At 40.3% G+C, this 288,358-nt stretch overlaps 1 protein-coding gene and 1 pseudogene across 6 annotated transcripts; one reads left to right on the forward strand and one right to left on the reverse strand.

Moving 5' to 3' along the window:
• Positions 1–75,802: 75,802 nt before the first annotated feature.
• Positions 75,803–203,377, reverse strand: PCGF5 (polycomb group ring finger 5). Of its 6 annotated transcripts, none has more exons than XM_060102111.1 (10): positions 203,290–203,377; positions 141,362–141,656; positions 123,147–123,243; positions 117,268–117,323; positions 117,102–117,161; positions 114,491–114,639; positions 99,707–99,805; positions 96,946–97,035; positions 88,508–88,567; positions 75,803–81,581 (listed from the first exon to the last, which is right to left on the reverse strand). In XM_060102111.1, the coding sequence occupies exons 2-10, from the start codon at positions 141,471–141,473 to the stop codon at positions 81,534–81,536; spliced, it is 771 nt and encodes a 256-aa protein (XP_059958094.1). In that variant the 5' UTR covers positions 141,474–141,656; positions 203,290–203,377; the 3' UTR covers positions 75,803–81,533. The 6 variants fall into 6 exon arrangements, with proteins under 6 accessions (XP_059958094.1, XP_059958102.1, XP_059958118.1 ...); XM_060102119.1 differs by having other exon boundaries at positions 141,362–141,659; positions 203,290–203,357; XM_060102135.1 differs by lacking the exon at positions 203,290–203,377 and adding an exon at positions 143,765–143,936 and having other exon boundaries at positions 117,102–117,158.
• Positions 203,378–212,569: 9,192 nt separating this feature from the next.
• Positions 212,570–213,636, forward strand: LOC132487929 (ADP-ribose pyrophosphatase, mitochondrial-like; annotated as a pseudogene).
• Positions 213,637–288,358: the final 74,722 nt, after the last annotated feature.

Consider the following 288,358-nt stretch of genomic DNA (forward strand, 5'->3'; position numbering starts at 1 on the left):
CTTTGGTGTGAGTCTTGGTTTATGGAATGACTCTGTTTATTGAATGACTTTCAATAATTCGTTTATTGAATGACTCTAAGTTCTTCAACTTTTTAAGGTTTAGTTTCCTTCTCTATTAAATAGGGATAATAAAGGTGCTTATATTACGTGGTTGTTGAAGATTTATTAATGTGTGCCAAACTCAGTAACTGTCAGCTGGTGGTAAGTTTACAGAGTCTACCCAATAAAGAATTTAACTGGTCAATTCTTAGCTTTGTGAGTATCAAGGGGAAGGGTCAAAAGTGATCACTTTTTAATTGGCGAGCTAGTCTTTATAACAACAGGATCTTGTCTTGCAACCTTATGGGTGGGGAGAATGTATGAACTCCAGAGCAGTGATGATGGTACAGCTGAAGGAAACTTGTCACCCCTGTATAGTACCATGTACTTACTGTGATGTTATATACTGTGTGGACATAGCCCAGAACACAGTGAGCAATATCTAATGCTGGCATAATTGTGTGCATATAAACCACAGGTCTTTTTTTTGCAACAGTTAGTAGAATCACAATGTATCCAATGTGTCAGGACATGGGGAAATGTTTAGGAAATAATGGTAAGCAGAAAAGAAGCAGGGTCCTCCTTGCTAACTCCCTTAATCACTATCAGTAATTAGGAGGCACATAAATTCAGGTCGGAACCCCTGTCTACCTCCCACTATACTGTAGCCTGTGGGCATGGGCCTGTAGCCCTGGTGTCCTATCTAGCACTCTAGATCTGGACACTCTTCTTGCTTTTGGCCATGGTGATCAGGTGTGCTCCCAGCTTGGTCCCTGAGCTTTGTCTCTGCCATATGTCCTCAACATTGACTTCCTTAATGTCTACAAGTAGCAACCCCTGTTAGCCCCTGAAGCCCCATACTCCGACTCTAGGATATCAGACATGTTCTAAGGCTATCTGGGATTTGAACTTCTTCTAGGAGACATACAGGGAGGATAGGGCTTAGTGGAAGGAAACTTCTGAGTCAACAGGATCACCTCAGATCTCGTCCAGGATGGGTCTCAATCACCAGACTAAGGAATGGCCACACTCCAGGACTTTATTGGAACCTAGGACCCAGGAACTTATCTCAGTGTGCCTCCCTCAGCTTCCTGCTACCTGGATTTTGACTTTCTAGCCAAATCAGTTATATAAAGCAGATTCAGCTCTAGCCCACATCTGAATAACAGACTATGCTTGGCAAAAATGAAAGCATGAAATGTGAGTCAGTTGGTTTATTCCACTTCCTAGTGGAGAGAGACAGTTCTAATCCCATGTGAATCGAGTCATTCAGGAAGAAACCCGATCCCAGAGAATTATTCAGACAGCGATGGTTGTGGGTCCTAATTAGCCACAGGCTGACTCAGGGGGCTGGGACCTGGAGTGGTGGGATTACTGCAGCACAGCTGCTCTTGGCTGTCACACCAGGCTGGCCTCTTACCCACTCTCCAACACCTGTATTTCTCCCTTTAGCATATTACCACAATTATCATTACTACCTATTTAAGTGCAGCACAACCAGTTTTTGACGTTACATCCACCCCAACTCAACACATGCTATCTTCTGAGGAAGTGGGTTCCAAACACCAGAAGGCATGTTCTTTGCTGGACTCTGAGATGCTGCCAGTGAGCAAGGCTGGAGCAGACTCAGAATCAGAGCTGAATTGCTCACCATGATGGGGATGGGGGTAGGGGGAAAGGAAAATTAAAGTTCCACAGGGAAATCCAGGAAGAAGCAGACACAAGACAGCCAGGTCCAGAACTGCTTCAGCAAAGGGTCGAAAATGATCCAGGTTGGAGATCAGACACTCCTAGGAGAATTTGGAGTATTTCACTGAGGTGTGTAATAAAGGAAAGCAAACTCCTTCCTCTGTCTCCTATACAGAATCTTGATCAGCACCTATGTTGTTCATTAGCGCTTTTGGTGCAGAGCAGATTGTCTGTTTATTTATTGGAAAGAAGAGAGATGCTGTGTCCTGCATTAAGGTTAGTAGGAGATCAAGAGAGGTGGCTCGCAGGGTCAGTGACATTTGAGTTACTTGTGTGATCACAGTATTGGATGCCCATTCCCCTGCCCCCACCTAATCTATGAGCTGCATGAGGTTAGGAATTGTGCCTCTTGTCAGCATGTCCCCAGTATCTGGCATGAGGCTGGCACATCACGGGTGTTCAAATATATGTTGGATGAACACACAATTGAATGACTCCACTTGGTGGCTCCATACAACTTCTGATCCTTAGCTGAACTGCCGTCTAAAAGACATTTCTTTGTCCCTTTGCCCAGAGTCTGAAGGGCACAATAGAAGGCTGATGATTTGGAGGCTGTTGAGTCTAACAGCAACAGCTTTTAGGGCAATCCTTTAAGAAAGACACTCTTTGGCTCTAATGAAGTGGTACTGTTGACTGACAACAGAGCTGGAAATAATAATATACCATATGCAGGAAATAATACAGGCACGAAATTCCCCACTTTATTTGCAGTAGAGGAGGCTAATCTGATTTCCATAAGTATTAAAATCACAGCAGTGCTTTGGGATTTTACATGCTGATTTATAAGGAAAAAAAAATAAACCTCTGGGTGAAGAATTGCAAATGTTCTTTCCCTGTTTACCCTCTGGGAACTTTCATTGTAAAAAGGAAATGAACTCTCAGTTGTACTCAAACGTGATCCTTAGAAAGAAATATAAAGTATATGTAGTTGCAATAACCATCAATATTTTCCTTAGGCTAAAATGAAACTTATTAAATGGAGAAGGAAAGTGTACAGGGGCTGCAATGTGTCACTAGAAGAGAGTGGTATTTTGAATTAGAAGATGTGGGTTGAAAGCTTAGCTCAACCTCTTACCAGCCCTGTGAACTTGGAGCAGTAAATTAAATGAATGCTTGGGGCTTCAGTTTACTCATCTGTAAGACAGGAATATTACTATAACGTGTGTATATGTACGTGACATTTAATGAAACCATTTTAATGTAGCTGCTTTGGCTTAGCCATTTTCATGTGACCTAAAAAAATAACAAATCCCTTACACTTTTGACCTTTTTTTTTTTTAAGTTTTAAAGCAACATGTATATGAGAATCCTTATCCTATTGCTGTGTCCCACTCCAAGCCTGGCCCAGCATGGAAAGTTAGGGGTCAAAGATGAATTAATAGTCAGTGACAGCTACTACGTATAGAACTTGATAATTAAGGGGGAAAATCACTGTTGCTGGATAAAAAAAAGAATTGCTATCTATTACAAAAAAAAACAGCAACTTCCATATACATGAGTAATGACATAATTTGTGTCAAGGTAGATATTTTGTTTAGGGAAATATATTGCAGGCCTCTTTGAAAGTGGGCTTGGTTTGAAAGGAGAGAGAAATAGAGAAGGCTGAATTTCTCTGCAAAATAAATTGAGGAAATTGTGGGGTTTCTCAAGGGCAAACTAGGAGAGTGAAGGCAAATGGCTCAGATCAGTGGAAGAAGGGAAATGTAAGGAAGAGGCCCAAGAAGGCAAGCTCAGTCCTGAGGGGGATTCCCTGTGACAGAGAAGGGGAGTGTAGTCTAGGGGTGTTCCAAGTCTTCTTAGGTTAATGACTGATTTTGGTCTTACTTAAGTTCTCATTTTCAGAGAGCAATCAATAAAAAGTATCATTTTAACTCAATAAAACCAGTAACACCTGAAATGTGGGAAGATGAAAAAAATGAGCAAGAAAAACATTCCTAATCAACAATATTTCTTCATATTTGCAGTTTTGCTACCATGTGTCTAGGTATGATTTTTGTTTATCCTTATTTGGGACACAATGTACTTCATAATTCTGAGGACTTATGTCTTTAATTCTGAAAAATTCTCAGACTTGATCTTTTTCAGATTCCCTCTAGTACCTCCATTCTTTCTACTTTGTCCTTCTGGAAATCCTATTTGGCAATGTTGAACTTTATCAGAGATTGGTGTTTCTGGAAAGCAGGGATGGTTAAGAAATCTCCCCAATTCTTTTGTTTTCTGGAAACAGCTAACCTCAAGGGACCATCCTGCCCTTGTATCCTCTGATAGAAAACCCATTTCCTTCCTTCCTTATGGACTCCCAAAATACTCTTCATGACTCTCTTGTTTACCTGCCTCCGTAAAACCCCAAGTCCTTTTCCTTTTCACTGAGATAGGCCTCATCAATTAACATTCATCTCTTGTAATAGCCTGTTTAAATCATCTCCTTAATTTTCTGGTTCACTTTGTCTTTGATATGTTAAAGACACGTAGGATTAATGTTCTTACTCTTTCCTCCATATTTCTACTTCTGTTTCATAACTTCCACTTCTTTATCCCTCTGTGCTGCATTGCATATAATTGGCTAACATCTGTCCACTAGTTCACTAATTCTCTATTCAGTGCCTAATCTTATAAACAGGTTTTCACTTCCAAAATTTATATTTATTTTCTCTCCCTCCCTCTCTGCCTGTTCTTTTTTTTTTTTTTTTTAAAGAAGATGTTGGGGGTAGGAGTTTATTAATTAATTTATTTATTTTTGCTGTGTTGGGTCTTCGTTTCTGTGCGAGGGCTTTCTCTAGTTGCAGTGAGCGGGGGGCTGCTCTTCATTGCGGTGCGTGGGCCTCTCACTATCGCAACCTCTCTTGTTGCAGAGCACAGGCTCCAGACGCGCAGGCTCAGTAGTTGTGGCTCACGGGCCCAGTTGCTCTGCGGCATGTGGGATCCTCCCAGACCAGGGCTCGAACCCATGTCCCTTGCGTTAGCAAGCAGATTCTCAACCACTGCGCCACCAGGGAAGCCCTCTCTGCCTGTTCTTTACACATCCTATCATGTTCTTTAATTATTTTCAACATACTTCTGCTTTAGTCTTATAGATGGCTCTGCTTTCTTCAGACCTTAAAAATGCTGCTTCTCCTGATGGTTGCATCTGCCAGTTCTCCCTCATGGTAGACTGCTTCCTCGTATAGTTTGTAATGTTCTTATTGCAAAGTTATCTCGTTGTTTTTTTCCAGGGTGGTGATTCCTGTGTGCTCTGAATTGTAGAAGTATTCCTATAGAGCTATTTTGAGTTTGCTTCTGCTTCAGTCCTAGTAGTTTCACCAATTTTAGTGTTGGTTTATCACTTTGGTTTCTTGCAATATAAGGGTAGCTAAATTTTGGACCTTATATCCTTATGTGATATATGCTTTGATTTCTCATTAATTGTGTACAGTTTTTCCACCCAGAGCCCTGGTTACCTTCAAGGGCTATTGGCACTTTCCCAGGCTAGTGGATGGGGGTTTTTCTAGCCCCATTTCCATGGATGGGATAGCTTTTCAAAATTCTCAGTTTTTTTTTTTTTTTTTTGCTAGAGGCCTGGTTCCAGTTCCTTCTTCATGTGATCCTTCTACACACATAGGCTTTCTAAATGACCTCTCAATAAAAACAAACAAAACCCAGATCATAAACTTGCCAGTAGTCTTCTGTGGATCTGTATACAATTTCCACACTTCTTCTGTTACCATAATATGTGAATGTATCATGCAGATAAACCTAAATTTCCAATGTAAATCCTTCTTCCATTAATTGAGTTTTGGGAGATGTTGACCCAGTTGTAGTCAGCAATAGTGAGACAAAACTCAAATTTTCTAAGGGTAAGCAGTGGAGGAAGAACTTCATATGGGGAGGGAATTTAGAACCTTATAATTAAAGTCCCAAGAGATTCCCCTTCCCCTTGCTAGCTGCTTTTTCTACCACCATGCTGGCCATGTGTGGACACACACCCTTCACTTAAAATAGGGAAAGAAAACAATCAGGGACAAAATGAAGCTAGGAGTGAAGTTATTACAAGAATGCATATGAAGGAGTCCCCAGCATTTGCTATCGGAGGGACCTCAGTTTGTCTCTAAACTTTCCAACAACAAGTTCAAAGAGAGAAACAGAATTGGCTACATTTTTCACAGTGACTAGGAGACAAAAGTAAATAAATTGCTTAAAAGAAGCTTGGACTGGGCCTCCCTGGTGGCGCAGTGGTTGAGAGTCCGCCTGCCGATGCAGGGGACGTGGGTTCGTGCCCCGATCCCGGAGGATCCCACGTGCCGCGGAGCGGCTGGGCCCGCGAGCCATGGCCGCGGAGCCTGTGTGTCCGGAGCCTGTGCTCCGCAACGGGAGAGGCCACAGCAGTGAGAGGCCCGCGTACAGCAAAAAAAAAAAAAAAAAAAAAAAAAAAAAAAAAAAAAAAAAAAAGAAGCTTGGACTGCCAATAAATAAGTCGAGCTAATATGAGGGGGGATTTGAAAGGACTACTTTGATATCTGTCTTAGTCATCTCAAGCTGTTATAACAAAATACCATAGACTGAGTGGCTTAAATAAGACTATTTCTCACAGTTCTGGAGGCTGGAAAGTCCAAGATCAAGGTGCTAACAGATTTATTTCTTGGTGTGAGTCCTCTTCCTGGCTTGTAGATGGCTGCCTCCTTCTTGTATCCTCACACAGTGGAGAGAGGAAACTTAAGTGTCTCTTTCTCTTCTTATAAGGGCGGTAATCCCACCATGGGGGCTTCACCTTCATGATCTCATCTAAACCTAATTATCTCCTGAAGGCCCCACCTCCTAATACTATCACATGGTAAGTTAGGACTTGAACATATGAATTTGGGGACACACAAACAGTCCATAACAGTATGCCACTTAGAGTGGGGAATTTGAGACCCCAAAGTTCATGCTTGAGGAAGAGTAAATACATACTAAACTGCTTTTTAAGGAGGGCAGGTCTTAACAGATATTTTGTTTTGTTGAGTAGTTTGTAGGTTTGGGCCCAGAGCAGAAGAGAGTCTAAGAGCTACCCCAGTGATCTTTCCCTGCTTTTCTCCCATATTCCACTTAGCCTTCTCTCTAAATGAAAGTAGTGTTTGGAGTGGCACCAACATTTTTTCAGCCTGTCAGGAGAATACACATGTTTCCATCCAGGCCTGTTCTGACAGTAAATTTCTCCTGACACGGGCCCTTCCCTGTGTTCCCAGCTAATCCTTTTATTATGTCTATAATTGCTTTTCTCTTCTAGTTCTATCATTCTTTGATCTCTATTTCTGGGTCTCTCAACACTTTCAGATTCATTACTCCTTCTTGTCACCCTGCACATGGGGCCAAATAAAAAGCAACTCTTTTCATGAGTGGAACAGCTCCATAAGAGTGTCATAAATCAAGCAGCAGGACTACCAAGGGGTGGGTGATGTGCTCCTGGGAATTCTAGATCAAGACAGACTTTATCTGGTCATAGCCTGGGAACTTCCCCCTTCACGTTCTTCAGGAGAGGCCTCTCCTAATTGATTTTTAACTCAGGATGGTGTAAAGAACTCTTAGACTTGGAAATCATATTATTTGGGTTATAAGGAGCTACATTACATTGAGTAAGAAATTTACTTTCCCTCTCCAGTTTTCATTTTTACATCTGAAAAAAAAGATTTGAAATAGAATAGATTTAAACTTTCTAAAATGTTATCTTCTGAAGAAAATTTAAAAGGCAACCTAACAGATACAAAGAGAGTTGCTGTATACAAGGGGAGGTTGTGGTGTAGTAATGGTGGGTTCTCCCTTTTCCTTCACTCCCCATGAAAACCCCAGAGTCCTCTATAGAATCGAACTTTAAAGTTGGGAAAATCACTGGACTAGATCCAAGGTCAACTAATTTTTTTTTGTAAAGGGTCAGATTGTAAATATTTTTGGCTTTGAGTACCGTATCATCTTTGTCACAAGTCTGCCATTATAGGATTAAAACAACCATAGACAAAACTTAAACAAATGGGTGTGACTGGATTTGGCTCACAGGTCACAATTTGGCAACCCCCGGTTTGCAAAATTCTTAGATGATTTTTAAGGTTGTTGCAAATACATGTATACACATTGCAGAACTCAACCCTGATATATGCATTTTGGTTTACCAAAGGAGAAAACAGCATGTATTCAACTAGTCAGTTTTCAGAGGCCCTGGGAAAGTCTTATCCCCATCTTACTTGTGTCTCCATTGAAGTTGCCAGTGTAATGAGTCTGGGTACCATCTCTAGTAGGATTTATTCCTGAGGCTTCCAGCAGAGGGCAAAAGCAAATTTGTTTATGTACCTGTTTCCTCTCAGCAAATTCAGTTTAACCTTGATTTAGGGCTAAACTTTTGGGTACTGTAGCCACTCAGAAATGATATAGAAATGGCATACATGACAGAATTGGTAGACAAGGACATGGAAACACTTATTATAACTGTATTCCATATGTTCAAGAAATTAGAGGAAATACTGAAAATAAGTAGAGAAATTGAGATATAAAAATGCTCAAATCAAAACTGTAGACATGAAAATTATAATGTCTGGGTGAAAAATGCACTGGGTGGTAATAATGGCAGATTAAACATAGATTAGGGACTTGAGAACATAGCAATACAAATACCCAACATGAAACAGAGAGAGAGAGACTGATAATATTGAGCAGAAAAATGAGTGAATTATGGAACAAAATTAAGCAGCCAAATGCTTGTGTAATTGCAGTCTCTGAAGAAGGGAGGACAGAAAAAGTATTTAAAGAAATAATGGCTGAAAAATTTCCAAATTTGGTGAAACAAATAAACCCTTGGATCCAAGAAACTCAACAAACCCCAAGCACAAAAAATGAAGAAACTTGCACCAAAAACATATTAAAATTAAATTGCTTAAAACCAGTGATAAAGAAGAAAATACTTAAAAGCAGTCTGAGGGGGAAAAAAGAGACATCACATACAGAGAAAAAAATATAAGGATGACAACAGATATTTTGTTGGAAAAATGCATGCAATAAAACAGTGGAGCAATATCTTCAAATACTGAAAGAAAAGAAGTTTTAAAAGTAGAATTCTTTACTCAGTGAGAACACTTTCCAAAAGTGAAGGCAAAATAACAACTTTTTAGACATACTAAAGCTGAAAAAGTCATCACTAGCAGACCTGCATTATAAGAAATGTTAAAGGTAGTCTTTTAGGCAGGAGGGAAATGATAACAGATATCTGGATCTGAAGAAAGGAGTGAGAAGCATTGGAAATAACTATATTGGTAAATGTAAAGATTTTTGTTATTTAAAATCTTAAAAAATCTATTTAAAGCAAAAATAATAACAATGTATTGTGGGATTTGTAACACATGTAGAAATAAAATGTAAGAGTAATAGCACAAAGACTGAGAGGGAAAAAGTATAATGTAAAATTCTTAGCCTCATCAACCAGAACACATGCACTAGTCCCCTCCACCAGGAAGCCTACACAACCCACTGAACCAACCTTAGCCACTGGGGACAGACACCAAAAACAGTGGAAACTACGAACCTGCAGCCTGAGAAAAGGAGACACCCAAACACAGTGAGTTGGCAAAATGAGAAGACAGAGAAATACACAGCAGATGAAGGAGCAAGGCAAAACCCCACCAGACCTAATAAATGAAGAGGAAATAGGCAGTCTACCTGAAAAAGAATTCAGAACAATGATAGTAAAGATGATCAAAAATCTTGGAAATAGAATGGAGAAAATACAAGAAACATTTAACAAGGACCTAGAAGAACTAAAGAGCAAACAAACAGTGATGAACAACACAATAAATGAAATTACAAATTCTCTAGAAGGGATCAATAGAATAACTGAAGCAGAAGAATGGATAAGTGATCTGGAAGATAAAATAGTGGAAATAACTACTGCAGAGCAAAATAAAGAGTGAAAAGAAATGAGGACAGTCTCAGAGACCTCTAAGACAACATTAAATGCACCAATATTTGAATTATAGGGGTCCCAGAGAAGAAGAGAAAAAGAAAGGGACTGAGAAAATATTTGAAGAGATTATAGTTGAAAACTTCCCTAATATGGGAAAGGAAATAGTTAATCAAGTCCAGGAAGCACAGAGTCCCATACAAGATAAATCCAAGGAGAAACATGCCAAGACATATATTAATCAAACTATCAAAAATTAAATATAAAGATCAAATATTAAAAGCAGCAAGGGAAAAATAACACATAAGGGAATCCCCATAAGGTTAACAGCTGATCTTTCAGCAGAAACTCTGCAAGCCAGAAGGGAGTGGCAGGACATATTTAAAGTGATGAAGAAGAAAAACCTACAAACAAGATTACTCTACCCAGCAAGGATCTCATTCAGATTTGACAGAGAAATTAAAAGCTTTACAGACAAGCAAAAGCTAAGCAAATTCAGCACCATCAAACCAGCTTTACAACAAATGTTAAAGGAAAAACAGGAAAAAACCATTTCCTCTAGGCAGGGAAAACAAGAGAAGGAAAAGACCTACAATAATAACCCCAAAACAATTAAGAAAATGGTAATAGGAACATACATATCAATAATTACCTTAAATGTAAATGTATTAAATGCTCCAACCAAAAGACATAGACTGGCTGAATGGATACAAAAACAAGACCCGTATATATGCTGTCTACAAGAGACCCACCTCAGACCTAGGGATACATACTGACTGAAAGTGAGGGGATGGAAAAAGATATTCCATGCAAATGGAAATCAAAAGTAAGCTGGAGTAGCAATTCTCCTATCAGACAAAATAGACTTTAAAATAAAGACTATTGGGGCTTCCCTGGTGGCACAGTGGTTGAGAGTCTGCCTGCTGATGCAGGGGACACAGGTTCGTGCCCCGGTCTGGGAAGATGCCACGTGCCATGGAGCAGCTAGGCCCATGAGACATGGCCACTGAGCCTGTGCGTATGGAGCCTGTGCACAATGGGAGAGGCCACAACCGTGAGAGACCCACGTACTGCAAAAACAAACAAACAAAACAAAACAAAACAAAAAAAACTTATTAAAAAAAAATCAGACTATTACAAGAGACAAAGAAGGACACTACATAATGATCAAGGGATCAATCCAAGAAGAAGATACAACAATTGTAAATATTTATGCACCCAACATAGGAGCACATCAGTACATAAGGCAAACACTAACAGCCATAAAAGGGGAAATGAACAGTAACACAATCATAGTCGGGGACATTAACCCCCCACCTTCACCAATGGACAGATCATACAAAATGAAAATAAATAAGGAAACACAAGCTTTAAATGATACATTAAACAAGATGGACTTAATTGATATTTATAGGACATTGCATCCAAAAACAGCAGAATACACATTCTTCTCAAGTGCTCATGGAATATTCTCCAGGATAGATCATATCTTGGGTCACAAATCAAGCCTTGGTAAATTTAAGAAAATTGAAATCATATCAAGTATCTTTTCCGATCACAATGCTATGAGACTAGATATCAATTACAGGAAAAAATCTATAAGAAATACAAACACATGGAGACTAAACAACACACTACTTAATAACCAAGAGATCACTGAAGAAATCAAAGAGGAAATCAAAAAATACCTAGAAACAAATGACAATGAAAACACAATGACCCAAAACCTATGGGATGCAGCAAAAGCAGTTTTAAGAGGGAAGTTTATTGCAATACCATCCTACCTTAAGAAACAAGAAACATGTAAAATAAATAATCTGACATTACACCTGAAGCAATTAGAGACAGAAGAACAAAAAAACCCCAAAGTTAGCAGAAGGAAACAAATCATAAAGGTCAGATCAGAAATAAATGAAAAAGAAATGAAGGAAATGATAGCAAAGATCAGTAAAACTAAAAGCTGGTTCTTTGAGAATATAAACAAAATTGATAAACCATTAGCCAGACTTATCAAGAAAAAAAGGGAGAAGACTCAAATCAATAGAATTAGAAATGAAAAAGGAGAAGTAACAACTGACACTGCAGAAATACAGAGGATCATGAGGGATTACTACAAGAAACAATATGCCAATAATATTGACAACCTGGAAGAAATGGACAAATTCTTAGAAATGCACAATAGAAATAGAAATATGAACAGAGTAATCACAAGCACTGAAATTGAAACTGTGATTAAAAATCTTAAAACAAACAAAAGCTTAGGACCCCATGGCTTCACAGGAAAACTCTATCAAACATTTAGAGAAGAGCTAACACCTATCCTTCTCAAACTGTTCCAAAATATAGCACAGGAAGGAACACTCCCAGACTCATTCTACGAGGCCACCATCACTCTGACAGCAAAACCAGACAATGATGTCACAAAGAAATAAGACTACAGGCCAATATCACTGATGAACATAGATGCAAAAATTCTCATCAAAATACTATTAAACAGAACCCAACAGCACATTAAAAGGATCACATACAATGATCAAGTGTGGTTTATCCCATGAATACAAGGATTCTTCAATATATGCAAATTAATCAACGTGATACACCATATTAACAAATTGAAGGAGAAAAACCATATGATCATCTCAATAGATACAGAGAAAGCTTTCGACAAAATTCAACACCCATTTATGATAAAAACCCTGCAGAAAGTAGGCATAGAGGGAACTTTCCTCAACATAATAAAGGCCATATATGACAAACCCACAGTCAACATCATCCTCAGTGGTGAAAAACTGAAACCATTTCCACTAAGATCGGGAACAAGACAAGGTTGCCCACTCTCACCACTCTTATTCAACATAGTTTTGGAAGTTTTAGCCACAGCACTCAGAGGAGAAAAAGAAATAAAAGGAATCCAAATTGGAAAAGAAGTAAAACTGTCACTGTTTGCAGATGACATGATACTATACTTAAAGACTCCTAAAGATGCTACCAGAAAATTACTAGAGCTAATCAATGAATTTGGTAACGTAGCAGGATACAAAATTAATTCAGAGAAATATCTTGCATTCCTATACATTAATGATGAAAAATCTGAAAGAGAAATTAAGGGAACACTCCCTTTTACCACTGTAAAAACAAGAATAAAATATCTAGGAATAAACCTACCTAAGGAGACAAAGACCTGTATGCAGAAAATTATAAGACACTGATGAAAGAAATTAAAGATGATACAAATAGATGGAGAGATATACCATGTTCTTGGATCGGAAGAATCAACATTGTGAAAATGACTATACTATCCAAAGCAATCTACAGACTCAATGCAATCCCTATCAAACTACCACTGGCAATTTTCACAGAGCTAGAACAAAAAATTTCACAATTTGTATGGAAACACAAAAGACCATGAATAGTCGAAGCAATCTTGAGAAAGAAAAACGGAGCTGGAGGAATCAGGCTCCCTGACTTCAGACTATACTACAAAGCTACAGTAATCAAGACAGTATGGTACTGGCACAAAAACAGAAATATAGATCAATGGAACAGGATACAAAGCCCATAGAACAACCCACACACATATGGTCACCTTACCTTTGATAAAGGAGGCAAGAATATGCAGTGGAGAAAAGACAGCCTCTTCAATAAGTGGTGATGGGAAAACTGGATGGCTACATGTAAAAGGATGAAATTAGAACACTCCCTAGCACCATACACAAAAATAAACTCAAAATGGATTAAAAACATAAATGTAAGGCCAAACACCATAAAACTCTTAGAGGAAAACATAGGCAGAACACTCTATGACATAAATCACAGCAAGATCCTTTTTGACCCACATCCTAGAGAAATGGAAATAAAAACAAAAATAAACAAATGGGACCTAATGAAACTTAGAAGCTTTTGCACAGCAAAGGAAACCATAAACAAGACCAAAAGACAACCTCAGAATGGGAGAAAATATTTGCAAATGAAGCAACTGACAAAGGATTAATCTCCAAAATATACAAGCAACACATGCAGCTCAATATCAAAAAAACAAACAACCCAATCCAAAAATGGGCAGAAGACCTAAATAGACATTTCTCCAAAGAAGATATACAGATTGCCAACAAACACATGAAAGAATGCTCAACATCATTAATTATTAGAGAAATGCAAATCAAAAGTACAATGTGATATCATCTCACACCAGTCAGAATGGCTATCATCAAAAAATCTACAAACAATAAACGCTGGAGAGGGTGTGGAGAAAAGGGAACCCTTTTGTACTGCTGGTGGGAATGTGAATTGGTACAGCCACTATGGAGAAGAGTATGGAGGTTCCTTAAAAAACTACAAATAGAACTACCATACGACCCAGCAATCCCACTACTGGGCATATACCCTGAGAAAACCATAAGTCAAAAAGAGTCATGTACCAAAATGTTCATTGCAGCTCTATTTACAATAGTCAGGACATGGAAGCAACCTAAGTGTCCATCATGAATGGATAAAGAAGATGTGGCACATATATACAATGGACTATTACTCAGCTATAAAAAGGATCGAAACTGAGTTATTTGTAGTGAGGTGGATGGACCTAGAGACTGTCATACAGAGTGAAGTAAGTCAGAAAGAGAAAAACAAATACCATGTGCTGACACACATATATAGAATCTAAAAAAAAATAGAGAAAAATACTGTCAGAAGAATCTAGGGGCAAGACGGGAGTAAAGATGCAGACCTACTAGAGAATGGACTTGAGGATATGGGGAGGAGGAAGGGTAAGATAGTACAAAGTAAGAGAGTGGTATGGACATATACACTACCAAATATAAAATAAGTAGCTAGTGGGAAGCAGCTGCAGAGCACAGGGAAATCAGCTTGGTGCTTTGTGACCATCTAGAGGGGTGGGATAGGGAGGGTGGGAGGGAGGGAGATGCAAGAGGGAAGAGATATGGGGACATATGTATATGTATAACTGATTCACTTTGTTATAAAGCAGAAACTAACACACCATTGTAAAGCAGTTATACTCCAATAAAGATGTTAAAAAATTATTTTTTAAATCTAAAATTCTTATACATGAAGTGGTATAATATAATTTGAAGTTAGACTTAACAAGTTAAATAGTATACTGCAAATCCTAAAGTAACCACTAAAAACATGACAAAGAGTTATAGATAATAAGCCAAGAAAACAGTTCTCAAATACTCAACTAATCCAAAAGGAAGACAGGAAAAAATGAAAAAGGTACAAAAAACACATAGGATAAATAGAAAACAGAAAATAAGATGCTAGATTTAAACCCATCCATATCAATAATAACATTAAATGTAAATGGTCTAATACCTTAATTAAAGGCAGAGATTATCAGATTGCATAATAAAGCAAGACCTAACAATGTGTTGCCTACAAGAAACCTGCTTTACATATAAACACCTGAATAAATTAAACATAAAATGATTTTTAAAAAAATACAGTGCTAACATTAATCAAAGGTAAGCTGAAATGATTATTCTTATATCAGAGCAGAGTTTTAGAGCAAAAAATATTACCACAGAAGAGTCATTTCATAATGATAGAGGGTCACATTATCAAGAGTACATAACCCTAAATGTTTATGAACCTGGTAACAGAGTTTCAAAATTCATAAAGCAAAAATTAATAGGTTCTAGCCAGTATAGCAAGGTAATAAGAGTAAATAAAAGGCATCCAGATTGGAAAGGAAGAAATAAAACTTTCTTCACAGAGGACATTATCGCCTCTGTTATCCAATGGCCCATACGAAAATGCAACTAGAATTAATGAGTTCCACAAGATCAAAATACAAAAATCAATTGTGTTTCTGTATAATAACATCAAACAATTGTAAATTGAAATGAAAAAACAATTCCATTTATAGTAGCATCCAAATATAAAAATAAGTCTGACAAAAGATGCGCAAAACCTATACAATAAAAACCACAAAAAATCCTGAGAGAAATTAAGGAAGATCTAAATAAATTCAGAAAAATACCATGTTCATGGGTTAGAAGCCTCAATATTAATAAGATTTCAGTTCTCCTCAAATCAATCCATAGATTCAATGAGATTGAAATAAAAATATCAGCAGTTTTACTGGGGGTACAAATTGACAAGCTTCTGATGGATGGGGGCCTGCCTATGGATGGTGGGAGAGTGAGAAGGGATGACAAGAGAGCATGAGAAAACATTTGGAGGTGAGAGAGTGGCATTGACATATATGCACTACCAAAGGTAAAGTAGATAGTGGGAAGCAGCCACATAGCACAGGGAGATCAGCTCCATGCTTTGTGACCACCTAGAGGGGTGGGATAGGGAGGGTGGGAGGGAAATGCAAGAGGGAAGAGATATGTGGATGTATGTATACATATAGCTGATTCACTTTGTTATACAGCAGAAACTAACACACCATTGTAAAGCAATTATACTCCAATAACGATGTTTATCGTTAACCATAAACAAGACGAAAAGACAACCCTCAGAATGGGAGAAAATATTTGCAAATGAAGCAACTGACAAAGGATTAATCTCCAAAATTTATAAGCAGCTCATGCAGCTCAATAGCAAAAAAACAAACAACCCAATCCAAAAATGGGCAGAAGACCTAAATAGACATTTCTCCACAGAAGATATACAGACAGCCAACAAACACATGAAAGGATGCTCAACATCTTTACTCATTAGAGAAATGCAAATCAAAACTACAATGAGATATCATCTCACACCAGTCAGAATGGCCATCATCAAAAAATCTAGAAACAATAAATGCTGGAGAGGGTGTGGAAAAAAGGGAACACTCTTGCACTGCTGGTGGGAATGTGAATTGGTACAGCCACTGTGGAGAACAGTATGGAGGTTCCTTAAAAAACTACAAATAGAACTACCATATGACCCAGCAATCCCACTACTGGGCATATACCCTGAGAAAACCATAATTCAAAAAGAGACATGTACCAAAATGTTCATAGCAGCCCTATTTACAATAGCCCGGAGATGGAAACAACCTAAGTGTCCATCATCGGATGAATGGATAAAGAAGATGTGGCACATATATACAATGGAATATTACTCAGCCATAAAAAGAAATGAAATTGAGCTATTTGTAATGAGGTGGATGGACCTAGAGTCTGTCATACAGAGTGAAGTAAGTCAGAAAGAGAAAGACAAATACTGTATGCTGACACATATATATGGAATTTAAGAAAAAAATGTCATCAAGAACATAGGGGTAAGACAGGAATAAAGACACAGACCTACTAGAGCATGGACTTGAGGATATGGGGAGGGGGAAGGGTAAGCTGTGACAAAGTGAAAGAGCGGCATGGACATATATACACTACCAGATGTAAGGTAGAGAGCTAGTGGGAAGCAGCCGCATAGCACAGGGAGATCAGCTCGGTTCTTTGTGACCGCCTGGAGGGGTGGGATAGGGAGGGTGGGAGGGAGACGCAAAAGGGAGGGGATATGGGAACATATGTATATGTATAACTGATTAAATTTGTAAAATAAAAAAAATAAAAAAATATAGTGAAAAAAAAAAAGAAAGAAAACATTTGGAGGGTGATGGATATATTTGTTATCTTGATAGTGTGTTAATTTCACAGCATACATGTTTAAAAATCTATCAAATTGTACATTTTAAATGTGTATTTTGTCATATGTCAATTATACCTCAATAAATCTGTTTAAAATGTCATAATTTTTGGAGAAATACTTTATAAGTATCACAAGGAGAGTCATTGGAATACATTCTTTTTATTGAATAATTTAATTATTTATTTAATTGGTAAGCCCTCATTTACTGGATTCAATTTAGCCTGCAGTAATTTTTGGTTTTTAAAATTTAAAAAAATTTTTATTGGAGTATAGTTGATTTACAATGTTGTGTTTCTGCTGTACAGCAAAGTGAATCAGTTATACCTATACATATAGCCACTCTTTTTTAAGATTCTATCTCCTTATAGGTCATTACAGGGTATTAAATAGAGTTCCCTGTGCTAAACAGTACGTTCTTATTAATCATATACTTTATATATAATAGTGTGTATATGTCAATCCCAATCTCCCAATTCATCCTTCACCTCCTTTCCACCTTGGTAACCATAAGTTTGTTTTCTACATTTGTGACTCTGTTTTGTAAATAAGTTCATTTGTACCATTTATTTAGATTCCACATAAAAGCCATATCATATGATAATTTTCTTTATCTGTCTGACTTATTTCATTCAGTATGACAATCTCTAGGTCCATCAGGCTGCAGTAATTTTTAGCAGGGCAGAGACCCCTGGCATAGAATGATGTAGTGAACTTCAATTGTCTTTATCTGCCTAGGGTCCCTTCCCTTTTTCTCTTAATAGTATCCCCTCTTCCTTGGGGAAATCTTTTCCTTTGCAGTTACCCATCCAAGTGTTTGTGGTAATACCGCCAGTCACATTGCCTTAGCCATAGAGGTCATGCGAACAAAAACTGGTCAGGCGTGGTACCCTATCACCTCCCATGGTCACTGGTCAGAGGGTGGTATGAGACTCAGGCAATAGAAACCCTTTCCTAGAAGACTTAGATATAGCTATGGATATGAATAGGCAGAGGTATAGCGATACACTGAAGACAGATGAAAGAAGGCTTCTCTTGCCTCTGGGGTCAATAACTTGATTGTATAATTCAAGATTTAACTGTGAGTAACTGTATGAAGGACGCCTGAGAACATTACAGAACTTATATGTTCTTTTATCTTGTGTATATTTTATTGCATCCTTACTGTATGTCAGTTACTAGTTAAGGTGTTCGGAATACAGTGTGAACAAGCAAAGAGAAGTACGCTTGATGATGAATAAGGAAAGTAGCTGACACTGACTTAGATCTTAGATCCTAGATCCAGTCTTCCTTTAGATCACATCCATTATGCCTTTCCCAGTTATAAAAGGTCATTAAATTTTCCTTTTTGCTAAAGATAGTTTAAATTTTGTTTCTGTTCCTTGTATGTGAAAGAATCTGACCGATATAAAGGATGAAAAGTACCTTTGCAAGAGTGTAAAAAGGGCACATATAATTTGAAATGGTATCTTTAATGTATGTCCTTTTTTTTTTGAAGATAAGGATTTTTTTATTGTGGTAAGATATACATAACATAAAATTTACAATTTTTAAGTGGACGGTCAGTAGCATTAAGTATACATTCACCACATTATTGTCTAACCACCCCCATCATCCATCTCCAGGATTCTTTTCATCTTGCAAAACTGAAATGCTGTACCTATTAAGCAATAACTCCCCCCTTTTCCCTCCCCCCAAGCCCCTGGTAACCTCAATTCTCCTTTCTGTCTGTATGAATTTGCCTATTCTAAGATCCTCATGTAAATGGAATCAACAATATTTGTCATTTCGTGTCTGGCTTATTTCACTTAGCATAATGTCTTCAAGGTTTATTCATGTTGTAGCATGATCAGAACTTCATTCCTTTTTAAGATATACTACCATGCCATTGCACATATATACCACATTTTTTAATCCATTCATCTGTCATCTGTCAATGGACATTTGGGTTACTTCCACCGTTTTGGCTATTGTGAATAATGGTGCTATGGACGTGGGTGTACAAATATCTGAGTGCCTGTTTTCAATTCCTTTGGGTGTATACCTAGATGGAATTGCTGGATCATATGGTGATACTATATTTAATTTTTAAGGAACTGCCATACTGTTTTCCACAAGAGAGGCACCATTTTGCATTCCTACCAGCAAAGCACAAGGCTTACAATTTCTTTTTTTTTCCACGCACACACACTGTATTTTATTTTTACAAGAGATAAATAAACTGACATGAAGCATTGTAAATGGATGACCACAACAAAAGCAACAATGGTTGCAATTACCAAACACGAAACACACTCATACTATGTCATAATATTGACATTCAGTCCAGTAAACCTCCACTGTAACAGCTCCTTTACTTTGCAGTGAAAATTGATTTGTATATTTTTTTGCCTCTAAGTCTTTGTGGGATTTTTTTTTATTATTCAAACAGAAAGTCACAAAAATTATAATCATCCTCATCAGTTGACTCAGTCCCATGTAATTAATTTTTTTTCATCTTGATCATTATTAGCACTTTTATGAATTTATCAGTTTTCCATTAGAGTTCTGAAAATGCTTATTCATTCAGTTCAGCAGTATAGTTGGTTACCAGAAACCTGTACTTGTCAGAGTCTTTTCCATGAATTCCTTGAAGATGAAACCCTTTTACAGGAACATTTTTGCAAAAGCATCAGAGTACACACAGAACTATCTGTAAATGACAAAAGACTTAAAAATGACCACGGTTAAAGATTTGATGAAAGTTCATAATAATGCAATTGACAAGGAAATTTAGTTATTTCTGAGATATACATTTTAAAGTAATAACCAGAATTATGACTTATAACATTATACCAGAACATATAAGATTTTTAGAAATTTCATGTAATGTCTGAAACATTTATATTAACGTATTTCCATACAAATAACCCAAAGAAAGTTTAGTATTAGTTGTTTTTTTGTTTGTTTTCTTCTACTGCAGGTTCTTATTAGTCATTAATTTTATACACATCAGTGTATACATGTCAATCCCAATCGCCCAATTCAGCACACCACCATCCCCACCCCACCGCACTTTTACCCCTTTGGTGTCCACACGTTTGTTCTCTACATCTGTGTCTCAACTTCTGCCCTGCAAACTGGTTCATCTGTACCATTTTTCTAGGTTCCACATACAGCGTTAATATCCAATATTTGTTTTTCTCTTTCTGACTTACTCACTCTGTATGACAGTCTCTAGATCCATCCACGTCTCAACAAATGACTCAGTTTCATTCATTTTTATGGCTGAGTAATATTCCATTGTATATATGTACCACATCTTCTTTATCCATTTGTCTGTCGTTGGGCATTTAGGCTGCTTCCATGACCTGGCTATTGTAAATAGTGCTGCAATGAACATTGGAGTGCATGTGTCTTTTTGAATTATGGGTTTCTCTGGGTATATGCCCAGTAGTGGGATTGCTAGGTCGTATGGTAATTCTATTTTTAGTTTTTTAAGGAACCTCCATACTGTTCTCCATAGTGGTTGTATCAATTTACATTCCCACCAACAGTGCAAAAGGGTTCCCTTTTCTCCACACCCTCTCCAGCATTTGTTGTTTGTAGATTTTCTGATGATGCCCATTCTAACTGGTGTGAGGTCATACCTAATTGTACTTTTGATTTGCATTTCTCTAATAATTAGTGATGTTGAGCAGCTTTTCATGTGCTTCCTGGCCATCTATATGTCTTCTTTGGAGAAATGTCTATTTAGGTCTTCTGCCCATTTTTGGATTGGGTTGTTTGTTTTTTTTAATATTGAGCTGCATGAGATGTTAATATATTTTGGAGATTAATCCCTTGTCCGTTGATTCGTTTGCAAATATTTTCTCCCATTCTGAGGGTTGTCTTTTGGTCTTGTTTATGGTTTCCTTTGCTGTGCAAAAGTTCTTAAGTTTCATTAGGTCCCATTTGTTTATTTTTGTTTTTATTTCCATTACTCTAGGAGGTGGATCAAAAAAGATCTTGCTGTGATTTATGTCAACGAGTGTTCTTCCTATGTTTTCCTCTAAGAGTTTTATAGTGTCCGGTCTTACATTTAGGTCTCTAATTCATTTTGAGTTTATTTTTGTGTATGTTTTTAGGGAGTGTTCTAATTTCATTCTTTTACATGTAGCTGTCCAGTATTCCCAGCACCATTTATTGAAGAGACTGTCTTTTCTCTGTTGTATATCTTTGCTTACTTTGTCATAGATTAGTTGACCATAGGTGCGTGGGTTTATCTTTGGGATTTGTATCTTGTTCCATTGACCTATGTTTCTGTTTTTGTGCCATACCATATTGTCTTGATTACTGTAGCTTTGTAGAATAGTCTGAAGTCAGGGAGTCTGATTCATCCAGCTCCGTTTTTTTCCCTCAAGACTGCTTTGGCTATTCGGGGTCATTTATGTCTCCATACAGATTTTAAGGTGACTTGTTCTAGTTCTGTAAAAAATTGCCATTGGTAATTTGATAGAGATTGCATTGAATCTGTAGATTGCTTTGGGTAGAATAGTCATTTTCACAATATTGATTCTTCCAATCCAAGAACGTGGTATATCTCTCCATCTGTTGGTATTATCTTTAATTTCTTTCATCAGTGTCTTATAGTTTTCTGCATACAGGTCCTTTGTCTCCCTAGGTAGGTTTATTCATAGGTATTTTATTCTTTTTGTTGCAGTGGTAAATGGGAGTGTTTCCTTCATTTCTCCTTCAGATTTTTCATCATTAGCATATAGGAATGCAAGAGATTTCTGTGCATTAATTTTGTATCCTGCAACTTTACCAAACTTATTGATTAACTCTAGTAGTTTTCTGGTGACATCTTTAGGATTCTCTATGTATTGTATCATGTCATCTGCAAACATTGACAGTGTTACTTCTTCTTTTCCAAATTGTGTTGCTTTTATTTCTTTTTCTTCTCTGATAGCCATGGCTAGGACTTCCAAAACTATGTTGAATAATAGTGGTGAGAGTGGGCAACCTTGTCTTGTTCCTGATCTTAGTGGAAATGCTTTCAGTTTTTCACCACTGAGAATGATGTTTGCTGTGGGTTTGTCGTATATGGCCATTATGTTGAGGTAGGTTCTCTCTATGCCCACTTTCTGGAGAGTTTTTATCATAATTGGGTGTTGAATTTTGTCAAAAGCTTTTTCTGCATCTATTGAGATGATCATATGGTTTTTCTTTTTCAATTTTTTAATATGGTGTATCACATTGATTGATTTGCATATATTGAAGAATCCTTTCATCCCTGGGATAAATTCCACTTGATCATGGTGTATGATCTTTTTAATGTGTTGTTGGATTCTGTTTGCCAGTATTTTGTTAAGGATTTTTGCATCTATATTCATTAGTGATATTGGTCTGTAATTTTTCTTTTTTTTGTAGTATCTTTGTCTGGTTTTGGTATCAGGGTGATGGTGGCCTCACAGAATGAGTTTCGGAGCATTCCTTCATCTGCAGTTTTTTGGAAGAGTTTGAGAAAGATGGGTGTTAACTCTTCTCTAAATGTTTGATAGAATTCACCTGTGAAGCCATCTGGTCCTGGACTTTTGTTTGTTGGAAGATTTTTAATCACGGTTTCAATTTCATTACTTGTGATTGGTCTGTTCATATTTTCTGTTTCTTCCTGGTTCAGTCTTGGAAGGTTATACCTTTCTAAGAATTTGTCCATTTCTTCCAGGTTGTCTATTTTATTGGCATAGAGTTGCTTGTAGTAGTCTCTTAGGATGCTTTGTATTTCTGCAATGTCTGTTGTAACTTCTCCTTTTTCATTTCTAGTTTTATTGATTTGAGTCCTCTCCCTGTTTTTCTTGATGAGTCTGGTTAATAGTTTATCAATTTTGTTTATCTTCTCAAAGAACCAGCTTTTAGTTTTATTGATCTTTGCTATTGTTTTCTTTGTTCCTATTTCATTTTTTTCTGCTCTGATCTTTATGATTTCTTTCCTTCTGCTAACTTTGGGTTTTGTTTGTTCTTCTTTCTCTAGTTCTTTAGGTGTAAGTTTAGATCGTTTACTTGAGATTTTTCTTGTTTCTTGAGGTAGGCTTGTATAGCTATAAACTTCCCTCTTAGAACTGCTTTTGCTGCATCCGATAGGTTTTGGATCATTGTGTTTTCATTGTCATTTGCCTCTAGGTATTTTTCTATTTCCTCTTTGATTTCTTCAGTGATCTCTTGGTTACTTAGTAACGTATGGTTTAGCCTCCATGTGTTTGTGTTTTTTACGTTTTTTTCCCTGTAATTCATTTCTAATCTCATAGCATTGTGGTCAGAAAAGATGCTTGATATGATTTCAGTTTTCTTAAATTTACTGAGGCTTTATTTGTGACCCAAGATGTGATCTATCCTGGAGAATGTTCCATGCGCACTTGAGAAGAAAGTGTAATCTGCTGTTTTTGGATGGAATGTCCTATAAATATCAATTAACTCTATCACATCTATTGTGTCATTTAAAGCTTCTGTTTCCTTATTTATTTTCTGTTTGGATGATCTGTCCATTGGTGTAAGTGAGGTGTTAAAGTTCCCCACTATTATTGTGTTACTGTCAATTTCCTCTTTTTTAGCTCTTAGCAGTTGCCTTATGTATTGTGGTGTTCCTATGTTGGGTGCATATATATTTATAATTGCTATATCTTCTTCTTGGATTGATCCCTTGATCATTATGTAGTTTCCTTCCTTGTCTCTTGTAACGTTCTTTATTTTAAAGTCTATTTTTTCTGATATGAGTATTGCTACTCCAGCTTTCTTTTGATTTCCATTTGCATGGAATATCTTTTTCCATCCCCTCACTTTCAGTGTGTATGTGTCCCTAGGTCTGAAGTGGGTCTCTTGTAGACAGCAAATACATGGGTCTTGATTTTGTATCCATTCAGCAAGCCTGTGTCTTTGGGTTGGAGCATTTAATCCATTCACGTTTAAGGTAATTATTGATATGTATATTCTATGACCATTTTCTTAATTGTTTTGGGTTTGTTTTTGTAGATCCTTTTCTTCTCTGTGTTTCCCAGTTAGAAAAGTTGCTTTAGCATTTGTTTTAGAGCTGGTTTCATGGTGCTGAATTCTGTTAGCTTTTGCTTGTCTGTAAAGCTTTTGACTTTTCCATAAAATCTGAATGAGATCCTTGCCAGGTAGAGTAATCTTAGTTGTAGTTTCTTCCCTTTCATCACTTAAGTATATCATGCCACTCCCTTCTGGCTTGTAGAGTTTCTGTTGAGAAGTCAGCTGTTAACCTTATGGGGGTTCCCTTGTATGTTATTTTTCATTTTTCCCTTGCTGCTTTCAATAATTTTTCTTTGTTTTTAATTTTTTTGCCAATTTGATTACTATGTGTCTTGGCATTTTTCTCCTTGGGTTTATCCTGTATGGGACTCTTTGGGCTTCCTGGACTTGGGTGGCTATTTCCTTTCCCATGTTAGGGATGTTTCCGATTATAATCTCTTCAAATATTTTCTCTTGTCCTTTCTCTCTCTCTTCTCCTTCTGGGACCCCTGTAATGTGAATGTTGTTATGTTTAATGTTGTCCCAGAGGTCTCTTAGGCTGTCTTCTTTTCTTTTCATTCTTTTTGTTTTAGTCTGTTCCGCAGCAGTGAATTCCACCATTCTGTCTTCCAGGTCACTTATCTGTTTTTCTGCCTCAGTTATTTTGCTATTGATTCCTTCCAGTGTAGTTTTCGTTTCAGTTATTGTATTATTTATCTGTTTGTTTGTTCTTTAATTCTTCTAGTTCTTTGTTAAACATTTCTTGCATCTTCTCGATCTTTGCCTCCATTCTTTTTCCGAGGTCCTGGATTATCTTCACTATCATTATTCTGAATTCTTTTTCTGGAAGCTTGCCTATCTCCACTTCATTTAGTTATTTTTCCTGGGTTTTATCTTGTTCCTTCATCTGGTACATAGCCTTCTGCCTTTTCATCATGTCTATCTTTCTGTGAATGTGCTTTTGTTCCACAGGCTGCAGGATTGTAGTTCTTCTTGCTTCTGCTGACTGCCCTCTCTTTGATGAGGCTATCTAAGAGGCTTGATGGGAAGGACTGGTGGTGGGTAGAGGTGACTGTTGCTCTGGTGAGCAGAGCTCAGTAAAACTTTAGTCCACTTCACTGTTGATGGGTGGTGCTGGGTTCCCTCCCTGTTTGTTGTTTGGCCCGAAGCAACCCAATACTGAAGCCTACCTGGGCTCTTTGTTGGGGCTAATGACAGACTCTGCGAGGGCTCACGCCAAGGAATACTTCCCAGAACTTCTGCTGCCAGTGCCCTTGTCCCCACGGTGAGCCACAGCCTCCCCCACCACCTTCCGCCTCTGCAGGAGACCCTCCAACACTAGCAGGTAGGTCTCTTTCAATCTCCCCTGGGTCCCGATTCACGCAGTACTTTGTGTGTGCCCTCCAAGAGTAGAGTCTGTTTCCCCCAGTCCTGTCAAAGTCTTGCAATCAATTCCCACTAGGCTTCAAAGTCTGATTCAAAGTCTAGGAATTCCTCCTCCTGTTGCTGGACCCCCAGGTTGGGAAGCCTGACGTGGGTCTCAGAACCTTCACTCCAGTGGGTGGACTTCTGTGGTATAAGTGTTCTCCAGTCTGTGAGTCACCCACCCAGCAGTTATGGGATTTGATTTTACTGTGATTATGCCCCTCCTACCGTCTCATTGTGGCTTCTCCTTTGTCTTTGGATGTGGAGTGTCTTTTTTTGTGAGTTCCAGTGTCTTCCTGTCGATGATTGTCCAGCAGCTAGTTGTGATTCTGGTGTTCTCACAGAGGGAGTGAGAGCACGTGCTTCTACTCTGCCATCTTGGTTCCTCCCCAATGTATGTACTTTTAAAAATATAATACATAACACAGGAAGTACAGCTTAAAAAATCTTGGCTAGTGGGGATACACATAGTAGAGAGTGAGATGGTAATGAAACACTTATTTTTATGGTTTATATTGATATGCCAAATACTTTTCAAACATTTTATCTCAGTCCTCAAAATCACACTTCAAGGAAGGTAATAGTAGTTGGTTAGGATCTTGAGAGGATCAAATAGCACCCGTATTCTTCACCTAAGTTCTAAATAACCTGAGAAATAAGACAAAAAGAAGATAGAGGCAAATATCACTTTTCTTACTAAAAGCAACTAAATCAGATGATTTAGATTAGCAGGAAACCCCTGTGCTTCCATCACTGAACCCATCTAGTCACTTGAATGGTGGACCTAAACAGACCTCTCAACATGTGAGCTGTCCAAGGAAGGCTTACAACACAGAAGAGGAGTTCACTCCCAAGAAGGAAAGTGAAGAACCTGTGCCAACCACTCAATTTATCCTTACCAAATTACTCATCAGTAAGTCACTTTATCTCCCTTGAGATGGAGTGATTAAAAGGGTGCAGAAAAGGCAGGAACACCTCCCTATTTGAGTCCCTCCAACTAGAAAGGAAACTTCAAGAGTGGGGAAGTGTTTCCCAAACATATTTCAATTTCACAGATGAGGAAAATGAGGCTCAGAAATTGTTGAATAATTTGGCCAAGATCACACATTTAATAAGTGGCAGAACCAGGAACCAGGAATCAGGAATCAAGGTCCAGTTAACCACCAAGTCCATCTCTTTCCATTACACTCTGCCTCTGTTGCACTTTAAAATGTTTGTGTGCAATTCCACGACTAGGAATTTACAATATACCCCCAAAGATGCACAAAGTTACATCTAGAAGGATACTTGCTACAGCATATTTTTTGTGGAAAAAATTAAAAGCAGCCCAAATGTTCTTCAATAGGGAAGTAATTAAATACACTGTGGCACATCCACAGAATAGAATGATTTGCAACAATTTTATAAAAACAAGGATGATTATCTTTGTATTTAAAGGGAAAAGTCTATGACATAATGAAAGTAAAAAAGCATGTAACAGAACAGCATGTGTAGTGTGTTCCCTTACGGATAAATTTTAAAAGTGTATATTTATATATAATAGAACATTTCTATAGAAATATCAAAGAAATATAATAACAGTTAACACTATGTGGTGGAAGAAGATGTGCCCAGGATGTATTGACTTCCCACTTTAAACACTTCAATTTTTTTCTTTCTTTTTTAAAAAAAATTTTATTGGAATATAGTTGATTTACAATGTTGTGTTTGTTTTTGCTGTACAGCAAAGTGAATCAGTCATACAACAATACATATGTCCATTCTTTTTTGGATTCCTTTCCCATATAGGTCACTACAGAGTATTGAGTACAGTTCCATGTGCTACACAGTAGGTCCTTATTAGTTATCTATTTTATGTCTAGTAGTGTGTGTATGTCAATCCCAATCTCCGAATTTCTCTTCCCCCCTTCTTTCCCCACAAGTAACCATATTTTTTTTCTATACCGGTGACTCTATTTCTGTTTTGTAAATAAGTTCATTTGTACCTTTTTTTGGATTCCACATATAAGCAATATCATATATTTATCTTTCTCTGTCTGACTTCACTTAGTATGATAATCTCTAGGTCCATCCATGTTGCTGCAAATGGCATTATTTATTTCATTTTTATGGCTGAGTAATATTCCATTGTATATATGTACCACATCTTCTTTATTGATTCCTCTGTCAATGGACATTTAAGCTGGTTCCATGTCTTGGCTGTTGTAAAGAGTGCTGCAATGAACATTGGGGTGCATGTATCCTTTCAGATTATGGTTTTCTCCAGATATATGCCCAGGAGTGGGATTGCTGGATCATATGGTAACTCTATTTTTAATTTTTTAAGGAACCTCCATACTGTTCTCCATGGTGGTTGTACCAATTTACATTCCCACCAACAGTGTAGGAAGGTTCCCTTTTCTCCACACCCTCTCCAGCATTTATTGTTTGTAGACTTTTTGATGAAGGCCATTCTGACTGGTGTGAGGTGATACCTCATTGTAGTTTTGACTTGCATTTCTCTGATAATTAGTGATGTTGAGCATCTTTTCATGTGCTTTTTGTCCATCTGTATTTCTTCTTTAGAGAAATGTCTATTTAGATCTTCTGTGCATTTTTTGATTGGGTTGTTTGGTTTTTTTTTTTGACATAGAGCTGCATGAGCTGTTTGTATTCTTTTTTCTTTTTTTTTTGAGATACCTTTCACATACCATAAAATTCATGCATTTACAGTGTATAATTTAATTGGTTTCTGTATATTCACAGGATTGTGAAACCATTACCACTTATTTACTGTTAATTCCAGAACATTTTCATCATCCTGAAAAGAAACCTTAAACTCATTAACACTCACTTCCTGTTCTCTCATATGCCCAGTCTTGGCAACCACTGATCCACTTTTTGTCTCTAAGGATTTTTGTGTTCTAGACATTTTATATAAATGGAAGTATATAATATGTGACCTTTTGTTTCTGGCTTCTTTCACTTAATATAATGTTTTCAAGCTTCTTTCATGTTGTAGCATTATCAGTATTTCATTCCTCTTTATAGCTGAATAATATTGCATTGTATGTGTATATACCACATTATATTTATGCATTCATCAGTAGATGGGTGTTTGGGTTGTTTGCATTCTTTGTCTATTATAAATAATACTGCAGTTATGTACAATAATTTTCTATTGTACAAATTTTTGTGTGGACATATGTTTTCAGTTCTTTTAGGTATATATCTAGAAATGGAATTGCTAGGTCATACGATAACCCCTGTTGAACTTTTTGAGGAACTGCTAAACTATTTTCCAAAGCAGCTTTACCATTTTATACTCTCACTCATTTTTTTTTTTTTTTTTTTTTTTTTTTTTTTTTTTTTTTTTCTTTTTGCGGTATGCGGGCCTCTCACTGTTGTGGCCTCTCCCGCTGCGGAGCACAGGCTCCGGATGCGCAGGCCCAGCGGCCATGGCTCACGGGCCCAGCCGCTCCGCGGCACATGGGATCCTCCCAGACCGGGGCACGAACCCGTATCCCCTGCATCGGCAGGCGGACTCTCAACCACTGCGCCACCAGGGAGGCCCACTCTCACTCATTTTTAAAGGACTTTTTTGGGGGGTATAGAATTCTTGGTTGACAGTTTTTTTTTCAGCACTCTGAAAATGTCATGTCACTGACTTCTGACTTCCATGATTTCTGTTGAGAAATCAGTTATTAATCTTATCAAGGATCCCTTATATGTGTTGAGTCACTTCCCTCTTGTTGTTTTCAAGATTCTCTTTGTTTTTGTCTTTCAACAGTTTATGATGTGCTTAGGGATAGATCTCTTTGAATTTATCCTACTTATAGTTTTTTTAGCTTCTTGGATATATAGATTAACATTTTTCACTGAATTTAGGAAGTTTGGGCCATTTTTCTTTCAAGTGTTCTTTTTGCCCCTTTCTGTTTCTCCTCTCCTTCTGGACTTTCATTATACATATGTTGTTATGCTTGTTGATGTCACACAGGTCTCTGAGGCTCTGGGGTTTTGTTTTTTATCCTTTTCTTTCTGTTCCTCATATTGGATCATCCCAATAGTCCTATTTTTGAGTTCACTAATTCTTTTTTCTGACAGCTCAAAGCTGTTTTTCATTTCAGCTACTTTACTTTTCAACACCAGAATATCTATGTTTCTTTTTAATAATCTCAGTATCTTTATTGATATTCTCTAGCTTTATTGATATTTAGTGAGACATTCTTCTCCTCATGCTTTAGTTCTTTAAACATAATTTCCTTTAAGTTTTTGAACATATTTTTAAAAGCTGATTTTAATTTTTGTCTACTGTTTCCCACATTTGGCCTGTTTAGCAATTTACATCGAGTGTTTTTTCCCCATGTATGGACCAAATTTTCTTATTTCTTTGCATATCTGGTGATTTTTCTGTCTAAATTTGGGCATTTTATGTAATGGGGCAACACTTGAAATCATATTTCCATCTTCCCCAGGGTTTGTTGTTGTGGCTGTTTGCTGTTGTTTTTGTTTGTTTGCTTAGTAACTTTCCTAAACTAATTCTGTAGAGTCTGTATTCTTTGTCAACTTTAGCCAAGGGAATTTTGCATTAGTTAGCTAGTGATTAAACAGAAATTTCCTTAAATGGCTGGAACTGAGAAGTCTCCTAGCTCTTGCCAGTGAGGTCTGTGTGTATATTTAAGAACACTTTTAATGCTCAAGCAGGAAGTTTACAACTCTGCCTTAGTCTTCACTTTCTGCTTATTCAGAGCCTCAAGATCAGCTAGTGGTGAGAACTTAAGACAGAGCCTTCTCGGGTCTTTCCCAGGCATGTACACAGCCCTGGCATGTGTGCAGCTTTACATATGTGCATGGCTTTCTTGATCCTAAAGAATGTGTTGAAGCTTTTCAAGGTGCCCTATGGACATCTCATTCCCCACCTTTTCCTCTTAATTTTTTTGATCAGCTTTTTGTTAGCCCCAACTGCAATTACTGTCTCAGGCAACTGTGATGGTTAAACAATTATGACTGATTGTTTTCAACAAATACTCCTAGGAAAGGGGCTGTTTGAAATGAGAAGTCTGAGTCATGTCAAATAAAGACAAGCCTTACAATTTGGCATTTCTAAAGAACTTCCACAAAGGTCAAATAATGACAATTCTCTAAGAAAGGTGTTTTGGGGGGAGCTCCAAGCCCATTCTGTCCCTCCAGGAGTTGCCAACATGCTGTTTTTCACTGTGCTCAGGGGACTCTTTCTCTTTAAGACTTCAGTCGAGCTTGGCAGAGGAAGATGGAAATAGGACAAATTAAAACACCACAAATCTTACTGTTCTTACTGAGATTCAGCCATTTATCTTGAATGAACACTCCTTATATTGTTGCCAGTCTTTGGCTAATTTCCAGAGTTTTGAAAATGTTTATTTTGACTACTTTTGCCAATGTTTTTGTTGCTTTTATGGAGGAGCAAATTTTGGATGTTCTTCACTACTGTTCCTACTGATGTTGCCCTCTGTAGTATCTAAATTAAAAAAAAATCCATAAGCATGTATAAATTTTAAAATAAAGACAATGCATGAAGTAAAGTGAATAAAAATATAAAATAAATGTTGGCCAAGTTCTAGAATCTTATAAACACTGTTTCTCTTCCTATGTAACTGGGGGTAGGGAGAAAATTCGAATCCCTGGAAAGGCAGCTGTACATCTATGTGTCCCAAACCCAGGGTTTCCAAGTGAAATACAGGATGCCCAGTTACAACTGAATTTCAGATAAAAGTAATAATATTTTAATAAAGTATGCCTCAAATATTGAATGGGTTGTAATTATAATAAACTTTTATTGCTTATTTATCTGTAATTCAAATATAACTGAATTCTGGGGGGTTGTTTTTGTTTTTATTTTTGCTTTGTTAAATCTTGCAAACCTACCCAACAAACAATACAAGTTCTGGGACTTCAAGAAACAGGAAAGTCTTCCCAACTGATATTGTGGGCCTCTAGGAAGGTTCTCAGAGCATATCTCAGTTATTAGCTGAAGCCCTAGTGGAGGTAAGTCACTGATTGCAAATTGACCTGAGGGCAGGTGAGTTTACAACTATGGGGAAGGGGAGGAAAAATGTGAGCCAGAGAGAGAGAAAACTATCTGGGAAGTTTCATTTCTATTTTAAAATTTTCTATCCTACTCAACTATCTTACAAGTATGTATTCCTTTGAAAAAAATTTTAAATTAAAGTTAAATTAAAAAAATTAAAGTTTGTATTAAAGCGTAACATATGTAGAAAAGTGCACAAATCATAAGTATACAGCTCAATAAATTCTCACAAAAGAATTTTTGAGTTTATGTGAATTGAAACTATGTTAATGTTTTAACCACATTCAAGATGGAGCATCTAGACTTTGAAAGCCTTTTTCTTCCCCTTCCCACCTTTCCCAGAATCCTTACTTCCTCTTAGAGACCTAGTTGCCTTCCCAGTCCCCAGGATTTTGCTCATCTAAACCACTGAAGTAATTTTATATCAATTGTCAAATGCTGGTTTGAATCATGATCTATCTTGACATGGATGTGCCCTGTCTCCTCAATTTTACTGCAAGCTCCTTATTGTAGGAACCATTTGTGTTCATCTTTACACCCCACATCCTAGCATTGTGCTCCATAGTTCAATGAGTTTTAAATGATAATGGTAATGACTGGCATTGATGGATAATATATAGAATTAGCTCCTTAGGTAGCCCTTGGATTGTCCAAGTTTGATTCTAGTTGAGTTGAGCAGAGAGACCTTTTCCTTAGATTCTTTTAGCCCTAGGATTGTTTTCTATTCTAATGGGACATGAGGCAGCTCCATGGGTTTGAACTGCCCATATAATATTTCCTGCATTGTTTCCAATGCCAATCTCCCATATTCCCCCAACCTCACATGGGCAAATTGCTTCTGATGAAATAATAGGCAATTTCAAAACACTTGAGGATTATTTAGAAGGCCTTAAATCCAGAGAACCAAAAACTGTCGACCAGTTGAACCCTTGGATAATGATGGTTACAAATCTTGTTGTTTCATTTTCAAAAATATATTGTTGCCTTTAAGACTTAACCAGAAAATCAATACAATGCAATTTGAAATGATTCCAGTAGACTTTCTCACCACAGCATCCCAGTTCCTTTGGAAGATAAACAGCCCTAAGAAAAATGCATTAAGAAATTTGTCTTGAATTTTTCAAGAGGATTCTTCCATTATGTTTTCATACAAATTCACCCAAATTTTTATTCTATTTTTTAGTTCTCAGGTCCTACATTCACATTGGTATAAAGACTATGAGGAATTGATTTATCTCCACACTCCTCAGTTATTTTGGATTTTTTTTTTTTTTTGCGGTACGCGGGCCTCTCACTGTTGTGACCTCTCCCATTGCGGAGCACAGGCTCCGGACACGCAGGCTCAGCGGCCATGGCTCATGGGCCCAGCCGCTCCACGGCATGTGGGATCTTCCCAGACTGGGGCATGAACCCGTGTCCCCTGCATCGGCAGGTGGACTCTCAACCACTGTGCCACCAGGGAAGCCCTATTTTGGATTTTTAACTGAGACCAGGGCTTTACCCTAACCCTGATTATATAAAATATCTTCCCAGCATAGAGTTGGGAAGAAGCTCAAGGATGGGCCATTTTCAGCACAGCAATGCAGAGACTATTTGTTGTTGTTCATAATCCATTATGTGATTCCTGGACAAGAGTAATTCTCTTTCACAGAGCTCCTTGCCTGGACATAACTCTCTAATCATGTTTATTTTATAAATCTAGGAGACCTTTACTTCTAGTAATAAGAAAGAATATTTTCCATAGAGTTCTACTGTTGGTTAAATCCCTGAACTCCATTTGAAACCAAATGGGTTTTCTATAGAAAAATTGACAGAAGTTATATTTGCTTGAATCTTTTCAATAGCAAAAATTCTTTCTACATATTCTCAAAACCTCAGGAGTCAGGCTGCTTGGATCCAAGTACATCTCTGAAACTTACCAGCTCTATGTCCTTTTGGTGAGCTACTTAATTTCTTTTGTTTCCTCCTCTATAAAAAGGGGATTATAACAGAACCAACTTCATAGAGGTGTGATGAGGATCAAAGGAAATAATGAAAGTAAAGTACTTAGCACACTGCATGGCACTTAACTCAGTAAAAGCTCAACAAATGGAAGCTGTTGCTTTCACTGTGTTTGGTTTCTTGTTCAAATCCATGGAGTTTTTAAAAGTTCAGAAAAATTCCACAGTTACAGAGAACTGTCATCAAATCTTTTAAACCTCTGCCCTTAGAAATACTCATATTTCTGTTAAGGCCTTACTGTTTCACCAAATAATTTGCAGTTGTTTCTTCTCACTGGTATCCCACAAATCAGACCATCCCCTTCTCCATTTCTTATAACCAAATATGGCTAAATCCCTCCAACAGAAAGCAGGAAAGAGGGGGTAAAAGAGAACGATACCAAAATAACATTTGTCCCCTTTCCAAATATTTCTGGCAACTCAAGACTAGTGTTCATACCAGTTGATCTGAGTATATTCAGAGAGATATGGGGAAATGCTTATTTTCACAATGAGTTGAAATTTTCATCTCAGTAGGATATATACACAATAAACACTATGACATTAGGGTGAGCTCTTGGTACTCTCCCAAGATTAGCCTTCATGTTGAGAGGCTGAGAAGTTATTGTAAAAGCCTTTTTATCTACATCAATTCCAGGCAAGATACAACCTGGGGAGGATAGAAATACTCTGAGTCAGGGAGCAGAGAGCAACTCTTTTTATGACCACAGAAGTTAAATGCACCAACTGATATCGCTAACAATAACTAATAAGCATTCATGGAAAATTATCCCAAACAAATACGTGACAGGGCTTATGTTATATGGCCCAGCAGGCTTGTGAAGTCTGTCAAGTCCTAGGGCAATCATCCCAGATGAGGAAACCAACGGTAAACTGCAGTTCTTATATAGTCATGTTTCTCAGGCAATGAGCAGTGTTGTCCATTTTGATTATAATGGGATTAATCCACCCTTCATTTCATTAAAAAAAAAAAAAAACTGCTAGTCAAGGGATGGCCAAGATTAAATCTGGTAAATTTTCTCTTTGGATATTTTCCAATGGATACTTTGCTCTTCACTTGCTATCATACAAAATTTTGAGAATTCAATGGATTTGTTAGCTGTGACCTATGGAAACTTTGGGATTTATTGTTAGAAGCCAAATCAAAATATACCATAAATGCTATCCACAATTGTGCAGTGAACAACATATACAACTGTACCTGATGGCCCTGGGTAATTTATCGATTAGTGAGTTTGAGAGAACTGAGTATGTGTAACACAGCCCCTTCCTCCTACTTAACGTATTTCGGATCTGCCTTTCTGCAGAGAAATCCTTCATGTTATAAATTATGCAAGAGAGCCTTTCATCTCCTGGAGGCCTGCAGACTTTTAGCTCTACCTGTGATTGAGTGGGTAAGTTTAATTCTGGGATACAGTATTAGAAAGTCTTCTGTAGCCACAGAACTGAACCTCATTCTCTAAACAGCTTACTCCTTTTGGCCTCTATCTATCTTGAGTCTTTTTCTCAATTGATTCTGAACTTAGGCAGAGAGAAAGAGAGTACTATTTACTGACCCTTTAAAGATCCAACCTTCATATTTATTGAGCAACTACGATATTCCAGGTTCTCTGATCACATCATCTTATTCGATTCTCTGTATGCCGGCAAGTTTTGCATTGTTATCCCCATTTTACAGAAGAATTGAGGTCAGAGACATTTAGTGAGTGCCAGTAAGGGGCAACAAAGCTGGAATTTAAGCCCTCAGGCTTCTGATTCTGAAGCTCATTCTCTTTCTTTCTACTCTGTGGTGGTTTCCAATTTTTAGGGGCAGGGCTTTGCTTTTTTTTTCTTTCTAAAAAATGAAATGTTTCAAGCCAAACATGTGAAACAGAGAAAAGATGAGACACTCTGGTTGTCATGTGGGTGGGGTCTCAGAGCTCCACTCACCTCATTCCCCCACCCTCCATTCTCTGTGGTAACCTCTAGGGGTGTCCAATGTGAGTTTTCAGAGCACAGTCTGCAAGCCATGCCCTCTCTGGATTGCTCAGAGATCTTTGTGACAAGGTTGCTCAAGCCAGGGTGCTGCCAGGAAGTGGGTTATCATCCTCAGTTGTCAGTCCCAGGAACAGACACCGGGAGCTGCCCCCCGAGCAGGAGTCATTCCGGGAACCAAATCCCTGCCCCATGTGCTCTTTGCCTTGGACTGCTCTGGTCCTGGCCTGCTAGGCTGGGAGACAGATCTGTGATGACAGTTTAGCTCTGTTTGAACTGCCCCTCAGGCCAGGCTGGGCCAGTCCTTCCCAAACACAGGGAGTGCTGAAGATTTGAACAGAAAACAGCAGACAAGGAAGGGCACAGACTAAGGAAGCCTCCTCCTCAGCAGCATATGGATGGGACACGTTTCTGATGGGAAGGGGAACAAAGCAAGGAAAAACAAATGGCTACGTGGGCACTTCTTTCCTTTTGTGCAACTGAAAGGTCTAATTTATGAATCCTGCAAACCCTACTGACTGGAGAAAATTTGGCCGTATGGAAAAGTTTCCTACTGTTGCCTTGGCTGGAGAGAATGTACGTTTGGACTAATTGTCAGAGCTCAGTCGTGGAGATGGTGAAGTCAGCATCGTGGCCCTACATGGGGGCAGAGTTGGCTTCAGTCACAAGATTTTCTGTGAATGTTTTTTCCCTTCATTTCCTTTTAAAGGAGAATAATTTCTGAGCCTTTCGAGTAACCAAAGTCTTTGTTCAGTAACTAAGAAACATAACTTTCTAGAAGCCTCTAATCATTATCTTTATGACTCTCATTTTAGATATATTTTGCATTTCTTACCTTAGTTAAGCAGAGACTGCTTCCATTTCAGAAGTCGTTTGTGATTTTTAATTTACATTTTGATGGATTCTACATGCGTAAGCTCTGGATGTTTTTATTTATGCACTGAGACACTCACTGATAAATGATGCACTTGTGTGTCCTTGTATATGCTTGGTCTGAAAATTGGCAGAGGGTTCAACTGCCCCCTTCAGGAACATGGGAGAAAAATTCAAGGATTTTCTATAGTATTAATCCCCAGAGGCAATTGATCTAGATGTTATTAATGTATAATAAACTGCCCCCAAATTTAACAGTTTAAAACAGCCATTTAATTTTGCTCATGAGTTTCTGAGTCATTTAGAAACAGTTCAGTGATTCTCACTGAGGTCTCTCTTGTGCTTGTTGTCAGATATCCCCTGGGGCTGAAGTTGTCCAAAGTTCAACTGGGCTGGGTGTCCGGGGTGACTCACACACATGGCTGGCAGCTGATGCTGGCTGTTGACTGGAACCTCAGCAGGGACTGACCAGAAGCCTCTTTGTGGCTTCTCCAGCATAGTGGTCCCAGGTAGTCAGACTTCTTACATGGAGGCAGGGACAAGCTTCCCCAGAGCGAGCCTCCTAAGAGAACCAGGTGGAATCAGCATGGCTTTTTCTGACTTAGCCTCTGAAGTTATGCCACGTCACTTCCACTGCATTCTACTGGTTACAACTGAGACACTAAGATAGACCCAGGTTTGAGGGGAAGGGACGTAGACCCCATGTCTTAATGAGAAGAGTGTCAAGGAATTTTCATTTGCTGTATACATTCTCCAGAATGACAGAGCCCAAGGAGAATTAGCGTACTTCTCCCCATCACTGATCTTCCAAATAATTAAGTACTGAATTTTCTCTTTTCCTTTCTCTGTCTTATGCTAAGGAAAGACATTTTATCCAGTTTTCCTTTTTTACCTTTAAATTCTCAGTTCACAGACAAGAAAAAAAAATCTCTGCTGCTTATTCATTTATTCTTTCATGTGATAAATATTTCTTATGTGCTTGGTACTATACTGGAAGCTAGGACTGCAGAGGGGTGCCCCGCCCTCAAGGAACTTATGATGTGGCAAAGTGAAAAAGAGATTTTTGGTGATTCTGCAGCCATGTGTATGCAACTTGCAATAATAACAACTATACAAGTTGTGAGAACAGTGTTATGGGGATTGGAAGGCAGCAGTTATCTCTTAGACTGGAGGAAGAGGGAAGGAGAGGCAGAGTTTAAAAAGCCCCATTGAGGCCAATCATTACCACAGTTTCAGGGCTAGACCATACAGGCACTTGGCTCAGAATCAAGTATTTGGGGTGGAGGAAGAAAAATGTAGATAGAGATTCGTTCTGGAATTTTTAACTTTCAGCCCTCTGTCTGGAGCTCCATCTGGGAGGGAGTAGATACTGAGAGACACTATTTGACAAGAGAAGTAAGACTCAAAGTCTAATGAAATGACAAACGATTTCAAATATACAAAAATCTGGCTTCTCCATGTCTGCTTCCACTCTGCTGTGTTAGTAAACTGAAAACAACTCAATGTGACCAGTGAAATGTTCAAAGTCAATGCTGTCCAAGCTACTAAGTGAGCATGTCTCCTTTCATTCATTCATTTATGTCATGTTTATTGAGCACCTACCATGTGCCAGAAACATGTTAGCCACAGGGATGAACTGGTGAGCACAATACACTGTATCAACCTTGTTTTTGGAACCGTTGTTCTGTTTTGATCAAATGTGCTGAATTTGTGTCAAGGGAGTTGATTAACATTGAACTCAAAACCAAATTGGAGTATTTACTTCTAGAAGTGAATTCGATTTGGTTTAAATAACATCAAAACATGTCACACCCAGACATGGTGAGAATTTGATCACCAGAACCACATGGTGAGTCCTGGGATGCTGGTGTTAATGCTGGGACCACCAAGACTTCCCAGTCCCATGGGATTTGGTGTGAATTGCCTGTTTGTGCAGCAGTTTGTCAGGTTAGAATGTTGGCTTTGAATAAGAGTGCAAAGACCAGAGGGCTCAATTGTGCACCAGCACTAATCTTTCTCCCAGGGGTCATGGAGGAAACTCAGCTGGCATTAGTGGAACACTGATGAAGACAAGATCCTTCTTAAAACAAAAGTTAACTGGGACTGTCCATGATGGATAGAACTTCATGTCATATTCTCTAAATGTGAAAAATCTCAGTGAACAAAGAAATTCTCAATGTTAACCGCCCCTTTGTTCTTCTGATCAAAATAACGATTCCCTCTTCCTTTTGTAAGCAGTGTATCTTAATGTATTTTCAGGTGTATATTTTACATTGTTTGCTACAATGGTTTCCAAAATGTGTATTCAAATCCTTCTTCAAAGGTGTGTTTACTTGTGAGCAGAAAAGCCTCCCTTTGCCCTAGATGCTAAAACAATCTTTGGAAAAGTGGAGTCGGTAGGGAAAACCGGAGTTTACTCACATATAAAGAGAAAATATAAAACTGATGTATTAAGGACTGAGGTGTGGGACTTCCCTGGTGGTGCAGTGGTTAAGAATCCTCCTGCCAATGCAGGGGACACGGGTTCGAGCCCTGGTCCAGGAAAATTCCACATGCTGTGGAGCAACTAAGCCTGTGAGCCACAACTACTGAAGCCCATTGCTCTAGTGCCCGTACTCCTCAACAAGAGAAGTCACCGCAATGAGTAGTCTGCTCACCACAACTAGAGAAACCCCGTGCACAGCAATGAAGACCAACACAGCCAAAATAAATAAATAAATAAAATACATTTATAAAAAAAATGAGGTGTGGTAGTTCCTGTCTTCTGCTGGTGGTCAACTCCTTCATTTCTTCCTATATGCAGCTCTTCTGTGTTTCGTAATGGCAAAAGCCATATTTCAAAATTTGAGTCTGCAGGCTTCAGTCAAATTGTCACCCATTGGACCTCAGGTCCCTGACCATGTGCCTGCAGAGACTATAGAATTAGAGATCCTGGTAGGAAAATTATAGGAAAAATGGTAGGAAAATTGGGGATATTGGCACAAACTGGTTATTTCTTACAGCCTTCCAGGAGGGGATAGTCTGAGGGGCAGGTTTGGATAAGTGGCATACCTGAATGCAGAAAGGGGGAGAAAGTAGGGTTTTGCTAATACAGACTCTTTCTGCCTCTAGCCTGCAATCTAAGTTGACTTAAAGTCCCATCATTTGGAGATTTTCAAGGTTAGAGATTCTAACTTTGTTCAAAATTCCCCCCCCAAAGAAAAAGGTAAAGAAGGAAGAAATTTAACAGGAGCTAAGACTGATAGGGTTGGGATAAAAGCAAATCTGATTCCCCACACTTCCCCTTAATATCTCTCTTCAAATGTTCTCTACAAGCCAAGAGGCACAGTCTAGCTTAGATGCTCTCGGGAAGGCTGGGATTCCAGGTGGCACCCATCCCTTCCTCTGCTCGGCTCCCCCTTTCACAATGTGACTGTGTATCAAGTTCCTCAAGATGAAGGTCATTAAACTTTGGGCTGGAGGGTGGGCAGAGCACAGAGAAGCCTGATGGGGAGAGAAGGACTATGGTACTCAAAGACCTCATTCAGACAAGATTCTTGGCCATTATCGGTTCCTGGAATTGACAGAAGTGAATTACTAACTTGACTCATGAAAGTCTAGAATCTTCAAGCCCTAAGGTGGTCCTGTGGCCATCGATTTATACCTGCAGGAAGTAAACTGCTAAACCCGGCAGCCTCCAGGAGGGCATCTTCTTCAATGCTCACCTCAGAGGTGACCATGGGGCCCAGGAGGCAAGGGAGGTCCTCTAGGAGAGCAAACCCAGGGATGCCTAGATTGGCTGGGTCATGGGAATGGTACTTGCAATTCCTGTCCTACAGGAAATAATATGAACTATGGATCAGTGATGACAGTCACTTTTATGAATGGAAGTTTTATTGGATTTATCTTGCTTCTTCTTGATAAGACTTTAGGTTATTTTCACTCATGGAGGGACTATGTGTATTTCATAGAAGTATGAGCATGTTTTGAGCAAGAGGTGGAACACAGGGTGTGCATGGATGTGGGAAAGCCACAGAGGTGGTTCTGGAAGATGACAGTTAGATATCTGTGAGCCCGATGGTCCTTCTCCTTCTCTTCCTTGCCAGCAGAACCATTGTTTTGTTTGAAGGTGACTCAGGCAAGGAGCTTCTATCCCTAATGTTAGGGATAAACACTGCTGTTATGTGTTAAGTATGGTAATCCCATTCCTTCCACCGTTAGTTGGCTTTACCAACGGGTCTGAATTTAATTCTGGCTGATGAGGAGTGGGGGGGGTTCTGAGGAAGGGAAAGAAATTGAGAGAGAGAGTGTGCACAAGAGAGCTTTCTTTGCAGCTGGAAGCTGTTATTTCTTGATTTGACTTCTGGAATGACTTCCGTCTCCTTGGATATATGGGGTACCCTCCTGTGGACAGTCTGATACAGAAAGGACCTAGGTCCTTGGTGTCATTGAACCAGTTCAACAGAGCTCTAGAGATGGAAAATAAGAAATTCTTCTTATTTGTTAAACCAGTTGAACTGGAGTTTGTAATGATCTGTATTCTAATTCCCATGGAGCATAAAGAAGGAAGCCTGTAGGTGTTGATGGAAATTATATTCAGAATCTGTATCTCAGAGCTGGTGAGGAAAGGTCTGATAGAAGAGCCCTGTGGATAAATTACTGTGCTTGCTTGGTAAAAATTAGAAGAATGGTGTTGTCTTCCAGGAATTATTATATAAATTGCAATAAAGTGTTATTTGTCTTTTGAGTCATTGTATGCTATTTACTGAAATAAACAATATATGGTCTGATTAGGTTTTTGGAAGGGTCACTTTTGAGGAGAGCTGTGCCATGTTTTTCTTTTTTTATATGGTATTTATTTATTTTAACATCTTTATTGGAGTATAATTGCTTTAAAATGGTGTGTTAGTTTCTGCTGTAAAACAAAGTGTATCAGCTACACATATACATATATCGCCATATCTCCTCCATCTTGTGTCTCCCTCCCTCCCACCCTCCCTATCCCACCCCTCTAGGTGGACACAAAGCACCGAGATGATCTCCCTGTGCTATGTGGCTGCTCCCCACTAGCTATCCATTTTACATTTGATAGTGTGTATATGTCCATGCCACTCTCTCACTTTGTCCCAGCTTACCCTTCCCCTTTCCCATGTCCTCAAGTCCATTCTCTATGCCTGTGTCTTTATTCCTGTCCTGCTCCTAGGTTCTTTAGAACACCCCTTCCCCTTCCTTTTTTTAAGATTCCATATGTATATGTTAGCAAATGGAATTTGTTTTTCTCTTTCTGACTTACTTCACTCTATATGACAGTGTCTGTGTCCATCCACCTCACTACAAATAACTCAATTTCATTTCTTTTTATGGCTGAGTAATATTCCATTGTATATATGTGCCACATCTTCTTTATCCATTCATCTGTTGATGGACACTTAGGTTGCTTCCATGTCCTGACTATTGTAAATAGAGCTGCAATGAACATTTTGGTACATGACTCTTTTTGACTTATGGTTTTCTCAGGGTATATGCCCAGTAGTGGGATTGCTGGGTCGTATGGTAGTTCTATTTTTAGTTTTTTAAGGAACCTCCATACTCTTCTCCATAGCGGCTGTATCAATTTACACTCCCACCAACAGTGCAAGAGGGTTCCCTTTTCTCTACACTCTCTCCAGCATTTATTGTTTGTAGATTTTTTGATGATGGCTATTCTGACCTGTGTGAGGTGATAACCTCATTGTAGTTTTGATTTGCATTTCTCTAATGATTAGTGGTGTTGAGCGATCTTTCATGTGTTTGTTGGCAGTCTGTATATCTTCTTTGGAGAAATGTCTGTTTAGGTCTTCTGCCCATTTTTTGGATTGGGTTGTTTGTTTTTTTGATATTGAGCTGCATGAGCTGCTTGTATATTTTGGAGATGAATCCTTTCTCAGTTACTTCTTTGGCAAATATTTTCTCCCATTCTGAGGGTTGTCTTTTCATCTTGTTTATGGTTTCCTTTGCTGTGCAAAAGCTTTGAAGTTTCATTAGGTCCCATTTGTTTATTTTTGTTTTTATTTCCATTTCTCTAGGAGGTGGATCAAAAAGGATCTTGCTGTGATTTATGTCATACAGTGTTCTGTCTGTTTTCCTCTAGGAGTTTTATAGTGACTGGCCTTACATTTAGGTCTTTAATCCATTTTGAGTTTATTTTTGTGTATGGTGTTAGGGAGTGTTCTAATTTCATTCTTTTACATGTAGCTGTCCAGTTTTCCCAGCACCACTTATTGAAGGTGCTGTCTTTTCTCCATTGTTTATTCTTGCCTCCTTTATCAAAGATAAGGTGACCATATGTGCGTGGGTTTATCTCTGGGCTTTCTATCCTGTTCCATTGATCTATATTTCTGTTTTTGTGCCAGTACCATACTGTCTTGATTACTGTAGCTTTGTAGTATAGTCTGAAGTCAGGGAACCTGATTCCTCCAGTTCCGTTTTTCTTTCTCAAGATTGCTTTGGCTATTAGGGGTCTTTTGTTTTCCATACAAATTGTGAAATTTGTTGTTCTAGCTCTGTGAAAATGCCATTGGTAGTTTGATAGGGATTGCATTGAATCTGTAGATTGCTTTGGGTAGTAGAGTCATTTTCACAATGTTGATCCTTCCAATCCAAGAACATGGTATGTCTCTCAATCTGTTTGTATCATCTTTAACTTCTTTCATCAGTGTCTTATAGTTTTCTGCATACAGGTCTTTTGTCTCCTTAGGTAGGTTTATTCCTAGGTATTTTATTCTTTTTGTTGTAATGGTAAATGGGAGTGTTACCTTCATTTCTCTTTCAGATTTTTCATCATTAGTGTATAGGAATGCTAGAGATTTCTGTGCACTAATTTTGTATCCTGCTACTTTACCAAATTCATTGATTAGCTCTAGCAGTTTTCTGGCAGAATCTTTAGGATTCTGTATATATAGTATCATGTCATCTGCAAACAGTGACAGTTTTACTTCTTTCTGATTTGGATTCCTTTTATTTCTTCTCAGATTGCTGTGGCTAAAACTTCCAAAACTATGTTGAAAACTAGTGGTGAGAGTGGGCAACCTTGTCTTGTTCCTGATCTTAGTGGAAATGCTTTCAGTTTTTCACCATTGAGAACGATGTTGGCTGTGGGTTTGTCATATATGGCCTTTAGTATGTTGAGGTAAGTTCCCTCTATGACTACTTTCCGTAGGATTTTTATCATAAAGGGGTGTTGAGTTTTGTCGAAAGCTTTTTCTGAAACTATTGAGATGACCATATGGTTTTTGTCCTTCAATTTGTTAATATGGTGTATCACATTGATTGATTTGCATATAATGAAGAATCCCTGCATTCCTGGGATAAATCCCACTTGATCATAGTATATGATCCTTTTAATGTGCTGTTGGATTCTGTTTGCTAGTATTTTGTTGAGGATTTTTGCATCTATGTTCATCGGTGATATTGGCCTGTAGTTTTCTTTTTTTGTGACATCTTTCTCTGGTTTTGGTATCAGGGTGATGGTGGCCTCGTAGAATGAGTCTGGGAGTGTTCCTCCCTCTGCTGTATTTTAGAAGAGTTTGAGAAGGATGGGTTTTAGCTCTTCTCTAAATGTTTGATAGAATTCACTTATGAATCCATCTGGTCCTGGGCTTTCATTCGTTGGAAGATTTTTTATCACAGTTTCAATTTCAGTTCTTGTGAGTGGTCTGTTTATATTTTCTATTTCTTCCTTGTTCAGTCTTGGAAGGTTGTGCTTTTCTAAGAATTGGTCCATTTCTTCCAGGTTGTCAGTTTTATTGGCATATTGTTTCTTGTAGTAATCTCTCATGATCATTTGTATTTCTGCAGTGTCAGTTGTTACCTCTCCTTTTTCATTTGTAATTCTATTGATTTGAGTCTTCTCCCTTTTTGTTTTTTTGATGAGTCTGGCTAATGGTTTATGAATTTTGTTTATCTTCTCAAAGAACCAGCTTTTAGTTTTATTGATCTTTGCTATCATTTCCTTCATTTCTTTTTCATTTATTTCTGATCTGACCTTTATGATTTCTTTCCATCTGCTAATTTTGTGGGGGGTTTTTTTGTTCTTCTTTCTCTAATTGCTTTAGGTTTAAGGTTAGGTTGTTTATTTGAGATGTTTCTTGTTTCTTGAGGTAGGATTGTATTGCTATATACTTCCCTCTTAGAACTGCTTTTGCTGCATCCCACAGGTCGTGTGTTCATTGTCATTTGTTTCTAGGTATTTTTGGATTTCCTCTTTGATTTCTTCAGTGATCTCTTGGTTATTTAGTAGTGTATTGTTTAGCCTCCATGTGTTTATTTTTTTTACAGGTTTTTTTCCTGTAATTGATATCTAGTCTCATAGCATTGTGGTTAGAAAAGATACTTGATATGATTTCAATTTTCTTAAATTTACCAAGGCTTGATTTGTGACCCAAGATGTGATCCTGGAGAATGTTCCATAAGCACTTGAAAAGAAAGTGTATTCTGTTGCTTTTGGATGGAATGTCCTATAAGTATCAGTTAAGTCCATCTTGTTTAATGTATCATTTAAAGCTTGTGTTTCCTTATTTATTTTCATTTTGGATGATCTGTCTTTTGGTGACAGTGGGGTGTTAAAATTCCGTACTATTATTGTGTTACTGTCAATTTCCCCTTTTATGGCTGTTAGCATTTGCCTTATGTATTGAGGTACTCCTGTGTTGGGTGCATAAATATTTACAATTGTTATATCTTCTTCTTGAATTGATCCCTTGATCATTATGTAGTGTCCTTCTTTGTCTCTTGTCATAGTCTTCATTTTAAAGTCTATTTTGTCTGACATGAGAATTGCTACTCCAGCTTTCTTTTGATTTCCATTAGCATGGAATATCTTTTTCCATTCCCTCACTTTCAGTCTGTATGTGTCCCTGAAGTAGGTCTCTTGTATACAGCATATATACACTTTTGAGTCATTTAATGGTATTTGCTGAAATAAACAATATATGGTCTGATTAGGTTGTTGGAAGGGTAAATTTTGAGGAGAGCTATGCCATGTTTTTCTTTTAAAAGTCCTGTTCTGAGCAAGGATAGGAGGCAGGTCATTTGTTGTTTTTCTTCCTTCATAAGAAGGAAGCAGTCTGTGTGTCCTCACTTGAGGTGAAGTGTATAATAATCTCAGTGAAACTTCCAACATCAGAAGAGCAATTTCTCTCTTCTGCAAACTTCCAGGCAGCTTGCCTAAATTAGGTCTTTTGCCTTCAGTATCAAGAGATCATCAGGAGAACAAACAGCTACTTCTGTTAGGTCCTCAGTACTGAGTTCCAGCCTTACTTTACTTAAGTAAAAATAAGATTTAAAATACAAACCTGGGTTACGCCTCAGCAATGAGAATGAACTGCAACCACACGCAATAACATGGATGCTTCTCACAAGTGAGAATAAAAGCCAGACACAACAGAGAACATGCTGTATGATTCCTTCAAGTACAAAACCAAGCAAAACTAATCTCTGATGTCAGAAATCAGAAGAGTGGCTGCCCTCAGGTGGGGCAATATGCCCCTGGCAGGGGGTGCCTGAATTGGCCCCTGGGCTGTGGGAAATGTTCTCATTTTTTTTAAAATGAAGTATAGTTGATTTACAGTGTTTTGTTAATTTCTGCTATACAACAAAGTGACTCAGTTATACACATATATTCTTTTTCGGTCTTTTCTGTTATGGTTTATCACAAGATATTGAAGGAAATGCTCTCATTCTTGATCTGGGTGTTGGTTACACCAGTGTATATATTTTCTGAAAAATCATGATTTATCAGTGTTTGGATTTGTGTGTGTGTGTTATAATTCAATACAAGTTTTGCTTAAAAAAATTACAAAACTGACCCTTAGAGGGGGTATCTATTGAAATTCACACGTTTAAGAAAGACATGAGGCAGCAGAGAATGAAAAGTTAGAACAATTGCTTCATTTCTCTTGTGTATTCATTTTTTTTTTTTTTTTTTTTTTTTTGCGGTATGCGGGCCTCTCACTGTTGTGGCCTCCCCCGTTGCGGAACACAGGCTCCGGACGCGCAGGCTCAGCGGCCATGGCTCACGGGCCCAGCCGCTCCACGGCATATGGGATCCTCCCAGACCGGGGCACGAACCCGTATCCCCTGCATCGGCAGGCGGACTCTCAACCACTTGCGCCACCAGGGAGGCCCTTGTGTATTCATTTTAATCACCTGAAAGCTCTTCACATACCTGTTCTGGTCAGGGCTGTGGTTACAAGTGACAGATCAGAATCCCAAATAGCTTCATCTCAAAGGGGAATGAGTTGAGTAACAAAATCAAGGGGAATATTTTTTAAAGACCGAGACTGGGAAAGAGCAGGAAGGCAGATGGGTCTCGGGAATAACTAAAGCCAGGTTCTCAAAGAGCATGAGGATCCTCTCCCTCTCCTCTGCTGCTCTGTGTGTTGTCAGCTATCTTCTCTTTCCTTACAGACTGGATCACTCTACATGGCCAGAAACATGCTCGAACTTGTGCTGTGCACATTCCAGCTTTAGTCACCAGAGGGAGACTCTCAGTGTGAAATTTAAAAAATCCCAAGCAAAGAAGTCCATAAGCCCACCTTGGGAAAAACTAACTGTGGTTAGGCTGGTGGGTCGTGTAAAAAGAACAAACATATATGTATATATCCACTCCCCTGAGAAACATGGGTGGGATGGGTGGCAGTTTCTAGAAAAACAAGTATAGTAAGCGTTGGGCAGACAATCCTATAAATCTTCACTATAACCACTAGTCTATTGTTTTCATAGTAAAATGGAATTTCTATAAAGAAAAACTAAGAATATAGAATTAGTCATTAAATATTCAAATAGCATTGTATGTTTGCAAATATTTTCCATTCTTTCCAGCAACTTTGTTGGGGAGGCTAGCACAGGCTGGATGTGGCTGTGATTTTATTGCTGACTTTTCTGCCAGAGGGACCCTTATTCTTCAGGATTCCTAAGCATTAGAGACTCTCCTATGTGTCAAAAGTGGAGGCAGATTCTAGATTCTTCCTCTGATTTCCTCTTAACTAGAAGCTGTTTGAAATCTGCCGTCATCTCAACCTATTTACACAAACCCTAACATTTAAGAACAGTTTCTTTTCTCAGAATTAGCTAGGAAATGTTTCCAAAAATCTCTAGTACACCCTTTCCATGTTAAAAATAGCACATTCAGGTATGTGATTATAAAGATTGGGGTCAGACAAATGTGGCTTTAAGTCCTGGTTCCCCACTTGCTGTGTCACTAGCAAATGTATTCACTCTTGCTAAACCTGTTTCCTTGTGCTCAAAATGGGAATAATACTAGAACCTACACCATAAATTGTTTTGAGGATGAAGTGTGAGGATCAAGTAAGGTTGTTAAGAGGATTTACACACAGACTCCCTGCATTTGGCCAGGCACATAGAAAGTGCTCAATCAGTGTTAGCTGTCATGTGATCTTAGTGTTGTTATAACTCTAGGCCTCCCTGAAGGCCGTGGTATCCTGCATCTTGTTTGTGTATGTGCCATGCCTATTAGGTCACATGCTCCTTAGGGCAGGGCTGAGATTTGCCTATCTTTCTAATGCAGTAGCCTGATGCCTCAGTAAACGTTTGTGCAATAAATATTTGCTGAATTGAATGTGTGTGTGTGTGTGAGATATCTAGTGATCTTTGGTTCATTGGTTCACTCAAGAACCCAACAGCTCTGCAGAAGGACTTAGCAGGCAGATGAGGTTAGAGTCACCCAAGCTGTTCCACCTCAGGCCACACAGGCATCTGCACCTTGGAAGACAGGAACCTGGCACTTCCTTTTCATAGGCTTACCTGGTTGATGCAGGTGATGGTAATGGTGGAAATGGGACTTGAGGTGTGGCAATCAAGAGCACTGGGCCAGTAAAACAATTATACTCCAATAAAGATGTTAAAAAAAAAAAAGCACTGGGCCTCATTAATGAACTTGAGCCTTGAGTGTGCATTAGAATCCCCTAGAGGGTTTGGTAAAACACAAACTCCTGGGCCCCACGTCAGTAGGTCTGGGGTGGGCCTGAGAATGTGCATTTCTAACAAGTTTCCAGGTGATTCTGATGTTGCTGGCCCGGGACCACACTTTGAGAACCACAGGGCTATGAAAGCCATGCTTCTCAAGCCTGACTCCACATTAGAGTCCCCTTGGAAGCCCCAGCAGAGGCGAATAAATCAGAATCTCTGGGCCGTGTGTCCCAGGCTGTATTTCAGCCCTCTGGATGATTCCAATATGCATTCAGAGTTCAGAACCACTGCGTTACATTAACCAAGGCAAGTGAAAAAAGTGAGGGGTAGAGAGAGGGGCTTGGAGAGAGACTTAGACCTATGGTGTATAAACCAAAATTCCTATATGTCAACGAGCCAGTCATGATCAGTACTAACTGCCCAATAGCAAAAGAAGCCCCCATAGCTGTATGGGGGCTCAGGTGTTGAAAGCCAGGAAATTGTTCTATTAAGCAGCTTCCAAAATGTGCTGGGCCCATACAGCTGTGGAGGGAGTTACCAGTGAAGATACTTGAACATAATTTGGGAGCTCCTTTGTCGGCTGCAGTTACCACTGACCGTCAGTGGAGACGCAGCTCTGGCCAGGCCTAGTGCACTCCTTCCAGACTCTGCTAAAGCAGGGGCAGCTCGAGCACAGAGACGTGAAGTGTTGGCCTGATGTCCCGTGAAATTCCCTGCACAAGCCTTGTTTTCTAGACGCTGTCTGAAAACGTAGCAATTCTGTTGCTTGGTAAATTTTTCTCCCCCCCTTTTCTGTTGGGAAGTTTCCAAGTATATTTTTTGATGAAAATTTCTCTCTCATTAATTCATAACAGCCTGCATTTAGGGAGCGCTTACATTTGTCAAGGTACTTTTCATGCATTAATTAAACTTCTAAAAGCCTGTGCACTAGGTACTCTTATTTATTATTCCGGTTTTATAGGAAATAAAAGCACCAAGTGGTTAAGTCACGTGCCCAAGATCACCTACTTAGCAAGTAGCAAAACCAAGATTCAAATGCAGGTTCTGGCTCCAGAGGCTTTTAGCATTCCAGCAGTGCTCACAGTGGTGTGGCCTGGGGACCTCTGGGGTCTTAGAGACCCCTGCAGGGGGTCTATGAAATCGAAACTATTTCATAACAAGACTAAGACGTTATTACATTTCACTCTCATTCTCACAGAGGAATTATCTGGAGAATATATGATGGGTGATGAGATCATCACTCTGTATGGGTACTTGTGTATTCTTGTGTTTTAAATTTTTCTCCATGTAAATTTCTAATATAAATATTGATAGATATAACCCACATAAACAAAAGCTCCTTGGAGTTCTCAATACTTTTAAGAGTTGTAGTGGGGTCCTAAGGGCAAGAAGTTTGAGAACTGGTACGACCTCTGTGGTGAATGATATTGAACTCATGAAGTGCCAACCTGGAGGGGCTTTGGGTATCACCCAGCCCAGCTCAATCACTTTCCAGATGAGGATACCGAAGTCCAGGTTTCACGTGGCTTGCCAAGAGGTCACACAACACCAGAACTAGCACTGCACCAGCTTCTATACTTTTTGATTCTGTTAAAAGAGAAACTGAGGCATATTAAAAATTAAGAGTTTATTTGAGCAAACATCAGTTCGAATCAGGCAGCATCCAACCTAGCAGATAGAAAGGAGCTCCAAGGAGCTGGAAGAAAATGAATTTTATATGCAGAAGGGAGCAGGACCGACCAAGGAAATTATAGTAGGCAAAAAAGCAGGTTGGTATCACAAGGTTACTTTCTTTTGGGGGGTGGTTCAGGGGTCTATCAGACAGACTACCTAACTAGTGCTGATCTGGTGAGTCCTGTTTGACTGGTTTAAGATTCCATTTCTGGGAGAGCCAAAACTATAAGTTAAGTCTCAGTTTGATGATGTGGGGCTTAGCGTAAGTGACTCCATTTGGGGGCCTGTGGTCTTGTTTTGAACAGTTCCCACCGATGGGCTTGACACAAGGAGACTATGGCAATCCTTTCTCAGAGGTGTTCCCAGATTCCCAGAGGATGCTGGGCACCCTGCTTCTGGTTTCTGTGGCACATTCTCACATTGAAGCTGACCCCCTGGTGGTTTTGGAATCTCCCCCTAATGTTCATTGTGCTCACACAAAGCTCTCCTTCAAAGCAACCGTTTTTTTTCTCAGAACATTTCAAATGGAATAAATATACAGCAATCAGCATGGAGTGGCAATCAGCAATCAGCTCCCTATTCATTCCAGCTGGTGACCCAGAGGTGCCCGGTGCCATGTGAAAGCAGCCAGGGGACAGGGACACCAAGTGGGAGGCCTGGCCTCATCATTACCTGCTGTAAACAGCCTGTCAGAGTTCTTTCTTTTGAGGGTACAGACCCCTGAGAGATTGCTGGGATGAGGTTTCTCATTTTTTCCAAAGTCAGGAGGCTGGCAAAGTTAAACCAGGAAGGAGAGAGCCTCAGTCTTAGGAGAGGGAGGTGCTTATCTCAGCTGGGGTTAATGAGAAGGATCTTCCAGCACTCTTCTGAGTTGTAAAACCACATTCTTGCAGGCCCCACCACTAAAGGTGGTGGGTTGCATCCTCTTGTTTTCACTCTCAGTGTCTGTCTACTTCCTCCTGACTTGCCCCCCACAAAGGCGACAAGACTATTGCAGGCTGATGGCACCCCCTGGAGGCCAGTGTGGGCAACTGTGGTCTTGACCACCATCTTCAGGGACTAGTGCCCAGGTCAGATCCCTTGCCTGGTCTGTCTCTTCCTGAGTATATTACACACACACACGCACACACACGCACACACACACACACACACTCACACACTTTCATATATGGACACACAACAATAACAAAGCACCCAGAGGCATGCATACCCCTTCTTAATCCCTTGAATCATCTCAACTTTTAACCAGTTATCTCAGGGGAAAACACAATTCCATTTCCCTCTATTCATTCCATTTGTATTGCCCAAATTTAACTCTAATCACATCTGACAAGACTCACAGTGGTGTTAGTGAAATTACTAAGGGAAAGAAATGCCACTGGCTTTGAAGTAAAATTGAGTGCAGACATGCAGGGCCTGGTCTGGGTGCCTGAATAACCATCTCAGTACATAGGACTGAGGGGTTTCCTTGGCCATGGGACTTGAAGGGCTAGAATTGAGACAGTATGGGGAAAACCAGGACAATTGATCACTGTACTCCCAGCACCTGGGGGTGGCCCAGGGCTGTTGCTCTCCTGGGCACTTTCTCCTCCATGCAATCAGGAGGATTGCAAGAGCTCTGAGAGGAGAGAAAAGAGAAAACAAGCAGCTCTTACAAGTTACTGACATTTGGGGGACACTCATGCTCTCACAGACATTTAGGAAGGTGTATACAGTATACTGAGTTAGATTTCATGCTGGCCTAGCATTGGTTCCACTTTTCACTCATAGTAAAATTCCTTAAATAACATAACAGCAATCCAGAATTTTTGCCAAAGAAACATTAATTTTCATTTATGTACGTTTTCTGTAGTTTCTTATTACTCAAAACAGCCTATGCATCTCTTTAAAGCTAAAAAGTAATGGCTACCTTTTTTATAAAAAATGATATAGTTGACATAGAATATGATAATAGTTTCAGGTACACAACATAATGACTGCATATCTATATATATTGTGAAATGATCACTACAATAAATCTGATTAACACCCATCACCACACATAGTTACAAATTTTTTTCTTGTATTGAGAACTTTTAAGATCTACTCGCTTAGCAATTTTCAAATATACAATACAGTATTATTTACAATAGTCACCATGCTGAACATTACATCCCCAGAAGTTTTAAATTTTATAACTGGAAGTTTGTACATTCTGACCACTTTCACACATTTTGCCCGTCCCCAACTCCCCACGTCTGGCAGCCACCAATCTCTTCTCTGTATCTATGAGTTCCAGGTTTTATTGGTTTTGTTTCTATAGTTTCCACATATAAATGAGATCATATGGTGTTTGTCTTTCTCTGTCTGGCATATTTCACTAGCATAATGTCCTCAAGGTCAGTACATGCTGTTGCAAATAGCAAGCTTTCCTTCTTTTTATGGATGAATAATATTTCATTGTATATATATATACCGCATTTTCTTTTTATAATTGAAATATAATTAATTTTCAATATTCAGGGGTACAACGTAGTGATTCAATATTTTATAGATTATACATCATTTAAAGTTATTATAAAATAATGGCTATAATTCCCTCTGCTGTACAATGTATCCTTGCTGCTTATTTATTTTATACATAGTAGTTTGTGTCTCTTAATCCCACACACCTATTGTCCCATTCCCTTTTCCCTCTCCCCACTGGTAACCACTAGTTTGCTCTCTATATCTGAGTCTGTTTCTGTTTTTTTATATACATTTGTTTGTTTTATTTTTTAGATTCTACATATAACTGATAACAGAGTATTTGTCTTTCTTTGTCTGACTTACTTCACTAGCATAATATCCTCTAGGTCTTTCCACATTGTTGCAAATGGCAGAATTTCATTCTTTTTATGGCTAATATTCATTGTATATATACACCACATCTTCTTTATCCATTCATCTGTTGATGGGCACTTAGGTTGCTTCCATATCTTGGCTATTGTAAATAATGTTGCTGTGAACATTGGGGTGCATGTATCTTTTTGAATTAGTGTTTTCATTTTCTTCAGATGTATACCCAGCAGTGAAATTGCTGGCTCATAGGCTAGTTCAATTTTTAGTTTTTTGAGGGACCTCCATACTGTTTTCCATAACAGTTGCACTAATTTACAGTCCCTCCAATGGTGTACTAGGGACCCTTTTTTTTACTTGCTCAACAACATTTGATATTTACTGATCTTTTGATGATAGCCATTTGACAGGTAGGAAGTGATATCTTATTGTGGTTTTGATTTGCATTTCTCTGACTAGCAATGTCGTAAATTTTTCATGTGCCTATGGGCCATCTGTATATCTTCTTTGGAAAAATGTCTATTCAGGTCTTCTGCCCATCTTTTTAAATTGGGTTGTTTGTTTTTTGATGTTGAGTTGTACAAACTGTTAACATATTTTGGTTATTAACCCCTTATCTGTCATATCATTTGCAAATATTTTCCCCCATTCAGTATGTTGTCTTTTCATTTTACTTATGGTTTCCTTTGCTGTGCAAAAGCTTTTAAGGTTAATAGGTCCCATTTGTTTATTTTTGCTTTTATTTATTTATTTTTGCCTTAGGAAATAGGTCCAAAAAAATGTTGCTATGCATATATATGGAATCTTAAAAAAAAATGGTTCCGATGAACCTAGGGATAGGAGAGGAATAAAGACACACACATAGAGAATGGACTTGAGGACACAGGGAGAGGGAAGTGTAAGCTGGGATGAAGTGAGAGAGTAGCACAGACATATATACACTACCAAATGTAAAATGTAAAATAGATAGCTAGAGAGAAGCAGCTGCATCACACAGGGAGATCAGCTCGGTGCTTTGTGACCACCTAGAGGGGTGGGATAGGGAGGGTGGGAGGGGGAGGCTCAAGAGGGAGGGGATATGGGGATATATGTATACATATAGCTGATTCACTTTGTTATACAGCAGAAATTAACACAGCATTGTAAAGCAATTATACTCTAATAGAGATGTAAAAAAAATGTTGCTACGATTTATGTCAGAGTTTTCTGCCTATATTCTCTTCTGGGAGTTTTATGGTTTCAGTTCTCACATTAGGTCTTTAATCTATTTTGAGTTTACTTTTGTATATGGTGTGAGGAAATGTTCTAATCTCATCATTTTACATGTAGCTGTTCAGTTTTCCCATCATCACTTACTGAAGAGACTGGCTTTTCTGCATTGTGCGTTCTTGCCTCCTTTGTTGCAGATTAATTAACCATAAATGTGTGGGTTTATTTTGGGGCTGTCTATTCTGTTCTACTGATCTATGTGTCTGTTTTTTGTGTCAGTACCATGCTCTTTTCATTACTGTAACTTTGTAGTACAGTCTGAAGTCAGGGAGGATGATACTTCCAACTTTGTTCTTTGTGCTCAAGATTGCTTTGGCAATTCTAGATCTTTTGTGGTTCTATATAAATTTTAGGATTCTAGTTCTAGTTCTGTGAAAAAATGTCTGGGGTATTTTTTTGGGGGGGGGGGAATCAACCCATTTGTTTATTTTTGTTTTTATTTCCATTACTCTAGGAGGTGGATCAAAAAAGGTCTTGCTGTGATTTATGTCAAAGAGTGTTCTTCCTATGTTTTTCTCTAAGAGTTTTATAGTGTCTGGTCTTACATTTAGGTCTTTAATCCATTTTGAGTTTATTTTTGTGTATGGTGTTAGGGAGTGTTCTAATTTCATTCTTTTACATGTAGCTGTCCAGTTTTCCCAGCACCATTTATTGAAGAGACTGTCTTTTCTCCATTGTATATCCTTGCCTCCTTTGTCATAGATTTGTAGACCATAGGTGTGTGGGTATATCTCTGGGCTTTCTGTCTTGTTCCATTAACCTATGTTTCTGTTTTTGTGCCATACCATCTTGTCTTGATTACTGTAGCTTTGTAGTATAGTTCTAAGTCATGTAGTCTGATTCCTCCAGCTCCACTTTTTCCCTCAAAACTGCTTTGGCTATTCGAGGTCTTTTGTGTCTCCATACAAATTTTAAGATTTTTTGTTTTAGTTCTGTAAAAACTGCCATTGGTAAGTTGATAGGGATTGCATTGAATCTGTAGATTGCTTTGGGTAATATAGTCATTTTCACATTGTTGATTCTTCCAATACAAGAACATGGTATATCTCTCTATCTGTTTGTATCATCTTTAATTTCTTTCATCAGTGTCTTATAGTTTTCTGCATACAGGTCTTTTGTCTCCCTAGGTAGGTTTATTCCTAGGTACTTTATTCCTTTTGTTGCAATGGTAAATGGGAGTGTTTCCTTCATTCCTCTTTCAGATTTTTCATCATTAGTGTATAGGAATGAAAGAGATTTCTGTGCATTAATTTTGTATCCTGCAACTTTACCAAATTCATTGGTTAGCTCTAGTAGTTTTCTGGTGGCATCTTTAGGATTCTGTATATATAATATCATGTCATCTGCAAACAGTGACAGTTTTACCTCTTTTTTTCCCATTTGTATTGCTTTTATTTCTTTTTCTTCTCTGATAGCCATGGCTAGGACTTCCAAAACTATGTTGAATAATAGTGGTGAGAGTGGACATCCTTGTCTTGTTCCTGATCTTAGATGAAGTGGTTTCAGTTTTTCACCATTGAGAATGATGTTGGCTGTGGGTTTGTCATACATGGCCTTTATTATGTTGAGGTAGGTTCCCTCTATGACCACTTTCTGGAGAGTTTTTTATCATAAATAGGTGTTGAATTTTGTCAAAAGCTTTTTCTGCATCTATTGAGATGATCATATGGTTTTTATTCTTCAGTTTGTTAATATGGTGTATCACATTGATTGATTTGCATATATTGAAGAATCCTTGCATCCCTGAGATAAATCCCACTTGATCATGGTGTATGATCCTTTTAATGTGTTGTTGGATTCTGTTTGCTAGTATTATGTTGAGGATTTCTGCTTCTGTATTCATCCGTGATGTTGGTCTGTAATTTTCTTTTTTTGCAGTATGTTTTTTTTTTGTTTTGTTTTGTTTTGTTTTGTTTTGCGGTACACAGGCCTCTCACTGTTGTGGCCTCTCCCATTGCAGAGAACAGGCTCCGGACGCGCAGGCTCAGCGGCCATGCCTCACGGGCCCAGCCGCTCTGCAGCATGTGAGATCTTCCCAGACCGGGGCACGAACCTGTGTCCCCTGCATCGGCAGGCGGACTCTCAATCACTGTGCCACCAGGGAAGCCCTTTTTGCAGTATCTTTGTCTGGTTTTGGTAAGAGGGTGATGGTGGCCTCATAGAATGAGTTTGGGAGTGTTCCATCCTCCACAATTTTTTGGAAGAGTTTGAGAAGGATGGGTGTTATCCCTTCTCTAAATGTTTGATAGAATTCACCTGTGAAGCCGTCTGGTCCTGGACTCTTGGTTGTTGGAAGGTTTTTAAACACAGTTTCAAATTCATTACTTCTGATTGGTCTGTTCATTTTTTCTATTTCTTCCTCGTTCAGTCTTGGAAAGTTATACCTTTCTTAGAATTTGTCCATTTCTTCCAGGTTGTCCATTTTATTGGCATAGAGTTGCTTGTAGTAGTCTCTTAGGATGCTTTGTATTTCTGCGGTGTCTTTTGTAACTTCTCCTTTTTCATTTCTAATTTTATTGATTTGAGTCCTCTCCCTCCTTTTGTTGTTGAGTCTGGCTAATGGTTTATCAATTTTGTTTATCTCTTCAAAGAATCAGCTTTTAGTTTTATTGATCTTTGTTATTGTTTTCTTTGTTTCTATTTCATTTATTTCTGCTCTGATATTTACGATTTGTTTCCTTCTGCTTCCTTTGGGTTTTGTTCGTTCTTCTTCTCTAGTTCCTTTAGGTGTAAGGTTAGATTCTTTATTTGAGAATTTTCTTGTTTCTTGAGGTAGGTTTGTATAGCTATAAACTTCCCTCTTAGAACTGCTTTTGCTACATCCCATAGGTTTTGGATCATTGTGTTTTCATTGTCATTTTTCTCTCGGTATTTTTTGATTTCCTCTTTGATTTCTTCAGTGATCTCTTGGTTATTTTGTAACATATTGTTTAGCCTCCATTTATTTGTGTTTTTTACATTTTTTTCCCTGTAATTCATTTCTAACATCATGGTGTTGTGGTCAGAAAAGATGCTTGATATGATTTCAATTTTCTTAAATTTACTGAGGCTTGATTTGTGACCCAAGATTTCATCTATCTTGGAGAATGTTCCATGCACACTTGAGAAGAAAGTGTAATCTGCTGTTTTTGGGTGGATGTCCTATAAATATCAGTTAAATCTATCTAGTCTATTGTATCATTTAAAGCCTGTTTCCTTATTTATTTTCACTTTGAATTATCTGTCCATTGGTGTAAGTGAGGTGTTAAAGTCCCCTACTATTATTGTGTTACTGTCAATTTCCTCATTAGAGCTGTTAGCAGTTGCCTTATGTATTGAGGTGCTCCTATGTTGGGTGCATATATGTTTATAATTGTTATATCTTCTTGGATTGATCCCTTGATCATTATGTAGTGTCCTTCCTTGTCTCTTGTAACATTCTTTATTTTAAAGTCTATTTTTTTTTTTTTTTTTTGCTGTACGCGGGCCTCTCACTGCTGTGGCCTCTCCCGTTGCGGAGCACAGGCTCCGGACACACAGGCTCCGCGGCCATGGCTCGCGGGCCCAGCCGCTCCGCGGCATGTGGGATCTTCCGGGATCGGGGCACGAACCCGTGTCCCCTGCATCGGCAGGCGGACTCTCAACCACTGCGCCACCAGGGAAGCCCTAAAGTCTATTTTATCTGATATGAGTATAGTTACTCTAGCTTTCTTTTGATTTCCATTTGCATGGAATATCTTTTTCCATCCCCTCACTTTCAGTCTGAATGTGTCCCTAGGTCTGAAGTGGGTCTCTTGTAGACAGCATATATATGGGTCTTGTTTTTGTATCCTTTCAGCAAGCCTGTGTCTTTTGGTTGGAGCTTTTAATCCATTCATGATTAAGGTAATTATCAATATGTATATTCTATGATCATTTTCTTAATTGTTTTGGGTTTGTTTTTGTAGGTCCTTTTCTTCTCTTGTGTTTCCCACTTAGAGAAATTCCTTTAGCATTTATTGTAGAGCTGGTTTGGTGGTGCTGAATCCCGTTAGCTTTTGCTTGTCTGTAAAGCTTTTGACTTCTCCATCAAATCTGAATGAGATCCTTGCCAGGTAGAGTAATCTTGTTTGTAAGTTCTTCCCTTTCATCACTTTAAGTAAACCATGCCACTCCCTTCTGGTTTGTAGAATTTCTGCTGGGAAGTCAGCTGTTAACCTTATGGGAATTCCTTGTATGTTACTTGTCATTTTTCCCTGGTGCTTTCAGTAATTTTTCTTTGTCTTTAATTTTTGTCAATTTGCTTACTGTGTGTCTTGGCATATTTATCCTTGGCTTTATGCTGTATGGGACTCGCTGTGCTTCCTGGACTTGGGTGGCTATTTCCTTTCCCAATTTAGGGAAGTTTTAGACTATAATCTCTTCAAATATTTTCTCTGGCCTTTTCTCTCTCTCTTCTCCTTCTGGGACCCCTATAATGTGAATGTTGTTGTGTTTATGTTGTCCCAGAAGTCTCTTAGGCTGTCTTCATTTCCTTTCATTCTTTTTTCTTTATTCTGTTCTGCAGCAGTGAATTCAACCATCTGTCCTCCAGGTCACTTATCCATTCTTCTGCCTCAGTTATTCTGCTATTGATTCTTTCTAGTGTAGTTTTCATTTCAGTTATTGTATTGTTCATCTCTGTTTGTTTGTTCTTTAATTCTTCTATGTCTTTGTTAAACATTTCTTGCATCTTCTCGATCTTTGCCTCCATTGTTTTTCCGAGGTCCTGGATCATCTTCTCTATCATTATTCTGAATTCTTTTTCTGGAAGGTTACCTATCTCCACTTCATTTAGTTGTTTTTCTGGGGCTTTATCTTGTTCCCTCATCTAGTACCTAGCCTTCTGCCTTTTCATCTTGTCTATCTTTCTGTGAATTTGGTTTTTGTTCCACAATCTGCAGCACTGTAGTTCCTCTTGCTTCTGCTGTCTGCCCTCTGGTGGATGAGGCTATCTAAGAGGCTTGTACAAGTTTCCTCTCTGGGGTATTGTTATGGGGATTACATTAAATCTGTAGATTGCTTTGGGCACTGTGGACATTTTAACAATAGTGATTCTTCCAATCCAAGAACATAGAATATCTTCCCATTTCTTTGTATCACTTTCAAATTCCTTCATCAGTGTTTTATAGATTTCAGAGGATAGGTCTTTCACCTCCTTGATTAAGTTTATTCCTAGGTATTTTATTCTTTTTGGTGCGATTGTAAATGGGATTGTTTCCTTAATTTCTCTTTCTGATAGTTCATTGTTAGTGTATAGAAAGGCAACAGATTTCTTTATATTAATCCTGTATCTTGCAAATTTACTGAATTCATTTATTCTAATACTTTTTTTTTGGTGGGGCTTTAGGATTTTCTATATGTAGTATCATGTCATTTGCAAATAGTGACAGTTTTACTTCTTCCCCTCCAATTTGGATGCCTTTTATTTCTTTTCTGATTGTTTGTGGCTAGGACTTCCAATACTATTTTTTTTTTTTTTTTTTTTTTTTTTTTTGTGGTATGCGGGCCTCTCACTGTTGTGGCCTCTCCCGTTGCGGAGCACAGGCTCCGGCCGCGCAGGCCCAGCGGCCATGGCTCACGGGCCCAGCCGCTCCGCGGCATATGGGATCCTCCCAGACCGGGGCACGAACCCGTATCCACTGCATCAGCAGGCGGATTCTCAACCACTGCGCCACCAGGGAGGCCCTTCCAATACTATTTTAAACAGAAGTGGCAAAAGTGGGCATCCTTGTCGTGTTCCTGATCTTAGAGGAAAAGCCCTCAGCTTTTCACTTTTGACTATGATGTTAGCTGTGGGTTTGTCATAAATGTCTTTTGTTATGTTGAGATATGTTCCCTCTCTACCCACTTTGATGAGGGTTTTTATCATGAAGGAATGTTGAATTTTGCCAAATGCTTTTTCTGCATCTATTGAGATGATGGTGTAATTTTTATCCTTCCTCTTGTTAATGTTGTGTATCACATTGATTTTCAAAAATTGAAACATCCTTACATCCCTGGAATAAATCCCAGTTGATCATAGTGTATGATCCTTTTTATATATTACTGATTTGCTTTGCTATTATTTTGTTAAGAATTTTTGCATCTATATTCATCAGAGATATTGGCTTATTTTCTCTTTTTGTACTGTCTTTGTCTGGTTTTGTTATCAGAATTATGGTCACCTTGTAGAATGAATTTGGGAGTGTTCCAACCCCTTCAATTGTTTGGAATAGTTTGAGAAGGATAGGTATTAGCTCTTCTTTATATGTTTGGTGAATTACTCTGTGAAGCTGTCTGGTCTTGGACTTTTGTTTGCTGGACCTTTTTTTAAAATTTCAATTTCACTACAAATGCTCAGTCTTTTCAGATTGTCTGTTCCTGATTCAGGTTTGGAAGGTTATATTCTTCTGAGTCATGTGGTAGCTCTATTTTTAATTTTTTGAGGAACCTCCATATTGTTTTCCATAGTGGCTATACCAATTTGCATTCCCACCAACAGTTTACATGGGTCCCTTTTTTTTCACTTCCTAGCCAACACTTGTTATTTCTTGTCTTTCTGAGAATAGCCATTCTGATAGGTGTGAGGTGATATCTCATTGTGGTTTTGATTTGCATTTCCCTGATGATCAGTGATGTTGAGCACATTTTCATGTACCTGTTTGCCATCTGTATGTCTGCTTTGGAAAACAGCTATTCAGACCCTCTACCTTTTTATTTGCATTATTATTATTACTTTTTTTTTTGCAGTTGAATCAGAAGAGTTCTTTGTATATTTTGGATATTAACCCCTTATCAGGTATTGATTTGCAAGTGTTTTCTCCCGTTTGGTAGGCTGTCTTTTCATTTTATTGATGGTTTCCTTTGCTGTGCAGAAGCTTTTTAGTTTGCTGTAGTCCCACTTGTTTATTTTTCCTTTTGTTGCCTTTGTCCTTGATGTCAAATCCAAACAATCATCACCAAGACTGATGTCAAACTGCTTACTGCCTGTGTTTCTTCTAGGAATTTGATGGTTTCAGGTCTTACATTCAAGTCTTTTATCCATTTCAAGAGTTCCTTCCATTTTGAGCTAATTTTTGTGTATGGTGTAAGATAGTGGTCCACTTTCATTCTTTTTCATGTGGCTGTCTAATTTTCTCACCACCATTTATTGAAAAGACTGTCCTTTCCCCATCCCTGGCTTATAATTGTGTATTCTTTTTTTTTTTTTTTTTTTGCGGTACACGGGCCTCACTGTTGTGGCCTCTCCCGTTGCGGAGCACAGGCTCCAGATGTGCAGGCTCAGCGGCCATGGCTCATGGGCCCAGCCGCTCCGCAGCACATGGGATCTTCCCGGACTGGGGCACGAACCCGTGTCCCCTGCATCGGCAGGCGGACTCTCAACCACTGCGCCACCAGGGAAGCCCCTATAATTGTGTATTCTTTAATACACAATCCACATTGTATGTTCATTGTATGTTCTTTGTTGTAAGTTAATTGACATATAAGTGTGGGTTTATTTCTGGGCTTTCTATTCTGTTTCATTAATCTATGTATCTGTTTTGATTACTGTATCTTTGTAATATAGTTTGAAGTCAGAAAGTGTTATGCCTCTAACTTTGTTCTTCTTTCTCAAGATTGTTTTGACTATTTGAGATCTTTTGTCATTCCATGCAAATTTTAGGATTGTTTGTTCTATTTGTGTAAAACATGTCATTGGAATTTTGATAGGAATGGCACTGAGTCTGTAGATTTGGTTAATGACTAATTTTACTGAGCACTTTTATGTACTCCTCTGAGCAACACTGTCTTTTCGTTATTCCCAACTGATTAAAAAAAAAAAAAGAAAAGAAAAAAGGAAAGTGAGCCTTAGAGAGGCAGATAAGTTGCCCGAATGGCAACTGGCAGAGAAAGATTAGCACCAGGTCTCTGTGACCACAAAGCCTGTGCTCTTAACCACAAATATTGGGTTTGTTTTGTATATGATCTCTTACCTTATCAAAACACATTGCTTAAAATTTTATAAGCATCTCCCCCCATTTCTATTTCAGTAATATTTTCACAGTTTACAAATCCTCCCCCTCCAATTTCTTTCCTGTGACTTCAAACTTTGTTCTCTGATAAAGTTCAAATATTCCCTGTAAATTTCCAAGTCTGCCAGGAGAGATCAGATTTGATCTGGCATTATAACTTGAGCTGATTTTTATCGAGGACCATTGGAGAGAAACCCCAAGTGCTGGCTGACCCTCATGGGGAGAGAAATGATTTCCTGAGAAAGATTCCAAGGGACCTATGGGACAATGTTAGCTACAGCACTTGGAGAAAACTATAGATTGCTTCCTTTCTGAAATTACTTTTTATCCCTTTATGTTTATATATTTCCTGATACTTGAACTAAATTCAAACAATATAGAACAGAATGAAGCTAAAAGTGAAAATTTCTCTCTTGCTTCCTCCCCACTTCAAACCACATGTCTTATTTTATTATTCTGTAAATATTCCCCTTAAAATAAAATTTAATCACATCCTTCTTATTCAATACTTCTAAGATGTATTTTTAAATATATTTTACTTTATTTATTTATTTTTGGCTGTGTTAGGTCTTCGTCACTGCGGGCAGTCTTTCTCTAGTTGCAGTGAGCGGGGGCTACTCTTTGTTGCAGTGTGCGGGCTTCTCATTGTGGTGGCTTCTTTTGTTGTAGAGCATGGGCTCTAGGTGTGCGGGATTCAGTAGCTGTGGTGTGCAGGCTCAGTAGTTGTGGTTTGCGGGCTCTAGAGCACAGGCTCAGTAATTGTGGTGCATGGGCTTAGTTGCTCCGCAGCATGTGGGATCTTCCTGCACCAGGGCTCAAACCTGTGTACCCTGCATTGGCAGGTGGATTCTTAACCACTGTGCCACCAGGGAAGTCCCCTAAGATGTATTCTTGTAAACTTATTTTTTAAAGAATATTTAACTTTCACCCACACTGGATGTGATCACATTAAACTGCTGTCACAGGAAAAGACACTGGACTGACAGTAGATTTCTCTTTTATGAATAAAGATCACAGGTATAAAACAATCAGATACTGAGCTGGAAGTTCTTTAGGCTGTTAGCATTTTATTTCCATTGGCTTCTAGCAGTTAAGTTAACAAATTACGTTTTCCCCCACCCCTCAACAGGGATCAAGTGTGTCTGCATTCTTCCATTAAGAATTCATTGAGTATCTTTCTGGTTGGCAATGGCCAGACTATGCACTGACCTCTCAAATAGCCTGTTGATGTAGGAAGGAAAAAACCAAAACCACAGAAGTTATAGATTATATAACTGTGACGTGCCAGAAGTGAGGATTCCCAAACCCAGAACCATTAAGTTTAGGTGATATGGACAAACATATTCCCTCCTCCCCTTCCCACGTTGCCCAAAGGTGGAAACCCCTAAGTTTTGGGATTCTTTGGCTTTGGTTTGACCAATTTCCCTCTCTGCACTGTAGCTTCTTAACTTTAGGAGCACTGCAATGAAGAAAAGGAGAGACAGCCCATATGTCCTTGAGAGCATGTTTCTCCTTTGCACTGCTATGTGTTCTGCAGTAAAGCAAAAGAGAAGTTAAAAAGAAACAGTACCACAAAATACAGTTCAGTACGTATTTTTGCAGATCTTTTCCTAGGCTATAATCTATTATACTTTTGTGGTTTTGTGCAGTTCTTCTAACCTGCTTAAACTATTTGGTGGTTAAACAGTCGTGACCTTTCCATTACTGAACATGTGATGTGACAGCATGTTCTTCCTTGTTTATTCATTGTGTTCTTCTTTAGCTCCTGTTTTTTGAATGGATGAACTTTATTTCATTTTCAAGGTTTCTCTTAAAACCACCAGTTCTTTGTCATTTGAAGCTTTATCACTTGAAAACATTGAAACTGCTGGGCTTTTCTACACTCATTAGTGGAAGACCTTGTGGGTTTTCAACCCATCTGCTGTGAGAATCAATGATGTGGATAAGAGGCCAAACTTGATTCAGGGCCTATGATGTGGATACAGAAAATTTCAGATTCCTCAGCACCCAACCAATTTCCCAGATAAGGACACACAACAGGAGGGGATGTGGAAGACATCTTTTGTTATTTTTTTTTAAATGGCATTTTCTTTTAAAAATAGATCCATCATGAGAATTCCCTGGCAGTCCAGTGGTTAGGACTACATGCTTTCACTGCCGGGGATTCGATTCCTGGTCAGGGAACTGCAAGCTGTGTGGCATGGCCTAAAATAACAACAAAAAAGATGCATCATTTATTAAAAATATACACTGAGCACTTACTGTGTGTCAGGCACTGTTCTGACAAGGGAGACTGGCAACAAGAAAAGATGGACAAAGTCCCTGACCACATGTAATTTACATCCTAGTGAGGGGGACAGATAGTAAACAAACAAGTAAATGAATTACCTATACTGTTGGAGTTTTAAAGTTAGAAATATCACGTGCCTTTGTCACAAGTTCAGATAGTGCAGAGGAGTATAAAGCAAGAAAAGAGTTGACCTTCCCAAGGTCCCTCCAACTCTTTCCTCACAGGTTACCACTATTACAATTTAACGTGTATCCTTCCAAATTTTTCACCATGCTTTTACAAACATATACTCATATGTTAGTTGTGGAAGAGGGATCATAATGTACATACTGTGCTTCAACTTTTTCCCTTTTAAATTAAGATGTGCAACTCTCCTCATCAGAGCATGCAGATCTACTGCATTCTTTACAGTGCCATAGTATGGGTTTATTAATCCATTTCTCTATTTGTGGACATTTATATTGTTTCTCTTTTCTCATCATTATAAAAATGTTGTAGCGAATATTCTTTTGTATGATATCATTTGCAATGATAATATTTCTATAAGCTAGAATCCTTCAGCTGGGATGTCTAGAGCAAAGGGCAGGCATATTGATTGATTTTTCTGATAGTGAAGTCATTTGAAAGTCACATAGGAGTGAAAAAGGGAAGGATGGGTGAAGAGTCATAAAAAAAAAGTACCAGGAAAAGTAGCTCTTAGTGAAGAGTGCAAACAGAACAAGATGGGAGTATAATTGACCACAGAATGTAACTGGCCAATCTCTTTGTCAGCCCTCTCGTGAATTCCCCATAAATTCCACAGTTGGCCAAGTTATCTGATCTGAGCACCATGAAATGAGTACCATGAAATGAGTGTCAGATGGTTCTCATTCAGTGCTATTTGTCCTCAGTCAGACTCTGTTTTATGGAAGCCCTGTAGGCATTGTCAAATTCAAACCACCAAACATATATTGAATTCTTCCATACATTACATTGAATTTATTTAGTTCAATCATTCAGTAAATATTCCTGGAGTGCCTGCAATGTGTCAGGCACTGTGCTGGGCCTCTTAAGGGAAGGCTAACCAGGTCATGGAAGTCGGGAAAGATTTCTCTGAAGGGTCTCCCGAATTTAGCTGGGGAGATAAATTAGGTAATGATGGCTAAGTTGAGTGAAAGGTTGTCTGAAGTTACTTAAGTAAAGGAAAGGCATAAGCAAAGGCTCAGTAATGGGGAGAAACTAGCAAGGATAAGGGGTAGAAGAAAGCCAGGTGGGTCTGGGTGGAACTTCTATATCATGACTGATATTGTGATTTATAATAAGAAATATATATTTGGTTTTCACCCCCAAGAGCCCCTAAAACCCTTGGAATTTCCTAAGTGATAAATGTGATAAGGGTGTCTTAATGTTTATAACAAACCCCTTTTAACCACACCTGAGTTTATATTAATGAAGTGACTTTTGGAAAGCATCTAAGGATGGGAGCTGGTTGCCAGGGAAACAAACTGTGTGATTAGAGGGTTGGAAATTTCAGTCCTCTCTGACCTCCAGGGAGAAGAGAAGGGCTAGAGGTTGAATTGATCACCAATGGCCAATGATTTAATCAATAATGCCTATGTGATGAAACCTCCATAAAAACTCAAAAGTGTGAGGTTCAGAAAGCTTCCATGTTGGTGAACACCTGAAGACTTAGGGAGACTAAGAAGACTCTGGCCTGCTCAGAGAAGGCATGGAAACTCCATACCCTTTTCCTCTACCTTGCCCTATGCATCTCTTCCATACGGCTGTCCCTGAGTTATATCCTTTCATAATAATCTAGTAATCTAGTAAGTAAGATGTTTCTCTGAGTCCTGTGAGTCACTCTAGCAAATTAATCAAACCCCAAAAGGGGGACTTTGGAACCTCCAATCTGTAGGCAGTCAGTCAGAAGCACAGGTGACAACTATCTCCAGATAAATAGTGTCAGAGTTTAGTTGAATGGTAGGACACCCAGCTGGTGCCACAGAGAATGTGTTGTTGTGGGAACCCACCCACATTGGAATTGGGTGCCGAATTATTAATGACCGAGCATGAGGCAAGATGAGGCTGGAGAGACGGGCAGAGCCCAGAACGTGAAGATCCTCATAGATCATGTTAAGGATTTTTATCTATCCAGTGAACAATGGGGAGCCTTTAAAAGGCTCTGAGCAAGGGAGGGGAGCTGTGGGAGGCTAGAGGATGTGGTGACGTGTTCAGATTGGCAATTTGAAAATATTTTTCTGGAAACAGCATAGAGAATGGGCATGAGGGTGGGCGTGCGGTGAAAGCCTATGTTGGGAACCAGATAAAAGGCTTTTACAGGCATCCAGTTAAGAGAATATGGTAGATTAGACTAAGGTGGTGGTAGACAAGATGTAAGCTTCATGAAGAGATATTAAGGAGGTAAAGAGACAGTGCTTGGTGGATTGGATGAGGATTAGGAAGAGGATTGTATCAAGAATGATCCCAGGGTTTTAGGTATGGGCAACTGCATGGATGGTGAACCATTCACTGAGGCTAGGGGCACTGGGAAGGACTATTTGGGGAGTGGGTATCTTAAATTCTGCTTTGAGAATATTTAGTTTGAGATGTCTTTGAAACAGCCAAGACGGGTTTCCCAGTGGGCTGTGGGCTATTTGGCTCGGGAGTTCAGAGGAGTGATGGTGTTTGGAGAGATCAATCTGTAGGTCCTCCAAATAGACATGGTCATTGAAGCTTTGTGCCTGGGTGAGATCTCCCAGGGAAGAGAGCACATGGCCAAGTCTGGAGGAATGTCTACAATTAAAGATGCAGCAGAAGAGGAAAGCACTTCATGATCTTGAGAGTAAATGCCTCCTTAAATTTTGTACCCTAGACGTTTCACTTGCCTCCACTTAGTCCCTTCCCTGCTGGCCAGAGAGGAATAACGTGAATCAGGAGAGAGTCATATCATGAAAGCCAGAAGAATTTTTTGGAGAAAGAAGCAATGGTCACCATTGTTGAATTCTGCTAAGGGGAGAGATAAGTTGGGCATGGAAAATACTGTTTGGATTTATCTGTGTCCTGTGGGAGATGGAGAGACGGTTCTGCTGAAGATCACCTCATCTTGGCTTTGCACTGTTTAATAGATTCCACTCCTCTCTCCCTGTGCCCCGCCCTTTCTTCACTATTCCACACTGAGCAGACCTGATGGCCTACATCCCTCCTCCTAGAGCAGCCTCCAACCAGTCCTGCACCTTGAGATTTTATATTTCCTTTTCTGAGAGGGGCTCTTCACTTAATTTATCACAAATATACCCCTACTGCTGTTGAAATTGTTTGACATTTCTTAGTAGCTGAGAAGTCTGTGGTACGTGTAGGGCTCTCCTTTTCAGAATAATGAATGCCAGGAAGATCCTTTGGCATGCATGACCCAGAAGAGTGCCGGGCACATAGAAGATGCACAGTTGTTGCTTATTAGAAGTGATGGCGGTTAAAGGCATAAGTTCTGGAATCTGACAGACTTGGGTTCAAATCCCACTAGCTATGTGACTTCAGGCAAATTACTTAACCTCTCTGAGCTAATTTCCTCATCTACAAAATGAGAACCATAACCAGACCTCATAAGTTTATTATGAGGATTAAGGGAGACAACTCATTATGAGGATTAATGAGATAAGTGAGACCCAGGAGCCCAGGTTATCTGGACCCACTGGAACCCACCTGAGCCTAGGGTGGAGACTGACTGGTCAGAATCCTTAGGGAGCCAGGGCCTTCCAAAACTACCCCACCCAAGCAGAAGCAAGGGAAGGGGTACAGCGGTCTGTCTGTCTGGACACTCACTTGGGGTGATCTGGGGTATGTGACTTCAACCAAGCAGCACCCCCTTCTCTAGTTTCCCAGGGCAGAGACCATGATCCTCCACAGCCCCTCCCTCCAGCATCCTGTGGCCTGAGAGCCCCAGTTAGATGGCATGTTCCTCTTCCCTAATTCTTTTTCACTCAATTGGTTATTGAATTTTTCAAAAAGTTTCTTAAAAGACCAAAAGGAAAAAAAAAAGTCTTGTATTTTGGAGCTTGTGCATGCAGGGTCTTTTAAAAGTCAGGCCCAGGGCAGGGGCCCCTCTTGCCCCAGTCTAGGGATGATGGTGGTACTGCAGACGTTCTTCTACTAAGGACAGTATCTGTGAGTTTATAGTATAGAAGGGTTGCTGCCCATATTGTTCATTGAGGTTTCTCTTTTCTCCTTGAGCACTGCCATGGGCCAGGCCCACGTAGAGCTGAATCACACAGACTGGTTTGTGTGCTCAGGGAGCTTGCAGTGTGGCTGGGAAGACAGATGCTACACCCACAACTTCAGTTGAGATGAGTGTCACAAGAATGGGGACGTACAGGGTGAAGTACCCAAGGCAGGACCAGAGAGAGGAAGTGACTTGCCCAAGGTCACACAGCTGGGGAGTGGCTGAACTGGGAGTGAAGCCCTCCTTGGCTCCACTCCTTGATGTCTGCTCATTTTTCCGTCACCACTCCATATAACCTGGAGCTCTGGGTCTGCCTCGGATGGAAACCCCCAGTGGCAGCTCCAAGACGCTCTTCAGTGAGCACATTTCTAACAGCCAGAGAGAGACACTGTCCTTGGGCTGATTCCATCTCCCTTCTTGGTCAGCTCAAATGGGAGAACTTCCCAGAACACTCCCTCCACCCCTCTAGCTGCTCATCACCCAACTGCTTCCCGGTGGGGAGCTTGAGAAATCAAGGCAGCTGGATGCTGGTAGGTTGTACTGACCAGCCCAGAACAGCTGGTACCAACTTCACAGGCAGGCGGCGGAGCCTCCAGCATTGTAGGATCTACAGCATCCAGTGCTGGTTTCGCTTACTCCTTCTCAGGCCCTGGCTGGGTCACTGTGTCCTCGCTCAGAGAGTCAGCAGCTGAATTGGACTCCGGTGGTTCAGACAGGACGTCACTCTCCCTCCCTTCAGCCCAGCCCTCATCTCTCAGGGGGCAGCTGTTTTGGAAGAGTCTGGCCTGGGCTGGTGCCCGGGCCTCAGTCTCTCAGTGTGGGTTGGATGCTGCCAGGTGGGGTGCAGGCGGATCTCTTTTCAATCTGCTGGCATCATCAGGAGCTGTGTTGTGGCCGACAGGCTGAGTACCATCTTGCCTCTGGACAAGGTGACCAGGGAGAGAGCCATGGTGGAGGGAAGGCAGAGAGAGGAGTCCGCTCAGACCCAGTGATCAGAGACCAATCAGGCTTCTGGTCACCTGGTGCGCTCTCCTTCACTGTTTCCAAGAAATAGTGCAGGAGATAAGGAGGGAGCGTTTATGCAGGAGCTGGGCTGCGCACACCCCTCCTCAAGGCGGAGAGGTGAAGGGTGCTGACCCCACCACCCACTTCTGGTGGGGGCGGGGCTTCAACAGCACCCCAGGAAGGCTTGGTATGCGATACTGCAGCTGTGGGGACACTGGCCTGGAGTCAATACACCCGCAAGAATTTAGAGGCCAGAGGCTATGCCTCTCAGCCTGGAGCCATTGGGGAGGGCAGAGGGCGAGAGGGCCTGCTGGGCTGTGAAAAACACAGACTCTTCCCCCTCCCCATATCCTCAAGTCCATTCTCTAGTAGGTCTGTGTCTTTATTCCTGTCTTAACCCTAGGTTCTGTGACAAAGCGAGAGAGAGGCATGGACATATGTACACTACCAAACATAAGGTAGATAGCTAGTGGGAAGCAGCCGCATAGCACAGGGAGATCAGCTTGGTGCTTTGTGACCGCCTGGAGGGGTGGGATAGGGAGGGTGGGAGGGAGGGAGATGCAAGAGGGAAGAGATATGGGAACATATGTATAACTGATTCACTTTGTTATAAAGCAGAAACTAACACACCATTGTAAAACAATTATACTCCAATAAAGATGTAAACAAACAAAAAAACAAACAAAAAAACCCCCCACAGACTCGTCCTTGACTGTGGGTCAGTGCTACATGGCCCATAGTAGGTCCTGTAAGGGGCCTGCAGCAGGAGCATCAGCAGGGAGCCACTTAACCGGACCCTGTACAAGATGGCAGCCTGTGGAAGGGAAAATCCCTGCAGTAAGAGGCTGTGGGCTGTAGCACTGGCATACAAGGTCAGGGGCATCAGGAACAGCCCACTGCCACAGGCACGGCTCCTGGCAAGGAGAGTGATGGTTGAAGGTTCTGGAGGGGACCCTCCAAAGAACCCAGAAAGAGTACTGCGAGAGACGGGGCTGTGAGCATCAGTCAGGTCCAGATTGCTTGGAGCCGGCTTATAAGCTGTTCTGCTGTTCTCAGATTCCCCTCCTTCCCCACCAAGTATATACCCAAACCAGGGAGAACAAATCAGGGAAAGAGGGACCACCACCCTCTAGTTTTGGAAAGCAGGTAACCCTTTACTGGGCCCTAGTTAGGAGCAGGGAAGAAGCATAACCTTGCAATAAAATAGTGAGTAATTGATCAATATACTGAACTGGACTTTCTGATTTCTCAGTTGAGACCATATTTTGTGATTTAAAGTGTGCTGAGAAAGTTCTGGGGCTACTGATGTTTTCATCCAGTGGAAGGGGGCTGTGAGAGGCACAGATTCAAGAAGTAGGTGTGTTAATTACATCTCGTGAGTTCTGCTGGTTTAGTGTCACATTTACATTAGGGTCTCAGTCACCATTGAGGATATAATATGTAATTCACCCATCCTGCAGTTAATCAGCGGGAGACCCCTTACTAGAGCCCTTACTGGAGTCTGGGGCTGCATTGCTCCCATGCCCGTGACAGGACAGGGCTGTGTAAAGGGTTACAGGGAAGGAGTGGGCAAGGACCACCTCTGGGTGGGAGGAGAGCAGCAGCTCCTGAGGACAGCATCCTGCATCCTGAGCAGGGGGTGGGGCCGGGCCTCTAGTGGGGAGGAAGTGCCAGGCGGGGAAAAGGTGGGTGCTTAGCAGAGCAGCAGGGTCCGTGGGAGCCCTGGTTACCATGCTTTTCAGGATCCTTTTCTCTCATCCAAACATCCTCCCGCTGCTCCGGCCACCCTCCCCACTCCGGGTTTCCTAAGGAAGTGCTGGGAGTTTGGGTGCGGCTGTTCCTCTCAGTTTCGTGGCTTCTTCCCACCCTCTTGGTCTGAATTCCCCACGCCTATCCAGAGCTTCACCTATGACCTAAAAACTTAGGTTTCATTAAATTTAGGCACATTGCAGACGGGGTGGGGGTGATATGTGCAAAGAAACCCTCTTCTCTCCAACGCCAGTTAGGTTCATCTTGAGGTCCATGGCTCTGGTCTGGGACCCTGGTGCTTTTTCTTACCTGGGCTACTGTTCTAGGCTTTTAGCTTGTTCCCGTGTCTATTCTAGCTTCTATGCTTTACCATCTATTCTCCACAAAGCTCCCAGTGTGATCATTTAAACATGTAAACAGGATGCTGTCAAGCTCCTGTGTAAAACCCTCCCATTGTGCTCAGAATAAAATAGAAGGTTTTCAAGGGGACCTAAGAGTGTCTAAATGACCCAGCCCCTTGCCGCCTTCTCCAGAATTCTCTCCCATTGTTCTCCTCCGTGTCACCCCTCCCCTCTCCACCTCCCGCAGGTGGCCGGGCAGCATGGAGTTCTCCCGGCTCTTACTCGTTCTCAGGAATACTCTCTCCTGGCCAGCTCCAGCTTCTCTCTCATCTCCACTTAATGCCATTTTCTCAGAAAGGTCTGGACCTCCCATTCTTTCTCATAGAATTTATTTCCTTCAGACAACTTACCCCTCTTTTTATTATGTATTTCTGGTCTTTGTTTAACGTGTATCTCTTTCCCATACTGGAAGCTCAGTTAGCATAAGGGTGAAATCTGTTCGGCTCACCACTTGGATCCCCAGAGTCTCACACAGCTCCTGGTATACAGTGGATGCTCAAAACAACATCTTGACCACAGTCATCTTAGGCACATACTGGCTGCCGAACGTTTATCCTCTGTGCGATCCATCCTGGAGTGGCCAGAAGGCCTGAGCATAAGCTTCTCTAGAGCTCTCAGCTCTCAGATGCAAAGAGCCAGGACCTCTGAGAACAGACTCACCCTAGGGAATAGACAGGCCCACAGTGAAGGTCCAAATACATGTCTGGTGACTGCAAGTTATTTAGATCACTTTCTCATCATTAAAATTGAGCTAAGAGTGCCTACCTCACAGGTCTGTTTTTTTTTTTTAATTTTATTGATGTATACTTGATTTACAATGTTGCCTTAGTTTCTGCTGTACTGCAAAGTGACTCATTTATACATATATACTTTTTCGTATTCTTTTCCATTATGGTTTATCACAGGATATTGAATATAGTTCCCTGTGCTATACAGTAGGGCCTTGTTTATTCGTCCTATATATAACAGTTTGCATCTGCTCATCTCAAACTTCCAATCCTTCTCTCTCCCACCCACCCCCACCCACTTGGCAATCAGAAGTCTGTTCTCTATATCTGTGAGTCTGTTTCTGTCTTGTTCATTTGTTTCATATTTTAGATTCCATATACATGTAATATCATGGTATTTGTCTTCCCCTTTCTGACTTACTTTGCTTAGTATGCTAATCTCTAGGTCCATCCATGTTGCTGCAAATGGCATTATTTCGTTCTTTTTTATGGCTAAGTAATATTCCTCTCTCTCTCTCTCTCTCTCTCTCTATATATATATATATATATATATACAGTGGAATATATTTTATATATATCTCACATCTTTATCCATTCATCTGTCAATGGACATTTAGGTTGTTTCCATGTCTTGGTTATTGTAAATAGTGCTGCTATGAACGTAGGAGTGCCTGTATCTTTTCAAATTATAGTTTTGTCTGGGTATATGCCCAGGAGTGGGATTGCTGGATCATATGGCAACTCTATTTTTAGTTTTCTGAGGAACCTCCATATTGTTTTCCATAGTGGCTGCACCAATTTGCATTCCCACCAACAGTGTAAAAGGGTTCCCTTTTCTCCACACCGTCTCCAGCATTTATTATTTGTAGACTTTTTAATGATGGCCAATTCTGACCGGTGTGAGGTGATACCTCATTGTAGTTTTGACTTGCATTTCTCTAATAATTAGTGATGTTGAGCATCTTTTCATGTGCCTATTGTCCATCTCTATGTCTTCTTTGGAGAAATGTCTATTTAGGTCTTCTGTCCGTTTTTCCATTGGGTTGTTTTTTTTGTTATTGAATTGTATGAGCTGTTTGTATATTTTGGAAATTAAGCCCTCATCAGTCGAATCATTTGCAAATAATTTGTCCTATCCTGTAGGTTGTTTTTTCGTTTTGCTGTGCAAAAGCTTCTAAGTTTGATTAGCTCCCATTTATTTTTGCTCTTATCTCACTGGTCTGTTCTTATGATTAAATGGGTGAGAGTAAGGGAAGACATTTGTAAAGTATGTGCTAGACCCTGTGCTGCATCCTTTTACGTATTAGTACATTCAGTGGGAATACATTTTATGAACGACCATGTGATTGGAATAGCTCTAGGTAAACAAAATTTGAGTTACTTGTTGGCATTTTAGCTCCTGGCAAATCAGAGAGAACATTGGGTAACACTGGGTTGCAATCTGTGGATGATCAGATGGAGATGGAAAACGGCTGTGCTGTTCTGTTTCCACTGGCATTGCTCTGAGCACTTCCTGTGGCCTCTCATTCCTCCACAAACCTATGGGATATAGGGATCTTGTTCCTGCTTTTGGAAACTGAGACTCAACCAGTTAATTGCCCAAAGTCACACCACAGAAGGAGCCTGTACTTGAACCCAGGTCTATGAGGCACCACATGGCTGTTATGAACTGAATAGTGAAGGCCTAACCCTAGGATCTTAGAATGTGACTGTCTTTGAGATAGGGCCTTTGATTGAAGTTGATGAGGTCATAAGGGTGGGGCCCTAATCCAATATGACTGATGTCATATAAGAGCAACGATCAGGAGACTATTGGGGAAATGGCTAGAGACTTGTTAGCATTGCCTCTGCTTCCTGAAATCTGGATTCTTTCACTACATTGGTCTTATTGGTGCCAGTTAATATGCAAATTGTGTTGTGAGGGTGAGGATATACCACAATGACTGTCAACATCCCTCTCAAAGCTCATAATCTAATGGGAGGACAAACATCAATTACTGTGGTTGTGATAAAAGTGCTAACTGGTACAGAAGAAGAAAGTTTGGCTCAGCCTACAGGAGTTGATGGAATCTGAACTGGGCTCGGTAGGAGCAGGGCTTTGGGAGGTGGGGGGCGATCATTTGCTATTTCTTCTTTCTGGGCATGATTCTCCATTTGATGGTAATCCTGGAACCCCAAATCCCACAGCAGGGGTTTGGGTGTCAAGCCGGGCTCTACATGGCTTCCAGCAAAATACTGTCAGCAAATTCCTTGGCCACACAACAAACAGAGGCTGGCTCTTAAACTCACCTGGGGTGCAGACTCCTCCATAACTTTCTAAACTGCTGAAAAGATCAGAGCTGAGCCTGTGTTGACAAAACACTAAGAACTGGGTAAACTGGCTCTGTTCTCAAGTGCAGGCGTGGTAGAGACTGATTAGCAAGTCAGAAAACGGTTTCCTTTTTTCCTTGGTTGTGTCCTCCAGCCTTCCCTGAGGCCTTCTCCTGTTCTGGCCCCTGACATGGGGTAAAAGTAAAATGGGCTACATTTTGAGCACTTTCCATGTACAGTCCTCCCAAGTTCTTTCCCACTCTGCAACAGCTTTGCGAAGCGTGATGCTAAAAGGTGAAGGGAGTTTTGCTCAGAGGATGCTGCTTTCCTACCTCGATGAACGCCTGAGGTCTCTAGCCACCTTCCATGGTATCACTAACCTAAGACAAAGCTTCAGGCACTGTAACAATGGGGCAGAGAGATGAATCATCGCAACCTTCTGACTTGAATGTCTGTCTTCAGCCCAACTAGAATTCCCCAGGCAAGTTATTAATAAAACAAAGCTGTTATCTAAGTAGCTGAAGAAAGCAGTCTGTCTTTCAAATCACTTGGTCCTTTCTTTGGTACTCAATTACTTTCAGAAGATGATTTGGATTAGATTAACAAAAAAAGAAATTGTTCTAAAGTGTATGTGGACACACACCTCAAGTATTATTTGAGGGCCAGTCTGCCATCTTAAAAGTAAACAGTTCAGAAATCTTTAGAAAATGTTTATCGTCTCAAATATTCAACAAACATTCACAAAATTAGCTACAGTAATACTTAATGGAAACTTTTAAATGAAGGTTATGATCTGCAACTACTGATAATGAAGAATGACAGCAATAAATTATGCAATCAAAAATTTAATAACAAAGATACTATTTTTAACATGGTCAAATATACTTGGCTAAGTCCAGATCTTAAAAAACAAAAGTGTCTAGCCCAACAGTACAACCATACAGCTTTGTACAGAACATTCCATAGATCAACAGAAAATACAGTTGAGCACAAAAATAAAAAATATTTAAAGAGAATCTCTAAGCAGCATTTTATTTCTGCAAAACAGACATATAGTACTGATTAAATATCTACAAGTGCTTTTCCTTTACAAAAATACATATATTCTTAATAGACTAAGTCATTAACAATGACCTGGTAATCTTTCACTTCAATTTGAATGATTTATAAGCTAAATCTTACAACCACAAAAAGGTTTTTATTTGTATTAAGATGTTACCACTTTTGACCAAAAAAACAAAACAAAAAACAAAGCTTAAAATATTTTATATTTCAAAGGAAAATTAGCAACAGAACTGTACAATATAGTCTATGATGGTTTTATTTAAAGTGAGGGCTACTCTATTAAAAACTGGTGCTTGCTGTTGTGTTGCCAGATGCAGGAACGCAGCAGAACACTGGTGCTCCCCCCACAAGCTCTTGTCGACCACAGCTTCATAAGGACACTTGGGCCCCCATCCCCATTCAAAAAAATACAGCGAAAGAAAACCAACCCCAAACAACGTTAGGCTGATCCTATTCCATTTCTAATGTGCAGAACTCCTGCTCTGCTGGACTGATGTGAAGTCCACGGATACATAATCTATTCATTATCTATCTCTGCACTGCCCGGAAATATTTAATCTTCAGTTTGTACTAGATTAGTTTCTTATTCCATGAAGCTCTGAAAGATGGAAGAAAACTGGACCCAGTATTTAATATGTTTCACTTGATTCTAGATTTAAAGGTAATTAAAATTAAAAAGCATTTCTGAATAATGACTCAAGTTTTGAATCCCAGAGAAAGGGGCATAACAAGTATTCGGACACATTCTAATGAGCATTTAAAATAATTTATTTTTGTTTAATTTCATAACTAACTTTCTGAAAAAGAAGTGCTCAAGCATTTTAATTCTATTTGAAAATATAGTAACGATAGCAAATAAACACACTACTTGTGAAAACTACATTACATTAGGAAGAGAATCACTTTTAAATTATTTGGGAAAATGCCACCGTTTTAAGAAAAAACTATGAAAACCCTGTAATGTATGTTTGAGTACATTTTAATGAACTTTCAATTTGAACTTTTTTCAACAAAATACTATTGAACTAGGTATATCAAGTAAATCCAGAATTAGTTGGTTATTTTGTGCTTTCAAAGGGTTTGAGTTTCTAGTGTATTTAATATTTTTCAATTTTTATAAACCAGATCTGGCAGACATGTTATATTCCTTATTGTAGGGATAGGTATATATCTTAAAATAATAGCATTTCATGTTTTTATGTTTCTAACCCAGAAAATTAAAGTTACGGCAAACTCACTCATTTTTGTAATTCCCACAACCAATATCTATATCTCTCTGGTATAAGGCATAGCCTGCTGGAAAATTCCTTATGGTAAACCAGAGTATATAATGGAGTGCATCCATCTTTATCCGATCTAATGCGGTTTACCAGGTGGCCTGTCAGGAAGACTTAATAATGTGAGCTTTGCTTGAGGTGGCCCACAGCACGGGCTCCCCCAAAAGATCGGTGTGAGGACAGGGCTTAACCTGGTGTATATGCTCTTCATCTGGGGCTTATCTTGCCGAATTTGGCTGTATGGCTAGATTCTAAAAACAAAGTCATTGCTGAGAAACAAGACAAAGAGGTACTTAAAAAAAAAAACCACAGGCCTTTAGGAAAATTTTGCTTTTGAATACAGAAAAAGCATTTACTTATGTGAATCCAACAGAATGCACTATTTTCTATTACAAGTAAGCATGTCTGCACTTTTACCAAAGTCTGTCTTTAATAAAATTTCTCACATTACTAAGAACCCAGGAACTAAATAAGCATAGTTTTAGTCTGTATCGCCTCCATGGAATAAAAAGCTTCTCAAATTAGAATTTAAAATCTCAATTTCAATTTTCTTTTCAAAGTATGTATTTCTCCCACTTTTCATCCAGAGGGAGGCTATTTGTTGTGTTAATCTCTTTTTCACCTTTGAGGATTTCCTAAGATCTGTCAGATGGTGCTGGAAAAACAAGAAACATAGCTGAAAGGAAGTATGGTCTGATTATTGCAAGAAAAACCTGCATTTGATTGATCTTACCATGAAAATTAAGTTTAAAGCCTTTCTTTGGTGATATTTTAGCAATTACTCAAGGTTATTGCCTAATTATATAAAAGTAACTTGCAGTCTAAAAATTTCCAACCTCCAAACAGTTAAACTGTCTCTCTAACATGGTTATTAACAGTAAAATGTCTTTGGTGATAACTATTTTCTTATGAAAATCTTTCAAAAAGAGATTATTCTAACTTACAAGAGCCTATTTAGATACAAAACCATTGATAAGAGACAGGGACAGAAAACTCAAAATTTATGCAGTAAATCTAAAACAGAAATGCACTTTAGCAATGAGGCACTTTCTCTTAAATAGTTCAATAAAGCTAAACAGTTCACAATATTATATAACATACTTTTTTTCCCTTAAAGAATCATTTTAAGTTACACATAGTTGAGCAAACTCATTACATTTATAAAATGTGGCATATTAATATGGGACAGATTTTTAATGAATAAAGAAAAATACTTTTCTAAAAGTAGTTAAAAGACATCACCCCAAGGTATCTGGACCTCAGACTGAATGACCTAATACTACCTCATCAGTGAATCTTTTAGTTTATTTGTTTTTACACTTAAAAGTATTCTGTTAATCTGGAGAAAGGGCCATATTTGGATTTTTCTATGAACTAATGTGATTACTTCCGTTAAAGTGATATCTATAAATAAAGCACGGGCCTTCTTTAGATCCAAGGTTCCTTGACCTTTGTACATCTATGATATCTAAAGCGGAGAAAACAGATTACAAAATCTTTTATGGAAGTAAAAAGTTCTTTCAGTTTGTCGCTTAAGAAACAAGAGATTAAAGAAAAACTTAATTTAGTTTTATTCTCCAACTTTGCAGATTCAGATGATTATTCCTATAGGCTATTTGTATAAGGAGTTTATCTTATTAGCACCCCAAGTTTGTAAAACTAACCACCTGTATATTTTTGCCTGTTAATTTTTCTATACCTCGTTTCTTACAAATTCCACAACCGGACTCGGGATAATTAACTAGGGATTAGTGTATTACTAGACATGAAAGTAGTCCCATACTTAGAAAACCATAGTTGAATATATATGAAGAAGTCTGTGGTTCTAATAGTAATACCACATTACTCAGGACCATCATAAAACGTGTACCTTTCCCCGTATAACTGATGCCCTTCTTTATGCAAGGTTTTCACATGTTTTGGCACATATTCCATTGCATTTCAATAAAAGTGTTAATATATTAACATTAGATAAAGGAATTTTATATAAAAGTATACTCAATTCCATAATTGCTTCCTATATATTTCCTTGGAAAATAGCGACACTACATAAGATGAGGCAACAAGCCAAATTTAATGAGATCACGTATATAAAACTCATTTAAGGCTGCAAGTTTTGTCTGGGGACCCAAAAACATCCAGGTCTCATTTGTGGTTTTTAAAATGCACTCTCAATTTATTTTGAGTTAATTAAAATCAGCTTCCATAAGTAATCACTGACCTAGATGTGACAAGTTTACAAGGAATCTAAAAATTTCTTAGGGATGTCAGGGAACTGCATTTGACAGTGCAGCAAAATAATTTCTGTAGCTGGGGAGTAAATTCAGTTTCTGGTTTAGGGTAATGGTCTGTGCCAACCATTTTTAAAGAGTTATTTAAAATCTGCCTTTTAAATTCTCTTTGTGAGCCCCTCCAAGCACAAACACAGTCTAACAAAGTGATATTTTAAAAGTATTGCCATAACCTTTTTCACAAAAGTCAGGCCAAAAACAACAGAAAACTTTAGACTTTTTGACTTAAAACAAAGATATAAGGAAAAGATAATTATGAAGTTTCAGCCTTTTATATTGTGAAATGCATCAAGATTTAGCTGTATTTTGTATGTGTTTCTTGGTCGTACACTGTTTTATTTCTAAGAAGCATTTTGAGATCCAGAAGGCATTACCTTGTGATACATTTTACTGGAAAATGTAGCACATCTACTATGTATACAGTATAAAAACTATGTGTGTAACACACAGATTGTGCTCATGTCAGATTTCTAGAACAAATATTTTTTCCTAACTTTCAAGATTATTTCCTAAGTATTTCAGAGGTTAAATTTGAAACTGAGGAAATAGGCCTAAGTTTCAAAGCAATTAGTAAAACAGAAGTTTATGAAAAATAATGTAAATGTTAAGAGGTTTAAAATGAAGTTCTTCATATAATTTAAGGTGACAAGACTTTTTTGACTTGCAGACTCATCTCAAAATGAGTGGAAGACTTAAAAAAAAAAAAGCAAAATCAAGGACATTATCATAGCTCTGACCTTAAAGAACTTATGTATAAAACAATAATCCCATTTCCCCCTGATTACTACAGGATCTAAAATGAAATGTCCTCAAACCATTAATTCTGGTTAGCATATTTATCTATTACACTGCATTTTTTTCTATTTTATACGTATGGTTTGGAAATGTGACAGGTTACTAACAGTTTTAATCTACAGTTGCTTTGAGATTTTTGAAATCCATAAAATAGCTAATGTTACCTGCTCTAAAAATCCTAATACTTAAATCATCATAACCTTCTGCATGCCACAATGACACACACCTAAGGCCAACTGAAACAGGGAAGCAATGTACTTCATTAGATAAGAGCCACAGTATAACAATGCACACATAAAGTGGGCTACATGACGGCGATGACATTTCATGAAGCAGCACCCGCTCGTCATAAGGCATTATGAAAGATTAACCTCACTTACACATTAATTTTGTTAGAAGTAATGTGATCAGCTGCCAGCATTTCAACTGGTTGTGAATCTCACTTCAGCTCTCCAAGAAGTCACATACATTTTCTGGAGGGTGAACAGGCCCTCCCTGTGCGACTGGTAGACTACACAGACAGATGACTCAAAATGCCTACAATTATAATGTGCTCTAATGTAAAGAACAATTGGAATTCTTCCCCAAAGGACTTGCACACTCAAGAGTGAACTAGTTTGCACACAAAAAGCTTACTGAGAACAGGACAGTGGCTCAAGGACCACTTTTCTAAATATATTTCCCATACAAAATAATTTCAAGATATAATAATTATTAGTTCCTTGTACAGTACTCTATTTAAACAAGAATTAATCAAATAGTAAGTATGTGAAAACTGCAACACCACGAAGATTGAGCCATATTACTAGTGTAATCAAACATTAGAACAAACTTGGAACAGGCAAGCAAAATATTCAGAAGGCTGGATCGTGGCTGCACACCTAACTGGTTTCAGCCATGACTTGTATTGTACACTGTGAGACAGCACAGATACCGTATGCAGGTGGTTCAGTAGCAGAATGGCACTTGGTTTGCTCTTAGTAGAAACAACAAAAATGCAACTGACAATTTAGAGACAGACAATGGCCTTATTCGCATGCTGAAAAGCTGGTTGTGTCCCTCCAGTCCACACACCGTTCACTGTGCAGTCTGTCGATGAGTAAACACGTAGTGCAGGATTCATTCAGTGGGATCTAGGCCCCGCGGTCTAACCAAAATCAATTCTTGGTCGATACTGCAATACCATGGGGTATGACTATAAAATAAAAACAGACGACGAGTAAGACTGTTGATATAAAAACAATATAGATTATACATAAAAGACTTTAAGAATGTGCAGTGATAGCTTACAGTATTTCCTGGTACTGGTGATTATGACAATTAAGGTTGTAATTATCATTAAGACTGTATTTTTAAACAGCTACTATTTTCTAGGATCAGTCAAGTGTTCCATAACTGGCAACACAGGTCAAGCTGGAAGGCCTGCAGATGTCATACTGCTTGCATATGTGCATAGTACTAATGTTAGTACTTAGGGCGAGGCAGGGCCTGTGTGGAGGATGGAAAGCTCTCACCTGCATTCACCTGTGGGGCTGAACAAGACAAGCCCGCAGGCTGGACTCCATCAGGGCTGCTGTTCGTGAGAGCCCATTGAGTCACGAATTAACAGAGACCTCCTGCTATGAATCTAGGAAAACTGGGATAGTGTTTACAAATCACACATCTTAACTTTGACACTTCTTTTTAGGATTTAAAACTTAACTGTCATTTTAAAAATGTTGAAAAACAAGTAACTAATTGTTAGACGAAACTGCCTACTTTCAGTAGTTGATGCTACTAAATATTTGGACTTGACTATTATATAACTGAATGGTTCAGACCGCCCTTCTGTTTTGCTCTACATAGGGAAGGTATCATACATCAACATACAGCACTAGAGAGGAAACAGCTTCCTGTGGTAAAAGCCACACTGCTACTTCTGTGTCTTTTTTACCCTCTGTTTTGTCATATCACATAGAACTCAAACATCAAAGTCAGAAAGGGTCTGAAGAAACAATGGTTTTCCTTTTCTTAAAGGTGCAGATTCCCCTTTTTAAAATGAAATTTCCAGGAGCTACTTTTATGAAAACAAGAAAGGGCTGAGATGGCTACTGACTTGTTTCCCCCCTTGTCTCTGTGTAGGTGAATGCAAAAATCCTGTCTTTCTTTCCTATAGACAAAAGTGGTAGACTGAGATTCCAGAACCCTGAAAATGACTGTTTCTGTAGGTATCATCGCTATGCTACATCCTGGGAAGTCTCTCTCACCATTCAGCTCAGGGTGGGACTGGAGGGTAGGAATGAAAATTCCTAGATCTTGCTGTTCCCAGCTGAAGAAGTAAGGTGATGCCCTACAGTTTTCTAAGGACTGGAGTAAAAGTCACAGTCTCTCAGGGTTTCCATGGTCTAAATCTATTGTGGTTAAATTTTGCTTCCTTGTTTTTATTTAAACTTTATTCGGTTCCCTCTGAATCAGAATATCTGTGAGTGGGACACAGAAATCTGTATTTTACAAAACTCCCTGGGTTTTCTGAAGTTCAGGCAGAGTTGGAGACTGCTACCTAGACATCGTATTAACCTAACTTGACTACTTCCCACCCTACCTGACCCAACCCAGAGCTTGCCTCTCATTATAATAATCTTTCTAGCTTTGCTTTCCATTCCTGTTGGATCTGCATACTTTCTGCAAATAATTAAGTCACTCGTTCAAAAATCCATTCATCATGCATAGAAGAATCCATCACCAATTCTACTAGGATGTAGGAAGAGAGGGAAGTAAAATGGCTTGGTTGTCAGTGGCTGGGATTTTCTCAGTTTTTGGCTGAAAATGGTTTTGTCTTCTCCTCCAAGTAACCATTTGTATGTGTGTGTGTCCTATGACAACGTGAAGTTTAAGAATTATTGGTGTTACAAAACTGGAAATGGTTAAAGTATACTTTAAGTCCTATTTGTGTTTCAGTTTGCCTTCTGAAGTAAAATGGCACTGCACGCACTGTAACGAAATGTAGCCTATCACTCCTCTTAGTGTTATGGGACTACACTGAGTGGAGACTGCCAGTCCTCGGGCTCATCATTTACTAAAAGAATCCATACTTCCAAAGTATATATATTTCAAATGTGATAATTTTAGAAAATGATAAAAATTGACTGGTTGACGTACTATTTTTCTTAAAAAATAAATTATTTACCATAAAAGTAACTTGGTTTTAGATTTAGAAAATATAGAAAACCACCAAGAAAAAAAGGAGAATCATTTACATCCCACACCCAAAGATAACCACCATAGTCATTTTTTTTTTTTTTTTTTTTTTTTTTTTTTTGCGGTATGCGGGCCTCTCACTGTTGTGGCCTCCCCCGTTGCGGAGCACAGGCTCCGGACGCGCAGGCTCCGGACGCGCAGGCTCAGCGGCCATGGCTCACGGGCCCAGCCGCTCCGCGGCATATGGGATCCTCCCAGACCGGGGCACGAACCCGTATCCCCTGCATCGGCAGGCGGACTCTCAACCACTTGCGCCACCAGGGAGGCCCCACCATAGTCATTTTAATGTACATCCATCTAGTCTTTTTGTCTACATTATTTTTCTTTTTAAAACTGGAATCACGCTACACATATTGTTTGGTAAATAATCTTGTCCGTAAAAGAATTTTGTCCATTAAAAAAATTCCATAAACTTATTTCTACAGTATTTAATATGGTCATATGTGATCATTTTTAAAGGCTACATATGATACCTTTATAGAAATATACAATAAATTATCAACATCTTTTACTGCATTTTAGTTTATTTCTTTTTTTTTTTTGCTATTATAAATTTATTGTGACCCAATGGTCTATTCCCCACTCCCCACCCTATCTCCCCTGCACCCTTAGGGTTGGTTCCTAGAAGTAGAACTGCTGATTCAGGCAGCATAAGCATTTTAAAGGGTTTTTTGGTAAATGCTATCACACTGGACTTTAAGAAAGTTGTTCTATTTTTACATTTCTAAAAGAAATATGAGTGCTCATTCTTCAGTAGCCTCATCAATAATGAGTACTATTACTTTCCTCTCTCTTAATTTGGAAATTTAATAAGCATAAAATAATATTTTATTTCTTCTTCCATTTTGACTTCTAAATAAATTAACCATCTTTATATGTTTACTAGCCAGTTGTGTTTCCTTCTTTTGTGATTTGTCTTATCATGTCTTTTGTTCATTTTTCTATGGAAAGGTGAACTCTGTCCTACAGATTTGTATGGATTCTTTACGTATTAGGGCAGCAAATCTTTCTGTCATATATTGCAAATATTCCTTATTTATGGTATTTTTGCCATGTACTTTTCAGTATTAGTAGTCAACGCGGTTTGCTTTCTTTCCTTTTACAAGTACAATGAGAAAGGCCATCCTCACCCTGAGGTTAGTTAGCTATGTTCTCTTCCTGATCTTTGATGGTATCATTTTTAATGTGTACCATTTTAGCCATGAAAAACACCTATAATGGGAGGTATGGATTGAATCCCCCCACCCCATCACCACCACCAAAAGTCTCAGTACAATTAACTGAAAACAAACCCTACTGGATCACATCCCACCCCAACATATGTGCTCCAAGTTCCCTGATACCCGGTCAACTACTGTCTCTGCTCCAGGCCCTTGGCCGCCTTGCAGCCCTCAAACCACCAGACACGACCACATCTCTGGATCTTTGCACTGTGTGCCCTCGGCCTAGAGGGCCCTACCCCAGATAGACACACAGCTCTTACTCTCACTTCTTTTTGATCAAAAATCCCCAACTCAAAGAGGTCTTCCCTTGGCTATCTTATCTAAAATATTCTATTTATCTACTTTAATTTTTCTTCTAACACTATAAATTTTACTCATTTATCTTTCATCTGTTATCATTAGAGTATAGGCTCCATGAAGGAAATGAATTTTTTTCATTTTTACTTCTGTGTTCCCAGGGCCTAGAAGATTGCCCAGTGCATAATTAAGGGCTCAATAGATATCTGTTAATCTTTTTACCCTCCACTAATTTGAAATACTCTTGATAGATTCATGTTCCTGAGCTATTCTTTTTATTCATGTGTCTATGTTTAAGACAGTACTGGATTTTAATTACTTCAGCTTTAAAATACATTTCAGTAGGTGGCCATGCATGTGCCCCCTGATTACTCATTTAAAAATGGGACTGACCAGAGGCACCAGGTTATATTTCCTGATGAACTTTAGAATGACTGACTTTGTCAAGTTAAACAAGAATCTGGTAAAAATGTGTTTGTAACTATATTAAACTTCATAATTTAATTATGGGAAGAACTGACATCACTATAATATTTAATGTACTAAATTTCTTGTGAGCAAAGTGGGATTGTGGTTACATATGAGAAGGTCTTTGATCTTAGGAAACACATGCTGAAGTATTTAGAGGTCAACTGTCATGATACGTGCAATTTAATTTCAAGCGGCTCCGTAAAGAAACAATAGATATATTTATAAAGAGATTAATGAGATAAGGAGAAGAGGAAGAAAGGGAAAGGGGGGCAAAAAATGTAGCAAAATGTTAATTGGTAAATCTAAGTAAAAGTAAATGATATTCCTTTGTATTACATCAACTTTGTTATTGTTTTGAAATTTTTCAAAATAAGAAGCTTGCAGGAAAAATTAGGACTTAACATCAAATTTTATCAAATGCCTTTTCAGCATCTACTAGTATTTATTTGACTTAGTGTTTTTAGGATATAATATATATATAATTTCCCTCTCCCCAGCATGAAGCCATTCTTGCATTTCTGATAAAAATACTACTTGGTCTTGGTTCATTATTCTTCTAGCATATTATTTTAGTATATTTAGTATGTTATTTATCATCTTGTTTTTATGTTCAAAATAAGATTTGATACTCATTTTCTAATTGCAGGTTCTCTGTCAGTTTTTGCTTTCACCATTATGTTACCTTTGTAAAATGAATTCGGAAAAATTCCATCTTTTTCAATGACTTAAATCAATTTAGAATGAGAATGATCTATTCCTTGAAAATATGAGAGAATGTGACCATTAAAAGTAGTTTTAGGGCCTCCCTGGTGGCGCAGTGGTTAAGAGTCCGCCTGCCGATGCAGGGGATACGGGTTCGTGCCCCGGTCTGGGAGGATCCCATATGCCGCGGAGCGGCTGGGCCCGTGAGCCATGGCCGCTGAGCCTGCGCATCCGGAGCCTGTGCTCCGCAACGGGAGAGGCCACAACAGTGAGAGGCCCGCATATCGCAAAAAGAAAAAAAAAAAAAAAAAAAAAAAAAAAAAAAAAAGTAGTTTTATAGGGCTTCCCTGGTGGCGCAGTGGTTGAGAGTCTGCCTGCCGATGCAGTGGACACGGGTTTGTGCCCTGGTCCGGGAAGATCCCACATGCCGCGGAACGGCTGGGCCCATGAGCCATGGCCGCTGAGCCTGTGCGTCCGGCCTGTGCTCCGCAACGGGAGAGGCCACAGCAGTGAGAGGCCCGCGTACCACAAAAAAAAAAAAGTAGTTTTATATTTAGGTATCTGTAATTTATATTTTTTTATGTCTTCCATAATTTAGTGATATACATTTTCTTCTTGGGTGAATGTTGGTCCACTATTATTTTCTTAGAAAACTGTCTATTTCATGAAATTTTCACAAAATTAAAAAATTTAATAGTATAAAGCTACACATATAGTAATACTTTCTTATAACAGTGATAATTTTTTTCCTTGAAATTTTCTAGGTGATTTTTGGCTAAAGATGTTCTGACAGGACTATACTCTACAATGAAGTGTTGAAGTTAGAAAAGGAAGTGTGTGTGGATTTTTGAAAATTTGGTCTTATTCTAGTTTTCTAAAACTTTAGATCAGAGTTTAAGAATATCTTTATTTCTCAGGAAATAAATAGACATCAGTGCCAAGAGTAAAAGCAAAAAGCCATGTATGTATGAGTTATAACTAAAGGCAGGAGCATCACTACAATTCATCCCAAAATCAGCCGTGAAGCTAAAGTCAGCTGAAACATCTACGCATATCTCACCAATTCAGTTAAATTATTTACTCACCCCTCACCCTCAACTGCATAATATAAGGAGAAGGATGATTTTTTTTTCTCTAAATGATTTTCTATTGGCCTTTATAGTTGTTAAATGTGCTTACTCCATTACTAAAAACAACGGGACTTAAAAAGTGTTTATTAAGAAACACACATTTTAATGACAGTGTGGGGATTTCCACAATCACAGCGCTGACAATAAGACTGAGGGAAATTCTAGATAAAGTGCAAATTTAACATTTTTGATTTGAAGTGGTTCTTCTCATACTTAACATATATTTATTTGTCCCAACCCTAATATTGCAACATCAGAGGTAAGTTTGCTAGTTAAGTTTGTTATATAATTACAATTCTCCTTTCTTGGCTCCAAGGAAATAATTATGAAGACTACTTTAATTTCTGGGATAAAAGAACAATGGAGATTTTTAAGAAATGCCATGGTTAATCCACGGATTAAGGTTGATCACAGATCATCTCTATACTCAACAGTAATCCTTACTATTCTACACTTAGTCTCTTCTGTTTTCCAAATTTTTAAAATGCACTTATATTAGATAAACTTTTCTCAGAGGTATGCTCATGTTTTCTCAGTGCATTACTAAATCAGTTCACTATCATTTCTGCGCTAGAAGAGGTATAACTCAAGTACAGTCCTTAGGACAGGGCCTAGTAAGCAAGCTCACAACTGCATTTAGCTGTTGCTGTTATTTAGCTTCACCTAATCTGGCATTTTATCTTTCACTTGTGGGTGAATGATTAATTAAAAAAAACACACACACACAAAGAAGTGTTAAGTATAGAGCAGAGATTCAATATGGAGCAGAGATTTCTCATGGGCTGAAACCGGTAATTATTAAAAATTCCTGATGCATAAATAATGGCCTTAACATTTATAACTTCATTTTTAGTTTGGCAAAATTAAATAGGTAATTCAAGAGAACTAAAATAATGGGAAACTTTGGGGATGTAAGTTGAAAAGATGAAGTTTTGTAGCTCAAGTAAGTCTTAGTTTTGCAAAGTTACATGTCTTAGGAACTTGAGTTTGGGGTGAAAGCAGTCACCTTTGTGGCAGGCAGGCATCATAGGGTCATATGTACAGTCGTGAGTGCCTCTTACCTGATACAAAGGGCCATCCTGAGGGCAGACTTGCGAAGCTGAGCAGTTCAGACACCGAAACTGCGGAGGAGATGAACTCATCAGATAAGAGGCATCCACAACTGGATACATATTTAAAATATTTTAACGTCAAACATGAGTCAACATGATTAAGTAAACACTTTCCAAAATATGGTAGTTGTTTTTGGAAAAAGTCTTTAATAGCTTAGTGACTGGTAAATTTTAGCTTGAAATTATTTTAGTCTCTAGATATGAGTTTTGTTAATATTCTGCAAATATTTACCAAAACAGTGACCTATCCTTTCCATCTCCTCTTCAAATACTAAATTCCTGAGAAAACCCTCGCCTTCTCAATCCAGGAGGGGCGCCCTCTTTCTTCCAACTTTTCCTGTGAGTAATCTCCTAGATCTCCTCTTCAACCACCCTGAGAGGGAACAAACACTGTTTGAGGATCTCAGAGCTCTGAGAGGGGCAGGGAACTTGCCTCAGCCTGTAAGCGATCCATGTTCTGTTTTAGGTTAGGTTCTTTATATTCCTCCGATTAGACTCTTAGTCTCCATAACTGTTTTAATAGCATTAGATTGTGAGCTCTTTGAGTCTGAATCTTATTCATATTTGCAATCTTAAGAGCTAAGGCACAGAACTGGCACACAGCAGCCACTCAAATGTTTTATGAGTAAATCAATGAATGAACATATTTTTAAACTAGTGAGTAGATTCATTTCTCAATCTACCATCTTTTAATGGTTAACCATTCATATTAAAAAATCATTCCCAAATCTTGATTTTTCAATATTATCCTGAACCCTTATTAAGCATAAACATTTTAACAGTAATGGAATTATGAAACATAACACACTTTAAAATTATGCATATATGAATTCAACATCATGTGCTTCTTCAAAACAGAAAAAAAAAGATTAAAAATATGTGAGATACAAATTAACCAGGATAAATCGAACATCCCAGAGCACGTTTTTAAAATATACTTTGGAAGAATATTTAAGTAAGCAATTATTAAAACAAATATACTGGTAGCTTTTAAAATAAAATTTTAGATATTTTCCATTTCCTGAAAGACTTTAGCAATTTTTTCCCTAGAAGTTAGTCCTTGAATTTCTGTACTGGGCTCAACATGCTGTAAGACACACCCAGCACTGCTATCATTGACAACCTTCCCCCTTCCCTCCCAAGACTCCCCACACTGTGGCCTACCAGACTTTGCCTAACTATGCAAGTCCCAAATAGCATTTAACAAGTAAAGAGGGTAGAAAGAGGCAAATTTCACTGTTTGTTCTGTTTTTGTTTTTTTTCCTATTAATCTCTTTGGTATTAGTCAAGGTAGATGTTTGCTTTTCCTAAAATTGCTTGGTAATGCAAAGAAAGCAAAGCAAGGCAAACGTGGTGCGGTAACTTTAGGTAGGGACTGGCAGGGGTTGTTGGAAGAGATAAAACCAACCAGGATTATCTGGAAAAAGGGGGAGTCCTGAGAGTAGGTACTCAACCTACCCAAGGAAAGGTAAGCTGGAAGAACATGAGTTCATGGTGAAAGCTGAGGCTGAAGAGACAGAGATACTAACAGTTAGCTTGCGGACATGAGACTAAGTGTAGGAGGAGAGAATTATAATAATAATGAAAGCAAACATACATAAGTTATTAATAAAATAACACATTTATTATGTCCGGCACTCTGCTAAGTACTTTACTATATGATATTTCATTAATTCTTACTAAAATTTTTCAAGATAGGTATTATTACCCCAATTTTAAGGACCAAAAAACTGAGGCAAAACTATGCAGCGGGATACAACTGGGAGGAAATAGTTGCAAAATACATAATAAAGATGAACATCCAGAATACATAAAGAGCTCCTAGGAGTCGGTAAGAAAAAGATAAACTTCACAATGGAAAAAAGGGGCAATGGATATGGAAAGAAACTTCACAAAAGAAATACAAAATTGAAAATATGAAGTGTTAGTGAGGGTATCAGAAAATGGGCACTCATACATTATTGGTATGACTACAAATTGCTAAAAACTTTTTAGAGGACAATTTATCAGTTTCTATCAAAATTTAAAACATGCATACTCTGCTATAAATCCACATATGGAATTTAGCCAATAAATATGTTTCCACATGTGCAAAAAGATATATACACTGGGATACAGCATTGTTTATAATGTCAAGATATTTGAAAAAAATCTAAATGAGTCAAATCAAATGAGTATATTAATCAAATTATGCTACAGCCACACAAGTGGAATACTATCAACTTGTTACAAATAATTATTTTAAAATTTACTGATTCTCCACAAGACATATTAACAAATGAGAAAAAGAAGCTGCAAAACAATACATATGATCCCATTTATGTTTCAAAAAATGTGATGAACACTGCATGGATATTATAAACAGAATCCTTGTAATTAGACTGGTGATTAAGTCCCTTCCAAACTGAGGTCTAATTCTTCCATTCTGCACCCTCAATTTATGGATGTGGAAACTACAGGGCAGGCCAGTGGTCATGGATCATGTCCCCGAAAATCACCTTACTCAAAGGGTGGCCCCAAATATCAGGTGCACAGACAACACCTGGGAGCTTATCAGAAATGCAGAATTTCTGTCCTCACCCCAAAACTACTGAATCAGAATCTGTGTTTTACCAAGATTCCCCAGGTGTTTTGTGATTTGCATTAAAGTTTGAGAAGCAGTGGTTTAAAAAAAGGTACATTTTCTCCCACTAATAAGCAAAAGATGAACACCAATCTTGAGGTGCAAATACTGTTATGAACTGAAAAATTTCTGGGACTTAGCTAAGTTTGACTGGATATTTGATTCCTAAAGATAAAAGTCTTTCAAAAATGCATCACAATGAAGACAAGGATCCAGAAAGAGCACAGAGGACAGAAAGCAGGCTAAGCCTGAAGTGAAACCATCCCATGATAAAGGGGAGGAGTGGCCCAGATGCTGTGTGGCACAGGCAGAAATGTCCTGCTCCTGAGGAGTGGAGGCAAAACTGACTCCCCGAGGTTCCCCCTAGGAGTCTAGCAAGAGGACAAGACCAAGAGGTGATCTGAATATGGGGGATCCTGCCTGAGGCAAAAGACCCAGAAAGGCAGAGGTGGCATCCAACATGAAGAGGGAAGAAAACCACAAACTTTACTCAGAGACACAGAGAAGTGTCCAGAACTTCAGAGGGCACCCCACAGCAACAAACAGAATAAAAGACTGCAAATGCTAGCCAAGTCAATCAAGAAATTTAATCCAATGCCAATCACAATCCCATTCTCAAGCTCACCTAAACAATAAAGGGGGAAAACTAGCCAACACAATTTAAAAAAATAATAATAATGAGCTTTTTCCTAACAGATGCTGATAGACATCATAAAGTAACCTAGAAGGCCCAACTATTTTCCTTATAAGTTAGTCTGGACTTTATTTAAATATATCCCAAAGAAAATGGACAATTGAGGAGTTTCAGATAGGGGTGTTATGTGATCAGATTTTTATAAAAGCTATAATGTGAAATGCTGGTGTAGGATTAAGTCCTACTCAGAAGAACAAAACAATGTCCAGGAACACAGATATACACATCTGCATGTGTACACATATGTCTAGATTCATATGCACAGATAACGGTGACATCTCAAAACAATGAGGCAAAGTACGACTTATTCAATAAACTGTATTTCTGGCAAAAAAATTCTTAGAATAAGTTTTAGAGCCTTAGCCTTGTTGTAGGTGTGTGTGTGTAAATGAACAAATCCCAGGTAGATTAAAATGTTTAATATAAAAAAGTACCAGAAGTAAGTGAAAGAACCATAAGGCGGTCATTAGTTTAGGAAATATGCCGACCCTAGCCCAAGACACAGTCAGTTAGCAATGCCAGTAGAGACAGTAACGAGAGCTTTTCAGACAATCTGGCATCTTGCTGGCAATGAAGGGTAGAGATGGGAAAGGATGTGACTGAAATAAATATGCTGGAAGGGGCTTAATCAAGAAAGAATTGTTTTATTGTTAGTTTGTCCATTCACTCCAACTGTCAGAATTCATCAATTATAATAACTCATAATTAACTGGAACATGAGCAAAAATTTAAAATTTGTTTAACAGGAAACAAATGGGAAACTGACTGAAATAAACAAAATGACCTTTAGGCTATATTTTGCCTAACTACTACCTTATAAAGGACAAAACTTTCATTCAATTTACTCTTCAAACAAATACTTACTGAGTATCTGTACTAGGCACTGCTTTAGGTGCTGGAGACTGAGCAGTAAACAAATAATCATCCCTACCCTCAGGCTACATTTTAGTTGGAGACAAACAATAAACATACAGAAGAGGCATAGTGATGGTATGAAATACTGTGGAGAATGGCAAGGCGTGACAAGGGGTTAAGAGTGCCAGATCAGGAGAGGGGTTGGACTATTAATGGAAGTCAGAGGCCTCACTGAGGAGGGGATGTAGAAGCAAAATTCTCTGAGTGAAGGGGGTAAAGGGAACAATTAGGTGGATATTTGGGGAGGCAAGGGCAAGCCTGGCATGTTAGAGGAAACAAACACAGAGGCCAGTGAAGCGAGAGGGAGGGAGCAAAGGGTAAGAGCAAAGATGTCTTGGGGGAAAACTGTGTGGGGTCCACCATCTATAGGTCCCTGGGAGGACTTTGGCTTTTATCTAAATGCCATTAGATGGTACAGGAGAATTTAGAGCACAGAAGCGACATGTTCTAACTTGTGTTACGAGGGTCACTCTGGCTGCTGTGTTGGGTGAAGATGGGAGGGGGCACAGGTGGCAGCAAGAGTAGAAGCATGGGATAGGGAGGGATGTGGGGATGTGTGTATAGGTACGGCTGATTCACGTTGTGATACAGCAGAGACTAACACACCACTGTAAAGCAATTATACTCCAATAACGATGTAAAAAAAAAAACAAACTAAAACACATAGCTGTGAGAAATTAAAGACGTAAAAAAAAAAAAGAGAGTAGAAGCATGGGATAGGGAGGGATGTGGGGATGTGTGTATAGGTACGGCTGATTCACGTTGTGATACAGCAGAGACTAACACACCACTGTAAAGCAATTATACTCCAATAACGATGTAAAAAAAAAAAACAAACTAAAACACATAGCTGTGAGAAATTAAAGACGTAAAAAAAAAAAAGAGAGTAGAAGCATGGGATAGGGAGGGATGTGGGGATGTGTGTATAGGTACGGCTGATTCACGTTGTGATACAGCAGAGACTAACACACCACTGTAAAGCAATTATACTCCAATAACGATGTAAAAAAAAAAAACAAACTAAAACACATAGCTGTGAGAAATTAAAGACGTAAAAAAAAAAAAGAGAGTAGAAGCATGGGATAGGGAGGGATGTGGGGATGTGTGTATAGGTACGGCTGATTCACGTTGTGATACAGCAGAGACTAACACACCACTGTAAAGCAATTATACTCCAATAACGATGTAAAAAAAAAAAAAACTAAAACACATAGCTGTGAGAAATTAAAGACGTAAAAAAAAAAAAAGAGAGTAGAAGCATGGGATAGGGAGGGATATGGGGATGTGTGTATAGGTACGGCTGATTCACGTTGTGATACAGCAGAGACTAACACACCACTGTAAAGCAATTATACTCCAATAACGATGTAAAAAAAAAAAAAAACTAAAACACATAGCTGTGAGAAATTAAAGACGTAAAAAAAAAAAGAGAGTAGAAGCATGGGATAGGGAGGGATGTGGGGATGTGTGTATAGGTACGGCTGATTCACGTTGTGATACAGCAGAGACTAACACACCACTGTAAAGCAATTATACTCCAATAACGATGTAAAAAAAAAAAAACAAACTAAAACACATAGCTGTGAGAAATTAAAGACGTAAAAAAAAAAAAGAGAGTAGAAGCATGGGATAGGGAGGGATGTGGGGATGTGTGTATAGGTACGGCTGATTCACGTTGTGATACAGCAGAGACTAACACACCACTGTAAAGCAATTATACTCCAATAACGATGTAAAAAAAAAAACAAAACTAAAACACATAGCTGTGAGAAATTAAAGACGTAAAAAAAAAAAAGAGAGTAGAAGCATGGGATAGGGAGGGATATGGGGATGTGTGTATAGGTACGGCTGATTCACGTTGTGATACAGCAGAGACTAACACACCACTGTAAAGCAATTATACTCCAATAACGATGTAAAAAAAAAAAACAAACTAAAACACATAGCTGTGAGAAATTAAAGACGTAAAAAAAAAAAGAGAGTAGAAGCATGGGATAGGGAGGGATGTGGGGATGTGTGTATAGGTATAGCTGATTCACGTTGTGATACAGCAGAGACTAACACACCACTGTAAAGCAATTATACTCCAATAACGATGTAAAAAAAAAAAAAAAACTAAAACACATAGCTGTGAGAAATTAAAGACGTAAAAAAAAAAAAGAGAGTAGAAGCATGGAGCCCAATTAAGAGACTTTTATAGAAATTCTGGAGAAGAGTGACAGTAGCTTGGACCAGAGTGACAGAAGAGGAGGTGATAAGATGTAACTGGATTCTCATTACTGTATTTTGATGGTAGAGGTCAAAGAATTTGCTAAGGATGGATGAAACTAATCAGGAGTGACTTTAGGGATTTGGGTCTGAGAAACTGGAAAAATGGAACTATTAATCTTGGAACTGCTGAGAATGTGAAGGCTAAGGGAGAAACAGGTTTAGAGGAGGAGAACAAACAAAAAACAGGGTTGTCATGCCAAAAAAATGAAATGGGCTATTACTTTACTGTTGTACTAAGTATAAAATGTGGTATTTTTTTCTATTTATTGGTTGTTTTTACCTGAATAAAAATAAGGTACTTAACCTTTTTTTTTGAACCAATTTTTATTAAAATATGCCTTAACCAGGGAATTTAAACTATTCAGAAATGTGTAATCAGAAGCATAACTGTAGTAAAGACTGGTTTCTCTTTATTAATAACAATTTCTATGAATTAGCTCTTTCATGCTTTGACATTAAAATAACTGGCAGTGTGGGAGACCTTTGGGAAGGGATCTGGTGAAGGACAAGTGAGTATCAGTAGATGTCTTGCAGTGGATGATGAGTTACAGCTCTTCAACCTTAAGGCAAACCTATTCATAATGATGATATCAAGCACTAACACATACTGAAGTGTCCAATGAACTATCAAAGAAAGCTAAAATTATACGAATAGTGTGGTATTACTAGTATGTGTAATACCACAATATTTAGGCCCCAGCAGGGCCAGGCAAGAGAACTGACTACCTCTGTAATCTGCACTTGGTACCTGAAACATTCTGGTTAGATGGATTAAATGAGAGTGATGTATGTAGAACCATTAAAAATATATAAAATGTCATAGGCAAGTAGTAATTTACCAAATACAAAGACAATTAGAATAAAAAAAAAAGGAGCCTTAGAGAGGTTTCATAAGTTCCTCAAGGCACACAACCTGGTGGCTGGGACTAGAACATAACTTATTCCTCCTGCTCACGAGAACTCAGCCTCGCAAGGAAGGCGTCATCCAAGTGGGATGTGAATAGAAAAAAATTCTGAATTAAGAAGTTACGTGAGTTCTTCTGAACAAGACAGTTCTTCTGAAGAAAAAAAAAGTTCCATAGATGTTTACACTCAACATAAGTATGTTTTTGAGCCACTGTAATTATGTGAGGCTGCATTTCCTAATTTTGTGATTTTTTAAATTACTACTGTATTCCTTACTGCTACATATCAGCCTTATAATCCCTAGCCCCTCCAATTTCCCTAATATCAATGTTACATATAACTCAGATAAGATACACTCGAACCTTCTAATTAACCCTAACCAAAGATATAGTTCAAAATACAAACTCCTTTTGGGTTTTTAAAAAAATTTTCTTAGTTTCCTCCTTTTAATCATCTCTCCAATATTGCCTGGGGCCTAAGGCACGGCAATCTAATTCTGGCATCAGAAACCACTGCAAACTCACTTACCCTTCGGTCCGATTTTATACTTTCAATGTAAAGGCGGTATCTGAAAAAAAGATTATCTAGATTCTACCCTATCTGTTTCCTCTACCACAAACAAAAAATATCTTAACCATTAAACATACTAGTCAGGGCAGAACTTAAAAGTTCCCATAATTTACTGGGGTTTAAAAAAATGTAAGTGCTATCTCCTCCGTCTCTAGGTTAGCTGAGTTCTGAACATATTCAAACTGATGTTTTAAACTTACCTTAAATATAACAAAACCACATCTAACACAGATCTCGGCCTTGTACTTGGGACCAACTATCATGGAGTAGCTGAGAAACAAGAGGAACCAGTTTCTTCTTTCCCAAGCTAGTTTTTTTTTTTTTTTTAAGTGTCTAAGTAACTGTTAAATTTGAATAACATAATGGTAAAGAACTAAATATACACGTAGGTATATAAAAGCAATTTACGTTTTCGCCTCTTAGTCGCCATCTTGTCATGTAGATGAACTCCATAGTATGATCCTTCCCCATAATTTCACCATTGCACAGCACATCCAACTTTAAAAAGAACAGTTACAGATCCATTAACATAAATAATTCTCAATTCATAAGTGTTTTACACTTTTTTGCCCAAATTTCAAAGAAGATTCAAATACTTATATCAATACAGAAGTAGTGTCCATTATTTGAGAAGAACACTGGATCTATTAAAAGCACTGCCTCATCTCATAGGTATTAACAATTCAGATATAATTAACATGAATCACTGTCTTGTCCCACATACCTCTATCTCAAGTTCATCACCTAATTTTGAAACGCAATGTGAACTTTCTTAGTCTATGTCTCTGTGCAGCCTTTGAGATTTAGACATGCTTCTGTGATTTCTTACTTAATGAGAAGAAATTGTGGAAACATTATAATTCCTCATGGCACATTTGGCTTATGAATTCATCTCTCATCTGAAGGAGCTGCTTTCCTCCTCTGCATTAGTTTATATTTGCAGCAGAATATGGGTGGATATGGATATATCCATATATATAAATGAATGGATATGGATACATGATTTTTGGGGGCTTCAAGGCATTCAAGCTGACAGAACAGTTAGGACCAGGCCACAGGCCTGCGTCTCCCAGGGCTCTCCACCTCTCTGCTCCGCTTAGCTGGTAACCTGCATAATATTTACCAGGCCGTCTTCCCTCCTTGTATGGAACTTCAAAAAAGGGTCATACTTATCAGTGCTCACTTTTGCTCTAGAGCTGCAGCAACCAAACAACCCCTGCTGCCCCCAGTCCTTAGCAAGGCCACAGGAGCTGTGGCTATGATTTACGAATTCAACAAAGCATCATTAAACAAGCATTTATTATAGATCCCTATAAATAAAACATTTCGGTTCTCTAGAGATTAAAAGCAAACTGATAGGATTTAATTTAAAGTGTGGAAAGTAGGAAGAAGAATGGCTTTTAAATAATTCTTGTCTGGCTAGACAGAGACTGGAGTTTTGAACTTGAAGTCTAAAATGAGTATAGTTCCAATTGTACTAGATAAATTATTAGCTAAATTATATTGATTTTTGGATGATTTATGGTGACTTAAATGAACCTCAGAATGTTTTTCAGACACCATTTTATTTTTAAAAGAACAAGGTAGATAGTTTTATTTTCTTTATCTTGCCTGTAAAATAAATTCATAAGCAAAGAGGTAAAGGGACTTACTTAGGATGCAATTCCCAACTAGGTACGCAGCTTCTGTTATTGTCATTTGAAAACCAAACCATCCTGTCCCAGTTACCAGTACTGTTGTAGACACTTCAGCTGTTAGGTATTTCATTAAATCATCCCCTTATATGTGGGGCAGCAAAATAAGGGGGGGAACAGTAAATATTACTAAAAATCATAGGGAAAGTTCTTTGCATTGGGATAGATAAGGAGATGTCAGTGAATTCAGTTTCTCCCCCTTCCATACTTTCTATAGAAAAGTCTATAGAGAAATGTATATAGTAAGTGCCAGTGGTAAGACTGTATGAGAGTAACAGTTCTCTCAGCTCTAACAACTTCCTGAAAACTAGAAAATAACTCAATGAGTCACACTTGAAAGTAAGGAAATAAAACTGCAAGTGGTATTTTGCAAGAAGAGAAGAAAGAGCAAAACCAAATTATAAAAACAATTTCATTTTCTATTTCACTGTGTTTATATCTATAAATTTTTTTTTTACTTTTATCAAGTACATATGGCTTTAACATTCACAATTTTTTTTCTTATGTAAAAGTTACTATATCTGAAAATTTTTTTATAGGACCAAACACATAAGAATTAATTCTTAATCCACAGATTAATTAGTCATCTGCAAGACATTTTAAAATAAGGTCAGGTTCAGAGGTTTCCTCAAAATACAGACTTAATACTTGTCAATGCCTATGTTCAAATCCTGTTTAATTTCTGCTATGACTGTTCATATGAATACTATTGTACATAAGCCTGAAAAACTATTTTTCCTTTGATGTCTCTGTTTATACAGGAAGCTAGCCTCGATCTTTAGTTGTTTTAGATGGTGACTAGAGGAACTCAAAGGGGAGGAAAGGAAATTCATACAAGTTGCAAGACTGCCGTTTGGGCAGGTGAGAAATGGTAGCTGCATCTCCTTGTAAGGGATAGCCAGAGCTATAGGGTCATAAACATTCTCTAACACTGCACACATTACAAGCTGTACTGTGATCAACATCAGGGCCACTGACTTCTGTAAGAAACTAGTAGACTACATGTATGCAGATGCAGTATGTTGGTTTTACTTAGGTCTAAGCAAATATCATTTTTGCATGTTACAGAACTAAATGAACACTACAAAATCCCTTTGATAAAAAGACAATGTTTTACATTCTGAAAAAGAAGTCTATAAAGAATTCATTAAAATGGATTGAAAGGTCTCAGAGTGAAAAAAAAAGACATACCATAAAGCAAGCTGGCATTAAAAAATATATATCCATTTAGCTGGGATATTTATTTCAAGAATACTTAATGTTATTTAAATATCTCCTAATTATAAAACGTTAGGTTTATTAGCATCATGTTTTAGTCAGGATGTTAAATTCAAAAACACAAATTACACAAATAGAATATTACATTCCAAAAATTTTTAACATGAAAGTAACCAAAGTTTCCACAAAATTAATTTGTTAGAATTTTACTTCAGATTAGAATTATCAAAATGATCAAGATTAGATTATTAACTTACCTCATAAGAACTTGGAAGTTTTAGTTTTAAACTTAGAAATTTTTTAATAGTTCCCACAGTTACACGTGTAGAACACCGAATGAATTTCTTCATTAAACCCTAAAGGAAATAAAGATTACTAATGAAAATATTTTACCTCGCTTTTAATAACACTACAGGTGTCATTTCCACTATTATTTTGAGTATTTAAGATGTATTCTGAAAATGTTTCAATTTAGAGCTCTTTAGTACTTGTGAGTAAGAATGCTCCTAATTCTTGGGTACTTAGATGATATTCTTCAAGAATATCACGTACCATCATGTGTACTAGGAAAATCCTTGCAAACACGCAATCTGCATTCCTCTAAACCTTTTGGTAAAGAATACATCATGAGTTTAATTGAAAATAAAGTCACAAAAAGCATATAAAATATTTTGTCACTTTTGAAAGAATTAGGCACATTAAAAAAAAACTGTCAAACATTTTGTCACTTTTGAAAGAATTAGGCACATTAAAAAAACTGTCAAACATAATTTTTTTTTTTTTTAAAGCAGTGATTTCAAATGGGGCTTTGAGGAGACTTTGGGTTCAACAGAGAGAAGCCAGTTAGGCCACAAGATCCCCACCAACTAGAAGTCGTATAGTATGAACTCTTGGTTGGGGAGAAATATGCCCAGTCAGTGTCTGATGGGCTGTGGCAGTACTTTACTGGAAAAACAATGTTGTATATGCCTTGATTTTTCGCATTTCGTTAGCAGTACTAATTCATTCATTAAGCCTGAACATTACTAAAATATAAGAACCAATCTAGAATGGACACCCAAAATGAGTCAAAATGAGGTTGTAGACATGATAAACATGAACCAATTTGTGAAACAAAACTATATTCCCAAACCTTAAAAGTTATCAATACTAAAATAAAAATAAAACCCAGCAATTGAATTTTTTAAAGGTATAAAGCGTTACTTCTACTTATGTTTAGGAAATTAGGTCAACAATTTGGAGATATTCTTTAATTCACTAAGTCAAAAAGTAGAACTATCCAGTCAAAATATATTCCTAGCAAAATATATTTCCCAGCCAAGAGCAACAGAAACTAACCTACAAATGACACCTGATCACAATTCAGATGGTGAAGTATCCATTAAAAGAAAACAGAAGTTAAAAGTCACATCTAAAACAAGACGTATTCTACCCATTTCAAATGGGAAGACTGACATTCTAGTCAGCATGAAAACAAAGTGATAGATACACACACACACGTTCTCTGTTATCTGCTCACATCATCTCAACCTCATCAGGGTTTCCTATCTGTTTTCTTGCTCTAAACAGCTTATAAATAATTGTTAGCATGTTTCATAGGTCCCAGTTAAGTCAGAGGATAATGTGAGGGTACTGGAAGACCCTTTAAGTGTATTCTTATCTGCGAGGAAATCTAATGTTGAAAGAACCTGCAGAAATGACCTGGCGTCATTACTTATAACCTTCTCAAAATTATTAGTAAGTATAGAGATGTCAGAAGAGCAAAGATTTTAAAAAGTAGGCAAAAGCTTATTTCTGGAATTTATAATCCAATAAAGTTTGACATCGATCGCTAACAAAATTCCATCTTGGATTATTTAATAATTGATTTGTAAGTACTTTGGAAATAAAAATATAACAATTATGCATTCTCTCTCTATAAAAATATAAGTACACCAAATTAACCTTGTTGTTTCCTAGCTAGGTGCACTTGGGAACTGCTGTATAGCTCTCTGAAAAGTAGTTGACATATTTTAAGAGGGGCAATGACAATTAAGGGCAATCAGTAGATGATGATAAGGCAGGTGGGGAGAACCTTAAAGAGATGACCCTAAGAGCAGTGCTTCTTCCCTATTTCATTTCATGACACACATAGGAAATAGAAACATTCGTACTACACCCAGGGGGGTTAAAAGGGAGACCCCTGGGGCAGTGGATGTGTAGCCCAGACCCTGCTCTGCTGTCCTGAGGGGATCAACATTTCAGCGCACCTGTATATTTGAAGAAGTAATATATGGAAAAGATTTGGTTTGTGTTTCAAGAATGTTAACTTTCCCTTTCACGGTACAATCCCCTTGCCTTTTAACTGGTCCCTTCTGACTCAGGCCAGAAGAGGAACAGTTCCAAAAAGGCTCCTTTCTGCTTCTAAGGTGGTTACCCTAGAGGCTTTTTTTTTTTTTTTACTCTTTATCCCTTTGTTTTTAGAAGAGTTATAAAGACTAGATCTGAAGTAAGATAGTGATCCATGTCACAAGTTAGATGGGTTTCCAGTTCTAGGATACACTTCAACAAATTCTAGTTCTTGTGATAATGATTATTGAAGTTTTTGTTTTTGTTTTTAAGCCCAAACACCTTACAATGTTTTTTCTCTTGTTTTCAGAATGGTATGGTTAGTATCTCCACCAGCTAACGCAACTGTCGAGCTTGACTTTTTTTGACTTCTAAAAAAATTGAAATATAATTCAAACACTAAAGAAGTCACCATTTAAAGCATACAATTCAGTAGTTTTTAGTATATTCGTGAGGCTATACACCCACTACCACTATTTGGTTCCGGGACATTTTCATCACCCCCCAAAGAAACTCCACACCCACTAGCAGTCACTACTCATTCTTCCCTGTCAACTGCTCATCTAACCTTCTGTGTGTATGGAACTGCCTATTCTGGACATCTCATATAAATGGAATCATACAATATGTGTTTGGCTTCTTTCACTTAGCATAATGTTTTCAAGGTTCATTCATGTTGTACATGTTGTAGCATGTATCAGTATTTAATTCCAGTTTATAGCTGACTAATATTCCAATGGGTAGATTTATCACATTTTATCTATTCGTAAGTTGATGGACATCTGGGCTGTTTTCACTGTTTGGCTATTACGAATAATGTTGTTATGAACATTCATGTACAAGATTTTGTGTGAACATATGTTTTCAATTCTCTTGAGCATGTATTCAGGAGTGGAAATGTTGGGTCATATGGTAACTCTGTTAAACTTTTTGAGAAACTGCCAACCTTTTCAACAGCAGCTGCAGCACTTCACCTTCCCATCAGTAATGTATAAGGGTTCCTTCCAATTACTCCACATTCTACCTATTCCTTTTTTAAAAATTATAGCCATCCTAGTGGATGTGAAGTGGTACCTCATGGTGATTTTTATTAACATAGCCCTAATGACGTGTAGCATCTTTTAATGTGCTTATTGGCTATCAGACATTTCTCCAGGGAAAATATACAATTCAAATCCCTTGCCCACTTAAAAAAAATTATCTTTTTGTTGTTGACTTGTAAAAGCAGTTTACACATTCTGGATACAAAGGCTTATCATGCATGTGATTTGCAAATACTTTCTCCCATTCTGCAGGTTGTCTTTTCACTTTCTTGATAGTGTTCTTTGATGTACAAAAGTTTTAAATTTTGATAGTCTAATTTATCTTTCTTTTGATGCTTGTCCTGATGGTGTCACTTCTAAGAATCCACTGCAACATCCAAGGTCATGAAAACTTATCCCTATGTTTTCTTCTAAGAGTTTTATAGTTTTAGCTGTTACATTTAGGTATTTGATCCGTTGTGAATTAACTTTTGTACATAGCATGAGGTAGGGATTCGAGTTCATTTTTTACATGTGTATATTCAGTTCTTCTAGCATCACTGTTTGAAAGATTATTCTTTTTCCTTGAATTAACTTTGCCCCGTGTCAAAAATAAACTCATCATAGATATATGGATTTATTTCTGACTCTCAATTCTGTTTCACTCATTTATATGTCTATGCTTATGCCAGTATCACACTGTCTTGATTACTAGAGCTTTGAAGCAGGTTTTGAAATTGTCCTTCAATGTTTTTGTTCTTTAGAGTGTTTTTGACTATTCCAAGTCCCATAAAAGGCAGTTAGAATTTTGGTTAGAATTTTCATTGAATATGAAGAGCAATTTGGGTAGGACTGCCATCTTAGTAATATTAAGTAAGTCTTCTAATTCAGAAACATGGGATGCCCTCCCATCTATTGAGGCCTTCTTAAATTCTTTTGCTGTATTGTAGTTTTCAGTACACAAATCTTACACCTTTTTTGGTTAAACATATTCCTCCTAAGTATTTTATTCTTTCTGATGCTACTGTAAAATGAAATCATTTTTAACTTTCATTTTTGGATTGTACATTCCACATTTATTCCTAGTTCTTGTATCCTGTAACCTTGCTAAGCTTGTTTTTTAGCTAACATACTTTTTCTGTGGACTCCTAAGGATTTTCTATATACAAGACCATACCATGTGCCAACAGAAATAGTTTTACTTCTTTTTTGTCTGGGTGATTTTACTTTCTTTTTCTTGTCTAATAACTCTAGCTAGAAACTCTAGCACAATATTGAATAGAAGTGGTGAAAGCAGACATCCTTGTCTTATTCCTGATTGAAGGGGAAAAGCTTTCAACATTAACTATGATGATAGCTGTGGGTTTTTTGTAGATACCTTTTTCAGGTTGAGGCAGTTCCCTTCTAGTCATAATCTGTTGAGTGTTTTTACCAAGAAAGAGTACTGGATTTTGTCAAATGCTTTCTCTTCATCTACTGAAATGATTATGTAGTTTTCACACCTTTATTCTACTAATATGGTATGTCACCATTGAACCAACCTTGGTCATGATGTACAATCCTTTCCACATGTTGCTGGATTCAGTTGGCTAGTATTTTGTTGATTTTTGCATCTGTATTCATGAAGAAAACTGGTCATAATTTTCCCTTCTTCTAAAGTTTTTTTTGCAATTTTAATTGTGGTAAGAAACACAGAACACAAAACTTACCGTCTTAACTGTTTGTAAGTGTATACTTGGCAGTGTTGTGTATATTGACACTGTTGTGAAACAGATCTTCAGAATTTTTTCACTGGGACAAACTGAAAACCTTACACTAACAACTCCTTTTTCCCCCCTCCTCCCAGCCCCAGTAACCACCATAATACTGTCTGTTTTTATGTATTTGAATAGATACCTCAAGTGGAATCACATAGTATCTTTTTGTGATTGGCTTATTTCACATGGCATAATGTCCTCAAGTTCATCCATGTTGTAGGACATGACAGGATTTCCTTCCTTTTAAAGGCTGAATGATTAAAAGCTGTATCCACTGTATACACCACGTTTTGTTATCTGTTGATGGATATGTGGAATGCTTCCACCTCCTTGGCTATTGTGAATAGTGCATCTATGAACATGGGTGTCCAGACTCTGCTTTCAATTCTTTTGCATATATACCCAGAAGTGAGACTGCTGGATCATAAGGTAATTCTGTTTAATTTTTGAAGGAATCGCCACATTGTTTTCCATAGGGGTTGCACAATTTACAATTTCACCAGTAGTGCACAAAGGTTCCCATGTCTCTATGTCCTTACTGACCCTTCCTATTTTCTGTTTTGTTTTTCATAGTAGCCATCCTAAAGGGTGATATATTATTGTGGTTTTGGTTTTCATTTCTCTGATAACCAGTGATGTTGACTGAGCATCTTTTCATATGCCTGTTGGCCATTTGTATATCACCTTTGGAGAAATGTCTATTTAACCCCTTTGCCCAATTCTTAATTGGATTATTTATTTTTGTTGTTGAGTTTCACAGTTCTTTATATATTCTGGATATTAACCCCTAAAGTTATACAAATGCTGGAGAGGGTGTGGAGAAAAGGCAACCCTCTTGCATTGTTGGGGGGGAATGTAAATTGATACAGCCACTATGGAGAACATTATGGAGGTTCCTTAAAAAACTAAAAATAGAATTACCACGTGACCCGCAATCCCACTACTGGGCATACACCCAGAGAAAACCATAATTCAAAAAGACACATGGGGCTTCCCTGGTGGCGCAGTGGTTGGGAGTCCGCCTGCCGATGCAGCAGACGCGGGTTCATGCCCCGGTCCGGGAGGATCCCACATGCCGTGGAGCGGCTGGGCCCGTGAGCCATGGCTGCTGGGCCTGCGCGTCCGGAGCCTGTGCTCCGCAATGGGAGAGGCCGCAAGAGTGAGAGGCCTGCGTACCGCAAAAAAAAAAAAAAAAAAAAAAAAAAAAAGACACATGCACCCCAATGTTCATTGCAGCACTATTTACAATAGCCAGGTCATGGAAGCAACCTAAATGCCCACTGACAGATGAATAGATAAAGAAGATGTGGTACATATATGCAATGGAATATTACTCAGCCATAAAAAGGAACGAAATTGGGTCATTTGTAGAGAAAGAGAAAAACAAATATCGTACATTACCACATATATGTGGAATCTAGAAAATGGTACAGATGAACTGGTTTGCAAGGCAGAAATAGAGACACAGATGTAGAGAACAAACATATGGACACCAAGGGGGGAAAGTGGCAGGGGGGTTGTTGTTGTTGGTGGGATGAATTGGGAGACTGGGATTGACATGCATAGGCTAATATGTATAAACTAGATAACTAATAAGAACCTGCTGTATAAGAAAAATAAAATTTTAAAAAAAGGAAGTCTAAAGAAAACAAAACAAAAAACCCCCTAAAGTTATGATTTGCAAGTATTTTCTCCCATTTTGTAGGTTGCCTTTTCACTCTCTTGATTGTGTCTTTTGATGCACAGAAGTTGTGATGTCTTTGGTTTTGGTATCAGGGTAATAATTGGCCTACACAATGAGTTGGGAAGTATTCCTCTTCTATCTTTTGGAAGAGTTTATGAAAGACTGGTGTTAATTCTTACTTAAACATTTGGGATTTGCTTTGTGGGAACATTTTTCTTTTAAATTACTAATTTCATCTCTTTGCTTGTTATAGGTCTTCAGATTTTAATACTTCTTCTTGAGTCAGTTTTGGTAGTTTGTGTTTTTCTAGGAATTTTCCATTTCATCTAGGTTATCTAATTTGTTGGCATACTATTTTTCATAGCATTCCCTTATAATCCTTTCTATTTCTGTAAGGTTGCTAGTAATATCCCTTCTTTCATTCCTGATCTTAGTAAGTTGAGTCCTCTTTCTTTCTTTGTCTAGTAAAAGATTTGCCGATTTTCATCTCAAAGAACAAATATTTGGTTTCATTAACTTTCTTTGCTGCTTTTCTATTCTCTTTCATTTTCCCCCAATCAAATCTTTTTATTAATTGCTTTCTTCTGCTTCCTTTTAGTTTTTCCTTTTTCTAGTTTCTTAAGATAGAAGACTAGGTTATTAATCTGAGATCTTCCTTCTGTTTTAATGTAGGTGTTTCATAAGTATAAACTTCCCTCTAAACACTGCTTTCGCCACATCCCACTAGTTTTGGCATGTTGTGCTTTCATTTTCATTCATCTCAAAGGATTTTCTAATTTCCCTTGTGATTTCTTCTTTCACACACTGTTTATTTAGGAATCTGTTGCTTAATTTCCACACACTTGTGAATTTTGACAAATTTCCTCCTGTTATTGATTTCTAATTTCATTCCATTGTGGTTGGACAATAGACTTTGTATGATTTCAATCCTTTTAAGTTTATTGAAACTTCTGTAGCCTAACATAAGGTCTATCCTGAAGAATGTTCTATATGAGCTTGAAAAGAATGTGTATCCTGCTGTTGTTGGGTACAGCGGTCTAGAGATGTCTATTAGGTCTAGCTAGTTTTGGTGCTGTTCAAATCTTCTACCTCCTTATTGACCTTTTTTTCTAGTTGTTCTATCCATTATTAAAAGTGTGGTATTGAAGTCCATTACTGAAAGTGGTATTATTGTTGAATTGTCTATTTTTCCCTTCAATTCCGTCAGTTTTTGCTTCATATATTTTGGGGCTCTGTTGTTAGGTGCATTTATATTTATAACTGCTATATTTCTTTGATGGATTAACACTTTTATCATTATAAAATGTCCTTCTTTGTTTCTGATCATTTTTGTCTGAAAATCTATTGCCACTCCTGCTCTTTTGGTTACTGTTTGCATGGTATTTCTTTTTCCATTCCCCTACTTTCAACCCATTTGTGTCTGTGAATCGAAGCTATGTCTCTTGCAGACAACATAGAGTTGTATCATGTATTTTTAATGCAGTCTGCCAATACTTGCCTTTAACTGGAGAGTTTAATCCATTTCCAGATAATTACTGTTAGGGTAGGATTTATATCTGCCATTTAAAAAATTTGTTTTCTGTTGCATCTTAGGCCTTTTTGTTCCTCTGTTTCTCAATTACTGTTTTATTTTGTGTTGAAATGATATACTACAAAATGCCTCTTTAATTGCCGTGTCATTTCTTTTACTATGTATTTTCAAGTGACTTTCTTTGTGATTTCCCTGAAGATTACAACTGACATCTAAATTTATAACAGTCTACTTTGGAATAATAGTATCTTAATTCCAATAGCATAGAAAAATTTGCTCCTATGTAGCTGCTTTCCGCCCCCACCCCACTGTTACTGTCTCAAATTACATCTTCATACTTAGTGTGCCCATTAACATAAATTTAGAGTTACTGCTTTATGCAGTCATCTTTTAAATCATAGAGGAGAAGAAAAGTTTACACACAAAACATACTTTACTTTTGCCTTTTATATTTACCTGTACAGTTACCTTTACTAGTGGTCTCTATTTATTAATGTGGATTTGAGTACTAAGTGTCCTTTTGTTTAAGCCTGAAGGACGCCCTTCATTATTTGCAGAGAAGGTCTGGTAGTGACACAGTCTCTTAGTTTTTGTTTACCTGGCAGTATTTTAAATTCTCCTTCCTTTTTGAAGGATATAAATTTTTGATGGACATAGAATTCTTGGTTGACAGGTTTTTTTCTTTCAGCACTTTGCATATGTCATCCTACTGACTTCTGGCCTTTATAGCTTCTGATGAGAAATCAGCTACTAACCTTATTGAACATCCCTTGTAACTGATGAGTCACTTCTTTATTGTTGCTTTCAAGATTTTCTGTCTTTTAACAGTTTGATTATGATGAGTCTAGCTATGAGTTTCTTTCAGTTTATCATATCTGGAGTTTGTTGAGCTTCTGTGATGTTTAATGTTTTTCATGAAATTTGGGAAGTTTTTGGCCAAAAACTTCAAATATACTTTCTGTCCTTTTTTCTTCTTCTTTGGGGACTTCCATTATGTGTATGTTGGTAAGTCTGATGCTATCCTACAGGTCTCCGAATATCCGCTCATTTTTCTTCATTACTTTTCTTTCTGTTCCTCAAACTGAGTAATCTCAATCTATCATCAAGTTTTGGGGTTCATTTCCTATGACTCAAATCTGTCACTGAACCTCTCCAGTTAATTTTTCATTTCATTTATTGCACTTTTCAACTCCAGAACATTAAAAAAAATAATTTCTATCTTTTAATTAATATTCTCTAGTTGGTGAGATGGTTCTTGTACTTTCATGTAGATGTTTAGGTATAATTTCTTTTAGTTCTTTGCACATTAAAAAAAATTTTTTATTGGAGTATTGTTGATTTACAGTGTTGTTAGTTTCAGCTGTACAGCAAAGTGAATCAGTTATACATATACATATATCCATTCTTTTAGCTGTACAGTAGGTTCTTATTAGCTATCTGTTTTATATATATCAGTGTGTATTTGTTAAACCTAATTTCCTAATTTATCTGCTCCCCCTCCCTTCACCTTTAGTAACCATAAGTTTGTTTTTCACATCTGTGACTCTATTTCTGTTTTGTAAATAAGTTCATTTGTACCATTTTTTTAGATTCCACATATAAGTGATATCATATGATATTTGTCTTTCTCTGGCTTACTTCACTTAGCATGATAATCTCTAGGTCCATCCATGTTGCTGCAGATGGCATTATTTTGTGCTTTTTTATGGCTGAGTAATATTCCATTGTATATACGTACCACATCTTCTTTATCCATTCCTCTGCTGATGGACATTTAATTTGCTTTGATGTCTTGGCTATTGTAAATAGGGCTGCGATGAACAATAGGGTGCATGTATCTTTTCAAATTACAGTACTCTCCAGATATATGTACCAATTTACATCCCCACCAACAGTGCAAGAGAGTTCCCTTTTCTCCACACCCTCTCTAGCATTTATTGTTTGTAGATTTTTTGATGATGGCCATTCTGACTGGTGTGAGGTGATACCTCATTGTAGTTTTGATTTGCATTTCTCTAATAATTAGTGATGCTGAGCATCTTTTCAGGTGCTTTTTGGCCATCTGTATGTCTTTTTTGGAGAAATGTCTATTTAGATCTTCCACCCATTTTCTGATTGGGTCATTTTTTTTTTTTTTGATATTGAGCTGCATGAGCCATTTGTGTAACTTGGAGATTAATCCGTTGTCAGCTGCTTCAGTTGCAAATATTTTCTCTCATTCTGTGGGTTGTCTTTTCATTCTGTTTATGGTTTCCTTTGCTGTGCAAAAGCTTTTACGTTTAATTAGGTCCCATTTGTTTATTTTTATTTTCATTACTCTAGGAGGTGAATCAAAAAAGATATTGCTGTAATTTATGTCAGAGTGTTCTGCCTATGTCTTCCTCTAAGAGTTTTACAGTATTTGGCCTTACATTTAGGTCTTTAATCCATTTTGAGTTTATTTTTGTGTATGGTGTTAGGGAGTGTTCTAATTTCATTTTTTAACATGTAGGCTTTCCAGTTTTCCCAGCACCACTTATTGAAGAGACTGTCTTTTCTCCATTGTATATCTTGCCTCCTTTGTCACAGATTAGTTGACCCTAGGTATGTGGGTTTATCTCTGGACTTCTATCCTGTTCCATTGATCTATATTTCTGTTTTTGTGCCAGTACCATACTGTTTTGATTACTGTAGTCTTTGCACATATTTTAAATGGATGATTTTAAAATGTATATTTAGCCAAGTTCAGTGTCTGGGCATCTTCAGGGACATTTTCTATTGACTGCTTCTTTTCCTATATATGGGCTATACTTTTTTGTTTCTATCTATCTGTCTCATAATATTTTGTTGAAAACTGAACATTTAAAATAATGTGGTAACACTGGAAATCAAATTCCTGCCTGCTCCTCAGGGACTGCTGTTGTGCCTTTTTCTTGTTTCTCATTGTTTAACAACTTTCCTAAACTAATTCTGTAAAGCCTGTATTCTTTACAGTATGTGGCCACTGAAGTTTCTACATAGTGGTCAGCTAACAACAGAGATTTCCTTATACACCTGGACCCAGTTAAATCTCCTGGTCTTTGCTGAGGGACTCTGTATGAGTTTTGGGGCACACCTCCAACACTCAACCAGGTTGTTGACAACTCTGCCTAAGTCTTCACTTCCCGCTTGTGCAGAGCCTCAAGGTCGGCCAAAGGTGACAGTTTAGGGCCTACTAGTTGACTCTGAAAGTTTTTGCCAGCTTTTTCACTGCTTTTATGGAGGAGCAAACTTTTGGTAGTCCTTACTCTACTATTTTCATTACCTTCTTGCTCTTGACTTTTGAACTGAAGTAGGTATACTGTATAAACCATACATGCAACTACTACACCACCACATTTGAGAATCTCATCCTACTACAGAGTAATGAGATGACTGAGAAGGCTGTAAAGGAATGCAGGCATAATTTCTCTGTCTTTAAGCAATATATAATCCAGTTTCAAGGACAAAACACAAACCAAAAAAGATAAAAGACAATATCAGTGCCTGGTACCTTTAGGAACACAATAAATGCTGATTTAATAAATAAATGCAAGTCTTACAGAATTTCAGAAGGGATTCACTAAGGTGGAAAAAAGTCACAAAAAATAGAGGTCTCTTGGGTCTTGACAGAAGTCTAGGACAGTGGTGAGAAGAGGGAAGAACATGCCAAAAAGGAAGGATTATTCAAAGTTTTAGAGGGTTTTAAATATTCTTAATACAAGCCTTTATATATTCTGGATGCAAATCCTCTGTCAAATATGGGTGCCAACTTTTATGTTGGTATTCACAAATAAATGACAATAATCATGTGTCTGGAGAGACAGATTCACTGATGGGAATAATGGGAGATAAACTCATCAAGATAGGGGTTAGTGAAAGAGCTTGAATGCTAACACAAGGAGTTAATACTTGATTCTAGAATGTGGCAAACTATGGCCATAGCCCTCAAGCCAAATCTGGCTATCTATTTTCGTAAGTAAAGTTTAATTGGAACACAGCCAAGCCAGTTTGTTCACTATCGTCTATGGCTGCTTTAGTGCTAAAATAAGCAAGCTGAATAGCTGCAACAAAGCCCATATGGCCCACAGCGCACAAAGTACTTACTACTTGACCCTGATAGTGGCCATGAATGCTTGCACACACTTAGGCTGAAGCCTCAGCCCTGGATAATAAAAGAAATTAAGGATACGGGAAACAGTTCAGACTACTTTCAAAAATCTAGATATAAGGTGAGCAGCAGTGGACTGAGGGGAATTTTGCAGGACTTATGACTGGTTGAAGGGGAAGGGTAGAAGGTCAAAAACGTCCAAGATTTTGAATTTCTATGATTGGTTGAAAGATAGTAGTGAACCAAATGTAAAATAGATAGCTAGTGGGAAGCAGCTGCACAGCACAGGGAGATCAGCTTGGTGCTTTGTGACCACCTAGAGGGATGGGATAGGGAGGGGATATATGTATATGCATAGTTGATTCACTTTGTTATACAGCAGAAACCAACACACCATTGTAAAGCAATTATACTCCAAGAAAGGTGTTAAATAAAAATAAATAAAACTTAAAAAAGAAAAAAAAGATGGTAGTGATAACTGAAACAGCATGTTTGGAGTAAAGTTAGGTGGAAGTACAGTGTAACGAATTTGTCTTTAAACATGTTAAGTTTTATGTATTAGCGAAACTCCCAACTAGGATACTGAAAATAGTTAGAGATACAATACTTCAACTTGGGAGAGATGGCAGGTTTGGAAAGAGGGATTTATAAGTTCTTTCAATAGCTGAAAACACAAAAAATAGAAGTGACCTCCTAGGATGACTGTAGAGAAAGAATAATTGAGTGGAGGACTAGGTATTAGCTATACTCACATATATAAAGCAGAAGACAGGAAGAAGTAGAGTCAGTGGAGACTGTATAGGAGTGGCCAGAGAGAAAAGGTGAGAATTGGGGTAGCACAGTATATGTCATGTAGGCTGTAAAAGTGGTTTTAAGAATGAAGGCACAAGGATGGAGAAAAGTCTATAAAGAAAAGAGTGAAAAGATAAAAAGTCAACTGGAATGGCAAAGCGTCCAAGATGCCAAAAAGAATATCAAGGCAGGGGGTAGTTAATTTTTCCGATGAATATCTAAAATGCAATGTTTTATAACTTTCATACTAGAAATCCTGCAGAGAAGTAGACTTCACATTTATTTATGAAGAGATATTCCACCTTTCTATTGACTTAATTTTCACTACAAGATAATAACTCATGTACTAGAGAGCTAAAGGATGATCATAATCTCTGTTAAGAAAAACATCCCCGGGCTTCCCTGGTGGCACAGTGGTTGAGAGTCTGCCTGCCGATGCAGGGGACACGGGTTCGTGCCCCGGTCTGGGAGGATCCCACATGCCACGGAGTGGCTGGGCCCGTGCGCCTCCGGAGCCTGTGCCCCGCAACAGGAGAGGCCACAACAGTGAGAGGCCCGCGTACCGCAAAAAAAAAAAAAAAAATCCCCAAAAGAGGACTACAGAAATGACTGGGAGTAAGAGAGAAATGTAAAGTTATTAAAAATTGATGAAAAGACTGACAAAAAGGAAAGGGTGCTGCACCAGAGCATAAAAGCCAATAGAGAAGCCTGGAAGGATAAATAGGTACAGTGGCCACTTCTCTAAATACTGCTGAACTCTATTACATGCCTTGTCCAACCAACCTCTCTTAACTAAATCAATTAGCTTATTGTATTATAACTGTTTGTATGTGTAAGACCCAACCAAAAGTTCTTGAGGGAAAAAACTTATTATTTACATCTTCACTGACTAATATCCACATAGTGGATAAATATTCATTGAGTCACTATGCTAATACATATTTCTTTTTGAAAAATGCTGTGAAAACTTAATCAGAGTTGAAAAATTTTGTTTTTAACTTCCTGACAGGAAATTTTCATTAAATGTATTAGTAAAAAATTCAACTTGGGCTTCCCTGGTGGTGCAGTGGTTGAGAGTCTGCCTGCCGATGCAGGGGACATGGGTTCATGCCCCGGTTTGGGAAGATCCCATATGCCGCGGAGCGGCTAGGCTCATGAGCCATGGCCGCTGAGCCTGTGCTCCGCAACGGGAGAGGCCACAACAGTGAGAGGCCCATGTACCGCCAAAAAAAAAAAAAAAAAAAAAAATTCAACTCACTGGCCTCCAGATCACACAGAGGAAGTAAAGGAAAAGTTCACGGGTACTTTACGACATCCATCAAAACCAATTATGTTGTTCATAAAATGTATTAGCCATGACATGGATAGCTTTTTTGAATTGCAAATAAAAACAGAGAAACAAAAGAGAAAATCAGAAGAGGATGAATAAAGGTTGAAGATGCTTCCCAACATGAAATGATCTGAATCTGAGTTGGTGACTACACTTAAAAAGGGAAAAACAGTGTATATGAACTCCCAACAAAGGTATAAAAGGAGGTTGAAAGAGGAGAAATACAGGCGTGATTCTCCTCATTGGCCACTAGGTGGTGGCAGTGACCCAGGACGGTTCAGTTGTGAGGTTTAGAAATCAGGAGCCTGAAGTAAGCAACTGCTTGGCTATTTGCAGGTAAGAGACTGTCAGAGAATGACATTCTATTTGTTTATGTTAATAAAAAATTTGAAAGCAAACATTCTGAAACAGTAGGAAAATTCATCAACAAGTTATGAAAGGTTTACTATAAAATGATTATGAAAAAAACAACTGTACTTGTCCACTCACCTTTACTACATTGTCCCCTGATTGTCCATTATTTCGTAAACAATCTAGACATATAGCAATTTGTGGGTCACTTCTGTGATAGTCTTTATCATCTTGATTTTCATCACCTTCTTCATCTACTTTAGGTTTGTCAACTTTTGAAGTATCATCTGTATAATTTAAATAAAGCTAAGTTAACTCAGTTGATTTTATAGCTAAGCAATAATATACTAACCACGAAAACAAAAATAAACTTTAAAAAACATTTCTTAACAGTTTTTGATGAAGAATAACTGAAACTTTTAGTACCTTTAAATGTCCCAACCACTCAACAATGGAAATATTTTTAAAAAACCATCAGTGACTTATGAACATAGCTTACGACTTCTAGGCTCACTGGGACATCCAAATGAAAGACTCAGGACTAGCTATATTTGGTCACAAAAATGACTGCTGTTAGTGATGAGACCACTTAGAAATTGATAAGATATAAAAATACTTCCAAATTCTATATATATTCAAAACTTAAAACCAAGTACTCTTTTCAAACTAAAATATTCTCTAAGTTCTCAAAATTTCAAATTATTAGATATTCATAAAATTAGCTAGTGAAATAAGTGAAATGAATTAGCTTTTTTAACTTGTATGTAACTATGTAACATTAAAACACCATCCAAGAAATCTGAGTAGCATACTATAAACAAATGTATTTAACCTATGAAATACCAGAAGGCTACATATAGTGCAACTATATTTGTTGATTCATTCATTTACTGAGTGCCTTTAACTCTGTTAAGACGAAGCCTGGGGAAACAATACTGAAACTGTAGTGTTATCATCCTCACCCTCATCGTGTCAGAGTATTTAGAAGGAGGTACAGGCAAGTAAAGAAAACAGATGGAGAAGTCGATAAGGCCTTTGATATAAGAGGTAAGATAGACCAGGTGGGTACATATAACAGTTAATAAACCCAAACTCTGGGGAAGCAGAGATTCAGGGGACATTTCCAGATAAAATGTCTGTAAGCTGAAACTTGAAAGAATTAGTCAGCCAAGCATTACAGTATAGAAAATCCCAGGGGAAAAAAAGACCACTTAGCTCCTCTTTAATGACTGTAGTAAAAGCATTACAGATGTTATCATACAGGGCAGGTGGGTTCTCTCTTCTGCCTTTTTATATGGAACCCACATAGACAGGAGCTGCCTTCTATGAACCAAGATCCAGCTCCAAGAAAAGGTCCAAATTCTTCACCCAAACTAAAGACCAAGTATGATAAAATACTTTAAAAAGGCAGAAATATGGGAAAAGGGAGATAAACGCAAAGTAGGCTACAGTCCTTCGCTATGCAATCTGTAAGACACACAGTCATGGACTAACCTGACCACATAGCTTCCGATGACAAGCCCTGGCTCCTGTCCTCTTGAAAAAGTAGTCAAAAACTGGAACATTCAGTCAATTTTACCTATATTTTTAGTATAGCACTACTGTCTAAATTGCAATTTACACTTGGGTAAAACAAGCCTTTAGTTAAGTCATTTTTTGCCAGGCTTGGCTTCTTTGCCCATTTCAGTGTTTTGATTATAGATTAAAAATAATCTCTTGCTACCTTATTCCAATCATTCAAAACTATTCTCAAACCTCCCCTGCTATAGGAAGCCAGCCCTGCACAGTTAAGCTGAACTAAAAAAACTCTGATCCCCATTTTACATATGAAGTGAGAAAGCCATTTTAATGATATGTAACTGACAATCCTGTGAATCGTATGGAAAAACCAGGGATAGAAGACTGAGCTCACAAGTGAGCCTATAAAAACAGACATATATCCTTGAAAGATTTCAATGGTATTTTTAGGCCATCTCGAAACAAACCTCATATTTATGTCAATAGGAAAGGATACTACTTCCTTATAATTTCAGATATGTTGTACTTTTTTTTTCTTTTGTGTCAATATATATATACTAAAAACATTACTCTGCCCAGTAATGTTTCCCACTTTCCTTAATTATTAAAAATTGCTGATTTCTCAGTCTCCTGGGACCCAAAAGGGAAATTTGGTCACTTAGCATAGATGATGGGGAAAATTCCCATAAGTGTCTAGAAATATCTTTCAAATTTTAGGATATATAAATTTGTATCATCTGAGCTCTACCTATGAAAAGTTCGTTCCAGATTATCAGAGCATAGCAAGATCCTCTGATCTGGCTCTCAGCTACATCCCAGTTCCCTCTCCTATGAAACATACAAAAATAAAACAAAACAGCAAATGCCTCACTGTTTAGTTGCAGGCTATGGCTATTTCTTACTTCAGTCTCCTTTAGCTCTCCAGCTAATATTGCTATAATCAGCGGTCACTTTTCTGTTTTATCTCCTTTTTCTCTTCCCAATTTCCTCTATTTCCAATTACCTTCAACTGGACTGACTCCAGATTTACATGCATTTATATAAAATCTCATGATTCTATATAGAAAGTTCATAATCAGAGAAAGGTTCAGAATATAAAGGGGTACATGAATTGTACCCCTTGTACAGGAGAAACTTGAGCTTGAAAAGAGAGATTAGTTCACCACAGCTACAAAAAGCTGACCAATTTGAGAGATTCCATCAGATATAGAAGTAAAAAAAAAAAAATCACCTTGTCCATTTTCTTGAGGCTTGTTTTTCTTCCAAAATTCAGACTCACGCTCAAGTTCTTCTAATTTAAAAGAAAAAATTATAAAAGTAATAGAAACGCAATCATGAAGTCTTTAACAGAAATGGTGATTTCACAAAACTCTGCAAGAACCCAAAGAGCAACTTACGTTCTCGTAGTCCAGGGACCAACTTAAATATAATTTCCTCTAATGTGTTATCCAACCTTCCAAAGAGGAAAAAAAGAGAATATACAAACAATAAAGGCATCAAAATCCAATAGGTAAACCATTTAAGATCTGCATCTCACATACACTACAAAATACAGAACGTACACAGGTGTGGCACACGTATCACACCCAACAGCTCTGCGAGGGGAGCACATCTCTTTCTAGCCTGTCCCAGTGGAACACAGATTACAAAAATGGCCCCGTCCCCAGCTCTCTCTACAACCTTGCCCCTCCGAACAGGACTCTGATAAAGGGACGGAGTCTATTTCTCCACTCTGAGAATACGGGCCAGCCCTGAAACGTGGTCGGCCAAAAGGATGTGGCACAAGCAACACTGCTCAGCTCCGAGCACGAGCCTCACGAGGCGTGTCGCGTGCTTTGGTGTGCTTTCTCGGGATCCTGCCACCATCAGAACAAGTCTGGAGGACGGGGCACTATGTCCAAGGAGCCAAGCTGCCCTGCTGAGGCCCTCTCGCACTAGGTCACGGACAGCCCAGCCCCACAGGACAGAACCCAGGCCAGGATCAGCAGGGCAGCAACTGACCAGCCTCTGACTGCAGTCACCTGAGCGAGCCCAGCCAAGACCAGCAGACCCACCTGGATCTGTGAACCACACAGAACTGTGAGGAATAGTAAATGCTTTTACGGTTGTGTTCAGCATGAAATGTAGGGGCGGTTGGTTATACAGCAATAGCTGATGCAGCCAGCTACTGCTTTCAAAACCTCTACCACAACTGTGGCTCTTTCCTATGAAAGAAATAATCTCCAGTCTTCTCTTCTGAGAAATGTAGACCATTTTTCCTAGATAAAAAACGTAAATATTTCTCTCGACATTTTTCTCATCTCCTTTTCCTGCTGTATCTGAGCATAGCTCTTCCTTTCCACGGCTTTCATTTCTTCATCTTGTCCTCCTGCTCCGGAGACACCCTCTCCGCTCATCTCCTTCGCCCTGCTCAGCGGCATTGCTCTTCTCCAACTGAAAACACGGCTACGTTTCTCACATCTAAAAAGCCCCCAAACCTTGGCTTAACCTATTGTCTTTTCAAGCTGTTAGCAGATACACAACCTCTTCTTCCAACTGGAAAAACTATGAAATCACAGTTGACATTATTTCTGTCACATATTTTTGCTTCTTTTACTCGACTGAACTCCTCAAATCATCCATAACTTCCATAATGAATAGATTTAAAATTTTTTTGAGAGCTAAAATTTAAAAGATCTTAATTCCTCTGAAAGTCATTTTTCTCCTCATTGCTCTGCAGCAGTTTATCAGTGCTGCCTGACGCTGCCTCCTTGAAAATTTCCTTTCCTGGTTTTTCTTTTTTTCTATCAACTCCCTTTGTCCCCAAGATATTTTTCTTTTTCCAACTACCTCTACATCTGAGTATTCTCCTTTGATCTGCTCTCTGCACCCTCTGACCTTTTCTACAGGCTGCCTTCCTTGAAGATCTCATCCACTTTTGTGACTTCAAAACTAACATATAGGCAGATAACATATATATACACACACACACACACATTGCATCTCTCTGCTGAGCTCAAGTTCCATACTTCCAACAGATGTTGAATATCCCAAGCACCTCCTTTTGTTCATATATGTCGACTATCTTATCTATTCTCCTTCAACAAAATACTGAATACCTCTGTCTTACTTTTTAAAGATTAAATTTAGAAATGATACCATATCATTCCCAAATAGGCTCAAAATGCAAGCATTATTTTAACCTACCTGTCTCTCCTGCTTCACATATTTACTCACCAAGCCCCAGACAGCTGCTTCTCAATGTTTCTCCCACCCAGTCTTTGCACATTTCCCATCCTTCCAGTCCCTCAATTACCACCCTATTTAGAGGACAGCATAGAGATATTTCCCTTTACCTTGACATGCTCATAATGAGTTTTCCTTAAGCACGAATTTGATCATTATTTGCCTGCTCAAGAACTAATTTCTTCCTATCACCTGGCTTCAAGTGTTTATATAACTTGAGTCCAACCTACAAACTGTAACTGGTGCTGCTCTCTTGTCACTCTTCTCTAGCCAACTGACTTGCTCAATTATCCCCAAGAATGCCCTGCCTTTTCCAATCTGTTTTCCTCCCTCATGCTCTTCATCCTGGCTCAAACACTCTTTTCCAGTTCCTACTCTCCAACCAAACCGATGTTACCTGATTCTTCAGGACTTACCCACTAACTCCTTCACAAAGTTTTCCCAGACTATTTAATAGTAACAGTGTTTAAGAGAAGTATTATTTCTCTTCTTCTTAATATTTGTTTTATCAATGTAATACACATGTATAATTTACAAATCAAACTTCCCCGTAACCTTATATGAAAATACAACATTCTTATGCCCCGCTCTCTCTGTTCCTGATTCCTACAACCCCAGGGGCAACCGCTTTCAAATCCAAGCTGTTTTGTCTAGTATTTACTTTCATATTTCTATACATATGATAGATAGATGGATGATAAATTAAAAAACAAAGCCATTCTTTCTCTGCTGTCTAGGTTTTTCTGACCTCCTTCTGTGGGAGATAAAGGTTTAGCTCTCTGATATCATCCTGCCATGCCCCTTTCCTCCCAACATATGTTTTCCCAACTCTCATCTTCCTAATAGTCTTACTGCCATTTTTAAAATAATGAGTGTTTACATGGTTAGGATCATCTAAATATTCACAGTGTACTCTGATTAAAGATATCCCCTCCTTCAACTTTTTTCTTTCCCTGGAGTTAGTAATTGCTTTCTTTTCTTCATCTGCTACATACCTATTCCCAAATTCTCTGAAAGAATTTCTTCTTACTATGCACAAACGGTTCAGGAATCAACTAGTTCCATTCCTGTCCCCGTGGGACATCACCCCTCACCAACGTCATGTTCTTGCTGCCCTCACCGTCCATTCAGGATTACCCCACAGCAGTCATTACAGCCACAGCTTGCATGCACCTTTGACTCCCCTGTCCCTCCCTCACTTGCTCAAAATCATTTGGTGTAACCACACCACCAGTCCAATCCAGCTCTCCATCACCTTCTACCCATGGGCTGGAAAGCCCAACCACACCCTTTCAAATTCTAACTATAACCCAGGTGCGCCTTTCAGGTTGCCAGGACTCACACTACACTTCCCAGTCCATTTATTCTCTTACTTTCCTGGACAACACACTTTCTTCTCTCGCCAACCCCTACACCCGCCTTTTCCGTCCTTACTCTTGGCTGATAAACATCTTCTCCTCAGTGAGACACAAACTTGCACAGACTCTGACCACCACATCTTCCTGTGGCATCTGCACCCATGTCTACTCTGCCCTCCTACCTGCTGCTACACACGACCTGTATGAAGCCAGTCTCTTCTATTAGATTTCACTCCCTTTCAACCACCCAAGAACACTGCTTCAGCAATGCCCCCTCTCCCCAACTCTCCTATTATTACCTTTTTGCTCTTTCTTGGATTAGTCCCTTCACACATGCCATCATTTCTCCCATATCACAACAAAACAGAAAACCTTCTTGACTGTACTTCTCTGAACGGCTACCACCTCATTTCTTTGCTCCCACTCCCATTTGTGGCAAAACCTGAAAAAGTTGTCTATATTCACTGTTTCTAATTCTTCTTCTTCCCTTGCTCTCTCGTAACAATCCAGTTAAGTTTTTGCCTCACAACTCTACTGAAAGTGCTCTTGTCAAGGCTGATGACCTCCAAGTTGCTAAATCCAACTGTCAACTCTGTCTTCACCTTACAACATCAGACACAGTCCGTCACTCCCTCTTCTTTGCTTGGCTTCCAAGCCACACACTTGGATCCGCCCTCTCCTATACTGACTGTGCCTCTTCAGTTTCCTTTGCTGGTCCTTCCTCCTCTCCCTGACCTCTCAACGTTGGAATGCTCCAGGGATCAATCCTTGGTCCTCTACTCTTCTCTCTGCACTCACACCCGTACGTGATCTCATCCAGTCCCACAGTTTTAAATACTGTCTACATGCTGAAGACTACCAGATATTTAACCCCAGCCAGACCTCTCCCCTTGAATCACAGACTTGTATATTCACCTGCCAACTTCTCTCTTCTCTGAAATAATTAACAGACTCAACTTGTCCAAATCCAAACACCCCATCTACCTGTCCCCCAAACCTGCTCTATCCTTAGTCTTCCTTATCTCAGTTCATGACAACCCCATTCTCTACTTGCTCAGGTCAGAGATCAGGTCCACAATCTCTGAGCTCCTGGCCCACTACCCAGGCTCCCTTGCTGCTCCTCAGACAAGTTGCAGGTGCCCTCCTAACTCCTGACTCAGGCCGTGTGCACTGGCTGCTCCCCTGACCTGGAACAGGCATGCTTTCCTCAGATTTATGCATGGCTAATTCCCTCAGAGACAGCAATTCTGTGCTCAAATATCACCTTCTCAATGAGGCCTATCCTCAGCATTTTATTTAAAACTGGCATCTGTCCCTCCCTTCACACCCCTGATGCCCCTCACTTGCAGCACCTTCTCAGAGTTGCTGATTCAGAGGGTCTGAGGCGGGGCCCAAGAACTGTCATTTCTAATAAGATACTAATGGTTTGGGGACCACACTTTGAAAACCAATGGGCCATACATTTACTTATAGACAAATTATTCCAACTATAGGCACTAACATAGAAAAGAAGTCTAAAATGTAAGACTTACAAATCCAGACTTATAGAATGATGGCAAACATCACATAGAGATGAAGTTAGTAAGGGCTCTCTAGAGAATATCTAATTCTGTTTTTCAATGGGTACTTTCCTGAGATTGCACAGTTGATCTATGGTAGAGCTATGGTAGGAACAGTGGGAAGAAAACGGGCTTAGTGGTGAGGACACCTGGCTTGTAGCTGGGAAGTGACATTTTAGTTTGCTAGGACCTTAGGCAATGTTGTGTCACTTCTATAAATTTCAATTTCTAATCTTGAAAAAGGATTTAGATTAGGATCTTATGTAGCACTTCTATCTTTAAAAATATATGATTATACTTCTTTATATTATTACTATTTATTTGGTATAATGATTATACCACTAAGTAAATGGTAAAAAGGTAGTCATTTTTAAAATTCTTTTAAGTTTTACATAAATGTTTGTACACTCTTTTTGAATATATGACACATTTTAAAAAATTAATAGTATCAAGATTAGTCTCCCTGACCATCAGGTCTGCCCTCTTTCTACTACCGTGTAGCTCAGCAAATATAGAGTATTTTGTAGAATATTAAAATACTGAAAATAGGGGACTTCCTTGGTGGCGCAGTGGTTAAGAATCCTTCTGCCAATGCAGGGGACACAGGTTCAAGCCCTGGTCTGGGAAGATCCCACATGCCGCGGAGCAACTAAGCCCGTGCACCACAACTACCGAGCCTGTGCTCTAGAGCTGTGAGCCACAACTGCTGAACCCCGTGTGCCTAGAGCCCGTGCTCCGCAACAAGAGAAGCCACCGCAATGAGAAGCCCGCACACCACAACGAAGAGTGGCCCCTGCTCGCTGCAACTAGAGAAAGCCTGCATGCAGCAACGAAGACCCAACACAGCAAAAATAAATAAATTTAAAATACTGAAAATAACTACAACTAAAGTAACTTAGAGCCTGAGATAAAGTTATAATTCTTGGAAATGTGTTTCTTAAATATTTAATATGCACAGCCTTGTTTTTCATGTCCTCTTAATAAAATACTTTAAATTGAAATAAAATGCTTCAAAATGAAAATCATAAAACCTACATTAACTGAGTCAAAGTCCTAACAAATATGATGCATAATAAAAATTAAGAGTTTATATAATGTATTTAAGTTAGTTGAACTAAAAATACATTTACATACCTCAACATTTCTAACGGGTTTGTCTCGTGAACCTGGTTGCCACACCTTGGACAATCATTGCTGTCTTCAAAGTGCTGGACAATACAAGTCTTACAGACTGAGAAGAAAAAAGATGTTAGGTTAAAATGCATCATTTGAACTTAATGTGATTAGAAATAGTCCTTAAAAGTTATCTACTACATGTAAAATACCATTCTTTAATCAATAAAACCTTAAAATTAGAACACTATAAAAAAACCAACTGAAATAAAGCCTACTGCCACAATATAAAAAGTATAGACTATTTTGCTTATTGTTTTTCTTCAATATATTCACAAACCAAACAATTTGTTCATAGCACTCTAAAAAAAGCTGATGCGTTTACATAAAATGATAGCATTTTCATTTAAAGAAGTAGAACAAGGAAAGGTAAAAGCTGGTAAGTCAGGCCCATCCTTTCTTCTCCAAATAAAAATCAAATCTGAAGCACAAAATCTGTGTAAATTAAAGATTCACTTTCTATGCAATGTTGTAAAAACCTGAAAATCTAGTATGTTATCTTTAGAGATTTTAGAAATTTACCCCCAAACTGGAAATATGAAAAAAATATTCTTCTGTTAAAATTATCTCAAAATTAAATAGGGCTAGAAAGTACTCATAAATGTAGGCTTTGAACATACAGAATCTCAAATTCAAATATTTATGTGTGTGTGAAATTATTCATTATGAAACCATGGATTTTCTATGTAGCTCTAGTTAGGAGACTGATGGTATCTGCAGATGTGGAACTCGCGGATATGGAGGGTCGGCTGTAAGGGACTTGAGCCTCAGAAGATTTTGGTATCCACGGGGATCTTGGATAAATTAGCAAAATTGATGGATGGCAAAATAAAAATATACATATTATTTAAAAAAAACTGGTAAGTCTGCATTTATTTCTTTTACTAAAAGTTTATTTGAATGCAACATAAATAGTTCTTAATAATACTTGAGAGTTTTCAGTATGTCTGGATTACTTTTTACTGGCAGGGTGCTCCTGGGACAAGCCAGGAGTTACAATGGAACTTCTGGCCTGTGCAGAGTATGATGAGTCTGTGCTCACAGATACCATAATTCCAAGGGGCACGAAGTATGGGTAGTGACATCAAGCTGGTACAAAAGCACGAGAGGTAAACCGAAAGAATGACTGAGAAACTGAAAGGGATAATTAAGATTTTAAATAAAGATTATAAACAAAGACAACAGAAATATGATTTGTGGCTTTTTGGCCACAGGCCTATACAGCCTGCCACTCCTCCAAATAATACTCCAGATAATACTAATGCTTCTGGTTATGAATCTCTCCCACCTTTTCCCTAAGCTTCTTACCTATCAACTGTCTTGATCAAAAACCTCTGACATATTTACAGCATCTGAACTATAAGAATTTTTCAGTCCAATTCCCTATTCCAATACCCCCTTCTCCATTTTATTACCCTGTGTAATCTTAAATTTTCACCTGGTACTGATCAGCTCCCCCTTTTACAACTCCATTACAAACTACTTTCCCCCCTCCTTAAGCCCCACACTATCTAAAACAAGTAAAAGTTTATGTAAACAATTGATCAAGAGTAAACACTAGGATTCCTACCACTGAGATTAGGTCTGAAAATTCAAACACATCACACATACTGGTCAGAGCAACAATGGTTGAGGAAGAATTCTCCTCAGTAACTAATTTTAAAATTATCAGTACATACAGAGAATAGTATCTTGGTATTTCCTTTCACGTATTTATTCATCGATTCAATAGCCAAGCATTATACTAGAAGTTGGGGGTGCAGGGGTAAACAAAACAAAGTCCACACCCTTATGGAGCTTATGTTCTATTTGGGAAGTGAAAGAATTTTAGTTAGTAATAAGTGATATTTACAAAACAAAGAGAAAAATGATAGAGTGGGTGTGTGTGCAGAGAGAGAGAGAGAGAGAGAGAGAGAGAGAGGGAGGGAGGAGAGGGAGGGGGAGAGAGAGGGAGGGAGGGGGAGAGAGAGGGAGGAGGGGGAGGAGGGAGAGAGGGAGGGGGAGAGAGAGGGAGAAGGAGAGAGAGAGGGGGAGGGAGGGAGGAGGGGGAGGGAGGGAGGAGGGGAAGAGAGAGGGAGGGAGAGGGAGAGAGCGCACACGTGCCCTGCCTGCGGCTGGTAGCTTTGTTAGGTAAGAGTGATCAGGGTAGGACTTCCTAAGAAGGTAACATCTGAGCAGACTTTTTTGTTGTAAGAGTACACCCGAGTCCCCTATTCTCTACCTCTTTTTACCATGACAATACAGCTATTAGGGTAACAACCCTTTACTATAATTCTCACAAAATTTGGATGAAGACAGTATTAGAAAACCTTAAAACAGAAAAAGCTTAGATATGAATATATCTGTCCTCCAAATTTCTTGGCCTCCAAAACATTCTAAACGTCTTTTAAAAAGTTAATGTTTGGGAGGGAGGGCTGCCTTGCTAAGCCATACTGAGGTAGAAGGAAAAAAAGCTGAATTCTTTTGCAGATTGCTGGTATTTGCTCTTTTCCCGGGGACACTAGATAAATCTCTGAAATTTGGGAAAGAAGGCAAATAGTACAGATAAGAGGCACGAATGAAGGGGTATTATGAAGCCTGATCTTGTCCTGAATCTCTGACCCTGCCCTGGGGCTCCGTCATTCAAAAGGTTTATCATGCTCAAGGTATTCAGGAATTCCTGGTTGTCTACCGGCCTTGGCCAAACAGAGAGGCACATGACATGCCCAGAGCAAGTCTTCATCTGGGTCAGCCAAAAGGCTAAGGGCAGGAGCCTATCCTCCCAGGGGCAAAGATACTAATCTAGGTTGTTCAAGAAAGAAATGTGAGGCTCATTTGTCCAGAGGTGCACAAAGTTTCAAGAATAAGGCTGCTTAAGGCCAAGGCAGCCCCAGTGCTCAAGGATGCTGATGGGGAATATTAATCTATATTCTAGATCTGGACTGTCCAACATGATAGCCACTAGCGGCATGTGGCTCCCAGGCACTTGAAATGTTGCTACTTCAAGTTCAGATGTGCTGTAAGTGTAAAACACATGCCAGATTTTTAGAATGAAAAAAATCTCATTAATGTTATATTAATTACATGTGGAATTGATAATATTTTAGACACTGGATTAAATAAAATATATTAAAACTAATTTCATTTGTTTTTCTTAAGTGGCTACTAGAAAATTTTAAATTACACAGGTGGCTCACATTTTATTTCTACTGAACAGTGCTGAACAGAGGGAGATAGAAAGCCCCATCAGGAGGTGGATTTATTTTTCACATCAACATTTGAGTCACCGTATCTTATTCTACTTTTGCAGATGAAGGAGAAGAGGTTTTTATAAGCTAGGTAACCTGCCTTCCCTGATGAATGGCAGCACAGAGACTTGAATCCAGGTTTTCTGATATGAAGTCAAATTTTGCAGATTAAAAAAGTTTTTAACTTTACAAAGGAAAGGAATGTAATGTAGGAATGTAAAACATCTTTAGCACCTCTGCTAAATCTGACCACCAAGTAAACATGACAGATAAGCCATCCCATAGGGCATAGGAATTAACCTTACTACATAAAATATTACATTAAAAGAATTTAAAAAAATTTTTTTACAGAGGCTAAGGCCCATAATTGTCTTTAATTAAATTTTTTTCAAATAGTTTAAGAGAAAAATTTAAGATGTTGAAATATAATATTTTTACTCTAGTTTTCTTTTTTGTTCAGATGATTTGGTGGTGGATGTCATCATTTTCATCATAATCACTAACAATTAAAAGGTTTATGTGGGCTTCCCTGGTGGCGCAGTGGTTGAGAGTCCACCTGCCGATGCAGGGGACACAGGTTCGTGCCCCGGTCGGGGAAGATCCCACATGCTGCGGAGCGAGAGGCCCGCATACCGCAAAAAAAAAAAAAAAAAAAAAGGTTTATGTAACAGGTACCACCCAAACACTTCAAAATATATCTAATTCGACACAATTTCATAATTTAATATTGATTAAAACCCCATTAATTAGGTAATATTATTAGGCCTCTTACAGAGAAGAAACTGAATAGAGAACTTCAGCAGTTTGCCAAAAATCATGGAGCCAGTAAGTGGCGAAAGCCATGATTTGAATCAAGAGCCCATTTTCTTACCCAATACATACCTATATGCTACACTGTCTTCTAATTTTATATCTATACATCTAAGGTATACAGAAAAAGAATGCCTTATCCCTTAATTTGGGAGCCTTAAATATGTCCACTTGTAGAATTAGAACTCCTTTTAAACTGAATATTTTGCACAAAATAGCCCTTTTAGGTAGCTTATATAGTCCTTAAAAAAAATTGTAGAAAATACATCTCCCACATGTTTTTAAAAGCTGTTAAATAAAGCACAAACTTATATAAATTAGAACCTGAGGAAATACAGGCCACAAGTTCACTGAAACTGAAAAAAAAAAAAGTAAAATGAGAATTTGCTTTCCCTTAGACGCTTAAAAAAAAACTCATCACTACAAAACTGACCTTTGATTCTTAGTTTATAATTTGGTTTATACGAGCTGAAAAACACATTTTAAAAATATCTTAAAGATTTAACACTAAGCTGTCTAACTGCTCAACTGCTGTACTGGTTAACTCAACTGGTCCAAGAATGATGTTTAAAAAGGTCCCAGTGTGTGGTTAAAACTGTGTATGGAGACCAAGGAGAGACTTCATCCTCACCAGCCACTCTACAGAGAGATTGCTGGAGCCAGCAGAAACACCTGGTCAGAAAGGGAGTTAGGCTCACCAAAGATATCCCCAGTTGGAAAAACACTTAAATGGTAACAAGTGCCAACATGTATTGAGCATTAACTAAATATCAGGCTCAGGGCTTTGTATGGCTTACTGTATGGACTGCTATCATCCTCCTCTGGCAAAGGAGGAATGCAATACCGGAGAGCCTGAGCAGGCTGCCCACATCTGCCCAGCTGTGTAGCAGACATGGCACCCAACCCCAGGCTGGATGTGCAGCTCAAGGCCTAAAATCCAAACCACCACGCAACACATCTTAAAATCAATACCATTTGGTCCCGAGCACCAGGATTTCATATTAACTGATCTTTACATTTAGCTCATCACAACCATCATTAACCTCCTGCCCAAAGCTTACTAAGTGAAATTGTTCCTTTTACCATGTCTTAGATTTGAACTAGGTTGTTATACAAATTAGCAGGGAAAGAGTCATTGTGTCATCTAAAGCAGTGGTTTTCAAATTTAGATGGGCACCACAATCACCAATGAGACTTTTTTTAAAAGAACGGATTCATGGTCCCCATCCCAGACCAATTAAATCAAAATCTCTGGGAGATTAGCACCAGAACTCTAACTGTGCAAAGCTCTCACTGAAGCAGCCAGAAGACAACTGGGAAAACCCAGCCACAAAATCCTTACTGGCTAGTACCTCAGTGAGGCTGCCCCATTCCAGGATTTGGCCCTCTGCCAAATCCTAACCAGAAGCCGCTTTATCATTCACCATTAGGGAATCACCGACACAGGACAAAACATAATCAAAAGAATACGCAATTAATGTGTTCTCTCTCTATAATGCAGACTTACATGAGAAGCCCAGGCAGTATGGCACAGTTGTTCTAGATAAAAGATAATCTTGAGGCAGACAGCTGGATATGAATCCCACGTTCTGCCATTAGGGAAATTACTTTGTGCTTCTCTGTACAGGGAGATAACAAGGGTATCTATCTCACAGGGTTCTTAGGAGGATTAAATGAGATAATATACGTAAAATGTGTAAACGAGTGGTAACTTATATTTAATAAATGAGCTATCACTGTAAGTTAGATTGCTTGATGAGCATAAAATCATAATAAAAAGAACCAGTAATCAAATATTGAATGGCATCAGACCATGATTAGTTTGACGCATCTATCTTAAATAACAGATGACCTTGCTAATGGAACTTGAAATGTCTATCATGTACTGGTATTAACCCTCTGCAGCCATGTTCACCCTAGAGATATTCTTGCAACTCAAGTATGGTATTTATGGCACACTGCTTCACCTGAATGGGAACTGCCTATCTTTGCATGTATGATACTTCTTTTTCTGGGGTTGAGGGTCCAAGATTGACCAACACTTTCACATTATACGCTCCTTCCTTAACTTTACATGTTTAATAAAATTCTAGCACGGTCCCACTGGTCTAGGAGAAACCCTGTTGTGTCTCTTTCGGATCACTTTGCATATAACCTGCTCTGAAGCACCATTTTATATTGATTCCACAGTTTAACTATTAAAAGGCTATCCTATTTTTTTATTTTCAAGTTCTCGAGGGGAGCGGGCTCTTCACAACAGGTACAAAGCCCATCTGTTGTTGCTATCTTGGATGTATGGTCCGCCGACATCTCTCATAGAAAGCTAACTTCCCAGCTTTTAATGACACAGTGATCTACGGAAATTTCTCTTCTTGAGCACCAATTCTGCTATCACTGATAATAAAACAATAACAGTCTTTTCTCTCATGTCCTTGGTCATGTCATTCATTAGTAATGCTCTGTTTATTAAAAGTGATCAAAGGCGGACTTCGTTAAAATCACCTGAGTGTGTTGGTTTTATCTGTCAACATAGAAGCATATTTTTTCCTCCTTCCTTAAGCACATCACTATCTTTATGTGCCCTTCGTAATAACACTCATTTGATACAGTTCGCCTTTGAAAAAGTTGCCTGTTATCTACTAACAGTTTATAAGTAAACTGTGGTCATCTGCAAAGAGAAGAGGCATCAGTTTGCTGCTTTTGATACATATTTACATGTGAAACTGACATTATTTATTTTTAAAGTTTTCCAGAATAGCTGTAATTTGCTTCCATGAGACAGTATCTCCTGATTTTACTCATATAAGGAACTAATGAACATCTTGTGTTATACATGGCACAGTTCTTTCAAAGGCCTACATGAGTTTCAATTTCATGGAGAACACTAAGGACAGCATTACTTTCTACTGAGGAGAATGCTTTATTCTTGTTTTTGCCAGGACAGAGGGACAGGCAGCAAGGCAGAGCCTGCTGGACAGGGTCAGGACACAGTCTTGGGGCTTCAGCACAGTAGGGGAATCTGAGACCAAGCAGGTCAGGAGAGCACAAAGTCCAGGAGGGCCTTCCACAGACAGGCTTATGGAGTCAAGTGGGACTCCAGGGTGAGGGCAGACTCCAGTAGGTCAGTGAGTGCAATAATGATCTCATTCCCCTTCTTATCAACATAAGTTCCATGACCAATCAGAATAATCACTTCCTCACACACACTCTACATAGCTTTGCTCTACATCAACTCTTCTTCCCTTCTCTTCTTTTGTCATACTTACTCAGTTAAACTATTAACCCTGGCTGAATCCAACTCTCTGCATACTCTGCTCTGCAAGATTACAGCTGAACGTTGTGGGAGAAAAACATGCATCATGCTGATTGGTCTCTCACCTTAAATTCACGACCATGACCCTCAAAAATGGGTCCTTCATCTGCCAGGCAGTCACCCTCAATGCCCTCATTCCATATGCTCTTCACCAATACTTCAGACCTTTTCTCCTCTCTCCTCAAGCCCTCACTTATCCTCCCCCAGCTCCACTCTCCACTGATGACCTCACTTCCTGTTCTACTGAAAACAAAAGAAGAAAAAAAAAAAAGGAAACAGAATTTATACCACCATACCTACTCACTCACTAACATCTAAACTTTGTGGTCTTGCCTGTTTCTAGAACTTTCATGTGTCAATCTCTGCTCTGTTCACTAGACCCCCTTTCAACGACCCGAGAACACTTCTCCATTGCTTCTCTCTCTCTCGCCTGTGTCAGTCTTCTGCTATCTGCTGAAGATTCCCATCAACATTCAAACATATTATTTCCCCATCTTTAAAAAAAAGAATCAAACTTCTGTTGACCCTACTTCCCTTGTCAGCTAGCACTCCATTTCAGAGCTACCTATACTCTCTCTCTAATACCTCTCTTCCCATTCTTTTTTCACCCCTCCTTTACCTTCATTAAGGTGAAAGACTTATATAATCATTGTACAATTATCAAAACAATGAAATTAAAACATTTCCATCCTCTCACACCCACCCAGACTTCCACTCCTTACCACTCCACTGAAAGTGCTCAGCGAGATTATCCATGGTGCCTGCACTGCTCAGCCTGGGCCTTCCTCAGTCCCATCTTACTCAACACAACTGACTCGGCCGGTCCCTCCTCCTAGACACTATGTGTTCACTTTGCCTCCCAGGACCCACTCTGTTTTCCTCCTACCTCACTGCCTCCTCCCCCTCAGCGCCCAGGGCTCAGCCTTGGCCATCACCCCTTCTCCATCTATGCTCACTCCCTTGGCGCTTTCACTTATTAAATATGATCTAAATGCTGATCATCTCCAGACTCATATGTCCAACTCCCAACTGGCTGGGATCAGGTATCTCTGATCAGCCAACTCCTTTACCTTCTTAAATCTGTTCAACTGCCACCTTCCTGATGAGGCCTACCCTGAGCACAGGCTTACTTTAAGTGGTCATACCCTCTCACTGACTGCCCAATTCCCTGTACCCAGCTTGACCTTCCCTTTTTCTGCAGCATTTATCACCAGAGCGTACCATCATTTATACACTCTGATTTACCGCCTACTATGTTGCCTGATGTGTCCCAGGTGCCCAGAATCGTACCTGGAGGAGGAGGTGCTCAGTAAATATTTGTGGAATGAAGACACAGGGGTTAGGAATAGCAGAGGGAGCCACGATTTTAGGACTTACAGGTGTACTACTGTAGTCAAGTCAGAAATCAGCCTAGATTTTCAACTAAGGCAAGGGAAGAGATTCTGAATTCACTAGTAATTTTCTTGACAATTAAAATGAGTTAATTCAATATAAGCTACATAATTTTCTAAAATAAAATGATCATTTTCTATTAACCGAGTAATGTCAGCGGTGGAGCATTCTGAGAGAATATAGCTTTGTTCACTGGTTTCTGAATTTCTGATATATATATACACACAAGTCTGGCAAAAACCAGTATGTTATAAAACACCAGTAGATATGATACATCTTCAAAGTACCTAAGCAGAAATTATCTTTTGCCTCCTCTACACTGGTTGGACTCTACTTGTTCATAATGTTTACACTCAACCTTTGTGCTAGACTCCTAAACATACCTGTACACTGACCACGATTTCTAACTCTGAATACATTTGGTTTTTAGGTTACATATTTTTCTCTCAATCCATCACTGGTATCAGTTCTAACTCATCCTGACCTAGATATAATTTATTCTCAGAAAGCAATACAGAAGACAACTTATTTGTTATCCCCTAGTTTTGTCTTTTAGTGTCCACTATGAATCTTTGCTCAGCTGTTCAAACATTCTTTACTATCTAATGCATACTTTCAAAAGCTAAAAGAACCATACATCTGATATAATTCTTCTTAACATTATTACCAATAATAGATGACACCAAGATTGTTTAAGGCCTATAATTATTCTTTCCTATTTAAAAAGAATCATCAAAATGAACACTATAATCATCTTCATGAATGACTAGTTTCTGCCAAAATATTGTTTGAAATATGTAACATCAGTTATACCAGTGACCTCACTTCTACCACAACCCTAGAACATTATATTTGCACCTACTGAAAGTACGGTTTCCAGTACGGTTTCTATTTAGTTTTAAGTATACGGTTTAAGTATGGTTCCTATTTAGGCCTTTGATTATTACTCTAAAAACAAGTAAGTCTTGACTCTAAAAATCAAATTTTATAAAGAATACATTCTTGGGGGCTTCCCTGGTGGCGCAGTGGTTGAGAGTCCGCCTGCCGATGCAGGGGACACGGGTTCGTGCCCCGATCCTGGAAGATCCCACATGCCGCGGAGCGGCTGGGCCCGCGAGCCATGGCCGCGGAGCCTGTGTGTCCGGAGCCTGTGCTCTGCAACGGGAGAGGCCACAGCAGTGAGAGGCCCGCGTACAGCAAAAAAAAAAAAAATTCTTGGAAAGTTCAATTTATATCTCTTCTTCATTATAATGGCTATCACTCAGAATTATTAATAAATTCAGATCCTGATTGGGTACATAATGACAGGTATACAGTCATGAAAACATAGTTAGAAGAGGCTAACTATATATATTTTGAAAATTCACATGCTGCTTACAGAAATTTTAGAAAATGTAGACTAGCAGAAAGAAGAAAAAATAAAATTAGCAAATATCCCAATTTATTATGAAGAGGTACCTGAGTCAGACAGGAATAGGAACCTAGCTCTAGCACTTATTAGCTGTGTTACTTAACCTTTCTGAGTTTTGCCTCTGTGAAAAACACCAGCATGAGAATCTGAAATACTCTTCCCTCAAACTTTTCATAGCTTGCTCCTTCCTATTATTTACACTCTCTGCTCAGATGGTAACTTCCAAGCAAGACTTTATTCTGTCTTATTTTTCTTCATAGCATGTGTTATACATAGAATCTAAAATTATATCATTCACTTGCTTTTTGTCTGTCTGTTCTATTGAAACATAAATTTAGGAGGACAGACTATATCTGTATTGTTTACTGCTGTCTTCCCACTGCCTAGAGTAATGACTGGCACAAGGTAGGTGCTAATAAACATTTGCTGACTGATTTAATAACACCACCTAACTAGAAGGGTTCTTGGGAAGATTAAATAAGGCAATGCATGTAAAGCCCAAGACCCCAATATAACATTCAATAAATAGGAGCCATTATCTTAATTTTATTAGCATTTACTTCAATTACTGTATGATTAAAAGTACAAACTGCCTACTTCTAGAGGTGCTGGTTATTATTAATGTCTGGTCCAGAGCGTGCTTCTCAGACTTTAGTGAATTACAAAATCACCTGTAGGTCTTGCTATTACACCAATTTCAGGCCCTCTCCCCAGATATCCGGATTCAGTAGGTCTATGGTGAGGCCTGAGAATGTGCACTTCTAACAAGCTCCCAGGTGATGATGCTGCTGGTCTGGAGACTGCACTTTGAATAGCAAGTATATGTGGCATAAGATTTTTAAACACTGAGTATCAACATATCGAGAGTTCTCTGTACCTTAATTAAATACTTGTGTATTTATGATACTTGTTCAAAAAACAATAAATGATGGTAGAACTTAAATTTTACCATCTTATGATTAACTTATTCCTTCATTCTTACACAGTACTACATAAAATTACCAAGTCCCTTAACTGTCACGTCAATTATATTTAATTATCAATTAACCCTTCTTCTTTACATAAATTGAAAACTAAATACAACAATGTTTTCCCAAAGAATTCATCTTAGTTAAGGGACTACCACCATAATTTCTGAAAAGGCAGAAAGAAGAAAGCTTTCTTTTCCTGTACCACAGAATTCCATGTCTATAACCTTCTCTTTTTTTCTGAGGAAAGAATCATCAGATTCTTAAAGAGGCCTCTAGCCACAAAAGAGTTAAGAACCAATGCACTGTGTTCTGCACATTTTAGCTGCTGGAACAAAGCTCCTTTGTTCTTAGTTTAAGTGAAAAGTCTTTCATTTTAAGTCAACAACCTATACAACCACCAGCAAATACACTCTAAGCAACCTCAAAATTTTCTCAGGACTCTGGTGCAAGAGATAGAGCATCCCTTAATTTAGAACCACCGATCTCTACTCCCCAATCCTGCGTCTCTCCCTCTCCCTACCCATGACCCACAAAGCTCCCACCTATATTTCAGAAGACAGTTTTTCAAAATCCGTAATTCCTAACCCACACTATCTACATGCCTTTCAAGCTACCTTTCACTGCATTTGAATCTTGGAAAGGAAAAACACACGATAAACTAATCAACTGATTGACCATTTATTTATTCATTTAAGCTTTTACTGAGCACTCAAATACCAGGAACTAAGGATACACTTAAGCTAAATCGGCCTATGGGAGTAGACAGGTGGCATATGTTGGAGTAGATGGGGATGGGCGGCTGCTAGCCAGGCATACAGGAGACGTTCCAAGCAGAGCAAGCGGCTGAACCATGTGTGTGCAGTATGTGTCAGGTGGGGGGGGGGAGGGAGAAGGCAGAAATCAGTCACAGCTGTGTAGCTTTAATTTATCCTGAGGGCAGTAGAGTACCTATAGGAAATTTTGGGTTGGCTGAAGCATGAGCGATGACGACAGTAAGCCCTTGTAAATGATCACCACTGACACAGCTTAGGAGTGGGCTGCCGGGACTTCGGTGAGAAGGAATGAGGGCCTGAGCGAGAAAGGCCACAGGGGATGAGAGTGAAGGGACAGATTCAGGAGAGAGTACAGAGAGATCAGAGAGAACGTTGCCCCTGTTTTGTTAGTGAGGGTAAAGAGAGTCAAGCATGGAGCATACTTCTGGCTTGGACAACTGAATGCTGGCATCCCGTTCATTCACTTTTAGGTAATGTTAAGTTCCAGGAGGCTTCAGGACATCTAAGTGGACATCCAGTGGGATTCTGACGCTCAGAATAAAGATTTGGGAGACATCAGCATAGGTAGTTGAAGTCTCAGAGGAGGTGAGTTCACATAGAAAAGAAAAAAATAGATCCAAATACACCTGTAGAAATTTCTTCTTGGCTTATGAGTTTTGCTTAGCAGAGTTTAACTTCCAAATTTATCTTATGTACCACGCTACTCCACGGGCTAGCAAAGTGCCTGACACCTAATTCTTTATTTTAGAGAATTCAGTAATTATTTGTGTGAACAAGTTCATTTCCTTAGGTTTGTTAGGTTGTAAAAATTACCTCATAGACGTGTAACCACATGTAACCTAACAAACCACAAGTTTGTTAGGTTGTTAAAATTACCTCATAGACATGTGGATTTAGTTCATCTGGCATTAAGTGATCATTTAAAGGGAAAACTCATCTGTATTTTAAAATTTTACCTCATTTTAAAGTTTTATTATCTTTTTATCAAACGTCCTTGGTCTGCTGAAGGGAGCTGGTATTAGTAGTTGCGGTATGAGCCTACTTAAAGGTGGGGCTTTTACAAGCCCCGCCCCCTTTTTTTTGCAATTCCTTGGCAGAAGCGTGGGACATTCTGCACTGCCATCTCCACCTCCCCCTTCCTCCTAACTGGCTTGCCCCTTTCTCTGTCTTCCCCAGAGCTGAGTGCTAAGAACACTAAGGGCTGCTGCAGTCAGACAGTCTGCTGTCATTTTGGCCCTTGTTTCTACATCTACAGGGAAGCCAGGCAGTGTTAGCTCCAGAATTTCTTAATGGGAGAACAGGGGATCAACAAACTGATTTGAGGAGAGAGAAAGAGTCGAGATGCATGTGCAGAGTAATCTGAAAGAGTAAAGTAACTCCGTTTATCCATATCAAAGCAGGGAGAGCCACTCATGATGCCTACACCTCCCACCCCAAAGCACCTCCACTGCAGCCAGACCCAAGCGTTTATGTCCCTGCCTGAGAAGGCCTTGGGCCCATGGCTTTAGGAATTTCAGAAAACACTCTTTTTGGTTCCTTCTCTGGCGTTCATTCTGCAGCAACATCCTGACATATATCTGCTATTACATCATTCTGTTTCCTCATTTTCATTGCACTTACCAGCATCCAAATTTATTGATATTTTATGCATTCCCTAACTTGATTACTATTCCTTCACTTGACCAGAGTTCTGAAGGGACTGGTCCTAAAGTCTGATTTTGCTCACCAATAATAAAGCTCCATTTACACATTTCAAACTCGAATAGGAAGAACAAAATCCTTCTCTTTTATTATGAGTTTCCATAATAAGAACTATTGTTTACCCATTCTTTACTTACAGTATCATAAAATTATAGTTTATGTACAAAGTTATTTTAATAAGATATTTTTTATAGGCCAAAGTCAAGATGGAAACTATTAGGGGGTACCTCAATGTCACTTAACACTTCTCACTTTCCTCCTGTCCCATTTGGCCATCTTCTCTATTGTATACTGATCCCAAATCATTGTACCACATATATCTGTCCCACCTTATACCTAAGAAAACCAGGTAACATCAAAGAGACAACCAATGATTAAGGAACATGCTTTACAGTACTATTTATTTTATCAATACAAATAGGGGATATTTTGCAAGTGGGATAGTTTTTGCCTATAAGCCCCAGTATGAATACGAACCAAGAAATATATAGAAATCCAAGGACCAGAAAGTGCATAAAGCTTAGCACTACAGAATCCTCAGGTCTCCTAAGACACTGGGTTGAGTGCCTGACTCATTTACTCTACTGTTTTGTTTTTTTTTTTAATTTATTATTATTTTTATTTTTTTGTTTTTACATCTTTATTGGAGTATAATTGCTTTACAATGGTGTGTTAGTTTCTGCTTTATAACAAAGTGAATCAGTTATACATACACATATGTTCCCATATCTCTTCCCCCTTGCGTCTCCCTCCCTCCCACCCTCCCTATCCCACCCCTCCAGGCAGTCACAAAGCACCGAGCTGATCTCCCTGTGCTATGCGGCTGCTTCCCACTATCTATCTACCTTACGTTTGGTAGTGTATATATGTCCATGCCTCTCTCTCGCTTTGTCACAGCTTACCCTTCCCCCTCCCCATATCCTTAAGTCCATTCTCTAGTAGGTCTGTGTCTTTATTCCTGTCTTACCCCTAGGTTCTTCATGACATTTTCTTATTCTTAAATTCCATATATATGTGCTAGCATACGGTATTTGTCTTTCTCTTTCTGACTTACTTCACTCTGTATGACAGACTCTAGGTCTATCCATCTCATTACAAATAGCTCAATTTCGTTTCTTTTTATGGCTGAGTAATATTCCATTGTATATATGTGCCACATCTTCTTTATCCATTCATCCGATGATGGACACTTAGGTTGTTTCCATCTCCGGGCTATTGTAAATAGAGCTGCAATGAACATTTTGGTACATGACTCTTTTTGAATTATGTTCTGTGTTCTCTGTGGATGAAAGAGGCCATATTTGTGGCCTTTAATCAGAATTCTGCCATGTTCATTCTCTCTCAGTAAAGGGGCTTGCTGACTGCCAAGGGACTTTTCAGGCCAGAATGACACGAGCTGTTAAACCGTCACCTATCCCTTTAGACCTTAAATTGCTGTTGCAAACATAAACATAACCCTTGCTTATAAACTTATTGTTTATACTTCTAGAATCTTTTGTTTTTCCTTCAAAAAAGTAACATTTAGGAAATTCCGTGGTGGCGCAGTGGTTGAGAATCCACCTGCCAATGCAGGGGACACGTGTTCAAGCCCTGGTCCGGCAAGATCCCACATACCGCGGAGCAACTAAGCCCATGCGCCACCAACTGCTGAGCCTGCACTCTGGAGTCTGCGAGCCGCAACTACCGAGCCTGCGTGCCACAACTACTGAAGCCCACGTGCCTAGAGCCCGTGCTCCGCAACATAGGAAGCCACCGCAATGAGAAGCCCACGCACCGCAATGAAGAGTAGCCCCCGCTCTCCGCATCTAGAGAAAGCCCGCGCGCAGCAATGAAGACCCAATGCAGCCAAAATAAGTAAATAAATAAAGTAAATAAATTTATATTAAAAAATAACATTTAAACTGGGACTTCATTATGTCCCAAAGAAAATTTTCTTTCAGAAGAACAGATATAAAATCTGTATTATATAGATAAAAACTGGAGAATTTGTGCTTTCTTCTCATCTGCCAAACAGAACTGGCAGGTTTTGCTGGAGAAATCCAAATATAAAAACAATGCACTAATGTCAGAAGAAGCAAAACAAAACAGACTGTGGACCATGTCCAGGTGCCATGCTTCGTGTAGTAGGAAACAGGAAAGTATAAGACAAAGTCCCCACTCTAGAGTAGCCACATCCTACTGGTTCTTCCTCCAAAATACATCCACAGTCAATCATTCTTCCCTGCCTCCATCTCACACCTCATTACCCTGGCTGAAGGCCCCATAATCTTTCAGCTGACCTGCATCAATAGCCTTCTCACTGATTAGCTGTTCCTTAAACTTGCCAAGGGCATTCCCACCTCAAGGCCGTGTACTTGCTTTTCCCTCTGCCTGGAATGCTCTTCCCATATATCCAGAGTTCAATCCCTTCAGGTTTCTGTCCAAATGTCATCATATCAAAGAGGCCAACCCTGACACACTATATAAAATAACCCCAACTCTCCTATCTACAATCCTTCTTTGTTCTTCATAGCATTTAACACAATCTAACGTGGCATATGCTTATTATTGGTTTTCCCCTTTCTTGAGAGCAGAGATTTTTGACTACCTTGTTCACTGCTGTTATCCTCTGTGCCTAGAATGGTGCCTGGCACACGGTAGGTATTCAATAAATATCTGTTTGATGATGTTTAACTGATAACTGTTCAAGTTAGATAATGATACAGTGCAACAGTAAATGAGCATTTCAAGACAGTTCACAGTTAACTGGTAATTGAACAGCATGGGCCCAGTAATACCTCCAAAAAGTATACAACAACATCACTTGGAGAGGTTTTCCAAAATACACATGTCCAGACCTCATCACAACACCCACCAATCTCTCCAGGTGGAGGTGTGAAAAAGTTTATGTTTAAACAGCATCCTAGGTGACTTTTTTTTGTGTGGTAAAATATTTATAAAATCTGCCATTTTAACAACAGGTGATTCTCTTTTTGCAACCCTGTTTAAAACTACTGGTATAATAGTGTGTAAGTTAAGCAGAGGCAGAATAGCTGAAGGGGGGATTAAAAAAATGTCCCAGGTTATCTTAGAAAGAGCATGGGCTTTGGAGCTGAATACAGGTCTACTATTCATAAGCTGCGAGACTGGGCAAGTGACTTAGCTCTTAAGCTTCCACACCCACAAGTGAAGATAATCTCTATACTCTCTCTGTCTCCCCACATCCCCTGCAAACTGCTTCAAGGTTACTGTAAAGCTAAAATGAAATCAAGTATATAAAGTATCTACTTTGGTGCACATAACAAGCATTAAACTAGAACTTACTGGAATTACCTTCATTGAAATAGGAAAATAAATTCGTATTGGCAAAAACACAAAAAACAGGTGAAATACTGGCCTAAGTGGCTATAAAAATGTCTCTCTCTCTATTGATAGGGCAGGTGAAAAAGAAACTTGTCAGGAGTTCCACAGATATGATCATTCATTAGAACAGTGATTCTCAAACTTGTGCGTGCTTCAGAATCACCTGGAGGGATTGTTAAACACAGATGTCTGGGCCTACACCCAGAGAGCACTTCTGTAATTCTGGTGGGAGGCCTGATAATCTGCACTCCTAACAAGTTCCCAGGGGATGCTGAGGATGTTGGTTATTGGTCAAAGGGTACAGTTTCAGTTACACAAGATGAATAAGTCCTAGAGACCTACTGTACAGCATAGTGCCCACGGTTAACAATACTGTGTTGTACACTTAAAAATTTGCTAGGAGGGTAGATTTTACATTGTGTTCTTATCACAATAATAATAATAATAAACAAGAGGGTGAGAGAAAACTTTTGGAGGTGATGGATAAGGTTTATGGCATTGATGTGGTGATGGTTTCATGTGTATATACTTCTCTCTAAACTCATCAAGTTATACACATTAAACACGTACAGCTTTTTTATGTCAACCATACCTCAATAAAGTGATTTTAAAAAACCCACAATGAATTAAAGTATGCATGTCCTAAAAAAATCTCTGAGCATATTAATTCTTTCAGTAAAATTTTTAAAAAGCGAAAACCTGAAATAGTTCACGTAAAAAAAAACTATAACCAATAACTGCTTATGATTTTCAGAACATTTTAAAATCAGATAAAAGTCAACTATAACAATTTAAAAAAGAAACAAGAAAAAATTCATACCACTGGTATCCCAGTGAGAAATTCAATTCTGAAAATAAATTCAAAGTTAATTCTTAGAATACTCATTGTTTTAAAAGTTAAAATCTAGAGGAAAGGGCTTCCATGGTGGCGCAGTGGTTGAGAGTCCGCCTGCCGATGCAGGGGACACGGGTTCGTGCCCCGATCCCGGAAGATCCCACATGCCGCGGAGCGGCTGGGCCCGCGAGCCATGGCCGCGGAGCCTGTGTGTCCGGAGCCTGTGCTCCGCAATGGGAGAGGCCACAGCAGTGAGAGGCCCGCGTACAGCAAAAATAAATAAATAAATAAATAAAAATAAAAATCTAGAGGAAAAAAAACCCCCAAAATGTGGTAGTTTTAAAAGAAGAAGTGTAACCCAAAACTTCTGATAGGTAGATGACAAAATAAAGAATACTTACAGGTATGGAGGCATTCCGTCACTGTAGTTGGCTTGATCAGATACCCTTTACAGATATAGCAAGTGATGTAAGGATTGAAATCTTTCACCAAGTGTTTCCTCTGGGTAGCCATTCGTGGTTAGCTAGGACTGGCTCTAGTAGTTCAGGCAAACAGGGGTATTAAGTGGATGAAAGTCTGATCCCAGGAGCTGGTGTGGAGTTCCCAACTGGATGTCCCGAGGCATGAGAACTAACATCCAGACTTCTCATGAGATCGCTGGTCATCACTCCTTTTGGTGGTTCTGCTTTCCCATATCTTCTTCCACCGTAATTTTAAAAAGACGAGAGAAAAAGTTGTCAAATTCCCCGTACGGTATTAACACCAATGTATTAGCAGCAAGTATTACATGTTCCAAACTGGGTGAACAGGTGAATAGAACATTTCCCTCACTGTAACATTAATTTGTAAATCTGCTATGATTAAGTCAGAATAATGACAAATTCATCCAATCCTGAGGCCTCAACTATCACCTCTATACAAATGACACCTGAGGCTATTAACTCCGGTTTTGATATCTTTAGCTCTTGAGTAATGCATTTTAACTATCTGCTTGACTGCTCTATTAGGAGTTTCTGCCAACACAAGCTAAAAGATTCAAAATTGAAGTCATTATCCTCCCTATCAAAATGCTCCCTATTTCCATTCTGTACTCCACACCTAGTCGGTGATCAAATCAAATGGATGTCCTTTTCCATTCCATCCACAGCCATCCGACTCAAATATTACCTCTCCACCTGCAGTCCAACTTATGTTCTACCAAGTTTATTTTATTCTATCACATTTGGATCCTCTTCTCAAAGAATGTCAGTGTCTCCTCTTTACTCTGTAACAGAGAAACCTTTAAATTTCTCAGCTTGTCATACAGGACCCTCCACAGGCTGACCTTAACATACCATTCAAAGCTCAGGAAAGCTGAAAGGATGGCTCTTTCCATAGTCCATTCTGAAGAGCCTATGCCCTCCATCCAAAGAGCTCTTCTGCTCCCCTATCTAGAGCCTACCTATTCTGCAAACCCTCTTCCAAAGCTATCCTCAGTGTAATCTCCCCGGTTTTTTTTTTTTACCCGTATTTCTCTCCTCTTACGTTTTCCTTCTATTTTTATTTACAGTTACATTCATTCTTAATCTCCTCTATTAGACTGCAAAATCTTAAACAGACACCAGTCCCATTTAGTAAATGTATAACCCGGGCAATGTTACTTATCGTCTCTAAGTCTTATGTTTTTTAAACTGTAAAATGAAAACAAGAATGCCAGCCTCCTACAGTTGTGACGATTAAATAAGACAACATACATATAGCTAGCACACTGTAAAAACTTAATGTCATTAATTTTTTTTTTAACTTTTAACTTTTTTTTTTTTCCAGAAACGTCTAGCATGGCTTGTCCGTATGGTTACTTTAAAAAGTTTTAAAGGTTTCTTACAACAAACGTGTCCTCTTAGAGGACACAACATGAAAAAAAGGTGTGGACTTCCCAAGTTAATTCTATAAACAAAAACTTTTCTATCTCAGCTATTAACTCATATGTTAAATATAAAGCAACCGGAGAGGTAAAAGGCATCGTTCCATCTTCCATCGACAGACACAGCGCCACTGAGAATATGCACGGAATAGGTTCTGCAAGTAATCATCCTATCCGCTCAGGAAATCGTGTCGAGGGTGTAACAGAAAGAGAGCGTAATTATCAGACAGGGGGTCTGGGTTCTGGTCCTGAGCCCCTGTACGACCTGCAGCAAGGCACTTATTATCCGTGCCTGGATCTCGGCCTCCTCCTCTATATACTGGGATTAACGGCCCTGCCTTTCTCACAGGTTTGCTACGAAGCTCCAAAGTCAGACAAAGTCCTCTGAAAGCGGACATGCACAGTCCCGACCCAGGGTGGTATTATGATCTTAAGCCATAGAGCCCTGTCACCAAGAAGGTTAAAGGAAGCAAGTACTTGCAGTGACGGGGCGGGGGCAGGAGGGAACTTTTCCTCGTCCTCCGGCAGGACCCGGTAGCACTGCCCTAGGCGGTCCCAGCACAAGCCTCCCCGCCCGCCTGGCAGGTGCGCGGGCCAGGGCCCGGCGGACGCGCCGCTCGGGCCGGGCCGGGGCTGCGCCTGGGAGGACGCGCCGCCTCTCCCAGGGCTGTGCACCCGCCGCCCTCTCCGCCCCCGAGCGCCAGGCGCGACCTCGAAGCCCCCAGACACCGGCAGGCCACCCCCGTCCCCGCCCCCAAAGAGCTCTCCCGGCTCCAGGCGGGGCCTGCCGCGGCAGGTGCTTGGAGGTGCCGCTCCGGCTCCCGGCGCAAACTTGGGCGGGGAGCGCAGGGGCGGCCGAGTTCCGGCCCTTCGGCCGCTCTCCAGCCAGCCGGGTACCTACCCCGCGGCTGCCGCCACCGCCGCTCCTCGCCGCCAGCGCGCCGGCCTCAGAGGGAAGGAAAGTGAAAGAGAAACAGCGCCTGCCGCGGCCTGGCCGGTCCCCGCGCCCCGTCCGCCCTCCCACTGCAGGCGGGAGCGCGCCGGCTCCGCGGGGCCACTCGACTCGGGCCCGATAGGGCGCGGCGGGCCTCGGGCCCAGGGCCGGTGCCGCCTCCAAGGGCAACTCCACCCCCTTCCAACCGCCGGCGCCGCCGGGCGGCCCCGCCCCCTCCACGCCCCCCGCCGCCACGCCCGCAGGCCACGCCCAACCGCCCGAGCTCCTCGCAGGTACCCCAGCCGCCCCAGCCGCCCCGCCGCCTGGGTTCCAGGGCGACGGTAGATTTGACCAAATTTTATCTCAGTCCTTCTTCTCCTCACCACCGACCCCTCCCAGTTGTTTTCATCATAACAATGTCTGGCATATTTTCCCTGGCGGGTTTACAAGCGATGGTCGGTGCTGAGAATGAGTCACCCTGCGAAACTGTCTACTCAGCTGCGTCTTCCCCAAACCAGCCCCACGTGGGCCGCGGTGGGGACGAAGACCGCTTGATTTGCACCCTATTTAAGAACCACTAAGGAACTTGTTACTGGGCGGGGGGTGGGCGGGGGGTCTGGAGATCAGGATCAACGACAACTGGAAGCAAGGGAGAACGATGGGGGTGGGGGGTGTTCGTGGAAAGATGAAGAGTTCTTACTGCTTGCAAGGTTCAAAACCAACCAACCAACCAACCCCAGTTCTCTTTCTAGTGGACTTTAAGAACTACAAGAGCAAAAAATTTATTCAAAAGCATACATTAAAGGATTCCTCAAAGTCATTCAATCCTAATATACTGCATTCCACAAACGTACAAATTTCTACTACAACCAGTGTTTTGCTAAACATAAATTAGACTTGGTTCTTTTTTGCTTAGAAGACTGCAATCCAGTAATCCTAAAATAGCAGGCAAATCAGCCTGGTGTCCACCAGTAAACAAAAGTTCAGAAGAACATCCCAAAGGGTATCTGCCAAGGGCAACTTTCAATCTTGTGTGTTAGAAAGAGGAAAAGGTGCTGCAATGACATCATCTTTGCCTCTGGAGAAGTGAGGGCAGTGATGGCTAGGGAGCTGACCGTCATGGAGAAGGGATGGGGGGAAATTAGTGCAAAGTCTTTGCCTTACCTCCAAACGACATCAGTCACCTTGCTACCAGAGTGGAGATGGCTCTAGTGGCAAACCAAGGAACCCAGTGACCACTGGTCTAGCAGGGTGCAAGTGTGCAAAGGTCCAGTTCAAATTTAAAACACGCCAAGAAGTGGACAAGACAGCTTTACAAATCGTCCAATTTATAATTAGACTTAGGTAGAGTGGATATAGCCTTTAAAAATTACCATTTTTAACATCATAGCAGGAGCAAATACATTTTCGGAAACAGTTTTCAATGACCACATTTTCATAGTCCTTATAAGAACAATTTTGCAGAAGTATACATGCCAATTTCCAAGCTGGGATCAACTTCAGCAAGTCCCGGCAATCACAATGAGCAAAGAAAACAAGTCCGATAAAATGACTATAGTTGCAGGATTCCTCTCCAGATCTTTCATCTTGGAAACTAACTAAACACATCAATATGTGAAAAGTCACCCTATTTCTAGCATATTTAAAATATGTAATGGGGGACTTCCCTGGTGGCGCAGTGGTTAAGACTCCGCAATCCCAATGCAGGGGGTCTGGGTTCGATCCCTGGTCAGGGAACTAGATCCCACATGCACGCCGCAACTAAGAAACCCACCTGTCGCATCTAAGACCCGGCACAACCAAATAAATAAACAAAATAAATATTTAAAAAAATAAAATATGTAATGGAAGATTTCACTGTATAAACTACAACGTATACATTGACTTATTTTCCTAATTTGCATCTGAAGCTATTTTAAATGTATTTTTAAAGAATAACACTTAATGAAGTCCAGGGAGCTTAAGTGTTATTGGTGATCAACACTAAGTGGGGTTAATCAGTATTCACTGAGGAGATGAGCTTGAGATGGATATTAGGAGGACTTACATTAGTAATGGAGGGAGGGGTCACAAATATGCTACAGAGCAGTACCTGAAGATAGACATGGAAGTGGGGTTGCCATAATGAAACTGCAAATGGTGGACTTGGAAGCGGGGAGAGAATGACAGCCTTTGTAAGAAAATCTGCTTCGTGTCCCTAGGTAGCATGGTTTGTAGTAAAGTGTTCAGTAGTTTCTCCTTTCCCCTCTTCAGCTACCATCCCACCTTGCCCATTCCAAGAAAAAAAATGCACACACCCAAAAAAGGAAAAACAAAACCTCAAACATGTGTCTGGTTTAAAAAATAACAAAAAAAAAATGGCAAGAGGGAATGTTAAGAAGGGGGGCAAGTTTCCTGACTCATGTGTAAGTTCTGAGGATTTAAACATAGGACTTTTAGCTGCTGTGCGGCATCTCCTCCCTTGCGACTGCTTTCCACTTTCCAGTAACTCACCCCTTAGTCCCTTGGTTCTGACTGTGGGGACTGGAACAAACCATAGAAGCCTCTGTATGAAGGGGTGGCTTTGATGACAAATCTCAAAAACCAGTGGGACCCTCAAGAAAACAAAGGCCTGGGAGCAACTAGATATACAGGACCAGGAAAGAGAAAAGGCAGGTAAAAGATCATAGCTGAGAGTCCCCTTATCACTAACCTACTTGAGCTGTCTCATTTTACAGATGTAGAAACCAAGATCCTGAGAAGTGGCAAATTCATAATCACAGAGCTCATTTTGGTAAAGCCAAGACCAAAACAAAGGTACCAGTTCCATATTATTTACATGTCTTAAGAGAACTTCTCAAACCCAAAAAGTTAAGAGGGGTTAGGTAAGAAAAAGATTAACTTAAAAGGAAATAAAGGAACAAAGGGAGGGAAGAATAAATGAAGGGAGGGAGGGAAATAGCGACTACAGAGTACTTAGCAGTGAACTGGCCAGTGGTGATTTCCCATCAAAGCAGCAAAATCCCACAGTGATAACTTGTTTCATTTGATCATTGATCCAGATTCTTCCAGGAAACCACAATTGGCTCTTGACAACCCTTGGAACTACTTGAAGCTATCTGCGTATCTAACAAATGTTTTCATTACTTTATACTTTATGTCTAGAGTTTTATTTCAGTTAAGGTTGGGCCATGGATGGGTAATTCTGTACTGAAAAGTTCACATTCCTTCCTTGCCTAATAAATACATCATCGATGAACAGATGTTTAATAGCATAACATTTTAAAAGAGTTATGTCTTTACATTTCCCTGAAATATTAAATGACTTTTCCATGATTGTCAATTATTTTATATACCTAAGTATGCTATTTAAGCTTTTAACATAGACTATCTCTAACATAAAACTACCCTCTGTAATCTAAAAGTCATCCTACAGAGATTTTAGAAAATATTAAAATTTAAAGTGTCCTACTGGGCCTAAATGTATTTATTTTACAGCCATGGATATTACAGCTCAAAATCTATGACTGCCTAAAATCAGTGATGGAGGATTGGGAGGGAACAGAGAACTGAAGGACTTCCAATCACCCTTGACCATGTGTCTTTTTCTCTTAACATAACCCTCCCTTGTAATCAATAATTCTCAAGGACTCTCTCTGCTAAATGTCTCTTGAATCCTTTAACTTAACCTACCCTGGTTCAGATCACCATCATTTCTACCCACCCACCCCCATTACTTCAATGAACTCTTAGACTGTCTCCCTACAGCTCTTCTCTGCCAAACCACTCTCCACAGCACAGCCAGAGAGAGGACCCTTTCTAACTGAAAATTTGATCTTGCTGCTCCCTGACTTAAAAAAACCCTTGTTCTAAAAAATTTCACAATTTGTATGGAAACACAAAAGACCCCGAATAGCCAAAGCAATCTTGAGAACGAAAAACGGAGCTGGAGGAATCAGGCTCCCTGACTTCAGACTATACTACAAAGCTACAGTAATCAAGACAGTATGGTACTGGCACAAAAACAGAAAGATAGATCAATGGAACAGGATAGAAAGCCCAGAGATAAACCCACGGACATATGGTCACCTTATCTTTGATAAAGGAGGCAGGAATGTACAGTGGAGAAAGGACAGTCTCTTCAATAAGTGGTGCTGGGAAAACTGGACAGGGACATGTAAAAGTATGAGATTAGATCACTCCCTAACACCATACACAAAAATTAGCTCAAAATGGATTAAAGACCTAAATGTAAGGCCAGACACTATCAAACTCCTAGAGGAAAACATAGGCAGAACACTCTATGACATAAATCACAGCAAGATCCTTTTTGACCCACCTCCTAGAGAAATGGAAATAAAGACAAAAATAAACACATGGGACCTAATGAAACTTCAAAGCTTTTGCACAGCAAAGGAAACCATAAACAAGACCAAAAGACAACCCTCAGAATGGGAGAAAATATTTGCAAATGAAGCAACTGACAAAGGATTAATCTCCAAAATTTATAAGCAGCTCATGCAGCTCAATAGCAAAAAAACAAACAACCCAATCCAAAATTGGGCAGAAGACCTAAATAGACATTTCTCCACAGAAGATATACAGACAGCCAACAAACACATGAAAGGATGCTCAACATCTTTACTCATTAGAGAAATGCAAATCAAAACTACAATGAGATATCATCTCACACCAGTCAGAATGGCCATCATCAAAAAATCTAGAAACAATAAATGCTGGAGAGGGTGTGGAAAAAAGGGAACACTCTTGCACTGCTGGTGGGAATGTGAATTGGTACAGCCACTATGGAGAACGGTATGGAGGTTCCTTAAAAAACTACAAATAGAACTACCATATGACCCAGCAATCCCACTACTGGGCATATACCCTGAGAAAACCATAATTCAAAAAGAGACATGTACCAAAATGTTCATAGCAGCCCTATTTACAATAGCCCGGAGATGGAAACAACCTAAGTGTCCATCATCGGATGAATGGATAAAGAAGATGTGGCACATATATACAATGGAATATTACTCAGCCATAAAAAGAAATGAAATTGAGCTATTTGTAATGAGGTGGATGGACCTAGAGTCTGTCATACAGAGTGAAGTAAGTCAGAAAGAGAAAGACAAATACTGTATGCTGACACATATATATGGAATTTAAGAAAAAAATGTCATCAAGAACATAGGGGTAAGACAGGAATAAAGACACAGACCTACTAGAGCATGGACTTGAGGATATGGGGAGGGGGAAGGGTAAGCTGTGACAAAGTGAAAGAGCGGCATGGACATATATACACTACCAAACGTAAGGTAGATAGCTAGTGGGAAGCAGCCGCATAGCACAGGGAGATCAGCTCGGTTCTTTGTGACCGCCTGGAGGGGTGGGATAGGGAGGGTGGGAGGGAGACGCAAAAGGGAGGGGATATGGGAACATATGTATATGTATAACTGATTAAATTTGTAAAATAAAATAAAAAAAAAATTAAAAAAAAAAACCCTTGTTCTTAAGATAAAGCCCAAATACCTAATAAGCCCACCCCATATCCCTGTCACTTCTACAGCCTCTCCATTGAACTCCATGCTGCAGTCATAATGAACCTTTCTACCCTCTAGCGCTAGAGATGGCTGTTCTTTCAAATGAGCATCCTGTCCCAATCCCATCCCAATCCCCTCCCCACCCTTGCTAAATCTGCCCAACCCTTATTTATTCTTTGGGTATCCGATGATCTCAAAGGCCACATTCTCAGAAACCTCAAAGTAGCTGAGGCGCCTCCTTGATATACATACACTACACACACACACACACACACACACACACATAGTGCCGTGTGTGTGTGTGTGTGTGTGTGTGTGTGTGTGTGTGTGTGTGTGTAGAGAGAGAGAGAGAGAGAGAGAGAGAGAGAGCAACTCATCCTTATTCTCTCAAGTCCCACATTACACTGTCTTGTATTACCTGGTTAACTTGTCTGAACCAACTGCTAGCACATAAGCCCAGTGAATCCATCACTTGACTGTGCATGCCTAGCAGAGTGGATGGCAAACAGTAATCATTCAAATAAATATTGACTGAAAACCTGAATAACTGCACACACTCTAAGACATTCTGTGTATTTTGGGGGGGATTTCTTCTTGGAGGGATCCTTACAAAGGATACGTTAATCCCTGCCCTCCAGGACTACTAATTAAAATCACACCAGGGAGTAGAGACTTATCCACAAGAAACAATTATGGAGCAGTACAGCAAATTTATTAAAAAAGTGTCAAATGAAAGAGAATCAAATGACAAAAACTCCAGTTGAAAGAAGTACTATGGGTGGTTAAGAAACTAGCCCTGCATGCTTAAGATTCTGCCAGTTACAAAGACAGCAAGGCAAAATACCAGAAGCTATGGATATGAAAAGTAAATGAGAAAGCCAGAGAAAAAATGAGAAGTCAAAATACTAAAAGTGAGAACAGATAAATAGCATTAGGAATAGAGACAAGATTAGTCTGCTAAAGACTGTGCAACTAGCTTAATAAGTATTTTAAAGTGCTTTAGATACATTACGCTAAAGGGACAAACCAACCAAATTTTTTTTTCTCCCTTGAGAGGCAGGAAAAACTAGCTGTATTTTCCTCACTGTGATGTCAACAGTTGGCTGGGGCAAGTTCCACTTATACTGGAAGAACAGAGAATGGAACTAAAATAGGCACAGACTATAAGGAAAAACTGGATTTACTCCATCAGGGCTACCATAGTTCAAAACATCAGTACAGAACCACAACTGTTATTTTGAGAGGTCAGATTAAATCCCTGAAGATCATAAATGCACAAATGACTTAAATGCAGAAACTTAGAATATTCCATCAAATCTGAGTGTAGATGATTCTAAGTTAGAAGTGACTATAGAAAAATTAGGAAAAAAATGTTCTATCAAAAAAAAAGATATGAAATTCAATTGGGGCAAATGCAATATAAAACTTAGCGACATCGACATTCAAATATCAGAGAAAAGCAGGCACATGAATTGAAAAAGTCCTAACTTTACAGGTAGCTGTGGTTTAGAAGAAAGGACACTGTACCCAGAGCCAAGAGAACCTCGTTTTGTTTTTGTTTTTGTGGTACGCGGGCCTCTCACTGTTGGGGCCTCTCCCGTTGCGGAGCACAGGCTCTGGATACGCAGGCTCAGCGGCCATGGCTCACGGGCCCAGCCGCTCCGCAGCATGTGGGATCTTCCCAGACCGGGGCACGAACCCGTGTCCCCTGCATCGGCAGGCGGACTCTCAACCACTGCGCCACCAGGGAAGCCCGAACCTTGTTTTTAGTAAGAGCAAGTCCCTTAACTTCCCTTGGCTTCATTTTCTTCCTACGAAAATTGAGACTAATATTACCTTAATCACTGGCCTACAGGGAAGATTTTCTTTTATACTTGTGCATTGTTATAATGAGCATATATAAGATCACATGAGATAAGTGAGAATTTTTTTTGTAAGTTGTAAATGATAAAGGACTGCAAAAATACAAAGTATAAGAAGGAATTCTGTGGACCACCAGCAGTTGAATAGTACCTAGTAATCCTGTCCCACCCAACAGAGGCCCTGATAGTAAGATATACCCAAGAATGTTTGTAGAATGAGTGAGACATTCCTGGCAGGGCAGTGGAATCAGGACACAGCATAAAGTAAGGCATGCAATGGGCAGAAAGCACTCCTTCCTCTGAGCTCAATGCTCATCACACTCGATTTTTACAAAAAAGATGGGGAAACCTAAATAATTCACTGAGCAATTCAGAGTTGTACAAAGAAAACTAGTTCCACAAAAATGCTTAATAATTTGGATTAGTTCAACACTGTAGAAGTGGTATGTTAAATCTTTGTTCACTCCCCTTGAATGAAGGGGTAGCAAAAATGTCTTCCATTAAAATGCAAATTCTCCAGGCAGGGTCATAATTAAGCCCTTATGAGCCATCTCCAGCTATTTGTTCTCAGCTAATGAGAATTAGTAGGAGTCTTAGTCCATAGGCAGGGAGAACAGACAGGAAGGACATGAGGCTCTAGTTATGAGTTAACACCTTAGCAGGGTATTAACTGTAACACTTTGTTGGCTGGGAGGCTGGGGAGCCATCAGGAGGAAGGAAAGCAGATCTGAAAAGAGGAGGATGCCAAACCACCAAAGACAATCTTCTCTCTTGTGCTTCAGAGTTCTATCTTGGACTAAAAACAAAAACAAAAAAGGACCTTTTGAAAACAAAAGGCGAGTTAGTGTCTTCACACTGTCTTCAACTATTCAAAGACTTAATGACTAAGATACTGAACAAGTTTTGTCCAGGTTTGCAGAAAAGCTAAGAGAAAACTGGCTTAAATTAAAGCAGTGGCAGGGAGGGAGGGATTAGCTATAGTATTAGATAGGCATTCTTAATTCTTGACCTGCAGGATGACAAACCCTATAATAGTCTCAGAAGCTTCTTGATGGTTCAAGAAGAGAGAAACAGTATTTGTCCTCTACGGTTCCTTCATTTCTGTCTGTTGAAAGGGGTTCTCCCGGATGACTGGAAAAACAGCCAGTTATCAAACCTTCTTTTGATACGTTCTTGAAGAGAAGCTGAAAAAAGCACCAGTATCAAAGCATCTTTGATTAGATGATGAATGAGAATACAAGATGGCTGTATAGAAAACAGTTAACAGAGCATAAACCCCATGAGGGCCAGGACTTTATCATTACTGCTGTATCCCTTGAATCAAGTCTAGAACATAATATGGGACCTCCCTGGTGGTCTGCACTTCCACTGCAGGGGGCATGGGTTCGATCCCTGGTCGGAGTTAAGATCCCACAGGCCACACGGCACGGCCAAAAAAAGTCTAAAACATAATAGGCTCTCATTAAATATGTGTTGAATGAAGGAATGTATAAGCAAATAAACGAATTCTGACTTCGCAGCCAACTGCCCGTGTTCAAATCCTGGTACAATCTCGTACTACTCTGTGTTCTAGGGCAAAGAACTGTTTTCTGCCTCAGTTTTCTCACTGCTTAAATGGATATAATAAAAGTACATACCTCGGAGGAATTTTTATGAGGATTATATGAGATACTATAAGTAATGCACTTAGTACACAGTAAGCTAACAAATGCTTGCTGAGTTAATTTTAAGAATTTCATATCTAGACAAAACAATGAAAACATAGGACATAATTTAAGGCCTGATGAGAAACAAATACTTAGAACAAATGCCTTCATACAATTTATCTGCTTTTAGGATGTACATGGAGGTAACAGTCACCTAACTTTCCTGCCAGGTGCCCTTCCTCCTCCTCTAAGAATTTTAAAAGATTACTAAGTGGTAAGTGTGTAAAATATGAATATCATGGCTTAAATTACTCATCAAGATGAAATCAAGAAATAGGATGCACACAGCAGTGTAGAGTTTTATGAACATTTAAAACTTCAACTGAGTGACCTGGGTATAGTCTCGGATATTAAGAAAAGTTGATCAGCTTACCCTGGTCCAAGACAAGTGGTGAGTCAGTCAGGGAGAAGGCTAGGATTTTCCTGTTTCTGTAAAGCATAGTTCCTTCAATTAAAAAGTTATGGATAAGCTAGTCACAAAGGATGAATATCGTATTTTTCCGCTTATATGAGGTACTTAGAGTAGTCAAATTCATAGAGACAGAAAATAGAATGGGAGTTGCCAGGGGCTTGGGGCTGGCGTGCGGTGGGGGAGCGATGGGAACGAAAAGTTATTGTTTAATGGGTACAGAGTTTCTGTTTGGGAAGATGAAAAAGTTCTGGAGCTCGATGGTGGTGATGGCAGTACAACAACATGAATGTACTTAATGCCACAGAACTGTACACTTAAAAATGGTTAAATGGTAAACTTTGTGTTATGTTTATTTTATCACAATTTTTAAAAAGTTCTGGGAAAAAAGATCTTCCTTTTTTAAAAAAGGAAAAAGAAATCACCAGCAAACAGTAAGACCCCTGGCAAGTCACTTCACGAGCCCTGATCTGCCCATCTATAAAAATGCTTTAGACTTGGGATACATCATCTCTAATGGGCCTTGAAAATCTTCAATTATATGGTTGTACAATTTGGGAGCATTACCTAGAGCGAACTGCATCTGCAATGAGTCAGGTGGGAACATTTTAGGCCTTGTGGGCCATATGATATCTGTCTCAACCATGCAACTCTGACCATATAGGGCAAAGGCTGCCAAAGACAGTATGTAAACAAATGGATGTAGCTAGCTATTTTCCAATAAAACTTTATTTAAGAAACAGGCAGTGAGCAAGATTTGGCCCTTGGGCTGTATTTTGCCAGCTCCTGATTTAAGAAACATGCAGTGAGCAAGATTTGGCCCTTGGGCTATATTTTGCCAGCTCCTGACCTAGAGAATATCTCTGTGAACATGCATAGATGACAGCAATTAAAAACTTCCCTGTATCCCAGGGTTGAAAACTTCTATAGTGGCAATAAGCTTCTGACGACAGTCTCAAACCAAAATGTTTTTAGTGCAACATTTTAAACTAACTTTAAGATTTCTATTTTCCAGACAATGAGTAGGACATAGTGGCTTAACTATGAGAAGGGGGTCATCCTCATCACTATCATCATCATCAAACAGCTAGGAGAGTTAGAAACAGTCTTTTATTCCTCTTTGTAAAGGTTTGCATGATCTGATATTTCTCCTAAGTCACGATGCAGAAAGTTTACCAACAAAAGGAAAAGGAATATTAAACAAAAACATTCTCTCCTGTTTGCCAAAGAGCAGGCTTAGTCTCCCACCTCTGACTTCAAAACACCAAATCGTCCTAGTGGCATTTAAAGAACTACTTCCCCATTCTACCTGGGATTCTAGAGTGCTGATCTGAGAGAAAACACAGGGCTTCGAGGGGTAAGCTTTCTGCTTACATACTGATGGACAGTGGGGCTGCAAGCTGGCCTGACCCGGGGAAGCCATGCTGGAGTGCGTGTACATGTCATCTTCAGCCTCACTGCGGCCTGGACCCTGGTCTCAGAAGAAGCCCTGAAGGACAGGGAGGTGAGCGTTCACCTTCCCATCTCCTTTGCCCTTTGAAGGACAACAGCTACAACAAGAGAGAGCACATTTGAAATAAGAATACTGAGTCTCTGGGAACTAGATCTGGCCTCATAGCCTAGGAACAAGGAGGGATGCTTCCATTTCTACAGATGCTAAACAAAGAAATTTACACAGCCCAAGTACTAATGATATTCGCCCCTTCTAGCTTTTTGGATGACTGTTACATGTAAATCAAGAAGGATCTGTGAACAGAGGAAAAGAGTTTCAAAGTACTTTTCACTCAAGTCATCAAGACTGAGGACCATTCACTACTATATTGTTGAATTACAAAAGGAGAGGCTTTGACATTAGATCATGTAAATGCTGGCATTTTTAATTTACTATATTAAGAACACTGCAGGAAAGTCCAAGGAAGAGAGGTAATACATGTATTCATTTATGCTTTTAAAAGGTAAGTTTCGTCAAGAATTGTTCTTGGATGGCGGAAGAGTAAGACGCGGAGATCACCTTCCTCCCCACAGATACATCAGAAATTCATCTACACGTGGAACAACTCCTACAGAACACCTGACAGAACGCTGACAGAAGACCTCAGACCCCCCAAAAGGCAAGAAACTCCCCACATACCTGGGTAGGACAAAAGAAAAAAGAATAAACAGAGACAAAAGGATAGGGACGGGACCTGCACCAGTGGGAGGGAGCCGTGAAGGAGGAAAGGTTTCCACACACTAGAAGCCCCTTCGCGGGCGGAGACTGCAGGTGGCGGAGGGGGAAAGCTTCGGAGTAGCGGAGGAGAGCACAGCAACAGGGGTGTGGAGGGCAAAGCGGAGAGATTCCGGCACAGAGGATCGGTGCCCTCAGGCACACACCAGCCCAAGAGGCTTGTCTGCTCGGGCCGCCGGGGCGGGCGGGGCTGGGAGCTGAGGCTCGGGTATCGGGTTTCGGTTGTTTAGGTCGGAGCGCAGGGACAGGACTGGGGCTGGCGGCAGGAAGAGAGCCTGAAGGGGTTAGTGCACCACGGCTAGCCGGGAGGGAGTCCGGGGGAAAAAGTCTGGAGCTGCCGAAGAGGCAAGAGACTTTTTCTTCCCTTTTGTTTCCTGGTGCGCGAGGAGAGGGCATTAAGAGAGCTGCTTGAAGAAGCACCAGAGACAGGCGCGAGCCGCGGATAAAGGCACGGACCCCGGAGACGGGCGTGGGACGCTGGGGCTGCTGCTGCCGCCGCCACAAGGCCTGTGTGTGAGCGCAGGTCACTGTCCACCCCGCCTTCCGGGGAGCCTGTGCACCCCGCCACTGCCGGGGTCCTGGGACCCAGGGACGGCTTTCCCGGGAAAGCGCACGGAGCGCCTCGGGCTGGTGCAACGTCACGTTGGCCTCTGCCGCCGCAGGCCCGCCCCACACTGCGCGCCCCTCCCTCCCCTCTGCCTGAGTGAGCCAGAGCCCCCGAATCAGCGGCTCCTTTAAACCCGTCCTGTCTGAGCGAAGAACGGACGCCCTCCGGCGACCTACGCGCAGAGGCGGGGCCAGGTCCAAGGCTGAGATCCGGGAGCTGTGAGAGCAGAGAAGAGACAGGGAAATCTCTCTGTGCAGCCTCGGAGGCAGCGGATTAAAGCTCCACGGTCCACTTGATGTGCCCTGAGTCTGTGGAGTGCATGAATGGACAGCGAATCATCCCAAATTGAGGAAGTGGACTTTGAGGACAAGATTTCAGACTTTTCCCCCTTTTCCTCTTTTTACAACGAATTATCCCAAATTAAGGAGGTGGACTTTGAGAGCAAGATTTTCGATTTTTCCCCCTGCTCTCTTTTTGTGAATGTGTATGTGTATGCTTCTGTGTGAGATTTTCTCTGTATAGCTTTGCTTCCACCATATATGTCCCAGGGTTCTCTCTGTCCGGTTTTTTAATAATTACTTTTTAATTTTAATAACGCTATTATATTTTATACTTTATTCTATTATACTTTACCTGCTCTTTCTTTTTTTCCTACCTTCCCTTCCTCCCTCCCTCCCTCCGCCCCTCCTTTCCTTCTTTCTCTCTTTCTTTCCTTCCTCCCTCCTTCCCTCCCTCCCTTCTTCCTTTCACTCTTTCTTTTTCTTTCCTTCCTCCCTCCCTCCCTCCTGTCTCTTTCTTTCTTCCTTTCCTTCCTCCCTCCCTTCTTCCATTCAATCTTCCTTTTTCTTTCCTTCCTCCCTCCCTCCTTTCTTTCTTTCCGTCCTTCCTTCCTCCCTCCCTTTCTTCCTTTCTTCCTTCCTCTCTTTCCTTCTTCCTTTCTTTCTCTCTCTCTTTCTTTCTTCTACTAATTCTTTCTTCTACTTTTTCTCCCTTTTTTTCTGAGCCAGGTAGATGAAAGGCTCTTGGTGCTGCAGCCAGGAGCCAGTGCTGTGCCTCTGAAGTGGGAGAGCCAACTTCAGGACACTGGTCCACAAGAGACCTCCCAGCTCCACATAATATCAAGCAGCGAAAATCTCCCAGAGATCTCCATCTCAACACCAGCACCCAGCTTCAGTCAACGACCAGCAAGCTACAGTGCTGGTCACCCTATGCCAAGCAACTAGCAAGGCAGGAACACAACCCCACCCATTAGCAGAGAGGCTGCCTAAAAACATAATAAGGCCACAGGCACCCCCAAACACACCACCAGACGTGGACCTGTCCACCAGAAAGACAAGATCGAGCCTCAACCACCAGAACACAGGCACTAGTCCCCCCCACCAGGAAGCCTACACAACCTACTGAAACAACCTTAGCCACTGGGGACAGACACCAAAAACAACGGGAACTACGAATCTTCAGCCTGCAAAAAGGAGACCCCAAACACAGGAAGATAAGCAAAATGAGAAGACAGAAAAACACACAGCAGGTGAAGGAGCAAGATAAAAACTCACCAGACCTAACAAATGAAGAGGTAATAGGCAGTCTATCTGAAAAAGAATTCAGAATAATGATAGTAAAGATGATCCAAGATTCTATTTCCAAGATCCAAAATCTTGGAAATAGAATAGACAAAATGCAAGAAACAGTTAACAAGGACCTAGAAGAACTAAAGATGAATCAAGCATCGATTAAAAACACAATACATGAAATAAAAAATACTCTAGATGGGATCAATAGCAGAATAACTGAGGCAGAAGAACGGATAAGTGAGGTGGAAGATAAAATAGTGGAAATAACTGATGCAGAGCAAAATAAAGAAAAAAGAATGAAAAGAACAGAGGACAGTCTCAGAGACCTCTGGGACAACATTAAACGCACCAACATTCGAATTATAGGGGTTCCAGAAGAAGAAGAGAAAAAGAAAGGGACTGAGAAAATATTTGAAGAGATTATAGTTGAAAACTTCCCTAATATGGGAAAGGAAATAGTTAATCAAGTCCAGGAGGCACAGAGAGTCCCATACAGAATAAATCCAAGGATAAATACGCCAAGACACATAATAATCAAACTGTCAAAAATTAAACACAAAGAAATCATATTAAAAGCAGCAAGGGAAAAATAACAAATAACACACAAGGGAATCCCCATCAGGTTAACAGCTGATCTCTCAGCAGAAACTCTACAAGCCAGAAGGGAGTGGCAGGGCATAATTAAAGTGATGAAGGAGAGGAACCTGCAACCAAGATGACTCTACCCAGCAAGGATCTCATTCAGATTGGATGGAGAAATTAAAACCTTTACAGACAAGCAAAAGCTGAGAGAGTTCAGCACCACCAAACCAGCTTTACAACAAATGCTAAAGGAACTTCTCTAGGCAAGAAACACAACAGAAGGAATATACCTACAATAACGAACCCAAAGCAATTAAGGAAATGGGAATAGGAACATACATATCAATAATTACCTTAAATGTAAATGGACTAAATGCTCCCACCAAAAGACACAGATTGGCTGAATGGATACAAAAACAAGACCCATATATATGCTGTCTACAAGAGACCCACTTCAGACCTAGAGACACATACAGATTGAAAGTAAGGGGATGGAAAAAGATATTCCATGCAAATGGAAATCAAAAGAAAGCTGGAGTAGCAATTCTTATATCAGACAAAATAGACTTTAAAATAAAGACTATTAGAAGAGACAAAGAAGGACACTACATAATGATAAAGGGATCGATCCAAGAAGAAGATATAACAATTGTAAATATTTACGCACCCAACATAGGAGCACCTCAATACATAAGGCAAATACTAACAGCCATAAAAGGGGAAATCGACAGTAACACAATCATAGTAGGGGACTTTAACACCCCACTTTCACCAATGGACAAATCATCCAAAATGAAAATAAATAAGGAAACACAAGCTTTAAATGATACATTAAACAAGATGGACTTAATTGATATTTATAGGACATTCCATCCAAACACAACAGAATACACATTTTTCTCAAGTGCACATGGAACATTCTCCAGGATAGATCATATCTTGGGTCACAAATCAAGCCTTGGTAAATTTAAGAAAATTGAAATTGTATCAAGTATCTTTTCCGACCACAATGCTATGAGACTAGACATCAATTACAGGAAAAGATCTGTAAAAAATACAAACACATGGAGGCTAAACAATACACTACTCAATAACGAAGTGATCACTGAAGAAATCAAAGAGGAAATAAAAAAATACCTAGAAACAAATGACAATGGAGACACGACAACCCAAAACCTATGGGATGCAGCAAAAGCAGTTCTAAGGGGGAAGTTTATAGCAATACAATCCCACCTTAAGAAACAGGAAACATCTCGAGTAAACAACCTGACCCTGCACCTAAAGCAATTAGAGAAAGAAGAACAAAAAACTCCCAAAGTTAGCAGAAGGAAAGAAATCATAAAGATCAGATCAGAAATAAATGAAAAAGAAATGAAGGAAACGATAGCAAAGATCAATAAAACTAAAAGCTGGTTCTTTGAGAAGATAAACAAAATTGACAAACCATTAGCCAGACTCATCAAGAAAAAAAGGGAGAAGACTCAATCAATAGAATTAGAAATGAAAAAGGAGAAGTAACAACTGACACTGCAGAAATACAAAAGATCATGAGAGATTACTACAAGAAACTCTATGCCAATAAAATGGACAACCTGGAAGAAATGGACAAATTCTTAGAAATGCACAACCTGCCAAGACTGAATCAGGAAGAAATAGAAAATATGAATAGACCAATCACAAGCACTGAAATTGAAACTGTGATAAAAAATCTTCCAACAAACAAAAGTCCAGGACCAGATGGCTTCACAGGCGAATTCTATCAAGCATTTAGAGAAGAGCTAACACCCATCCTTCTCAAACTCTTCCAAACAACTTCAGAGGAAGGAACACTCCCAAACTCATTCTATGAGGCCACCATCACCTTGATACCAAAACCAGACAAGGATGTCACAAAGAAAGAAAACTACAGGCCAATATCACTGATGAACATAGATGTAAAAATCCTCAACAAAATACTAGCAAACAGAATCCAACAGCACATTAAACGGATCACACACCATGATCAAGTGGGGTTTATTCCAGGAATGCAAGGATTCTTCAATATACGCAAATCAATCAACGTGATACACCATATTAACAAATTGAAGGAGAAAAACCATATAATCATCTCAATAGATGCAGAGAAAGCTTTCGACAAAATTCAACACCCATTTATGATAAAAACCCTGCAGAAAGTAGGCATAGAGGGAACTTCCCTCAACATAATAAAGGCCATATATGACAAACCCACAGCCAACATTGTCCTCAATGGTGAAAAACTGAAAGCATTTCCACTAAGATCAGGAACAAGACAAGGTTGCCAACTCTCACCACTCCTATTCAACCTAGTTTTGGAAGTTTTAGCCACAGCAATCAGAGAAGAAAAGGAAATAAAAGGAATCCAAATTGGAAAAGAAGAAGTAAAGCTGTCACTGTTTGCAGATGACATGATACTATACATAGAGAATCCTAAAGATGCTACCAGAAAACTACTAGAGCTAATCAATGAATTTGGTAAAGTAGCAGGATACAAAATTAATGCACAGAAATCTCTGGCATTCCTATACACTAATGATGAAAAATCTGAAAGTGAAATCAAGAAAACACTCCCATTTACCACTGCAACAGAAAGAATAAAATACCTAGGAATAAACCTACCTAAGGAGACAAAAGACCTGTATGCAGAAAATTATAAGACACTGATGAAAGAAATTAAAGATGATACAAATAGATGGAGAGATATACCATGCTCCTGGATTGGAAGAATCAATATTGTGAAAATGACTCTACTACCCAAAGCAATCTACAGATTCAATGCAATCCCTATCAAACTACCACTGGCATTTTTCACAGAACTAGAACAAAAAATTTCAAAATTTGTTTGGAGAAACAAAAGACCCTGCATAGCCAAAGCAATCTTGAGAACGAAAAATGGAGCTGGAGGAATCAGGCTCCCTGACTTCAGACTGTAGTACAAAGCTACAGTAATCAAGAAAGTGTGGTACTGGCACAAAAACAGAAAGATAGATCAATGGAACAGGATAGAAAGCCCAGAGATAAACCCACGCACATATGGTCACCTTATCTTTGATAAAGGAGGCAGGAATATTCAGTGGAGCAAGGACAGCCTCTTCAATAAGTGGTGCTGGGAAAACTGGACAAGGACATGTAAAAGTATGAGATTAGATCATTCCCTAACACCATACACAAAAATAAGCTCAAAATGGATTAAAGACCTAAATGTAAGGCCAGAAACTATCAAACTCTTAGAGGAAAACATAGGCAGAACACTCTATGACATAAATCACAGCAAGATCCTTTTTGACCCACCTCCTAGAGAAATGGAAATAAAAACAAAGATAAACAAATGGGACCTAATGAAACTTAAAAGCTTTTGCACAGCAAAGGAAACCGTAAACAAGACGAAAAGACAACCCTCAGAATGGGAGAAAATATTTGCAAATGAAGCAACTGACAAAGGATTAATCTCCAAAATTTATAAGCAGCTCATGCAGCTCAATAGCAAAAAAACAAACAACCCAATCCAAAAATGGGCAAAAGACTTAAATAGGCATTTCTCCAAAGAAGATATACAGACTGCCAACAAACACATGAAAGAATGCTCAACATCATTAATCATTAGAGAAATGCAAATCAAAACTACAATGAGATATCATCTCACACCAGTCAGAATGGCCATCATCAAGAAGTCTAGAAACAATAAATGCTGGAGAGGGTGTGGAGAAAAGGGAACACTCTTGCACTGCTGGTGGGAATGTGAATTGGTACAGCCACTATGGAGAACAGTATGGAGGTTCCTTAAAAAACTAAAAATAGAACTACCATATGACCCAGCAATCCCACTACTAGGCATATACCCTGAGAAAACCATAATTCAAAAAGAGACATATACCAAAATGTTCATTGCAGCTCTATTCACAATAGCCCGGAGAAGGAAACAACCTAAGTGTCCATCATCGGATGAATGGATAAAGAAGATGTGGCACATATATACAATGGAATATTACTCAGCCATAAAAAGAAATGAAACTGAGCTATTTGTAATGAGGTGGATAGACCTAGAGTCTGTCATACAGAGTGAAGTAAGTCAGAAAGAGAAAGACAAATACTGTATGCTAACACATATATATGGAATTAAAAAAAATGTCATGAAGAACCTAGGGGTAAAACAGGAATAAAGACACAGACCTACTTGAGAATGGACTTGAGGATATGGGGAGGGGGAAGGGTAAGCTGTGACAAAGCGAAAGAGAGGCATGGACATATATACAGTACCAAACGTAAGGTAGATAGATAGTGGGAAGCAGCCGCAGAGCACAGGGAGATCAGCTCGGTGCTTTGTGACCGCCTGGAGGGGTGGGATGGGGAGGGTGGGAGGGAGGGAGATGCATGAGAGAAGGGATGTGGGAACAGATGTATATGTATGACTGATTCACTTTGTTATAAAGCAGAAACTAATAAAAAAATAATAATAATATATCTTTAAAAAAAGAATTGTTCTTGATTTGAAAAACTTACAGTGATATTTCACTTCTTAAAATTTAAGAAGTATGATACTTATCACAAATACTGACAGGGAAGATAACTGGAATTTGGTGATTATAAATTAGTAGACCACCATTTCCTTTACAGTATTTCCTGAACAAGTTGTTCTTTAACCCTCTTTAACAATGAAGCCTGAAGTTTTAGGTGAAGTACTCATTTCTACTGGAAAAGGAAAGAATTTCTGTAGTTAGAAACTGAATTTATTAGCATTGGCATGAATGCTTGTATGAAGCCTTTATGTCATATAAGTTAATTCACTTTAGAAGTATCCAACAATAAACACTTGTCATTAATAAAACTGAATAAATAGAATCTAACTGTTAAAAGTTGACATTATTTTTTTCCTTTCTTTTTGGTGGTACACGGTTCTCTCACTGTTGTGGCCTCTCCCATTGCGGAGCACAGGATCCGGACGCGCAGGCTCAGCGGCCATGGCTCACGGGCCCAGCCACTCCGCGGAATGTGGGATCTTCCCGGACCGGGGCACGAACCCGTGTCCCCTGCATCGGCAGGCGGACTCTCAACCACTGCGCCACCAGGGAAGCCCGAATTCTTGTTTTTATATAAGGAGCTGCCTTCCATTTTCTTACCCACCCAAAGTGTAAAGACAACAGACAGAAAGAAGTAGCATGCATGAGTTACCCGCAGTTAGACACTACAATCCCTGTAGGGATATTCACAGTGATTTTCCACTTTGAGTTGTTCAGATTCAGTTCTCTATCTCATCCCTGTCAGCACAGCAGCCTCTAGGTACACAGTACAAAATATTAACCAAGTGGGGACAAAAAAAAAAAAAGCAAACAAACCTCCAGTTACTTCTGGCCCAATAATTCATTTCCTCTAACCAACCAGCGTTAAGAGTTCCCTGTGGCCGTTAAGGGGTACTGCCAGTTACTCTGACCAAATCGTTCCTGAATGACTGTCAAGCATGATCATTCCTAAAGATCCGTGAAATGGAGATGTGGTGGGAACGGAATGGCCTCACGCAACACGTCATCCTCTATGCTTTCCTGTTGCTTCTTGTACATAAAGGCTGGAATTCTTTAAAATCCTATCTCAGATGCCATCTAGGCAAAAGGCAGCCCCACGAACCCTCCTCAAGCTTCACTCAACCTATCCTGCAGGTCAGAGTCAGCTTTCTAAAGCCACTGCTTCTCTCCCTTGGTCAACCACAAATAATGTAGTGAGCTCTACCAAGTACCCAGCAATGTCCTCACCTAACAAATGAAACCATGGCACAGAGAGTCTGCATGACAACTAGGACCATACAGCTCACCATGGATGGAGGAGGTGTGGAACCCAGCAGGGCAGTTCCAGGACTGCTCTGGTGCTGCTGGACCACCTTCCAGACCACTTTGCTCTGCATAAGCACAGCACCTCTGGAGCCTGGAACCAGACAACCTTCATCACCCTAGCTCCACTCTCTCCAACACAGCACCTCCTCTCCACAGCTGCAGCGAGCTTCTCACTGTCCCGCAGACACAACGTGAACACCAGCCTCTAACCTTGGCTTATTTACACTGCTCCCCACCAAATGGGATGCTCTAGTTTCTCCTCCTCACCATCCAGGAAGGCCAACTACAATTCTACATCTTCTCAAATTGTTCCTTCTTCAAGCCTTCCCACCTCATTTGAGTCTCTCTTTTCTGAGAACTGCTAGAGACCCGTGCACCTGATGGTTAACGAGTCTAGGAGGAGTATTGATGTTTGGTGTTTACGTGGTCTGCCAGGTCAGGTGGGAAAACACCCTGGAGGCAGGGACAGACAGGACCCAGCATAGGTTTGTGAACTGAGCAGATGCTCAATACATGCTGCTGATTTTATAACAACCTCACGGCAAACACTAAGTAAAATGAATGCAGCACACTGTCATGAAACACCTGGGAAATCATCTCAAGACTTTTGGGGCCCAAGTAAAGGTGCACATAACTTCCAGAGTATTGTGCAACTGAACAACCGATTTCCCCAGCTGATCATGCCAACTAAGAAGGCATTTCTGTGTTTAGATAGCACCAGTGTATGCATATGTGAGAGTGTAAACAGCCAGGGACTGACACTCGAGCCGTGTTCAAACACAGCACTGGAAAGAGAACGAGGGATCCCAGTTTGTTGGAATCAAAATGATGTTTTGAAAAGGCTGATAAGACGGAAAATGAAAATAAAACGCACCCAGTTGCCGTTCTTTTTTGCTCTGGATCATTTATTTAACAAACTCTTCCCAGTACCTCCACATTAAACACTGTTTGGGCCACTGTGAAGGATGCTGTCACAGTCCCACAGAGGTTGTGGTGAAGCAGCTCACCTGAGAATTTTTCAGTGTCAGGATGAGCTATTTATGCTTTTACATTTGAATGAGGTGAAACTTGCACTCTGAATATCATCAGAATTCAAACACAGTTTTGAGAAGTTACAAAGATACACAGAGATATGGGTCAGAATCTGAAGCATTTCTGATTTTCCGTGATTTTTTTAAAGAGTAACTCACAGGAGAGGTAAAGAGTGAGAGCAAACAGCAGAAAGCAGGTGTGGTCTAATCGGTACCAGGTGTCTAGCACAAGGCACCAGCATAGCCTTTCTGCTTCCCACAGGGCCTTGGCACCCAGCCACGGCCAAGCCCCTGAGCACCCTAACAGTGGACTGCACAGACTGCAGGTTCTGCTGGCCCCATGCTTCTATGGCAACCACTGAACCTCTGTGGGACAATCATCTCTCACTGGGCTAAGCCAATTATACAGCTTGATATTAGAAACCTTCAGGTGGCATACTCTAACAAAGAACACTTAAAGGGTATCTACTTGTTGATATATCTTACTAGGAGATTGCCAGGTTAGCTTTTAGATGTAATGTTTTCATAGTGTGGCTATATTAAATACTCTTCTGTAATACATACATTACCCAAAGAGGGAGAATAAAATCCCTACTAACTCCGCACAGTTCAAGGAGCACACAAATATGTGCTGTGACCATGAGAGGAACCACAAGAGCAATGGCACTTTCTGGCAGAGAAGGGGGCTCTGATAGCAGGTAGATTCCTTGCAATAAGGGGAAGAGGGCCTAGCACCCCTCAGCAGGGAGGTGGGGGCCAGCCTCCTGGAAAGATGGGGAAGCTAAGGGAGAGCCCTGGGATGTACGAAGTTGTAAACCATTCATAAGTGAGAAAGTGCCCAAGCTTTTCTGAAGTCTACTACTATTATCACCTGTCTCCCTAAATGTGAGAAACAGCCAAAAATACAAATGGTAGAGATTCAAACAAACAAAAACAAACACTCAGTTTGTAAATCTTCTGAACTCTGTTAAATGAGTTGGCATGTGCACACTGGTTCCACATTCACTCACTCCCCAAGCCTGATCAGTACCTGCTAAATGAGGATGACTATAACTTGATAACAGCAGGTGTCTTAGTTCAGGCTGCTAGAACAAAGTACCATAAACTGGAATGGCTTATAAACAACAGAAACATTTCTCACAGTTCTGGAGGCTGGAAGTCTGAGATCAGGCTGGCACCGTGGTTGGGTGCTGGTGAGAGTCTTCTTCTGGTTTGCAGGTGGCCGACCATGGTTGTATACTCACACATGCCAAGAGCAGAGTAGAGGAAGCAAGCTCTCTCATGATTCTTTGGCTGCACTGCAAGGCATGTGGGATCTTGGTTCCTTGATCAGGGTTTGAACCCATGCCCCCCGCAGTGGAAGCCCAGAGCCCTAACCACTGGACCACCAGGGAAGTCCCATCTCTCATGATTCTTATAAAGGCACTAATACACTCATGAGGGATCCACCCTTAGGACTTAATCTAATCTTAATTCTCTCCCAAAGGCCCACCTTTTAACACCATCATATTGGGGGTGGGGAGACATGATTTCACCACCGGAATGTTGGAGGACACAAACATTCACCCGATAAGATTAGGTGTCCTCTGATTTGTCATGCCTCCCCTAAGACCACCATAGAGGGATTCCCATACTTGTAAAGTTTGCTTCTATAAGGAAGACACCATCAATTTTTAATAGGATAAAGTAGGGGAAATAAGAAAGTTAGAGGCCAGATGTTAGAAAAAAAAGATTACTGATAAAAATGTAAATAGATTATACAAGATGACTAAGCAGTACAAAATACCACATACATTTGGAATTTTTATGAATGTACTGGTCACAAACTGCAGATGGCCAAGGTGCCAACAACCATCTGTCTAGAAATAGCTTTTAATGGGAAAAAGGAAATTATTTGACTAAAGGCCACTGAAATCTACCAATGACAAGAAGCTCATAACTCCAACAGAGAAGATGATGAGGAGAGTTGAAACTACCTATCTCCCCTTGGTATTAATAAAGTTCCATCTGACTAATGGAGAATACCAGTAGAGACACCCTCCACTAAGGTTGTCACTATTTCTCCTGATCCCAGGAATCAGCTGAAGTCAGCTCCCTGGAAGGTCAGGATTTCTAGAGAAATGCAAAAATAAGATGAGTGAGAGGAATACAGCTTTCCTCATCATCATGATTTCTGGGAATCAAGTAGCAGGGGCATGGCTCTTCTCTCCCCGATGCCTACCAGAGCTCATACACTCTTCAAAAGATCAGGCTTTACAACTGTGACCCTATTTCTGTTTCATAAAGAGGTTCATTTATACCATTTTTTTAGATTCCACATATAAGTGATATCAAACGATACTTGCCTTTCTCTGATTTACTTCACTCAGTATGATAATCTCTAAGTTGATCTATATTGTTGCAAATGGCATTATTTCGTTCTTTGTATGGCTGAGTAATATTCCATTGCATGTATGCACCACATCTTCTTTATCCATTCCTCTGTTGATGGACATTTAGGTTGCTTCCATGTTCTGGCTATTGTAAAGAGTGCTGCAATGAACATTGGGGTGCATGCGTCTTTTCGAATTATGGCTTTCTCTGGATATATGCCCAGCAATGGGATTGCTGGGTCATATGGTAGTTCTATTTTTAGTTTTTTAAGGAAACTCCATACTGCTCTCCATAGTGGCTGTATCAATTTACATTCCCACCAACAGTGCAAGAAGGTTCCCTTTTCTCCACACCCTCTCCAGCATTTACTGTTTGTAGGTTTTTTGATGATTGATATATACACACTACTATATATAAAATAGATAACTAATAAGAAGCTACTGTTCAGCACAGGAAACTCTACTCAATACTCTGTAATCACCTATATGGGAAAAGAATCTAAAAAATAGTAGATATATGTATATGTATAACTGATTCACTTTGCTGTACAGCAGAAACTAACACAACATTGTAAATCAACTATACTCCAATAAAAATTGAAAAAGAAAAAAGTCACTAAATTGTAAAAAAAAAAAATCAGTGTCTTCCATGTTAATGAGGGGAATTTTTCATGGTAATACAGGGAGAGCAAGACAGTTTTAAGTCTTCCAGATCAGCCTACAAACCCCTACACCTTTGCTCCTTCAACTGCGGTCCACAGACCGCCAGCATTAGCACCACCAGGGAGCTTATTAGGAATGCAGAATCTGGGGCCCCAGGTGATTCGTATGAAAGTAAATTTCAGTACTGTGAATGTACTAAAAATATTTCTTACTCCTGGGATTAGGTATTTCTCCCCACATGCTAGGGGTCAGTGCAGTTAGGCCAAGTCTAGGACGATCCGAGCATCAAAATGAATGATAGTAAGGGATTATAACACACTGAATTTAAAGAAAAGAAGCCATGAGTCCATATTTATAACAAATGAATGAATGGGGTCAGTGGAAGCTCTTCTTTACAATGGAAGGCCAACTTATAACTATATGAGTGATGAAAGAGAAAAATCACCATTTTGCAACTACCATCATTATAATGGTTCAGGCAAGAATCTCCAGGGATCCTAAAGCCGTTAGGTGAACGTTTGTTAGGGGACTAGGATATTTACACAGTTTTGCAGTATCTCTCCACATACTATTTATGAATTACAAAAGGATAAAGGCAACTTTACAGTGGAGAAATCTATTGGACACTACCTAAACCAAGTGATCAAATTTAACATCACTAGGAACGGGACCACCTGACATATGTACCTGCTGAGGTGATGCATTTAGGAGGATACAAGAGCACTTATGTAGTATTTCTGCCCCCAAATGTAAAACCTGACTCTAATCATGAGGAAACATAAATAAGCCCATACTGAGGGACACTTTACAAAGCAACTGCACTTTTCAAAAATGTTAATGTTATGTGGGGCTTCCCTGGTGGCGCAGTGGTTGAGAGTCTGCCTGCCGATGCAGGGGACATGGGTTCGTGCCCCGGTCTGGGAGGATCCCACATGCCACGGAGTGGCTGGGCCCGTGCGTGTCCGGAGCCTGTGCTCCGCAACGGGAGAGGCCACAACAGTGAGAGGCCCGCGTAACGCAAAAAAAAAAAAAAAAAAAAAAAAAAGTTAATGTTATGAAAGACAAAGAAAAACTGAAAAAGATTAAAGAGGCTTGATAACTAAATGGAATGTGTGATCCCAGGCTTCTTCCTGGATTGAGACTTCCTTCTTGTTGTTACATGGATATTACTGTTAAAGAGTTCATCATTGAGACAGGTCTGCACATTAGCTAATGACACTGTATCAATGTTACATTTCCAGAATAAGGTAACTATATCTCCTTTTTAGGTGATACAAACTGAAGTATTAAGAGGTGAAGGGTCATATCTGCAACTTATTCTTAAATAGTTCAGTGAGATCTGTAATAATATGTATATATATATATATATATATATAGTGAGAGATAAAGCAAATGTGGCAAAATGTTAACAAACGGCTCATCTAAGTGAAACGTACATGGGTGTTCATTGAACTATTCTGGCAACATTTCTGTAGATTTTGAATTTGTAGAAATAAAAAGTCGGAAATAGAAAAAAAAGTGCAAAAGATCAAAAAGTAATGCAATTAAAAATGGCCCTCATCCTACAACCTCTAAAAGAGTTAGAATACCACTATCGACTGTACCCTCCCCCACCTAGAGTGGTCTTGAAATTGAACACAAGTAAGTGCCAGGCTGAATAAAACTCCTCTTTATAAGAGTTTTAGGAAAAAGCATTTTCTAGGCTATAAGCCTCTTCTTTGGAAGTGCAGCTCCTAATTCCTGCTACAATGTGCAGGGGGTGTTCTTGACACAGGAAATAGAGCAGTGAAGCAGGCAAATGGCCTGTTCTCATGGAGCTTACATTCTGGTAGAAGGAAACAGACAATAAACAAACAATGTCAGGCAGTGGTTAAGTGCTATGAAGCAAAATAAAGCTGAGAGGGACAGAGACGGAGTGCTATTTAAAACAGATGGTTGGGGCTTCCCTGGTGGCGCAGTGGTTGAGAGTCCGCCTGCCAATGCAGGGGACACGGGTTCGTGCCCCGGTCCAGGAAGATCCCACATGCCGTGGAGCGGCTGGGCCCGTAAGCCATGGCCGCTGAGCCTGCGCGTCCGGAGCCTGTGCTCCGTAATGGGAGAGGCCAGAACAGTGAGAGGCCCGCGTACCGCAAAAAGAAAAAACAAAACAGATGGCTGGAGAAGGACTCTAACCAGGTGACATTGAGCAGAGACCTGAATGAGGTGAGGGATTAAACTGTACGGGTGGCTGGGGGGAGTGTATACCAGGCAGAGGGCACAGCATGTGCAAAGGCACTAAGGCAGGATGGTGCTCAAGCTGGTGCAGAGAGTAAGGGGGAGATTGGAGGTGGTGAGGTCATGGAGTCCCTCCCAGACCATCATCAAGACTTTCTTGTTTACTCTGATACGCTGACTGGTGCCTCCCACCTGTCCATCTTACTCTGGACAGCCAACTACCCAGCCCTCTAATGAAGGGACTGCTGTGGGGAAGCAGCCAAGTGTGCTTGCTCAGCATGAGGCTCAAGCATGCTTCCCCTTTTTGCCAGACATCTCAGGTTGTTTCTTCCTCAGGCTCCTTACTCAAAAACACTCTGCCTAATTCCTTTCTCCTTCCACTCCCATCTAATCCTCATGCAAAGGTCTCCAAAAGGTTCTCTTTGGGTTGAGAGGTTTAAAAAAAAAAAAAAGAGCCCCATCATAGCTGATCAACCTAAGAGCCATATTTATAACATCCAGTGCTGGTTCTCACAGAAGTCATTATCCCTTCCCAGATGTTAAGTTCTGAAGGGGGCTGAGTCACAACAAAGCATTAGCGCCATTAGCATAAAAAAAAGTCTTCGAAAATGCCCAGAAAGTGCTTCAGAAAACACTGGCACCTACCTCTCCATTCTCCTTTAATCAAACCTGCTTTCTTCAAGTTCTGCTGTTAAGCAACTTGAAAGCAGGGGTCATCATGGTCACTCTTTTATTCCTAGTGACAAGCGAGGGACCTGGCATATAGTAGTTCATCAATAAATATTTGTGGGATGGTATTTTATGGGAAAAAGATTAAAAAGCCAATATCTTCTTAATTAAGCTGATGGAGGTTGCCGAAATGTTAATACATTGTACCTTTCATCTCTATTAACTGTAAATATATCGTAACTGATTCAGATGCAGTCTGATGCAGGACGTGGTGCTCGGCACACAGTAGGAACTTACTAGGTATTCGATGGATGGAGGGATGGTCAACTTGATGACCGACCACACATCAGATAGGAGCTGTGTGGGCTGACCTGTGAAAGCCATCATTTATAATATTTATAACATTGTTTCCAGAGGAAAAAATGTACCTTGAGCTTGGTTCATAATCATTAGTTCATAAATGAACTTCAGAATACCACCTTGTCACTTGTAAAATGGATATCTGGGACGGCAGGTATGTTTTCACTCGCAGACTGCTCATGAGGGATTTAGAGTACCATGACTGATTTGGGGAGGAGTGGCGGATATCTGCTCCCTGTTAGCTGAATGAAGCCAAGTGTACAGAGATTAAATTTTTTTTCTGTGGTACGCAGGCCTCTCACCGTCGCGGCCTCTCCTGCCGCGGAGCACAGGCTCCGGACGCGCGGGCTCAGCGGCCATGGCTCACGGGCCCAGCCCCTCCGCGGCATGTGGGATCTTCCCGGACCGGGGCACAAACCCGTGTCCCCTGCATCGGCAGGTGGACCCACAACCACTGCGCCACCAGGGAAGCCCCTAGAGATTAAATTTTTGTAGTAATTTGGAAACTCAGAAAGAAAGGAGATTGATTTAATAGTAGTACCCTTTCAAACTATTTGGGAGCAACTGTGCTCAAGGATGGATGACATGGAGAATCAAAGAAATAAAGATTTTGCCCAACTTAGTAACTCTAATGAGAGACAGAAATATATTAGATGCTTTAAAAACAGTTATATTTACAGATCTGATCTCACTGGACTTGGAAGGACTAGGGTCCTAAACCGGTTTTACATACGATTTGATTTACACCCATAAAATTTTAAAAAGTTGTTTATATAGATAAAAATTACAAACTTACTAGATAATTTAGATATATACTCATTTTAAATATAGCTACACACTCTGAATTTTAAGAAAATCTTTTTTTTGGCATTTTATAAAAAAGAAGCTAAAATCTGAACACCAAAGAAACCTTCAACATTGTGCCCAGATAAAGGCAGTTTATTACCTTTCTTGAACTTGGTGATCTAGTCAGTACCAAATCAATACCAAAAGTACTCATTTTCAGAAAAAGAAACTGAGGCAGTCAAAGGGGAATGGGGTTTAAGGAAGAGAGAGAAAAAGGACACAGGAACAATGAATTGGGAGTGGGGGGACTTTTGCTATGTACAAAAAGTTTTATTCTCTGAGCTATCCCTCTTAGCATTTTCTGGGTTCTTATGTGTGTCACTTTCCAAAACTCCTGAGAGGCAAAGGTTTGCCTGGATAGAAATGGCTCCACCATTTCATATCAATTTATTCTCCATTTTAGTAATTTCCAAACAGCCTAGTTAAAAACAAACAAAAACAAAAACACTGCAGAAAATAAGAGTTTGATACAGATGACTGAAGAGAATGTAAAGGATTATGCTATATGGCTCTATGGTTCTCCTAGCTTGGTAAGGACCTGGATGAAATGCAGTCAGCGTTTGCAGCATTTGAAATCATCTATTATCAAGGTCTAAACACGGTCCTTATTTTGTAATGGAGTGAAAGTGAGTATGTAGTTGTTCAATCATCCCACAAACACTTTGCTGCAGGCCTACCCTGTACCAGGCACTGGGCCAGGTGCCTGGAATACACAGGTGAATTAGGTAGACATGGTTCCTTCTTCATGGAGCTTACATTCCAGAGGAACTGAATATTAATTAAACAAATATCTACTAAGTACATATTAGTTAAGAGGATCTAAAACAGCTGAGAGCAAACTTCTAACAAAAGCAGAAGGGACTAATATAAAAAGTTTTTCATGAAAACCCCAGGATCACATAACTTCAATGATTCAAATGACCTTAAAGGTTGTAAGTTCAATGTATTGTATTATCCAATTCTGGGATCCTAAGACATCCCTAACAAATAGCCCTTTTCTCTATTGCAAGGTTTGTCAGAATATTTTATAAGGAGTAAAGAATAGAAATGTATACAAATTAAACACTATATTCATAATTTAAAAAAATTTCTTTATAAAAGCTAATAACTAGACATGTTTAAAAACATGTTCTTTAAATTTTATCACTACCTCATTTGTAGTTCTGGTTACACTAAATGGAACACTTTTACAATTTTTTTATGTCATGCTCCATAAACTCAAACTCCTTCAATAAACAGTAACTAGTTGCAAAATCACATTATGAAAACTGTTATAAAAGTGTCACACTAGCTTATATTAACATAACACTCATTTTAGAAATGTGGATCTTACTGAAATCATTAGGTTCACAACTAAACAGCCTAAAAAATCAGGTTTAAAGCTTTTGAGTACCTACACTTGCTTTTGCTCTTCACAGAATGCCTACATCAAAAGAATGAAAGAGCTATAAAATATATTTCAATTTTGAAATTACAATGTAAAATAAACAAAAATGTTAGAGAAAGCAGGAAACAGTAAGAAAGGAAATTCCCATTAACAGATAGATAGTTTGTTAGGATACACTGTCAAGGAGTTAAAAACGTTAAGTCTCATACAAATATAAATTGAGCATGTGTCAAAAATTTATTTAAATCATTAATGATGAAACCAGCAGGATGATACATCCGGCTCAGTGGAGTATAGGAAAGCCTGAAGTATATATAGTCAATGAAAGACAGAATACTGAAATAAGATTGCTAATACATATATAAAACTGGTTAATATGCTATAGGTCAATAAAACTATAACTTTGAGGGTTATCTTCTCTATCAGACAAAAATTATTTGCAAGTTATCAATCTACAATGAACATCAAACTTCACAGAATCTGGGTCCTAATCAATAGTAAATAGTAAGTTAAACAAAGGTACAGTTTCCTAGCAAATTATGTGATCCGTGACTGGGTATGTCTGTCAATGCTTCAGCGTATCACTGAAAGGACATGCAATCACCCTTGTGCCTCATTCCCAAGTGCTGGATGATTTTTCTTAACACTTTAATATGCAGTAAAACCTTGACTATACAAAACCCTCATGTATGATTAGTCTTGATAATGGCATGATCCAGAGAACTAAATTAGCCCTTAAAATGCTAGTACCAAGGCATACACTGGTGGCTGGTAGATGAACACCCCCCGCCCACCGCCAAGGCTGCAAAATCACTCTTTATTTGCTTGCCTGCTTTTATCACACTTGGCCTCTCTTCTTCTATCTCAGAAAATTTGCTGCCTACCTTGTGTTGCTTCTAGTCATTTCCACCAACACATTTCTTTACTGTTTATTTTCCTTCAAAAATATCCCTTTGTATGAATACTAATCATGTCAACCTTTTAACCAAAAAAAAAAAAATCTAACTCTTTCAACATAAATACATCTAAAAGTTTGAGTCAGAGTTTGATAATAAGCATCACATTCTATAGCATAAATGGTTAATCCTTCTACCCATCCACCCCTTATACTAATATTAAAAAACATAAAGAAATATTTGTTATTTTAGATCAATAACTTAATTCTACTAACTGAAAAACAATTAAGAAGGAACTTTCTAAAGGCTTCTTCCTAAGGGGTCAATATAGTAAAAAGTTCTGGCTCTATATTATATTACAGTTACAGTATCCCTCATTTAGAGCCTTAATAATTTATAGTAATGATGGCTATGCTACAATGTGCCAGATACTGTGCTAAGGGCTTTCCAAATTTCATCCTGTTTAATCCTCACAACAATCTTGTGAACTAGTTTGTATTATCAGCGCCATTTTTCAGATGAAGAAACTGAGTCACAGAGAATTAAATTAACTTTCCCAAGATCACAATGGTGGTGGGATTCATATCCAGGTTATTCAGCTTCAGAGCCCTCCGGTTAAACCACTATGCTACATCAATGGAGAAGACAGAATTATAAAAACAGATACATTAACAATAACAACAATAACACTTGTATGACACTTTTTATATGTAGGCACTATTCTAAGCAATGAACATACAGAACTTATTTATTTCTCACAATAACCCTCTGGGGTATGATTATTATTTCCAATTTACAGAAGAAGAAATTGAGGCAAAGAGAGGTTAAGTATACTTGCCCAAGGTTACAATGCTAAGAAGATGCAAGGCTGAGACGCAAACCTGGACAGCCTGGCTTCCAAGTCCAGGACCTTCCACTGATGCCATGCTGCTTCTTGTAACAATTTGAAAAGCGTAACACAAGTAAACAGTCGTAACTCTTTAGAACCTCTGAGGTTGGAAATAACCACATTAAAGCACAGACCCATAACGAAATGTTCATTACTATAATCAAAAGTCATCGAGGGCTTCCCTGGTGGCGCAGTGGTTGAGAGTCCACCTGCCGATGCAGGGGACACAGGTTCGTGCCCCGGTCCGGGAAGATCCCACATGCCGCGGAGGGGCTGGGCCTGTGAGCCATGGCCGCTGAGCCTGTGCGTCCGGAGCCTGTGCTCCGCAACGGGAGAGGTCACAACGGTGAGAGGCCCACGTACCGCAAAAAAAAAAAAAAAAAAAAAAAAAAAAAAAAGTCATCAAGAACAGGTTAAAAGGTTTTCATTCAGCCTTGTTAAGAAGGCAAAGAAGTAACACACTTAAGCAAAATTTCATCCAAGATGAATTTCTAAAAAAATATTTTTCTGGAAAACAAACTCAATACAGAACAAATGAGGTGTTACAGTAGCTTTTTAAAACCATTCTGTAGAAATTGTTTTTGTTCTTGTAGCTTGGGGTTTCTCAGAATTCCCTCAGGGGCTGTGGGTTGATGGGGAAGGGGAAGAGATAGGACCCCAGTTCCCCACTCCACCTTCAAGCAAGCAGTTCTGTTTATATTTTTTACATATTGGGTTTCCCCATAAACTTTTGCTTTGATGGGACCTAGGCTCCCGTGAGAACTCGTCTGAGTGGGCAGCCCTTCTCAACTTCAGAAAGCTTTCCCCATCACTTCCCCAGCATCCCAGAAGGTGTATTAATACTTCGCAGCATTTCTCCTCTTCCCTCTCGAACCTCGTGCCCTAAGCACTCTCCCACACGGCCTCACCTTTCCATCCTCCTCTGCCAACAAGCATCACCACCACTGCTCTCGTTTACCAAACTCCTTCTACACGGCAGGTTCTCGGTTAAATGTTTTCACATAACTCCTTCACTGACTGTGCTCAACACCCCCGTGAATTAGGTTCTACTACGGCCCTACTTTATAGAGGAGCTCACTGTCCAATGGCCACGGAGTGATGGAAGTAGGATGAAAACCTAGACGGCCCACCCGAAGGGCCCCCAACTCTTAACCGGTACGCTATCCTGCCTCTCAGTCAGGAAATCCCTGTTCAAAATTTCCCTGAGACACTGTTTCAGACTCAACCTCTCAAAACCAAAACAAAACAGAACCCAAAGCTCCTTTCCTTCTGGAGCAGCCCTTCACAGCAGCACCTCACACACTCAATGCTCAGCTCTCGGTACAATATCATCCACACACGCTGATGCCCACACTCATGAAATCACGTTGTGTGTTCTTTCAGACACGCACGTGTGTTTGGCCCTCCAATTAGGCTGTTTCTCAAAACGAGGGACTATCTCCCCTGTGCTTTCTACATCCTCACTCTCCTCACTAGATCACCTAGAATGGGTTTGGGCACAGTGTCGGAAGATGTCCAACCCTCAGTGTCAAGAGTCCTGGCCGTGGTCGGGACCCCTGAGTTCTAGTCCCACCTGGGGCAATGCCCTGTAGAAGATGCCGTTGTTGTCCCCCAGCCCTCCTCGTCTTCAAGCCTCCCCTCTCCATGCTGCAGGCAGCCTTCTGTGAGCCCTGTGCTTAGACTGTGGCTCTGGGCGCAGGCTGGGCCGGCTCAGAGAGTGAGCTGGGAATGCAGGGCAGCTAATGCCTCCAGGAAACAGCCCTCAGTCAAGGGCAAATATCCTCGCTCCCTTGCCCTTTGGGGAGGATAACTCTCAAGTGTGTGGACTGTTTCCCCAAGTTCCATCGAGGGACTGCGCTCCAGGTACCCACAGCAGTAATTCTCTTGAAAATGCACCTTGATTTAAGGCTTCCTCCTCTGCCCTGTCCCACTTGCCCACTTCCCTGCTGACAGTCCTGGGATAACCTCTCACATAAACCGCTTACTCTCAAATCCTTGTCTTGGGGTCTCTTTCTGGGGAAGCCAAACTGAGATCTGCTCTCCTTTGTGACTCCATTTCTCCATCTGATAAACACCAGCACTGGACAGAGGATCTCTAGGGCCTCTTTAGGCTCTAACATCTTTTGCTTTCAATGAAGTAAAGCACATTGCAACATCGAACTAAAACTGACCATGGAGGTTACTTCTTAAACGAGACACTATACCCCACCTTGAAGCCACAGCTCCGTGAATGCGGAGGGAGCGGGCGGCACAGCCCGAATGCCCGTCAGCGAGGTCCTTCTGGCCGTGCTCGCAGGGCTGCGGTGGCTGCTGTGGGGATGGCCTCCAGTGCAGAGATCCTCTCACCCAAGGTCACACACTCCCAAGGTCGCCATCACGCACTGACTGAGGGATGCTCGCGTGGAAAGGCCTGGTCATCTCATCCCAAGTCAAGCCAACTCCGACAGGCCGCTCTAGCCCCAGAGCTCCCCAAGAGGCCGCCTAGGTTGCCGCTGGGCTGGCCCCCTTGCTTCCTTCCCACCCTTCGAAGGGCTGACAAACATCCTGAGAGCTCAACTCCACTTCACAGTCTGCTTCCCAGGGGACCCCACCTGTGACAATTTCATTTTAAATTTTATTTATGATGTCATGAAAATCACAGACTCTGGAACTCTGCCTGGGGAAGCAGGGAGGTTCCTTTTAATGCTGTAAGACCAGAAAGAGTAAGACCAGGAAGTGGTAGAGACAAGGGGGAAATAAAGCAAAGTTTTTAATAAAATGGGAATGAGGCAGATACAGACAAGCTATGTATGGTATGAGATGCAGTTTCGGTTTCTGAACAAAAACAAGAAATACATAAAAGGTCAGCATAGTCAGTGAAACTGAATGCTGAGAACTCAGATGAAGCAGTCACAGAGGGTGATGAAAGAGAGAAATCTCTCCCAGAGAAGGAAAACAAGAATGTCCTTGCCAAGGAGAAGAAACAGACTAAAACATACCATACACACCAAGTCAAAAATCATGGGGTAGGGCTTCCCTGGTGGCGCAGTGGTTGAGAGTCCGCCTGCCGATGCAGGGGGCACGGGTTCGTGCCCCGGTCCAGGAAGATCCCACGTGCTGTGGAGCGGCTGGGCCCATGAGCCATGGCCACTGAGCCTGCGCATCCAGGGCCTGTGCTCCACAACGGGAGAGGCCACAACAGTGAGAGGCCCATGTACCGCAAAAAAAAAAAAAAAATCATGGGGTAGAAATAATCCATCTGAAAGAGGGCCCTCAACTTCAGGAGACTACATCCAACCCATAAGAGGTACTCTCCCCCGGTATGACCAAGGCAAATGCCACTCCGGGAGTTCCCACTAACGAAGCTCAGGGTTAGATCATGCTCCTGAACAGGCTGGGGAGAGTCCCATCGTGCTGCCACAGGCAGGGCCTTTCCTGAGACTTTCCCAACAATACTGAGTGACACAGCTGTCTCTCCAACCACAGGCAGAGCTGCTCCCTGGAGAGAAAGCCAGTGATGCTGCTCTGCCAATGGCTGTGCCCAACTGGTGGCATCCAGTCATCTCCTCTGCTGGGCTATGGCCTCCGGGAGAAGAAGGGATGCCAGGGGTGGGTAAGGAGGGAGACTGAAATTTAAAATAAGATGTTAAGTTGCAAAGGCACCACTGAGAATATGACATCTGAGCAAAGACCAAAAAGAGATGAGGACTTAGTCTTATGATTACCAGAAGGAAGAGTGGCTACGCAGAGAGACACGTAAGTGCCATGAGCAGGAACGACGCCGATGCCCGAGGAACAGAAGGGAGGCCAGTGTGGCCCAGACCTGAGAGGGCCTGAGGTCAGGGAGATGAGGGGCGAAGTCATGCAGGGCCTTCTGGGCCATGGTAAGGACTGTGGCTTCTACTTGGAGAAGATGGGAAGGCCCGGGAACACAACTGGGTAGAGTGACATAATCTGACCCTTCTATTTCCCTTCTCTGGATTGATTTTTCTCCGCAGCATTTCTCACCATCTGACAAAGTATACAGGTTATATATTTATTTGACTGTCTCAACTCATCAAAATGTAAGCTCCATGAGGGCAGATGATTTTTGTCTGTTCTGTTCACTGCTGTAGATTCCCCCAGTGTCTGGCACTTAGTAGATAATCAACATTTATTGAATGAATGAACGAATGGGTCATCTTGAGAAGAACCTGAAGAAGTCTTCTAAATGGCAAGATGAATTCAGACAAAGAGAATAACGTTTCTACTTCCTCTGAAGCTGTTTAAATCAGTGCTGTGAGGCCAAAACAACAAATTATCTACTTGTTCTTTTAGGCACCTAGGTGCCCACGATTAAAAACATGTTTCTAATTTCTAGAAACTGGATGCTTAAATGCGGGGAAAACCACAGATGCATCAGCAGTTTGGGAGGTTTTACATGTATGGAAATCATTCATTAAACACATACTGAGTGACAGTGTCTGTGAGATGCTCAATAATGAGGTTTAAAATGAACAGGATTCAGAGTGACTGGTTTTCTGGATGCAACAGGCTGGCCGTTCTCAGGGCTGGAGGCAAGTAGGGGAAGCGGGGAGAGTGTTAACAAACAACACCAGTTCCCTCCCTATCAGGATAGAGAATCCCCTTTGAAAATCACTGACCTAGGTGATTCTCAGGGGTGCCTTTTGGGTGCAAAAAAAAGTTTGAGATGCACCAGTATAAGGAAGTGTGTCCCTTTTATATATAAAGTTTCCAACATACCAACAGTTTATGATCTAGAAAGTTTTTAAAAATCAGTTTAGGTGTCTTTTCATAATACTTATGTTTCCCTATCAATTCACAGACTCAAAACATAACTGAAATGATCTATGTGCACAGTAGGGGAAAATGGTATAGGAAAACATCACTGAAATTTAGTTGAACAAAATGGAAATATATTCATACTGGAGGGAAGAAGAGGGAAGGGATGGGGGTCGGGGGAGCCTGTCAGGAGTTGCCTGAAGAAGGAGTCAGAGAGGCACCCAAGGTTCCGTTTCCCTCTGGAAGTGAGCTCCCACCTCCTCCTCACCAACTTTAGCCATTTCATCACTGAATTCAGAAATCCGCAGGCTTCCCTGGTGGCGCAGTGGTTGAGAGTCCGCCTGCCGATGCAGGGGACACAGGTTCGTGCCCCGGTTTGGGAAGATCCCACATGCCGCGGAGCGGCTGGGTCCGTGCGCCATGGCCGCTGAGCCTGCGCGTCCGGAGCCTGTGCTCCGCAACGGGAGAGGCCACAGCAGTGAGAAGCCCGCGTACCACAAAAAAAAAAAAAAAAAAAAAGAAATCCTCTGTGAGCTTACACCAGTCGCTTAACCTAGCTGGGTCTCCCTGTTTCACTGTAAAAAGGGGGCTACCTTACAAATCGCACCTGCTGGGGGGTAAATAATATTAACACATCCAGCACTTAACACTATGCCTGGATCACAGTAAGCCCTCAGTAAATGCCAGCAGTCACTGCGATGATATTACTGTCCGTGAGATTTTATTTTCCAAAGATGGCCACACCAACATGTACCTTCCATCCCACGTGGCTTCTTACAGCGCGGTGCAGACACTCCTCCCTCAAGAGCTGTGTCTGTGAGCCCTCTTCTTGAATCTGGGCAGGCCTGTGACCAGGCAGAAGTCACTCTATGTGGCTTCCAAGGTTGATCATAAAAGACGACATAGCTTTCCTCTGGATCTTTCTCTCTTGGGACATGCTCCTTGGGAGCATCAAGGCGCCATGTAACAAGTCTGGGTCCATTGATGCCTCCATGCTGGACAAACCACATGCAGAAGTCTGACTTCCAAGGTTGATCATAAAAGACGACATAGCTTTCCTCTGGATCTTTCTCTCTTGGGACATGCTCCTTGGGAGCATCAAGGCGCCATGTAACAAGTCTGGGTCCATTGATGCCTCCATGCTGGACAAACCACATGCAGAGGTCACACAGAGAGACGGACATGTCCGAGGAGCCCAACTGTCTCAGACCAGGCATCAGCTAAGTGAGCAAGCCCGAAGACGCCGCTGCTCCCAGCCTTGGAACCTATGGAGACAGGCCACATAGGCAACCAGATTCTAAATTCCTGACCCACAGAAAGCATGAGAGACAAGTTTTGCGGTGGGTCTGTCACCCTATGCATTGCCATTAATGACTCCCTGTCTGCTTCTAATTTAGAAACCATATCATGTTATTCTTCTGTTTAAAAACGACTCCAGTGGAGCTCCACGTCATGCAGAGGATGAAAAGAGCCAGGAAGCTCCACAGCAGACTGGGAGACTCGAGGGAGGGACTGTGTCTTATCCACCCGTGAATCCCCAAGGCCTCAGAGTTCCTCACTTAGTAAGCGGCTTTGCTGGGCGAGATGAGCCACACGGCATGGAAAAAAATGAACATGAAGATGAATTATGAAAACCATGTATTCAACAAGCATAGACTTAGCTCCTTCCATGTGGTGCTGGGGATCCTGTCGTCAAGCTACCCTCATGGAACTTTAGCTGCACCCTCATGTCACCTGCAGGAACCACTGAGTATTCTGACACATGCACAGTCCTGTGATGGACTTAACACCCCATGGGACAACCCGTGACCAGCAAGGGATGGGAGCAAGTGAATGAAAAATGAATTACCCCCTCCCCCAGTCTGTCTCTCCATCAGACAATTCTCAGGCACATTCCTGGAGGGTCTCCTCTGGGATCAAGTCCCAGCTACCCACAGTGGTGACCAAGTTGCTGAACAAACCTTGGATTGAGTTTCCTTCCTTCCCTGTTAACTCTTCCCAGGGGCCAATCCTGTTCTTTGGGATTACTCCTCAAAATAAACTAACTGTCCATAAAGCCTTGTCCAGGTTTTGTTACTCAGAGGAACCCAGGCTAGGACAGCATTTAAATTTGATTTAGTAAAATATGATTTATATTCAACAATTTAGGAATATTAATTACCCTTTAAGGCAAGTTATCCTCAAGGAATGTAGGCAGTGATAGAAATGATAAGAAAATAAGGAAATACTGGGTTTTCCTTGCATAACTGCACTTCACATTTTCCTTTAGTATTTGGCTTTTTTTTTTTTGAGGGAGGCGATATCTAATATTAGGAGGCACTTTTCTCTAAGGTGTGTGGTGGCATTTAGTCCTTTAAATTCATGATCACAGATTCCTAATGGGCTTTTAATGCTGCCAGGTGATCCTACCACATGTCGCTAATTTGTTTAATCCCCCAAACCACCTTCTCCATTCTCATTCTCATCTGCTTCCTATTCCACTAAGAAGATGGAAGCATCAGAGGAACTCACCATTCTCCTACCAAAAGCAGATACCAACTCATGCCCTACAAACATACCATCCTTACTGCCTACCTGAGGACATTTCCCCGCAATTCTCCCTTCTTCTGTTATCGTCAACTCTTGCTCTCTAGTGAATAGCTCCCATCGGCATACAAACATGCCCTGAACACTACCTTTAACAAATAAAAACAAAGTTCTATTCACACCACTCTTCCTGACAGTTGCCACCCCTTTTCTTTGCTCCCCTTCACAGCAAATCTTTTCATTAGCATTGCCTCACTCTTCGTCTGAACCAATCAGCAGCACCTCTCACAAGCAATCACTCCCTCTTCCTTGATATGCTTTCTTTTTTTTTTTTAAATAAGAAACGTGCACAATCTTTATTCTTATAAAAAACCTTCAGAATTACAGAAAATAAGATTTCAGTATGTAGGGAGACATACCATATTCTAGGATGGGGCAACTCAATGTTATAAAACTGTCAATTCTTCCCCAATTGGTTTATAGACGTAAGACAATTCTAACTGAAACCTCAATGAGATGAAAACATTTCTAAATTTTCAAAATGATTCCAAAATTCTTGGAGAAAAAATATACGAGAGTAAGAGTTTAAAATAATGAGGGCAATTTGAATTTCAAGTTATTTAAACATATTATGAAGCAATAATAATAATTTTAAAAAATGCTACTGGCAGCAAAAATAGCTCAGTTGAACAAAATAGAATGCTCAGACATACTCAGGTGCAGATATAAGAAATTAGTAAATGATAGAAGCTTTTCAAATTAGATGGATTATGCTTCCTTCACTTGCCTTCCAGGACAGCACCCTGTCTTTGTCTGCCCCCATCCCCTTGGCTGATCATTCTCGGTGTGCTTTGCTATTTCCTTCTTTACCCCTGACCTCTTGATGTTGAGTGCCAACGGTTCAGTGCTTTGTCCTCTTCTCTTCTCTCTCTACTCACTCTATTGGTGATCTTCTTCAGCCCCCGGGGACTTTAAATACCATCTCTATGCTTTCAGACCTCTCTCCCTCCCCTCCAAACTCAGGTCCAACTGCTTACTCTGTGTATTAGTTTTCTACGGCTGTTGTTATCAAATTACCACAAATGTGGTGCCTTAAAACAACACAAATTTATTATCTTATGGTTCTGCAGGTCAGATATGAGTTTCACTGGAATCAGATGTTGGCAGGGCTGGGTTCCTTTCTCAAGACTCTTGGGGAAGATTAGTTTCTTTGCCACTTCCAGCTTCTAGAAGCCACCTACAATTCCTTGGCCCATTGCCCCCTTCCTCTGTCTTCAAAGCCAACATCATGGCATCTCTCTGACCATTCTTCTGGAGTTGCATCTCCCTCTGACCACCAAAGGAAAGGTTCTCCACTTTTAAGGACTCATGTGATTAGGCTGGGCCCACACAGATAAACCAGGATAATGGCTCCATCTCAAGGTCCTTAACTTAATCACATTTGCAAACTCCCTCTTGCTACCTAAGGTGGCATATACAGGATCTGGAGATTAGGATCTGGACATCTTTGGGGGCCATTATTCTGCCTACCACACGCAGAGATCCAGATGGATATCTAACAGACATCATACTCGCTATGTCCAAACTGAATTCCAATTCTCCCCCATCACAGATCTCCTCCACCCACAGCTTTCCACATCTTCGTTGATGTCAACTGCATCTTTCCAGTTGTTCAGGCCCCAAACTATAGAATCATCTTTGGCTCCTCTCTCTCTCTCTCTCATATCCCACATCTAAGTCGCAAACAAGTAGGCTTTATCTTCAAAAAAATATCTATAATCTGGCCATTTCTCATCATCTCCACTACCACTGGTCGAAGCCACCACCATCTTGCATCAGGATTTCTGCTGTCACTTCCTAATTGGTCTCTGGCTTCTCCCCTACAGTCCATTTTCAGAGCAGCCAGCATGATCTTTTTAAAAATTAAGTTGAATCACATTGTTTTTCTGATCGAAATGCTGCAAGGACCCGCTGGGTCACTGGGAATAAAAGCCGAAGCCCCCCAGGGTCCCTACCCTCCTCCCCAGTTGCCTTTCTCACTCACTTCTCCTACTCGTCCCTTGCTGCCTCCACTCCAGCCACGCTGGCCACTCACTGTCCCTCTAAGCCTCCAGGTGGTCTTCACTCTAGAACTTGGCTCTCCTTGTTCTCTCTGCTGGAATACTCTTTCCCTTGGCTAGTTGTCCTCAGCCACTGTACTAGTTTTCCACTGCTGCCATGAGCAATTACCACAGAATCAGTGGCTTAAAACAACATCCATTTATAACCTCCTAGTTTTGTAGGTCAGGAGTCTGGGTATAGCCAGGCTCTGCTGGTCCACTGCTCAGGGTCTCACAAGGCCAAAATCAAGGTGTCAGCAGGGCTGCATTCCTTTTTGGAGGTTCTGGGGATTAGTATGCTTCCAGGCTCATTCAGGTTGTTGGCCAGATTCAGGTTCTTGCAGCAGCAGGACTGAGGTCCCGTTTCCTTGATGGTCTTTGCTCCTCAAGGCTGCCCTCCTTTCTTCTCACACTTTCCACGTGGCCCCTCTCCAGCACTGGCGGGGTGAGTCTCCCTTACATTTGATCTGCTCCAAATTCAGCCACATCTCTCTGACTCAAACCACTTACTCCACTTTTAAGGGCCACCCAGATTATCGAGGATGATCTCCATATTTTAAGGCCTGTAACTTTAATTAAAGCTGCAAAGTCCCTTTGCCACGGAACTTAACCTATTTACAGGTTCCAGGGATTAGAGCATGGACATTCTGGGAGCCTTTCTGCCCACCACAACTTCTTTCCTGACCATGGCATTTATACTGCAACCCAGCTCTCCACTCCCCATCACCTTTCATCTCCCTTTCTTGCTCAATTTTTTCATTTTTCCATAGCTCTGACCACCTTATAACAAACCATATAACAAATATTTATTATGCTTACTGATTATCATATGTCTTCCCCTGCTAGAAAATAAACTCCTTTGGGTCAAGAATCTTTGTTTTGTTCACTGATAATCCAAAGACTAGCTCAAAGGCACTCAGTGATTATTTCTTGAATGAATAAATAAACTTGTCCTGTCCTAGAACATTCTCTAACCCTATTTCCACAGATTTTTTCCCCCAGATTGTTTTTAATTTCAAGAGTTTGAAACCACTTATTAGAACAAAGGTCTTGACTGGTGATGAGGAATATGGATAAATATCAAAGGACTGCTCTCTTAACATTGCTCCATAGCTGAGGTCAATAGTATCTAACTAGCTCAGTTCTCATTTATAAAGACAGCAATGTTTGCTAGAAAAAAATGTTTGTTATTGCTACAAAAATAAGAATGCTTTATTTTTATGCTATTATCCAGGCACACAGGCAAAACAAATTGAGTTGTTGAGTTCATCTGGTCTCAAAATGTACAGAAAAATAAATGACTAAATTCATCATAAATGCTTTTTAAAAATCTCCATAAATGCCTGTGCGGTGGGAAAATGAACCATACTGGTTTGAGGAAGAACCAAGAGAAAGAATTGATACTTGCTGAAGTTTAAGACTACTGCTTGCCATCAGTCAGTTTAGGGTCAGAGGGAGTATGACAAAGCAAGAAAGCAAGAAAAAAATTTTTTTGAAGCCGAAGTCATTTTAGAGATCAAATCCAAACTTCACAGAGGAGGAAACTGAGGCTCAGAGAGGGTAAGTGACTTGTCTAATCTCACACAGCTAGTCAGTGATGTGATGCTTTGGATATACATTCTTACAGACTAGAGACAGTGAAAATTAAGTTTCTGTAACCTCTCTAGGTATTTTAAATGTTCATTTAATGAGCTGATTCTCTGCTTCAAAGGGTTGGATCCATCACAGATGCTGACAGACAGGAAGACTCTGCCTACCAGCACTGTACTTGGCCCAACTAGGTCAAGACGTCTCATTCCAGATGGAGTGCTCCAGACAGGGGACAGTCCCTGAGGTATTGGCATGGACACAGACCTTGCAACCTCAGAGTGATTGGAGGAGACCCCCTCAGGACATCACTGCACTAAGGACAGGCTGATGCTGCAACACACTAAGAAATCAAAGGGCTTAGGGATAAAACATAATGATACCTCACTAGATTACCTATATGTTAACAGAGGAAAGTAACTGTTACCTAAGGATCTTGACAAAATCTGGAAGTATTTATAGACATGGACTTGTTGCCAGCAGAAAGGCAAAAATGAAGGAAAGTATATTTTAAGGGAAGAATAAATAAGACATATTTTGAATGGGGTTCTCACACAAACACAAAAGACAGCAGGAACTGACGCGAAATAGTTTCTAAATTTACCAAATCACCACCTTCTGCTTTCTGAATACCTACAACAGGAATGCAAAAGAGCACAATAATTCAGTTCTATATTTAAAACAAGAGACAAGAGCTATTTGTTTGGTGTTTTTAAAGACAATCTTTCATTCACTTTTGAGCTCTTGGCAATAAGAAAAAAAAAGTCAAGAAATTGGTTAAGGCAATATACACAGAGTGACTTCCTCAATGGGGGTGCATCAACATTTGCAGGAGGAGAAAATAAGTCTATTTTTGGAGTCACCAATCAACTTTCCTCTCCATGGTTACAGGACATGTTTCATAAGTTTCCAGAATCACAGAAGATTCAAAATGACCTTGGTAATAATTTAGACCAAATCTCATATTTTATACATGGGGAAACTAAAGCTTAGGGAGGTGGGGAGACTGTCTGACACCACAGCCCTTTAATGATACATCACGACAGAACTCAAGTCCCCTCACTCCTAAGGAAAAATGTGAAATTGTTACCTCCGAAAAAAAAGTATCCCTTAATTTCTCTCCAGGATTTATTCATTTGTAAACGCCATGAAACTGTTTTGGCAGTTAAGATCTCCATATGTTTCTACACAATTGGGAAAAACCTTTTCAAAACTAAATTTTTATACTCATAACTTCAATACAACTTGAAAACATATGTGTTTAATACTGGCTCACATGTTCCTTAAGGTTTTAACCTGTTTCCTACTAGCCAAGGAGGCCCATCTGAAAGAGAACAGATAAACCATGTGCAGTGCGCAGGCCTCTGTGACATCTATTATCCCGGACAATTAATATTTATTTATATTTTCCTCCATTTTCATGTAGATAACTATGTGTGTATACACACATGCACATATGTGTGTACATTTGGAAAGATCTTGTTAACCTGGATATTTGGTAGGGGTAGATCAGACTAAAACTTAAAGCAACACAATTTTTCGTGTCGTTTACTACTAAGTGGAATTCACTTTTAAAGTGACCTCCAATCCAGCAAGAACAGATTCTCAACACTTCACAGAGAAATCTTGTGTTGAGTCATCCAGCATTTATTATATATGTCTACTTCATGCCAGGTACTGTGATATGAACTGGACATCAAAAGATCGCATCCCTGCCCTTGTTGAGTCCACAGTCCAGTAGAGACAAGTATGAACAGATACTTGCCATGGCGTGGTAGTGCAGTAACAGCGGCTGGCTAATGGAACAGTGGGGACAGGATGGAGGGAGATGACCAGATATCATGGGGATCAAGGGAGAATGTCTGGAAAGGGGAGGAAATTACCAAGGGGGTTTCTTTCTTTTTTTTTTTTTTTACGGTACGCGGGCCTCTCACTGTTGTGGCCTCTCCCGTTGCGGAGCACAGACTCCGGACGTGCAGGCTCAGCGGCCATGGCTCACAGGCCCAGCCGCTCCGCGGCATGTGGGATCTTCCTGGACCGGGGCACGAACCCGTGTCCCCTGCTCGGCAGGTGGACTCTCAACCACTGAGCCACCAGGGAAGGCCACCAAGGGGGTTTCTTAAGAGACTTTTTTCCAGGCAAAGACAAGGGAAGTGTTTTAGATGGAGACACAACATGTGCAAGAGTAGAGACAAGAAGTGGGATGGCGTAGGCGGGCAACTGGCAGGATGCAAGGTTTCACATTCCCCACACCTGTACCCCTGTAGCCAATGCCAGCCGGTCTCACTCTACATCCGTCATCACCTACCTCAGGAGACCGTCACTGCTGCCCAGCAATCACAGTTCATGTCCCTAGTGCGATCTACTCCCCGCCTCTCCTAAACCACTCTTCCATACCGTTACCTTCTTTCACGCCTCCAATATTTTCTCCCCTACCTTCAATCTCAGCTAAGGAATGAATAAACTGCTGTCTAGGGAAGTGACAGGTGATGAGGGTAGAGAAAAGGTAGGGCCAGGTGAGAGAGCTCTACATGATACTCTGGAGATTCGGACTTTATCCTCAGACAAGGGAAAGCCATAGATTTACCTCCACAATAGAGGACTCGGGCAGAACGGCTGTAAGGAACAAGAACGGAGGGAGGTCCAGTAAGGAAATTAACATGAATGAGAAGTAATGAGAATATGACCGAAGTCAGAGGCCATGAAGTAGACAAGTTAATGTTAAGGAAATAAAATCAAAGTCCTATTTTACGACTGAATGGTGGGGACGTGGAGGAGAGGATTGCAATTTCTTAGCAGCACAATTATATTTAATTTTAATCCACTGGTTTTAATGCTTATTGTTTCCAAGAAATTGTAGTTAACATAATTTTAATATACAGAAAATTGTATCATCTGCTTCTAGGTTCATCTTTGCAATAATAACAAAACAATTAACATTTGAACTGAGCTAAGGCCTATGATTTTTGAGCAAATCGAGTCATCAATTGCCATCAGCATTGGAAGATCCTGAGAATAACAACTGTTCCTTCACCAGGATGGTAAGTCACTCAATTTTTAGGACAAGTTAAGACCTAAAAGTAAACGTATAGGAGATAATCTAAATTTTTCTAAGTATTTGGCAAAGGAAAAGTACTAGAATTCTAGCTATGCCGAAACTTTGCAAGTACATATACTTATAGGTAAACATATACATAGTAAGTAAATGTATAGCCTTCTCTGGAGAAAACATAAAGCATCAAAGTTTATAACATGATTTTCCCATGATCTCTTACTGAGAGGATGTAGAAGACAGAAGGATCCCCTGAAAAAAGAGATACCAACTTTGTATTTATTTGTCACTTTAAATATCTTTCCTATATCAAGTGACATGTGGTTTTAACGAAAAGGCCTTTTTTTTCTTCTTAGGTATGCTCCCTCTGATAGCCACCTCTATCTGCTCTCTAGGAACCAAGCAATCCAAGAGGAATCCCTTCTCCATGGACTATCCATAAAGCAGATGTATCCGTATGTAAAGGCTATGGATACTTCCCAGACTGCTACAAAGTCCACACATGAAGATCTTTACCTGTGAGTCACAGCTAAAGTGTGCAGAGCTCGTAAGAGTGGTTCCCAAACCTATTTGCATACCAGTGTTACTTGGGGAGTTAGATAATATATATGTGTACACACACATATATGTACACACACATGCACACACAATACATATATGCACACACATGTGTACACATATATATGTACACACATATATCACATCTTGGCCTCACTCTAGACCAACTGTATGGGAATCACCAGGGATAGGTCCTAGAAGCCCCCAGATAATTCTACAGAGCAACCAGAGTTGAGAACCACTAGCCAGAACCTTGTTCCTCCAAGTGTGGTCTGAGGACCAGCAGCATCCCCTGGAAGCTTACTCGAAATGCAGAATTTCAGGCCTCCCCTGAGAGCAACTGAACTAGAATCTGCAGTGTAACGCCATCCCAAGTGATTTGCGTGCACATTGAAGTGTGAGACACACTGACCTAGAAGAGACTTGCACTAAGTGGGCAAGCTCTGAATAAGACTTATTGATGGGATTTATCAAAGTGTGATAAAGATCACACTTTGGCCCCGCTGCATAAATGTATTAAATGTAAAGTAACCCCTCAGAAACCAGCCAGGACAGCTCTTTATATACTGGACAGAATGCTAAAGCTAAGTCCTCTCACTGTATGGTGCAGGGCATCGGCCCGATGTGAAACAGTTACAAGCAGATCACTGATGCCTGATTCACAAGAGCAGTTCAATCTAGGGAGGCAGAAATGGGACTGGGAAAAGGTACAAGAGAAACTATGTCTACAATTATTGATATTTAAAAAAATCTAAAGTTAGGTTTGTTTTTTTTTTTTTAAGAGAAGTTCTTCTCTTAGGTCTCAATTGTTTCTCTTTTCCACACAACAAACATTTCTCCTTTAAGGTATACAAAATCCGGGACTTCCCCGGTGGCTCAGTGGTTAAGAATCCACCTGCCAATGCAGGGGACACGGGTTCGAGCCCTGGTCCGGCAAGATCCCACATGCTGCACAGCAACTAAGCCCGTGCGCCACAACTACTGAAGCCCGCGCGCCTAGAGCCCGTGCTCCCACAACAAAAGAAGCCACCGCAATGAGAAGCCCGCGTACCGTACCGAAGACCCAGTGCAGCCAAAAATAAATAAATAAATTTATATTTAAAAAAAAGGTATACAAAATCTCTGTAGTCAAAGCCTAATTCAACAAGCCCTCTAACCTTGGGAAATTACATAATTCTTATATTCCTTCATCTCTTGCTTGTTAATCTCCTTTTTAAGAATTCCCTCACAGAAAACTAGAGAGCTATGAAAACTGCTGGTGATCCCAGGTGCAAAATGGAAATGCTATTGGCAAACATCTGATAGACCACAGCTGGGAGAGTTGGGAGCAAAACCTAGGGGAGATTAAAAAAAGCTTGAGGGCAACCTAAGGGTGCAACAGATTTAGCCCCAGAAGGCAACACTAAAGGTAAAGAAATAACAAAATGTCATAAAGTTCAAATTTACTTGAACTTGAACTCTAAAATTACTCCATCAGAAATTCAAGATAAGGCCATAAATTTACGTAGTTTCTGCAAAACAAAAGGAAACAAATATCGGCTCTCTGTACAGCCATTCTCACTATTTAGTCATCCAAGTGACCTCTCCCATGTCTCTTCTTTCTCTCCTCCTACTCTTCCAACCCCAAATAGCCCGTATTGGTTCAGAACTGAGAGACAGAGAAGATCAGACCTGAAGCAGAAGCAGAAGCAGTGAGAGAGGATAGGAAGAATACAGGAAACATTTAAGCAGCAGAAGCAAGGGTATTTAAACTACTTGGCTAGGAGTCAGCCCTAGATATACCTCAGAAGCAGCTGGGGTTCTTCTAAAACTTAAGGATTCCCTGGGGCCCAGCCAAAGCCAAATAAGTCCAGTGAATTGGGGGATGGAGGGAGAATTTGAATTTTTTTAAAGCTCCCTCAAATGCTTCTGAGACAGGGTGATTCCAGAGGGCTGGAATCAGTTGTGAGGGAGGATTCTAACTTCGAAACAATATTTCTTAACTTTAAATGTATATATTTTAAAGCTCTGGATCCATGTAAATCATTCTCTAATTCACTTATTAGAACTGCATTACTTTTTTTTTCCTACTAATTTTATTTTTACCAATACAACTCATGCAAATTACTTAGACAAATAGTACTATCAGGCTTAAAATGAAAACACAGCAGTAACCTCTCATGTCTCCACTCACCCCCAAACCCACTTCCCAAAGGCAATCTACTTTAAAAATAGTTAGCTATTTCTCTCTTGATATTTAATTTTATTTCCTAAACAATATGCATACACTAATATTTCTTGATTTACTTTTGACTTTAATTTAGTAATTAATAAAATTAGTGATGTCCTATTATGTACTAGCTTATCCTCTCCCAGACTCCTAAGATATAGTTATGTCAACATTTTTTCCCAGCCTCTTTTGCAGTCATGTATGGTCAGGGTTAATAGTCTGTATGTTTCAGCACATTTATGCCTACATTTTGATGTTATCCAGTAGCCTCCTGTAAAAAGATGCACAGAGAGTAAACTTTTGAGAACTTTCACACCTTCAAAATGTCTTTATTGTATCTCCCACTTGACAGTTTGTTTGAAATTCTAGATTAAGAATAATTTTCCTCAGAATTCTGAAAGAATTAATCCATTGTTCTTTAGGTGCCATTACAATTCCCAATCTTTTTGTATGTGATCTGTTTTTTCCTCCACAGAATTTAGCTTATTCCCATTTTCCTTAGTATTCAAAATTTTACAATGATATGTCTTATACACCGATTGTGTGGATCTTTTTTCATTCATTCATGTGGCTATTTTGTGAACTCTTTTAATCTACAATTGTTTGTCTTCCAGTCCTGGGAAAATATCTTGTATTATGTCTGTGGTAATTTCCTCTCCTTTACTTTTCCCTGTAATCTTTTTTTTCTTTCTGTTTTGTAAATTTTTGTTTGATTTATTTATTTATTTTTATTTTATTTTTGTAGTCTCTGCCTGGAACTCTTATTAATATGATATAATACCTGATCAACTGACCCTCTAATTCTACTTTTTCCCTCTTTTTCTGTTTGCTTTTGTTTCTACTTTATCTTCTGTCCTTCCAATGACTTTTTTTTGCCATCTTATTTTTAGTTTCCAAGACCTATTTCTAATTCTCTATTATTACTTTTTTACAGCCCAGTTCTTATTTTATTAATTCTAGGATTGATTTTGATTATTTCCATTTTTCTTCTTCTTTTTGCATTTCTGTTTCCTCCATGATTTTTTTCTCATTTGTTCTGGTTTCTGCCTTTTTTCTTGTTGAATGCTTTCTTCAAGTGTCTCATATTCACTGACTATTTGTATTTCAGAGTAAGGTCCTAAAAAACTGGTTGCAAGTTCCACGTTCACAGAATAGGGGGAGTTGGGTTGTTGCTGAGGGTTCACCGTAGGGAAGAATGGGTAGTAAGTCAGTTTTCCCATTGTGGGACTTCATATATCAGTATCTGTAGGTCTTTTCTCTAGGGCTGTTCACTTTGCCCAGAAAAGAGTTCCTCAATATGCTGCCTGGGTTGGTGATTACCTGGCTATCCTAGGATTGGGGGTGGGTTAAAAAGAACACACCAGGTCTCACTGTTTGATATGCATAATTTCATTAAATTCCTCTGTTTTCAGTTCAGCATTTCACCCTTATGCTCTTTTTTTTTTTTTTTTTTTTTTTTTGCCTGCTATCCCTAAATCCAGAACTGTTAATATATTTCCATTTCTCCAGAGAAAAAATGTCCAGGACTTCCTCTTGCTATATGGGATGGGGAAAGTGAACTTAGAGTTTAGTTCCTTTTATGAACTCTTAATCAATCCCTTATTTTCAGCCCCATGCCCTATTCCAGAGCCTCTAATTCCAGAGCCCTTCTGGGATTCTGAGGGATAAATTGGCTGTTTCTTCCCAGTATCTATTCCCAACCTCCTTTAAGGGCACTTAGGTATCAACTTTTCCCACTACACTAAGTCAGCTGCCACAGGTCTGTCTGCTTTTCATCCTCCAAAAATGTGTTGGTGTCTCCCATCTCTTGTTTACCATCACTATAGTGGTGCTTCAGGAGGGACGGACAGTAAACACAGGTTCAGTCCACCAAATTTCTGAATCCCAATAACTCAATCTTACAACCACAGAAACTGCCCCCAAAAGATGATTCTTTCCTTATCAATTTTTTTCCTTATCAATTTTTGAAACACTTACACCTTTTCTGTTTTTATAGATGCATCTGATTAGCTAAGATGCTTTCCCAATTCTTTTAATGTTTACCATCATTTTCTATCTTAATCATAAAAGCATAAAAAACAAAACAGAATCCTTTTCTGGATACCACAAAATACTTCTGATTTATTGACTCATTAATTAAGCCTTAAAAGATGGTAGAATTTAGAACACTAGATTATAATTGAAGAAAATACAGGTTGTTTTCATGCAATAAAGCCATTTTCATTGACTCCTTCTTGCGACTTCAAATCTAGCCTATGGTGGCCTGAGCTGAAAGGTATTTGCCTTGATAATGTTCAAGTATTTCCAAGAAGACCTTTGACTACTGTACAAAGCCATCATCAACACTGTAGTCTTAGTTATTTTGCTTCTAAAAACAGGCAAAGGAGGGATGATCAGAACAAATAATTAGGCATGAGAAGTTTTCTCACATTCTCAAAGGATGACAACTTTTTCACTCCCATTCAAATCTGAAGGCTCTAAGCCTGAAGATTTTTATCTTTAAGGCTGAAAACCCAGGACTTGTCCAAAACAATAAATTCATAGTTATAAGAAATAACTACAGAGTAAAACACTAATATTACACCTTTGATCTAATTCCACTCAAAGAAGCACATATTCTGGACCTGTCAATATTTATAATTGCCTCCTGCTACTACTCAAAACTTCCCTGAAAAGAAAACCAAGCATCTAACAAAGAAAAAAGACTCCTATGGTGGGTAGGGGTGGGGGATGAAATTGTCCTATTTCTTGAGCTGGGAGGTAGTTTCATGGATGTTCACTTTTTAATAATTCATTTAACTATACATTTACATTTCAAAAGTTATATATGTGTTATATTTTACAGTAAAAAAAAAAGACCTTTTCAACAGTTAAAAGAGAAACAGATAAAAAGGCAAATTTTTCATTTGTCATGAAACACAGTGCTTTAATCACACTTGGCCAGAATTGTTATACACACTGACATGGATAAAGGGAGAAAAGTTATCATGATTTACCTTCAGTGCCTAAACCAGGGTCCCATCAAATTTCAATAGTCATCTTAGTTGTTTTATTTGAAACATTCTATTTTTTAAAAGTTCTTAAACTTCAAAATTTACCTTGTATGCCATATGGTAATATTGATACCTTACATTTGCATGACACTATTTATTTGCAAAGAGCTTTCACGTCAAATACCTGGGAAACAGAAAAGGCATTATGTTCTCCCATGCTGTAGATGAGGAAACTGAGGCACGTAATAGTTAATTAGTAAGGTCACTAACAGTGACAGAATCAGGACAAATTCCAAGTGCCGTATGTCCAATGAAAGCCTCCTTAAACATTTTATGAGGAGAAAGAACTTTCCACTTTTCTAAAGTTCTGGATTCAGAAACAGGATATCAAAGCTGGTGGTCTCTACGATGAGATCTGTGAGTTTCCTGAGACTCCCCAGAGAGGAATGAGAAAACAACCAGGCATTTCTATGAAATCGATGAACTAAGGACTGTGCTCAAACCTTCTGAGTCACTTCACTCACTCCTAGTTAACATAAACATGCACCTGCTGCCCCAGAAGTCAGTTTAACTCAAACACAGAAGTTATGAGTGGTCTATAACCTGTTTCAAGGGGAACAAGTGCCTCTCTGCCACTCACAGGGTTGCCAAAGGGGGGATATTCCCTATCCACGCCTGTCTTCTTGCCCTGCACCATACTCTCCCCACAGAGGAGGAGCAATTTATTTGCTTGGTGTGTGACAGCCGTGGGTCTGTTTCTCAGTTTACAAATGGATGGAGTTTTTCTATCAAAGATATTTGGCACGAGAGATTTGGCCTCTTTTCTCTTTCTCTGTCTGAACAGTGAAAGGCAGAAACCTGGGTATTTCTGCTCTGCAGCCTCAAACTTTCCATCCAGTAGGCTGTTTCAAAGTCTAGCCTAGGGTATAGAAGGTGCACAAGTCCAATGTGGGCTTCACACCAAGCTGTGTCTTCCAGCCTAGGCTGCATCGATAACGAAGTTAATTTTTTGACAACCTGCTGCTTCTTATCTATTTTTTAATCAGTGGGGGAGAAGGGGTGCTTTCCATGTGTCCTCCTCAAAGACGCCATCACCTGCCTTTCGGTTAGAAGTCAGAGCACCGTGGACACGACTCCACAGCTCTCCGCAGTGGCTTTCTGCGCCCGCAAACACGGGTGCCCTACAAGCAGTAGGCAGGCCGTGTGGTGAGGAAGCATTGTAAAACTTTGTTCAGTGGATACTTTAATTACTTCTTCTGTCCTGGAGGGCAATACTGAACTGAAATTCAGGGACTGTGGTTCTTTCCACAGACAGCTCTGCCACATACATCTGCAGCCTGGGGCAGGTCTCAATTTTCCTAGAAAGCCTTTAAAAGACTTTAGCTTCCTCATCTTTTAAATGAAGGAATAACTTCCCTCTTTTAGGGTACTCTCCAACTCCATGGACTAAAAGCTCAGAAAGGCTTTAATAAATGTATTCCAGAATTTTTACAACAGCTACTGACATTGATATACATAATATAATCATTTGACACCCTGGCCTCATAGTTCCCGAAGATCAATGAGCTTCTACCTCGTGCTGATGTCATTTCACGATTCCCAGGTTCAGCCAGACTTTGAATTCACATCATTGCACACTACTGATCCCTCCATCATGATAAGCTGCTCAAGAAGTCCCTCAGGCTCTTGGCCACCAGCCCCAGGACTCCCCTCCACACTCCCATTACTCCCTTTCCTTCGTTCTTGCCCAACCAGCCACTACACGGTCTAATCTCACATCCCCTGCTCATTCTCCCAGCCCATCAACACTAGTTTCACTTGCCTTCCTACTCAACCCGGGACCCATATGGAGTTGGCAGTTTCAACGATACTCACACCATCTTCACTTCCAATTTTCTCAGTATTGCTGGAGAAAGTCATAAATACAGGCATGACTCGTTCTATCACAAGGCTAAGGCATCTTTGCGACCTGCCAGGCCCTCATCACCTTTGGCTCTCGTCACGCTCATACCCACAGCCACTCCAAACCTTTCCCCCTCTCCTCCACCTCCCAGCTTTGCCTCTCACTCTCAACGTACTCTCAGCAAAGAGAACTGGCCTCCTCCGTTTGTCTTTCCTTTTTAAAAAGGGGAACAAACCCATTTAAAATGCAGTCACACTCCCTCCCAGCTTCCAACTTTCCTCTCTAAATCTGTTTCTTTTTGCCTTCATTTAATCTTCTTCCCTCCATGTCACATCTGTTTTTCCATGAATAACTATCTTTGTCATGATCAAATGATTTAGTATTCGAAAAGGGACTTTGTTTTAGAACAAAAACAGGCGTTATTTGTTATCCTATAACTGAACTGGGGTAACAGGTGTGAACGGAGACTGTCCTGGGCAATCGGACGTGTGGCCACCATATCCAGCTCCCGTCCCTCCTACTTGAGGAGCACTCACCTGGTGCACTAACCACCCTCCCACTCCCTCTCCCGATCCTCAGCCTCTTCCTCTCCACTGACAACCACTCGTCCCACAACACTCTCGGGCCTTTCTCACGGTTTGGTTTTAAGACTGGCTCACTGGCCCTCCCATCACCTCAAGTTACAGTCCTCTCCAATTTTCACAGACCGATCCTCATTTATACTTACTCTCTCCGCTTCCTTCCTGCTCAGGCACCTCTCAGGTACCTGGCTGACTTCCATCTCCACTGCCCAACTGCCCCTGATCCTCAAAGGCTACTGACAATGGTCTCATTAACAAATCTAATGACGTTTTCTCAGTCTTCAGTCTCAGTGCCTCGACGCTATTGGTCCCGTCTAAATTCTCTTTTCTCACCTTTCTTCACCCTACCTTTTCCTTGTTCTCTTCCAGCTTCTTTCCTCTCGCCATCCTGTCAGCCTCTTTCTGTCTCCCTCCAAGCCCACGAACATGGTTTTTCCCACTCCGCCCTGGTCTTTTACTCTTCTCACCCATACTCTGAACCCTTCTCACAGCTTCACCATCCCCCCGCATAAGGATGCCCTCAAATCCATCTCTGTTTTTAATGGCTGCCATCCATTTGGATAGCTTCATAGGCACAAAGAAATTAACATATCCAAATCCAAACTTCCATTAACTAGACAAATATTTACTGATTGCATACTACTTACAGGTGCTTTACTAGTGGCCTTTCCAACTATTTCGATTTCTGCCATCACCATCCAAAGTCACTCAGCTTCAGTCTCTGACTTCTCCCTCAATTCCCTCAACCAGTTAGCCAACAAGTCCTGCGGCATTTACTATTTCTACAGGGTCTCACCCACCCAACTGCCCCCACTCTAATTTAGGTTCTCACTGCTTCTCTCCCAGGAACTATTTTAATAGCTTTCAAAGTGGGATTATCCATGACTCCCCCAATACAGATTAATCTTCTTAAAGCATAGCTTTAATTCCCCCACTCAAACTACCTTTGATAGTTATCTACTGCCTGCTAAACAGGCTCCTTAGCCCAGTGTTCAAGATGCCCACAGTATGGTCCTAACTCTGCCAGGCAGCCCGCTGTCCCACTATCCGGCCTCAAGGCTCCTCACCCTACAGCGTAACCACACTCCTCTCCATCCTGGATATGCTCATATACTCTCTCCTTCAAGGCTCAGCACAGGCTGAGCCCTACACCTCTGCCAGTTGAAGTTCTACCAGTTCTTTAAAGCTCAAGATTCCTTAACTAAACCTTCCCCAATTTTTCTGCCTAGAAATAGGCAGAAAATTTTTCTTCCTTGAAATCACAAAGCATTTTCTTGGGACTTCCCTGGCGGTCGGTCCAGTGATTAAGACTGTGCTCCCAATGCAGGGGGCACGCTTCGATCCCTGGTGGGGGAACTAAGATCCCGCATGCCGCCCGGCGCGGCCAAAAACAGACAACAAAAAGCAAAAAAAAACCATTTTCTTTATGCCTCTATAACAGTGCCTCCATATAATAAAACCTTTGGTCACCTGTCTTATGCCCCCTACCTGCCTCCTAAGCCTCTCAAAGAAAGAGTGCCTATGTCTGATTAACCCATATACTCCTTATACTGACTTATATATAGTAAGCTGAATGAGAGACTGATATATTCAAGTTAACTCTGTATCCACCATATAGCATATAAAATAATGAAGATGTACTTAATATCACCAAAGCTAATTAAGCCAAATTCTTAGGAAGGGCTAGAAATTAACCATTTTTGCAGTTGCTCGTTAGATCAAGGATATATGAATCATTTCAACTAAAATTGCAGAACTGTGCATTCTTTATCAGTTCCTTAAACTATACAGTTAGATAAGATCTTAGAGATCATTTAATTCCCCTCCTTCCATGCCAATCACCAATCCTCCAGCTGATAAAACTGAAGCTTTAAGAAATTAAGCTGCTCCCCTGGTCTCTTAAATCAGAAATCATAATATAACTGTTACCATTTATTAACGGCCTAGTGTACACGCGGCACTTTCCGTACCTTACCCCAGCGTCACAACAATCCTTCAAGGCAGGTGGTATTACCCCCATTCAGAGACAAGAGAATGCTCAAAAAAGTTAAGTAACTTGCTACAGAGAGCCCTGCTTGTTAGGGGCAGAGCTGAGCTTAGGTCCCTATTCTATCTGGCTGTACAGTCTAGGCTTTTCTAATTGGACACCATGGCAAAGGCAAGACCTACCAGGTGTCCTGAAACAGCCTCCGATTGTTTCTTCAGTGAATAATTACGCCACCTGAGCAAGTGCACACACTTACAAGTTGTAAGCCATTTTATTTGAAATTCTGGAGGCGTGAAAATTAAACAGTAACCTCATTACTATAAAAGTTCTAAGGTTAATTACTGCCAACATTCTGACTTTCTTATCAAAAACACCTTCATTCTGGAAGAGATATGTTTTTCTGGTTTCTCAATTCTTAAATATATTTTCAACTTAAAATACATTTGTCCAACTACACCCAACAACTATGTGTTGAGCCCCTAGATGTCCAAGGCACATCGGAGGCTACAAAGTTGAATACGACCTCATTTCACTCCCTGAGAGTTCACCAGCAAGAGGCAGACAGTCGACTAACCTAAGGAACCATTCGTTCCCCAACTATAGGAGCTCTGGCTGATTTGACGACTTCCAACAAGAAGTCAGGACCCTTGGTTCTAATCCCAGACCTGCACACCGGGCAAGTCATCTCACTGTGCCTTAGTTACCTCAGTAAAGGGACTGATAAAAAGGAATGAACTATGCCAACCAATTTAAAGGTCCCTTTTAGCTTTCAAACTGTATTATGTCTGAGCTCATTCTTGAGATTACACTTCTGAAAGTGCTCGCAGCTACTGCTATGGAAAGGGAACTCCTGGAAGCCCACTCTCCTCTGGCAGTGACTTTGGAGGCACTGAGTTCTGAAAATATTCCTACAAGTATAAAGCCAACTAATATGCCTCCAAAGTTTATTTATAATAAACAAGTTTACTAAAATTTATTCTCAAAGGAGGTGGTATGAAGCACGACATTCTAATCCTTCTTCCATTATATTACTGACATAGTTTTAACTTAATTCTTTATGATTCATTTAAGATGTTAAAATTAAAATATAATTTAAAATAACTCCTTCTATCTACTCTTCTACAGAGTTAAGCCATTGACACTAACAACAACAGAGTTAAGGCCACTGCAGAGATGTATATCTTGTATTTGTTTAGTTAAATTAATACTTCATAGTAAATGCTACCTACCATGGACCTTCCCAAACTGCAGCTCAATTTGAGGTTGGTGTGCAGGCAATGGAGAGGGAGGAATATAGAAATATCAGTATTTCAAATACAAGTGGAAACATATAGCACTGTGCGAATCTGACTTTGCCGATTCCCTTTCAATATCCTGTACCTTTTTTCAACTAGCACAGATAATATTTTTAATCATCCATTAACTTATACAGCCAACACCCTTTCTCTCGACAAGGCTCCACATGCCTTGTACTCAGCATCTTAGGATATGATGCTCAAACCCATCTTGTGCTGTAAGTTAACAGCATAGAGGAGGAAATGAATCAATCAAAAGAAAACTGGAAGAAAAGAAATTAGAACTGTACCATCTTAGCGTCTTGCCCACACGAGGCAGTAAATTTCAACTGTCAAAGATAGTCCCACCAAGAAATAGGAAAAAGGAATTTATTCATTCACTAGTCAACAAATCCTGACTGCCTAATATGCCAGGCACTGTTCTAGGTGTTAGAGTTATAACAATGAACAAATCAGGCAAAAATTCCTGCCAGAGTAGAGCTTACCTTCCAGTGCAGAGGGGCAGGACTTAAACAACACCCAAGAAAATCCTTTCAGATAGCGACTAAGTGCTATGAAGGAAATAAAATAGGACTGGGGGTGGTCCCTAGGGTGAGGGGTGAGAGGTTACTTAAGGTGATCAAGAGGGCCTTGCTGAGTAGATGCCATTTGAGGTGAGTCCTAAATGATGAGAAAACTTTATTCTTAATCCTACAAGTGTGGGGTATGGTGGGAACGAGTCAAGTTGAGTCTTCAAGGGTGGTCACAGTGGTCAAAAGTTCTTAATTTCTGGCAAACTAGGTTCCTTTTAGGATTTGGCTTATTAAAACAAAACAAAACAAAAACAAAACCCCAAACCTAACCCTTTAAGTAGAACTCCTCTACTTAGGAGCCACTGATTTTTCTTTTAAGATCCACTAACTTTTAAACTTTTTGCTGATTACTTTATTGGTACTTAAGTAGAGGCAATTACTAGAAGGATTTCTTCAGAGCCATCCAGATTCTGAATGAGAGACGATCCAACCCTGCAGCGAATCAGCGCTCCTCCACCGACTCATCAACACAGCCAGGTGGAATCTTGTAACTCTTCTAAGAACGGGAAACAAGCCTCGGGAAATGTGGGGACTCTGACACCCCCAAAGTTCCCCCAAATTGCGGGAGGAGGGGGAAAAATAAGCCGCCGCCCTTTTGCATTCCCTCTCCCGCGGCCCTCCAAGGCGTCACCGCCGAGGAAGGGTCGCCGTCCCTGGGTCAAAGGCACACGGCGAGTAGGCGCGGGGTGGACCCCGCAGGAATTATCGGCGCCCGGTCTGCGGGGCGATGATTCATTCACCTCCCCGGAGCCCACGGCCACACGTTCCGGGCGCACTAGGACGGCCGCACACCAAGCTTCTTTAATATTAAACAAATGTTTCAAAGTACAAACGCCCGGAGCCAGAAACGAGTCGACCCAGGCAAGGCGGCGGAGAAGAAACGGCACGTTTCGGCCGCTGCCCGAGTGTTCCCGGGGCCGGGAGGGGAGCTGCGGGCACGTCGGTCCACCCGGCCGGCGCCCCGCACCTCCCCGTCCCCGGCAGGCGCGCGGGCAACACCTGCAGGGGGCGAGGAGGGCGCACAGGTGGGTCCCCGCCCGCCCTGCCTCCCGCCCCTCCCCGCCCCTCGCGGAAGGCCAACGCGCCGCCCGCTCGCCCCTTTCCTCTCCGTGACATCTTATATAATAACCCGAGCTAATCAAAACGGAAGCGACGCGCGCTGCCGGGGCCCGACTCCCGGCCTCCACTGGATGCTCGCGCCCCGAGCCCCCAGCCCCCAACTAGGCGCCGGGGCGCGCGGCTCCGGGCGGGGGGAAGGGCCCGAGCGCCGCCTCGGCTCGTCCCTCCTTGGAGAAGGCGCTGCCGCTGCCGGTCCCCGTCAGGAAGCCGCGAGCGTCACAAACTGCGTCAGCTTCTTCAAACACGTTTCACGGGCTCCCTCCAGCCGGGGAGCCAGCCGCTCCGGCGGCCGGGCCGCGGCCGGGGCTGGCAGGAGCCCCTCCGGGGAGGAGAAAGTTCCTCGGGGCCCTCCCCTCGCCCGCCGCGCTTCCAGCCCCTCTCGGCGCGACGCCCGCCCCGCCGCGCAGCCCGCCGGCCCGCCCCGATGGCAGGTTAGGCAACTTGTGACCCCCAGGCGCCTGGCGGCCCCCTCACGATCACTGGGCTCCCCTGCCGCCGGGGGCCTCCTCCCGGCCCAGCGGAATACGGCGACGCCAGAAACTTCCCCCGGCCACGCCGGGCAGGGAAACCGCCCGGGTCCCAGCGCATCGCCCTTACCTTGCTCTCGGGAGGCCACGAGCCGGGCGGGCCGCGCGGGGCGCGTGGTGCGCGAGCGCGCGCGCGTGGGGCGGTAGGTGAGGGCGCCCGCGCCGGCGGGGGTGGGGCGGGGCCGCGGGCGGGGCGGTGGGGGGGCGGCCCGGCGGGCGGGCGGGCGCGAGGCGAGCAGAGCCGGCGGCGGCGGCTGCGGCGGCGGGCGCGGGGCGAGCGCGCCGAGGGGGCGGAGGAGTTGCCGTGGGTTTGTTTACGCATTGCTGCCCGGCTCGGGGCACAGCCCGCACTCCCTGATTGGACACAAACTGGGGCACAGCCTCTCGCCGCCGCCCGCCAGGCCTCCTCGAGCAGCCGCCGCGCAGCTCCCGGAGCGCCCTACCCGGCACGGCCCGCGGTGGCGTCCGGGCCTGGAGGGGACGAGCCGCGGCGGCGGCCGGGCGCGGATTCCGCACGTTGGGCCGGGGCTCGAAAGCGCCCACCTGTAGGGGCCCGACCTTGGCAAGGAGAAATTCGAAACTTCGGAGGCTGGAGTCCTCTTATCTTCCAGCCGTAGAAGGAACCCCCCCTTCCCCCCCCCCCCGCTAACACACACACACACACACACACACACACACACACACACACACACACACACACACACACACACACACACACACACACACACACACACACACACACACACACACGGAGGGCGCTTGCCCTTGGTGGAGAGAAAAGCCGCTCAGTTGAGGTTAACATGTCCCTTTGGTGATGGTCAAGCTGAGGCTTCCCATGTATGAGCTATCTCTGAGACCTCGCAGTTCCTTCGCCTGTCTCCAGCTTCTCTGCGTGAAAATCCGTCCTCCGCGCAGAATTCAAAGTTGCCATCCCAGAATTGACCTTGCCACATGATGCTCAAGATCCTCTGATGATTCCCGTAGCCTCAAACCCCAACTCCTTAGTCTCAGAGTCTTCCATAGCTGGGCCTCCACCTTTCAGCCTCTTTTCCAGTGACCAACCCTCACCCCCAAAACCCTTGTCTACAGACAACACCTCAGATGCCCCTGTTCTTTCACAATTGATTTTGATCCTGCTCTGTTCTCTGCCAGAAGACCCGTAGCCCCGTCTACTTGTCAAACTTTAATAGACTCAACTTGTCCACCATCTCTGTGCAGCCTCCCCGAACCCTGTGCAGAATCCTCCCTTGTGGCTGCCATCAGCCTGGCCTGAGGGTCAGTCGTGTGCCCACTCTGTGTCCCCACTAGGCTGTGAATTCCTAAGAACAGGAACCTGGTTTTAACAGGGCTCTGAGGATGGGAGAGAGGAACGCCCGAAGAATAAAATTGAGTGTCTGCAGCTCTGCTGGAACTGCAAAAATGAGAGTATCAAAAGGGTCTCTTGATAGACCATCCACAAACCTTATCTTGCAAAACGCAAACACTTCCAAAAACTGAGAATGTTCTCCCAGTATGTCTCTGTGTCTCTGCCTCACCACACCTAGCTATGTGCCCGCTATACTCATCATGGGCACTTAATAACACTTGGAGGAATAAAACTGAGATGTTCCTTATACTGAGGCTCAAGGTGATCAAAGTGAGTACAGTAAGTCATGAAGGAATGGACACGAATGGCCACAAACCCAGTCATTTTTCAGATAATTCCCTGGCTAGAGTTCCTCAACTCTGGCAGCCACTGTGGATTCATCACTCTCTAATCAAACACTGGAGAAGTGGCCCCTGACCCTTCGTAACTCTTGGGATGGCTGGATTTCTTTCTCTCACGAAATGCATGGCTTTCCCTGAGAGAGCTGTCTTTGAACTCCAAGGGTGAATACAACTGAAAGTAAAGTTTTCTTTTCCAGGTACTTCAATAGTGATAATGCAGTGCATTAGTTACAAAGCGGTTGAAAGAACTAGAATTATAACCAGGAGAAGGTGAGGCAACCCTGAGATTAGCAACTGCTGGGTACATCTCCTCCCCTAGGGCTGGAGGGACAAAGGGAGGAGGCTTCCAGAACCATGAAGCCTTGTCCAGTGGGAGCTGGAGCCATGAAGGAAGTGTAGCTACTGCTGGAGATGCCTCCCAAAGCAGAGAGAGTGGAAGGAATCCCCTGGCTCCTTCCTTCCTCTCACCTTCCAGGACCACCCAGTGGTAGAAGGCAGCAGAGGGCAGGGGTCAGAACCCCTCCAATAACAGATGAGAACAGAGAAACGAGAAGGCATCTGAGAGTGCTCTGGACTTGGGTGCTTCACTTGCTTACCTCCAGGACTCTTCCTCTGGGGGTTGGGTTTTGCCAGGGCAGCACAAACTTTTTCCTTCCAAGCCCCAGAACTCCCTTCCTCTTTCTTTTTCTCTTTGCCCTTTTGCTTCCACTTCTCCTTCCATCCTCTTCTCTCCCATGACTCCTGTATGTTTACTTTTTCTCTCTTACTTCTCTATCTCTGGCTCTCATTTTTCTCCTTGTGTTCCCATATACCTCCTCCTCACCCCTTTTTTCCTCACTGAGTCCCGTCCCACCTCTGCTTGTGCTACTCCTTCCTGGGCAGGAGGGCAGCCTTCTTCAGCATGAAGGAGATGAGCAAGTTCCTATGTAGGTAACGGAATTCGGAACTATCACATTGTTGCCTCTCTAGACACTATTTCACCTATGTTATCTCATTTTAATCCTCACCTCACACCTAGTAGCTAGGCATCATTGAATAGAACTTTGGTGGCTTCATGATTGTGCATCTCAGGAAAGGGTTTGCTGGTGTGGGTCACCAACGACACTGCTGATGGTCCTCTTAACCTTCCTCATCTCCAAGTGTTTCCCTCCACCCTTTGTTCTTCTTATCCTACATCTTTTCCTTTCATTAACACAGATATTTTTCCTAGATCCCAACCCCCAACAGTCTAATACATCTCCAGTCTAAATCTCCAAAGATTGAGAATGGCAACTTGAAAGAGGTGGCATTTCAGTTGGTTTTTGAAGGCTGGATAGAATTTCAATAGATGGAGATTGAGGAAGGACATTCTTGGTGGAGCAGCGAATAATATGGTCCAACTCTAATGAAACACAAGAGATGGCTAGGGAATAAGACCAGATTTCAGAAACTTGTCTTTGGAGCTCAGTTCTCTAAGACAGACCACTCAGAAACAGAGATTAACCCTAAGTGTATTAAGTACAGGTATAGTTCATATAATTGGAATCATAACATTTTAAAGCCAGAAAGAAATCTAGACATTGTCTGACCCAACATGTCCATTTTTAAGGGAACTGAGGCCTCAAAGACTCAGGTAACTAGAGTATCATAGTAGTTAACCACGGGCATTAGAGTTTGACTACCTGTATTCAAATCCCTGCTTTGACAAATGTTAGGTAATATGATCTTGAAGTTATCTGTGTTTAGGTTTCCTCATGTATAAAACAGGAAACATGATAGAACCTACCTCCGTGGGTTGTTGTAAGAATTAAATGTTTTTACAAGTAAAACACATAGCACAGTACCTGTCATATAGTCTGTCTTCAATAAATATAGGTGAGTATTGTAACATTTTCCTATAGTTATTCAGCTAGCAAACACCAGAGCCAGAACTGGTCCCCCAAATCTTTTAAGCTGTAGTTGAATATCCTCTCCATTACTAGAAGTTATGTCTCAGGGTGCTTGTTGAATGCCATCTATGAGACTGTGGTGCTCCTCTGGTCTGCTGTTTAAAGAAGTGCTCAGTTATCCTTCTAGCTCCCATTCCTCTACATTTCCACCAGCCTCAGCAATCCCACTGTGTGGTCAGTCCTGCATATGTGAAGTTCCACAAGAGGAGAGGGACATGAAAAATAGCAATGGATGTGTGTTTCATAGTCAACAATATAGCTGACAAGTTCTGATATAGTCAAATTTTACTAATTTACATTTCAAAGGACCAAAAAATCATTTAATTAAAGGAGTTGGAATGATCTGTCATTCTGCAGCCAATGGAATATCAAACCTGCCAGCTTAAATTTTGGTGGTTCCCTAGGGGAACTCACTGAGATCAAGAAAAAGCCTTCCTTGAATCAAGTGTCCAATCCTTCAATGAGATTGTGATGGTAGAGAATCTTCTTTGTCCCTCCACCTTTCCTTTCTGAGTCTCTGGTCCCGCTTTTCAAAACTCCCCCAGCTCCGTGACCTTCATGCAGCCCACTCTCTGGACTGTAAGAATCTTGAGGCAATGAACCACAATCTACTAACCTTTTCACCTCTGGAACGTAGCTCGGGACCTGGGCACAACAGGAGCCCACACATCGTTGAACTGACTGATGTGAGCAATGCCACACATATCAAAAGGATCCCTTGCACCTCCTCCTCCAAAGCTCTGTCTCCTCGGTTGGTTGTCCTTAGCTAGTTGTCAGCCTGCTTCACTAATTCACCAGAAAGCATGACAACAGCTGAATGTGAAATAAATGTGCATTTTACAAGACAAACCACATTCAAAGGGATTTATTTTAACGGTGGAAATCCAGGCAACATTTTAAGAGGATCAGAAAGATATTTTGGGGGCAGCTGGACTTTCGTAACACCTTCATATCACACCACACCACACAAACTGAAGTTTATTTATCTGACAAATAAAGGCTACTTGACTTTGATTCTTATACATTTTAGTTTAGATTTCTTGGGTTAATTTGGCTACAGCCTCCATTCTAGATAAGACTGTATTAATTATCCCACCTAAGTAATTTCTTAAAAGGCACAGTTTTCTTTAATCTTAAAAATGTCAATCATTGTCCCATTTTCCTCTTTTACATCAAAGCCAGACTAATGACCCAATACCTTGAGCACTCACTGACTCTTTAAGCCCTGATATCTTTCTTCCACTTCCTCTATTTCATTTACATGCATCCTCTAGGAAGCTGAAAGGAATCCAAAGGATTAATTCTAGATCAACTCCTCATTTTGTAGGAGAGGAAACTAAGGCACAGAGATGTCAGTGGCAGAATCTCGAACTCCCAGCCATCACCCCATACTCTGTCCATCTAAAAGCGAACTCCCCATTGCCAACTGTCTCCTGACTTCCCTGTTTCTACCTGTTACCACCATCCTTTGGGCCCTTTAAGATTAAAATGGATGGGGCTTCCTTGGTGGCGCAGTGGTTGAGAGTCCGCCTGCCGATGCAGGGATCATGGGTTCGGTGAGAGGCCCGCGTACCACAAAAAAAAAAAAAAAAAAAAAGGATGGTCTTTGACTCTTCCTTCTCTTCAGGCCTCCCCCTTCCACGTCAGGATATCTCTGACCTGTTTTTCTAGTCTGAACTGGCCCATGATTCAGGGCATTTTCTCTTTACAATTGTGTCACTACAATAGGTTGCTAATGGTTTCATTGTCTCTCGCCAATCTCTTCCTCTTATACAGAGTGAACCTAGCAGAACCATCTTAATATAACTTAAATTTTTTAATAGATATAATAAAGTGGTGACATTTTGCCATATAAAGTCAAATCCAACGTGCATTTATACTATCAATGAAATACAAGTTTATTATTGTCAAGCTTTTCCAGTTCTGAAACATATACCAGTAACTAGCTGTGTGACTTTAGGCAAGTTATTTAACTTCTGTGAACTGCCATGTCCTCAGTCTGTTAATTGGTGATATTATTAGCATATGTGCCTAACTCATAGGGTTGTTAGAGAATTAGGTAAGATAATAAATGTAAAGTAATTAATAATTATCATTGTAATAGGTAATATTTGTTGAGGTCTTACTATGGGTCAGGCATTATTCCAAGCTCTTTAAATGAATTATATCACATTGACCCTTTAACACAGATTCCATTATTATTCCTGGATGAGAAAACTAACGTCCAAAGGAGTTCAGAAACTTTCCCAAGATCAACAAGCCAAGAAGAGGCTGAACCAGGATTCAAAACTGGGCAGTCAAACCTGGGCGAAACTGTAAGCCACAGACTGGTACATAGAAAGCACTTAGTAAATGATAGTTATTTTATTGTTGTTATTTATTATGAGTATTATCACTTTAAAGAGAGGAGAAACCCTTTTCTCTGCCTTCCTTCCAGATTTCTTTCAGAAGTTGAGCCTTAGCATCACTTTGGGAAGAGGTGGATAATTCATGATAATCCAGTTGGCTTGGTACCACTTGTTTCTGCTTCCCAAAGAGAGGTTGGAAGGATGATCAGGGATTCTTGCACTCCTAGGGCCCTGTAATCACCCTGATCCTTCCCGTCCCCATAATATTCTTGATAAAATGGGAATCACACAGGCAATCTCTAGTCCAGGAATAGTTCATAGTGACAGGTCAAAGATTTGTTCTCTGATTGTGCTTAGAGTTCCTTTAGGGCTTTCTCTTGGATGGGACCAGAATATTCTCTCTGTCTAGCTCTGTTTGTTTTTCTGCCTCAGAAGACAATTTAGGAAAGAGAATCTCCCCAGTGGTTTCCCAACAGATAATTCTTTTGGTCTCTATTACAGTATTTCATTTTCTTCCCTTAGGGCACCTTTTGCACTGTGATCATCAAATAGTGTGATTTAAGTCTTCTTCCCTTTGATGATGCTAAAAGCAAAACAAACCCCTCATTGCTGGTTTTGATGTTCCTTTCCAGGTGCTCCAAGGATTCTTGTTTGGCCCAGTCTAATTCTGAATTTACTTGACACACCATGCCTTCCTTGCTCCCTTGTCTTCCTCAAGTGTCATTGCCCCCTGGCATCTGGTTGTTTATATTTGAACATCTGGTCTTTTTGCTTCATAGCATTTGACCTTGGCCTTCCAATGATGAGGTTTTCATACAACCTGGAATCATACAATTTTAAAGCCAGAAGGACTTTTGTAGATAACAGAGGCCATCTGATTCCTTTTATATGAAGAATCAGGACCCAAGGAAGCCAAGGTCGGATGCAGAGCTACACAGCCTATGATGGGGAAGCTAGAACCAGACCCAATACTTCTGCTTCATTCATTTCTTGTGAGTTAGATTATGATACCTGGAAATAATAATATGAGGAATTTACAAGTGTCTTCTCCCAAAATGATTAAATTTTCATATCAGTGGTTTTCTTAATACATTTCTGGGAGGCTCAGAAGAATAGGAATTCCATGATTGAAAAAATGAAGCCATAAGAAGACATGAGTTTCGGAGCTGGGACCGTGTCCCTTAATGATCATCTTTCTTTTCTAGTGGTACTTTGTACAGTGCACACAGCAAATTCTCAACAATGATGACAATGATTAATGACGACCAGGTCTCATATTTGTCTGCTTTCAATTCTCTTCTACCATTTTGTTCTCTATAGTCCCAGCTCTTTCTGGGTTTCAAGCCTTTCGGAAGCCTGGCTCATTCAGTTTATGAGGGTGATGAGTCAGTATTCAGTAGCTGTCTTCCAATAGTGATGATGATTATGATAACTTCAAATGATTAGAGATCTACCCCCCAAGCACACATATGTATTTTGAAACTCTTCTAAACTTGAGGAAGTGTGTTCTTAAAATAATACCAGCTATTGCATTCTCTTGTCAGGTAATTTGGAAAATACTGGATGAAACAGAATTAAACTATTGGGTTGATTTTTTTCAACTGGAATTCACAGGATCTTTAAAACATTCTATGAATCCTAAATTCTTAAAGGAGGGTGATAAAATATGTAGAATTTCCCAAACATATTTGACCATAAAATCATTTATTCCTTGAACACCTTTCTCATAGGAGTGGTGTAACGTGGAACAAATTTTGGGAAATGTTAAATATCCTTTGGGTTTAAATTAGAGTATAGATTACTCAATTTGTCCTAAAACTATCTGTTTCAGATGTTCAGAGACCTTTCCCTAGGGTTTGTTTTCTTAGATATAATGACTTAGCCTGTACCGCTGCTTCACATATCATTTCAGGACCTAGACGCTGTTGTTTTTCAGCCTGAATTTTTCCAGACAGAGAATCGTAGCTTATTTAACTCTGATCTTGTATGTGAGCCACTCAATTCCCATGATCATTTCAACTGTCTTGTTCTAATCTACAGTTTGCAAGGTGCAGGGTCAAAAAGTTAATGATAACTATAGTAATGACAACTAGCATTTTTGAATATGTATGATGGACCAGTTATTTAACAGCTTTACATGTAACAGCCTACTTAATTGTCACCAGAATTCTATGAGGTAGATATTTCTATTTCCACCTTACACTTGAGGAAACTGAAGTGAGCTTTTGTAACTTAAGTAACTTTGCCCAGGAAGATCCCAGTTAAGGAGGGAAAGCTGGGATTTGAACCTGATTGTGTTCAACTATTAAGGATTACTGTGCACTGCCCTTCCCATGTTACTCCTATTTTTTTTTCTTTTTTTCTTTTTGGCTGTGTTGGGTCTTCGTTGCTGTGCGCAGGCTTTCTCTAGTTGTGGCAAGCAGGAGCTACTCTTTGTTGTGGTGCGCGGGCTTCTCATTGCGGTGGCTTCTCTTGTTGCAGAGCACGGGCTCTAGGCGTGCGGGCTTCAGTAGTTGCAGCACGCGGACTCAGTAGTTGCGACACATGGGCTTAGTTGCTCTGCGGCATGTGGAATCTTCCCGGACCAGGGCTCGAACCTGTGTCCCCTGCATTGGCAGGTAGATTCTTAACCACTGCACCACCAGGGAAGTCCCTACTTCTATTTTTAAATGTACGTGCTGCCTCCTCAACCAGAATCCTTTAAGAGCAGAGGCCGTATTGTTCCAGACCTCAGTACAATCTTCTGTGCTTGACAGCTCCTGGTATGCAGTAGCCATTACTCCTTTGAATATAAAGCTTGTGCAACCTGCCTAAACCATTCAGCTAGTAAAATTATGGGCCTGAGATTTGGAGCCATCCTCCATACCATGTGTGCGCACCTCATGGATTTCTCACCAGGACCATGCAGTGTGCACCAAGTGAGCTTTCTCCTTCTGGGGCATCCTCACCAGGCTTTTGAGCATCCCAAATAAGGAGCCTTTTGTCCCCCAGAGCCTCCAACGCATTCCTTCTGCCTTCCCCCAAACAGATACTGGTCCTAGACTAAAGAACTAAGTCTACCCAGAAGACTAATACCCTGCTAAGCAAGAAAGCACTTTTGTTGTGTGCTGATTTTGTTGGTGGTGTTTGAACAATGTTCTCAACCCTTTAGAATCCCTTCCAGACGTTGAAATCTTTCAATGTAGTGAAGTACAAACGCAGCAATGGCCCCAAGGGGGCGCTGGGCGGGGTTTGTGGTGAGGCCCTCATCCTCTGCTGCTCAGCTGTGCCGTTGGCCCCCTACTGGCAAGGTCAGGAGCCCTGCCCTTGCGACTGGAAGCGCCCCACCTGAGAGCAATGGAAATCCTTACAGCCTACTGGTTGGTGAATGGCTGGCTGGCATTCACCCAACGCAGCCAAAAATGGCCTGGCAAAGGCTTTAGCGACCATGTCTAGTGTGGCCTTGGCCTCTGTGGCAGTCGGGCCCAGCAGCTGCCCTAACATCTCAGCTGGCTAGAGCCCGTTTTCCTCACATGGGTTTCCTCCAAACTTCATCATGTCCGTTTCCAACGGCCCTGCTGAGACGCCCCACAAGAAGGCCAGGACATCGCCTTACCCTGGTTCTAAAGTGGGGCAAAGCCAGGTCCCCAACGAGAAAGTGAGCTGGCTGGTTGAGTGGCCAGAGTACAAGGCTGCCGAGTACACTTCTGGCTCAGTCTTGGCCGGACCCAGGTGGGCAGACCCTCTTTTGGGTGAAAGAAACTTCTCTCTTAAATTTAATGAAAAGGATGGGCATGTTGAGAGACGGAACCAGAACGGTTGGTATGAGGTTGAAAATGGTAGACCTAGAAATCCTGCAGTTCGGCCAGGGCTGGTTGGCTGAGGGCTTTTGGGGCGTTGGGGCCCCAATCATGCTGCAGATCCCATCTTAACCAGGTGGAAAAAGGATAGTAAGGGAAATACAGTTACCCACCCTGTTTCTGGGAGAAACATCCTGCAATCTATAGCCATCAAAAGGAAGGACTGTGGGGCATGGGCCATCCCATGGGGGATGGTGGATCCGGGAGAGAAGATTAGTACCACAGTGAAGAGAGAATTTGGTGAGGAAGCCATGAACTCCTTACAGAAACCCAGAGCAGAAACACAGGAGTTGGAGAAACAATTGCACAAACTATTCAGCCAGGAACACTTTGTGGTCTATAAAGGCTATGCGGATGATCCGCGGAACATGACAACACGTGGATGGAGACAGAGGCTGTGAACTACCATGATGAAACAGGGGACGTAATGGATCATCTTCTTCTGGAAGCTGGCGACGATGCCAAGAAAGTGGGATGGGTGGACAATCATGATAAACTCAAGCTTTATGCCAGCCACTCCCAATTTATTCAACTTGTGGCTGAGAAACGAGGTGCCCACTGGAGTGAAGACATGTACCCCGACTGCCATGGGTAATGGAGTGGAGTCTCATGCAAGCCAAAGGCCTTCAGATGAACACAGGTAGATAAGAAGGAAACAACTCAGAGCTCCCATTGAACAGGATGGGAGGATTACTTCTTTTGGTGATTATTTCCCAAACTGTTCACAGGCTGGAGGCTTTGTATCAGGGAATAATATTAGACTCATATGGGGAAATGGAGTCACAAACTTTTTGGCTTTCTAATTGGAAGAAGAATATAGTTACCTCTTCTATACGTTGTATACATGGCTTTAACCAAATTATACAACTAATGCTCTTTGAAGAATTATGGGTAAAACAAAGATAAATTCTTACCCACCATAGCCTCTACTTTTCATCCAGCTTGCATTTGTCAGTTCTTTCTTTCTCCTGATGTGTTAGACTGTGGTTTAATCTAATGTATAATCTGATTTTTGGGTTAACATTTGTTTTTCAAATTTAGCTATATGTGATCTTGTATTCACTGCTTTCAAGTACAGAAGCTCTTTGGTTATTCTTGTTTTAGAACCTTCAGTTTTATGGGAAAAGTTCCATCTCTATTTTAGTCCATAAGGATCAAGTACTTATGAACCAGGGAAAAAAAATACAGTGACAAAATGAGCTTAATATCCATCCCTCCCTCTGGTTATCACAACTGTTCTGTCTGAACGAATGGGCTAAGCTCAAGACACTTGTTCCCTCTCATCTCAGAAGATGAGACCCTCATCTCAGAAGACCCTGCAAATGCCAATTCCTGGCATGAAGAAGTCTCTATCAAGGAGATGTATGTAATCACAGCCTAATAAAAATATAATTCACATCTACCTTTTCTCCATTAAAAAAAAACCCCAGTGTATAAATGAGAAAGTGTTTATAGTCCGTTTGAAAACAGAGATGCCCCCTGACAATCAAGAATGAGGGGATCTCAGTAGCAACAAATAGGCCAGAAATACATTTCTTCCCTCTCATCACCTAAAACAAGCAAGTTAATTTTATTTGTATGTAACACAATTATGGAAAATTAACTCAAACCACTGTGATGAACCTTTTATGGCTAAAGGGGAAAACTATTTGTAGTTTTGTAGGCATTGATAATCTCATAAGAAAACACTTCCATAACAATATCTAACACTTATATTCCACTTACTGTGTGCACACACTCTTTTAAGTGCCTTATTATAGTGAGCTATTTATTCCTAAGGATCCCCCTAAGAGGAGGAGGGTACTCTTACCTCACAGGCTGGGCTCTCTAGGAAGCAGACTCTGTGAGGGTGATGAGCATTGCAAGATGTTTCTCAGAGAGAGGTCTTGGGATCCACTCTTGGGGAAGGGAGGAGAAGGAAGCAGGATTGGGCAGGGTGAGATGTTGAGGTTGAAGCCCAGTGAAGCCTTCAGTCAACCCCACATGGAGCTCTGGAGCAGGGAAGGCTCTTCCAGCTGCCCTGAATTGGGGCGAAGGTTCAGGCCTTTACACTCTTTTTTGCTCAGTCATTGGATGTGAGCTGCACATGGAAGGGGGTGTGACCTTAGGAGAGACAGTTTTCCTCAGCCATGGATGACAATGCCTAAAGAGGGCTAATAGGTGAATGCCATCTTCTGGTAACGCTCCAGCAGCTGAGAAGGGGAATCTTGGGAAGGGAAGGGGCAGGCACTACAGGGTCTACTGTATATCGTCCCCCTATTTTACAGATGATATAACTAAGGCACAGGGAAGTTACGGAACTTGCAAGCTATACCACCAGTGAGTGGCGGAGTGGCAGGTTTTTGGGCTCAACAGTCTACCCCCTTGGCCGCAATACCATAGTCTCTCCAATAGTTACCCTCCTATAGTCCCCAGGTGCCCTGTGCACTGTTCCTTTAAGAAAAGAAAAGAAAAAGAAATCACTCTAACTACGTGCACATTTGGTCAGAGTTTCCATTCCTAAACCTGAAGGACACGTGCACGGTTTCATTTATCTTCCTTGTGAAGGATGTCGTATTTACACGGGTGATGACAATTGTAAAATGGTTCACCCATGGATGCCCACCATTGTTCACGCTCAGGAACAAATTTAATACATCACTTTTCTTTGTGACTTCTATAACTGCTTGTTTTAAGGATGGAGCCATCTGTCCTATATATTAGTCTCAGCTCAGTAACTTCTCCAGGTGAGATACGCTCCCTGTCTTTATTTGAATCATTGGGGCACCTGGTTGGTCTAACATATTTTGAATGTTCTTAAACTTCATTATTTTTCCAAAATGTAAGTTCTTGAAAAAAATAAATACACGTATACACACACACACACACACACACACACACACACACACACCCTGAAATAATGAAGGTCTAATGTCTCTAATGTATCCAGAACAGAATTCTTGATTATTTTTTCCCCAAGAATACTGTTCCTCCATCACTCTTCCAAGGTAATTGGCACCAAAATCCCTCAAAGTTGCACAAGAAAACAAGGAGTCCTAGATTCCTTGCCTTCTCTCACCTCCCACATTCAATCCATCTGCAAAATTTAGTCAGCTCCACCTCGAACACAATATATCTGGAATCATTCAATGCTTTCCACTTTCAGTGACCACCCTAATCAAGCCACCACCCTCCTTCTCTAGACTGTCGAAGTTGCCCCCAACAGGCTTCTCTCTTTCCACTCTTGTCTACCTGTTGGTCATTTTCCACAAAAAATGAAACAACATTTTTAAGAATGTCAGTCACATGTCCAACCCCTCTTAAAACATTCCAGTGGTTTCATTTTTTACATAAAACACAAACTCTTTACCCAGGCCTACCTACTATGGATGATGCCTATGAGCTAGTCTGACCTGGTCACATTCTACCCTGGCTAGTCTAGCCTTTCTCTTCCTGGCATTCTTCATATTTGCTTCTGCCCCAGGGCCTTTGCTTTGCTTTTCCATGTCTAGAAGACCCCTTCCATATCTTCACAAAGTTGGGTTTTTGGGTCAGTCAGATCTCATTCAAATAACACTTCCAGAAAAGAGTTTTCCTGGCTACCTAATCTAAAGTAGCTCACCCAACCCGTTTCTACTTTTAGCCTGTTTTATTTTCTACATAGTATTTAGACCAGCTGAAATTATCCTGTATATTTCTATTTACAAGAGAGTCTAGTGATTTTTCTGTCTTGTTGATTACTATACCACCAATATCTAGAATAGTGCCTGGCATGTCAACACATTATTTGCTGCTGTTAACGGTTTTTTTATATACTCTTCCCTCTTAAAAAAAAAAAAGAAAAAAAAAATATAAATGTGATCACATTACCCTTGGCTTAACTTTCTTATTTAAAAAGATTTTTTTATCTTGAAATAATTTTAGACTTAGAAAAAAGTTACAAAAATAGTACACAGAGTTCCCATATAATCCTTCACCCAGCTCCTACAAATTTTGAGAATTTATTTATATAGAACAATTATTGAAACCTAAAATTAACATTGATTTACTACTTTTTACTATTAACTAATCTACAGATCTTATTCAAAATTTACTAATTGTTCCACTAATGTTCTTTTTCTATTCTAGAATGCAAGGATTCCACATTTCATTTAATTGTCATGTCTCCTTTATTTCCTCCAATCTTGTAAAGTAGCTCAATTTTTATTTTGTTGTTGTTCTTTTGTCTTTCATGACCTTAACACTTCTAGGTACTGGCCAGTTTGTTGTTGTTGTTGTTTTAACTAGAATGTTCCACAATTTGGATTACTCTGACATTTTCTCATGCATAGATTGAGGTTATGCATTTTTTTAGTATGAATGTCATATCTGTGATGTTGTTTGGCTAAACTTTTATGCTAAAAAAATTAAGGTAAAGTTCTCATTTTTAAAATGTCACTGTGGAATTTCCAACCACCTTGTACTACTTTTGACCAGCATTTTTATATTTTTATGTATGTTTTTGTGCACACACACACACACAATTGAATATATGTATTCTAATTCTTCCACTCCTCCTCTGTAAGAGAAAGTGACTAGGAAGCTCTGAATTTCATTCATTACCCTATCATCTTCCTTCAAGTTTATGGGAGGACACTTGAATGCTGTGTTATCTCACGGTATCAGTTACCTATTTCTACCAAAAAAAAAAAAAAAAAAAAAAAAGAAATCCTGAAAACAATCTCAAAACACAGTGGCTTAAAACAAAAATATCGAGTTTGTAAGTTTGAAGGTTGACCACTAGGATTGGGCTTGACTGGGTGGTTTTTCTGGTCATGACTGGGCTCATGTCTGGGAGTTGGCTGGCTTTTGGCTAATCTAGGATGACCTTGGGATGATTAAAGAGAATCTGCTCTGCAACACGTCTCTCTTCTCCTATCTAAGCATGTTCTCATGGCAATGGCAGTGAAGCAAATGTCAAATAGAAACATGCAATTGTTCTTGAGTCCCAGGCTCAGCACTGGCACCAAGTCATTTCCCTGCATTCTATGAGAAATAGCAATTCATAAGGTGAACCCAGATTTGATGGGTGGGGAAATGACTGTTTCATTTCGCCACCCATCCCAGGAAAGTCACATGGCAAAGGGCATGGACACAGAGAGGTGTGAAGTATTCAGGCCATTTGAGCACTCAAGAAACCAACATCTACTGTGCGTTTTTTTCTAACAGTTTCATTGAGATAGAATTCACATACCATACAGCTCACCCATTTAAAATGTACAATTCAATGGTTTTAACTATATTCACAAGGTTGTGCCACCACCACCAGAATCAGTTTTAGAACATTTTCTTCACCCTGTAAAGAAATCCTATGATCACAGAACTCTATTACAATTTCTTTTTTTGGAGCCAAAGACAGTCTCTTAATCACTTTTACATCCCTAGTGTCTAGCACGGGGTTTGATCCACAGTAGATGCTCAATATATGTCTGCCAAAAAGAATCGAAGAGCTATCAGGTTTTGCCTGTTAAACCCCGCAGTTTGCCTATAAACATTACTCAGCCTTCTAGCGTCAGCCCAAAAGTATTTGTTTGTTTTGGTGCAACTTTCTGCTACTTTCTCCACCTGGCAAGGGTTGGGCAATTGTTCCCTTTGATGAATTATTTCCAGTTACTGCTGTTGAACATTCTTTTCTTTTCATCAAGGTCTTTATCAAATAGGATGACAAACTGTTGAAAGTTAAATTATGGGTAACTATGAAGTAATAGGTTGGTGAAGTTTGGTTCATCACTTGCTTAAAATTTGGTACTAAAATACTGTCCCTGGGCACCTCCCTTGTCCCTTCCATTTGGTAATAACAGTAATGGGTACATTTACTCTGTGCCAGGCACTCTGCATGCATTATCATTTATGCTTTCTTATCAGGGCCAAATGAAACATTTTAAGACAGCTTTATATTAAGCCAAGACATCTATCTGTGCCACTTCAAACTAGCAGCTTTTTGAGAGCAGAGGCTGTGCTTTCCTTCTTTTTCAGCATCTCCTATGGCTGCATGTATATTTAATAAGATCCTGAGTAAAATATAAAAGCTAAAAACCATTTTCTCCTTTCTTATTAAAAAATTTAGAGTGAAGGAAGGAGTCAAACACAATAAAAGCCATTTGATTCAGCTTTGATGAGTTTCATAATGCTAAAGTTCACATGTGGCAGTATACTTTCTAGGTGAGAAAATTTTTGCCTTTTGGGAGTTCTCGAAAGGTTTTGATAGTATACACTTTAAAAGTGGAAGATTGTCAAGACTTTCCTATATGTTATGTGAATGTGAAAATCACATTTCAGTGTGGTAAGTTTTGTTCTTGGATTTGTCACTAACTAGCTGTAGGAACTTGGGCAAGTTGCTTCACCTATCCAAGTTTCCTTGTAGCTTATAATTCTACAAGTGTTAAATTGACAGATATTTGCAATAGTTTTATATGTATGTTATTGGAAAGAGTATATAGACTTACACATTTATAAATATTATATACTTATAAAAAGCAAAAATTTCAAAACAGGAATAGGAATTTATATATGGGAGAAATCTGAATCCTGTTACAACTATATTTTCTTTTAAGAAAATAGTTTAAGAAAATTGGTATATTACTTATCTATTTCTACTTAGTGATATTACCTCAAATATACTTAAAATGACACATTTATTATGTCACAGTTTCTGTGGATCAGGAATCTGAGCTCAGCTTAGCTGCCTTAGGGTATCAAAAAGCCGCAGTCAAGGTATTGACTGGGGCTGCTGTCTTATCTGAGGCTCGACTGGGGAAGGATCTGATTCAAAACTCATGTAGTTATTGGCAGAATTTAATTCATTTCAGGTTGTTGCACTAAGGGCCTCAGTTTCTTGCTGGCTCTTAATCAGAGACTGCCCTTAGTTGCTGCCATTTGGCTCTCTTCATAGGCTAGCTTGTAATAAATAGCTTGCTTCTCCAAAGCCAACCAGAGAGAGAGTTTCCTAGAAAAAAATGGGTTACAATGTTATGTAATGGAGCCATGAATATGTGTTCATGTACATTCTGTCACATTTGCCACTTTCCATTGGTTAGAAGCAAATCATGGGTATCAATACTCAAGGGGAGAAGATGACACAAAGCATGAGCACCAGCAAGTTGGGATCATGGGGACCACCCTAGAGTCTACTGGCCACAACTGAAAAATTACAAAATGTATGTGAGCAGTAGAGTAGGATTAAATTCTAGGAGCCACTCCATTCCCCAAGTATGCACACATATAAATCTTTCAACAAGGGAAGCATCCTGCTTCTGCCTTATTCTCTGTTTCAGAAAATGCTGCCATCCATAGCTTAGTCCTCAAATCTAGGAACTATCTTTGACACTTTGCTCTCTCTAGCCAGCCCAACCCTCAATTCAACCCACCAATAAGATGCCAAACATGATCCTTTATGTCTGTTTCCACTGTTTCCCCATCATTTTCAGTTATCACTGTCTTTTCCCTAACATTGACCACACCTCTCAACTGGCCTTCTGGATCCCACTCTTGCCCTCCTTTGTGATCCACCCTTCATATGGCAGCCAGAGAGCTGTTCTTTTCTTTTCTTTTTTTCATTTTTGGCTGCGTTGGGTCTTCGTTGCTGCATGGGCTTTCTCTAGTTGCGGCGAGCGGGGGCTACTCTTCATTGTGGTGTGTGGGCTTCTCATTGTGGTGGCTTCTCTTGCTGCGGAGCACTGGCTCTAGGCACGTGGGCTTCAGTAGTTGCAGAACGTGGTCTCAGTAGTTGTGGCTCACGGGCTCTAGAGCACAGGTTCAGGGGCTTAATTGTTCCACGGCATGTGGGATCTTCCCAGACCAGGGATCGAACCCATGTCCCCTGCATTGGCAGGTGGATTCTTAACCACTGTACCACCAGGGAAGTCCAGAGTGCTTTTCTTAAAACAGAAATCAGATCATTTTATTCTCCTGCTTAAAATCTTCCATTGGCTTCCTACCGAATATGAGTCAAATCCAAACTCCTTTATCTGACCCACAGGACCAACATAAACTGACCTCTGCCTGTTTCTCTAAACTCATCTCTTCTATGACATTTCTCTTTATACACATCTGCATTGTTTAATTTGTGATAATGACATATATTTTAGATTTCATAACCTAAAAATAATTTAAAGTAAATAAAATTACTATTTTTAAATAATCTAATAAAGAATATAATATAACAGGGTAAAGTAAGTTTTAATAAAGCTAAGCATTTGAGGCTAAATATTTTTTGAATGAAAGAAACATTATTTAGCAATGGTGGCTTTATGGGTGATCCATTGTATCATGTATCAGATAATTTGATCCAAAATGAGATATCCTAAATTAGATGAACTTCTGAGATAATATAAAATCCCAATTTAATCTACTAATATACACTGAAGCTAAAATAAGAGAGCAGGTTTATCTACAAAGTGGTGAGTTTTATTATTTGGGGAGAGGGGCAAGCAAAATTTATTATATAGGCAGCTTATTAATTGACCTTAATCAAAATAGGGAGTTATAAAATCATGTCCATAATAAAATCTAAAAGTAGGATTACACATTTATACAAGGTAATTTTCTTACATTTCTTATTAGTTAAAACCAGGAAAATTCACTTTCTAATTATGTGGGTCCATATTATTCGTTTATCATAGACTATCAAGTCACCTGGGTATGTTCACCCAGATAAGATACAGTGGGAGAGCATAGCCTTTAGAGATAAACTGAGTGGAATTGAATCTGAATTCTACAGCTTGGTAGCTGAGTGACCTCATTCAGTACATTCAAACTTTCTGAGCCTCAGTTTCATCATAAGTCAACGGGGATAACAATACCCCCCTTGCAGAGTTATCTTAAGGATTAACTAAACTTATTTATTGGCACATTGTAAGTACTCAGTACATGGTCTTTTCTTTCTTTCTTTCTTTCTTCCTTTTTCATCACTGCTTGGCTAACAAACCTCAAAATACTGTAAATTGATCCACTTTCTATTTCTATTCTCATTATGTTAGACCTAGGATCAACTTGGGCAGAAGAAAAGAATTAGAAAAGTATCATAAAGGCAGACTATTAAGACTTGCCTGACATAGAGGAAGAATGAGGCAGAAGCCACATGTGAGACTAAGATTTTCAGTTGGAAGTGAAAAGTTATAAATACATAGGAATGCTGAAGGAATTTGTGTTTGTGGCTGGGTAAATCATGGAAAATTACAGGACAGTTTTTGGTAAATGATATTATTTACTTATTAAATAAACTATGCTGCTGTCCCCTCCCCCACATTTTGAATGTAATAAATGTTAATTTGAAATAGAAAATCTGTGTAGCTGTTCAGGGTGTTTTAGAAAAATTAATTGTCGAGTCTTGAATGTAATACAAATTCATTACTTATATTTCTCACCAGAAGTAGTTGTTTTATTAGATGAGTATTCTTTCACTATTATTTCATTTCCAGAGCAACAGGGCCTTTGATGTTTTTCAGATTACTTTTGGGAGAGAAGACATTGCAGTGACTTGCAATTTAATGAAGAAAATTCTTTTATGGCTTCTCACTTTGGGATGCTGTTAGATTGTGTTGGCATAGTGTAGGGAGAATCTTATATTTATAAGTTCTGCAAACTCTTGGTGGTTTTAATGTTGTTATAGATTCTAAAATATCACTGTATAATTTGTATTATGGAGAGGCACTGTTTCATTATGTTAGCTTGATTTGGTTAATATCCTACAAAAACAAACTCAATGAAAATTTTCACTTTCTTTTTTAATCCTAAATGAAACAGCTTATTCCTCGGTTAACCATGGTGGGAGATAATAGAAAATATGTATTGGTTTCTGCCCCCAGTTCCTGGCACAGAGTTTCTAAAACCTTTGGAATTCCCTTAGTAATTAGAGCATTAGGAGCATCTTTTATTCTAATGGGGTGACTCTGGGTGGGCTCCTAGATGGGGCTGGTCACCAGAAAGACCAAGCTATGATTAGAAGCTTGGAATTGTCAGCTCCACTCCTCATTCTCCAGAGAAGAAAGAGGGGCTGGAAATGGAATTAATAATTGATCATGCTTACATGAGGAAGCTTCCATAAAATCCCAATAGTATGGGGTTTGGAAAGCTTCCAGGTAGGTGAACACATCCACATTGGGAGGGTGAGGCATCCTACCTCCATGAGGACAAAACCTGTGATCAGGATCCTCCCAGACCTCACCCTGTGTATCTCTTCATCTGGCTGTTCATCTGTATCTTTTAACATATCCTTTAATAAATATAAGCAAGTTTCCTGAGTTCCGTGAACCACCCTAGCAACTTAAACCCAAAGAGAGCGTCACTGAAACCTCTGATCTATAGCCGGTTGGTCAGAAGCACAGGTGGTAACCTGACTTTTGACTGGCCTCTGAAGTGTGGTGGTTTTGTGGGGGGTGGGCAGTCTTGTGGGACTGAACCCTTAACCTATGGGATCTGAGCCCTTAACCTATGGGATTCATACTGTCAGAATTGAGTTAAATTGTAGGACATCCACCTGGTATCAAAGAGAATTTTTTGGTGTGGGAGAAAACCTCCACACATTTGGTGACCACAAGTGAAGTGTTTTGTGTGAACAGTAAACAAAAATCACAGGGAAGAAACACACAATACAAAGGCAGTAAACTAAACTGAATTTTTCAATACATGTGGACACTCATTCTTTCGCCCATTTGGGTTTATTGATAAGTAGGGTGACCAACTGTCCCAGTTTGCTCAGAACTGTCCTGGTTTTAGCACTGGAAGTTCCATGTCCTCAGAAGCCTCTCAGTTCCAGGCAAACCAGGGCAGTTGGTCACTCTATCAGGTTTCCTAGGCAAAAATATTTGAGTACCTACTATGTGCCAGGCATTAGAGTTACAGTGATGAGCAAAACATACACTGTCCCTGCCCTCATGGATCTTAGAAACGTATAACTAGTCCACCCACATCACGTGGAAATAGTCAAGCCATCTCCATCAAGACTCCTATTTGCATGGGAGACTTGGTTCCTGGGATAAATCTCGAAGGGACTTTGAAGCTGAGAGTCAGATTCTAGGATCCCTAAGTAGTATAGCTCAACAGAGAGGAGATAAAATTTCCCAACCTCTGGGATCAGTATGCCTCTAGGAAGACAGAAAATTTACTGTGAGGAGAAAAAAATATACTTATGAGTGCTCAATGCATATGATGATGACTCTTAGGTCATCTCTCCCACCTCCATCCCCACTCTGCAGAACTTTCACCAAGTCCCTCTCCTGAGGGCTAAGCAAAAGAGGCCATTATAAGTGCTTCAAAATATTGGGTTGGCCAAAAGATTCATTCGGTTTTTTCCATAAGATGGCTCTAATAGCACTTAGTTGTCTTTAACTTCATTCAAAACAATTTTGTTAGATTGTATGTGACAGCTGTCATATCAGTGTGCATTTAAAAAAAGATATCAAAATTGGTGAATTTTTGTGTAGCCATTTTAATATTGAAGATGGAAGAAAAAAAGCAACATTTTCAGCATATTATGTTTTATTATTTCAATAAAGGTAAAAATGCAACTGAAATGCAGAAAAAAAGATTTGTGCAGTGTATGGAGAAGGTGCTGTGATTGATCGACCGTGTCAAAAGGGGTTTGCAAAGTTTCGTGCTGGAGATTTCTCGCTGGATGATGCTCCAGGGTCGTGTAGACCAGTTGAAGATGATAGCAATCAAATCGAGACATTCACTGAGAACAATCAACGTTATACCACGCAGGAGATAGCTGACATACTCAAAATATCCAAATCAAGCATTGAAAATCATTTGCACCAGCTTGGTTATGTTAATTGCTTTGATGTTTGAGTTCCACATAAATTAAGCAAAAAATCCCTTCTTGACCGTATTTCTGCATGGGATTCTCTTCTTAAACGTAATGAAAACGTTCCATTTTTAAAACAAATTGTGATGGACGATGAAAAGTGGATACTGTATAATAATGTGGGATGGAAGAGATTGTGGGGCAAGTGAAATGAACCACCACCAACCACACCAAGGGCTGGTCTTCACCAAAGAAAGTGATGTTGTGTATATGGTGAGATTGGAAGGGGGTCCTCTATTATGAGCTCCTTCCAGAAAACCAAACGATTAATGCCAACAAGTACTGCTCCCAATTAGACCAACTGAAAGCAGCACTTGACAAAAAGCATCCAGAATTAGTCAACAGAAAACGCATAATCTTCTATCAGAATAATGCAGGACCGCATGTTTCTTTGATGACCAGGCAAAAACTGTTACAGCTTGGCTGGGAAGTTCTGTTTCATCCACCATATTCACCAGACACTGCACCTTCGGATTTCCATTTATTTCGGTTTTTATAAAATTCTCTTAATGGAAAAAAATTTCAATTCCCTGGAAGACTGTAAAAGACACCTGGAACAGTTCTTTGCTCAAAAAGATAAAAAGTTTTGGGAAGACGGAATTATGAAGTTGCCTGAAAAATGGCAGAAGGTAGTGGAACAAAAGGGTGAATACCTTGTTAAATAAAGTTCTTGGTGAAAATGAAAAATGTGTCCTTTATTTTTACTTAAAAACCAAAGGCACTTTTTGGCTAACCCAATAACTGTAATTGACTACTTTCTCAGACCTCAAAGATTAAATATATTAAAATATTTTCCCAGCTTCTAGAACTCCATCAGTGATTGCAGTAAGGGCAGTAGAGCCCAGCACCAAAGGCACTGGAAGGCATGGTCGCAGTGTTGGGGTAGAGTGGGCTTCTGGGCATGCATTAGAAGAAGCAGTGTGGAATGACAACAGCCAAAGAACCCACCGGAAGGGTGTACATGGGGAAGTACAGGGTGTCAAATGTGGCCTCTTGAGGTGGATAGACACAAATGCCCTTGTACTTATCACCTGAGCCTCTTAGATGAGAAGACGGGTATAGTTCAGGGAAACAAGGTCTACACAAGAGGTTAATAGAGACCTTGAAGGCATAGTCACCTCCAGTAACGCAGCAATGGCACCACAGTTCCTGTCGCCCTCCTTTGTGCTCCCAAAGCACTTTGTAAGTGCCGACTTGAGTTGCTCATGTCAGCCTTGGTCTCCCTCATTAGAATGGACTCTTGGAAGGTCAGAGACCATGGTGTGCCTAGGCTTTTATATCGTCTTTGATATGTGTCCCCATAGCACTTATTCCAGTGTGTGTTCAACACACATTTGTTGGATCGAATGATGAGCATGAGCTGGTATTTTGTAATAAGAAGGGAAGTTACAAAATTAGACCAAATGATATAGCCAGGGACCTAGCCTCAAAGAAGGATTTATACAAATTGTAGCAATTCTTCCTGAATCAGGACCAGATAAAAAAATAAAGAGTTTGGGATAATACAGATTCTTTCTTTAAAAAGTTAGTCTTTAAATCCACAGGAAAGAAACATATTGTATTTTGTCCTGAGTGGTGATTAGGAATAGCTACAGGAAGTAGCTGTGGGTGAACTGTTACATAACAGTGACAACATGATTGAATTCAGGATCTAGAGGGAGAGGAAAAGGAAGAAAAAAATCCATTAAGTTGCTTAATTTTAAAAAGGAAATAAGATTAAATTGTTAGATTGAAATAAATACCTGTAGTTCATTTTTTAAATAATACAAAGAATTTAAAAATACCTTCTTAAGAAATGAATGTCACCAATTGTACAAATTAGATGTTGGAGGAAAAATCCTATGCTGTTCACTAGAGCAGTAAACGAAATCACTAGAGAGAGGTAAAGAGTTTCACAGGAGAAGGGAGACAGTCCATAAATGACAGAAACAGGAAAGCATATAACTTCTATCAGATCAAATTCACATCAAAAATTAGTCAGAAATTCAAGGATCATGTAGAACGAGGAACACCATTTTCATATGAGCTATCTCTGAGTGACTAGGACTCTGAAATAAATCACTCAAGCTAAGAGATCAAGGAATACTGAATCAAGCATAAACTCTCTGGGGAAATCGTTTTATAAGGAGAAATCATGCCTGAAAAATGCCCTAGGAACCCCCAGAGGGGTCATATATGTCTACTGAGAATGGGGTCTCCATCAATGTGGTCTATATTGACAATGATCAGCCTTTCACTAGATTGCACACCACAGACAATCCTGATGTTAAGATTTCATGAAACTGAGGGCAACGTTTAGTCAAAGGCAGATGTCTTCGAGACAGAAAACATATAAAGCTAAATGGGTGCCTTTCAAAGGTAATAAGTATACAGGGATATTCTACTCAATATCTTTATGAATGATCTGGAAAGACAAAACCTCCAAATTTTCAAGTAACTCTAAGCTCCTCTGAGAAATGGATTGAAGATGTTCTTCAATCATGCCTGTGAGCCATCATAAATGCCACCATAAACACCACTCAGGAGCCTCAGGGTAGGCCAGGGTCAGATCAGACACATGGATAAAAAATAATCTGGGGCTTCCCTGGTGGCGCAGTGGTTAAGAATCTGCCTGCCAATGCAGGGGACCCGGGTTTGAGCCCCGGTCTGGGAAGATCCCACATGCCGTGGAGCAACTAAGCCCATGAGCCACAACTACTGAGCCTGTGCATCTGGAGCCTGTGCCCCGCAACGGGAGAGGCCGTGACAGTGAGAGGCCAGCGCACCACGATGAAGAGTGGGCCCCACTCGCCGCAACTGGAGAAAGCCCTCGCACAGAAACAAAGACCCAACACAGCCAAAAATAAATAAATAAATTTAAAAAATAATAATCTGGTTTATACTTTAAAGACGTTGGGTGTGTACGTTAAAGTCGTTATGCCCTGCTGGTAAGTTATGAGCAAAGAAGACCTATAAGTTGAGTTATCCTAGACCAGTTGTTCTCAAAAATTTGGGTCCCAGGACCAAGAAGTTAAAATTTATTGAGGACTCCAAAGAGTTATTTATTAGTTTATTTTAAAATTACAATAAATCCATTACATGTTAATATAAATAAAAATTTTTAATTAACTATTTTTTCCAAATTAAAAAATTAATGAGAAGAATGGAATTTTTTTTTATTTTTAGAAATCTCTTTATTATATGACTTAGGAGGAAAGAGTGGTTGATTATATTTGCTTCTGTATTCAATTGTTGCAATGCTGTTTTGATTGAAGTAGATGAAGAAAATGTGGCCTCACACAGTAGTATATTTAGAATAGGAGTATATTTTCATAGCCTTTTTTAGGCAATTGTGGGTATTCTTCTTTGATACTACACTAATACTCACCAAGTGGTGGTTTTTTAGAGGTTAGTTGTAATGTGGAATCTGAAACCATATTAACTGTCTTATGATATTCTGTTATATTAAAATCCATTGGTTTACCTTGCACTTTGAATTTTTAAAAAAATTTAAATCCATGAGTAATTTGTGTAACATAGTGGATTATTTATTTAGAAATTATTGATTGACTGAGTTCTGTAGATCCTCCAAATATTGATATTTTATTCTACAATATAAAAACCCACATTTGTTAATATCGCCACGGATCTCATCAGAAAAGCCTTTAGGCATCGAAAAGTTGTCCAGTTCTCGGTAAAGGATATATGTTTTCCAAAATTCTAATTTTTGCTTGAAAATGCCAATTTTATCATTGGCAACAAATACCGTCAGTTTTATTTCTTTGAAGTGACAGGCTCGCCTCATTCATTTTGGAGAAAGTATCTGCCAGATACTGTAGCCATATTTGGTCACGCATCCTTCAAGTAAAATTGGTATTCCATGAAAAAGCGCCAAGTGTAGCTCATAATTCAAATGCCTGAGTGCTTTTCCTCAAGACAACCTTCATATTTATAATGCAGCAGAAGTTATGTAGTTTTCATTTTGCCACACAAGTTAGTGTTCTCAAGGGTTAAAACTTAATACAATTAATAATTTTTACTGCATTATCAAGGACATTCTTAAGTGAAATTGGTTTTTTTTTTTAACCAGGAGTGTGTGGTGGTGAAGAACACAATGATCACCAGAGCTAAGGCGATGACAGTTTTACCCACCATTGCTTTTGCACCATCAGTGCCAATCCAGCACAGTAACAAATGCAAATAATTTCTCAGTATTATTATGAAAATAGTTTTTGCTTTGCTGACACTCTGAGGAGGTCTCAGGGACACCAGGGACTTTGAGACCCACATGCTTAGGCTGATCCCTGAATACATTGTCTCATCCTAGATGGTCAAGAAGACGCTCTGTCTCATCAGCCTAATTTTGGAATTTAAATACAAAGTGTTTCATAAAAAAAATACCTGTGTCTCTAAAAACATGACTCTTCTGTAGCTGAAACACTTTTCTTTGTACGTAAGGGAGACTATTTGGAGATTAGTAACTATAATTATTCAAGATTGGCGGAACCACGTATAAGAGAAGAAATACTAAGATAATCAGGATCTTACTTTGGAAAGAGAGGGAGTTTGTCTAAAGTGTAAAAAGTCATAATTTAATTTGATTGGTGTTTATCAAGCACCTGTAGAGTTTTGTGTGTCATACAAGGAGGTATATATCCAGATCCCTGCTCTTAGAAGAATTAGACTTAGCTGGCAAGGTAGGATATATAACTGTAATAAGGGAAATGAGAATTCAAGAATTAAACGGGTTTGCAAGACAATAACAGAATCGCCGTGAGGCAACATGTGATCCAAAGCTAAGTAAGCAGTTCAAATGGTCAAGGCTCTGCAGTCTTGGGTGTATCTCGCTGTCCTACCACCCAGAGCCTACCCCCCAACCCCACTGCCCAGTCCTGACACCAATGAGATCTCAGTACGGCAGGATAGAGGAAGATTTTTCCTGACTGGTGTGGCAGAGAGATACATGGAGCTCTTAACCAGTGTTTGTTCCTTGGTGTTCTTGTCCTCCAGGGTGTTTATAGGACTGTACTTCAGAAGCTGCTTGAGGTGACACTCTTTTCCTTGTTTTTGTGAAAGTCTGAACATTTTTTTTTTTTTTTTTTTTTTTTTGCAGTACGCGGGCCTCTCACTGCTGCAGCCTCTCCCGTTGTGGAGCACAGGCTCCAGACGCGCAGGCTCAGCGGCCATGGCTCACAGGCCCAGCCGCTCTGCGGCATGTGGGATCTTCCCAGACGGGGGCACGAACCCGTGTCCCCTGCATCGGCAGGCGGACTCTCAACCACTGCGCCACCAGGGAAGCCCTGAACATTTAAATTGAGAGGAGTATGCCAAGTGGCGTGGGTAGTGCTCTAGATTGAATGTTTGTGTCTCCCTAAAATTCATATGTGGAGCCCTAACTCTCAATGTGATAGTATTTGGAGGTGGGGCTTTGAGGGGTGATTAGGCTATGAGGGTGGGGCCTTGGTGAATGTGATTAGTGCCCTTATAAAAGAGACCCCCCCCCAGAGAGCTCCCATGGCAGAGCTCTGTTCTGCCATGTGGGAACACAGCAAAAAGATGGCCATCTATGAACCAGAAGGCATGCTCTCTGCTGGTGCCTTGATCTTGGACTTCTTAGCTTCCAGAAATATCAAAATAAATGTTTTTTAAGTCACCCAGCTTATGGTATCTGTTAAAGTATTACAAATGGACTAAGACTAAGGTGGGAAGTGATTCTTGAAGATGGGGATGGGGCTGAAGTTGGTGAGGAAGAGCCAGGGAGGTGGTGAGACACCAGGGGGCTGGTTGTGGGGCACCTTGGGAGGTTTCTTTGGGCTTTTAATTGACTAACATTTTTGTAGCTACCACTACATGCCAGGCACTCTGTAGAGAAAACCTTAGCAACAAGGGCATAGTTCCTGCCCTGAGGACCTTCTTAAACTGTTTCTAAATTCCATTATTTAACTTCCTCACTACACATCTTTTTTAAAAAAATTACAACTCGCTAGAAAGCTCCTTGTTAATACCCTACATTCTCCACAGTGCTTATACCAATGTTCTCCACCTAGATGGCAATCCCCATGTTGCTTTCTGAAATAGCTTAGGTTCATAGAGAGAGTCGATGAGCATTTAGAATTAGAGGAAAAGAACTGAAGATTCCTCCAAGGTGATCCTGAAGGTCAGCCGGGGAGGTTCAGAGGAGATACAGTCTAATGCTCCTAGTGTTGAACACGAAGGAGAAAATAAACAAAACGTATTTGCACACAGGTACTTTCCCAAGTGGAATGCTCCGAAAAGGACCAAGTCATGGCAGATTTCAGGTTGTGGAACAGCAAGCATGTCAAAACTCGACTGAAAGTTTCCACCAAAGTTTTCGTTGAACTCTTGGTATATTTGTCAACGTGATGAGAAAATGTCTTAGGCCAGGCTGCCCTGCGTTTGCCATGATCTGTAAACAGCACCACCCTAATGGGAAGAGAAGAAAGGTCATGAGGACAGAAGGAGAGAAGGGGAGAGGGAAAGAGGAGGGAGAACAACTGAGACTGAAGGGTCAACGAGAGAGGTGGTTTTCCAGTGTGTGTATGGAAGTGAACCTGAACCCCGCCTTTTACTCCATCCCTCTAGCTCCCTGCAGCTTGTGTGTCTGCTAATCACCCTCACTGTGGAGCTGGAAGCTTCTCATTCTATCAGCTGACTCCATTCACTAACTCTATTCCTGGACTGTTTGGCCCATTCATGAGGATTCATATCTTTCTGGGCATGTTTGGGAATGGGTGAGCCTACTGGGAGTCTATTTACGTGAGTGTCTCTAGTCTGATAGAAAGGAATTTTTCCCAAGAAAGAGAGTTGAGATGCACAAACTTGGTTCCAGGATGAGGGCTGGAGGTCAAATTCATATTCATTCTGAATATAACGAGAGGTATGCCAGGGTGATTCTAGGGAAACTTAAGGTGGCGAGTGTAGAAAAATGAGTCACTAACTAGGAGAAGACATTTTCAATACATACAAGGAACAAAGGACAGTATCCTTAGTATATAAATACTTCTCTCTCTCTTTTTTTTTCCTTTTTAGTTTCACAAATAGCTGAATACCATATGCAGAGCCTCTGTGTGCATGGTGGGGAGGGGCAAGATAAAGGTTGGATTTGAGGATTAACAATAAAAGCGGACAATATACCATGAAATGGAAAGGAGAAAGGGGCAGTGGTGTGAGGTGTCACGGCAGTGTGGGCAATGGGCCTACTTTGGGGCAGCACTAAGGAGCAGAGACTGTCCAGGGGAATTGTTTCCATGAACCTCTGAGGGGCCTCGTCCTCTGACTTCCTGACCTCAGGGGGAGAGAGCTGAGAGGGAAGTAATATGTGAGGCCTGAGGACTGCTAGGACCCAGTTGGGCATGTGGTGAGGACCTCATGGTGGGAGAACCCTGGAAAGTCAGGAGGATGGATGTAAACAGGTGGTGAGTATTACGGGGCCAGATATGTAGAGCAATGTGAGTGTTTATCAGTCAGCGGCTCAGCAGGAGACACAGGGCACACTCAAGTGGGGTCATTAAGAAGAGTCAAAGAACACAGATGAACTTATCTACGAAACAGAAACAGACTCGCAGACATAGAGAACAGACTTGTGGTTGCCAAGGGGGAGGGATGGGGGGGAGGGATGGAGTGGGAGTGTGGGATTAACAGATGCAAACTACTATCTATAGAATGGATAAACAACAAGGTCCTGCTGTATAGCACAGGGAACTATATTCAATACCCTGGGATAAACCATAATGGAAAAGAATTAAAAAAAGAAAAAAGAAGAAGAGTCTAAGAAAAGGTTGATTTCAACCTTTTAGGGAACTTAACAAGGAATGGTGCAGGACTCTGGAGCAGTCATTGTGGGGAGCCTTTATCACTCCCAGGCCTGCAGGGACAGGCAGACCTATTGCCAGGGCTTAGGAGAGAAGTTAACAGAGAGAGTTGCCTGGTGGGAACTGGGGAGCTGTGGTTTTTGGCAGATCCTGCTGCCCTCAATTTCCCTGCCTTGGGGTTGGCCAGATCAACTGATGCCAGAGGGCAAAGGAGCCTGGTGAGTACGGATCTATACAGGTTAGTCTACAGAGCAGTGTAGAGGAGAGAGTGGATGTGGAGAAACAAATGGAAGATCTCAGCACAGAGCACATTTCTAGGCTGATCCATACAGCTTTGCATCTTCCTCCAACAATGAGGCTCCACCTCCAGCATATAAGAACAGAGAAAAGACAGCATGGGAGGCTGTGGCTCAGAGCTGGTACCTAACGTGGTCATTATTTATTTTTTTGCAAAAGAATACCGTGGGGGAGGAGAAATAATTTTCCTTCTACCCTCTGAATTCTTAGACAAGACCCCGTCATAAAAGACAGATTAACAAGAGAAAGACAAACAGAAGTTTATTAACGTGTACACCTTGCTAATACACAGGAGGTACTCAAAAAAATTGGGTAACTCCCTGAGGTGGCTTAGAATTCAAGCTTAAATACCATCTTAATAGGGAAAGGGAAGGGGAGTAAATGATTTCTAGTAAAGATGAATGGGTCTTTAGAGGAACAGATGGGAGGTATGATAGTTTGTGAAAAAGTTTGTCTGGGTGTGGTGTCAACTTCTAGACTCCTCTCCTATGTTAAGACTCAATTTTCCCTGGTCGATGAATCTCCTGGGGAGAGGAATGATGATAACTCAGTTCTTTTTGGAGGATCTGTCTTTAGGCAGATAAGGGGAGTTCAGAGAAAGCCTTTCACTGCATTTGCTGTTTTTCAAGTGCCTACAATTCAAAATAATCAATATACCAAAGAGGCTTATTTTGGGGTGGTATGTCATGAACTCTTACAGTCATATTTTGGGGTTTCAGATTCTGATCTTCTTCAATAGTTTTTTTTAATCTTAGAAAAAAAATAATGTTTACTGTTTATTATTTAAAAAGAAATACATGTGTATTGCAGAAAATCTATAAAATACTGAAAGACTTAAAGAAGGAAACAATCCATGATGGTAAGCCCATCACCTAGAGATAATAACCATTTGCATTTTGGTGTACATCTTTCTAGTATTTTCTTTTTTCAGTGTGTATGTATGTGTGTGCCTGTGCAAAGTATATGTGTGTGTCTGTGTGTTATATCTGCAGGTTGATTAAAAAATAATTGAACAAATTACAATATTCATTATACCATACAACTTCTACCTGTAGGCATATGTCATAAAGTTTTATGTTTGTACTAATTTAATTCATAACCTTAAGGAACTGAAGTAATAAATCCCAACGGTCACTTTAACTGTGGATGGTGATGCCAGGATGAGTTAGACTGTAGAACTGATGGGGGCAGCGTGGCATGAGGAGCACATATTCATGGTTTGTAGGAGTAGAAAGAGATTTTGATTATATGTTCATATAGAACTTAATTTCTACATGATTTATTTTTGTAAGTATCCATTTCTTTTCAAACACTTTTGTATTTTTAAAATTAAGGTCTATCATATGTACAGTTTATATCCTCCTCTTTTCACTTGCCATGATATCATGACTGTTTTCCTTTGTCATGAAACAGTGTATGAAAAGTACTGTTTCCCTATCCACAACCCCTGGAAGGGACAGCCCTGATTACCACATGACCTTGTTCGCCTCTCAACCCTTTCAGTTGTCACTGATTGTACCAAAAGTAGGCATCTGACACGAGGGGAAAAACCATACATTCAGCTATAGCAATTAATTAATCTCTCTCAAGAATTTAGTCTGAGGGACACAGGCTGTGATGAACATCTTGTTCATAAATTTGTGTGTGTGTATGATGACTTCCTTAGGGCACATTCCTAGAAGGTCAAATACCTAGTCAAAAGGATGCGCAACATTAACCATCTCTCGATACATATTGCCAAGGCACTCCCCAGGGAATTTGTGTGTACACATTCGTGCATTGTAAAATGCCTGCTGCTGGCTCCTTTCAATCTGCGTGAGGACAGAAATAATAGTTTATATGAGAGGTCTTCCATGAACAGGGTTCCCATAAAAAGGTGGTAATGAAAGCCCACAAAAGGAGCTTACTCAAGCTGTGTGTTTCCCTTTATTGATCTGTGTACATTAAAAAAAAAAACTTTATCGGAGCCCATGTTGCTTGAAAGGTCAGCTTCAAGTAGTTGCCATGGGATCTAGGTTGGGGAAGGAAGAAAGAAATGGAGTGTGAAGATGCACTAGTGAGGAAGACGCAGACAGGTTTTGACAGATATGCTGGGAGAGTAAGGAAAAGTGGCCACTGGCTTTCCAGAAGTTTACTCTTTGTCTCTCTACCAGGGTTGGAAGTACCAAAGGGCAGTCTGTTTCTCTTGCAACGTTTAGCACAGGGGGGGCGCTAAGCAAATTTTTTTTTCCATTTTATAGCTGAGAAGAAATGATGAGATATTCAAGGAGGAAGAGAATTCTCCTGGTGACGTGGTCTGAGGCCTGAGCACCCCTGCTCATGACCACCGTGGATGGAGGCAAAGGTGTTCTGAATGCTGAGGTCCACAAAAAATGGCCCACAGACTGTGAGCCACGAATGGTTTTTGTGTTTTTAAAAAGTTGAAAATATAAAAGAAGAAGTATGTTATAGGAAATGTGAAAGTTTTATGACATTCAAATTTCAGTGTCCATAAATGAAGTAATTAGGCAGTTGACTAGCTGTGACAGAGTGTGAATGGCCCACAAAGCCTAAAATATTTGCTCTCTGGCCCTTTACAGAGGAAGTTTTCCTATCCCTGTGAGAGAAGAATCACTTCTACTTCTTGAACACTTACTGTGTGCAAGTACTATAGAAATAATTTTACATGCGTTTCCTCACTTAACTTTTACAGCTCTTCCTATTGTTAAAAGATAAACAGGCATATTTAAAGATTTTAAGTTTATTTGAGCAAAAATTGATTCAAATCTTACAACATCTAATCTAGAAGATACAAAGGAGCTCTTAGGAGCTGTATAAAATGAAAGACTTTTAAAGGCAGAAGGAACAGGAACAAGGAAGTTATACTAGGCAAAAAGGTGGGTTAGTTATTCAAGGTTACTCTCCTTTAGGGGCTGGCAGGGATACATCAGGCAGAGTACTTAACTGGTGTTGATCAGGTAATTCCTGACTGACTGGTTTAAAATTCCATTTCTGGGAAAGCCAAAACTGTAATTAAGTTAAATCTTGGTTGGGTGACACGGGGCTTAACATAAGGAACTCCATTTTGGGCTTGTTGTTTTCTTTTTAACACTATGAAATAATGGATATGTTATTTATCCATACTTTACATCTAGGAAAACAGGTTTTAAGAAGTTAAAATTTCCACACCTGGTAAAATGGTGGAGCTGGCTTTCAAAGCCAGGTACCTGACTTGAGAATCTGAAAGTTTGATTGTGGGCTCTGAAGAGTGGTCAATGGACATCTCTCTACAATGTTCTTTAGGCTTTCCTGTCTTCTTTGATCACTGTATCATGCTGAAACTGCCACTGGTGTGGAACAGGAAAGAACATGGAAAATGCCTGGTGTAGCCCCTGTCCTGAAGCAGGCATTAAATAAATTTCAGCTAATATTAATATGAAGATATAACATAATGATTAATGATGAAGTGTGCAAATGACTTATTTTGTCCCACACCTGATAAATTGTAATTAGTTAACTTATCCTTAGGTCAAATTCTCATTGTCTATTTCACACACACACACACACACACACACACACACTCAGACACCAATTTATATATGCGTGCCTATATCTTCAAGGGCTTTATCTTGTGATAAAGCTTTTTCCACTATTTCCCCCTCCCAAACTGCACAGTGGTACTGTTTTTCCTCTCCTTTCAGGGTATCTGTTCCTTTTGATTTCTACTGTGGCTCTAATTTCTTCCAGCTGTTGTTGCCACGCCTCCCCTCCCTTTTCCCTCCACCACTTCCCTGGTCCATCTCATTTCTAATCTCTCTGTAAAACTCAAAATGCTTTCTGTCCCAGCAAAGAGGAAGGCTTTCAGCATCAAGAGATTTGACATACCCATGCTGCAGTAGGTGTGGCAATATAATGACACCATTACTTTTTCGACATTTAGATGCCTTTTATAAGCCATCTAGCTTTGTGAACTCTGTTTTCTGTAATCAAAGATTCTTAAAGGTGAAAGAGAGTTTATCAATCATTTACATCAACCTTGTGACTGTTGACAGACTCTCTTCTAGTATGTCTTTGACAGATGAGTACCCAGGTTCACTTGGATTCTTTTGGTGACGAAGGGCTATCTCCCGAGATAATCGCTTCCCCTGTGAGAAACCCAATTGCTAGAAAGTTCTTCCTTATGCTGAACTGAGTCTGCTACTCTTGTCACATCTATCCAGTGGTGTCAGGACTCAAATAAAAGAAGTCTATCCTTCTTTCATGGGATAGCCAGTCACACGTTTGCAGAGAGTTATTATGTCTCCCTAAACCCCCTATTTCACCTTTCAGCATTAATGTCAACACTGCAGTCCAGATGGCTGTCCTTGGAAGCTGTTCACTGTGCTGTCACGCTCTTTTAAATCACCTGGAGCAGCACTGGACAGAAGACACCTGACATGGTCAGCCCAGCACCAAATTTGCTGATTTTGGACCATCAGTGTGGCCCTGTAGGTTGGGATGAAAGGTAAGGCAAAACCTAGAGAGATATCCAGAATCTAACTATATATATATTATTACAAATTAATTGCAAGAGTTGTGTGATCCTAAGGCAATCACAAATACATGAAAAACATTAGAATATTCCACTAAGTATAAGACCTTTTAGAATTAGAAGAAAAACACACTTCTCTTAAGAAACAAACAATGCAAAATTGGGCCAAATGGTTAATTTGAGAAGGAATTGCAGACATCTGTGAGAAGAATGAAAATTAGGTAATATATAAAACTTGATTCCAGGGAAATGGGTTACTTGTCCTCTCTTCTCCCCCTTCTTCTACCCCATAAACACTTTGAAGTTATGGAGTCATTTCCATAAAAGCTAACTGAGTTCAAAGCATTCCATCAAGCTTTCCAAAGAAGAAAATGCAGACAGCCCCCCACTGAAATCTTGGATCATTTTGTAATCTCATGCAGAGAAGGCCATTCCCCACAGTATCGCAGAAGGTAATCCCCCAAATTGTATAATAATGTAGTTAACTTAAGGGTTAAACTCATTCCATCCTTGGAAAGATTTAGAATTGTATAACATGTTTTAAGAAAATCAAACCAAGGATATTAATACTTTTTATCAATGAATTGACACATATATAAGTGTTATACAGTATTAGAATATTTAAGAGAATTGGGGTCATCACATTTATAAATACCATTTATTATTTTTTAAATATATATATATTTTTAAAAAATATAACAGGCTGTATTACATTTATAAACATAGTTTAAATATTTTTAAGGTCTTTAAATTTATAATTGGAGCCAAATATTATTCAAAGCCCCTTTAAAAATGATTGTGAAATTTACTAGAATTGAATGATAGATTTTGCAAGTTTAAATTAAAACCTTAAGAACTAGATTTTAAAAATAGATATTGTAAAGCATTGTATGTCAAAATTTTAAACCAAAATTAACCCTGAAGAGTCTTTTCAAAAGTCAGTTCAAGGGCAACAAAAAACCTCACATTGAACAATGATCTTCCTGATCCTGTGATAGCCTCCTAGGCTGGGTTAGGAATTTCAGCTCAGGCTGGAAAAATCTTACTCATATTGAACTTACCATCCAATCAACTGGTCCCTAATTTCCCTCTTCCTGGATTTTTCGCATGAACTGCCATCAGTTTAAGGTTACCTACTGCTGAATTTGTGCAGTTGACACGTTGAACATGCACACAGGACTTTGCATTTATCACTGTCAGTTGCCATCTTGTTGGTTTGGTGCCCTTTCTCTTTCTCATTAAAATTCAGTGTTGGTTGGCTGAGCTCCTGTCCTCTCTCTCACCAACCTAGTCTTCTATATGAACTCTTCTTCTTCCCTTGATACTCTGGCTGTGGGTAAAATTCTCAGCCCTCTCTACATTTATCCAAATTGAATCCTCCTCGAGGTCATTGCCAGTTCCTTAACCTCAGCTCTTACTGTTCTTCCCTTTTCTGACTTCCTGTAGCAAGTATGGTCTACCAACCATTTTGCCCATTAATTGCATGATACCTGCATTGACTTAACCTTCCCTTCCAAGGTTTAGCTCCTGAAGGGCAAGGGCTTTGACTTATCTGTTCTTCAACAGCTAGCACAGAACTAGTGGGTGATCAATATACATTTGTTGAATGAAAGAATTTTCTTAGAAGCATCATTGCATACAGGTTTCATTACCACCTGTGTGCAGATACCTCCTCAACCATACAGATATGACTCACTTCTCAAGCTCTTGCTAGGCCATCTCTCTCATTATAGTAGTAAGAGTAGTTAATATTTATTAAACACTTAATGTATGTACCAGACACTGTTTTAAGTGCTTTACTTGCACTAACTCATTTATTATTCACAACATCTCTATGACAGAGGTACTATTATTATTTCCATTTAGTCAAGGAACAGATGAGTAACATGCCCAAGGTCACATAGGGGGTCAGTGATAAAACACACCGGCATCGGAATGTCAGTCAACTGGCTTCAGGATCTGCACTTTACAGGATGCCCAGATAGAAGCTTAAATGCAGATTTCATACATGGAATCTTATCATCAGAAAAGACTTCAAGTATCCTCTAGTCCCAGTGATCTTTAATCTGGAGGATTTGTATTTCTAGGGCAATGAGAAGATTTTTCATTGGATATTTGAAGAGAATCTGCTTTCACATCCTTAGCTTCTATATCATTATTATTAAATTTGATCTGCTTGAGAAGTGGCCCGTTTTCCCACTTTACAAAAGACATAGTCCTTGTTTATCTAAAGTCTTTTTTGGTGTCTGGCTCCAAGGTGTAAAACCTCCTGGGCGCCAAGCCAAAGGGAAGCCTTCATCCACCAGGGCACCATGAAGCCCAGGACAGCCAATCTTTGGGGGAACATTTCTATGTAAGCATTTCTGGCTAATTGCCAGAAAAAGATAAAAATCTAAGAGGCTTACCCATGATCCCAAACTAGTTAGTGAGTTGAGAGGAAAGTTAGGTCTCTAGTCATGGAAGTAAATTTCAAACTAAGGATTTATAGGGAAAGGATAAGTTTTGACAGAAAGGAGTGGAGAGGAAATTTCAGTCGAAAGAGTGGTACAGGGGGAGTTTAGAGGCTGAGATGAGCAAGCCCTATGTTAGAGACCTATAGATTTGCTAGTCTAGGTCTGACCTTGGGAAGAATGAGAAAATAGGTTAGTTGGAGGATGGTGAAGGGATTTGGCACCTATCCTTGAAGAGACATAAAGCTGCAGTAAGTTCCTAAACAGAAGAATCCCAAATGTTTTAGCAGGAGACTGGGTGGGATGGAGATCTTAAAGAAAGATGTTCAAGAGGCTGTTGCGATAATTTAGGGGTGTCTTGACTTGATAGAGGTTACAGAACTGGGAAAGAAAGGGCAGGTCTGAACGATGGTGTAGCGAAAAAATCAACAGGACTTGGGAGTAAGTCCTAGAGGAGGGGAAAACATGGCACCTGAGTTCTGAGGCTGGTTGTTTAAGAGCATGTTCCGACTCTGCTAAGGAACTGGTGGAGAGGCGAGAATATGCATTCACTCATTCATTCACTTTTAAATCCATTCAACAAGTATTTATTGGGCAAACACCATGTGCTAGTCACTGTACTAGGTGGTGAATAAAACAGTTTTTGTTTCCCAACCTCACAGAGCTTGGATAATAAGTAACACAAATAGACAAGTTGTAGCTAAGCACTATCAAGAAAAAAAAAATAGTGAGAGGTAACAGAGAATGACAAGGGGAAGGGTTTCTACTTAGAGTAAGTGGTGAGGTGATATGCTCCATTTAGGTGATAGATAAGATGAGACTTAAGGATGAGCCAAATTCCTGATTTTCTGTCCTAGGAGGAACAAAGAAGGGGGTAACATTTGTTGAGCACTGCAGAATACCAAAAGGTTTATACCACATTACTAATTCCCATTTTACAGAAGAGGAAAACTGAGGCTCATGAGGCTGTAGAACCTGACAAAAGTCACATAGGATTCAACCCCACAAGCTCAAAGCACATGCTCATGTCAATCAATACCTTGTAAGTATTCCTAAGGAGAATGAATCATCAAAGAAAATAATCTTCTGCAAAGAACTTGGATTGGCTCTGGAAGGATGATAGCAAACACCCTAAGGAAAGAAGGTATGTAGCTCTTTTCAGATGAGTAAAGGTGTCTGTATTGAACAAATCCTAGACACTGAACGAGATTGGGGTTGTAAGGTGGAGCCACTGTCAGAAACCTCTGAGGAAGCATGGGGAACACATTAGACATGAATAACTGTACCCCCTTTTAAAAAATAGGAGTGGGAGGCAGCAGGACTTGGAGATAATAGCTCTATAGAATTGACATTGATCTCCCAGCAACATTCGGGGTGAGTACGCCAGCAGAGAGGTTGAGAACCTCAGCTCTAGCATCAGATAGACTTTGAAGGAGCAAATCTCAGTTCCTCCACTTTGTAGCTATGAGCATATCCCTTACCCTCCCGGAGCCTCAGGCTCTTCACCTGTAAACAGGAGACGATAAGGACCCCTTCCTAGGGCTGTGGCAATGATTTAATAAATTCATGTACGTAAAGCATTCAGTACAGTACACGATAGATGGAAAGCATTCAATAAGCTACAATAATTAGAGTTACAATTTCTCAAATACATTATTAATCAGTTGACTGGTGAGAGCTTAGAAAAGGAAAGGGTGATAGTCAATCCGTCATTCATTCTACACATATTTACAGGATCTTTTCCAGGGAGAAAAGAGAAGATACAAAAAGGAATTGTGATTTATGTTCTAACTGAAAGAGAAAGATTTGGCTTATTCATTAACTATCCCAAGTTTCCATTACTGGTTACACTGTATACAGTTTTTTCTGCTTGATCTGGCCGGGAGGTTGTAATTCTGCACTTTTTGCGTGTGGTACTGCAATCTCTCTGTTGCCATGGAGAGATAAAGTGAAAGAAAAGGCAAACCCTGGTTTCAATACAAACAGTGTCAAAGAACAAATATAGAAAAAAAGTAATGAAAACAAATGGAAAAAGAAAAATGGTTTTCTGCTTGAATGTGTATATGACAGCACGAAATCTCTTTTGTCATGAGGTAAAACAGGAAACAGAATCAATACCCCATATTTTAAATATTGGCTTGAATTCATATTTTTAAATACATTAAACTAGCCATGAAGATTCCATAAGCAGAATGGAGAATATATTAATTGTAAATTACTTCTGTACTTTATTTTCCTAGATGGTTAGAGCTAATTTTATAACCATATTTTACCTTGGGAACTCGACACCTGGGTTGTTTGGATTGCAGAAATGATATAAGGATATGTGATTCTTTCTCCTTTAGACTTGCAAAAAACGATTTAAGAAAGCTTTGTTGTGGCATTTAATTTCACACTCTCTTGCCTCAAACACACATCCTCAGGGGACTTCCCTGGTGGTGCAGTGGTTAGGAATCAGCCTGCCAATGAAGGGGACATGGTTTTGAGCCCTGGTTCGGGAAGATCCCACAGGCCGCAGAGCAAATAAGCCCCTGTACCGCAACTACTGAGCCCGCATGCCACAACTACTGAAGCCCGCGCGCCTAGAACTCGTGCTCCGCAACAAGAGAAGCCACCGAAATGAGAAGCCTGTGCACTGCAAGGAAGAGTAGCCCCCGCTCGCCACAACTAGAGAAAGCCTGTGCGCAGCAATGAAGACCCAACGCAGCCCCCAAAATTAATTAATTAATTAATTAATTAATTAATTAAAAACAAATGACACACATCCTCATGTAGAAAGGCAGAGTCCAAGGGAATACGTTAGAGACAATAAGGGAATCAATGTCTATTAAGCACCTACCACATTTTATACATTTTCAATACGTTATTTCACTTAATGCACACAACGCACCCAAGAGACACATATTGGACCAAGAAACTAGGTTCAGAGAAGCTGTATGATTTACCCAAGATCTTACTGCCCCTAAGATGTAGGTCAAGGATTTGTAAATTGAATCTTCGGACTCTAAGCTCGAGCTCTGACCACTTACTTCATGATGTTACATCCTATCAGACAAAGTGGTTTTAGAGACCAGAACGCAGGCTGGGAATGAGACCTGGCTCTCATCCCTAATGTTAAAAGCGATGGGATGAGCTTACTCCTCTGGGGTCGTTTTCTTATTTGGAAAAGAAAAATAAAGGGCTAGAATACTTGGGGTCAGCCTATAATCCTATCCACAGTCCTGTGACTTATGGTCAGAGGTGGATTTACTGTGAAACTAATAAATCCAGAGCTTCAGAGCCCCTCGCTTGTATGGTTCCTGTGAGTACTAGTTGTTATGGGGAGCTATAGAATGTTCTAGGTAGAGAGGAAAAGCCAGGAAACATGTCTTCGTAAGCAACTCTGGTAAATTGCCTGAAGAGGTCTCAGGGGAAAGGTTCTGAATTTTTCCGATTCCTGAAATTTGAAGTCTAAATAAATATTCACTTTTCTACCTAATTTGTGCTCACTGTTTTTTACCCTTTTTCCTAAAGAAGGCTCACATATTGTATAAGTGCCAGGACATATCTCTCTGTGGTCCAGTGTAGGAAGAGGGGAAAGAATAAGAAGGGAAACTAAGGCAGGGGCTTCAGAAGAGTCTCCGTAAGCTGCCAGGTGCCAACAAGGCTGCTGACCCGCTTTGTACATTTACAGTCCTGCCTGGAGGTGGTAGGCGCCATGAACCCCCTCATCCCCCCTCAGACGCACGACTACTTGGGACAGCTGCTATCCCACCTTAGAAGTACCTGAGATGTCGCCCATGCCCATCGAACCTGCGTGCAGATCCTCCCTGAATGGAAGTCTTTGATGAAAAACACCTTGTAAAAAAGCTGGCGATTCCCAGTCATCAGCCCCGTACTTAGGAACCTCCCGGAGACACTGACAAAGAGAAGCCCCATAGCAGGAGGCCCTGGGAAGGAAAGAATGTCTTTGAGAACCGGAGTTTCCGCAGCCTTTCAAAACTAACCTCTAAAGAACCAGTTGATAGCCAAGACCCCCTTCTGCACGTTCTGCCACCTGCCCGACCCACGATTGCCAGCCCATCTTTTTTGCTGTCTCTTCCATTCCCACCTCCTGTGGTTCTCATGTCACAGTGGGAAGAAATCACAGGCAAGGGTGGGCAACACATTCTCAGACTGTGTCTACATAAGAATCAAAGCCATAACCTGGATAATTCAGGGCAGAAAACTTACTTTTGCATCAACCATGCTGATAACTTATTTCAGACATTTTTCTTTTTGAAATGGCCTGATAATTGCTCCCAATTGCCACTTCACTCTAAAAGGCAAGAAATAACCTCGGAGTTCCTTTCCCAAGCAGGTCAGTTATAAGTGGTGGTGCAGAGGTACCTCTGGCTGAGGTAGAATGAGTCTTTTCAAAGCATGCTACCATGTTCCTTGGAAACCTATCTTGACCTTAAAGCAGACTAGAGCTTGCAGAGTTTAGATGCAGGGCCTGTGTCTGTCCCCTTTCTCCTTCCCACCATTCTGACCACCACCTCGCCCTCTGCCCTGACATCGACTTCCAATAGCCTTAACTCTCTGGGGCTCAGCTTCTTCTACAGCCGAGGCCTTGAGGCTCAGGAAGGGCTGGAATGAGGGTATCCGAGTCATGATGTGCTTATCTTCTAGAGACCAGCACTGCCCAGTAGAATTTCCTGTGTCGGAACTGTTCCACGGCCATACTGTCCGATGTGGCAGCCACTAGTCCTATCTGGCAGTTGGGTATTTGAAATATGGCTAATATGGCTGAGGCAACTGAATTTTCAATTTTATTTAATTTTAGTTAATTTAAATTGAATAGGTTCATGTGGCTAGTAGCTATCATGTTGGAGAACACAACCTTAGATCCTCAGATTGCATATGCCCTGAGCCTGTGGATCCGCTTCTGTTCCTGGATTTCAGAACAAATGTCATGAAGTGGGTGTCTTAATTCTGTGAATGAGGAGGAACTGGTGGTATTGGACTTTCTGTAAACATCTGAAATGGGTCGCTTTGCCCTTATTGTTCTGTAATTGATATTAAAGTGAGAAGGAAACTCATATTTATTGAGTGCCCACCAGACACTCAATATCTATTTACAATATATCATATATATATTATGTGTGTGTGTGTGTGACAAAAATATCTTGCCACCTTCTGCCTCCCCAGGCCCTTGACAACATCTGGTAGGCTGACAGGAGTAAAGATGAGGGATGCTAGATTAAAGAAACAAGAGAAGTAGAGAAAGGGGTACACCACATTGCCTATGAAAGAGTGGGAGCCTCTGGGGACAGGGCAATGGGTCGAAGATGTCTGCGAGGCAGGTGGAGGCTTTAGCCAGGCAGACACGAGTATTAAGGAGAAGAAGAGATGAGAGATTGGGGCAGCTGCTACCCAATGTGGTGCCTTAGGGACTTACTAACTTGGGTTAAAGGTTTTAAGGCTGTTTTGCTCTGTGTAACAGGCTGCAATAATAGCTACCATGGCAAACACTTTCTATTCCCAGGCGCTCTTCTTTACATCTAGTCATACATTTAATCCTAGACTCTAGGCCTTGGCTGTAGGAGAAGCAGAGCCCCCAGAGCTTCAGCACCACTGGAAGCGGATGTTAGGGCAGAGGCGGGGTGGTGGTGAGGACCATAGGAGAGAGAAAGGGGGCAGACACAGGCCCTGCATCTAAATTCTGCAAGCACTGTCTAGCGTGCCTACAGTTAAGATAGGTTTCCAAGAAACAAGACAGCAGGCCTCGAAAGCATTCCTTCTGCTACGGTTGTTCTACTTCTTGGAGTTTCCAGTCCTGTGAGGGCAGTACTATTCGCACCTTCATTTCACAGATGAAGAGACTGAGGCATGGAAATGACCTGAAAACTTGCCCAAGGACACACAACCGAGAAGTGAAGGAGTCAAAATTTGAATTTAGGCAGTTAGGTCCATGGCTTATTCATACGTGTCCTGCCATTTGGAAGCCCTGCTTGTCATGTTTAAAGAGACCTCCATATAGATAGACATTGCTTTTCAAGATATTTTGGATCTGATCTGTTTCTTTTGAGCCTGACGCTCTGCCTAGGCAGGGTGGGAGGAAGAAAGTTTTTCTGAGTTTTATTTGAGGCCCATACATGACTCCCAATGGCTCTGAGCGGTATCTGTGATTATCCCTATTTTATAGATTCTGAGGAAGTGAAAGATGTAGCCAAAATCACATCACAAGGATTTGAAGAAAAGTCTGTTGACTTTCCATGTTCTTTCAGTTACATGGATGTGTTTTGCCTCCACACGTACACCTACAGACCTCTCTTGCTTCTGAAAAAAAGTCATTGAATTTTTTTACCTAAACACTGAATGAGTAAGAAGATATTGAGAAGGTTTGACAGGAAGGAAACAGGCTACAGGTTCTGTCATTCTATCTCCTGAAGCTGGCGGGCTCTTATAGGGCAACTCCACGTTAATTATGACGGATAAGTCCCAAAGGGAGCCACAGCAAAATGAAGATGATTTGCAGAAAATGAGATTTGTAAGCTGAAGTCAAAGGCATTGGATTCATGGAATTTATGCAGGTTTCACAACTCTTCCTCCCTGAAAATGACTTGGAAAGCTTTAAAAATGAAGATGCCCAGCGTCTAAGCCAAGGGTCCCAAACAGTAGGCCTGGGAAGTGGTCCCTGAGCCCTGGCCTAGGGACAAGGATAAGAGAAGGGAGAGGTGTGCCTGTGACTGAGTGGTTTACCCTTCCACAGCGGCTACACAGCACACAGCAAAGCAGCTGTGGCTAGCTGGGCACTGGAGGCTCTAGACCTGTGTGCAAATTCTGATTCTGGACCTTAGAATTGTGTGACTTGGACCATGTCAATTGATTTTCCCAAACTTTAGTTTTATCATCTGGAAAATGTTGGTATTTTGTGACTTTACTACTACCTGTCGTATGGAATCAGTTTTGAGGATTATTTAAAATAATAATTGCCAACTTAAACTGGCATACAGCAGGTGTTTACTGGCTTTCAATAAATCTGATTTAAGGATAAATTAAAAAGAAGAATGGAAATGAAACTGTCTGTCAGACATAGGAATATACCACCAGGAGAAATAATGAATTTTACTCTGGAGATTTTAAATAATTTGTGATTTGTTCAAACACTGAGCACTGCCCTATCCTTTAAAGTTTCCTTATAATTAAAGAAATTTGCCATGCCATTATTTTTTGACTAAGAAAAAAATCAATTATGTCATACCTTTAATTTTAACAGCATTTTCATCAACAGTACCCTTTTATCAATGAGTAATTATATTTCTTAATTGCACAAATGCCTATCAAACATGATTCCTTTCAGATGCTACAAAGCACTGAACATTTCCTGAAAAGTCTGTTATCTGTTAAACGGCTGCCATGGAAGTTCTTTTAAAGGCTGAGTAAAAAAAACAGACCTGCATTAAAGCGCTTTAGAAGTATCAACAGAGGAGCTAATTAATTCTCTTCAAAGACATTAAAATAGTTTAGTTATGACTGTAACATTGAAGGAAACGAATGGCTGTTGTTCTAACAAATAATTACTCCCCATACAAGCAAAGAGTAAAGTTATAGAGTGCTTATCCTTCCAACTTTACAGCAGAAATATCAAAGTCTGCAAGCGGGCACATGCATTCTTGGGTTTCATCCCCTGAAGAAAAAAAGATGCCCTGATATGGAGTAATTGTTTGTCCTGTTCATTCAGAATGTGGCCAGCCAATGTCCAGGGGTGACCACTGGGAAATTCGCCTGTTTTATCCTGAGTTTTTACAAGAAACGGAAGGGACCCTTTTCCCAAGAAGTTGAATTTAATGGCGCCTGAGTGTGCTAGCCCAGGATTCCCTGGAGCCCACCTTAGGGCTGGTACAGTTGCCAGTCAGCTCCAGCCAGTTGAGATGTTATCCCAGTTGATGATCATATCTGCCTACTTTTCTATATACCGAGAAGGCCAAGTTGCTTCTGCCCTTTAGTACGCCGGCTCAGCTGCTTCAGTTTGCCTGGGGTGCTTAAGAGAAGGCTCCTCAGTAGAGGCTGAAGTTGACCTTCAGGGTGGGCCTTCATCAGAGATATTCACACCAAGTGCTGGTGATGGGCCCATGGTAACGGTGGGTGCTTTCTTTTACGGTCTACATCACATGATCAGTATTGCTACACATGTCTCCTGCCCGCGCCAGGTCAAGGTCTATTTCATCGACATCATTAATTTGGAAAGAGCTTGATTTTGATGTCAGAGAGACAGGAGTGGACCTGCCGATTCCCAGCTGTGTGACCTTGGGAAGGTTAATGAACCTCTCTAAGCCCAGGGATTTTTTCTACCTATACAATGAGAGTGATAAATCAACTTAATGTAAGGATTAAATGAGATGGTGCATACAGCTCACAGCACATAATAGGCTGACCTTAGGTCAGAAATAATAATTAAAAAAAATTAATTCTTTTCGTTCCTGGCCCACCTATAGTCACTTGTGTGGTAAATGATGCATTAAATTACAAAAAGTTAGAGTGTAGTATAGGGAAACCTGTATCTATGGAAAATGATTGAACTATACCAAAGGTGTAATAATCAGTTCCTTAGAAAAGCAGGTTATAAAACTGCCTGTACTTCTCATGTTTGTTATAAAAACACATACATGACATACATAATCATATTAATGGGAAAAGTCTTGGAGAATATGCAATCAGAGATTATCAATGGTTCCCATATGTGTGGTGAGATTTTTATCTTTTTGCATAAATAGATTTTCTAATTTTTCTTCAATGAATATGCATTACTTATGAAGTTAAAATCCACTTCTAAAAGCATTTTGTAGTACTTAAATGGCATTGTTCATTTAAAATATACCTTTTTCCCTGTTCCTTCTTTCGTATTAGGACATCGCGGCTCCTGGTGTCCTAGAAGCTGTCCTCCCTGCATAGCAGCACAGGGGTGGCAGGTGCCCATGCCTGGCTCCTAAGGTCCTGGGTCTGAGAGACAAGAGAGAGGACCTAGTGAAGGGCCAAGGAGGAATGCCTCTTTATTGTCCTGCTGCTGGGGAATTGCACTGATGGATTGAGCACTGACAGTACATGCAGGAAGCAAAACAAAGGAATTGTTCCTGAATAGCATTAGGCAGGAAGAGGAAAGGCCAGCTCAAGGAATGGTCTTGCAGGCAGGAAATCTGTGTGGAAGAAGAGCTTATAAAGCGTGCACAGGCAGCCAGGCAAGTCTGTTACTCCTAGTTTCCTCCCGGTATCTCTACCTACCTACTCTGTCCTACTAGGACGGCCCCATCCCATGCATCTATACCATTCCATACCCCCGGACTCCCCCCGGCCCCTGCCCACACACATGCATTACCAGGCAGTTCAAATCGTATTCACAGAAGATGGGCAAACCCACAAGGTAGGAGGACCTCCTTCCGGCCAGGTTGGATTGGGTGGGGGAATCTACCTGGGGAACTCTAGAGGCAACACAGAAAGAGAGAGAATCCTAAACTTGGTGGAGAAGAAAAGCAAAGGTCTGAGTCAGGGAAGAGGTGCCCTGGTGCTCTGTTTAGTGGGCGAGCCGAGGCTGAAACAAACTGCAGGTGCCAGGCCAGAAGTGGGCAAGACCGGGAGCCTGCCCAGAAAGAAACCAAGTGGGTGAGTGGGTCAGTACAGCACAAGCACTTGAAGTCCTGAGAACCTGGATTCATCTGTCCTTCACCACTTCCTAGTTGTGACCTTGGGAGAGTCACTTCCCCTCCCTAAGCCCCAGTTCCTCATCTGAAAAAGTGAGCATGATTACAGGACCTTGCAGGTTGCTGGGAGGATTCAATCAGATGGGATGTGAGTTAGCGAGGTCTGGTTTAATAGGCTCATTCTGTGTGGCTCTGGGAGGGCCGTGGAGCTTCAGTGGAGGTAGGGGATCTATGGCACTTCAAGGTAGAGGAGGGTGGGTGGGCTGCCCCGGGTGCAGGCGATAAGAGGGCGCCCTTTCTGTAGAGGATTTACAGGCATTAGTAAAAAGGAGTAGAAACCACTGTTGCCAACACCAAATTAGTGAATACCGAGTCGTGCCGGAGATTCTGAACAATATCAGTGATGAAATGTTCCCTGCCAGCGAGCTCAGCTCCACCTCTCACCTGTCCCACACCAACGCCACCCTAAAGGACACTCTGGCCTGGAGAATTAGCAGATGAGACTGCACCCCTCCCACCACGAGGCCACCCTGCCTGCGAGCTCCTGGGTCAATTATCAGCCCCTCCGACCCCCATCACAGCCCCGGCCCAGTGGTTTTGAATAAGGAAGGGCAATTCAGGAGCAGACTCTAGTTCCATTTCTCGGTACAATGAACAGTGAGGCAATTCTAGACTGGGTGCCCGGGTGTGTTAGCCATAACTTAGGGAAGGCAAAGAAGAAAGGGGTAACTGAAATAATCTCCTTTTTGGTCAGCGCCTCTCTGCCAAAGTTCTCCCTGCCGTTTCCCCAGTATTTCTGTCTGTGGCTTCTTCCCAGAAGCTTGCAGTTCCCCAGGGACCCAGGAATGTCTCCCCTGATATACCTCTGGTGTGGTTCCACTCTGCAGTGATGCTCGGCCACTGGGATGCAGGCAAGGCCTGGAGGCTCATCCTGGAGGGTGGGAGGGAATGCTGCAGGCAGAACAGAGGAACTGGACCAGGAAGCCAGGAGGGCTGAGGCCCCAGAAACATTTAAATCAAGGGTCACAAACTTGGTCACGTGAAATCAATGAATGAAGCTGGCTGCTGTCAGAGGAAAAACACTGTGTAGCCTTGTCTGCTTGTCTAGAAGTTCTGGTTTTTTCAATGTACTATTCATTTTCCCACTTTGGCTGGGAATATGACTACAGATAAATATTTCTTCGACCTGCATTAGAAAAACAAAACACTCGGCTCTGTGACAAGGAGAAAATCGGGAGGGCAGGGACAGTGTAGATGGAAGCTGGCTTGTCCCTTGTGAATTAGGTGGCTGCTGCACTCTAGTCACTGCAGGAATGGGGGTGAATTGAAGCCAGGGCTCCTGATTTGACAAGAGAACCCGGAAGTCTGGACCGTCCCATGAACTCTTCTAAAATGAATGTTGGTTCCATAACAAACGACAACAGTGGCCCTGGAGGACCAGAGAAGGTGCACCAGATATGGCCCTCAGGCCACTCGTTTTTGATGCCGCATCAAAGTTTGCTCTTTGTTCCCCAAGGGAGGTAAGGTAACAATTTCCTGTGGAGGCCAGGCCTTCCTAGAGTGGGTGCTGATGTCTCTTCCTGCCTGGGACTGGTCATATCTTGCAGCTGTGCTATAGCTCACTTGCTGGTGAGATAATGACCCCTTGCAGTCCCGGGGGGCTCAGTCCCCGGGGAGGATTCCAAGGTGGCAGATGGTGGTGCTGTTTTCTGCATCCTTTCTACTCCTCCCTGTGTTGAAAACTCTTCTCGTCCTGAAGGCCACGGCCAAAGACAGCTCCAGAATGTCTCTTTAGAAGGAATTTAGGGTTACCCAGCTTGTTGGAAGGAAGGGAGGACTTGAAACTGCCTTTGCATAGCACTTTATTTTATTAAGATTGAGAAGAGGCTGTGAATTGTCCTTATCAAAGTTTGAAGCAAGGGCTGCCTGAGGCCATCATAATGTTTCCATCTCCCCAGCAAAAACATTCTTAGGATAGGATCGGATACAGCTAGTCACCACAAAAGACGTCGATACTCGATACACGAGGAGGTGTTACTGTGGTATCTGTCCCAGGAATAGCTGTATTCTGGCAATTCTTTTCAGCCGAAGGAATTAATCTTTATTAGTGAAATGCCGCGATCATGGCACCCTCTGTTTAAAATCCTTTTAGGATTAAGGACAAAGACCCAGGATCACTTGCAAAGCCCAGTTTGATCTGGCCTCTCCTTGCCTCACTGCCCTTAACTCCCACAACTCCTCCCCACACTGGATATTTTTTGCTTCCTTGAGTATGTTACACTCTCTTTGGCATGTCTTTATTTGGCTGACTTCTACCCATCCTTCAGGCCACCTGAGATGGCACTGCCTCCGGAAAGCCCTCCCACTCCCCCAAGACCGGGCTAGGTATCCTTCCTATATACTCTCCCCAGTCATACAATTTAGTTGTATTCTATCATGCTGTTGCAGGTTGGGGTCTCCAGAAAGCAAATGCAGAATTGTAGTTAGGAGTGGAAAAGACTGGGGAGTGTCAGTTGTGGAAAGAAAAGGGGAGTGTATTTGTTTCCTGTGGCTGCCACGACGAATTATCACAAACGTGGGTGGCTTGAAACAACAGTTTATTCTCTCACAGTTCTCGAGGCCAGAAGTCCAAAATCAAGGAGTCAGCAGGGTTGCACTCCCTCTGAAGGCTCCAGGGGAGAATTGGTTACTTTTCTCCTCCAGCTTCTGGGGACCCTGGACATCCTTGGCTGTGGCTGCATAAGTCCAGTCTCCGCCTCCTCTGCCTTCTCTGTGTCTCTCTCTTCTGTGTGCCTCTCAGGATGCATCGGATTACATTTAAGACCCATCCAGATAATCCATTATGATCTCTTCATCTTCAGATCCTTGACTTATCCAGATAGGCAAAGACTCTTTTTCCAAATAAGGTAATGTTCACAGATTCCAGGAATTAGGAGGTGGATATATATTGGGCTGGCCAAAAAGTTCGTTCGTGTTTTTCTGTAACATCTTACGGGAAAACCCGAAAGAACTTTTGGCCAACCCTGTATGTGTGTATGTGTGTGTCTGTGTGTGTCTGTGTGTGTGTGTGTGTAAATATGTACCCAGTGGCCACCATTCAGCCCAGAAGAGGGAAGAAACATCCCCGTTGCCATCAGTGAGACAAGTTTTGTGATGGATTCTTCTATTGTCCGCCCTGGCCCCAGGAGGGCCACCATTAAACTGCTTAGTGATGCTGGCCACTCCCTTCTCTCCAGCACATTCTCAGTGGCCTTGGGAGATAGTGTGTCCTCTGATGGGTCTTCTGGGCTCACTAATACAACCATCCCTGCAAGCCCACTTCCCTGTGCCTTTTCATTCTTCATCTATGTCTGCATGTTCACTGTTCAGTATGGGCCATTGTTTTCTCCAGGCTTCTAGAAGCCGCCCTAGCAGCAAGTTTGTATTGTTTCCTGGGGTGTTTCCTGTATCTTAAGAGAGTGACCAAAGTTAAAAAAAAAAACACTCTCCTTTATCTAGACATATGTTCCAGTCCCCTTGATCAACCACTCGATCCCATCTTGCAGTTCCTTTGGGGTTGTGGCCCCTTTCTTCCCTTATCAGGCCCATCATATCCCTGGCTGGGTTATGCTGTGACTTAACCCTGATGATAGACCCAATGTCTAGGAGAGGAAGAGGGAGCCATGTGCTCTTTTCACGGTAAGCCCTCTGTACAGTCTCCATGCACAGAAGCATGTTAGTTCTTACTTGAGAGTGGTGAGCTGTGCCGACAGGCTCAGAACGTTCAGAGGTGTCTGGGGAGCATCCATCCAAGTGCTCCAGTCCCATACGTCATGGTCCCAGGTTTTGCCAACTAGGCCGTGCCTTTGGCATAACAGCCCCACTTTGGTTGAACATTCAATGGTTTCTGATGTTCTGTGACACGATTAAATCCTGTGTTCCATCTTCAGCTTTTCTGCTCACCCACAGTAGGAGGGCTTCTTTGTAGAGATTCCTTTCACACTTAGTTTCAACTGTTAACTGTTCTCAGTTTTTCATTATCTTCCTGTAGGGCATCAAGGAACTTAATGATAATCATCCAATTCCATCATCCTTATACTTATAGATTCCAATGTTCATTTCAAATGCTTGAATCAGTACATTCCCCTCTGCCTACATGCCATCCCAGCTCACTCTTGATGAAACTTCTGACAACTGGACCACCATCAAATGCCAAGGGCTATCTGCACACTACCTACCACCAGGGATGCGGGTCTTCATAACCATCTGGGTGGTGAGTGATCCAGTCCCCAGACCTTTGTCTCGTCACTTGCTTTCTCAGGTCATTCTTGATACCAACTGTCGAAGTTGAGTTCTCTGAGAAGCAGATGCTGAAATGGAGTTAGAAGTGTGGAAAATTTATTGGAGAGTAACACCTGTGAAAGAGAAAGGAGACAAATCGGATTGTGTAGAGAGCCGTAGACCAGGATAAAGACATGACAAAGTTTTGGCCAACCCAACAAGAGCTCTGGAGGAAAGATTGCTAATACCATCTGAGATTGAGTGTACTACTGCTTTGCTCAGCCATAGGCTGGGGAGTAAGTTTGCCAGATCAAACAGAGGATGCTCAGTTAAATTTGCCTTGCAGATAAATAATTTTTTAAATATAAGCATGTCCCATGCAATATTTGGTACATACTTAAACTGAAAAATATTCACTGCTTATCTGCAATGCAAATTTAACTGGGTGTCCTATGTTTCTATTTGCTAAATCTGGCAACTCTAGCTGGGGGTCACCCCAAGAAGTGCATGCTCTCAGCTACCGCTGCTTTGCTCAGCCATCGTCTGGGAGCTGTTGTGAGAATAGTGACCTTGGCTTATAAGCTGAGGTAGACCTGAAGGTGATAAGGGCTGGAGGCTGTTAGCTAACCACACTTAAAAAAAAAAATTATTTATTTTCGCCTGCGTTGGGTCTTCATTGTGGTATGTGGGCTTCTCATTGCAGTGGCTTCTCTTGTTGTAGAGCGTGACCACCAGGTGCGTAGGCTTCAGTAGTTGTGGCACGAGGGCTCAGTAGCTGTGGCTCGTGGGCTCCAGAGCTCAGGTCCAGTAGTTGTGGTACATGGGCTTAGTTGCTCCATGGCATATGGGATCTTCCCGGACCAGGGATCAAACCCGTGTCCCCTGCATTGGCAGGCAGATTCCTAACCACTGTGCCACCAGGGAAGTCCCTAACCACACTATTTACAGCTGGGCAACAAGTCCTTTCCTGAAGGGAGAACTGAACCGAAGATCTTTGCATCCACCACATTTCTTTGCTGTTTAACTATTGTCTTCCTTGCTAGATGGAAGCCCCGTGAGGCCGAGAATACTTTTCCTTTTGTTTATTGTTGTAACCCTAGTGCCTAACACGGGGCTTGAGCCATGCCAGCTGCTCAATTATTACTTGTTAAATTGAGTTGTACTTAAGGCTTCAGGGATCTGGGGGCATTTAGGAAGGACGGAAGGAAGTTATCTGTCCTGTCCCCAGCGTCACACTCTGTGTTTGGCTGCCCCTTCGATGGCTCTCCGTGCCATGTGCGCAGGAAGCAGAGGGTTGGCTTCCAGGTGTGGAGTCTGTGTTCACCGCCACTGAATTCTACATCAGAGCTAATTATTTATGGAATTAATTAAATACTTTCTAAGTAAGTAAAGAAGGTTCTAACTGAGGAAATTCGAGAGAGGTCTTGTACATGAAGGTTGGTGTTTGATGCTAATGTGTCGTGTTTGTTTATCTCCACGTCTACGTCTCACAGAGGGCCCAAACTCAACAGACCCTGAACAGAACTTAGGAGCTTTGCTTCCAGTACTGACTCTTCTCTTCTGTCATATAAGCCAGAAATCCTTGCTCCACCCAACTCTGGTGTGCAGTTTCCCAGCATGGAGGAAGTTTTGCAGATTCCATCTCATTTACTCTCTGAAAGCCATCTTTTCCTCTCCAGGCGCATTGCTGCTTTTGTAGATTAGATCTTCATCACCTCTTACCAGGATAAGAGTATGCCAGTTGGCCTCTCTGCCTTTGGAATGACCCTGTCTCTAATCTGTCTTCCACACTATTGTCAGGCATTGAGCGTTAAGAATTGAAAATAAATGGCATGGCATCAAATCAATCAAATAATTGTATTCTCTTTCCTTAAATCTCTCCGTGGCTCCCCTCTTATCAGGATCATGTCCAAACTTCATCTATTGCTCTGCTTGCCAGAAAGGTTTCTTACTCTGCTTTTAAGCATGCAATCTGATGTTGTCACACTCTTAATTTACATACTTTATTGACTCCCGCTGCCCATAGGATAAATCCCAGCTCTCCCCGCATGGATTATAAGGCCTTCTGCGGGCTGGACCAGGCTTCATTCCTGCCACAGCTTCCCTCAAACCCTCTGCAGTGGCTTATCGTCTCACAGATCACGTGCTATCATATCTGCCAGCCTTCATTCAAACTCTTCCCTCTGCCTGAAGTTCCTCTCCCTCTGCCCTTCCTGTTGCCTAGATCAGCACTTCTCAGAGTTTCCCACGGCATCACCTTGGGATCATGTTAAAATTCCAATGCTGATTCATTAGGCCTCGAGAGGGGCCACAGGTTCTGTATTTCTAGACATTGATGCTGCTGGTCCCTGGACCACACTTTGAACAGCAAAGTTTGGACCACACTTGACTTTCAGATGTCAGCAAAGGGTCATTATCTCTCTGAAGCCTTTCCTGAAACTTCCAGGAAGAATTGACTACTTGTTTTCTTCCCACACCTATAGTTCCCCATGACCTTTATTGAAACACAGGTGACATTTGATTGCATTTTAACTCAGTGTCCATCTTCCTCTTCTAGACTGTAAGCTCCTTTCTGGCAGGGACCATGTCTTATCCATCCTTGGATTGCCAGCCCTTAGCACAGTGTCTGGCATGGAGTCAGCATTCAGTTCAAGTGTGTTGAATGAACGAGTGTAGAGTCATCCTCAGAAATGTGAAAAGTATATTTACATTTAGAATTCTCTTTCTCCTCAACTTTCTGATGGAAGACTTGAGTACACTAAAATAGAACTCCTTTGGCTGCAAATACCCAACTCCAATTTGCTTTCTCAAACTGGCTCAGGTAGCTGGGAGGGAGGGATTCTGAGAAGCTTGCAGAATTGAAGAAAGAGATGAACAACCAGGCCTCAGGAGTGCAGGGCCCAGAGACCTCAGACACAGGGACTCAATGGCCTTTTCCTTAAGAGGCCTGAGTTGTCTTCTGCACATGCATTTTTCATTTCTGCTGGTCTCTGTTTCTTTTTGTGTTGGTCTTTGAATCCCTTACTGCAGACAGGCCTATTCCAAGCGGTTCGTGTGTGTGCACATGTGTGTGGTGGGGTTGCAGTGGGGGAGTGAGCAACAAGGTCTGTTAACAGGAGAAATGGGATGCAAATCTTGCTACTTTAAGAACAGCTACTCTAGTCAACTCAATTGACAGTTCAGAAAATCTGTCATTAACATAGAGCGGGGAAAGGGGAGGGAGCCGGATCGGCAGAAAGGAGGCTGGATGCAGTGAGGCTATATTCATCTTCTCCCTTCTGCCTCCTGCTAGTGGCAAGTACTGTGCATCTGTTTGGAGTATCTGAACCAAATTTCCATCAGGGAGGGTAATTCATCATGCCATGTGCAGCATTCACCGGTGGCATGCTAGAAGCCTCACAGTAGCAACGCATGACTTTTGAACCACTGACCAGTTTTGGTTTTCTCATCTATGAAATATGACTAATACTAATACCCACCTCACAGATGTGTTGGGAGGCTTAAACAGAACTATGCATGCAAAGCACTGACATTTATTGAGCTAAAAGCAAGCATGCAAAACAGGGACCACTGTTCCTGTTTAGAGGTTCTGAGAGGTTCAGTAATTTGCCCTAGGTCACACAGCTTGTGGATTATAGAGTGGGGTTTTAAACTCGGTCTGTCTGATTTCTGGGCCTTGTCCTCTTTTCACTAGAGCCATAAAGAGAAGTCTCCTCATACTGGGGTTCGAGGTAGAAAGGAGAAATATCTCCCTACTTGCCATGACCTGTTATTACCCAGGAGCACAGTTTGACCATGGCTCCCCTGAGAGTCCCTGAGAGGGAGGAGAGAGGTGTTTGCTAAAGACCACACTTAGCAATTCTGTCTTTACCGTGATGCCTTTGCCTCTAAAAGAAACTACAAATGAGAGAAAACTCCTGAGAGTACATTTTTGTAATAGTAGAAATAGTTTCCCGAAAAGAAATGCTTCTCCATGAAAAGAAAATGATCTAGCAATATTCCACATTTAAATACTGAATTATTTGCCTTGCAGTTGTTCTGTTGCCAGTTTTAAAACTCTGAACCAACTCCTTTCTCATGTCGCTATCTTGTACCAATTGCCTGGCTGGCTCAGGAAATATGACAGCTAATGTTAGCCTAAGCAAAAACACGGCTAGCACAATTAACTGGTTGCTAAAAAGAAATAACATGATACACACTTAAACCAATGAAGAAAACTTCGGGGATTATCCATCAGTTTATATTAGTCCCTTCAGGGCTTTCTTCAGATACACATAATCTGTAGAGAAGTCATATGCCATTTTTACCTACCTCAATTATTATCTACGTCTTTCAAGGACCTTTGGAGTAGAATGGCAGCATAGCTAGTCCACTCTAGTCATTACTCTGTCACTCTTATTCTTGTAACTAACTTTGAGATAAAAACAAACAAAACCAAACCCACCCAGAAACAACAAGATAAAGGGGGGAAAAAAACCAACCCAGAAATATTTCCTTTCTTTCTTGAACCCTTTTCTATGATTATTTTTACATATTGAGAACCATTTTGTCTTTATCATGATCTTAATCTCAGTAGCCATCAAGAAAAAATAGTGACAATGAACACATATACATCTCCTCTGAATTTCTTTAGTCACTCTGAAATTGTTTCTGGAAAAATCTAAGTTGAGTGGTTTGTCAGTATGACTGTCGACTGAAAATTCAGACTCTTGAGTGTCTGAAGAGATACCAAGAGCAACTGCCACGTCCTGGGCATACACAGGTACCAGGCAGAAGCCAGGTTTTATAGGTTTCGACTCATTTGCTCCTAACAGCAACACTATCAGGTAGGGCTTTTCCTTATGACCATTTTACAGATGAGGAAATCAAGGCTTATGTCATCTTGCCTAAGGTCATCCAACTGGTAAATGAGCTGTGATTTCAACCCACAACAATGATAAAATAATAATTAACATTTATTAAGTGTTTATCATCTTCCAGGAACTCTTCTAAATGCTTTACCCATATTAACTCAAGCATCAACTCATTAAGGATGTTGCCTTATTAAAATTGCCTTTGCTGGGGCAGTTTTCTGCTTAGAGAAGTGGAGGAGGCCACACTCCATGCATGGGGTCAGGCCAAAGGATCTCCAAAGTCATTTCCAAGTGGAAAATCAGTATGTCTAGGAGGAGCAGGGGCCTATGGCCCCAGGAAGCCCGGTCAATCGTGGGGCAGTACAGGTACTTCTTTGGCTGCTACCGGATGTCATTGAGCCTTGTCAAATGTTAAAGGCCAGTGCATACCAGTGCCGGTTATATTTACACAGTGGGCTAAAATTAGATGGCATGCTCTCCTGGCAACCGGGAAGATACAAGGCTCTCATTTATCTAGCAATGCTAATTTTGGCAAGACCAAAAATGGTCCTTCTGCTGTTCTCAGCGGATAGGCATTCAACAACAATAACATCCTTTTCCTTCCTCTTCCTCTTCTCTACATTTTAAGAAATTTCAAATATAAATCCAGGCTGACTTTGGTTCAGGACAAATACTTATAGACGTAGAAACCTGATGGGGATCCTGTAGGCAGATGGGTTTAGGGACTCCTCTGGATTAGAAGTAGAACAAAAATAAAATAAAAAATATGTTACTGTTTTTCATCAACACAGGAAGATCAAGGAACCTAGAAGGGCACCAGTTGGAGGACTGGCCTTGTGAGTGCAACTGGAACATTTAGGGGAAGGCTGAATGAAGGTCCCGAACTCCATGGTAAATGCCACCCACGGTGGAAGCTGACCTAGATCCATCCTGGGCAGGGACTGTGACTGTCACCATGTCTTTGAAGTGCTGAAGTCTGTCTTGAAGAAGAGTAATGTTTTATGGGTTCAACATGAAAGAGTGATGTGATCAATCAGTGATTTCTACTAAGGAGTAATAGCAGGAGATGTGGCAGGTATTTGTGATACATCCAACAGACTTACTGATTGGGAATGAGAAGAACCCATATTGAGAAGTTAAATAGGCTTGGGTTTAAGCTAGTGATGCATCTGGGTAGCTTGTGAAGGTAGAAGAGAGTCAACTTGAATTTACTGCTTAACCCTAGACTTGTCCTTAAGCGATGCTATGGTATGAATGTTTGTGTTCTCCCCAACTGCATATGTTGAAATCCTAATGCCTGATATGATGATACTAGAAGGTGGGGCCTTTGGGAGGTGCTTAGGTCCTGAGGGTGGCCCTTATGAATGGGATTAGTGCCCTTATAAAAGATTCCCCAGAGAGCTTACTGGTGCCTTCCACCATGTGAGGACACAGGGACAAGGTGCTAGACACAGACCAGGAAGAGGGCCCTCACCAGAAGGTAACCATCCCAGTACCTTGACCTTGGACTTCTCAACCTCCAGAACTGTCAGCAATTAATGTCTGCTCTTTATAAGTCACCCAGTCTGTGGTATTTTGTTATAGCAACCCAAACAGATTAAGACATAGGTTATCAGGGAAGCCAGCAATGGTGACATTTGTATTGAGTACTTGGTATCTTAGGATGGCTAAATGAATAAACAGAGAAGATATAGAAAGAACATCTGGAAAATTAGTGAAGTTTTCAATAAAGTGTAACAATGATAATATTAGAGGTGTTAGAAGCATAGAAGACTGGAAAATGAAAGAAAATCATCTTGAATCAGGGGATTTAAAAATATATATCTGAAAAATAAAACTTTGTTCATTTTTCCATTCTTGTCCCTCTTTTGATTTGTACTTGCTATTATTATGTTAAGCTTTTGTTGAAATATGATACCCGCCCCTGCACTGTGTCATTTATATTTTGGATTTTTGGTGGTGTCTCTTGACATGGAAATATGTATTATGTGCGCACGTGCATGTCTTTAAAGAGTTAAATTTATCAACCTACACTTTATGGCTGAATTTGTGTCAAACTTAGAGAGTTCTCTTTTTCTAATACTTTTATGGGTTACTTTCTCGTTCAAATCTTTGATCTACCTGGAATTTATTTTGGTGTATGGTATGCTCCATGGATTCAATTTTATTTTTCTCCAGCTGGCTAAGCATTTGTCTGAGCATTATTTGTTGAATAATACTTTTTTCTTACTAACTTGAAGTGTCCTTTTAAAAATTTACTAAATTTCTCAATTTATTTGGATCTAACCTGGCTTTTTATTCTGATCCACTTATTTGCTAATTCATTTACCACATTGCTTAAATTATTGTAGCTTCATTACACGTATTACTACGCACTCCTATTACTTTTCTTTTTTCAGAATATCTTTGGCTAAGTTTCTTCCCATGTGAAATTTAGAACTAGGTTGTCTAGTTTCAAATAATTCCTATTAGCAATTTTATTGCATAGTGTTTAAAGATGAGTTTGGGAGGCCATGTTTGGGAGAATTGACATTTTTATGACCTGATGTTTCCTATCGAAGAACAAAGCATACTTCTCTATTTGTTTGAGTCTTTTGTGTCCTCTGTCATATGTTTCTCATAAACAATATACACTTGGATTTATCTTTTATAAATAAAAATATTTTGTGTGGTAAAATACACATAATATAAAGTTTACAGTCTTAACCATTTTCAAGTGTTCGGTGGTATTAAAGACATTTATAATGTTATGCAATCATCACCATCATCCATCTTCATAACTCTTTTAATCTTGTAAAACTGAATTTAGTCTTATCTTTTAACAGATGATTTTAACCCATTTACAATTGTTGATATGACTGATATGTCAGAAATTATGTCCTTCATGTTATTTTATATTATATGTGGTAGGAATAATAATGACCTTATGCTTTCTGTTTTTAGAGCTTAAATAAAATCTTACACTGTGTGATTTGTGTTTGCTTTGCTCAATTTGTCTTTGTGTTAGTGGCACACTATTTTGATTACTTTTACTTATGAGTAAGTCTTCATGTCTGGTAATATAAGTCCTCCAATTTGCTGTATTCTTTTCATATTTTTATTAAATATCTAGTGAATTGCATTTTACTTCAAGTGATAGATACATATATGCATGCATGTACCCATACATACATACATAAATGGTGTTCTGGACCCCTTCTCACAAGTTTGCTGTGTCGGTTCTGGGCATTCAGGTAGGTTAGGACATTTTGTAGGAACTTGGTTTATACTGATTTCTACACCTCATTCCTTATCCCTGATCAAAATAACCTGCAGTCAAAGACAAACCAGGAATTCCTCCTCCCCAAGGGCTGGACTTCTGAGAGTTGGAGGGATAGAAGAATAGCACAGGGGACAGAAGAACTGTCATAATTGTTAAAGGGAATCAGCCTCTCAGAAATTTCCAAGATCAGGTACAATATAAAGAGGGGTCAGACAGAGAAAGACAAATATCATATGATATTGCTTATATGTGGAATCTAAAAAAAAGGGTAAAAATGAACTTATCTACAAAACAGAAATAGAGTTACAGATATAGAAAACAAACTTATGGTTACCAGGGGGTAAGGGGTGGGAAGGGATAAACTGGAAGATTGGTGTTGATATATACATACTACTATACATAAAATAGATAACTAATAAGGACCTACTGTATAGCACAGGGAACTCTACTCAATACTCTGTAATGACCTGTATGGGAAAAGAATCTAAAAAAGAGTGGATATAATATATGTATTTGTATAATAGATTCACTTTGCTGTACACCTGAAACTAATACAACATTGTAAATCAACTATACTCCAATAAAAATTTAAAAAATAAATAAATAAAGAGGGGTCAGAATTTCAAAGCTCACCTGAGACAGTGGACATTCCCATTAACTTAACTACTTATGGCTAATAAAAAGATTTGTAATCAGAACACCTGAGCTTAAATCCCAGGTCTTCCACTTACTGTGTAATGTTGGGTAAATCATTCAACCTCACTAAGTTTTGTTATCCATAGATGGGGATATTATTATTTTCTTTGCATATATCATAGGATAATTTTAATATAATCACAAATGACAGGGAACATGGAAGAGGAACATGGCTGTGGAGAGAACATATGTGATGTAGGCAAGATTCAGAGCTACAGTCAAAATTCCCAGTGGTTAAGGGTCAGAACTGGAGCTCATGGCAGGCAGCCAAGGCTCAAGATTGGCCACAAAACTGGGTCAGCATGACAGAGGTTGGGAGGAGGTTTAGTCCAGTGATCATGTGGTGGAAAGCAAGGTGCATAGGGATAGTAGAGTATGCATGTATATCACAAAGAATGACCTGGTAGTCAGGGAGAGACAACGATGCAAAAGAAAAAGCCAAATCATAGGTAAGATGAGAAGGAGAGAAAGGAGGGTCAATATTTTTTCATTTGAACCAGGAGGCAGGAAGCAGCAGTTAGGGGCAGATGTAGTAAGATGCTAAAATTGCTCATGGGAAGATCAGAGAGTTCCCACCCAATGTTTTCTATTTTTCCCAATGTAAAATGAGATAAAGGCATCTGTTGAATGTAGGGGTGGAGGAGTATTGAGAAGTGAGGAAAGATGTAGTGACTAACATTTTTTTTGTGTAATCCAAGCTTAGGGAAAGGGGCAGGGCTTTATCATTTAAAAGTGGTAAAGTGTAGACGTATCAAAGAGCTCCCTCATGATTGACCTTCTGTCACCGCAATTTCCCTTGCTTTCTTCCTACACCCCATCTTTACCCCCCCATCCTTCCCAGTATCCATTTCCCACCCTCAGTCAATTCCTCTCTTTCTCACAGCCTTCTGCTCCTCTGCCATTTCTCATGTCCTTCAAATTGCTCCCTCAAACTTCAGTGAGATTTGTTTTTAATATCTTAGACAATATAGCTTGGGGAGGAATTGAATTTTTTATAATTTCATCCTATTTTCTTTGTTGGCTTCTTAGTTTTAACTCTTTGTTTTGTTATTTTACTGATTACTTTAGGGGTTAGAGAATTCATCATTAACTTATCAGACTCTATGTTCAAGTGATAATATGCCACCGCATGTGTGTTATAAGAACCGTACGACAATATACTCTTACTTCTCCCTTCTCAGGTTTTATGGTACAGTTGTCGTACATTTTACAAACATGCATGTGGGTGTACATACATGCATGCACACACTCACTATAAATCCCATACTACATCATTATACTTTCTGTTTAAACAATTATCCTTTAAACGAGAATTAAATAATAATGAAAAAAACCTTATTTTTTTAAACATCTTTATTGGAGTATAATTGCTTTACAATGGTGTGTTAGTTTCTGCTTTATAACAAAGTGAATCAGCTATACATTTACATATACCCCCATATCTCCTCCCTCTTGCATCTCCCTCCCACCCTCCCTATCTCACCCTTCTAGATGGTCACAAAGCACTGAGCTGATCTCCCTGTGCTATGCAGCTGCTTCCCACTAGCTATCTATTTTACATTTGGTAGTATATATAAGCACATGCCACTCTCTCACTTCGTCCCAGCATACCCTTCCCCCTCCCTGTGTCCTCAAGTCCATTCTCTACGTCTGTGTCTTTATTCCTGTCTTGCCCCTAGGTTCTTCAGAACCTTTTTTTTTTTTTTAGATTCCATATATATGTGTTAGTGTATGGTATTTGTTTTCCCTTTTCTGATTTACTCTACTCTCTATGACAGTCTCCAGGTCCATCCACATCCCTACAAATAATTCAGTTTCATTTCTTTATATGGCTGAGTAATATTTCATTGTATATATGTGTCACATCTTCTTTATCTGTTCCTCTGTTCATGGACACTTAGGTTGCTTCCATGTCTTGGTTATTGTAAATAGAGCTACAATGAACATTGTGGTACATGACTCTTTTTGAATTATGGTTTTCTCAGGGTATATGCCCAGTAGTGGGATTGCTGGGTCCTATGGTAGTTTTATTTTTAGTTTTTTAAGGAACCTCCATACTGTTCTCCATAGTGGCTGCATCAATTTACATTCCCACCAACAGTGCAAGAGGGTTCCCTTTTCTCCACACCCTCTCCAACATTTATTGTTTGTAGATTTTTTGATGATGGCCATTCTGACTGCTGTGAGATGATATCTCATTCTAGTTCTGATTTGCATTTCTCTAATGATTAATGATGTTGAGCATTCTTTCATCTCTTTGTTGGCAATCTGTAGATTTTTTGGAGAAATGTCTATTTAGGTCTTCTGCCGATTTTTGGATTGGGTTGTTTGTTTTTTTGATATTGACCTGCATGAGCTAATCAAAAATTTTGGAGATTAATTCTTTGTCACTTGATTCATTTGAAAATATTTTCTCCAGTCTGAGGGTTGTCTTTTCATCTTGTTTATGGTTTCTTTACTGTGCAAAAGCTATTAAGTTTCATTAGATCTCATTTGTTTATTTTTGTTTTTATTTCCATTTCTGCAGGAAGTGGGTCAAAAAGGATCTTGCTGTGATTTATGTCATAGAGGGTTCTGCCTATGTTTTCATCTAAGAGTTTTATAGTGTCTGGCGTTACATTTAGATCTTTATTCCATTTTGAGTTTATTTTTCTGTATGGTGTTATGGAGTGTTCTAATTTCATTCTTTTACAGGTAGCTGGCCAGTTTTCCCAGCACCACTTATTGAAGAGATTTTTTCTCCATTGTAAATCCTTGCCTCCTTTGTCATAGATTAGTTGACCATAGGTGTATGGGTTTATCTCTGGGCTTTCTATCCTGTTCCATAGATCTATATTTCTGTTTTTGTGCCAGTACCATACTGCCTTGATTACTGTAGCTTTGTAGTATAGTCTGAAGTCCAGGAGCCTGATTCCTCCAGCTCCGTTTTTCTTTCTCAGGATTGCTTTGGCTATTCAGGGTCTTTTGTGTTTCCATACAAACTGTGAAATTTTTTGTTCTAATTCTGTGAAAAATGCCAGTGGTAGTTTGATAGGGATTGCATTGAATCTGTAGATTGCTTTGGGTAGTAGAGTCATTTTCACAATGTTTATTCCTCCAATCCAAGAACATGGTATATCTCTCCATCTGTTTGTATGATCTTTAATTTCTTTCCTCAGGGTCTTATAGTTTTCTTCATACAGGTCTTTTGTCTCCTTAGGTAGGTTTATTCCAAGGTATTTTATTCTTTTTGTTGCAGTGGTAAAAGGGAGTGTTTCCTTCATTTCTCTTTTAGATTTTTCATCATTAGTGTATAGGAATGCAACAGATTTCTGTGCATTAATTTTGTATCCTGCTACTTTACCAAATTCATTGATTAGCTCTAGCAGTTTTCTGGTAGCGCCTTTAGGATCCTCTATGTATAGGATCATGTCATTTGCAAACAGTGAGAGCTTTACTTGTTCTTTTCCAATTTGTATTCCTTTTATTTCTTTTTCTTTGATTGCTGTGGCTAAAACTTCCAAAACTATGTTGAAGAATAGTGGTGAGAGTGGACACCCTTGTCTTGTTTCTGATCTTAGAGGAAATGGTTTCAGTTTTTCACCATTGAGAATGATGTTGGCTGTAGGTTTGTCATATATGGCCTTTATTATATTGAGGTAAGTTCCCTCTATGCCTACTTTCTGGAGGGTTTTTATCATAAATGGGTGTTGAATTTTGCAGGTGCATTTTCTGCATCTATTGAGATGGTCATATGGTTTTTCTCCTTTAATTTGTTTATATGGTTTATCATGTTGATTGATTTGTGTATATTGAAGAATCCTTGCATTCCTGGAATAAACCCCACTTCATCATGGTGTATAATCCTTTTAATGTGCTGTTGGATTCTGTTTGCTAGTATTTCGTTGAGGATTTTTGCATCTGTGTTCATCAGTGATATTGGCCTGTAGTTTTCTATGTTTATGACGTCTTTGTCTGGTTTTGGTATCAGGGTGATGGTGGCCTTGTAGAATGAGTTTGGGAGTGTTCCTCCCTCTGTTATGTTTTGGAAGAGTTTGAGAAGGATAGGTGTTAGCTCTTTTCTAAATGTTTGATTGAATTTGCCTGTGAAGCCATCTGGTCCTGGGCTTTTATTTGTAGGAAGATTTTAAATCAGAGTGTCAATTGCAGTGCCTGTGATTGGTCTGTTTATATTTTCTCTTTCTTCCTGGTTCAGTCTCAGAAGGTTGTGCTTTTCTAAGAATTTGTCCATTTCTTCCAGGTTGTCCATTTTATTGGCATAGAGTTGCTTGTAGTAATCTCTCATGATCCTTTGTATTTCTGCATGTCAGTTGTTTCTTCTCCTTTTTCATTTCTAATTCGATTGATTTGAGTCTTCTCCCTTTTTTTCTTGATGAGTCTGGCTAATGGTTTATCAATTTTGTTTATCTTCTCAAAGAACCAGCTTTTAGTTTTATTGATCTTTGCTATTGTTTCCTTCATTTCTTTTTCATTTATTTCTGATCTGATTTTTATGATTTATTTCCTTCTGCTAAGTTAAGTTGTTTATTTGAGATGTTTCTTGTTTCTTGAAGTAGGATTGTATTGTTTTAAACTTCCCTCTTAGAACTGCTTTTGCTGCATCCCATAAGGTTTGGGTCGTCGTGTTTTCATTGTCATTTGTTTCTAGGTATTTTTTGATTTCCTCTTTGATTTCTTCAGTGATCTCTTGGTTATTAAGTAGTATGTTGTTTAGCCTCCATGTGTTTGTATTTCTTACAGATTTTTTCCTGTAATTGATATCTAGTCTCCTAGTGTTGTGGTCGGAAAAGATACTTGATACAATTTCAATTTTCTTAAATTTACCAAGGCTTGATTTGTGACCCAAGATATGACCTTCCTGGAGAATGTTCCATGAGCACTTGAGAAGAAAGTGTATTCAGTTGTTTTCAGATGAAATGTCCTATAAATATCAATTAAGTCCATCAAAGCTTTTGTTTCCTTATTTATTTTCATTTTGATTGATCTGTCCATTGGTGAAAGTGGGTGTAAAAGTTCCCTACTATGACTTTGTTAGAGTCGATTTCCCATTTTATGGCTGTTAGCATTTGCCTTATGTATTGAGGTGCTCCTATGTTGGGTGTATAAATATTTACAATTGTTATATCTTCTTCTTCGATTGATCCCTTGATTATTATGTAGTTTCCTTCTTTGGCTCTTGTAATAGTCTTTATTTTAAAGTCTATTTTTTCTTATATGAGAATTGCTACTCCAGCTTATTTTTGATTTCCATTTGCATGGAATATCTTTTTCAATCCCCTCACTTTCAGTCTGTATGTGTCCCTAGGTCTGAATTGTGTCTTTTGTAGACAGCATATATACATGGGTCTTGTTTTTGTATCCATTCAGCCAGTCTATGTCTTTTGGTTGGAAAGTTTAATCCATTTACATTTAAGATAGTTATCGATACTTATGCTCCTATTACCATTTCCTTAATTGTTTTGGGTTTGTTATTGTAGGAATTTTCCTTCTCTTGCGCTTTTTGCCTGGAGAAGTTCCTTCAGCATTTGTTGTAAAGCTGGTTTGGTGGTGCTGAATTCTCTTAACTTTTGCTTGTATGTAAAGGTTTTAATTTCTCTGTCGAATCTGAATGAGATTCTTGCTGGGTAGAGTAATCTTGGTTGTAGGTTTTTCCCTTTCATCACTTTAAATATGTCTTGCCACTCCCTTCTGGCTTGCAGAGTTTCTGCTAATAGATCAGCTGTTAACCTTATGGGGATTCCCTTGTATGTTATTTGTTGTTTTTCCCTTGCTTCTTTTAATATTTTTTCTTTGTATTTAATTTTTGATAGTTTGATTTATATGTGTCTTAGCATATTTCTCCTTGGATTTATCCTGTATGGGACTCTCTGTGCTTCCTAGACTTAACTATTTCTTTTCCCATATTATGGAAGTTTTCAACTATAATTTCTTCAAATATTTTCTCAGTCCTTTTCTTTATTCTCTTCTTCTTCTGGGACCCCTATAGTTGGAATGTTGGTGTGTTTAATGTTGTCCCAGAAGTCTCTGAGACTGTCCTCATTTCTTTTCATACTTTTTTCTTTATTCTGCTCTGCTGTAGTTATTTCCACTATTTTATCTTCCACCTCACTTATCTGTTCTTCTGCCTCAGTTATTTTCCTATTGATTCCTTCTAGAGAATTTTTAATTTTATTTATTGTGTTGTTCATCATTTTTTGTTTGCTCTTTAGTTCTTCTAGGTCCTTTTCAACCGTTTCTTGTATTTTCTCCATTCTAGTTCCAAGATCTTGGATCATCTTTACTAACATTACTCTGAATTCTTTTTCAGGTAGACTGCCTATTTTCTCTTCATTTGTTAGGTCTGGTGGGTTTTTATCTTGCTCCTTCATCTGCTGTGTTTCTCTGTCTTCTTATTTTGCTTCACTTACTGTGTTTGGGGTCTCACAGTCTGCAGATTCAAAACTCCTGTTGTTTTTGGTGTCTGCCCCCAGTGGCTAAGGTTGGTTCAGTGGGTTGTGTAGGCCTCCTGGTGGAAGACACTGGTGCCTGTGTTCTGGTGGATGAGGCTGGATCTTGTCTTTCTGGTGGGCAGGACCGCATCTGGTGGTGTGTTTTGGGGTTTCTGTGAACTTATTATGATTTTAGGCAGTCTCTCTGCTAATGGGTGGGGTTGTGTTCCTGTCTTGCTACTTGTTTGGCATAGAGTATCCAGCACTGTAGCTTGCTGGTCGTTGGGTGGATCTGGGTCTTAGCATTGAGATGGAGATTTCTGGGAGAGCTTTTGCCATTTGATATTATGTGGAGCTGGGAGGTCTCTGGTGGACCAATTTCCTGAACTTGGCTCTCCCACCTCAGAGGTACAGGCCTGACACCTGCCTGGAGCACTGAGGCTCTGTCAGCCATGTGGCTCAGAAGAAAAAGGAGAAAAAAATAAAAGTTGTTAAAATCCAAATAATTATTAAACATAAAAAAATTAAAAAGTAATTAAACAGAGGAAAAAAAAGAAAGAAAGAAGAGAGAAACCAAATGAAAAAACAAATCCACCAATGATAACAAGTGCTAAAAACTATACTAAAACAAACAAACAAACAAATAATAAAAAACGGACAGACAGAACCCTAGGACAAATGGTAAAAGCAAAGCTATACAGACAAAAATCACACAAAGAAGCATATACATACACACTCATATAAAGAGGAAAAGGAAAAATATCTGTATATCGTTGCTCCCAAAGTGCACTGCCTCAATTTTGGAATGATTCGTTGTCTATTCAGGTATTCCAGAGATGCAGCGTACATCAAGTTGATTATGGAGATTTAATCTGCTGCTCCTGAGGCTGCAGGGAGAGATTTCCCTTCCTCTTCTTTGTTTGAACAGCTCCTGGGGTTAAGCTTTGGATTTGGACCTGCCTCTGTGTGTAGGTCACCTAAGGGTGTCTGTTCCAGCCCAGAAAAGATGGGGTTAAAGTAGCAGCTGATTGGAGGCTCTGGCTCACTCAGGCCAGGGAGAGGGAGGGGTACGGAATGTGGGGCGAGCCTGCAGCGGCAGAGGCCAACATGATGTTGCAACAGCCTGAGGCATGCTGTGTGCTCTCCCTGGGAAGTTGTCCCTGGATCATGGGACCCTGGCAGTGGCGGGCTGCCCAGGCTCCCAGGAGGGGAGGTGTGGATAGTGACCTGTGCTCACACACAGGCTTCCTGGTGGCTGCAGCAGCAGCCTTAGCATCTCATGCCCGTCTCTGGGGTCTGCACTGATGGCCACGGCTCGCGCCAGTCTCTGGAGCTCGTTTAGGCGGTGCTCTGAATCCCTTCTCCTCACGCACCAGGAAACAATGGTCCCTTGCCTCTTAGGCAGGTCCAGAGTTTTTCCCAGACTGCCTTCTGGCTAGCTGTGGTGCACTAGCTCCCTTCAGGCTGTGTTCATGCAGTCAACCCCAGTTCTCTCCCTGGGATCTGACCTCCGAAGCCCGAGCCTCAGCTCCCAGCCCCCTCCCGTCCCGGCGGGTGAGCAGACAAGCCTCTCAGGCTGGTGAGTGCTGGTTAGGACCGATCCTCTGTGCGGGAATCTCTCTGCTTTGTCCTCTGCACCCCTGTTGCTGTGCTCTCCTCCGTGGCTCTGAAGCTTACCCCCACCCCACCGCACCACCTCCTGTCTCTTCCAGTGAAGGGACTTCCTAGTGTGTGGAAACTTTTCCTCCTTCCCAGCTCCCTCCCAGTGGTGCAGGTCCCATCCCTATTCTTTTGTCTCTGTTTTTTCTGTTTTCTTTTGCCCTACCCAGGTATGTGGGGAGTTTCTTGCCTTTGGGGAAGTCTGAGGTCTTCTGCCAGCATTCAATAAGTGTTCTGTAGGAGTTGTCCCACATGTAGGTCTATTTCTGATGTATCTGTGGGAAGGAAGGTCATCTCCATGTCTTACTCTTCTGGCATATTGAATGTCTCCCCCAAAATCTTATTTATTTACCCATCTAGTTACCATTTCCGAAGCTCTCCTTTGTATACACTCATATTTCCATCTGGTGTAATTTTCCTTGATTTTTCTTGTAGTGTGGGTGCACTGGTGATGAATTCCTTCAGCTTCTTTATTTCTGAAAACAGTTTTATTTCACTTTTGTTTTTGAAGGATATTTTCTCTGGGTATAGAATTCTAGGTTGATGGTTTTTTCAGGTAATTTAAAGACGTTTCTCCATTGTCTTCTCACTCACATTATTTCTGATGAGAAATCTACTGTTATCTTTTCCTTTGTCCCCCTGATTTTCTCTGCATCAGTGATATTGAACAATTAGATTTCATGACCCTTGGTGTACTTTTTAAAAATATATTTTGTGCTTTGGGTTTGATGATATTCTTGGATTTGTGGATTTATAATTTCCATCAAATTTGGAAATTTTGAGTCATTATCCTCAAATATTTTTCTGTCCCACCCGTCCTTTGGGGACTCCAATTACACTTATATTCAGCTATATGAAGTTTCCCACAGCTCACTGATACTCTGTTCATTTTAAAATTCTCTTTTTGTTCTGTGTTTCATATTGAATAGTTTCTATTGTTCTGTCTTCAAATTCACTAATTTTTTCTTCTGCAACGTCTAAACTGCCATTATTTCCAACCAAAGTATTTTTCATCTCACACATTGTAGTTTTCATCTTTAGAAGCTGAACTGGAGTTTTAAAAAATATATATTTTCTAAGCCTTTATTTAACTTTTTGAACATATGGAATGTAGTTAAAATAGCTGTTTTAATGTCGTTGTCTGCTAATTCTAACATCTGTGTCAGCTCTAGGTTGATTTTAATTAATTGTTTTTTCTCCTCATTAAGAGCCATATTTTCCTGCTTCTTTTCATGCTTGGTAGTTTTTCACTGGATGCCAGACACTGAGTTTTACTTTATTGGGTGCTGTATATTTTTGTATTCCTATAAATATTCTTGACCTTTTTTCCTGAGACCCAGTTAAGTTATTTAGAAATATTTTGATCCTTTTGAGTCTTGTTTTTAAGATTTGGCAGGACTGGAGCAGGGACCAGTTTAGGGCTAACTTTTCCCTGCTACAGAAATAAGTCCTTTCTGGGTACTTTACCCAATGTTCCATGAATAATGAGGTTGTCCAGTCTGGCTTGTGGGAACAGGTACTATTCCTAGCTGTATGCGATTGTTGGGCAGTATTACCTCTAATTCTTTTGGGTGTTTCTCTCCTAGCCTCATGCAGTTTTTTCACATGCATGCACTGATCATTACTCAGGTGAATACTCAGAGGGGACTCTCTGAAGATGTTCAGAGTACTCTCTGCATGCTGCTTCCTCCTCTCCAGTATGCAGTCCTGCAAACTCTAGTTGCCTTGGTCTCTCAGACTCTCAGCCACATCCCTCAACTCAAGGAGTCCATCGAACTCTATCTGTGTTTCCTCACCACTACAGTGCAACCTGTGAAATTGCACAACTCAGTAAGCCAAGGCAATCCTAGTGCTCATCTTGTTTGTTTCCCAGCTCTCACAAATCCCTTACTGCCTGGTGTTTAGTGTCTTGAAAACTGTTATTTCATATACTCTGTCCAGTTTTTGTTTAATGTGGGAGAGTAAATCTTGTTCCTGCTACTCCATCTTGGCTAGAATCAGAAGTGCCAATCTAATCTTAAAATATTTCAAGACACAGTTATGAGGGGGTCTGCATGACTATGAATTTTCCAATGTAAAGGTCTCAAGGAGCCCTTGGCAGTCTTCTGTGGGGGAGACAACTAATGATGATTCCAAACCTTACTCCCAGAGGACTCATTTTCCCCATATAAGCCATCACTCTTTTGTGCTCATTCTGAGCTGGGCCTGGATGAAAGTGGTGCCCCAGCTGAGCTGCTGCTTTATTTAGAAAAGGCAAATTACTGTAGATTTACTCTCTACTACCCACCTTGGGAATTTAAAGGGAATGATCATATCCAAAACTATCAGACAACTTTGATCAGCAAAGTTCCAAGTCATCCTGATGTATTGAACTATAAGGATCGGAAATTCATAGGCTTCTGAGCCAAAATGAGATTCACATTTGATATAAATAAGAATTAGCCTGTGATTCTGCAGTTTTGTTTACTGACCTGGTGCCTCCTGCAAAAATAGAAATGTCAGTGCCTGGCAGTGGTGGAGCATGCCAACTGGTATTGTGACCCAAAGGACCAATAAGGCACTGGCTGCACAGCCAGCTGGCAGGCTGCCATTACCAATGGGAAAATCATTCCTCTGTGATAAGACAGCGACAAATGCTTTCCCTGTGGCTGTGATTAAAGCGGGCTCTGCATTATGACAACATTGCTTCAAGCTTCACATAGCAGTCATTTTTGCTAAATATTCATATGCTTATTTATACTCTCCCAGGCCTTGTCTGAAATCAGGGAGTTTAAAATTTCAGGCACAAACTATTTCCCTTTTGGGGAAGAAAAATTAGTGGACACAGGAATAGAAGGGTACATTTAGGAGTTGAGAAAGGGGGGGGAATAGAATCATAGATGATTCTGTAATCAGTCTGTAGAAGAACTGTGTATTTCCTCTGCATGCTTGGTAGAAGGGAGTTGCTAGTTGTGGAGGGCATGTAAAAATGTAAGCTCCAATTCCAGGGGGACTGTATTTTTCTTAACCCAGTAACTCATAAATGTGTTTTGAAAGAATGCATAAATGAATGAATAATCTATAAAAATGGTGCAATGTCCTCTGGGCAAAGACTAAATGTTGTCTTTGTAACCATAGTATCTAAGAAGAGTTCTTGGCACATAGAAGGAACTCAAATACATGTTTTTGGATTAGTTAATGAGTGATAAAATGAAGGGAGGAAGGGAGAGAGGGAGGAAGGAAGGAAGGAAGGAAGGAAGGAAGGTAGGATGTGGTTTGAGAACAGACAGTTGGCCTGGCCACCCTACTTCCCAGGACAAGTGCACCTGGCTGCCAAGAAGCAGTTTTGTTTGTCTTCTACAGGTGTTTATTACACCTGCTTTGGGGCCATTAAATTTCAGACCCTTATGGTGAGCCTCTCCACAATTTGTTAGCCCTTTATAACTTACAAAACATGAAGGGTTTGTAGGTGGTACTGGCCACTAGGAAAATTCAGTATTTTACCTTGGGAGGGACCTCTACCCTCTGAGCTGGCCTTGTGATTCTGTCACCCCAGCCCCTCTTGTACCCTCCCCTAGATGGGGATGGGGTGTATGTGTATTAGAGGGAGAGGGAAAGAGGGAGGGTGGGAGGGACAAAGAGAGAGAGAAAAGAGAGAGAGAGGTGTGTGAGGCTGGAAGACAGCTTCCCTGTGTGTCCTCTGGCCTCCCACCTGTCAGCATCTTTGGCCTCCACATGCCCTTTCACATTCACATTGAGCTCTGTTCCTGCTTATGTCAACATAAGAGCTTATGGGCTTAAGGCTTCATGGGTTGAAATGAATACTGAAAGTTTATGTATGGCACCTTGGCAGGATTATGGAAGGGGAATATGGGAATTTAATCCCCCATTAAATGGTCCCCAATAAAATAAGTGGGAAAAAATCCCTCTAGGTCCTTCCTGTGTGTAATAAACTAGGGACTAGTCTGAAAATCAAGAGCTTTGGTGACCACCTCATCTCTGCCTCCAGCTCACTGTGTAGATGTGGGCAAGTCTCTCCTCTCTTGGCCCTGATTGGCCATCTGGGTGATGGGAAGGTTGAGCTATAGGGTCTCCAGAGTCCTTCCTGGCTATGGCACTCCCGTAATTCTAAGCATGCCCTGACCACGTCCACCCACCTGGTGAGGTCGATACCTTGGAACTCACTGCTCCAAGAGGAGCTTGAGATGGAGGACACTGGGTAGCCACTGTTCCCAAGTTACGCCTGTTTGTTTTTGTCAAGCCTGGCACTTTAGGAAGAGAAAAGGATAACTTGGTGGATGTCAGAGGCACAAGAACTATGGAATAGAGTACTCAGCCCTGGAGCCACAGTCCTTTGAGACCATAAGAGTGCATTCTGCCTGATGAACCCCAGTCCCTCCCACTGTGAACACTAATAATCTTTACTCTGCACATCAGCCTTAGTCAGTCCCTAAGCCAAGGTGGGGATTACCCTGGTATAGATACAACATCTGGTATGACTCTTGGATAATAATTAAAATGATGATGTATCCATTTGAATCCACCTCCACAAACTTAGGAATGCCAGAAATATCACATTTCTGTATTTTATTTAAAATAATATTAAATCTAACTCAAAGTCCATATCTTACAAACTAATGGGAAATCTTAGTTGTTACAGAGCCTCCATCCTGATTGCCTTTGGGTAAAATATTCCTGGGTCTTCCAATGGCAGAGCATCAGCACAACATCTCTGCTAATTGACTGACTGGTTACTGCTAAGAGCTTCTTTGTCCCAGTCCAAATGGTCCCCCATATCTGGCATATCTGTGGCCAACCATGGTAATCTATGATGAGATTGGAGTCAGTCTGCTAGGGCCCAGCCTCCCTAGGGCACCATGCAATCATTCCCCCTAATACTTGCCACCTCTTGGGATTCTTCCAGAGAGCAGAATAAGGGTTGCCACTCTTCACAAGTCCTGAAGATCTCAATCCTCTTCTCTGGAAGAAAGCTCTCTTTCCTCTTATCCTCAAGTCATTCCCCACTCTCTCCTTCCCTCCCAGGAACATCTATTTAATGAGTTTAGGTACTTAAAACTAGGAGACACTTTAAACTATTTCTGCTTTAGATACAACAAACTAGTGAATATAACAACAACAGAAAAAAAACAGACTCACAGATATAGAGGACAAACTAGTGGTTACCAGTCAGGAGAGGGAAAGAGGGAAGGGCAAGATTGGGGAAGGGGATTAAGAGGTACAAACTATTATGTGTAAGATAAGCTACAAAGATATATTATACAACACAAGGAATATAGCCAATATTCTATAATAACTATAAATGGAGCATAAATTTTAAAAATGGTGAATCACTATATTGTACACCTATAACTTCTATAATATCATATATGAACTATACTTCAATAAAAAATATATATATATTTATTTTTAAAATCCTTTTTCTGCTTTAGGCCTTCAGAAAAAAAAAAAGCCTGGGTGCTAGGAAATAGCATGTGTTTTAGTCAGGGCGTGGGCTCAGTTACTATGACAAGAGACCCAAATGTATGATGACTCGAATAGCAGCCTGGAGATGAGCAGTAGGGTGGATGGGGCTTATCTCTTCCATGTGGTCTTGTAGGGATGGAGGCTCCTTCCACTTGTCCCCAGGGGGTCATCCTTATCTACATGCCCAAGGCTAGGTCACCTCCATGTCAGTGACCCAGCCTGCAGAGAGGGGAAAGAGTAGAAGACCAAGACCTGTAACTGGTCTTTAAGGAGATGATCAAGAAGTTCTCAGGTCACTTTAATTCCCAAACCGCTGACTGAACTAATTCATAAGACCACACCTGGCTACAAAAGAAATACAGGACTGGAGGGAATTCTAATAGCAAGAAGAAAAGAATATAAATCAGAGAAAATTAGGGCTATCTGTTTGAAATATAAAGGAAAATATAAGGAAAAGAAACCATAAATTAACATTTTAACAAATTATTATTATCAACAGCATTATTGTTCCCTTCTCATTATTAGGGACCAGTTGTATGCCTGTCACTCTGTCGGATTTAACCTGTGTTATCTGTTGCAAGGAAATGATAGCTCTTGTGCTCTCTAGGGCTCTGTGGTGGCTTTTCACTGTGTACATTGATAGAAGTGAAAGGACTTCTCTGTATGATTTGGGATTAGGGTTGGCCACACAAGAAATGTGGATGAGATTTGGAAGACAAGTAAAGCAGCCGCCATTTCTCTGCCAGGCACGGTGGCATCTTCTGCACATTGTCACTGGTCTGCTGGCTACCCTAGTTGTCCTGGGGCAGCAGCCAGGCTCTAGCCCCTGCATCTCCCACTGCACTTGCTCCTTCAGCTTCTCTGCAGCCTGGGCCTGACTGTGTGTGCATCACCACGGTAGAGGACACCGGCTTTTCCTGCAGGTCCCTTGTGTGATCAAGGTTGGGTTAGTTCTTATGCTTTTTGGTTTGTCCTCACAAGTTCCATTCATCTTCACGGGTTCTACTGGGTCCTTGCTCTCCCCCACTTCCTGTGCAGCTTGTTCTCACAGCCTGTTCCCCGGGAAACCAGCCTGAGACACCTTCCTCTTCTAGTGCTCCTCCTTTGGCTTCCGTGATTTTACTTTTTCTTGGTTTTTCTCCCACTTCTGCATCAGTCCCTATCTGCTTCTTCTCAGGCTTCCATTCTTCTCGCTTCCTTTTCTAAACAGGAGTTTCTTAGTTTGATTGCCACGTGAATTTTCCATTTCTATTTTCAAATGCTAACTCTGTGTTCATGACCCCCCAATTTATGTATCTAGCCTAGTCTCCTCTTTAGGGTTCTGGTCTCTGAGGTCCAACTTCCTCCTTGACATCTGCAACTAGGTGACTTATAAGCATCTCAAACTTCATGTTTCCAAAATTAGACTATATTCTTCCCTCTAAAACCTATTTCTCTGCCAGGGTTTTCCAACCCAGTAGATTACGTTCATCCCTAAGGTTCAAGTCAGACACCTGGCTCCATCCATGACTCTTTCTATCCTTCACTCCACACAGCCAAAATTTCAGCAAGTACCCTCTATACATCTAGTCAGAGCCATGCAAGCTGGTACAAAGGCTCCAGAATTTCTTTAGGCTTCCTCTTCCCCAGTTCCACTATAGAAACAGTATGGCCAGATCAGTCTTAAGGCGGGCAGGTGCTGATCACCTGGGCACACACAGTCATGGGCAGCCTGGGTCAGCTCTCAAAGTGTCCTTTGAGGGCAACTGAGTTACTAACAGAGGCACAGAGAAATGCAATTGGTCTGAGGATCCTTAGTGCATTATTATCATTTTGATGACAAAACTATATTCTTTATATCATTTTCATTAACTGAACACATCCATATCTCTATCTATCTATCCTTTGTATTAATATAAATAATTTACATTTCTGTTGGGGAAGGGGAAGGAGGAGCTTTGTTTTGTCCACAATCCTTAATTCTTGGGAATCAAGAATAATTAAATAGAAGTCTAAGTGCTGCTAAGAATCTGATGTGACTAACTGCAGAAGGCTCCACAATCCACTGATACCAAAACATCCCCCACAAACATCCGTGTGGCTGAGAGGGTCTTGGGGCTCTGGCTGGGTGTCAGGCCTGTGCCTCTGAGGTGGGAGAGCCGAGTTCAGGACATTGGTTCACTAGAGACCTCCCGGCTCCACATAACATGAAATGGCAAAAGCTCTCACAGAGATCTCCATCTCAATGCTAAGACCCAGCTCCACTCAATGACCAGCAAGCTACAGTGCTGGACACCCTATGCCAAACAACTAGCAAGACAGGAACACAACTCCATCCATTAGCAGAGAGGCTGCTAAAAATCATAATAAGTTCACAGACACCCCAAAACACACCACCGGATGCAGTCCTACCCACCAGAAAGGCAAGTCCAGCCTCATCCACCAGAACACAGGCACCAGTCTGCTCCACCTGGAAGCCTACACAACCCACTGAACCAACCTTAGCCACTAGGGGCAGACACCAAAAACAACAAGAATTACTAACCTGCAGCCTGTGAAAAGGAGACCCCAAACACAGTAAGTGAAGCAAAATGAGAAGACAGAGACACACACAGCAGATGAAGGAGCAAGGTAAAAATCAAACAGACTAAACAAATGAAGAAGAAATACGCAGTCTACCTGAAAAAGAATTCAGAGTAATGACAGTAAAGAAGACCTAAAATCTTGGAAAAAGAATGGAGAAAATACAAGAAACGTTTGACAAGGACCTAGAAGAACTAAAGAGCAAACAAACAAGGATGAAAAACACAATAAAAAAACTAAAAATTCTCTAGAAGGAATCAATAGCAAAATAACTGAGGCAGAAGAACGGATAAGTGACCTGAAAGATAAAATAGTGGAAATAACTACTGCAGAGCAGAATAAAGAAAAAAGTATGAAAAGAAATGAGGACAGTCTCAGAGACTTCTGGGACAACATTAAACACACCAACATTCCAACTATAGGGGTCCCAGAAGAAGAAGAGAATAAAGAAAAGGACTGAGAAAATATTTGAAGAAATTATAGTTGAAAACTTCCCTAATATGGGAAAGGAAATAGTTAAGTCCAGGAAGTGCAGAGAGTCCCATACAGGATAAATCCAAGGAGAAACACACTAAGACACATATTAATCAAACTATCAAAAATTAAATACAAAGAAAAAATATTAAAAGAAGCAAGGGAAAAACAACAAATAACATACAAGGGAATCCCCATAAGGTTAACAGCTGATCTATTAGCAGAAATTCGGTAAGCCAGAAGGGAGTGGCAGGACATATTTAAAGTGATGAAAGGGAAAAACCTACAACCAAGATTACTCTACCCAGCAAGAATCTCATTCAGATTCGACAGAGAAATTAAAACCTTTACATACAAGCAAAAGGTAAGAGAATTCAACACCACCAAACCAGCTTTACAACAAAGGCTAAAGGAAATTCTCTAGGCAAGAAACACAAGACAAGGAAAAAAGCTACCATAACAAACCCAAATCAATTAAGGAAATGGTAATAGGAACATAAGTATCGATAATTACCTTAAATGTAAATGGATTAAATGCTCCAACCAAAAGACATAGACTGGCTGAATGGACACAAAAATAAGACCTGTATATATGCTGTCTACAAAAGACACAATTCAGACCTAGGGACACATACAGACTGGAAGTGAGAGGATGGAAAAAGACATTGCATGCAAATGGAAATCAAAAGAAAGCTGGAGTAGCAATTCTCATATAAGAAAAGATAGACTTTAGGGCTTCCCTGGTGGTGCAGTGGTTGAGCATCCGCTTGCCAATGCAGGGGACGCGGGTTCGTGCCCCGGTCTGGGAGGATCCCACATGCCGCAGAGTGGCTGGGCCCATGAGCCATGGCCGCTGAGCCTGTGCGTCCGGAGCCTGTGCTCCACAACGGAAGAGGCCGCAAGAGTGAGAAGCCCACGTACAGAAGAAAAAAAAAAAAATAGACTTTAAAATAAAGACTATTACAAGAGACAAAGAAGGAAACTACCTAATGATCAAGGGATCAATCCAAGAAGAAGACATAACAACTGTAAATATTTATGTACCCAACATAGGAGCACCTCAATACATAAGGCAAATACTAACAGCCATAAAAGGGGAAATCGACAGTAACACAATCATAGTAGGGAATTTTTACACCCCACTTTCACGAATGGACAGATCATCCAAAATGAAAATAAATAAGGAAACACAAGCTTTAAATGATACATTAAACAAAATGGACTTAATTGATATTTATAGGACATTCCATCCGAAAACAACCAAATACACTTTCTTCTCAAGTGCTCATGGAACATTCTCCAGGAAGATCATATCTTGGGTCACAAATCAAGTCTTGGTAAATTTAAGAAAATTGAAATCGTATCAAGTATCTTTTCCAACCACAACGCTAGGAGACTAGATATCAATTACAGGAAACATCTGTAATAAATACAAACACATGGAGGCTAAACAACACACTACTTAATAACCAAGAGATCAGTGAAGAAATCAAAGAGGAAATCAAAAAACACCTAGAAACAAATGACAATGAAAACACGATGACCCAAAACCTAGGGGATGCAGCAAAAGCAGTTCTAAGAGGGAAGTTTATAACAATAAAATCCTACTTCAAGAAACAAGAAACATCTCAAATAAACAACTTAACTTATCAGAAGGAAAGGAATCATAAAGATCAGATCAGAAATAAATGAAAAAGAAATGAAGGAAACAATAACAAAGATAAATAAAACTAAAAGCTGGTTCTTTGAGAAGATAAACAAAATTGATAAACCATTAGCCAGACTCATCAAGAAAAAAAAGGGAGAAGACTCAAATCAATCGAATTAGAAATGAAAAAGGAGAAGAAACAACTGACATGCAGAAATACAAAGGATCATGAGAGATTACTACAAGCAACTCTATGCCAATAAAATGGACAACCTGGAAGAAATGGACAAATTCTTAGAAAAGCACAACTTTCTGAGACTGAACCAGGAAGAAAGAGAAAATATAAACAGACCAATCACAGGCACTGCAATTGAGACTGTGATTTAAAATCTTCCTACAAACAAAAGCCCAGGACCAGATGGCTTCACAGGCGAATTCTATCAAACATTTAGAGAAGAGCTAACACCTATCCTTCTCAATCTCTTCCAAAACATAACAGAGGCAGGATTACTCTGACATTCATTCAGCAAGGCCACCATCACCCTGATACCAAAACCAGACAAAGACGTCATAAACATAGAAAACTACAGGCCAGTATCACTGATGAGCACAGATGCAAAAATCCTCAACGAAATACTAGCAAACAGAATCCAACAGCACATTAAAAGGATTGTACACCATGATGAAGTGGGGTTTATTCCAGGAATGCAAGGATTCTTCAATATACACAAATCAATCAACATGATAAACCATATAAACAAATTAAAGGAGAAAAATCATATGACCATCTCAATAGATGCAGAAAATGCATTTGCAAAATTCGACACCCATTTATGATAAAAACCCTCCAGAAAGTAGGCATAGAGGGAACTTACCTCAACATAATAAAGGCCATATATGACAAACCTACAGCCAACATCATTCTCAATGGTGAAAAACTGAAACCATTTCCTCTAAGATCAGAAACAAGACAAGGGTGTCCACTCTCACCACTATTCTTCAACATAGTTTTGGAAGTTTTAGCCACAGCAATCAGAGAAGAAAAAGAAATAAAAGGAATACAAATCAGAAAGAAGACAGTAAGGTTGTCACTGTTCGCAGATGACATGACACTATACACAGCGAAACTAAAGATGCTACCAGGAAACTACTAGAGCTAATCAATGAATTTGGTAGAGCAGCAGGATACAAAATTAATGCACAGAAATCTGTTGCATTCCTATACACTAATGATGGAAAATCTGAAAGAGAAATGAAGGAAACATTCCCTTTTACCACTGCAACAAAAAGAACAAAATACCTCAGAATAAACCTACCTAAGGAGACAAAAGACCTGTATGAAGTAAACTATAAGACACTGATGAAAGAAATTAAAGATGATACAAACAGTTGGAGAGATATACCATGTTCTTGGATTGGAAGAATAAACATTGTGAAAATGACTCTACTACCCAAAGCAACCTACAGATTCAATGCAATCCCTATCAAACTACCACTGGCATTTTTCACAGAAGTGGGACAAAAAATTTCACAATTTGTATGGAAACACAAAAGACCCCAAATAGCCAAAGTAATCCTGAGAAAGAAAAACGGAGCTGGAGGAATCAGGCTCCTGGACTTCAGACTATACTACAAAGCTACAGTAATCAAGGCAGTATGGTACTGGCACAAAAACAGAAATATAGACCTATGGAACGGGATAGAAAGCCCAGAGATAAACCCACGCACTTATGGTCAACTTATCTATGACAAAGGAGGCAAGGATATACAATGGAGAAAAGACAGTCTCTTCAATAAGTTGTGCTAGGAAAACTGGACAGCTACATGTAAAAGAATGAAAATTAGAACACTCCCTGACACCATACAGAAAAATAAGCTCAAAATGGATTAAAGACCTAAATGTAAGGCCAGACACTTTATAACTCTTAGAGGAAAACATAGGCAGAATCCTCTATGTCATAAATCACAGCAAGATCCTTTTTGACCCACCTCCTAGAGTAATGGAAATAAAGACAAAAATAAACAAATGCAACCTAATGAAACTTAAAAGCTTTTGCACAGCAAAGGAAACCATAAACAAAATGAAAAGACAACCCTCAGACTGGAGGAAATATTTGCAAATGAATCAAGTGACAAAGGATTAATCTCCAAAATTTACAAGCAGCTTATGCAGCTCAATATCAAAAAAACAAACAAACCAATCCAAAACTTGGCAGAAGACCTAAACAGACATTTCTCCAGAGATGATATACAGATTGCCAACAAACACATGAAAGGATGCTCAACATCACTAATTATCAGAGAAATGCAAATCAAAACTACAATGAGGTGTCACCTCACACCAGTCAGAATGGCCATCATCAAATAATCTACAAACAATAAATGTTGGAGAGGGTGTGGAAAAAAGGGAACCCTCTTGCACTATTGGTGGGAATGTAAAGTGATGCAGCCACTATGGAGAACCGTATGGAGGTTCCTTAAAAAACTAAAAATAGAACTACCACACAACCCAGCAATCCCACTACTGGGCATACACCCTGAGAAATCCATAATTCAAAAAGAGTCATGTACCACAGTGTTTACTGCAGCTCTATTTACAATAGCCAGGACATGGAAGCAACCTAAGTGTCCATCAACAGAGTAATGGATGAAGAAGATGTGGCACATATATACAATGGAATATTACTCAGCTATAAAAAAACGAGATTGAGTTATTTTTAATGAGGTGGATGGACCTATAGACTGTCATACAGAGTGAAGTAAGTCAGAAAGAGAAAAATAAATACTGTATGCTGACATATATGGAATCTAAGAAAAAAAAAGGTTCTGAAGAACCTAGGGGCAGGACAGGAATAAAGACATAGACGTAGAGAATGGACTTGAGGACATGGGGAGGGGGAAGGGTAAACTGGGATGAAATGAGAGAGTGGCATGGACTTATATATACTGACAAATGTAAAATAGAGAGCTGGTGGGAAACATCCGCATAGCACAGGGAGATCAGCTCAGTGCTTTGTGACCACCTAGAGGGGTGGGATAGGGAGTGTGGGAGGGAGATGCAAGAGGGAGGAGATATGGGGATATATGTATATGTATAGCTGATTCACTTTGTTATAAAGCAGAAACTAACACACCATTGTAAAGCAAGTATACTCCAATAAAGATGTTAAAAAAAAGAATAAGGAAATATTACAGAATTACAGCACCAAAGCAAGCCAACAAAGGTGCAGTGCAAACATTTTCTATAAACAATGTAGTCAACCAAATATTTACTGAGCACTCACTTCATACAAGGCACTTCTGCTAAGTGTCTTGAAGGTGCTCAATGAGGAATAAGACTTGGCTCCTGTTTTCCAGAAAATACTTAAGAAAACAAAGCACTGTACGTGAACAGTTAAGTAATAAGAAGGAATTACGTACTGAGACTTTGTTTATACAAAGCAACACAGAGAAAATATACATTAGGACTGCTTCTAAACAATGCTTGGTAAGTAATTATAAATGGAAGGACTGAGCAATAGGAAAAGATCCTTCAGCTGGTTTCAGACCAGCTGAGTATGTATCTCACTGAACATCAGCATCTCAGCTATTCATTCCCATGGTAACTGGAAAGTCTAGGGGACTAATTACATTAATGCTTATCAAGGTAATTCGAAGAATAATAGCACATGCTGAGGCTATATTTCAGACACAGGCAATACACTTTGCTAGTATAATCTCATTTAAATCTCACAACAACCCTAAGAGGTAGCAACTACCCTGAGGTTCAGAGTGGGTAAATGGTCTCACATCAGGTAAGTGGAAAGAGCTGGGACTTGGACCCAGGTCTGCTTGGCTATGGCTTATGCTTCAAAATCAGGATGGGAATGTGCCTCATCTCTTAGCACCTCCTTCCAAGAGGAAAGAATGAAGAAAGACTTAATGAAGAGAAGCAAGAATCTATAGGAAAGAGAAATTCACAATTGGAAAGTAAATCACTTAAGACAGTATACAGATTTTTAAAAAAAGGAATGAAAAAAGGCTTAAACTGAGTTATATGAAAGAGCAGGCTGGCTGGGGATGGAGGAAGCAGCATAAATTCTCTCCGTTACTTAGAAACTTAGGGGGAGAAAGAAGAGCCTGTGGGCTGCCACAACAGATTGCTAGCCAGTCAACTTTTCATCCCCACATGCTTCTGAATATGGGGCTGTCATGTGTCACATAAAGTGGATACAGAAAGGAGCATGGAGGGTTGTTATTCTTGACCCTTGTTGGGAGAGTGTATGTAAGAGTAGTCTAAGTTAAAAGATGAACTCACAAATTTAAGAAAGAATCCAGAAAACCGAGACTTTATAGTTTCTAAACAATGAACAACACTCTTCCTTGGGCATCCATTATCCTTCTAGCAGAATGTCTTAGGAACCCCTGGGGGCAGTGGTGTGCTGCAGTTGACTCCTACAAGCTTGTGAGAGATGGTTGTTAAATTTGCGGGAACTTCCCACAGAGGTTGAGATTCATTGGTGGTTCGCGGTATTTTACACTGTGGAAATCCGTAAATGTTATAAATCCCCCAGAGAGCTGGTTGTTAAGTGTTTTCCAGCACACCACTGCCTAGAAGCACCAAGAGTTTTAATTAGCACCCCTTCATCTAGAGTCCTCGGTGGACCTAATGTAGTGAAAACTGGGGGTTGAGTGAGTGTAGCGAAGGAGGACGGGGAATATAGAAGAAGAGTTAGAACAAGTGATACACGTGCTACAGGTAGTGGTTCCCACATCTGGCTGCATCTGAGAATCACCTGGGGAATTTTTAGGAGATAAAGACTTCTAGATCCAATGATGAATCTAGCACATCTGACACCTGGAGCAGATAAAAATCTCCCTCCTCTACGTGACAAAATTATTTAAATAGTAGTTATGTAATAATCAACAATAACTGATTATGTTATATAACATATAAAAGTCATATTATATGCAATATATGTTATACATAATGTATATATAATAAAATTAAAAATAATGTTATATATAAAATAACATTATTTTCTTGACTCATTTTTATTTTATAGTTAATTAGAAAGAACAACTTTCAATTTTAAAATATTATTCAATAGAATAGTTTCATGTACAGAATAAAATCTTCCCATTCCAAAATAGCATGTTATACTTCATAATTTATACTCTATTTCACCATTTCCAATTTGAAATACAAATAAAAACTCCAGGTGATTACATAGAATGGCAAATTTGATGTAACTCAGGTTCTTTATCTTTGTCTTAACTCAGGCTATTACCATGAGTGATTCTTACTTATTTTGAATAAATGGAGGTAAATGTACTATAGGTGCTGGAGACATGAACTGAACCCAAAACAAGCCTCGGACTCCAACCGTTAAAAATCTTCTCTGGAAAGGAGCATGTGTAGGTGAGACTGTGTGTTGGGGGCTGACTGTATCACTGGGAGTTCAGTAAATTAATATGCGTGCAGAATATGACATTTACTAAAGGGTAAGTAATAAAAATGTGCAGTTTGAAGCGTGAGTAAATATTACTTAAACTCAACAGCAAGTGCTTAGAACTTAGACCAAAAAAGGGTTTTGGAGGAGAAGTATTTTCTCACTGACGTTGTTTGGAGCTGTCAGCAAATGCTGGTAATCAAAAGCAGGCTGACTTTTTGTTGGTTCTATTATCGTTCTTTAATTCTCTAAAGACAATGGTCCCGCTCACCTTCTACACCTGGGTGTACCGCTCCCAACACCCAGCCCCTGGTGCATCCCTGCTTAGATCCCACCTTGAACCAAAATATTTGGAATCTCTTGGGAGGACAGCCCAGGAGTCTGTATTTGTAAAAAGCTCTCCCATGTGATTCTGATGTTCAGCCAGGTTTGGGAACCACAGAGACAAATATCTACGACTCAAAGTCAAGGGAGGAGGTTGGGATATCTGAGTAGCTGATCAAGTCTCCAACTTCTAGAAACCCCTCCCCAGGCACACTGGGGGAAGATGGATGACCACTGAGAGCAAGCATATTGAAAGAACCTCCAAGGGCAACCATAGAAAGTTCTTCCACTGTGTCATGAAAGATACTTATAGACATTTACATGTTAAAAATGAGAAAACATACCTTTTTATTAAATGATAGATTAGGAGGAGAGTTTTTTTTACCACTGTATTTCTTTATAGCAATTTTATTTTCAACTGTTCACCCTCCTTATTTGTCCCTTTGTTCCTTCCCTTGACTATCTCCAAAAAGCCAATTCACAAAAAGTCAGAATAATTAATAAAAACCAAACCCTTGTTACATGTTACTTTCCTGCTCAAATACCTTCAATGGGCTTCCTACTTCACTCAGAGTAAAAGTCAGAATCTGACTATAGCTACAAGGCCTTATACAGTGTGTCCCTCCCCCCATTCCACCACCATTGTCTCTTCTGATCGCGTCTCCTCACTCACCCCATTCCAGTTACATTAGCTCTTGCTGTTCTTCACACTCACTAGGCACTACTACCCCAGGGCCTTTGTACTGGTTGTTCCCTCTGCCTGCAACACTCTTCCCTCGGGAATCCACATGGTTCCTCTCTTACCTCCTTCCTGTCTGTGTTCAAATCTCTCACCTGATATAAAAGAGCTTTATTTTTCTCGATTGCACCTAACATCATATGACATACCATATATTTTACTTGTTTATTTTCTGTCTCCTCTACTATGTTTTTGAGGGAAGGATTTTTAATCTATGTTTAGTGCTGTATCTCCAGTGCCTAGACTCTGCCTTGTACATAAGTGGTACTTCATAAATATTTGTTGAATGAATGAATCAAAAAAATGCACATGATCAAAAATCAAATAATAACAATAATAACACATAAAAAATCTCCTTTGCCCCAACCTTTCTTATACAGTCACAGTTCCAGAGGTAACCACTTAGAACTTTTAAAGCTATACTTTCTGATTATCTGTAGATCTCTAAATACATGCTTCTACTTTCATGATCTATTGGCCCCCTGCTAGGATAAAGCTAGCTTTGATTCATTTTACTTTCTCGGTCCATGTATTTATCTACTACAATGTAGTTACTATGTTACCATTTTTAGTTCTTTCTTCATCTATGTATCTATCACAGTGTAGTTACTCATTTTTACCTCTTTTATTGTTTATTCATGTAACTTCCTTATATGCCACCACATTTCTCCTCAACTCTGACACAGTGTCTTTTGTCTCCTCAGTTCCTCTCATGGGGATATTAGCCCCTTCTTCTTTCCTTCCACCCTCCTTCTCCTGTCCTCCTCCCAATTTTCGTTTTCTTTCCTGAGGCATTAGTTCTCATCACCATAGTATGACTTGAATTTCATGTCTCATAATTGAAATCTTCAAAAGGATCTCTAAGAGAGTGTGTCCAGTTTTAACAGACATTTCACTTCCCCCAGTCTCTGTTTGAAATTTGGACAGAAATCGTGTGGGGGCAAGGCTGGAGTTTTGCCAGGAGAG

The sequence above is a fragment of the Mesoplodon densirostris genome, chromosome 1, assembly GCF_025265405.1.
Source record: "Mesoplodon densirostris isolate mMesDen1 chromosome 1, mMesDen1 primary haplotype, whole genome shotgun sequence".
Lineage (NCBI taxonomy): Eukaryota > Metazoa > Chordata > Mammalia > Artiodactyla > Ziphiidae > Mesoplodon > Mesoplodon densirostris.

Coding starts and splice junctions, on each gene's coding strand:
- PCGF5 (XM_060102111.1), bottom strand. CDS start 141,473: ATGGCTACCCAGAGGAAACACTTGGTGAAAGATTTCAATCCTTACATC. Junction 99,806..114,490: donor CAGGGGACAATGTAGTAAAG/GTGAGTGGACAA, acceptor TATTTCCTTTAG/GGTTTAATGAAGAAATTCAT. Junction 97,036..99,706: donor AACTTCCAAGTTCTTATGAG/GTAAGTTAATAA, acceptor TTCTTTTTAAAG/TTGGATGTGCTGTGCAATGG.